Source organism: Siphateles boraxobius, unplaced genomic scaffold (assembly GCF_051911475.1).
Source record: "Siphateles boraxobius isolate OS27281-9 unplaced genomic scaffold, OSU_SipBor_1 86, whole genome shotgun sequence".
In the NCBI taxonomy this organism is placed as follows: domain Eukaryota; kingdom Metazoa; phylum Chordata; class Actinopteri; order Cypriniformes; family Leuciscidae; genus Siphateles; species Siphateles boraxobius.
In genome coordinates, this window is record NW_027509215.1 from 1,147,594 (window position 1) to 1,435,951 (window position 288,358).

The 288,358-nt window shown below is 37.7% G+C and overlaps 11 protein-coding genes and 1 pseudogene across 23 annotated transcripts in view; 4 read left to right on the top strand and 8 right to left on the bottom strand.

Annotated features, from left to right (window-relative positions):
- Nucleotides 1–19,933: 19,933 nt before the first annotated feature.
- otomp (otolith matrix protein) lies at nt 19,934–30,879 on the bottom strand. Its single transcript, XM_077221799.1, has 10 exons — nt 30,861–30,879; nt 28,781–28,922; nt 27,979–28,115; nt 27,642–27,744; nt 26,909–27,094; nt 26,500–26,674; nt 25,806–25,873; nt 25,176–25,360; nt 23,441–23,612; nt 19,934–21,334 (listed from the first exon to the last, which is right to left on the bottom strand). The coding sequence occupies exons 2-10, from the start codon at nt 28,857–28,859 to the stop codon at nt 21,324–21,326; spliced, it is 1,116 nt and encodes a 371-aa protein (XP_077077914.1). The 5' UTR covers nt 28,860–28,922; nt 30,861–30,879; the 3' UTR covers nt 19,934–21,323.
- A 16-nt stretch (nt 30,880–30,895) lies between these two features.
- acvr1l (activin A receptor, type 1 like) lies at nt 30,896–41,531 on the top strand. 2 transcript variants are annotated; one of them, XM_077221793.1, is made up of 11 exons: nt 30,896–31,046; nt 32,161–32,236; nt 32,757–32,836; nt 34,577–34,828; nt 35,187–35,401; nt 36,640–36,739; nt 36,866–37,012; nt 37,113–37,388; nt 38,430–38,627; nt 38,763–38,893; nt 39,592–41,531. In XM_077221793.1, exons 3-11 carry the CDS (start codon nt 32,770–32,772, stop codon nt 39,724–39,726), a joined length of 1,521 nt encoding a protein of 506 aa, XP_077077908.1. In that variant the 5' UTR covers nt 30,896–31,046; nt 32,161–32,236; nt 32,757–32,769; the 3' UTR covers nt 39,727–41,531. The 2 variants fall into 2 exon arrangements, with proteins under 2 accessions (XP_077077908.1, XP_077077909.1); XM_077221794.1 differs by lacking the exons at nt 30,896–31,046; nt 32,161–32,236 and adding exons at nt 32,313–32,410; nt 32,539–32,608.
- Nucleotides 41,532–42,029: 498 nt separating this feature from the next.
- d2hgdh (D-2-hydroxyglutarate dehydrogenase) lies at nt 42,030–48,296 on the bottom strand. Its single transcript, XM_077221792.1, has 10 exons — nt 48,156–48,296; nt 47,059–47,388; nt 46,447–46,504; nt 46,220–46,359; nt 45,874–46,067; nt 45,090–45,258; nt 44,618–44,761; nt 43,474–43,616; nt 43,225–43,390; nt 42,030–42,821 (listed from the first exon to the last, which is right to left on the bottom strand). The coding sequence occupies exons 2-10, from the start codon at nt 47,384–47,386 to the stop codon at nt 42,559–42,561; spliced, it is 1,605 nt and encodes a 534-aa protein (XP_077077907.1). The 5' UTR covers nt 47,387–47,388; nt 48,156–48,296; the 3' UTR covers nt 42,030–42,558.
- A 198-nt stretch (nt 48,297–48,494) lies between these two features.
- On the bottom strand, nt 48,495–54,126 carry znf622 (zinc finger protein 622). Its single transcript, XM_077221795.1, has 7 exons — nt 54,020–54,126; nt 52,606–53,160; nt 51,892–52,140; nt 51,613–51,775; nt 49,784–49,899; nt 49,261–49,404; nt 48,495–49,075 (listed from the first exon to the last, which is right to left on the bottom strand). Exons 2-7 carry the CDS (start codon nt 53,156–53,158, stop codon nt 48,942–48,944), a joined length of 1,359 nt encoding a protein of 452 aa, XP_077077910.1. The 5' UTR covers nt 53,159–53,160; nt 54,020–54,126; the 3' UTR covers nt 48,495–48,941.
- An 8,696-nt stretch (nt 54,127–62,822) lies between these two features.
- Nucleotides 62,823–140,211, bottom strand: LOC143731137 (single-stranded DNA-binding protein 2). Of its 3 annotated transcripts, none has more exons than XM_077221796.1 (18): nt 139,982–140,211; nt 122,436–122,508; nt 118,602–118,663; nt 114,317–114,401; nt 82,684–82,773; nt 77,844–77,927; nt 75,537–75,596; nt 73,394–73,460; nt 73,201–73,268; nt 71,661–71,725; nt 71,512–71,557; nt 71,273–71,308; nt 70,632–70,686; nt 70,021–70,091; nt 67,361–67,439; nt 67,219–67,247; nt 67,021–67,122; nt 62,823–66,125 (listed from the first exon to the last, which is right to left on the bottom strand). In XM_077221796.1, the coding sequence occupies exons 1-18, from the start codon at nt 140,035–140,037 to the stop codon at nt 66,096–66,098; spliced, it is 1,158 nt and encodes a 385-aa protein (XP_077077911.1). In that variant the 5' UTR covers nt 140,038–140,211; the 3' UTR covers nt 62,823–66,095. The 3 variants fall into 3 exon arrangements, with proteins under 3 accessions (XP_077077911.1, XP_077077912.1, XP_077077913.1); XM_077221798.1 differs by having other exon boundaries at nt 65,659–65,940; nt 139,982–140,176; XM_077221797.1 differs by lacking the exon at nt 77,844–77,927 and having other exon boundaries at nt 139,982–140,203.
- A 27,030-nt stretch (nt 140,212–167,241) lies between these two features.
- On the bottom strand, nt 167,242–189,347 carry keap1a (kelch-like ECH-associated protein 1a). Its single transcript, XM_077221857.1, has 7 exons — nt 189,096–189,347; nt 174,669–175,303; nt 173,051–173,407; nt 171,411–172,087; nt 169,078–169,283; nt 167,902–168,078; nt 167,242–167,777 (listed from the first exon to the last, which is right to left on the bottom strand). Exons 2-7 carry the CDS (start codon nt 174,876–174,878, stop codon nt 167,599–167,601), a joined length of 1,806 nt encoding a protein of 601 aa, XP_077077972.1. The 5' UTR covers nt 174,879–175,303; nt 189,096–189,347; the 3' UTR covers nt 167,242–167,598.
- On the top strand, nt 188,022–211,272 carry crlf1a (cytokine receptor-like factor 1a). Of its 5 annotated transcripts, none has more exons than XM_077221870.1 (9): nt 188,022–188,090; nt 194,257–194,742; nt 197,352–197,630; nt 199,179–199,308; nt 199,868–200,037; nt 204,353–204,510; nt 205,840–206,008; nt 208,538–208,719; nt 209,528–211,272. In XM_077221870.1, exons 2-9 carry the CDS (start codon nt 194,685–194,687, stop codon nt 209,549–209,551), a joined length of 1,170 nt encoding a protein of 389 aa, XP_077077985.1. In that variant the 5' UTR covers nt 188,022–188,090; nt 194,257–194,684; the 3' UTR covers nt 209,552–211,272. The 5 variants fall into 5 exon arrangements, with proteins under 5 accessions (XP_077077985.1, XP_077077984.1, XP_077077987.1 ...); XM_077221869.1 differs by lacking the exon at nt 188,022–188,090 and adding an exon at nt 188,547–188,682; XM_077221872.1 differs by lacking the exon at nt 188,022–188,090 and adding an exon at nt 188,557–188,682 and having other exon boundaries at nt 208,538–208,723.
- A 1,983-nt stretch (nt 211,273–213,255) lies between these two features.
- Nucleotides 213,256–217,135, top strand: odf3l2a (outer dense fiber of sperm tails 3-like 2a). The gene is made up of 4 exons (XM_077221769.1): nt 213,256–213,304; nt 214,341–214,451; nt 215,055–215,168; nt 216,580–217,135. Exons 1-4 carry the CDS (start codon nt 213,256–213,258, stop codon nt 217,065–217,067), a joined length of 762 nt encoding a protein of 253 aa, XP_077077884.1. The 3' UTR covers nt 217,068–217,135.
- Nucleotides 217,136–219,241: 2,106 nt separating this feature from the next.
- ebi3 (Epstein-Barr virus induced 3) lies at nt 219,242–222,148 on the bottom strand. The gene is made up of 6 exons (XM_077222333.1): nt 221,861–222,148; nt 221,550–221,753; nt 221,311–221,428; nt 220,014–220,192; nt 219,587–219,744; nt 219,242–219,436 (listed from the first exon to the last, which is right to left on the bottom strand). Exons 1-6 carry the CDS (start codon nt 221,991–221,993, stop codon nt 219,287–219,289), a joined length of 942 nt encoding a protein of 313 aa, XP_077078448.1. The 5' UTR covers nt 221,994–222,148; the 3' UTR covers nt 219,242–219,286.
- A 16,224-nt stretch (nt 222,149–238,372) lies between these two features.
- Nucleotides 238,373–261,662, bottom strand: helz2b (helicase with zinc finger 2b). 4 transcript variants are annotated; one of them, XR_013200724.1, is made up of 20 exons: nt 261,511–261,624; nt 258,934–259,522; nt 258,125–258,232; nt 257,498–258,021; nt 252,832–253,482; nt 251,754–252,546; nt 251,283–251,358; nt 247,033–251,101; nt 246,705–246,790; nt 246,345–246,482; nt 245,815–245,970; nt 245,588–245,732; nt 245,340–245,462; nt 244,946–245,138; nt 244,187–244,272; nt 241,779–241,913; nt 241,478–241,699; nt 240,964–241,123; nt 239,958–240,125; nt 238,373–239,805 (listed from the first exon to the last, which is right to left on the bottom strand). XR_013200724.1 is itself a non-coding variant. In XM_077221985.1 (20 exons), the coding sequence occupies exons 3-20, from the start codon at nt 259,453–259,455 to the stop codon at nt 239,693–239,695; spliced, it is 8,382 nt and encodes a 2,793-aa protein (XP_077078100.1). In that variant the 5' UTR covers nt 259,456–259,522; nt 260,072–260,184; nt 261,511–261,662; the 3' UTR covers nt 238,373–239,692. The 4 variants fall into 4 exon arrangements, 2 of the variants coding, with proteins under 2 accessions (XP_077078100.1, XP_077078101.1); XM_077221985.1 differs by lacking the exon at nt 244,187–244,272 and adding an exon at nt 260,072–260,184 and having other exon boundaries at nt 261,511–261,662; XM_077221986.1 differs by lacking the exon at nt 244,187–244,272 and having other exon boundaries at nt 261,511–261,662.
- Nucleotides 261,663–274,012: 12,350 nt separating this feature from the next.
- LOC143731229 (guanylate-binding protein 1-like) lies at nt 274,013–279,359 on the bottom strand (annotated as a pseudogene). The gene is made up of 10 exons (XR_013200718.1): nt 278,877–279,359; nt 278,570–278,721; nt 278,407–278,481; nt 278,133–278,328; nt 277,475–277,720; nt 277,238–277,386; nt 276,887–277,018; nt 275,478–275,688; nt 274,710–274,812; nt 274,013–274,572 (listed from the first exon to the last, which is right to left on the bottom strand). The product of XR_013200718.1 is annotated as a guanylate-binding protein 1-like (transcript).
- Nucleotides 279,360–285,758: 6,399 nt separating this feature from the next.
- gbp2 (guanylate binding protein 2) overlaps nt 285,759–288,358 on the top strand; it is a 10,105-nt gene continuing 7,505 nt past the window's right edge. The window contains exons 1-2 of one of the 2 annotated variants that reach the window (XM_077221921.1): nt 285,759–286,006; nt 286,115–286,309. In XM_077221921.1, the coding sequence (XP_077078036.1) occupies nt 286,117–286,309 (193 nt within the window). In that variant the 5' untranslated portion in view covers nt 285,759–286,006; nt 286,115–286,116. The other variant, XM_077221920.1, reaches the window with a different exon arrangement.

The window sequence follows — 288,358 nt, forward strand, 5'->3', positions numbered from 1 at the left end:
TCGGAGACATCTAATAATGTCACCCTGCAACATTTATCACATCATGACAAGTCTGTTCATTAAATCTGCCATGTGATGTCTCCTCGGTCTCCATCTCTCCCTCCCGTTTCCTCTCTCGTTGTTACCCTAGGTGGGATTCAGGATTACTAGAATAGCTAAAAACAGCCCAGGCCCATCACAGTGTGGCCTGGATCTTTGCTCGCTCTTTGAAGGCAGAGCTGAGGGAAGCGGCCGTATCAAACATAATGAGGCCTGAGTTATGTAGGCCACTCACCGTTTTTATGTCATTTTTAATTGCTGTTATAGCATGGCCTCTACCCAGATTCCCTGGGCGGACGACCTCATATGGCAAAGGACAATTAGGGGCCATTTTGTCAGAATTTACGTCTTCATCGGCTATTAGACAAGCCAAAGATATGTCATGATTGTATTTTTCAAGTGGAGAATCTAATTGGTCCATTATGCTCTGACAGGAGACATTTATACGAGCAGATGTGCTTTTACCACTCCTGGAAAAAAGCTACCTTGTTAAAAGGATTTCTTTATTTTCAAATTGATGTTTTTGTCACTAATGTTATGTGTCGGAAACAATGCCATTTATTATGTTGATACTTGGACAAATTAACTGATATTTAATCTGGACAAATAGAAAAATTACTGTAAGTGCTCTGACACAAAGACATAAAGATAATTTACCCAAAATAATGTCAGCAAATAAGAAATTAATTGAAAAATGAAAAATGGAACAGTTTTGTGAACTTTTTGACAAAATATAAAAAAAAATAATTGTGCGAGCTGTAATGTAAATCAATGAAATCTTTATAACAGTATAGCAGACTACTTACATGAAATGAATATAAATATCAGTTGTCACTCTAATCTCTTCTAGTCAGATGATATTTAAACACTTAGTTTTATTATCAAAGATCATAGTTTTTATTGTGGGGGGTAATACATAACGCAATACAATGATGATTGAGAGATGTACAAATAAATGTTCCTCAAAAGCCTGGTGTATATAATATTCTCACAATTTAACATAATTTTTCTAAAAATGATGTATGGATAATCAAGCTCACCTAAGTTGCTTTCGTCCAGCTTGCGTTAGCCTATAAAAATCATTACAAATTTCACAGCAAAAAAAGACACATACCATGACATGAAGGTGGTCATTTTTATCAGTTTTGATCATGTTGATAATTTAGAGGCCTTAGAAATTTGCATATCATATATAATACAGCAAGCTTAGGGATAAAAAATCTTTTGTTCTTAGAATCCAATTCTCATTCTCGGTTGCTGCAAATCCAATACGAAATGGAAAATGTTATGTTTTAATACGGTATATATTTGGCTATGATATATGTGGTATTTAAATCATGTCCAAAAACATGGTATTATCAAGGTACTTTTCTGTACGTTCATGTTTTCCTCCTCCCCCTGTCACACTTTTTAAGCCTCTGTATCTTTCTGCTCCCCTGTCCTTGTTTTTGTCAATCTAATCACTAATGAGCAGTGATATCCAATGCAACTGTTTGCCGGTCGATGTCTCTCATCACAATGGTAATACGTTTTTACAGCACTCATCGGCCGAGTGATTTCGGCGACTACCTGGAGTCTAATCAGATGTAATCAGCAATGGCGCACTGATAATGACCACGGTACGATCAATGTCCTCTAGTTGCGAGAGCAAATCATTAGGGGAACATAATCGTTAACTTTGACAACATTAAAAATTGATAATTTCATTTGCACCTTATGAAAAATTGGGAGAGCAATATCCATGTCTACAGGCCCACTTGTCATCGTAATCACATTTGACTAAACAGCAGCACGTGAGGTGAGGTGAAGGCGTCAGAGCGCAGATGATCACTGCCAGCCCTCTCCAAAGTGTGTTAGGAGACTATATTGTTGCGTAAAATGTGATTACGCGTTAATCTCTGGTGTATTTTTACACTATACCACTAAGGTTGAACAGTACCTTTTTGCGAGCTTTGGGTTCCTAGCTGATTCGGACTAAATGTCCTCAGTCAGCGTGTGAGATGGGCAGGAAGGATGGAGGTCCACTGCTGTTTGATGAATGGATGTGAAATCAATGTGGAGGGCTCTGACTGAAGGGATTGGTACTTTCACCAATGCCCTTTTCCATAGCCGCAGATACATCAACTAGCTTTGGGCATTGATAGAGAGGGAGACAGCATCTTTGTTTGTGTTTGTATTTGTGACTGCCAAGCTGTGTTAGACTGTATCTAGGCCTATATTTGACATTTCAGATGTAAGAATCTCTTATCTTACAGTTTCTGTCTGTTTGTGTACAAAACATTTCTTTATGAGTCTTGAATATTATGTTATTAAAGTCTCCCTGTGGTGAAAAACAAGCTTTTAATGTATTTTATATGTCAATGTGGTGTTTTTTAATATGCTTTAAGACAAGCCATGTGCAAATTCGCAAGTCAACACCATTGCTGAGTATTTTCTCTTTACCAAAGACAGTCTCAAAAAAAATATTTGAAATCACAAACTACCTTGTAACCAATCACTTCAAAGTGTGATCATCAACGAGTGGATCTTTGAGCTGGTGTGAGTGAGTGGAGGCGGGGCTAATTTGCATATTCATAGAACAGTGTATTCTAAATGTGGTAAGGGTGTAGAGTTAGCCTACATTCAAGCTATTTTAAGGCATGAAGAAATTATTTTCTAGGAGTAAACGTTTAAATATGTCATTTTGATGATAAAAGATGAGTTTTAAGGGATACAATTATTGACTGCAGGGGGACTTTAAGATACTGAGTGCACACAGTGTTCTTCTCACTTTAGGCATAAACACTTCTCATGCAGAATTATGGTCCGTTTACACGACACCGTTTTCTACTAAAAACTGAAAGCCTTTTATGCATTTTGGCCATCCATTTACGACAACGGCTTTTGAAAACTGTAATGTTATTGTCTCTGTGTAAACTACAAAAACGCAAATTTGTGACAACGGTGATGTCATGCGCATGCGTTCAGTGTACAGATGCATAGGTTTTCTTCACAAAGTGACCTCACCAACTACTGGCCTGGCATTCATAATACAGCGCTTTTAGTCGTTTTCGCACATCCGTGTAAATGGGCATCTTTTTGACAGCGTTGACTAATGTTGTCGTGCAAACGCACCTTTAGACAGAATGACACTGAACATGATGCTAGATATATCTTATGTGGAACAAAAAGCAATCTAGTGATGTCTGAGATATAGCCTAATGATTAGACTTTACGGCGATGCCTTGGTGTTCGTGCAGTTTTAAATCTGGCCCGTGGCATTTTGTGATCTTGTTTACCTCACTTGTCCTTGATCTATCTATCTATCGTTCCTGTCTGTCTGTCAGTCAGTCAGTCAGTCAGGCCCGCTTGACCTCGTAATCTTATATGAATACACAGCACCAGGTGAGGTGGAGCCATCAGAGTACAGATGATCACTGCCAGCACTCTCTGAAGTGTGTTTGGAGACAACATTGTTGCATAAAATGTGATTACGCGTTAATCTCCGCCATATGGTGTATTTTTACACTGTATCGCTGAGGTGGTACAATCTATCTATCTATCTGGCATACTACACCAAAAATGTTTAATGTTTTAGATTAAATAAATTTTGATTAATATTGAAATGTTTGTTTTGTATGTATTTATTTATAAATTAATGTCAACCTATTGATTCAAATTAAATATAAAGATTTTTATCAGTGGTATTTCATGCATTCAATATTAATATTATATGAATTTTGTAAATTTTTCGTCATTTCAATGCAGTGTATTTCTGCTTCCTTAAATTCGAATTTGAATTACAAATCTGAATTTTTAGTTCAGTTGAATTCTGAATCGTGGTCTACCAATATTGTCAAAATGCATGAATTAAATGTCTTAAATATAATATATACATATTCATATTTATGTACTTAATGTCGGTTAAAGATTTTAATTAGTTATTTTAACGTGTTATTGTGAGGAATCCGAGCAGATGTGAAGAAATCTTTTTTTCTGCTGGTCTTACAACAATGCATGCAGCTCTGCGCTTTCTTTCCCTTCTGTGCGAGTCTCCGTCCATCTCGGCTCATCTCCTCAGGAATAATGTGATTCTGCCGCACTTTGTTAGAATCAAACTCATCTGTCTGATAAGCATCCAGCAAAATGCCTCTTAAGCCCAAATTCATTATGAAGCTCCATCTCAATAAGTGTCTGTCTATATGATTATGAATTTGCTATTATGAATAAAAGGCCTATGTTTTAAGTGGCTGTATATTTATCAAGTTGTAAATGTCATTGCAGGCATGCACAGCAACCTAGAATTTGATTATAACTGAGACATTAATGGAAGGCTGAGACGTAACAAAATGCAAATGTGGTTTTCAAAAACTAATTTATTTTTTTAAGTCAAAATGAAATCAAAATTGACCCTATTTACTTTCTTAATGCATGTTCCTTGTTTTATTGTGAACGATTCATCAGCAAATGTTATTCCTAAGTAAAAATACTTATTTGTATGGCCATCTGTTTTCGTACAAACATAAGGCATTCATTGGGGGTCAAAGGGGACAGGGTATTACATCTACCACTTGACCTTCATGATGAAGTGTTCTTAAACCCTAAAATCCATTAGCCCAAAAATCCTCATTAATTATTTACCATCCAAAGCCATCTTGAAACACAGAACTTACGATACATAAACAAGAAGCAGATTTTCAGAGGGGTGCGTTTTGAAAGGAGAAAATCTGGCAGGTTTGGGTGTGTGATATATGTGCCCATTTCTGTCAGATATTATGGAGCATTAAATACATTAAGGTCTGGTAACCTTGAGCAGAACGCTGAGTTAAGGAACTGTGCCTGAAGCCATCCCTCTTCACCAGCCCAAGTGACGGAGCAGAGGCTGCTTCATTAGCCCCCATCTCAGTCCCCTGACAGCTTTACACACACACACTTAGTGTGTATATCTTAGTGTATGTGCATCCACATCCTCTAAAATATATATTCCACTAAGGTGTCACGGTGAACGGAAGAGATTATCTCCAGAAAAATTCATAGCTGCCCTATTAACATTTTAGAGTACGTAAAAATGTGTCATCTATGCTGCGAGTGACACAATGCTCCCATTATAATAAACAAATCAATCATTCAATTGTATTGAAGAGCTAGTATAAAACTTCCATTGTTCATACACAATCAGACTTTCATGATAGAATTCACACAAAAAAAAAAAAGGGATTCCTGATATCAATAATTCACGGTAATCCTGAGGTCTGGATTAGACAAATCCTGGTCCGTTTTGGGGAGGGTATATCCATTATTGTCTTTGCCTGCTCTAGAGAGATAACAACTACAGCTGCCATTCTGTTTGATATACAAAGAGAAATATATGTATGCAGTGACATATGAATGGAAATATGAAAATCCCATTGCCAAGTACGGGGTAAGCAGTTCTGTGAAATTAATGATGCGCCACAGATCTGTTGTGCGAGGGGGTTCATATTTCAGCCAGTCTGTGCTCATATTCTCTCGAGCACTTGAGCTACATTTTTCAGGACACAAAAGGTTGCTAACACCACAAAGAGCATGACGGGGAAAAAACAGCAACTGTAATTTTATGAAATATGATTTCATATGCCAGCAGTTGGAATGCCACTACATCTACCGGATGCTGGATTTTCAGCCTGTAGGTGGAAAGACAACAAACAGCAGCAGCAGAAACGGCAGCTTTGCCCTTCAGACTAAAGCCGCCCACTATTTATTAGAGAGCGAACATACTCCAACAAATGGCTGTGGGGATGTTTACAATTCCTCTAACAAAACCAGAAGAAAGACTGATCCGCAGTCTGCCCCACTCTCTCCTCTCTCCATTAATGATTACTCAGGTAGAGGGAGGGAAAGAGTGATGGATGCCGGCCGATGGCGTCTCTCCCCTTCTCCTCTGTGATGGAATGGGAAAAGTCAGCGTTTGCCTGCGGATTGAGCTGCGGGTGATTAAATAGTCCAGTTAGTCCACAAAGTCGTTAAAAACATTAAGTGCTGGGTAATTAATCAGAGGCGCTGGGCAAATGAGTAATTGATTTGCCATTAAAAAAAGCCTTTCTTGCTCTTGGTCCACCCAGAACGCTGTTGTTTTTTTTGGTGAGCCCAGCCTCTTTTGATACCGCAATCTCATTCTGCATCAATTAAGGCATCTCTCATCAGGGAAAATATTAACTCCTTATACACTCTGTATCTGCTGAGTGATGCTCGTCGCTTGATCATGTTTTAGTTTTGTCTCTGAGGTAAGATTGTGAAATAAATAAGATAAAAAAATAATAAAAAGTCATATAAATATTTATGGTCAAGAAAGCGTTTTTAGTTCCATAATTTAAGGAGGTACAAATGAGCTTCAATATATCACCTATAGGCCTAAATGTTTTCACACAACATACTGTATATTTACACAATTTGATCATATTAATAATCAAGATTTGAAATGCAATCAATACAAATGTAATTTATTTTTATATTTATATATATTAAATTCAATTTTATTTTAAATCATTTTAATCCTTTAAATATTTTATTACAATTATCAATATTAACCTGTTTAATCCCACATTTTTTCCTTGCAATTAGAGTACATGCATTTTACTCCTTAGACCTCCCTAACACTCAAACGTTATGCCCTCTTTGATTTTATGTTGAAATATTAGGTTTTATACTCGGTCACAAAAGTGACCAGTGGGAAACACCATAGTCAGAATTCATACAAATTCTTCAATTAGACCTATTTACACGACACATTCCAAGACATCCAATACCTCGTTTTGTCATTTCGTGAAGGAGGCTTAGTGAGGTGAAAAGGTCATGTACAACTTTACACCCTGGAGGAACTTCTGCTTGTTCGGCTAGACCCCTATGGGCCAGACCATAACTACACTTGGGCCCTGTCCTAGGCCAGTTTCAGGGAGATGTGTGTGCACTCATTCAATGCACTGAAGATGGGGCGTACGTTGTAGAAGGGGTTGTTTGTGGTCATGTGTGGGGCACACCAATTGGTTCTCTTGAACATCTGCCTAATCCTCCAGATAGTTCACCTCTGCATCGTCATTCAATAGTCTATCTGGCAAATGGGCCGTTTCACCCTGGTATTCCCTATCTGAGCCATCACTATCACAGTTACTTTCAATTGCCTCTGTTTGCTACACACAACACTTGGGGGGGTCACGTACATCTAGAAGGTCCAACACATTGATAGTTTCTGGGATACTGATAACTACACTGAACAAAATTATAAACGCAACACTTTTGTTTTTGCCCCCATTTTTCATGAGCTGAACTCAAAGATCTAAGACTTTTTCTATGTACACAAAAAGCCTATTTCTCTCAAATATTGTTCACAAATCTGTCTAAATCTGTGTTAGTGAGCACTTCTCCTTTGCCGAAATAATCCATCCACCTCACAGGTGTGGCATACGTTCAGTGTAGGATTAACAGCCAAAACCTGTATTTTCAATTGAAGCACTTTGTTAAACTACTGGTCAAATGTGTGACCGTTAACAAATTTACACGTCTTACAAGCAAAATATATATGCAGGAGTATAATTCTCAAAATATATCAGTAGTAGACCCTTTAAAGAATATGTGTACAAAATATGATAGTTCTACCTGTTAATTCATATGTTTTACATACTATTTTTTGTAGTAGTTTGAGGAAGACATCTTCTTCTAGATGTGTAAGCAGGAAGTAAACTCGAAAGATCTCGTCATGTGACCTTTCACACTAGTCACATGACATTAATAGATTTTAATCAAGAAAATCTATTTTTTTTTTCATTTAAAAGTTGAATTTCTTCCCCAAAGCCAATAACAACATTTTTAGAGCTTCCAGAAATAAGAAAAAAGATGTGGTCACAAATGTGACCGGTGGGATTAAACAAGACTCTTGCCTCTATAAACTAATTACCGCGTATTGCTTAGTAAGGTCGTTGTTAATTGTAGGTATTGGGTGGGGATTGGGTAGGATTAAGAGATGTAGAATATTGTCATGCATTAATATGTGCTTCGAGAACTAATAAACAGCCAATACACATGCTAATAATAAGCAACTACAGTTGTAAACATTTGTCAGTTGTCAAGTGGATCAAAGTTGTCCTAAAATAAGAATGGGTATTGTTCAAAATTCATATATAATTTTGATGAAAGGTTTTGAACCACTTCAAAAGTTGACTGCTGTAGTTAATAGGGAGAATTGGACTATAAACTTAAGTGTTACCATTGTTTGGCTTTTATAAAACTACCTGAAAACAATGTGGACATTTTGTGGTTCAATATGGCATAATTGAAGTATGTTTTGATGTTTGTAATAATTGTTTTGACAGCACTTAGCTTCTGAAATGAAAACGAAATGAAATGTTTAATCAGTTGTGAAAATTTGGTAAATCTCAGGGAACAAATGGATACAATTAGTCAAGAATAATAGCTTTGCAAAAAAAAAAAACACACACATTACATTCATATGTTGTGTAACTGTTGTGAATTGGCAGTTCAGCCAATTCATTTTCCTATTCAAATACACACTCATGAATTGATGAAAATTGTAATGTTTAGATAATAAAGTCTGTAATCAAAAGTTAGATTTCTGTATGAATTCATATTTCTCATTAAATTTGTCGTAGAGCAAAATATCTGAGCTATAATAATCCACTTTCATTTTGTAGCTCTGTACTCTTACTGTTTGCCTACACTTGTCTCATTTGTTTTATTTCTCCCAAGGAATTTTAGTAGAAACATGTGAGACAAAGTTGATATTAAATATAAGTCAAGAAAACTCTGAGCAATAAAATTGTCCTCTGGGATCGGCTCATTCTCAGAGTTTGAGCTCTTAGAATGAAGCCGCCCGTGAATAGCAAAGTAAATCAGCAGACCGAAATACTGCAGAGCCACTCTGCACGATTCTAATTGAATTAGACAGTCGTCGTGGAAAAGACAGAGAGAGCACGGATCTGAACTGGAAGAGTTAGAACCCCACACAAAAGAAAGAAATCCATTATGAAAATGGTCTTTATGTGGTTCAGCTTGTGAAACAACCACAAGTTTTCCATGTTATACTTTTATATGATCATGCTTTGTTTGACCCATAATGTGTAATAATCATGTTTAAACAGCATGCTTTGGCTCCCAAAGTGATATTGATTCTCTCATTTGAGTGAATGTGGTTGAGTATTGATTATGCAAATCATCCCACAAAATTGTACATTAATCATTCCATCTAACTGACCACATTTGCACACTCTCTTATACTTCATTTCACAATAATGCACACGAAATACAGGGTGTAACCAAGCAAAAAGCTACATGATTCACCAATACTGAAGTGTGCTACACTTAATGGAATCCAGTGGATTGTGGGAGTTGTGTCTGCCTGCCAACATATGCCCGTCAGTCTACACTACGAGTCAAAAGTTTGGAATAATTAAGATTTTTGTATGTTTTTAAAGAAGTGTCAGATGCAAGGATGCAATTATTTGAGTAGAAATACAGTAATATTGTGAAATGCTATTACAATTTAAAAGAAGTGGGTTTTTATTATCTTACAATATTTTAAAATGTACACATTTATTCCTGTGACGGCAAAGCTGAATTTTCAGCATCAATACTCCAGTCTTCAGTGTCACATGATCCTTCAGAAATCATTCTAATATGCTGATTTGCAGCTCAAGAAATATTTCTCATTATTATTAATGTTGACCATCTTTTTTGCTGCTTAATTTTTGAGGGCAGGGCTTGATATTAACCATTCTCGCAGATTTTTTGATCACATAAATTCTTTTTCGCTGCTTATATTCGCTTAAACAGTCAATAGAGGGAATGCATTAACGTCACTTTCCCGCCGGAACACGCCCCCTCAGCCGGACTGAGTGGCAGAAGAGCAGCTGCGTGACTGGATTTAATAGGGGAAACTGCGAAAACGCAAGTAAAACAAACGATTGTCAGTTTAAACTAAAGATTGGACTCAATATAGTGTTCCTTACAACTTACTAAAGATCCAGTGATCCATGGATATTAACATGCAGCCAGGAATCGTGTTTCCTAACATTTATATGTGCCTGATTTCGACACCAGGGAAATACATACAGCAAATTTGCCTGTGAACGCTTTATATAAATACAATATAGGCAGGTCTAAATCAAGGTGATCACTTATATCAATGTTATATATATCATCATATCGTCTAGACTTAAAACTTGTATAGTTTTTTGTCAGTGTTTATTTAAAAATGTCAAATTATACAGAATATACAGTAGTAAATATTTGATTGATGAGTTGTCACTGCGATATATAACACAATATATAGAGAATGATTTTACCACTAAATTCAGCAATTGACACAAAAATGATAACTGCAAATCCACCTTTCGCTGCCTGGAGTCCAGTTGTTTCTATGAATTGCAGCGATCTATTTGCTTCTCTGTTCTAGCTTTAGGTAGTCTGTAAAAATATTCCTCATATTTCTTGTCAAATCTAGTTGTACAGTCAGTCTCAAAGCTCTTTCCCGTTTTAGATGCGTTTGTTGTGTTTTTCCGCAGCTTTCACGCTGAAAACCAATGCTGTCGCTCAGTCTTTTTGCCACTTGTGGGCGTAACCGCAGTCACTCCGGCCAACGGTGACGTCACGTGCATTCCCTCTATTCACATAAAATAATGTCAAAATGTCAGTCTTGGCGAGTATTCATGTAAACACAGTCAGTTATTTTTTAAGTTGATGTAAACAGTGAAAGGCAGTGAGAAAGAAAAGGCATGTGTAACAGTATATGGATCAGTGCATCAGGTCTTAAAGTGACAGCAGCCTAATATACCTGCTGTCAAATTATGATATGGAAAATATCTATATGGCAGTTTTTCTAATAGTATCGATGTCAAAATTGTGGCTAGTGAAAGTGCTGAGTGGAAAAGGCTAAATTTGAGGTAAAAAAATTAATATAATACTTTTATTCAGTAAGGAAGCAACAAATTGATCAAAAGAGACAGTAAAGACATATAATGTTACACATGATCAATATTTCTAATAAATGCTGCTCTTTTGACCTTTCTATTCTTCAAAAAATCCTTATAAAAATGTATCACAGTTTCCACAAACGTTTTTTTAACATTGATCATAATAAGACTCATTATTAATAATTGAGCAGTAATAATAATTGATGATAAATGAGCACCAAACTAGGATAATTTCTGAAGGATCATGTGACACTGAAAACTGAAGTAATGGCTCCCGAAAATTGAAATCACAGAAATAAGTACATTTTAATAGAATTTTTTTAAATAATAATATTTCACAATAATATTACTGATTTAACTGAATTTTTCCATCAGATAAACGCAGCCTTGGTAAGCGAATGAGACTTCTTTCAAATAACAATCTTTTGACTATAGCAAGACCTGAAAAGAGCTGAGGCTTTTAGTTTATGGCCTTACATGCAAAAACACACAAACACACACACACCCTGACAGAGACAGAGATGGTAATGAGGAGGCGAGACTCAGCAAGTCATCTGTCGGGCAGTGGGAGATTGTGTTCCCCTCCACTGAGTCCTCTCTCCCCTGCCGCCCTCAATTTCCTGCTGTTAGTGCACTCATCAACGTTACTGCTCTAAATCCTTAAACACTCCTACAGACCAACATTACCGGCCAGATTTTCTTTGGCTTGACTCTGTAGTCTGTGGGCAGGCCGTGATTTCAGCGATATATCAGTTTGTGCTTCCACACACACGTCTGCTTGACATTTGTCTTATTTCCCTTAAGGATGTGGTTGGTGGCTGTTTGGTTGAGCTTCTGTGACAGTACTCAGGCGGAGGCAGATAGAATGACAGTGTGTGTGTTGATAAATTGTACACAGTGATACGTCTACAAATGCCTGTGACATGTAACATCATTATGGTGCTGCTGAGCAGAGCCAGGCATGTCCATCACCTGCAGAGATGCAGAGCGATGAAATAGCGCCACCTAGTGATTAGAGTTATTTAAAGCCTCATATTTCTTATATTCATTTTCTAAAGCCCTAATGAGGATCTGTAGTTCACTGGAAAACCTGTATTTAACCGCCTAATATTTCTGGTATGCAAAGCTCACAGGCCTGATTGAGTTGTAGTCTTATGCAAATGTCAGTCTAATTTGTGACATATATAATTATGTAGATGAGATGAGCATGCAGTCACAGGGGGAGGTGTGTGAACATCTGGAGCACTTGGCATAATAGGACGTTTTGATAAGTGTTTGCTGTACTGCACCTGCAAATATAGCTTATAAATAAGCAGAAGTGAGCTAAAGAGGCTTCATCTCAGCAGTATTTAACTGTAAAAATAGTAATATTGGGAAATATTACATAATTATGATATAAAATAACTATTTTGATTTATTTTATTTAAATTCATTCTGTGATGGCATAGCTGAATTCAGCAGCCATTACTTCAATCTTCAGTGTTACGTGATCCTTCAGAAAACAATCTAATATGCTGATTTGGTGCTCATAAAAATAAATCTTATGCAGTATTTTTGCGAAAACTGCGGAATTTTTTGAAAGAACAGCATTTATAAAAATCCTTATTTTAAAAATATATTTTATATAATTTTTAAGTTTTAACCAGTGTTTTTTTTTAAAGACTGTGTCGTATTGTTACACAGAAGGTAACGTGCAAATACAGAAGGTAAATTATGTATGTCTTTGATCATGAGTCTCTAATTTAGTTTAGATTAATTCAATAAATGTGTGATATGACATCTGTACCAACTGTACCTGTGGATTCATAAGAGAGTTACATTTTTATAAGAGGACGATATCTCTAATTGGATTCAGGATTGTTTGAGTCCTGTAATGAGTGAGCTATCTAAGATCCAAGCAATTACCATAGTGCTAATGATGAGTTCAGGCAGGTGGAAAATATTGCACATTCCAAAAGAGAGAGAGTGTGTGTGTGTGTGTGTGTGTGTGTGTGTGTGTGTGTGTGTGTGTGTGTGTGTGTGTGTGTGTGTGTGTGTGTGTGTGTGTGTGTGTGTGTGTACCTTGGACATGCATTTCCTGACTACAGCCATGACATTTGATGTATAACTACTCTACATCATGTTGTCATGTGTCAATTTTCATCCTGCAGTAGCTGGATGAGTTGTGTACCTGGCTTATATTAACCATGATCCTGCATCATTCATAACATACTTCAAGGCTCACTTCAATTATACTCATATTGTGTTTAATCTCATTTAATGTCTCTGTTTATAGCCGAAGTGTTGCAGGAGGACAAACAGCTGACTGATGTACCTTTTTCAAACCCAGACATGAAATTACCATGTTCACCAGCTGTTATATAAATATGCAAACAGTGTGCTTTTGAAAAGAATAAGCTTTAAAATGACGATCGCTAGCAGGATTTTTCTTTTATTATGTCTCTCTTTTTTTGTACAAAAAAGAAAGAATGCTATTCCTTATTAGCGTAGCAGTAACGACAGAAGTAAATGATTACTGATATGGACTTTTTTGTATGGACCAAAAATAAAAAACACTTCTCAAAATATGTTCTTTTGTTTTCCGGAGAGGAAAAAAGTCTTATAGATGTTATCTCTACGAATAAATAAACAGACAATTGTGAGACCTCAACTTCAACAAACAAATAGCTATTATACACAACTATCTGCTAACACAGTTCATTTTTTTTCCATTTTTAAGTTTATGATAAACAGGGCCATCGTCAAAAGGGGAACACTAAGAATGTTATCCTGAGCCTTTTCAAGAGACAATCTAGTAAAGGGCCCATCTATAAAAACAAATTAGCTCTGACCTGTGAATTTTAGCTCTGATGATGCATATCCACTGTCACATTTAAAAAATAATGAATTCACTTGTTTAAAAAAAACCCGGAAATATCAATATATCAAGATCGATCCGCCCTTGATTCCTGTGGGCAGCTGAATGAAAACAAGACTTGTGCTGAGTGTAAAGAATGGCAAAGCAGCTCTGATATGGCATTTCATTTACACCACACCAAAGACCGAAACCTAATCTTACCTAGAACTTTAACACTATTCTCTTACTGCCTTGAAAGCACTGCTGTTTCCCTCACGGAAATTCGATTCTGGCCCTAATTGAAAATCAATCAATCAATCCCAACCAGCTAACAAATAGTTAATCCATTAATCAATCAAATAGCCACTCACCCCTCATCCCCTGCTGTGTCATCTTAGCTAAAAGCCTCAGTATAAAGGGTGTGTGTGTGCGTGCGTGCGTGCGTGCATGCGCGTGTGTGCGCGCGTGTGTGTGTGTGTGTGTGTGTGTAAGCTGAGGGTCAGGTGTAGCTGGCCTGTTTGCTGTAACTGATACATTACACATCCAACAAGAGCTCTTTGATAAGCGCAGGAGCTCAACTTACCGGATGGAGAAAATCCTGTGTCAGTCACATTCAATCGTACATGCATCCCTTATCATACCCCGCACTTCAGCTGAAATGATGTGTGACGGGGACGGAGCAGGCATGGGGTGTGGGCAGAATAACTTTCACACGCATCGCCATGTAGTGTATACGTATACTGTATCTGCCTGACCTGAAGCTGTAATATAGAGGAGTTAAACCTTCTTCTGGCTCCTTTTTTGAAGCCAGAGCCTGACTGAGGTAATGGTGAGCCTGGGTACACTAGCAGGCCAGAGTTCTCTCCCACACAAGAGAGGATCACTGCACAAGGGTACCTGAAAGGTCTGTGAAGCAAAGTGCTTTGGCAAGACGGCTGCCAAATACAGGGCCTCTTTGCAATCTACTCTACACAGATCTGGCTTTGTGCGAAAGGAACCAGCTTGCGCCCTCAGGGGACTCGAACCGATGGCCCCATGGGTGGTCTGAGGAGAACTACTGTAAGAGTGGGAATTATGTGAGAATTTCAAGTTTTCTGAGCAGAATGCTTGCTTTGAGTTTTGTTGTGTTAGCATTGCTCCTTTCACTTTGTCCTACCATTGAAAGTGTAAGCATCAGTATATAATTTTTTCTGAAAGTCATTAACATCACATTGTCATTTCCACTACATTGACTGTGTTATGGAAATGATGGTGATGCAATTTATATATTTTTTAAAGTTAATTTCATAGCTAGAATTGTATGACTTATTTACCTTATGCACCAAAGAAACAAGCGCACAGTTATATTTATAATTTTGTGTTTGAACTTCCGTTTTTGCGGTAGCTCTGTATATTTCTATGGCATCACTGTCGAAGAGTAATTAGCTTGTGAACTGGATTTACTTATTGTAGAGGTAACGACGGTTATCATGAGCATAGTTTGAAGCGGATGTCATAATAAATGTCAGTAGACCGGGAAGATTTTAAAACAAGATCGTACCTTCATGCTGTGAAATTACAATCCGCAAGACTGAAAAGGGGTGGGGCTACATTAAGACTATACATCCACACAATTAAATATTTTAATACTTTAATAATAATTTCAATGTGTTATATTTACCTTGATTCTTTATTTTCTTCACACACTTCTGCATCATCTTCACGGACTGGAAATTATGCCTGAGGGACAGTCATAATAGTTAATTCATAATAAATATTGCAACATAAAAAGTTTGTGTCTGTGACAAGACTAAATCAATCAAATCTAAACGTAAAAAAGACAAAGTAGCAAAAATATATTAAACAGTAAAAGGTTTCCAAAACAGTTTTAATGTGACCATTAATATGTTAACAAAAAGTTTAAATATGTTAATTTAAATAGAAATCACGCCTTGGTAGCCTACATTAAAGTGCCTGTGGAAATCTTCAGTATAATTTAGGGCATCAGAAAAACAGGGGGAAAAGTGTTTTCCTTGAAGAGTACAAAAATACCTTGATCACTATATGTCTATACATCTAATTTTCTGCTCGTTTTTAATATAGCCACCAGACTTAATAGTAGCTGTCCTGTGGATCCATCATGTGGGGGTGTTCATTTTCTTTCTCTATAATTCACTGCTTCATTCCCCTCTCCTGTCAGTCACCAGGCTGAATCCTGTGTCCCTCTTTGAGACTGTAATCAAAGCTACCATCATCATGACTTCACAGCCGTCTCTCTTTCCCTCCCTTCAATCCAGATATAATTATGACTCACTGTCTGTTTACTTTGTCAGTTTGTGTTTTCAATGGCTACATTCACACAGCAGAAGAAAACGGTTGTCAGTCCGGTTTTACCATTTGGGCCTAAGTCGTTCACACACAAAACGCAGACATAATTGTTGCTTTTCCACTGCATGGTACGGCTCGGTACGGCTCAGTACGGTTCGGCTCGGCGCGGCACGGTTCGGCTCACTTCGCTTTTCCACTGCGTGGTACGACTCGGCTCGGTTCGCTTTAGCTCGTTTGCTTTTCCACTGCAGTTAGTACCGCTTCAAAGTGGGTGGGATTATGACTGATCGTTATAGTTTATCCGCTCCTCTGCAACCAACAAGAGGGACGTCTGCGCTTCTCGTCCACTGACCACGATTCAGCCATTTCTTTTTTGGAAGTTTTTTTTCTTCAAGCAAGTCAAGCAAGTAGTTTTAAAACAGGTGCTACAGCGGTGGCTGTAACTGGCTATTTAAATCTAGCGGGTTTGATGTCTCGTAAATACAATGACGCTGGTAGTGACGATTCTGTCTGTCTGACCAATCAGTGATCTACAGTGCAACTACGTCACATTTTATTATCGGTACGGTACGCTTGGAACCTCGACAGAGGTGGTACCATTTAAAGCGAGCCGTACCGTACTGTACCATGCAGCGGAAAAGCGCCACAAGTGAGCCGTACCGAGCCGAGCCGTACCGTACCATGCAGTGGAAAAGCGCCAAAGCGTGCCGTACCGAACCGAACCGTACCGTACCATGCAGTGGAAAAGCGCCAAATGTTATGGTCAAGCTTCCACTACGAAAAAATAATCAATCACGTATACAAAACATTCGCCCTGTCGACAAAACAAGCACTGCAACAATGTTACAGTAATAGCTTAATATTTCTGGTGAAATCCTCTGATGTCATTTTCGCAACAATGGACAGCTGAGAGGCAAGATTGCGCCAATTCCGTTTGTTTGAAACAAGAGCGAGTCTGCGGGTTGATTCGAGAGAGTTTTCCTGAGAGATCTATAATATAACTATCCGTATAATATTAAATAACACTGTATCAGTTGTAAAATAAATTTCTGGATATTTACGGTTATTTATTGTGGACAGTAGAGTGGAACTAGCTGGTCTATGAGCAGTTAGGTGAGTGAATCAATCGATACGAACTAATACGATTTCAAGATTCAGACGAGTTCAACCGATTCACTAAATAGAACCGATTCAATTGAGTAATTTATTCCCGAATCGGACTTGTTGATTGTAGGCTACAGACGACTACTGTTCAGTAGCCTACAAGCGTCTTTGTTTCTAACGCTATAGGCTTCCTTCAAACTAAAATAGCTATGTTGAAAAATCTATGATTTAATAATAATAATGATAATAATGACGCTAGTTTTTTGAAATACTCAAATGCTTTCTCTTGGGACACACATTTTTGCAGTTTAGGAACATTTGACAGAAAGAAAAAATCAATTATTAGGAGGTTCAGCTATTTTTGTTCTTGACCATGGCCTCTCAGTTTGAGTGTGAGAGTGAACGCTGCCATTGAGTGTGACTGTGCATGACTGATCACATCTCTGTATCCAGATTGTGTCCATTTGACCCCTTCAGACCCCCTCTCTCTCAGGAGTGCCCCCAGCCACCAGGATAAGCCTGAAACGTGATCGAAGGGATTGTGAGGAGCAGAGATGTGAGGTACCTGAGACCCCGTCATGCCCATGCAGGGAAAGATTATCCTGAAGGAAAGAGTGAAGCTGCCCGCAGCCTAATCCTTTACTTTAGCAGGTGCCAGATTATTCTCTGGACTGGACAAGAGTCTGATATGCAATCACTGAAGTCTATGTGTATTGTGTTTATGTATTAGAAGGGAACAAACTGTTTTAACGAAAGACATAATTATGAAACAATAATACTGATGTCTCTGTGCTGATCAATGATTTAAAAGGGATATGTTAAATTTAAAAAGGCTTTGTGCCCTTAAGGATATTAAATATTTTTCTTTTTGTTTCAGTTTTTCTGAACACAAACTTTTGTGTCATGACGTCACCCAAAAATGAAAATTCTGTCATTATTACCATCATGTCGTTCCAACCCCATAAGGTTTTCGTTCATCTTCGGAACACAAATGAAAATCTTTTTTTGATGAAATCTGAGCGATTTCTGTCCCTCCATTGACAGTTACGCAGCAACCACTTTGACGCTTTAAATAGTTAATATTCTATAAACCACTTTAGTAATGTAGTAATACTATCAGGCGTAGCGTCAGTTCTGGCAGGTCATCTTAGTCAAGCTCGCATCAGCTGACTCTTAGCTGATCCACATCTAGGAATACGACACCTATCCCTGTATACATATATAAACTCCTTCAGTATTATCAGCAGCCATCGCGTTTCTCAGGAGCCAATTACCCTCCTCCATCCCCAGCTCCTCCTCTCACCCAGTCAGGATTTGGATTTCCCCTTGAATCAGAATTAATTCTCAAATTATGTTGTACTTTAAAATCTTGAATTAATCTGCATTCATTCATGTTGGTTCTGTTCTGTTTATCCTATGGAGGGTTATTGCTGCTCTCCCTGCTCTTATCCATGCTAGACTGCATGGAGGGAGATCTTGCCCAGAACAGAACCATACCTCCAATCCAAACTGTATGCTAATTGTCAATCGTATTTGACGATAGTGGTCCTGACTGAACTTATATTTCAAAAGACCAAAGAAGATCCTTTTACCTTTGCTCTGCAAGTTTAAGCCTTGTTTACACTGACAGCAATTAAAGCGATTAAATTATACTGTTGCCTGACTAGTATACGCATTGACTTCACAGTCTGTGCTCTCGTTTGGTAGTTGCAGTGTTGCATCGCTGCTCATTTGTATAAAGTAAATTTTTTTTTAAATCAGCAACTCTCTTTGAAAACAAAAGACTGTCTGGTATGGCAGGTTTGCAGCCCCATTAGCAACAGAATTTTTGTCAGTGTAAACTCCCTTTAAGGCTTTACTGAGTCATTGACAATAAAGCAAACAAAGTTTTGACACAAGTATTAAATGTCTGTAGTGATTAATAGAGGATGTATACTTGCAGAAAGCAGCATACAAATGGATTAAAAGGCTTCAGACTTCATTAACTTGTGTCTGTGTTAATGACATAAGCTGCAGTCACAGCAGTAGTGATGACTGGCTCATCTTGCACTACTGCTGGTGAGCGTCATCTACATCTCAGATTAATGAAGCCCGTGTTCCTAAACAGACCCACTCAATGCATGAGCTGTATGACCATCTGGTACCATCAAAACTTCCTTCTTAAACCAAAAATGTTTTCCCTCTATCTACATTTTCATTGGTAATTGTTATTCTTTGTGTGGCACGCAGTGTGGCAACTGAGACAGTTCAAGTCCACTTTTCACTTGGACATTTTTATTTATGCACTAATGACTTAATAATCATAGGCTCCGTAAAGCAGCAGGGCGTGCTGCAAAGCCTAAGAGAGAGACAAGATAATTAAACTTGTATTCAAGATAAATAAATGATGAAACATCTACTGATAACGCAGAGAGAGACAATAATTATGTGAGCGTGTGTGCGTACAAACTTCTGATGAACATTTTCAAGGACATTGGCACAAAATCCTCAATTAACCTGCAATCAAATTTTCAAATGTTCATTAGCAGTGTTAGAATGCCATAGACAGCTCATTATGAATTCATACGAGACGCTATTGTCATTAATAATACATCAGCATTCACACACTAGTGTGTACGCATCAGCATCAATGCAGCCTATTGGATGAGTTCATTAGAGTCATGGAGTTGATGTTGGCTAGAATGCAAAAAAAAAAGAAAGGCAAATGTTTGACAACATGGATTTTTATTAATAAGAGAAGGCTCTATAAATCTAAGAGTGACATGACTATTTACACAGTAGTTCAAGTTGGTATTTTTTAACCTTGAAGGGTCAGGAAACAGCACCGTTAAAGCACCTGATATGTAACAACCAACCATAAATCTGTCCACCTTTAAAAGTTTTAATGTCCTATTATGTGCTACTTTGAGTATTTATTTATGTAATAAACTTAGTTATATCCTCTAATTTTTAATTCCTTGATATCTGCACACTGCGAGTTTTAGATAAACAAAGAATGTGAATATTCAAGTTAAAAGGCATTATCAAACAGTCAGATACATATTATGCGCAAGTACGCAAACTCAAATATGACTGAATATGGACACGGCAAAAAATATATCTTACTTAGTATTTTTGTTTTGTTTTCCATTCCAAATATCTAAATATTTGCTAAATCAAGATACATCAGATTACATAAGATATTAAGACTTATTTTCTGGAAATAATACATTTTTAAAAATTCGAAATAAGTGAGTTAATGCTTAAAACAATAACAAATATCTGCCAATGGGGTATGAAAAAAAAACCCTCTTTTCTCTTGGAAATTAGTTTATTTTACTTACACCATTGCCAGATTTTTGTCTTGTTTTAAGCTTAAACTCCCTTAATTTTCATACATTTTTCAGAAAGAAAGAGTTAATATCTTGTAAATTTCCTTCTCATGTATCTTGATTGAAGAATTTCATTTTTCAGAAAATCACTTTTTTGCAGTGTACGTACTGAATGTTCTCTTGCATTCAGTATTTAAATTCTATAGTCTGTGCCATTAAAATAGACATGACGTTTTTCAGGGGTATAGTTGATCTGTAAAAGCTACAGCAACACTGAATACAACACATACTTTTAGTCTGATGCATAAAGAAAAACATTAACATGTGAAATCAAACTTGTTTAACTAAAATCAATTGTGTTCATGTACTTGCGTAGAGTATGCTTTGGCCCTGAATGCAGACCTCATGTGTTTTGTGCTCAGAAAACTTTGCATCCCTCGGTTGAACTGTAAAGAATGGCATGGATTAACTAACAACGGTCAATGCAAAATACCCTTCATGGTTTGCGGTGTGTTTCCCTCCAGGTCTTTTTTTTTTTGCATAGAAGTTTAGGTCTTTTTGCGCTTATTTTTGTATTTTTCACATGGCAGGAACTTAGCTTTAGCGGCAAATAGGTGAAGAAAATGTGATCAGATGAAGCCATACAAAGATTGCGAGAACAGAACAGTAATAACAGTACTACAAAACACAGGCAAGAGCTGGCTGATGTTCAGCATACGAAAGGAGCACACTTTACACAGAGTGCTTTAGGGGGAGTGTGAGAGCGTTTCCTCTTTCCTCGTCAGATCAACACAAACCTGTAGAGAGTGTGAGAGAGAGAGAGAGAGAGAGAGAGAGAGAGAGAGAGAGAGAGAGAGAGAGAGAGAGAGAGAGAGAGACCAAGAGAGACAGACCAAGAGAGACAGACCAAGAGAGAGACCAAGAGAGAGCGACCAGAGTTAATTCATGTGTACAATGAAGGTCATCTTTACACATCTGCTACATGGACAGCTTATATCCCATTATGAAAAATAGGGAAAATGCTAATAAATAAATAAATAAAAAAATATATATATAATGCAAACATTAGGGGTAGGACAGTGGCATGTTCACCATTTCGAAGAATCGCATGACATGTGACATTACCGCTAAAAGATTTGGAGTCTGTAAGATTTTTAAATGTTTTTGATTGAAAAATACAATACAAACAGTAATACTGTGAAATACAGTTACAATTTAAAATAACTGTTTTAATATATTTAAAAATGTAATTTATTCCTGTGATGACAAAGCTTTTAATATGCTAATTTGGTGTTCAAGACATTTTTTCAGGATATTTTGATGAATAGAAAGCTCAAAAACAGGATTTTATTTCAATATAAATCTTTTGTAACATTATGAATGTCTTCACTGTCACTTTTGATCAATATGATGCATCCTTATTAAATAAAAATATTAATTTATACTGATCCCCCCAAAAAAGTCTGTATCTGTAATGTTTTATTTTTTCAATAAAGGCATAAGGCTTTATAAATAGGAGAATTAATTTGAGAGAGATTCATGATGCAGTGGTGAATAACATTCCTTGCAAACATGCTTTCAGAACTCAAAACCTCAGTCCAAAATGATACTTAATATTCAGAAGGCCTTTACATTAGTCTTAAAGTTATAGCACTAAAGAATAAAAATGGTACTGCGCCTTTAATGCGTATGTAAATTATGATTTTGATGCACCTTCACTAACATCTTAAGTATTCCCTTAAAATCGGTATGACACGGAAGGGCGGGAATTGATTGGATTGTTGTGGTTGGCAATGGACCCTTTTCACAGACTGATAGTAAAGTGACTAGTAAAGTTTTTCATATATATTGTTTTTTAAATCAGAATATATTTATTATGCTACACTTTGTGTTATATTACCTTGGCAGTTTATTAAAAAAAAAATACTGAATTAACTGCTGCAAGGGTGTTTATAATACAAGGGAGTGACGGCAAATTTCACATCATTCTCTCTTCTGACTGCTGTAATCAATCTCTCGGTATTTTTCCCCTCTTTCGGAGATTCGTGGGTAAGTTACAATGGATTTTTTTTTCTTTTGCTTTTGGAGCAAATGGGAATTCAAAAAATATTTTTGCTGTCATCTCCCGTTCACTATTATGGACATTTACTCAACTATGACGACTTTCGCTTCTGAGAACCCCGAAAAAGTGAAAATTGTCCATTGCTGTGATCTAATGTATGTTAGCTTGTTTCCACCACAGAATAAAACATTTTAAAAGATAATTGCGACTTTTTATCTAACAATTGCGAGTTTACATTTCGCAAATCTGACTTTATTTCTCAGAATTAAAGTTGTAATTGTGTGTTAAGAGTCAGAATTGAGAGATATAAACTCGCAATTGTAAGAAATAAACTTGCAATTCTCACTTTTTTCTCGCAATTGCGAGTTTATATGTTGGAATTCTGACTTTATAACACGCAATTGCGAGTTTATATCATGCAATTCTGAAGTTTATAACTCGCAATTGTGATACAAAAAAGTCTGAATTGTGTCGCGAAAATGTCGGGATTACCTCTTTTATTTTTTTTATTCTGTGATGGAAACAAGCTCACACATACTCAATGTGAGTGACAGGTTGTCCCGCCTTCCCGCCAGTAAAAATATCATCAGTGAAGAGAAGAGATGATGTTGTGGGAGGGAAGGGGAGATATTTTGATTAAAGATTATGAGGGCACTTGGGAAAAAAAAGATGTGCTCAAATAAATAATTTTATTATGAACACTGCAATGTTCCATAAAAAATAAGAAATGTATTGGTTTCATAAAATTACACTATGACTATAAGCCCCTAATGAAACATTTACAATATTGATGTTTGCATAACACAATAACTGTATAACAGCAGTGCTCCAATCACTGTACCTTCACACTCGAACGCCTTCAGAATAGTGGTGTAACTGGGCCCCAGCCAGGAAGTGTAGGTCCCCATAACACGCAGCAGCTTTTTGGTGGAATCGCTGAACAGCACATCAGGCTGCCCATAATTCACCGAGCTGAACAAAGAGAATCCTTCAGTGGCATTAGCAAATGCGTTCTAGAAGACAGAAACACGTCAAATAAAATAAGAAAGAGAAAATGCAATCAAATGGAATTTCTGGAATACTAGTCGCAAAGCAAATAAAAGACAGGAGTGGGAGTTAGTTTGAAATATGTACATGCATATTTTGTTTCATTTTCAAATATTGGATGTTCTCGACAATCTTTGCTCACATCTTGCACTGTGGTTTGCTCAGTATGTGTGTGCGTGCGTGCTAGTCCTGCTATGGGATTGTAGAATGGAGCTCAATGTAGTCTCATCCACCCCTAATGACACACTGTAATGTAAGACGGTGTCTTGTGAAAATCAATGACCACCACAGGGCTCAGGCTGGATGTATTGAATGTATAAGTCAGCCTGATGTAATCTGTGTAATACTCCAGACGTTCAGAGATACCATTGTTAATATAGGTTTTGGCAGGATTCGTTTAATCATACCGTTGACCGCTAATGTGCTGGAACAATATTTCCAATGAGATTTTTATGCTCTGTATTGTACAAATGGGATTTCTTGTTCTTTTTTTCCTTGTTTTTTTATTTATTTATTTTACTGTTTTTATATTATTTCATGGATAATGTAATGAAAAGTGAATCAAACCTGCTATCTACAGACTGTGAAACTGTCTGGCAGTACAAATGTCATTATATAATCCGTGGCATTTCTATTGTGTGTGTGTGTGTGTGTGTGTGTGTGTGAGTGTGTGTGTGTGTGTGTGTGTGTGTGTGTGTGTGTGTGTGTGTGTGTGTGTGTGTGTGTGTGTGTGTGTGTGTGTGTGTGTGTGTGTGTGTGTGTGTGTGTGTGTGTGTTTGTGTGTGTGTGTGTGTGTGTGTGTGTGTGTGTGTGTGTGTGTGTGTGTGTGTGTGTGTGTGTGTGTGTGTGTGTGTGTGTGTGTGTGTGGCAGTGTTATTTTTGTATCATTGAGACACTATTATAGTTTTTATTGAATCAGTTTTTCTGTTTTTGTTTTCATTTTAAATTGTAGTTAAATTGTTACTAATTTTGTGTTTTGTCATTTTTAACCGTTTTTAATAGTTTTTCTTTAAAATATGTCTAATTAGTTTTTATCAATTTTTATTTCAGTTTTATATTTAGTTATTTTAGCACATCAAGTTAAACTAAATTCAAATGGGAAGTGTTGCCTTGCAAGTAGTTATTTTTTTCAAGTAACAAAAATGTTTTTTTTTTATGGTTTCATTTTTAGTTTACTATAATAACCGCATTTGTGTGCAGTACAATGCGGTCCAAACGTCTTAAGACCACTAGTTCTTATTTAATAAAATTTCTCTACATTAAAAATGATAAGCATTAGATTTTTTGTCAAATGTTACACATTTTATTTCCCTAGACCTAGAAAAAGTAGGTGAAGATGTTAAAAACTACCTTTTGACTTAACTACTACTACTAAAAGTAGTGTAGAATTGTAAATACTTCTTCATTTCACACAATAATACATTTCTTTGACTTTTTTCCCTAGGCTTAAGTGCAAAAAATCCTGGATTTTCTAAGTGTTCTCAGACTTTTGGACTCCAAAGTGTGACTGTGTGGCCTTCTCTCCTGACCTGCACACGTTCCAAGAACTTGTAAACGCGGCATTTGTCCTCCAAACGTACTACCACAGCATTGGTTGGCACTTCAGCCAGGTGGCAGTGCTCATGTTGGAACAGGTTAGCTTCACTCCCGTCAGGACACAAGAGCTTCAAGTCTTCCAGCTCCAGGTCCAGCGCCCAGGACTCCTGGTTCTTACCTTACATAAGTAATAAGCCAAAGGTTATTTACAGATGGTGAAATTTCTAAAACAGGAGGCATGATGGTATCCAACATTTGGATTAAACTTTTAAATATAAAGTAAGAAAGCTTGCGAGTCACGCCAATTTTTTTTAAAACAATATAGATGCTATTAAACTAGCATCTACAATCCTTGAACTTGGCTAACAGGGTTTATTGAGACTAAACAAGGGTTTCACAGATCCCAGCAGGCACACAAAGTGATGCATTGTTATGAAATACTGCCCCCCTGTGTATGTCAGCCAGTGAAACATGATACAGATCATGAAGTAAAGGCTACAATTGTCCTCTTTCACTTCCTTTAAAAAATCCATTTAATAAGAAACCAACTTGAAATCCTTACTGCATCTGGACATTTTTGACCTCCTGTTTAACCAGCTCTTCTTACGCACTGCATTACTTACCCTGCATGTTGTCGAAGACTGTAGTGTGCTTAACAAAAGCAACATCCCCGAGATTCTCTGCCACGCACCTGCATGTTTTACATAATAATAATATATAATAACATATAAAAACATATACACAAAATGACTCACATTTTTGGAAATTGATACTTTTACATAGCAAGGATGCAATACACTGAGAAAAAATTACTTTCTGTTCATCCTTCTTTAAGCAACCCAACCATTTTCAACTAATAATAAGAAGAAGAAAAAAAGGTTTCATGAGCCCTAAATCAGCAAATTAGTATGATTTCTTAAGGATCTTGTCACACAGAAGACTGGAATAATATCTTCTGAAAATGGAGCTTTGCTATTACAGAAAAAATAAAATAAGATGATATATAAATTAAATAGAAAACAGTTATTTTAAATTATTTTTAATTTAAAAAAAATCAAAGAAAAATCATATTTCACAATATTAATGTTTTTGATTAAATATTTGGAGCCTTGGTGAATTTTCTTTTCAAAAACATAAAAAATCTTACTGACCCAAAACTTTTGATTGGTAGTGTATAGACATATACATACTGTAGCAGTTTGTTCTCAAGAAACCATTAAGCAATCCAATATTCTGGCTTTACAAATAATATTCATATTTTGAATAATGGTTCCACTGAGACATTTGCATTCTCTCACATCTCTGATTATACAGCACCTAAGAGCTCCAGCCTCCCCGAAGTGCCGTTCCCGAGGGTTGTTGGCGCAGATGTGACGGTCGTTCTCGTCACCAATGCAGGCCTCACACAGGTTCCTTGGGTTGTTTCCCTTGGGATCATGTTCTGGGTCCTTTACTCCTGGGACACAGCTATAGCCAAAAAAATCCCCTACCGCTGTATACCACAGGGAGAAAGATATGCCTTTTCAGATTGCTGCCAAAAGTTGTAATTAAAAGCTCAGTTTGCATGTGAACCAGTTTTATTCCAATTTTCAAACATAAAACATTACTTTGTGTATGTATGTGCAGCTCACGAATAGTAAAACCAGATGTTAAGTACTTTGTAAAACACCAGATTTTTTGTTATCAACAGAATTACTATTAGTATGATGAAATAAAGCACAGTAACCATGGGGAAAGTTGCACTGCTCATCCACACTGATCTGTGATGTGTTGACCAGGAAGCCGATTGGGACAGTCCAGCCCACTGTAGTCCGCATCCCTGGGTGACAGGAGCTGCGCTCGTGCATCTCCAGCAATGACAGATCACTTGATGATGTCCGAGCCAAAGCAACCACGTAATAATTAATGCCATCTGTGTCAGACACAAAACATCAGTGACATCAAATGAAAACATTTTATCCAGTGTTGGAAGTAATGCATTACAAGTAAAGTGAGGTATGTAATTAGATTACTTTTTTCAAGTAGCTAGTAAAGTAATGCATTACATGAAATGTACAACAAAATATCTGAGTTATTTTTTCCCAATTATTGACTGACAGCCATCCTGTCCTGCACGTTGAGAGAAATCGAGAGGTGCAGAGGCATTGTGTGCGCTGTGTAAACATGATGGTTATTGTACTTCTATTGTACCTTCAACCTGAGGCTTATTCATTTCACTTTTGCTGTGAAAGAGCCTTTACATTTAGAACGTTTTTTGGTTATCAAAAAACAAAAAAGCAAGCTCAGCCCAGATGTGAGAAAAAGTAACGCAAAAGTAACATAGCAAATTAATTTCCATAAAAAGTAACAGAGTTAGTTACTTTTTAGGGAGTAACGCGATATTGTAACGCATTACTTTTCAAATTAACTTTCCCTAACACTGATTTTATCAAATCTTTGACTGGTGTTTAAATACTCACCCACACCATTATAGGACTCTCCCACAGCTACATCTAAGCCATAGCAAAATCCAGCCGTGTAGATCTCATCAGCATACATAGTTGAGGCATCTGCAGTGCCATTCTGTTTGAATCACAGACAATTTATCCTAAATCATTTATGGAGCCATTTCCATCAAAACATGTAAACAATCTGTAAGATTGAATTTTAAAAATTCAATTAGCTTAAATTCAATTAAATTAAAAAAATTAGCACAATTTTAAGGTTCAATCTTAAATCTATAAAACTTGTAATAGTAGTCATTTTTTTGCAGTATTTCTGATTTGATTTGCTTCTTGGGAAACAATTTCCTACTACCTTAATTTGCTTCATGCAGTCAGTTGGACTTTGGCCCCTCACACACAGTAGTTGTCCACGGATGTTCCTGGCTGTAGAATTCCCAGCTAGATCCAAACACTTCTGCTCTTCGACATCAGACACTGTGCACCATCTGACTGCAAAGAAAAAGTATTAATTCAAAATATATACTTTTCCAAATGAATGAAAACTTCAAATATATTTGTTAACTGTTCACACTACCAATCTAAAGTTTGCTTACATTGTTTTTTATTCATATTTTACACATTGAAGATTAATGATACAGTCAGACAAAAGGTGTAGAAAAGTGGTAACCAAAAAATTGTACACAAATCAAAACAATTTTATATTTTAGATTCATCAAACCAAATCAATCTTAATCAACTTAATTAGGAGACACTTGGGATACAAACAGTACCGAATGAGTAACCATGTATGCTGGACAATCGTCTTACATTTATCCTTCTTTTCCATGAATAAATAATATTTCTTTATATTAATTGATTAAAATAACTATTAATAAAATTATAAATTAAAATTCATAGGTAGGCATGATTTATATTTCCTACAAAAATACAGTTAAGCATTTAAGCATACATTTTTAGATCAAAAGGCGCGAAACATAAGTTTAGTAAAGTTTGTCCAAAACCTTTTCCTAATCATTGCTATATGAAGTTCTCCAAGCAAGGTGTATCCTGTGTTCATTCTTATCCAGTGCAGAAAGCCAATCCAAACAAGATGTTACATCCAGCCATGTCATAACAAGATCAGAAAGCTGAGAACATATAAATAGAGTACTTACTAATGTTGTTTTCAGTGGACATAGAAACCAGAACAAGCAAGAACAGAACCACTGCAAGGTGTCCTCCTGGATGATCCATGCTGACTATGAACAGTAACCTTCCAAATGGGCTCAGACTCACAGGGTGCTGTGGGAAGTAAAACTAAAAAAAGGAAAAAGACAGGAAAAAAGGCTTGGGGCTCATATTGCTCCCGTTTTAGGGTACCCAGAAGTCTCAGAAACCAAGAGGGGAGGGAAAACTTTCCATTAGGTCTTTACTGAAGTTTCTCTGCTTTTTTTTTTTTTCAGATCTAACATAGTTAGGCTATTTTCCACTTATCCGATCATGATGGGCATCTAGTGTTTCTTTCCTTAACCAATGGGACCTCATGGCATGCAAGCTCTTGCACACTTCACTGCACCTGGCACCGGGCAGGTCAGATCATTTCTGAGGTTATAATTAAGTAAGATACAATAGCTTTTTGTGGACAGCTTCTAAAGCCCCTCACGATTAAACCAAAGGTCCTAAACTAGCCAAGTTTGATTTGAGATATGGATGGAGGGGCAACAGGAGGTTCTTTTGTGCCACTATGCAGTTGAGGAAGCATATAGGCCACTTGATACCTTCTCTGCATCCTAATTCTCATGTCACCTTCCCCATAATCAATGCTTTATTGAAGGAGACACGAGTCAGCTAAGAGATAGGAGACAATATTTCAGAGCCAAAAACAAACCTATAAAGGTGATGTCCACATGTGGCCAAAACATAAAAAATCTGTGTTAATAAATGCAAGAAAACAAAAGATTTTTTTTTTTTTTATTCACAGCAGCAAAATGGCTCAACAATGGCTAACGGTACAATATTTTATCAGTAAAGTCAGACTTTAAAGTGTTTACTAACTTCAGAATGCTATATTCAGTAAGTAGATATATCCCTCTATTTTTCATGTTGTTGCATGCCAAGGGGGGTGCGGGGGGAGCAAAAGTGCATTTCCCCCAGAGTGCAACTGCGTTCCACACAACATCGACCCCCATGCCATAAATGCCCCAAAAATTGCACTGCATGATTATACATGAAAAATCTTTGATATTGAGAGGAACGGAATTTCCACTTGAGGGCCGTCTTATCTCCCTGCCCTTTGGTGTCCCTGACTCCATATCCTTTTTTCCCCATATAGAAAATGACATGACCATTAATCAAGCTATTTTAGAGGCAAAAAACTGTTAGGCCACTGGCTCCTTGACTATCATGGCAAGGACATTTGCTTTCTTGAAGCAGATATGTGTGTCTCTTTAACAGATTGTAATACAAATGATCATGCACTTTTAGGTAAACTGATAGGCCTACATGGAATTGATGGGCAGTATAAACTTATAGGTGATGTAAGACCAGGCTATTATATATATATATATATATATATATATATATATATATATATATATATATATATATATATATATATATATATATAAGATATATAGATATATATATATACATAGATATAGATAGATAGATAGATAGATATATATATATATATATATATATATATATATATATATATATATATATATACACCCCACACACACACACACACACACACATATATATATATACATATCTATTTATCTATATATATATATATATATGTGTGTGTGTGTGTGTGTGTGTGTGTGTGTGTGTGTGTGTGTGTGTGTGTGTGTGTGTGTGTGTGTGTGTGTGTGTGTGTGTGTGTGTGTGTGTAGCCTATATATATATATATGATATTATATGGCAATATTTTATATTAATGATATCCTAATGTTCGTCTTGGAATGAAGCATCAAGATGTAAAATAGATTGAATTCATCACTATAGCTCACAGACAATCAACGACACATGGGTGTGTTTAATAAACAGGTATTTTTATTAATTGAAGAGAAAATTGGGCACTCTATCAGTGAAAACTGAAAGAATGTTTGTAGACTAACTAAATTTCTACCTTCGTGTGGCTAAGCCAAACGGTTTTGTTAAAAAAAAAAGTTGTGTGGGACAGAAATGTGTCGTGATTATTACAAAATAATCAAATGCTGTTTTTGCATGCTTCCTGTTACTGATATTCACATTCGGCGGACTGTGGTATCCCACAATGCTCTCGCGAGTCAGTTGTTTAGGGTGACGTCACGGCGCAGTCTTTTCAGTCTCTCTGGGTGGCGGCAGACAGTCTGTCTGCGCTTAAAACACGACTTCGAATAAAACAGTAAAAACACGGAACGTTAACACAAACATGAATCTGAATTGCAGCTGAAGGTAAAAGCGATCTTAAATGTCACTTTGAATTGTTGGAAATAAATGCAGCGAGTAAATAATGGTCGTTGTTAGCACAGTTAGCACAACTGCTGCAAACAGGCCGTTTTATAGTAATACTACAGCCGTTGTCATGATATTGGACAGCCTCTGTTTTTGCGAGTTATTTTATATTTTTGTTGTTGTTTGTCGTTTAGATCGTTGCTGTAGGAGATCTTTGATAATAATAAATGTATCGACTTGTATCTGTTAAAGCAGATCTGTAGTGTTATTGTCGCCCACCTTCGTGAATACAAGAGCCTTATGTAAATAATCTGCTGGTATAAAAGGTTTCCAATAACAATTATGGGTGTAATACCATTATATGTCGGTTGTCTTGATTGTTTTGTTGCATGTACGACTCTTTTAGATCGTGACAATAAATGCTCGCTCTGGTCTACCGAAAAGGCTCCCACGATCACTGATATCTGGAAAACCAGTGCATGTTAAAACTGTGTTTACAAGGTCTATGCTATTCTTAACTATTACACTTGCAAGAAAAGTGTAACGTGTACACATTCTATGAAATCATATAACACTATATGTAATATGATCCAGTTTGAAAGAGCTTCCGAGTATGAATGAAACCTTGAAACAATATTGTGAAAGCTTTTGGAGAAAAAATTTACGACGTGAAGTGAATTGTTCAGATTTCTTCACTATTTCAACGTCTCTAATATAAGAAAAGTTACAATTATCATGTGAACTACTTTGTACAGACAGTCGGATGTTGTTTCTTACATTGAAGCACAAGATGCTGCAGTCAAAGATAAATATTTTATTTGAATTTTCACTCAAATTGTTATGCTGATAATAAAAAAAATCTATTCTATTACATCAGTAAAATTCAAAACAGAAGCATTTATGGATCCTATGTCTTTGTAAAACCATAACTTTGTTAACATGGGTAGCAGCAGAAGGGCATCCGCTCTCTTGTTATCAGTGTGCAGAGACTCCCAGGCTCCCCCTTATCCTGTCACTCACTCCTTCCTGAAGAAATGACCAGGGACAATTCAATGCTGTGGGAAGAAAAGAAAAAAAGTTTAACATGCTGCTTTTGTTTTGATCTTCTTTTTAGGATCCAATGGGAAGACAGAGTCTTGCTGTGTGCTTACTGAAAGGCAGGTCTGAGAGTCACCTAAGGAGTTGTACAAGTAAGCCTGTCCTTGTCACTCTTGTGTAAAATTGCATTTTGGTCATTTTGAATTACTTTTTTTTGTTTTTTGTAAGGATTAAAGAGGCATTAGATAAAATGATGCAACAAGGACTCGTAGTCTATAATTAATCACGACTCCCTGAATTGTGTCCTTGAATATTACACCGTAACGGTGAGTCCTACACCCCCAAAATGCTTTTTCCTTTCTGCCTCTCCTAACGGGCTCCTCCACTGTCTTTGATGTCGTGCCATAATGGGCATCTCTCTCTCTCTCTCTCTGCTCGGTTGGCATGGAGACAGACCCCGGTCTGAACACACACACATACACAGGAGTGAGAGAGGCAGAGCACAGCTGCACTCTTTAAAAAATGTAATTAAGTCATCTTTGTGTGTGTGTTTTTTTTTTAAATTGGTGATTGATTCTGGCCCACTGTTTTGTAGAACCTTTATTTAAACTGGATGGGTGATATGTGGTGTATCTTGGTTTAAATGTGCATTTGTACATGCTTTCCTTTCAGTGCAGTGAACCAAATGGGGCATTGCAGTACCCGATTCATCGTCCTTTTCCTGCTTCAATTCTTACGGACATCAGCTAAAGGTAAAGGACCTGGCAAACATAAATCCTTTTTTTTCTCATTACTGTTTATAATGTTTTTTAAATTATTATTATTATGAATAAGAATTACTATTATTATGAATAATATAATTATAATAATACTAATTATCTTTAAGAAATAATAATAATTATTGTTAGTTATTTATTTTATGTGATGTTTAGTGGTGGGTAAATCTTAAAGTCCCCCTGTGGTGAAAATCAAGCTTTTAATTTTGTTTATATGTCTATGTGGTGTTTTTAATATATTACATTTTAGCTGACGCTTGTATCCAAAGCCTCAAATATGCTTAAAGACAACCCATGTGCAAATTTATAAGTCAACACCATTGCGGAGTAGCTTCTTCTTAAAACTGCAGTGAACCAAAGACAGTCTCAATAACGCGGTTTGAAATCGCTGGTGTTTCTGACGTCACAAACTACCTTGCAATCACGTCAACGAGTTCATCTTTGAGCTGGAGTGAGTGAGTGGAGGTGGGGCTAATTTGCATATTAATAGAACCAGGTATACTATGAGGCAAGGGTGTAGAGTTTCATTCAAGCTATTTTCAAGGCATGAAGAACTTTTTTTTTCTTTAGGAAAAAACATTTAAATGTGTCATTTTGGTGATCAAAGTTGAGTTTTAAGGAATACAGTGATTGGCAACTCACAAACCCAAACATACAGATATGTCTATGTACACTTCCATTCAAAATGTTGGGACAAGTTTGTTTGTGTTGTTTTTTTTTCCTCTGCAAGGATACTTGACTGAAAATTGAATCCAAAGTGTCAGTAAAGACATTTGTAATGTTACATAAGATCTCTATTTCAAATTAATGCTGGTCTTTTGAACTTTCCACAAATATAAGAAGCAGCACAACCGTTTTCAACTGAAAATTAGCTGCTGAAAATTCAGCTTTGTCACCGCAGGAATAAGTGTTAAAATCTACGGACCTCTAACTTGTATATATTATCTTGTCATTATGTTATGTGCTACTAAATGTCTGAAGCTAAACTCTTATCTTTATTTTTCAAAAATGTAGTACTTAGTACTATTTATTTACTGTTAACTATTTAAACCTGTAAATTAAAAAAAAATTAAAAATCTGTCATCATTCACTCACCCTAATTTCATTCAAAAACGTATGACTTTCCTTCTTCTGTGGAACATAAAAAATGTTCGTTACCACAAAAAAATGTTCTGCAGGAGAATAAAAGTCATACAGGTTTTGAGCCAGATGAGGGAGAGTAAATGATGACGGAATTTTTATTTTGAGTAAACATTCCCTTTAATGAATGGAGCCATTTATGTGCACAAATGTGCATTAACCACCAGCCACAGCACTGTATGAATGGTGTACCTGGTAGTAGTTGTACTTTCATTAGGTGTCAGTGTCCTCTCTTCTCGGGATCTGTTAGCATGTCTAACGAAGGGCATAAAACATGAATGCTGGGTTAATTGATCTGTGTCACTGATGCTCTCTGGCCTTTATCCTGTGTAGTCAATTTGTAAAGTCGACAGTTCAGTGTCACAGGAAATGAAGGCAGGGAAAAGGGAAGAAAACAGTCTCAGTTATCAGGCAGAGAGTGTCTCGTCTGTGAGGACTGGCGTCATTGCTGCTCTTCCTTAATTAATTTCATTGTTCCCAGAGTTTTTGCAGCTGGGGATAACTGGCTACAGACAGGGTCCCTTTTTCCTTTATTTGATTTAACTACATCACTTTCTGTTTTCTGTCTCTCTCCAGATGTCTCCATTGACTGCATGTGTGTCGGCAGTGACTGTAATGAGCAGCAGTGTACCGGAGACCAGTGTTACACCTCTGTTATCATTATCAACGATGTGACGACTTTCAAGCGTGGCTGCCTGATTGGGCCGGAGAGCAAGCGCATGACCTGCTCTGCAAATCCCTCTGCTAGTCACATCGTAGAATGCTGTTCCCAACACATGTGCAACGCCAACGTCTCGAAAGAGACCCTTCTACGACTACTGCTGACAAGTGAGTCAATTCATTCAAATTCTAGAGACACAAAATTTGTAATCTGCAACCTGTAGGAGATTTGAATACCAGTTTTGCTGTGGTACTGTTTTGTAAACAGGGATCAAGAGTAGAGTAAGGACTTTACTGGCTAAAGTTCAGATATGTACCTACCCTACAAACAATTTCACTGACCGTCAAATTAAATAAGAAATACAATTATTTGTTAGTTTTAATAAAAATAAATTGTTTAGTTATAGCTGTTTAATAATAGTTTAGCAACTAAAAAATAATTTACCTCAAAGATTTAATTTTTTTATTTAATACATGGTTTATTGTAAATGTATGGTAAATCTTTTTTCTTGTGTTTTCTGAAAAGGTCCAGAATCAGAAAAGGCTGTGCATTACCGTGTGGAGATGTTGGTTCTCTTTGTGCTCGGGCCGTTTGTGGTTCTGGCTTTGCTGTCTGTGCTGGCTTTGCTGGTGTGCCGCAGACTCCACCATGGGCGCCTGGAGAGACTGCATGAGTTTGACACTGAGCAGGGGGCCATCGACGGCCTTATTGCATCTAACGTTGGAGACAGCACACTTGCGGTACTATAACATTATACACAACAACTGTTTCTGAAATATATATTGTATATTACAAATATCAGGTCCTGTATGGGATATGTTACATTTATTTTATTTGGTGAGGGAATAATTGTAATGGGAAACTTCACTCATGAATCAATTGATGTTCACTCTTTCAAAAGTTTGGGATTTTTTAAAAATGTTTTTGAGTCTCTTGTGCTCTCCAAGAATGTATTTATTTATAAACAGTCAAAACGGTAATAATGTGAAATACTACAATTTAAACTTTTTTTCTATTTTAATATAATTTATTCATGCGATGACAAGGCTGAATTTTCAGCATCATTACTCCAGTCTTCATTAGCTATGTTTCCATGCAAAGTTGCAAATTTAACTTATGCACAAAAAAATTGCAATTTTCAAAAAAGTTTCCATCCAGTGAGTCGAAGAGAACAAAATCATCACTTCCTGATAAACTGGCACTAAATATCACTAAGAAATGTAGGAGAAGCCACTGTATATAATAATTTTCATATATAATAAATGACTTGCATCTCAGAGCTCGCAGATGAAAAGCAGTAAATGTGTTATCTTACTTTCGGAGGCAGATGCTGTTGTTTTGGGAATGCAGTAAAGTAAGAGAGTAGAACTAGCGGAAATTATACCGAACCACATTAAAGATCCTTTGATAACCACTGATACCATCCTATCATGCAAAGTCACATGAATTTTTTGATGCTCAAGGAATTTATTTCGATAAATGTGTTTCGATTGCAGTTTATGTACATGTGACGACTCAAATGAGCGCATACGTTTTTTTAATGCGCATTTTTTAAATTTATGTGCATCTTGGCATTTCCATCCACCGGTTTTTGCAAAATGTGCATAAAAATAGGTGGATGGAACTATAGCCAATTTCAAATGATCCTTCAGAAATCCTAAAAACAATTTAGCTGTTTTGTATTATTATTATATATATTTTTTTATGATTATTTGTCTTTGAATAATAGAAAGTTCAGAAGAACAGTGTTTATTTGAAATATAAATGTTTTTGTAACAATGGAAAAGTCTACACTGTTACTTTTGATCAATTTAATGGAGCAGTGCTAAATAAAAGTATTCATTTCGTTCAAAAACAAAAACTCTTACTGACCCCAAACGTTTGAATAGTAGCCTATGTTGCAGTGGTTTAGCTAAAGTTGTTCTGTATTCATTCTTTAATGGTTAGATATTGACTCATCTGTCTTGTTGTTTTGTAGGATTTGATGGATCATTCTTGCACATCAGGCAGTGGTTCAGGACTGCCCTTCCTGGTGCAGAGGACAGTTGCACGGCAGATCAGCCTGGTAGAATGTGTTGGTAAGGGCCATTGGGTTTTGGGGGCCTTTGTATAGATTACAAAATTATGTAATCACTGTCTAGACAAATGTGCCCTAAATTGGGGACAGTGATGTATGCGATATGATTTCTTTTTTATGTTCTCAGGTAAGGGACGGTATGGTGAGGTGTGGAGAGGTCAGTGGCAAGGAGAGAATGTAGCCGTGAAGATCTTCTCCTCCAGAGATGAGAAGTCATGGTTTAGAGAGACCGAAATATACAACACTGTTCTACTACGACATGATAATATATTAGGTGAGTCAGACATATGACATGTTTTTCTGACTCCTAAAGAGAGAATAGCATCTTTTCAAAGCATTGTGGCTAATATTATTTTAAACTCGTTTCTTTGCAGGATTCATGGCTTCTGACATGACCTCCCGAAACTCTAGCACTCAGCTGTGGCTCATCACACACTATCACGAGAATGGCTCTCTCTATGACTACCTGCAGCGTGTTGCCGTGGAGATGGCAGATGGACTGCACATGGCAGCGTCGGTAGCCAGCGGGCTGGTGCACCTGCACACAGAGATTTTTGGCACTGAAGGCAAACCGGCCATCAGTCACAGAGACCTGAAGAGCAAGAACATCCTGGTGAAGAAAGATCTGCAGTGCTGCATTGCTGACCTGGGTAATATCTGCTGTGCTTTTTTCTTTTATTTTTTTGACCCTGTACACACAATTATTATTGTTTTATTATAAATTTTCTGCTAAATGTAATGACTTTCTTGTAGTAGCTGACCTAATCAAGGCTGTGCGGACAGGGAAAAAAACACTTATTAAATCAATAATAAATAATACTACTTATAGGTACACTAACTTCTTTTTTTTTCATCATCAATCAATCTTCAAAAACGTGTTTTGTCTTACCCTGATTCACTTTGGTAAACCTATAATAAGTGTTTTATATAGACCTGACAGGATGGTTTTCGTTGGAAATTGTGTACTTATATTACTCGTCCGTGTGCATCTCGTCATATCCGTCAATAGAGAAAAGTTGCTCCTGCTACTTTGACGCGTGTGTGGTATGGGAGTGTCATAGGTTAGTTGTCACAACGAGTGAGAAAAGTTAAAAATTGAGCTTGTTAAATCTCAGAGGAATCACCAGTTTAAAAAAACAAATGCAAAATGCAGAACAGAGGAGAGCTTGCTGGCACAAAGAGAATACGACAGGGCTCGTATTAAAATGAGAATCAACATTGGCTTGCCTCTTCAGAAATGGCAAGAACTGAGGGATTTGAAATGGTTTAAAAGTGCATGGAGATTTTTTTATTATTCAACAGGTGAACGTGTCTTTTATGGCTGCATTTGACCACATGAGCGTCTACTACACTATGAAATTATTCCAATCGAATGTTTTTTTGGACTACTTCTGGTAGTAGTAGTTCGACTACATTTAAGTTTAAAATTTGGGGTCGATAATACGTCTCTTATGGTCACCAAGGTTGTATGTATTTGATCAAAAATATAACAGAAATATTATAAATGAACTGTTCTAACAAAAGAACATTTATTTAAAATAGAAAACTTTCGTAACAAAGTTCCTTGCGGAATTCAGATCTTTTTTTTTTTTTACTGAACAAACTTTTGAACTGTAGTGTATAGTAGTTTTACATATAGACACACTAGTGATTTACAAATGTACTTCTCTCCTTGGTCTTCTGTTCTATAGGTCTGGCAGTAACACACACACAGTCTGATAATCAGCTGGATGTGGGAAATAATCCTAAAGTAGGAACCAAGCGCTACATGGCACCTGAGGTTCTAGATGAGACCATTCAGACAGACTGTTTTGATGCCTATAAGAGGGTGGACATCTGGGCCTTTGGTTTGGTGCTGTGGGAGATCGCTCGCAGAACCATCAGTAATGGTCAGCTCACTGGACAACTAGAAATATCTCATTATATTTTGTCCATATTTAAGGGCAATACAGTTATTGCCTATATCTTCAGACAGTAGTCCAAATGAATGCTCAGTGACTGTTTCATCAACTGTATTCCTGTAGGAATCGTAGAGGAATACAAGCCACCTTTCTATGACCTGGTGCCTAACGACCCCAGCTTTGACGAGATGAGGAAAGTGGTTTGTGTGGAGCAGCAAAGGCCGTTCATTCCCAACCGCTGGTTTTCAGATCCTGTAAGTACTGAGGAGACATCTCTGTGTCCCTGTAAGCCTGTCAAGTGGATGTGTTAATACTTAATAGTCGACTCATATAGAGTGCTGCAGAAATGAGTCCTTAAACCCAGAGATGAGTTAACATTTTTTCATTTCCAGTTGAAATGTGTCTTGAAAAAGACTTGTGGCTAAATTGCCTTACAGGAGTTGTGAGGGACATGACATACCATCACGCCTACGATGAAAACTAGCCTACTCACTAGTCTGCTTTTACAGCCTCATTGCAAACTATTCTAACTACAACTTTCCAGCTTACATATTTTAAATATAGGCTGAAAGAGTTGTCAAAGTTAGCGGTGGTGATGTTGAAGCCATGCAACTGTGTTGTAGTTCGTTTATAGCCTTATAACTTTTGCTTGTAATCATCATAAACTTTTGTTGGTCACAGAGCTTATTTTCTGTAATAATCTAATAGCCAATTTAAAGAGTCCTATTGGCTTTTTGTCGAGGGAATCAGGGTGACTAACCTCTGGGTTGACCTACAAAAGTACGTTTTCTCTGCAGCACTCTATAGCAGACTATCTTTAGACTAAAAATAATCAGTAGTTGTGATCCCTGTAAGAAAAACATATTCATAAAGGAACTAAATGTCTGATTATGCTTCTAAAACATTGTATCCTCACCATGATCTGAAAACAAGTGTTTGTGTGTGATCACAGACCCTGTCTGCTCTGGTGAAGCTGATGAAAGAGTGCTGGTACCAGAACCCATCGGCTCGACTCACTGCCCTGCGCATTAAAAAGACTCTGGATAAAATCCACAGCTCACTGGAGAAGGGCAAAGTCGACTGCTGAGAAGAACTACTGACCGTTCATTATACAGACACTGCGTGTATCCAGACCATTGAATTCGAGCGCTGGCATCTGTCCCAATCCTAACATTCTGTTTATTCGCTTTGTTCTTCCTGCTCATTGGCCTAAAAACGTTTTATAGAGAATTCTGCTCTTTTATGGATCGTTTTTCCCCACTGAACCCGGTGGGATTCCTATTTCCCCTCAAGAAGCAACATAAAGAAGAGATGCACAGTCAAAATATAGACACGGTCTAACTGGCCTTGAATTGAACCCTCTATCATGGATTTTTTTTTTTTTTTTTACACAATCACATTGTCTATTTAACCATTGGAAAACTTTTAAGATTTGTACTTTTCGAAAAAAACGAAGAGGACCGATTCATCCGCTGAAATGCAATCAGTACCCATAGTGTGTTTGTGTGTGTGTGTGTATGTGTGTGCATGATTCTTATTACAACCAGAAGAACTTTATAGCTGTAATATCACTTGCTTTTAGAAATCTGATGGTTTTTGAGCTTTTAAAATGTCCCAATAATTCTTGTAGATAAGTTAGGCAAAACTCAGTCACAGTTTTTGAATTTGCTACAGTGTACTTGTGTTATAAAGCTCACTGGTTACAAAATGCCACTATGTACAGCAGATAACTACAGAATGTCTTTAATTAGGCTTGTTTAGTGATCAGACTTGTTTAAAGGTATAGTTTATGAAAAATCTGTCATCATTCATGTCATTTCAAACCCGAATTACTTGACCAGGAACTGTCAAAATCCCTGAAAGTGTCAAAAACAGTTGTATAGGTTTGTAAAGACAAAGGGATGGGTAAATGATGACAGAATTAAGAACTATCCCTTTATTACCAGTCTGGTTATGCTTATAGCACCCCATGAGGGCTTCATTTGACAAGGCCTTTCTGACCTGTTGCCTCTATGCCTGCCTGACAAAAGCCATTGTAGCACATCATAGTGCTTTTTTTTTGTAGCTGTTTGTCTTTCTCTTTGCCCTCACTGGCATGCATATTTGATGTTTCTTCACTGACAATCAGCCGCTGTCCAGTAGGCCTGAATTATTTGCTAATGTTGTGTACAAAACCCTACTTACGAGTGTTCAAGCTGACGTGTCAACACTAACAGAGCTATTCAGTCATAAACGGACTCTGGTTTTGTGAATTTGTTTATCTTCACGCTTTTTGACACTTTTGTATCAGTTTTCAACATACACCATAAACCGAGAGAATTCTAAAACTATTAAGAAGTGCGGCGTCGCTCTAATATATGATTTATGAGGTTTACAAAGGAAAACACTATCATTACATCCCAAGTCGAAAAGGTTTGTGTACGTTGCTTATGGATTGGATTGAGTTGAGTGAAGTTGACGTTTTTTAGGAATTTGAAAATGCCGTCATGACACGGCTGTGTAGCGCTCAACACTGGTCACTTTTGCTCTCCCATAAATGGCTGAACGTTTACATATTTGTGTTCTACAGGGGAATGATGTTTGGAATTAGACTACAAGAATTGTTGCATTTTGAACTGTGAAAATGTTATAATGAAGAACTCATATGTATGATGTTACTGGAATATAAAATGCAAGACAGTTATTAATTAAAAAAAACTGCTCTTTTCATTGGTTACAACAGTGGAATGGTTTTTCTTTGACATGTCCTTGTGCTGAACAAAAGGTTGTCCATGCTGTAATAACGCTTTCTTTTTAAGCGTACATTTTGGGAATCGTGTTGCACATTATCATTCATCTGTCTTGAGATTTCCTGTAGAGGGAGATGAGCTAAATAAAGCATTAGTAAAGGTTTCCCATTGTCTGACTCTGCTGGGAAATGACCTGCTTATCTGTGGCCATGTTTACAGGAGACCTGGAGCCTCTCTTGGATAACCAGTGCTTTTATAGCTGGTAGTAAACGATTAAAGCTAAGGAGAACGAACATGCCAAACTCTGCCACAGATGCAAGATATTTAGTAGCTGTCTTTAAAAAAATTGCCTCTGAAATAAGCTAAGATGTACTGTAGTTCTATTGCGTTCTTCCATAAATGCAGTTTTCCTGTTGAACTGGAAAGGAATTAAATTTGGGTTGCATTTATTTTAAGATGACATAGTTACATTGTACTTACTCAAATAAATACAGAGTAATATTAATAAATTACATGTTCTTACTATAGAGTTACGTTTGGGGTTAGTTGTAATTATGCATAATTTACTGTGGTTATTATAGTAAGAACATGTAGTAACATGTAACTGCCACCTTAAAATAAAATGTTATCTACATTTGTTTTCCATTTAGCACAACGGACAGATGATTTATGAATTTATTTGTATTTGATGGTGAAAATTGCTCCGTTTTTATGCCAGTAAAGAGGCATCAGCCATTGTTAACCAAAATATTATTTTGTCTAATTTTCTATTATTGTGGCTCAGTAGCTTTTAATGTCTAAAAACTGATAAGGGCATAATTTTTGCACCATCATCAAAATGCAAAAAAAAAAACAACTCCTTATCATATGCCAGTCAACAAACAGGCTATTTACTAAACACCATTGGTTAAGCCAGTGTTTTCCGAATTAACATAGTTTGAATTACTTTGGTCTATTTTCTTAAAAATAGCCTTGCCAGATTATATTTTCCACCGTTATTTGATATGAATAAAAATTATGTCTATTTTCAGCATTGCTACACGTTATTTTAAAGCATCACTTCTAAAACACAACACTGAACAAAATCAATACTTTGATTTTAATCTATTATGGTCCATTCAACATAAAATTTAATTTAGATTTACAATAAACAGTAATTTTTCATAGAAATCATGAATACCATCAAACTATTAGTGTATTTTGTCTGGCAGCATTTTGTAAGGGTTAAGAATGCCTTTAGGATCCAGCATGGCTTTAATGCTGCCCATGAGGCCGACTGTCTCTGAGGATTTACTGTAGTAAATGTAGTTTCTCTTCTTCAGACCCAAGCCATGCTCGGCACTGATGCTGCCTTTCCATTTGGATGTCCACTCGTACACATACGGCTCAATGGCAGCCAGCAGAGCGGGGTCTTTAGAGGGGGACGTGATGTTCAGATGAAGATTTCCATCACCTGAAACAAAAACAAAAAAGAAGAAATACTGAAAACCAAGATATGAATTATGGTCAGGGTTTGAGGGGGTCTGAACCCACTGTTTTAGGCTTTGTGCATATAAGTACACTATTGTAGAATTTTTTATGTTTTTGAAAGAAGTCCCTTATGCTCACCTAGGCTTGATCAAAATCAAAGAAATATGATAAATGTAAAAAATATGTTCTAAAATCAGCTTAAAATATCAAACATGTTTGATGATTAGATGGAAATCAGAGTCTGCGCACGATTTTCATAACAGAATTTTCTGTGACTGCAGACCTGGTCTGACTTTTGCAAATCATAGCAAAAAGTCAAGTAGTCTACTCCAGCTTTAGACACAATCCAGCAATTATTGTAAAAAAAAAGAAAAAAGTGACCATACCAACATGTCCATAACCGACAACATTCTTGGCCATGTCTCCAAGGTGCCCCCTCATATCTTGAACTAAATCATAGATCTTTTCCACAGGGAGGGAGATGTCATATTTGTAGGTGTAGCCCTCATGCGTCAGAGCTTCTGTGACTCTCTCCCTCAAAGACCACAATGCCTGTATATAACACAAGACCTTTAACGCTAGACAGAACAATCGTCACAGAAAAACGTTGAATTCTGCCAATCGATTGAGAGTGCCTTGATTTTTGTCGCCTCTGTCGCAACTGTCCCATCAGTCACCAGAGATGATGTCATGACCTCCTCAAGGAAGTTGTGTAGTTTTTCTTCATCATGGGTTGCGTTGGATCCAGCGGTCTCGATGACAATGTAAAAGGGACTTTCTGCAACACAATCATTCTACTTTAAAACATTTAAGAGTCCAATAAAAATCTTCGTTCATAATTTTAAAGTCCACCTGAAACTCAATTCTATTTGCATGTTTAAATGTAGCTAAGAGATAGTTCAACCAAAAATGGAAATTCTGTCATCGTTTACTCATCCTCATGTCGTTTTAAAACCGTAAGACTTTCGTTCTTTCCTCAGAACACAAAGATTTTTTTGATGAAATCTGAGAACTTTCTGTCCCTCCTTTGATAGCTATACAACGACCACTTTAAATGCTTCAAAAAGTTCAAAAAGAGATCTTAAAACTAATCAATATGAATTGAGCGGTTTAGTCCAAATTTTCTGAAGAGACTTGATCGCTTTATATGATGAACAGACTGAATTTAGACATCTAAACATTCATCAACTCACACATTGGTTGTGGTAAATGTAAACTCAAGCATGTTCGCTTGAAGTGGGAGAACCAATGAAGTTCATTCTTGTGTTACACAGCACGTTTCAGCTTCTGCAAGAACCAATGAGGTTCATTTTCGTGTTACACATCACGTTTCAGCTTCAGCAAGAACCAATCAGGTTCATTCTCGTGTTAAGCAACACGTTTCAGCTTCTGCATGAGGTTTGTTCTCATGCGTCAAGCAGGTTCAGTTGAGCTTCTGTTTATGTTCACTGATCAATGTTTAAATGTGAATAAAAGTCTAAATTCAATCTGTTCCGCATATGAAGTGATCGAGTCTCTTCAGAAACAGTTTGACCAAACAGCTCAATTCATCCAACCGCTCTTTATGAACTTTTTGAAACGTCAAAGTGGTAGTTGCGTAACTGTCGATGGAGAGTACAGAAAGCTCTCAGATTTCCTCAAAAAAATCTTGATTTGTGTTCCGAAGATGAACGAAAGTCTTATGGGTTTGTGTATGAGAGTAATCAATGACAGAATTTTCACTTGTGGGTGAACTATCCCTTTAAATTGCCTTGTAACAGTAATGACACTACTGTTTACCAGTGATGGGGTTGGTGAGTTTCAGATGCTTCTCCAGAAGTTTCATACAGGAAGCATCTAAAAACTCAAAAGCAGACAGGATCTCTCCCAGCATCCCTCTACAACACTGAAATGTTTCCAGCAGTTGCTGAAAGCTGGAGCACCCTGCAAAACACATGAGGAACTGCAATAAGTTAATGTAGCCACACAGTAAAGGCCAGTTTACACCAGGCATGATAACTACAAAGATACCTGAAACAATAACTACATTAGCGTCCACACCAATGTACAATTGCGTGTTATGTCATTTACCGCTCTAAATGCTCAAGCTCCTCTGTGTTGTTATATTGTAATAGTTGTGGTGTGGACTTATTCTCATGGAATTAGAATGATTATTAAAACTTTATAGTTATATTTATCATCCTTGTTGTGAATGGCCCATAATATCTTAAGCAAGTTTAAAATGTACTTAACATTTGACGTGTCATTTTACCTAAAAATGCTACATTGACAGCTTTAGGCTTGCGGGGGCACAAGATGGAAACAGCAGTAATGACCCCTAATGTCCCTTCTGAGCCAATAAAAAGCTGCTTGAGGTCATAACCAGTGTTGTCCTTGCGAAGTGCGGCCAGGCAGTTCAAAACCCGCCCATCTGCCAAAACCTACACATGGAAGATAGGCAAGAATACAACTTTAATGTGGATAACTTTTGGATATCATATAAAAATAGCCTGAATTCTAATGCCACAAATGTATTCTTCTCAAACAGTATCAAGAATAATCATATGAGCAAGACACTTTCAATGTCTTTGTTGTGTCAGTTTTATTTAGTCAGTTTTATTTCATCTATTAGAGTGACTTTCAAGGGTGCATCAAAGATGACTTTAGATTATTTAAAGGCAAAATAAGAAACAAAATAAGCTAACATCAAGAAAATCAAGATACTTCTTATTGTAATTCACCCCTTCAACATCTAATTTTTTTTTTCTTTGAAGAACCTGGATATACTGTATGAGATGTCCAGGAAAAGTCATGCAAATTTATATAATTTCACAATTCCATGGCCATTTTACTATACTTTATGAATGTACATTGTGAATGAAAATTATGTTTGAATATCGTTATCAAGTATCAACGGGGCATGTTATGGAGCCTTGGAATATTGGTGTGGACAAGGGCCTTGGAGTCAAAAAGTTTGAGACCTACTCCTACTGTACATTCAGAGTTGGAAAACATCTCATGTTAGTGTTCATTTTTGTTAAGATGGAGGTGCTCACCACTTCCAGGCCCAGAACTGTCCCTCTAAGCGACCCGTAGCGCAGCAGTCTGAGCCCCCCTGCATTAGTGGACACATTCCCTCCTATATGGCAGCTTCCCTTTGCCCCTAGATCCAGTGGCATGATGAAGTCTTTTTCCTCGAGATAGTGAGACAGGTTCTCTAACACACAGCCTGCCTGACAAGTGAGGATACCTGAAAGCCAAATGAATCTCTTTTTAAGAAATGTATTAAGGTAGAATGATTTTGATTTGTTTATTTATATTTAACTGTCCCTAATAACAGATGATACATGTAAAGTTATAATAGATAACGAGGTGACCTAGCAAGCAAACATATATGCACACCTGAGATGCCGTCAAACATCATGACTTGATTCATTAGAGAAGTGGAGAGGATGATCTCATCAAACACAGGAACACTTCCTCCAACCAGACCTGTGTTCCCTCCCTGTGGACACACTGCCAGATTTCGATCATTACAGTACCTGTGGAAAAACAGAGGATGAATCAAGAAAACAAGTCTTGTAACCAAATACACAATACAAAATTCAATGTAAACATGGAAATCTGACCTAAGAATCTGAGAGACCTCCTCTGTTGTTTTGGGTCTCAGGAGTACTTCGCTATTACCTGCCAGAAAAAAACACATTCATTAAAATATTACCAGTCTTTATTATTATGGTAACACTTAACAATATGATTCATTAGTTAACATCAGTTAATAAAAATTCAGCTGTTCATTGTTTGGTTGTGTTAGTTCAAAGTGCATTAACTAATGTTAACAAGATATATAAGTATTAGTGAATGTTGAAATTAACATTAACAAAAATAATAAATGCTGTATAAGTGCAGTTCATTATTAGTTCATGCTAACTAATGTAGTTAACTAATGTTAACTAATTAACCTTATTGTAAAGTGTTACCAATATTACAATCCTCAAACATTATGATTGGGTTTTTTTTCTTCTAAATACTAATTATTTGTACGTTTGTACAATATCAAATTGAGTTTGTACGATATATCAATATATTTTTTACATAACGATACATTATCGATTATATATCAATATATTTTTTCAATTAAAATCTAATGAAGTCGTTTATATGTACATTGATAGAACATTCCCAAAACCTTTAAACTTTTCTTTAGGAAATGCAAATAGTAAGCAAAATTTGCAAACCACCTTGCACTGTCTTAAGCCAGTCTATATTGCTGGACTTCAGCAGGTCTGGATCAGTGATGGTTCTTCCAGCCAGGAGTGTTCTAAAGAAGGCAAGGTCTTTCTGTGTGACCCTGGAGAAGGGTAACCGTGGAGGAGCATCACCCGGGTTGGCTGGGCTGGCTCCAAACCCTCTGCTGTGCACACAGCGATGCTGAATCAGCTGGCTCGAGGACACTATCAGAGCTCTGTCAGAGGTCTCTCGGCCCACTGCAGCGAGAGCAGAGCTGTACTGTGACCAGATGAATGCGGACTTCAGAGGAAGTCTCGTGAACCTCGGAAAGATACCCATATCTGCAGTGGAGAGAGCATGACACAGAGTAATTACATTTCAAACTGCAAATATTGTACGTTTTTAACCTAGCTCGCCATTATTATATGGACAGATATTATTATGAGATTCATATTAACTTTAGTCTTATTGCACAGGGATAAATGATGGTTGATGCAGTGATCACAGTACAGACACAATCGTGTTCTAATCTAAAACATAAAATGTTAATTTAATCTGGCAATCCATTTACATGTTGCAGAAAATTCTATAATAATGATACGGTCTCATAATATAAACATTATATTATTATTCTGATACATCATTACTATATATATATATATATATATATATATATATAGAGAGAGAGAGAGAGAGAGAGAGAGAGAGAGAGAGAGATAGAGAGATAGAGAGAGATAGAGAGAGAGAGAGAGAGAGAGAGAGAGAGAGAGAGAGAGAGAGAGAGAGAGAGAGAGAGAGAGAGAGAGATGGATGGATGGATGGATGGATGGATTTGAGAAAGTTTTGTTACCATTTTGGTTTTTTTTTTTTTCATTATGTCAATGCAGAATGATAGAATACTTATACAACATTTTGGAACAAGCTCATAGTCATAATGACAAGATATTATTGCAAAGAAATACATGTCCCAAAAGTCCCATGGTTTATATCTGCACGAGTTAAATTAAATGGTTCAGTTTTAACACACCGGATTGATATATGCTGGAGCCTTGATCATTTAGTTCATTAACATTCGCGTGTTAAAGGTCATATCGGGTAGGAAACCTACTGTGTCCGAGGTGAAGGGAGTTTCAGCTGATTTCACATTATATCACAAAGGTACTGAATCTCCTAACATTTTGCCTAGTAAAACTATAGGTCTGTACAAGTGTTGTGATTAACTTCCTCGTGAACTTCGAGCTTTTGCAGCAGGATTACACGGTGAAACAGCGCGGTCTATCGGCCAGGAGTACAATGGCCCTCAATTACTAGAACAAGCGTTTGGTTCCTGTATTATTTGCACCTTTTATTATTTATACCATATTATAAAACAATGATTTCATATAAGTTTTAACAGGCACTACTTATTTATATTTATTACCTGAAAGAACTACTTAACACCAAGACATACATTGCTAATTTTATTGATAATTCACACAGAATTATAATACAGAAGTTGTCTGTATAATATTTGTATCTTTTTATATTTTATTACATTTTTTATAAGCAGGAAGATTATAAACATTATGAATGTATTCATAACAAGTATTCATTATGAATACTCTACAAAACAAAAAGTAGCAATCCCACGTAGAAGCTTGAGCAACACATGATTTGGATCTCCAGATATCTAAAGCACAATGTTTCCTCATTTACTCAATCACGTTTGTATGATGTTCCACCTTTATTCGTGACATTGGTTTTATTTCCAAGTCATTCTGATTTAATATTAGCAGCATTTAACATCTCAGCTGAATCAATATACACAGACGATTCTCATGTTAGACTCATGTACTACTGTTATTAACTCTGAAATGTTGATGTCTACTAATGCATACGTCTAATGTCTACCGATTTAGAACATGACTTGAAGTCTGAAATGTGTCTGTTTGGTGGTGTTATTGCTCATGCCAATCTTCAGCATCCACTTGGACTTCATCCTCCGTACATACTGCATGTCCTTCTGCTGCTGGCTCATGAAGCCCTTACCTGCAAGAGAAGGCACGTTTTAAACACTCAGTGGTGCAGAAAAAAGTTAACTACCAGTGAAAGATAAGGACTGGTAGAACCACATGATCTACCACATTTACGAAACCAAATGTTGGATTACTCAACGTCTGGACCATCACTAAAATATTTAGCTTTCACACTATCTACAGTAACATGTAACTTACCGAAGTCTCCTGCCCAGCCAAGAGCTCTGTACTGTTTAAGGACTCGACCAACAGCCTTCTGGTTATGTGCAGGAACCAGTGCCCTCTGAACACCAAACCTCTGCTTATAGTACCTCATTAGGGAGCGGTGGCCAATCTTAGCACCTGTAACACAAAGCAAAAACGGTATGGTCCAATAAACCTGATGTGCAATCAATTAGGTGTACATCTTCAAAACGGGCGATTTTTTGCTCTGTAGCATTCTTTTTTTTTGCCAGCAGACTGTCCTCTGTGTTGCGTTTTTTCAGAGATTAGAGGTTCGAGATTTAGCGAGCTCCATGTCAACCTTTCTCACTCGTTATGACAAGTAACCTATGCCACACCACACGCGAGTCAAAGTAGCCGGAGCAACTTTCCTCTTTTTACGGATATGACAAGAGTGATGCAAGTACCCAATTTCCCACGAAAACCATCCCATCAGGTCTAAAATATAAACACTTATGATATTCTTACAATAGCTGTAAATACAGCTGTCAATCAGTACCTGACGGCAAAGTGAGCTCCAACGTCTCGTCATCAATCTCTACATTCTTTTCATCAGGCAGTTCACCATCCTTCATCTCCACATCATCTCCATCTTTAGCATCCGGATAACTGCTCCTGTAATTTTAGAAGGACAAGAATTATTGCTCACATTAAAAAATACAATATTCTTTTTTTAACTCCTAATGGGTCCGAGTTACTTAGGTTGTACTTAAACCTAGAAACTCAGGTTTAATGGTGGGGAACACCATTTGTATCTATACTTATGTAAAACTTTTATTAATTCACAAGAAAACTCTTTTTTACATATAAAAGCCACAACATTTTTTATTCATTTTATACTTGATACAATAACACTTTGAGTTAATTTTTTCAGCTAAATATATTTTATTTTAGAATGTATTCAAAAAAAAAGAGAAAAAAATATGGGGCAGGGACTTGGCTCTATCTATTGGTTGTTTATTAAAAACTAAAATAACACTGTACCTAAAGTAAAGGGCTGTGAAAAGATTAATCGTGATTAATCGCATCCAAAATAAAAGTTTGTGTTTACATGATATATGTGTGTGCACTATGTATAATTATTTTGTGTATATATATATATAAATACACACACATACATGTATACATTTAAGATTAATTTGTTATTTATATATAATATAAATTATATATAAATATATACAGTATATACATGCAAATATTTCTTAAATATATACATGCATGTGTGTGTATTTATATATACAAAATAATTATACACAGTGCACATACATATATTATGTAAACACAAACTTTTATTTTGGATGCGATTAATCACGATTAATCTTTTCACAGCCCTCAGACGTCCCGGGGCTATCGTGTTTTCCAGTCAGGCTACCAAAATGCATAACCGGCCTGCCCGACAGGCTATCTGAAATAGTGTAATCAAATTCCTCCCTTTATTCACATTATTGACTAGTTATTTTAAGGAAAGATATGATGATTTATCCGCAGCGCAATTTCTCATGAATCTCCGTGCCTGTTTTAAGAGAAACACATGATCAATAAAAATTAAAACTCCACATTCACATGAATGGTTTACTTTGCATGGATTCAAACAGAATGTTTGAATCCATGTGCTAACAAACTATCGCTGTAAAGCTGCTTTGAAACTAAAATATCTGTAAAGTAAAAAGCGCTACATAAATAAAGGTGACTTGACCATCATATATGCTGCTATATAAACAGCATAAAACAATTAGAGCACCATTTACTTGCCTCAAAAAAGTCTGGTATTACTATTATTTATTGCTACACTTCAATATGTGAATTATTCCATCAGAAAATTAACACTTTTAGCATTGTCAGGCTTTAAAACAATGGAGCTGCGCACTCTGGTTTATGGCTGCTGTAAATTTGACCTGCCACAAGGTGACACTGTTTTCAAAACTCCTGATGGTTAGAATCTTGTACCGGAACAATCCGAGAAAAGTGTCAAAGCTTCATAGAGTCATTATTTCTTTTCATATTTCATACAATCTTTTTGCCCTGACAAGGCAGTAAGTTCCTGGATGTTTTCTGACACAATCAACAAAGACCACGGTTTCAGCTAGAAGCCCGGTATAAACTAAAAATCTTCCTTCTACTGAAAAAAAAAAAAAAAAAGACACCTACATCTTGGATGGCCTGAGGGTGAGTATATTAACAGCAAATATATATATATATATATATATATATATATTTTTTTTTTTTTTTTTTTTTTTTTTCATTTAACTGATTATTTGAAATCATGTAATATGAAATGACAATCCAACAAAACATCTGGTCAGAGGATATTAGCAGATGCCCATGTACCTGAAGTCGTAGAAGTCTGCAAACTCAAGCGCTGCGTCTCCGTCTGTGAGGAGTTTGCAGTGACTCTTATCGGTCATGTGTGCCTGAACTGCTTCTGTAGAGTAGAATGACTTGCCTTTTTCATTACACCATAGGCACACCTTACCAACACCAACCTTCTCTCCTACAGAAAAAAACATGGAAAAACACAAAGATTAATGGCAGAAACATTTTCAAAAGACCAACTTCTAAAAAACAATTCCATGCAGGTTCAAAACTTCAGTTCTCTCTCTGGCTTACCCAGGTATAAAATAAGCCCTCTCATGTCCACCAGATACTCAATATCTGGGAGGAAGAAGCTGTGTGTTTTGGTCATGTGAGCCATGTTTCGGGAGAGCGTGCGTGAATGATGTCCACAGAACAGACAGTCTGTCGCTGGGACTGCACCAGGGGCCAAAGCTGCCCCAGATGTGGAGGCCTCCTCCATCTCCTCTTCATCCTCATCATCATCATCATCACCATCCATATTCTCATCAACATCCTCCCATTCTTCAAAGAAAAACAAACGCTCTTAACTAGCTAGCAGTTTCAAAGCAAAGCCAAGTCACATTTATTTATATAGGGTTTTATACCATACATATTGTTTCAAAGCAGCTTCACATTATTAAATGGGACAATTAGTGTTAATGTTGTAAAATTAATCTGGATTCAATTCGGTTCAATAACAGTGGCAATTTTGCAAATTTCCTCAATTATGAAACATTCGATTTCAGCCATAAAGCAGTTCTTCATAAAACAAGTCACTTAGTTTTGTTCAATGTTGTTTTAATCAAGTCAGTTTAATGCTGCAAAGTTAGTGTCATTATCCAGCTCAATTCAGTTGGATAATGTGTCAGTGCCGTTAAATCGGTAATATTAGTGAATATGAACTGTCTTTAAAATATCAACAGTGCAAGAAAACAAACATAAGAATGACAGCAATTTCTGTATCTGTGTTTTTTTAATCATTATTACCTTCCTCCTCCTCTTCTTCACCTTCCTCTTCTGTGATCTTCTTGGCCTGCTGTTCGAACCACTGCAGCCGAGGCGGTTTATCGGGCCGCTGCCTGACCCGTTTCTCTGTGGGTGTGGCTTTAGAGGGCGTGTGTCTCTGTTGCTCCATGAGTGCTTTCTGAAGCGCTTCATTCTGTGCATCTTTGTCTAGCTCCGCCCCTTTCTCCAGATTCTTCTCGTTCATTCGCTGGACAGTCTCCTGGGCGGCGGCCAGGGCTTTCCTCTCAGCCTGCTGGTGCTTGTTGGACTGAATATGATTAGTGTAGGCGTTGTCAGTGGAGAACTTTTTGTTGCAGGTGGCGCAGTACGCCGATCCATGTCCATCACCCTGACTCTGCTGCTCAGCGGCGGCCCGCTGTGCCAACACTCGCTCCTCGAAGTTTTCTGCGGTGACCGGAGGCATGTCTGCAACCTTTCTTTTCAGATTGTAGCGGTGCCAGTCTGTTTTATAATGTGCCCGCTGGACCTCGCCATCAGAGAACTGCACACGGCAGCTGATGCAAGTGTACGACATGACTGCAGAAAAATAGACAATTCTTTAAACCTCTGGTATTTGAGGTCTCACTTGTGATCCCAGAGTTCAAAACTGACTGAAGAAAATAAGCATAACATTTTGTTTTTTTTAGTGAAATAAATGTACTATATTTTAGTCAAATTATATATTTTTATATTAAATATTTTTGATTTTGAGGGGAATTTCAGTTAAGTGTCTGTTTGTGTGTCTATTTTGCACTCTTGATGTTTTTGTACATGGAAACGTCAATAATATTATCAAAATATCGTTTTGTCCAGCAAAAATTATGCAATTAATAAACTGTGTGGAATAAATACAAAAGAGCTGTATTATTGGTGTAACTAAGCTGTTATTTACCTATCATCTAACAGTTACAGCAAAAATACGATGATAATGGAATTTGAGGGTATAGCGGTGCAGGATAACATAAATATTTTAAACAATTATTGTAATTCAGCACAGTAACTTCGCGTTTTCCATATACAAACCAAACCACTAACGTTACTACAAACAAAAATTGTGGAATTGTATTTTTTGACTCATGATCTTATTCTTGACATACTGTATATGTCTGTTCGCCAGACTCTTTTAAAGAAACATGCGTACACGACATCAAACACTCCCACGACGTTTTAGCATATAAAGTAATATAAAATTACAATTCAATCCAGTAACGTTACTGTTATATCAGATTGGATCATCCGACACGTTCATTGTGCTCTAGTCTACATCAACATAAGAGTGTATCAAACCATTAAATCTCGTAAAATGAGAGTATACTCATAACAAGATTATGTGGTAAATCTCCATGAAATAAATATATTATAATTCATTTTCACAAGTCAGAAAGTGTGATCTTACTTGGTGTATTCGATCCTCACTAGTAGAAGTTCACAACGTCACAGCACTGACAACACGAGGATGCTGAAACGACCTTTGAACCCGATCACAAGTGATCTCACAAACACAGCGCCACTTGCGGTGTGGAGGATGTTTATTTATTTATTAAGATGGCTTGGAAAAGCCTACTTACTGATATAGTATTTCTTCTTCTTCTTCTTCTTCTTCTTCTTCTTCTTCTTCTTCTTCTTCTTCTTCTTCTTCTTCTTCTTCTTCTTCTTCTTCTTCTTCTTCTTCTTCTTCTTCTTCTTCTTCTTCTTCTTCTTCTTCTTCTTCTTCTTCTTCTTCTTCTTCTTCTTCTTCTTCTTCTTCTTCTTCTTCTTCTTCTTCTTCTTCTTCTTCTTCTTCTTCTTCTTCTTCTTCTTCTTCTTCTTCTTCTTCTTCTTCTTCTTCTTCTTCTTCTTCTTCTTCTTCTTCTTCTTCTTCTTCTTCTTCTTCTTCTTCTTCTTCTTCTTCGCCAATTTTAGACTGTATCTCCTCCTCGACCGTTAAAGCTACGACCACCAAACTCGGGTCAGACCTTCAGACTGTTCTGACTTGAGTTGCTATATCTTTTCAGACTGATTTGAGTTTCAGTTTTCTTATAAATTAATATTAAAAATCATAAAAATCCCATAGACTTTCATTGACCAAATGTCCAAGACTGTTTGAACTGTTTAACTGCCAGAAGCCCTTGGTACTCATTTAAGCTTGTATCTTCTTTTTAACTAATACTTCTTTCTTTCTCTCTCTCTCTCTCTCTCTCTCTCTCTCTCTCTCTCTCTCTCTCTCTCTCTCTCTCTCTCTCTCTCTCTCTCTCTCTCTCTCTCTCTCTAACTAATCTATATCTGTCTAACCAATCCATTAAGTTGTTTCATTAAACTTTTTCTATCTATCTACAAACATCTATCTATCTATCTATCTATCTATCTATCTATCTATCTATCTATCTATCTATCTATCTCTCTATCTTCAAACTTATATCTATCTATCTTACAACTATTTTTATCTATCTATCTTCAAACTGTTTCCTTCTATCAATCTCTTTCTATCTATATACCAAATTTATCTTTCTTTCTTTCTAACTAATCTTTCTTTCTTTTTAACTAATCTTTCTTTTTCTTCCTTACTAATCAATCTTTCTTTCTAATAAGCTTTCTTTCTTTCTTTTCCTTTCTTTCTTTCTTTCTCTTTCTTTCTTTCTGCCTTTCTTTCTTTCTAACCAATCTATCCTTTAAGCTATGTATCTTCTTTTTAACTAATAACTAATCTCTCTCTCTCTCTCTCTCTCTCTCTCTCTCTCTCTCTCTCTCTCTCTTTCAAACTAATCTTTCTTTATTTCTAACTTTTTTTTCAAACTAATCTTTCTTTCTTACTAATCTTTCTTTCAAGCTGATGTTTTTTTCTTTTTTCAAACTAATCTTTCTTTATTTCTAACCAATCTTTCTTTTTTCTAACTAATAATCTATCTTTCTTTCTTTATAACTAATCCATCTTTCTTTCTTTCTTTCTTAGTATTCTTTCTTTTTTACTTTTCTTCCTTTCCCACTATTCTTTCTTTTTACTTTTCTTTCTTTCTTTTCATTCTTTTTTCATTTTCTTCTCTTAACTTTTGTCTAACTAATCTATCTCTTTCTTTCTAACTAATCTATCTTTCTTTATTTCTGTATTTGTCTTTCTTTCTAACTTTTTTCTTTCTTTCTTTCTTTCTTTCTTTCTTTCTTTCTTTCTTTCTTTCTTTCTTTCTTTCTTTCTTTCTTTCTTTCTTTCTTTCTTTCTTTCTTACAATTCTTTATTTTTTCCTAACATTTCTAACCATTCTTTCTATTTTACTTTTCTTTATTTTTTCAAACTAATCTTTCTTTATTTCTAACTAATCTTTATTTTTTCTAACTATTCTATCTTTCTTCCTTTCTAACTAATCTATCTTTATTTCTAATTATTCTTTCTTTTTTCCTAACATTTCTTTCTTTCTTTCTTTCTTTCTTTGTAACTATACTACCTTTCTTTCTAACTATTCTTTCTTTTTTCCTAACATTTCTTTCTTCTTTCTTTCTTTCTTTCTTTCTCTTTCTTTGTTTCTTTCTACTATTCTTTCTAACTATTCTTTCTTTTTAACTTTTTTCTTTCTTTCTTTTTTACTTTCTTTGTTTTTTACTTTTCTTTTCTTTCTTTTTTTGAACTAATCTTTCTTTCTTTATTTCTAACCAATCTTTCTTTTTTCTAACTAATTTATCTTTGTTTCTTTCTAACTAATCTTTCTTTTTTCTTACGAATATATCTTTCTTTCTAACTAATCCATTTTTCTTTCTAACTAATCTTTATTTCTAACTAATCCATTTTTCTTTCTTTCTTTCATTCTTTCTTTCATTCTTTCATTCTTTCTACCTATTCTTTATTTTTTACTTTTATTCCTTTCTAACTATTCTTTCTTTTTCACTTTTCTTTCTTTCTTTCTTTTCCTTCTTTTTTCATTTTCTTTTCTTTATTTTTTCTAACTAATCTATCTTTCTTTCTTTCTTTCTAACTAATCCATTTTCTTTCTTTCTATCTATCTATCTGTCTTTCTTTCTTTCTTTCTTTCTACCTATTCTTTATTTTGTCCTAACATTTCTAACCATTCTTTCTATTTTACTTTTCTTTCTTTTTTCAAACTAATCTTTCTTTATTTCTAACTAATCTTTCTTTTTTCTAACTATTCTATCTTTCTTTCTTTCTTTCTAACTAATCTATCTCTTTCTTTCTAACTAATTTATCTTTCTTTCTAACTATTCTCTTTCTTTCTTACTATTATTTCTTTTAATCTAAGATTTCTTTCTTTCTCACTATTCTTTCTTTTTTAATTTTCTTCCTTTCTAATTATTCTTTCTTTTTTACTTTTCTTTCTTTCTTTTCATTCTTTTTTCAAACTAATCTTTATTTATTTCTAACTATTTCTTTCTTTTTTTTCAAACTAATTTTTCTTTCTTTCTGCAAACTTTTTCAAACTTTCTGGCAAGGCTTTTCCAAGCTAACTTAAAGTTTGTCTACAAACTTTACCATCTAGTTATGATTTACTCTGCTACAGTTTGATGCAACCCAAATCTACTCACTTATCAATTTGTAGGCGATTCGAATTTATAACTTTCTGTGACAGATTCATTGCAGCACAGGGAGGTAGTAGTTTAAAAACTGACCCACATATTTGTTGACCACTAATGTAAATATATCAGAGGGAACATGCCTTCTGTTGCTTTATCATACTGTAATTACATGTTTACAGCATGTAATTACAAATTTTAGCCACCAATGTGCAACGTTTAGTTTTGTTTCAGTTTTATTTTCATGTAATTTTACCATGTGTCCGAAATCAAATACTTCCCTACTACACTGAACAAAATTATAAAAGCAACACTTTTGTTTTTGCTACATTTTTCACGAGCTGAACTCAAAGATCTAAGACTTTTTCTATGTACACAAAAGGCCTATTTCTTTCAAATACTGTTTACAAATCTGTCTAAATCTGTGTTAGTGAGCACTTCTCCTTTGCCCGAGACAATCCATCCACCTCACAAGTGTGGCATCTCAAGATGCTGATTAGACAGCATGATTATTGCACAGGTGTGCCTTAGGCTGGCAACAATAAAAGGTCACTCTAAAATGTGCAGTTTTACTGTATTTGGGGTGCGGGGGGGTCCGAAAACCAGTCAGTATCTGGTGTGACCACCATTTGCCTCACGCAATACAACACATCTCCTCCGCATAGAGTTGATCGGGTTGTTGATTGTGGCCTGTGGAAGGTTGGTCCACTCCTTTTCAATGGCTGTGTGAAGGTGCTGGATATTGGCAGGACCTGGAACACGCTGTCGTATACGCCGATCCAGAGCATCCCAAACATGCTCAATGGGTGACATGTCCGGTCAGTATGCTGGCCATGCAAGAACTGGGATGTTTTCAGCTTCCAGGAATTGTGTACAGATCCTTGCAACATGGGGCCGTGTATTATTACATTTACTTATTTAGCTGACACTTTTATCCAAAGCGACTTACAATTGCTATATATGTCAGAGGTTGCATGCCTCTGGATCAACTAGGGGTTAAGTGACTTGCTCAGGGACACATTGGTGTCTCACAGTGGATTGGAACCCGGGTCTCTCACACCAAAGGCACGTGTCTTATCCACTGCGCCATCGCAACCCCATATTATCATGCTGCAACATGAGGGGATGGTCGTGGATGAATGACACAACAATGGGCCTCAGGATCTCGTCACGGTATCTCTGTGCATTCAAAATGCCATCAATAAAATGCACCCGTGTTCGTTGTCCATAACACACGCCTGCCCATACCATAACCCGCTGTGGGCCACTCGATCCACAATGTTGCCATCAGCAAACCGCTCAACCACACGACGCCATACACGCTGTCTGCCATCTGCCCTGTACAGTGAAAACCGGGATTCACCATGAAGAGAACACCTCTCCAAAGTGCCAGACGCCATCGAATGTGAGCATTTGCCCTATAGTCGGTTACGACTACGAACTGCAGTCAGGTCGAGACCCTGATGAGGATGAAGAGCATGCAGATGAGCTTCTCTGAGACGGTTTCTGACAGTTTTTGCAGAAATTCTTAGGTATGCAAACCGATTGTTGCAGCAGCTGTTCGGGTGGCTGGTCTCAGACGATCCTGGAGGTGAAGATGCTGGATGTGAAGGTCCTGGGCTGGTTTGGTTACACGTGATCTGCAGTTGTGAGGCTGGTTAAATGTACTGCCAAATTCTCTGAAACGCCTTTGAGAGTGCCAACAGAGTGGCCTTTTATTGTGGCCAGCCTAAGGCACACCTGTGCAATAATCATGCTGATCAGCATCTTGATATGCCACACCTGTGAGGTGGATGTATTATCTCGGCAAGGGAGAAGTGCTCACTAACACAGATTTAGACAGATTTGTGAACAATATTTAGAGAAATAGGCCTTTTGTGTACAAAGAAAAAGTCTTAGATCTTTGAGTTCAGCTCATGAAAAATGGGGGCAAAGACAAAAGTGTTGCGTTTATAACTTTGTTCAGTGTATATAGTATGTGAAAACAGTACGCCAAACAAGTAGTATGTCCGAATACATAGTATTAAAAAAATAATAGGCTAAAAGTCAATGATGATCTAATTCTTCCGTCGAGATTCTGAAGTGTGCATTTGATGGAAACTTTATATCCCATGAGGAGAGTATTTATGAATGCCAGTGAAGCGATACAACCAAAGATATAGAAAACAAGCCTGCAACCTTTAGCCAAATAAGCGTAATGGCTAATGTTAATTCTGTGGGTACACAGGAAAGGAGACCATGGGCCATTTTTTTAACGGATGTCAATGGAGAAGAGGCTTCACTACACTGAATAAACCGCTTTTGTTTATATTATATATTTCAAATTTGCAGATAGATTAATGTTCAGGACACTTTGCTTAATAATACAATTTATTTTAGAGTTCATTTTCATGCATATTTATACATCCAATGTCCTGGGGACAGAAATTATACCTATCCAGTGGAATATAGGTACTAGTTTTGAATAAGTATTTACTTTGCGCCCATTTATAGTATTAATGGTTGTAATATGAATGTAATCCGGACATTCACTATGTTGTCATTATCACATGAACTGCCAGCGTCAGTTGCATCGATTCACGGCCATTTATAAAACCTTTGCCGTGGCCTCATGGGATAATAAAATGTGTCCATTGTATGCACACTTCAGAATCTCGCCAAAAGTAGTAGGTCATCCGGGTACTTTCTGCCTACTCTTTTGAGTACTGTGAATTCGGACATACTTCTTCTGTCACACACTGTTCTTCGCCTAATATATAGCAGGGAAGTGTTATTTGGATGCAGCCATAGTCCTCAGTTTCAGTTGTTCATTGTCTGGTGTTGGCTGTGAATTAGCACACTGTTACATTGATTTCTCGTGTTGGATATATGGCTCTTTTGTTTTGTTAATAAAGTTATAGCTGCTATTAAATACGCTTCGCCTCACCTCATGCTACTCAATGGCACCTTTTTCTGTGAATAAGCCAATACCACCAAGGATGTGTAATAAAAAGATCAGGCATGGTCCACACCATAATATCAATGCTACTTCTATTTAATGATTGTATGTGGACCATAATAAGCTTTAGAATTGGCCTATAAGTATCATTTAAAAAGAAAATCCAAACACACTGATAATCTGTATAGGTAACTCTTTAAAATAATGTTCTTTTTGAGTAACTGCGCACTGTCATGCAGGTCTCTTTCATGTTCCCTGAAGGCTGAAGCTTTTAGTACAATGGTAGTTTAGGAGATAATGATAATTGGTTTAAAAAATTGTTGTGAATATTGTGACCTTGTGTAGCTCACTTTAAACATGATTCAGAGCTCATGGACATCTAAGGAATGAATTCAAAGCCCTTTTTAAATAATGAAATGGCATTGCAGTGTTTCCTACAGTATATGTCTGACACTGGTAAATCTGCATCGAGTTGACGTTTCAATCAGCACTTTCTTTTTCATGACGAGAATCATGTATAAGATGGGAGTTTAAATATTTCTATACCTCAGGTACATAACAACCTTGGAGACTTAATAGCATTAATGCTGTTTGTATGACTTCTCGCTGGCACCGCTCAATTGAAATTAATTGCGGCCCAAGGGTCGCCGTTTCACCGTATTAATTAATATTCACACGCTTTCCTAAGAGAAAAGCAGTGGTGATCTATAACGGCTATCCTCCTCTTCAGTCACATAGAGAGGGCACTTCCTGCAGGGAGATTGATGTTGGTGCCGTACACGCAGTTCTCAGGGGAAGAGAGAGAGGATGAAACTAGAAACCTGTGACAGAACCGACCTCACCAGCACAGCCTGTCCACATAACACACACCATGACAATGTTTCTGCCCATAGAAGTGGTGTGTTTGTGTGTGTGTGTTGGGGGTAACAGTAACATTTTTTTAGATTTTTGAAACAAGTCTCTTATGCTTGCCAAGGCTGCATTTATTTGATCAAAAAGTTTAATTTATTCCTTAGAATTTTACATTGTAACAATGTTAGTCTTTAGTGACACTTTTGATCAATATAATGCATCATTGCTGAAAAATCTAAATATGTCTCATTAAGTGTTTAATGTACAATACTATTTACATTTTTTTTCACTTATTCGGCAAGGACGCCTTAAATTGATCAAAATTTAAGGTAAAGATTAGTTTATGAAGATATTTATTTTGCAGTAAATATTTCTTAATCAAATAAATGCTGTTCTTTTGAACTTTCTAAATATCAGAAACAAAAATCACAATTTCCACAAGAGAGCTGTTTTTAACATTGATATAAATGTTATTTGAGCAGCAAATCAGCCTATTACAATGATTTCTGAAGGACCACGTGACACTGAAGACTGAAGTTATGATGCTGAAAATTTAGCTTCGTCATCACAGGAATACATTTTAAAATATATTCAAATAGAAAAGCTATTTTTTAAATTGTAATATTTCTCAATGTTACCGTTTTACTGTATATTTGTTTAAAGGGTAACTAAACCCTGGTCAGAGCCTGACTCCACCCACGGGCAATATTTGAAAAATGCCGGAGAAGTGGGCAGAGCCCAGATGAGGGGGGGCATGCACCTGAGACGCATCTCTCTGTTACCCCTTTTCAACCAAAACATTTTGAGAGCCGGTTCGGAACCGGTGCCTACTCGCGAACCAGTGCTTTGTGTTTCGACAGCCAAAGAACCGATTCTCAGCCAGGAAAACTGGTTCCAAAGCGGCACCAACTCTTTGCTGGACTACAACCAGAGAACCGTTCTTTTACCACGTCATGCTTACGTCAGGGGCGGGTTTAGATGTGTTCTAAACATCTTTTCTGACCGCAAAGCCGGGAGAAACATTTGCAGAAACACGATGTAGTCCGCCATTGTAATTGTTATGCTTGAAGTTAACGCAAGCGTTTCTAGCTTTCTTTTTATTTAATTTTTTTATTAAAAACATCATGTAAGCAAATAAAAAAACAGTCACAATATAGAACAAATAAACGGAAAGAAAAAAGACACAAGACAGGGGTACATAACTAATCAGAAAAGATTACATATCAAAGGAAAAGATTAAAAGACTTACATATTTCAATTGTTTTTAAAGCCTTCTTGGTACATGAGTTAGAAATAATCCCTAAGTAATGTTGTACTTGCAAATGTTTCTAGCTAAGACGTATGGCGACGTACACAGTGACGTAACAACGTCGTTCGCTGAGCACTCTAGTCAGTGGAAAAACAAACAGGTTCTGAGAAGGTTCGCAAGTTGAACCAACTCCGAACTAACTTTGAACCAGCACCAGTTCCGAACCAGTTCTTTTTTGGTGGAAAAGGGGTATGTATGGAACCTGCCTACGTCACCACCCACCCCTTACATCACGAACCACCGCAACCACCAATAGGAAAATTCAACTGCAGTAGCCACCGTTCAACCTGAAGAGGGCAGCTCTCAAACGTTTTTACACCATATATTGTAGAATTAAAACACTTTAAACCCAAATGTCAAAAAATTTACTGGAATCAATGAACAGCATTTATGAAGCTCCATGCTTACAGATCATTAACTAAAAAATGTTGTTTTAGTGTTTAGGTACCCTTTAACAAAATGCAGATTTTGTGAGCATAAGAGACTTAAAAAAAACTTTTGAACGGTAGTGTATGTAAGCATGTGCAGTAAACAGAACACATAAAAAGAACACATATTTCAAAATAAATGGTTTTAATAAATTAAAAGCTGGGAGAGCAGGAAGTCTTGGTAAAAGGGGTTATGTTATTTTATTAGTCTTAAATTTGTATCTACAACGAAGGGACAAGCAAAAAATAAGCAACAACTCCATGAAAAAAAGAAATCAGAGAGAGCAAAAAAATACATTATTGAAGCACTTTTTCCATCCTTTTTTTTATAAGCAACTTTTAAATCTAAAAGTAACTTTACAATATAAAGAAACATACAAAGAACATCTTAATTTACTACACAAGACAGAAAGAGTCCCTAAGACAAGGATCCAAACTACCCTAAACATGAAATACAAAGCAAACCCAGGAGACAGACTGCTTTATACTCAATACTGCTTTTCGTTTGCCAGAAAGAACAACGGTGGAGGATTTTTTTTTCCTTTCCCACATCTGAAGCTGCTCCGCACCTCGTCTCCTCGCTAATGTTACAGTATCGTACAGCGTCACAATAGAATTACAGAGATGGCCAACGACGTGAGTGGTTTACATACAGAGGACTGGCCGAGGAGTAGAGAGACTGCAACCTAGAAAACACTATCTCAAGAGAACGGGAAGGACACTTCCCTCCATTTTATTAATATTTTTTTTAAATCCTCACCCTTTTTTTGTTCGTTTTTTAAAATTTAAATAGATAAAAATCCTTCATAGTAAAGTTTCCAATGCATGGTCCCTTTTGCACATAAAGAGACGACTTCCTGTGTTCATGTATGTCCATATAGGTAATGTGTTAAAAGGTGGGCTGCTGTCTGGAAAGTGCAAAGTGAGAACACGTCCGAGAGCGAACGGATGCATCGTGAGGCTTTCGCCCTCCGCAAGCGTCCTCCCGTGTGTCTGGTCTACGAGGAGCCAACGGTACTGGTTACTTTCCTAAAACATGAGCGCTCAGACGTCGTTTACTAAGTAGAGGCTGACAAAATCTTTACATTTGCATGATTTAGTACATCTGTACAGTGGGACAGAGTCAAGCACAGAGAATGGCGACTCTTTACATTTTTTTTTATACCCCCAAGATCTCGTAGTATTCATTGGTAGCGACTGAAATATCAAAACATGTCAATGATATCAAAATGCATTTTACAGTATTTACAAAGAAAGAAAGTAATAAAATAAGATAAACACTGTATAAATGTGTTTCTCGGTGTACATCGTGTCGTTGAGCCGTGGAGAACTGAAAAACAGGTGCTGTGTGTGTATGTAATCAGCAGGAGGATTTTAGCATTTAGCTCTGATATTTACCGGTTCCTTCTGACCCCTAATAACCATTTCACTGAGAATTCCCAAAACACATTTTGTTTAAAGGACACAACAGATATAGGCTACCCAATGCAAAAGATAAAATGAGAGAGAGGGGGAAAAAAAGGCTGTCGGGCACATTTAGCTCATATATCCCTCATTCAGTAGTGACCCTTCATTTCATAAGTTTAGAAAAGGTCTGGATGTTGCTGACATCACATGTTTTTGCACATTATATAAGGTGTAATCATAGACTGTAAAAAAAGATGGACGACGTGTCTCCACTTTCTTCCACTGTAGAAAAATGAAGCCAAAATAGCCCAGAAATGGCCGTTGACATCATGCCCCAAATAGGTAATTTGGAGCCTGAGTCTGCACAGTGGTGATCCTGAGATAGGGCCGCGGTATCAAGGTCCCGCCCACATTCCCGTAGACTCAATCGCAAACTAAAACCAAACTTAAAGGAAAAACAAACACTTGAAAATACGTCAAGCGTGATGAGAACTACCTAAAATGACAGAAACCATCTTTGGGGAAAAAATTACTTGAAATGTAATTGGATATTTTTTTGTTTGTTCGGTTAAATGGAGAGGGCGGGGTTTATCACCTATACTGCAGCCAACCACCAGGGGGGCGATCAAAATGTTTTGGCTTCACTTTTCAGGACGTGTGCGCGTCACTCTTGGGTGTAAAATAGAGCTTATAATCAACAAAATGTGTTTGAGGAGGAGGATTTTGTTCCACACCTGAAAAAGTATCCAGTATATTGAGCACTGAGCCAACGGGAACCTCATTTGTAGTGAAATGTCATGTGACCTGTTCAGATTCATGCAAAAGGAAAGCATGTGGGTCTCTGGCGAGGGACAAAACGATACAAATCTTCAGGAGGTATCTTAGACTGGCGTATTTACATGTGTACAATATGTCCTGACAGGTCGCATGCGAGACGTGTGCGCGATAAAACAATTCATGAACAAAAACAACAAATAAATAAGGTGTGAATCACGGTGTCATGTGTTTGATTCAAGTTTAGCACTGGTTACTAGTATAACTGCATGTTTTCGGCTCTGGTATGACATCACTTCCTCTCTACAGATAGTTTGAGAATTCAAAACGTGTTGTCAGACACAGGCTGGTCAGAGAGGTTAAAGTCGCTGCTGGTTTGGGCGTCGCACCTCTTGGCGTCGGTCGTTCACTCAACAGGGACAATGAAACCTGTATACTAGAGATGTAGATAAAAGGTGCGCTACCTTTTTAATCTGCAGGAGGTAAGATTTCACAGCAAACACAAAACGTGGTGTAGACTTACTGCAAAAGTCATGACACGTTATTGTGCATTATGGATGTGTGCTTTTTCTGTCAAATTCATGGTTTACATACAATGTGCCCCTTTAAAAAGAAAAAAGATTAAAACCTAATCAATAACCATCATTACAATATTAATAAAAATAAAATCAACAATTGATAATAATACAATACATACACAGAATAATGAAAACGCTCATTGCCGAACCCATCGTAATGAGTTTCCTCTTGCATTTACAAAATAAAATGGAGGAAAAAGGTGCAGATATTTTCCACTGTAAAAACGACTGCATCCATTCAAGATTTAAAAAAAAAATAATCAAAAAAAGTGGAGTGAGTTCATAAAGATCATAAAGTGTGCAGCCCGATGAAGCCGCTCACACACACACACGTGCACACACACACACCTGCCTTCATATGTGTGTTGAGCCCCGTTAGTGTCCTGAACCAGAGAGGAAGTCCGGAAGGCAGGGAGATTCAGTCAACAAGCTCTTCCTGTGGCTCTGGGGCTGTTTCCTGTTGCCGCTGGCCATTTTGCACAAGCTGGGATGGGCCACTTTCATGTGTGTCCTCTGCTCGTGGGGCATCCCAGAAGGCTGTGCAGAAAAAGCCAGAGTTCCATGGGCAGAGGGTGCCGGGGGTTGATCGACGTGAAGAGGGGACGGGGTTAAAAAGGAAAGGGGCAGTCGGAGGGGGGTTGAAAATGAAACAAAAAAGAAAACCCCAAACAAAATGATAAAACAAGAAGAAATCACACACTCATCGTCATGTTGGGTGAATACTGGAAAGAGAGAAGGGGTGGGGGGGGATATTGGAGGTGAGATTATGATAACTCCACACAGAGCAAATACAAGATGGTTATGACATCAGAGTCCCAAAATACAGCAAAAAAAATGCATGATTTTGTTGACAAAGCAGTAACCAAAGGACAGAAAACTTGGAAATAAAGTGTCCGGGAAACTGCTGGTCTTTTGACCACTCTTGGACTGAATCAGTAACACTTACAAATCAGATAATTTTGTATCACTCTTTTAAATTTGCCACCGATTGGATATTCTGTTCTGTTCTGAGTAACATGGTCAGTATGTGAGGCCTTCTGAGTGCCTGCTGGGCGGAGCTACACTGACCTTCCAAAGTTTGGGGTCGGTATGATTTTTTAATGATTTTGAAAGAAGTTTCTTATGCTCACCAACACTACACTTATTTGATCAAAAATACATAAAAAACAGTAATATTGTGAAATTTTATTACAATTTAACAACCGTTTTCTATTTAAATATATTTTCAAATGCATTTTACTCCTGTGATGTAAAGCTGAATTTTCAGCTTTTTCGAGTTCTTCATTCTTATGTGCTTATTTGGTGCTCAAGAAAAATGTCATCATTATCAATGTTAAAAACAGTTGTGCTGCTTAATATTAATGTGGAAATCATGATGCTTATTTTTCAGGATTCTTTGATTAAAAACAAAAAGTACAGCATTTATTTGAAAGAATTTTTTGTAACAATGTGAAAGTCTTTACTGTCACTTTTGATCAGTTTAATGTGTCTTTGCGAAATAAAACTATACATTTCTTTCAAAAAATCTTGCTGACCCCAAATGTTTGAACAGTAGTGTACATGACTGGCAGGTGAGGGGAGTGGCAGGTCTTTGGGTTTGGGTCACAATCTACTCACACTTTCACTTTGGAATGGGTTGAGGAAGTTGCCTCCCATTTCTCCGTCATCCCGCGGTGTGCCCGGTGGGTTGTTCATGCCTGCCATGTTGTTGGGGGAGTTCTGCAGCGAAAGAGATGTTTGACAAAGACAGTTGAGAATGAGGTGTGAAAACCGAGGGAAAAAAAATACTGACTGGCAAAATAAAACCTTCCTTACCTTTGGCAACCCATCCATGTCACCAGAGCCTGAAATAAAAAAAACATAGTACATTTTTATATTATTAAAAGGCCTTTTGTGGCTCATTAATCATATTTAGACATTATTTTGAAGCAGTGTAATAAACTAGTGCAGTGCTTACCTAACGATCCGTTCATATGATGGGGTTCCATGCCACCCATGCCGCCCATTGGTCCATCTGGACCGGGACCCATGGGGAACTGAGAAACGCAGAGAAAAAATCACAATCACATTCAACCAACCATCCACATCCATTGCCCTGTGTACAATAAGACTGCGTCAATTATTGAATACAAGATATAAACATTTAGAAAAGGAAGAACATGTCCCCTTTGATTTCTCTGAAAGCGTGCATGCATTTTTATGAAAACAATGATCATAATGTGACATTTAGGATTAATATAAGTAAGGCATAATGTACAATCAGGAGCTCATTATTACAAATAAATCCAGACAGGTCTTAAATCACACTGAAGGGATTTATTTTGAGATAACGATCGACTGGCATTATCAAGCTTATTACATGACTACTTAAGCAAATAAATAAATAATTGTACATGAAATATTAATTTGAGTTCAAATCATATTATGTAAGAAGAAAGAGACAACGGAGTGTTATGAGCACTAGCTATTCAACAATATTATTGATCTGACTGTACTGACGCTGTTGTATGAGAACTGAACTGAGCTGGACGATGACATCATTTCTTTTAATAATGATGATCTTTACAACAGAACTGAATCAACACTGAACTGACTTCAGCTGAACAGCAGCAGAAATGCATCATTTTCCTGTTACTGTAGAGCTGAAGAAGGCTCCATGCCGCTACGCGTGGGCGCTTTAAAGTTGCCCTTTTAGGACATGTCATCTGTGTAATAAAGACATTTTAATTAAGGAGTGCCTCAGTCATCAGAGAATTTTTTCTCTACACTGTAGAGCTGCTTTTAAACAATCCGTATTGAAAAAAGTGCTACATAAATAAAGGTGTGGCACTGGAAAATCACTACAAATGTCAAAAATGCTTTACATGGAGAGATATTACACTGTTTAAAAGTTTGGGGGTCAGTAAGATTATTTTGTTTGTTTGAAAGAGATGAATGCTTTCATTAGCAAGGATGCATTAAATTAATCAAAAGTGACTGTAAACACACTTGTGATGTTACAAAAGATTTCTAGATCAACCAGCACAACTTTTTTTCAACACTAATAATAATAATAATAATAATAATAATAAGTAACGTTTCTTGAACACAGATTCAGTATATTAGAATGATTTCTGAAGGATCATGTGGCGATGAAGACGGGAGTATTAATGCTGATAAATCAGATTCACTTTAAATCACTTTTTAAAATATATTAACAGTCATTGTAAAAAGCTATATATCACAATATTACTGTTTTACTGTATTTTTGATCAATTCAATTTAGCCTTGGTGAACATAAGAGACTTTTAACTTTCTTCACGTTTCTTTCAAAAGCATTGAAACAATCTTATAATTGCTCTGGAAAACAGGGCCGTGCACAGACATTTTGAGGGGCTGGGGCCTAAACCAAAAAAAAGGGGCACTAAGGGGGTTGTTGCTTGTTAACACAAATTATTCAGTTATTACAAAATATACAATGAAAAGAGAAGACAGCACACGCTCAAATACATTTTAGACTTTATCAGGAGAATACTCTAACCAGGGGTGTTATTCATACCACTTTGTCTACAGAGTGTGCCAACAACAGAAAATTTAGTTATTGGTATTAGATCTGATCGAGAGTACAATAATTTGATTAGACCAGCAGCTAATTCTAAGAACGTAGATATGTTGTACAAGTTGTTAGCACTAGTAGAAGACAAAGGGCAAAACATTACTGACATAAATACAAAAAAAAAAAGAATAATTTCGCAGATTCAACCACTGTCTTGCATAGCCTACCTGTTAATGCGACAGCTTTCGTGATGCTTTTACACTGGGCTCGTTTGCTGCGGTCCGAGGCCGAGCGCGATGGTTGGTTTCACACTCAACTTGATTCTTTCGAACTCTGGTGCGTTTGCGTGCATCTTACGTCATTGCAAACGTGCACGGCGCATGACAGAAAACACGACGCGGGTCAATATATTGTGTTTTTATTAATTTGGTGCTATTATGCATAGCTGAGTAAACAGCAGAGGTTTACTGTCTTCCCGCTGTTTGCAAATGGACTCTTTTGAGGAGACAGTGGATTTCCATTAATTTGTTGCCCTGATTGCACGCACTATGCGCGAATACACTGCAGACTCACTCTTGCTCGTATCCAAGGTAAATCTTCATCCCTTACGTGTGTTTTATTTTAACTAACTTCCTGAACAAGTGCGCACCCGAGTCCGTGTTGCTTTCACACGCACGCGAACCGCAGCACAGTTCGGGAGCAACCGAACTAAGACCACCTCCTCCAGGCAGTCTCGGGTTCGGTACCCCAGTGCGCACCCGAGTCCACATGACAGCGTTCACATTAGCGATTTTTCATGCGAACCGTGCCCCGTTCCGAACTAAACTGCCTGTGTGAAAGGGTCATCAGTTTCAAGAGAGTGCCGCGCAGACAAATATACTGTGAGTGATGCTGCGGAGCGAGCGGGGAAAACCTGGAGCGGATTAGCGGAATCAGCGGAATGCTTTGAGCGTAGCGGTGGGGGTGGGGAAGAGGGGCACCTCAGTCGATGAGGGCAGAGGGGCAGTGGCTCTAGCCACCGGGCCACCCCCCTGTGCACGGCCCTGCTGGAAAATACATATCTAAACAGGAATAATACATACATTGGGTCTGTTTCCTCCTGGTCCAATAGGGTTCATCATTGTGTAGATATTTTCACTGGAGTTTGTGGAGTCTAGAAAAGAAGAGAGCAGAAGGCCATTTAAGTTTGTTTATAAGACCAGCACAACTTCTTCTAAATATAAGAGACCAGATAGCCAATGCTTTAGCAGCACACTAGATCAATACAGAACATGGTTGGACAGGATTAATCACCATAATAAATGTGTTCCTTTAATGATTTATGGCTTTTGTGTGAGAAAGAGTATGAGAGAAAGAGGGAGGGAGACACAGCTCACACCCTTAATCTGTGGCTCAACATCACAAACAGAAGCGTTTGGAGTGGAATTACATTAACGTAGTGGGAGGGGTGGAGCTGATGTCACATGTTTTGTTTTCCTGCCAGAGGAAGTGCAGGTAACCTTGCAGTGATATTGGCTGCTGGGTAGGGAGGGAGAGGGTGTTAAATAGGGTGTTTGTGAAGTGCTGAGCATCTTTCTTCCTGGAGAGACATTACCGTTTCCGGCTGTGCTGATTATAGAGACGAGGTGAGAGCAAGTGTGTAGTGTGTGAATGACATGCATAAAGGGGGAGCGAAAGAATAGCTCTACTCTACCTCCTGGGCTTGGCATTATGGGAGTTCCTGGTGGACCACCTCCTCCTGGAGGACCCTGAGGGAGGAAACACACGCACAAATATGAGCCTAGCTTTTTAATGTGTAACAGTATCAGAACTACCAGAGGAGCAGTTTTTAAACAAAGAAACGCTAGGCACGGGGGAGCCATTAAGCCGCTTTGACTAATGTGCAGATATTTTACTTTTAAGAGAGGCAATGCTAGGAGCAAAACTAGGATAGTAATTGCTCAAGTAAAATCAATACATTTTGAAACTTAATATGTGCTTAGTTATGCTTTTAGTTTCCAAAGGGAAGCACTACATTTTGCAGTTTTTTTTTTTTTGCTAAAGACGACGAGGGGAAAAACAAAAGATCTCTGCAACATGCTCTCTGAATGGTCAATATGGAAGTATAGTGTGTGTTTGTTTGTGTGTATGTGCACATTTTTACAAACTTTTATTGTAGATGCGATTAATTGGTTTTACAATTAATCGATTTGCATTAACAAAACTACATTATTTTTTGATTAAATATTACAAAGACAGCTTTTAAGTTGTTTCTTTTTTACGCAATAACAATAAGACAATTATACTACAAAAAGTACATTTTGATTTCATGTAGAATAAAAGTTTGATACTCACTACGTAGTTGCCTGGAGACGAGGAGGAGTATGCTATCTGTCAACCGAAGCAAAAGAATATGAATACAGTTTATTTTGGTTAAAATAAAACATTAAACTACACCACTTAATGGTAATACTATGATATATGAATATGATAATCTTTGGTATATAATAAAGAACCAGGCCAGTGCAGCAATAATGCATGTCACATACCACAAAGTTGCATGCAGAAAACAGCGTACAGTATGTATAACTTACCGAGTTAGCATTGGGGTTTGGCCAGGGGCCACGTCCTCCAGGTCCCCTGTAAAAAGGATAGAAAAAAAGAACAGAAAAAGGTTAACAAACATGATTTAAATGGATTAAATAAATGGCGACAGGGAGTGATCTCATGTTGAAGAACTCACATGTTCATTCCGGGCATGCCTGGACCACCGAGAGAGTTTGGAGGGGGCCTCATACCACCATAATTCTGCAACAAAAACAATCATTTTTATGGAACCATTAAAATCTGTCTGGATTGGAATACAGTATTAAACTTCACCAGTGTCACAACATTTAAAAATAAATAAAACAGTTTTATATAATTCCCATTGTATATAAAGAATAATTACACACAAATAAATGCATTGAAAAAAAAATAGAAAAAAATAAATATATATATATATATATATATATATAAACACAATTATAATTCTTAAATTATTCCTAAAATTAAATAAACCTAATACCTATATTACATTTTTTTAATAAATACATTTATTTGTATGTAATTATTCTTATATATACACAAATTACTTCAATGAGCTAATTGTTTCTGCATTAAAACTGCAATTATTACATTGTTTAAATTAATACATTTTTAGCTAACTGTGATTTTGTATGTGTACTATTCTGAAATACATAATTTACGACAGTTACCTCTGATAACAGATCTTTCTAAATTGTAATATGGACACATGCACTTTCTGTAAAGCTGCTTTGAAATTATGTGTATTGTGAAAAGCGCTATACAAATAAACGTAAATTGAAAAAACTAGAACAAATTATTATTTAAAACATATATTTTTAAAATTGTATTTAATTTTATTAAATTAAAATGTAAAAAAACATTTATTTTAATAAATGTATTTGTATATCATTCTTATATATATATATATATATATATATATATATAAATAAACACACACACTTACATTTTTTTATTCTAAGAAATATACACAAATACATTTATTATAAATTAATAATAGATATGTTTTTATTTTTAAATTAAATAAAAATACAATTTTAAAATAATTATAATTGCATATAAGAATAATTACATACAAATAAATGTATTGAAATAAATAAATAAACAAATAAATGCATACTGAGTTGAAAATCTGTTGTCTTTGCACTATTTTGGTACACTATCTTTTTCAATTCAGAGTACAAGGTCACAATTTGGGGGAATTTTTTTTTTTATTTTGCGGTGGTGCTGATGATTCAGCAATGGCGCAGTGTAGGAATTACTGCCCTTCATCTACTGTCGTCCGTAGCGGTGGGGATCCAACCAAACAGGTTGGGAAGCGATTGACAATGCTAACGAAGTTCTGCTCAGGCAGACGGCGGCCCACCTGTCTGGCTGCCCGTGGGTGGAGGGCAAAATGTGACAGAGCCTTTCGGGCCTGAGGCTGCTTCTTTCTAACCCGAGCCTTTGTTCTGCGCTCTACCCAATTTGTCGAACAGATGCTGCACCAGCTGCCGATTTGTGCAGCACCTCGCTTGCCAAGAACAAGGAGGACAGAGAGAGATAGAGAAGCAAGGAGAACTCTGCTTCCAGCCCAGGTGAGTAAAGAGGAGTAACAGGGTTCTTCAGACTGTCTTAGTCCTGTGGCGTTTGACTTGGACTACTTGACGACTACCAGAGGATAAATGAGTAAAAAGAGAGCAAAACTATGTGCGTACCTGAGGGCCCATGCCACCCATCCCTCTGGGAGGATTCATTCTCATTGGACCGCCCATGTTAGGATGTCCTGGAAAATATTAGATTTATTTATATTTAGAGTTATTACATGGGTGATATCATTCTTCAATCTGTATGTAAATGGCTCTGTGGTTATGAAGTGTTGGAGTGGGGGCGAGCGGACCAAGATGCTACCTTGTGGTCTGGTTGGGTCCAAACTGTTTGGCAAGAGTGGTTGTGATCCTGGAACCCCTACAGGAGGCTGAGGAGGAAAATGAATGAAGGTCAAGGAAAGACATGGAAAGTTTTACAGAAAACATACATCATGTTTACACTGGATGCGACCAATCTACATTGGAACAGTGTGAATAGGAGAATTTCCTTCCACCTTTTACTTTCAATGGAAAAAAATTTAACTTCAATTAGCCTCTGAAAATTTTACACATGCCAGTATTGCTACAGTACATCGGTTAGAAACGTTATTTTACATTAGAACACCAGAGACCAGAAACATCACAAACTGGCTTTGATGTATCAGTGAAAGCCATTCAAATGTATAATGAATAAAAGGAATGTAAATAGAATCCAAAAAAATTACAAAAAAAAAGAGACAGAGTTCCCACACCTTGGTGAACTTCAAACTCAAGGACCTTTCAAGGACTTTCCAAGTCCAAAATCCTCAAATTCAAGGATTTAATGTGGGGACACATTTCAAGTGTGAGCAAGGTTACATCGGGTTACCTTGTAAGATACATTGTTACAGTTTTCATGTGTCAAACACAACTATGCAAAAAAGCGTATTTTTTTCGCATTTATTTTTGGTCTTAAGACAGAGATCTGATATTCTTGTCGTATTTCTGTTTTGCATAAAACTGAAGAATATTCAGTACATCCTACACTGTATTCTAAAATGATCTGATATTAAATTTTGCATGGATTTTATTGAAAAGAGCTTAGGCTCATGTAACCAGAAGATATGAATATGCTTTTCTTGCCTCATGGGTTTACATTATCTTAACAAGCATTCTTTGTAATCTTCTTTGATGAGCCAAATATCTTGAAACTTGCATATTCCAGGCATCACATTTCAGCGGTTTCAACCTATTTTTGTAATGTTTCACGGTTTGTCTGAAACCTTGAGGTACCATCGTAGTAGTTTTGTGCGCGCGTGAACGTCATGGCAACGTATAACACAAAGTACCTCACACGGAAAACACTTAAAAGAGTAGTTCACTTTAAAATGAAAATTAGATCATCATTTACCCACCCTCAAGCCACCCTAGCTGTATATGACTTTCTTCTTTCAGACGAATACAATCAGTTATATTAATAAACACCCTGACGCTTCTGAGCTTTAAAATGGCAGTTGATTGCAACTAATAGATTGAAGCTCAAAATAGAGCATCCATCCATCATAATAGTGCTCCACGCGGCTCCAGGGGGTTAATTAAGTCATTCTCAAGCAAATTGATTAGTTTGTGTAAGAAAAATATACATATTTTAAACTTTATTAAGTAAAATAACTAGTTTCCAGCTGTAACAAGGTTCAATGTGAGGAAGGAAGGAGGCGGGAACCGGCGAACATTCAACACTTTTAATAAAATAAATAAACAAATACAAAAACAAAAGTATAAGCCAGCAGTCGTCCGTGAGGGGCTGCTGGCTTATACTTTTGTTTTTGTATTTGTTTATTTAAAACACACAAAAACACACATAACACATTAACAAAACACAAGTTCAGGCCTGTCCTCTCTCGATCTCCACTGTCGTCGCTCCTCCTTTTATCCTTCCGCTCCTCCGTGAGAGATACGAGACCGGTGCGACACGCAGGTGTAGCTCATCAGTAATTACGCCACCGGCCTCGTGCCGCTCTCTCATGGCCCTCGGCCTCGTTCTGCTCGTCACACAGGCCAAATTTACATATGGATTCAACTTAAGTGTCAAGCGCAACTTATGCGAGTAATGCAACGTACTGCTGATATTTACGCTACGCCATTACGCACTACGCTACTTCTGACATCATAAGTTGCGCTTTATATGTTTTGTTATACAATTTTACATTGTAGTGTGTTAAATATGAATATTTTTCTTACATAAACTCATCGCTTTGCTTCAGAAGGACATTATTAACCCCCCGGAGCCATGTGGAGTTCTTTTAAAATGGACGGGTGCACTTTTTTGAGCTTCAATCTGACGGTTGCATTATAAAGCTCGGAAGCGTCAGGGTTTTTCATTAATATAACTCCGATTGTATTCGTCCAAAAGAAGAAATGGTAAATGGACAATGGACTGCATAAAAATGGAATAACAACTGCCCGTGTGATGACGTTTTCCATACCTGATTTGGCATGCGAAGAGACGGCCGTGGTCCACCAGGGTACCGTGGAGACATAAAAGGCTAGAAGAAGAGAAAAAAGGAGTCATTAGCAACATGTAGCCCTATTTAAAGAGAATGCGAGAGCATTGTATAGACCAGAATGAATGAGTGCAGCAGGCCAGGCTATAGCAGATGGAATGGACAGACAGATGCACGGAGAGCAGAAGCCAACGCAAGATGCCATCAAATATGTATATTTGACATCTCTCCTTCTGTCCGTCAACACAGACTGCTCCAATTCTGCCTTTTAAACTTGCACACACATACACTCTTGTGGTGTTCCGACAAACGCATAGGAAAGCATCAGGAAAGTCAGACCTCGAGCGGCTGCACTTAGACGCTTCTCAAGTGAAAGTCTGGTCAGGAAGGAAAGTGACCACAACAACCCAAACGAGGGCAGTATCGTGCCTGTGTCCTGACATACAAACCATTAGAGTCGTGAGGCTGCGCGTCTAGAGATGAAACCCGATGCCACTACTGTGGTCAAGGCCTGTGGGAAGCTTCCCGAGAGACTCTCGCCAACTTTTAGGGCTCTGTTGAAACATGTCGGCGCTGAACGGATGAGGGATAGGCTGCAGGTGTGTGTGTGTGTGTGTGTGTGTGCGTGTGTTTTTACAGCTAATTGGAGTGATTTTTACCATCTTCCTAAGATGTTGTACAACATTAGTGCTCTAATATGCAGCGTGTGTGTTTTTTTTTCCAGGAGCAAGGAAGTGGAAGTGTCTGATAAGTATAGGTTTCGCTGTGTTATGTGGGTGTGCGCATGTGAGTGCACATCCACGTGCGGTCCTTCTGGTTTCTGCGCAGTCAGTGTGCTTGTGTGTGTGTGTTTGTGAGGGCGCTGTGTGGCGGGAGGCTCTACAATATTAATGTGCTATTGATGGGGGATGGGGTGCGGCCCAGGAGTGGAGGCCCATCTCCAAGAACAAGGAGGAGACTGAATTATTTATACTGTTCGCAGGGAGTCGACTCTATGGAGGGGGTGGGAGGTATACAGGATACTTCACACTCCCAATATAGAGAAACAGAGGGAGGAAGAAACAAAAAAGAAAGAGAAGACAGAGGAGGAATGGACTTTAGGGTGTACGCCCAATGTGTTATTTCTACAGTCTTTCACAACTGAATGTTTACCAGATTTTTATTGTCCACTTGTATTGTACACAACAGTACAACCTATTGAACTGTACTTCTATTCTTCACAGCCTTTCTTTCAGTTGTAAAAATAAATAAAAAGACTAGATTTTTGAACTAGATCAACTGATTCTTTGAAGAGATCAGATTCAATAGAACCATTTGTTAACAAATCAGACATCGGTACTTCTCTCATAAACAACACTAGGTGGATATCAAGACTTTCAGGGAATAACTTAATTGCAGTCTTTTTCTTAAACAAATCTACTGTACAACTTCAAAGGACTTCAAATATAGCACAAGAGTCACTTTTGTCATACTTTTATGGTACTTGTTTGTTCTTTCTTTCTTAAAGGGATAGTTTACCCGAAATTTTTAATTCTGTCATTATTACTCACTCTCAGTCATTCCAAACCCGTAAGACTTTTGTTCATCTTCGGAACACAAATGAAGATATTTTTCACAAAATCTGTGCCAGTTCTGTTCTCTCCATAGACAGCTAGACAACTACCACTTTGATGCTTCAAAAAGTTCATATTTTGAAGCGTCAAAGTGATAGTTGCGTAGCTGTCAACGGAGGTACAGAAAGCTCTCTGATTACATCAAAAAGATCTTCATTTGTGTTCCGAAGATGAATGAAAGTCTTACGGGTTTGAAAGGACATGAGGGTGAGTAATTAATGACAGAATTTTCATTTTTGGGTGAACTAACCCTTTAAAAGCTTCAGTCTATGTTCATTGTAAATGTATTGTAGACTTTGCCAGCAGAGTCTTCAAAATGTCTAACTTTGTGATCCACAGACAGAAAGAAAGTAATACTGGTTTAGAAATACATCAAGGTGTGTAAATGAACTATCCCTTTAAAAAAAACTGACTAAAGTCCACACAGAGGTCAATTAAGGACAAATTCTGCAACGTTGGTTCAAAGAATGTGTTTCTGTGAATGTTTCCAAGAAGAGGACTTGATAAAAAACTGAGAATTAAAAATAACCATGTAATTTACACCGTTCATCTTGCCCAAGTGAGTTGATGCCAGCATCGCCAACAGTTCTCATGTGTGCAAGTGTGACCGTGTGTATATCGAGGGTGCAAGCAAGGACACGGTGTGAGTGTGTGTGAGGATTGCTGTGTGTCTTACCTGGCCGTGTGGTCCCATCATGGGGTTGCTGGTATTATGTGGGGGAGGCTGTGCGTGTGGTGACGGCTGCGAGCCGGGAGGCCCCTTTAAGAGAGAAGAGGGAGATGAGAGATGCACAGACGGCCTTCCAGTGAGGCCTGCTGCTGCCGAAGCCCACACACACACACACACACACACACACACACACACATGCGCGCACACACGCACACGGGAAACCCAAAGCTAGTGTGGATTTCAATGAAAAACAGCAGTTTATGAGAATCAAACAAGCAGTTATTCCATCAGAAAGTTCTCAAAACATGGCAGGATTTTTTAGACCCACTTCATCATTTTGAAGAAAAAATTTGTTTCAGATGTGTAAGTGATGAGTGAGTCTTCAAATTCATATTTCAACATCAATCATACAACCTCAACAACAAATCAAGGCATCGTGGGACGTTCAACACTCAGCTCATGTTGACAATGTAACAAAAGATCCAAAGCGTTGATAAGTGGATAATTATTTTCATATGATGGATATGATGCAGAGTTTTGTACGAGCAAACATATATTCTTCAGATAAAATTAGTTTATAGGCCAGCAGCGTTCATGTACTGTATGTACAGAAGAAATATTTCCGCGAAATGTCACATAAAACCCATTAAACCCCTCAGTCACTCTATATAATTATTTCACAGAACATCCATGTGTGTTCATTAATGATCAACAGGCCATTGAGCTCAAGTCCAAAATGGTTCTGTAAGGAACATGAGACTTTGTGACTAATAACTAACACACAACAAAGGAGCTTAAGCTTCTATTCCTCTCTCCCCCTGAACAACAAGGCCGAATGAGAAGCATATGGCATTATGGGTCCTGTGCACCTACATTAGGAGCGTTCAGCCAATCGCAGTCGCTCTGCAGTTCTGCCTCATTGGGGAAGGATCTCAAAACAGCGATATATAAAAATCACTTCCGACACCTTTGAGAAGATAATAACCTGCCACTTACTGGCATGGCTATCAACAGAGAGCCCTTCAATCTCCATTCTCAGGCCCTAAAGGGGCAGTTAGTTTGACAGTATTCATACACTGTGAATGACGACCACAGGACAGCTGCAATAGCTCTTCTCAACCACTCGGGGGCAGTGTTAACAAAGCAAACCTCTCAGTGGTGTTCACGTAACTCACAGAACAACAATATTTATTTGAACTCTTCACTATTCGACTTAAAGATACACAGTAATCAGAAGCATACATTTCTATGCTAATCATTTCAAGTAATACTGATGTCAACAGATCGGCTCTTAAGTTTACTGACTAAATGAGGGAGACTTTTAGAGGGAGACAGTGGTTTCATTGCTTTTTTTCACTGTACAGTCTGTGTATGCGGTTGTGACCCATACTTATTACCGCCTCTTGACCTTTGGCCAGTGGTTCCACGAAGAACCTTTAGCATCCATGGAATCTTTCCATTTCTCAAAAGGTTCTTTATAGTGGAAAAAGGTTCTTTAGATGTTTAGATGATTAAAATGTATAAAAAATAATAAATGAAACAAAAGGTTATTTTAAGAACTGCTCACTGTAAGGTTCTTTGGGGAACCCAAATTGGTTACTATATGGCATCGCTGAAGAAAAAAAAACACTTTTGGAACCTTTATTTTTAAGTTTACACAAATTCAGCAGGCCACATTTTTCAATACAGTTCCACACTCATTTCTTCATAATTTCTATCCTTTCTCTATTGTTTGTATGAATAAAAGGCCCGAAACATACAAGATGTGCGACAACATTTATCTGCAACCAATTAATTTAGTGATACAAGCAGGTTTTATAAAAGTATGCATGAGGTAAGAGTTTTTGAGCAGTTTTTTTTTTGTTTGTTTTTTTGAGATTTGGATTCTGATTTAGCTGTGACCCGTCTCTGACCTCCCTGTGAGAGTGGATCGCTGCAGGGTCTGGCATGAGAGCTGCTCTACTGCGCAGATACAACAGGAATACATGAGCATATGTGTGTTTTCCCTGGCCACCTGCCTTTTTCAGAGTGGGTCTGAGGGAAGGATTAGAGGGGTCCAGGGATGCTCAAGGCCTCTTTAACTCGTAGTAGCGCTGAGGTCACGACTGTTCATTACACCTCATCACACACAGCAGTGCTAGCGCTCACTCTGCCGCTCAATGCCTCTGCCTTTGTCTGCTACACAATCTTGGTCTTTGAGTAGCACCCGTTCACTTCTCTTCCTCTCCACCTAACTTCCTATATAATAAAAACAGGGGTGTGCAGTATATCTGTGATCACACTGGCAAATATCTGCATTTTTTCAATTAGTACTTTACAATAAGGTTTCATTAGTTAACCAACTAATAATGAACTGCACTTCTACAGCATGTATCCATCTTTGTTAATGTTAATTTCAACATTTACTAATACATTATTAAAATCAAAAGTTGTATTTGTTAACACTTAATGCACTGTGAACTAACAAAAACAAACGATGAACAGTTGTATTTTTATTAACTAACATTAATAAAGATTAACAAACAATACAGCAACAAAAGAATTGCTCATGGTTAGTTCAAGTTAGTTAATACATTAACTAATGTTAACAAATGAAACCTTATTGTAAAGTGTCAGGTCAGTTTACAAGGTATTCCAATACACTCTATGGTATAGAACTAAAAAACATGGTATTACTGTGGTAAATCCCCCCCCCCCCATATATTTCTATATTATGCATCACTAATAAACAGATGAATGAACCCAAACCCACACAGTCCTGTTCTCTCAATGATGCTTTAGAACTAGATCTCAGGAGCAGCACACACACACACACACACGAGAACACCTCACACCTCTTCTCTCACTCCCTCAGCGCTGATCTGATATAAATAGCACTCCTCTGCTTCTCCGAAAATCTCCACCACACCTCTCCGTTCCCTCCTTCTCCTCAAACCTTTCCCCTATATAGCTCCAACCCTTCCCTCCCAATACAGCGGAGATTCCAGACAGCGGTGGAAAGCGTCTCCTCCCTCGACTCTGCCTTATCACTAACACTGCCAAATGCCAGGCCTGTCCATCACTGAACAAACGCTCCACCATCCCCGATGCATTATGGGAAGGTCTGTGGATGTGTACAAGCATGTTTGATTATGAAGATATGTGTGTCCGTGCTTGTATGTGTGTTGTTATGTGAACTCAATGTTTCATGTAAACAGACGGGAATAAACAGGAAAAAAAGCTGTTTGGCAAAATATATCCACACCTCCACTTTTTAATGCAAGTTAATAGGATTTTCAGTATTTCATAACTAGCACCACCATTACTAGTGCTCCCACCGAGAATTGGGGATTTGAACAAACCACTAACTATTCTGGATGCACCGATATTTAAATACTGGTTATTACAAATAAGTCACAACTATTTTCATCTTATGCCCTATAACTGACAAATGGGCAATATTAAAATTCTATACAAATATAAAAAATATTTTGACAAAGAATTTTTCCAAATAAAACCAAACAAAAAAAAAATCAGGTTTTAAATAGATATCTATTTTGAGATTTGCTAAAGATTACATGTAAGTGTTATTAAAGTATTCGTGTTTTTAAAAATTAACATTAGATGAGAATTTAGGTGACGCCAAATGTAATCTAAATGTAAAAATAAAGGAAATGAGCAAGCATAATTAAATATCCATAATCTTGTGGAATCTGTAATTGTTTCAATATAATCTGATGTTTAAATAAAAATGTAGGCTATCTGACCAACAAAAGAAAAAAAATTATATACAAAATCAGCCAATCAATTAAATATTCATAATGATATAAATATTATTAATGATATTGGCTGATAACTTGGTACCAATATATCATGCATCCCTAGCAAAAATTAAAAATGTCTGTACTGTTTGTACTGCAAACAGTACAATCGTTCTGGTGGACAATAAAACGGGCAGAAAAATAATCAGAGAATGAAGGAGGGAATATATCTAGAGAACATAATATCATAAAGACTTGGGTTTTGTTGACCTGTGCCAGCAAGTAACCACCTAGCAACGGTTTAAAACACTCAGAACCCTTAGCAACTGCAAAGAAACACCACAGCATCATGGCACTAATGTTTCAAAGACGAAAGAGCCGTTTTTCATAGATGAACACCACTCACACTTTCTTCAGAACAAGAAAAATCTAGATCGCGTCCAACACCTTCATGAACACAACACGGCCTGCAGAATGGAATGAATAAAGCTGCGAGCAGATGGATGGAGGGATGATGAAGAAAGAGAAGGAAAGATCTTAGCAGGGAAGGAAGAAACAACAAAATCTGTCAGAGGAAAAACTCATTTAGAAGCACATGAAAAGTGGGCATCCCATTCAGTCTCTCTCTCACACTCACAGTTAAATTTGTTTTGTAACACAGTTAATTGATCATCGGTCAGCAACTGTTCCCATCGATTCATTATCGGAGCCGTATTACAGATACATCCTAAATCCAGATCTCAGCCGTTCAGTAACCATGGCGATTTCCATTTGGGATCTGAAAGACTTGAGATAGGAAGAGTAATACAGCTCCAGAAATGAAACTACAGCTAATTTCAACTCACATTTAGTGCTCTAAACCTCCATCTTACCATTGGATGGTAGAGGACTTTTTTTTCCCAGTGTGGAAAAAGGCAAAGTTGGGAATGATCTCATACTGATAGCAGAGCTCCAGGCTGCTGTCAAGCCGCCCACAGCCACAGACAGACCCACCAGCAGCCCACGCGCGCAGACAGAGAGAGAATGAAGGAATGAATGGAGCGCAGACGTGACAGGGTGATGAATGGAAAAGTGGCAAGGAAGAGAATGAAACCAGCTGTGCTTACCTGAAAGAAACCAGGGGGCATGGGTCCACCTGGCATGCCGTCGTTGGGGGGCATGTTGCCCATTACGGGGCTGGGGGCTGCTGCTGCACTCTGGGAAACAGAAAGAGGGAACACGTTAGTAGAGATATAGAATTAGTCAACCCTGATGCAATACTGATATTACACTAATACTACTTTTACTTTGATTGATGCTGATATCTGGGTAATTTGTGTTATGGAAAGTGCTGCACGATTCTGGATAAATTAAGAATCACGATTTTTTTGTTCCAAATAGAGATCGCAATTTCTTCCACGATCCTGAAAAGACAAGCGACAACTTAACAAAATAACTAGAGCTAGAGCAATTAATGTTAATTGCTGCAGTCTATTTAAAAAGTTTAATTATTATATATTTTTTTTAATATAATTTGAATGTATGATTCATTGACTCACTCATAAATACTTCACTTATTTCATTAATGGATGAATCAGCGTTTTTGAATTAATGAATGATTCAATGACACATATTTAAGTCACTTGTCGCCACCGTTGTAACACTGTAATTGATACAATCATCTTCAATGTGATCTGTGATCAATCAATTATCTTCTGTGATAATATGAATATTTCTAACACAGAAACAACAACACTGCGTGGTTAAAAAGACTGTTTGTGAAGTTGTTTCGTACCTATACATGACAACTGCTCTCTCGGGCTAAGCGGCAATGCGAGCGCAGATTTGAATGTTCATTCACGTGTTGTCAAAGTTTTAATAGACAAATCGTTGTAATTTAGGAATGACATTGCCTGGGTGTTTGAATCGAGATAGCGGTCTTTAAATGATCCATCATGCAGCTCTAACATGTCCCCATAAAGACTTCATATATTGGTTAAAAATTTTAAATGCAAAATTTATAAAGATGAAAATCATTCAAGTTACTTAATCTTCTTTTAGATTCTACCATTCTTTTATGGTAGGAGAAGAAATTAAATGTTTATTTGGCCATCTCAATCTATAACTGTGGTACCAAACAAATGCTTTAACACCATTTTAAGCAGACAAAATACAAAATGTGCTATGTTGGAGTTTGTTTAATTACCGCAAACAAGCTTTTAGCTGTACAACCTCACTACACGGCTCTTAAACGGAGCATAATGTAAGTATCAGTGTGTAGTTAATACACAAGTAAGATCACTCTCGGTAAAGCCGCATATTCAACACGGAGTGTGTTGTTAACACGAGACGTTTATTTGCATCAGAAAAACGCCTGCACTAGAGCACAGCTCGTGCATCTGTGTACATACTTCCCCTCGTAAAGGGGGCATAAAACAAGCAAACAGAGCGAGAGGAGCCTCAAGTGGAATCTCCTGAGCTAGTGGAACACTTAGAGACTGGGGCCCCTTTCCTCCGCTGGCCCCGTTCCCTCTCTCTCTCAAACCTCTTTAACAGTCTGCTGCTGCTGGGGTTTGTGTGTTTGCCAGTCTGCCCTGTTCTACCAAAGAGAGAGAGAGAGAGAGAGAGAGAGAGAGAGAGAGAAGATAGGAGACGAGGCACATTGTGTGTGCCTTATTCTGTGTGAGTGAAAACGAGAGAAAAAGAGACTAAACAAGGAGTGAAAGGGGGAAGATAAAGGAGAAAGTAGGAACAGAGAAAGAGAGGGAGGATTAAAGAGCAAGAGCTGGCAGTCGGCTCGCACACTCCCTCCCCCTGCTGTAACTCAAACCTCTCTACAGTCGTCGTACAAACAGCCACGCCACCCCTGACCTCACACACATACACAAACTCACACAGCCTCTCTGTCATACACGCAGAAACCTTGGGGTCAGTGGGCGGAGCTTATTGAGCATGACTCCTCCCATATACTCCAGAAACACACACACACACACCAGGGCTGGATGATATATTAAATACTTGTGATATAACATTAGGCAACATTGTGATGACTTTATTGTGCCTTTTATTTGTCAATTGAGTTTTCCTAGACTTCTATTTACCAATTGAGTTTTCCTAGACTTCTTTCACCATTCCTCCTGGTCGTGCATCTCGCAAATATGTCTGATGTCATATACCATAAACTTACACAGCAAAAAAACGTTTTTTAAAGTTGGTGAGTTCGATTCATTTTAATGAAGCATTTCAAATAATTTTAATCGTTGATTTAAATGAATTTATTCCAAATTATGATTCAATCATTAAATATTTGAGTGCAGTGCACATGTCCCTGAAATATATTCAATATTTAAAATAATGATGCTGCTGGTGATATAAAATATAGTTAAATTAAAATCAGGATGATTTTAATATGCTTTTTATTAGGCCATTAAGTTTTATAAATAAAGTGTCATTAGTTTCACAATTCTTTCTTGTCTTGTTTCTCACAAGCATGAAAGCATTCATTTAAACTGCAGTAGAAAAAGTGCTATTAGATTTGGCAAGATGGATTCATTTCTGTGAATTAGCTCAAACTGTCCTTTTCAATGAATTAATTAAAAACCGAGTGAAATAATTCCCTCATTTGTTTGCATCAACACTCAAATATGTTAAAGTCGGCATGAAAGGAAAATTCACTTATTTTCTAAATGAATGTTATTGATCTTATTGTGAACAATTCATCCATGCATAAGTTTAATTTCTTACAATATTTGTTAACCTTGAAATTTTTTTATCAAAATATCATAACTTGATCTTCCGGTTGAATTCTAAATTCTTGATCTTCCGGTTGAATTCTCTCAGGTGACGTATACCAAGCTTTTCCAACCATTTAGTCTGCTTAAACCCATTTAGTCCTCACAGAAGTAAATGGTTAAAAGAAAGTGTCACTTTTCATGCAAAATTATTATTATTAATAAATATAAAATATAAAACGTATTATAATTAATAACTTTCAATTATATTCAAAAACAGAAATGATTAAATATTCTTCCTTGTGCTTGATTTGTATAAAAAACAAAACAAAAAACAGTATGGGTAACATACTTTAAGTAACAGGAAGTCTTGATTATTTTTTGAACTGCATTTTACTTCTAAATTTCAAACCAACTTGGTAACAATAAATAATTAGGGGAATTCTTTTTTTTTTTTTTTTTTTTGACGGGAAAAAATATTGAAAAATATGAAGATATAATCTTCCTAGCCATTTCATCCAGCCCTAACCAACGCAAACCAGGGTTCTGAACCAGTTCAAGGAACGGAAACTGGAAACGAACAGGAACAGGAAAATAAAAAACGAAAACGATATCAAGTTTAATCGTTCTGAACAAAAATGCTTATTTGAAATTACCATTAACAGGTTAATAACGTTACTTTATCGTTCGGTTTAATATTTTAATTTAGCAGTTAACCAATTATGAATTCTATGCAAATGTCACATAGAGGTATCCAACGTGAGTGACAAGTCATCATAGGTAAGTCGCAATAGCAATGTTGGATCTCAGGAGTTTTTTAGAGGAGATGTCAGCAACCATTAAAGTCCCCGTGAACCGGTAGTTGCAAACGACTTTTCTCCAGTGTTGTGATGTGTTTCCAAGTGAAACGGAATATTGAATAGAGGGCAGGGTTTTACTTTAGCGCTCCTCCTCTCCTTGGAGGGGAGTGGTTAAGCATTTTCAACCCAAGCCGTCAAACTGACGTCATCAGAGAAGGAACGCCATTCCATGTGTACTTGCATGTGTCATTATATTATTAAAAATTTACCAAAATCAAGCTCAAATGGAGCTAAGAGGTTTTTCACCAGCGAATGTTGAAAATTTGTATTTTGTCAGTTGTTAGAACAGCCGCATCTGAGGCAGCAAGTGCATCACATTACAATAAACTTACTGGTAACAAAGTTTATTGTAGATATGTGGGCGCTTTGTTTTTCCTGTCGTTTAAAACATTTGGCCAAAATCGTATATATTGTTATCTTATTCAAAATCTAATTATAAAAAGACGAAGCGGTGTATCGACGACTAGACGGCAAATACACCTCTTCTCCGCTCTTCTAATTCTTAAAACATAAGCCTTTACAAACATCTTGTTTTTTAAATAAAGAAAATGCAGTTCTTTATTTACCCTTGCACTACAAACAAGCAGAGACGGTCTCCTAAATGTGTTCAACACTTCATTCAGGATTAAGGCAGTTGGAGCTACTGTACAAGGTTTTGTTTTGCCAACAGTTTGAGGATTCACTGGCCTTACGAGGTTTATCTAAGCTCTTGTATAAAGTATAAGGCAAAAAAAGCTAAAAAGAAATTGTGTTACTAACCGGTATTTTTTCAAATCAAACCGTTTTCGGAAAGGTAATGTTTCGGAAGGAATTTTGAACAGAACAGAAACGTTAAAATACTGATTCTGCTCGGGAGTGAACAGATTGATCCCCCCCCCCAACGGTTTTTAAGCCCTGACGCAAACACACTCATGAGTTAGGAAGAAGGACTGAGATTGAGTTTGCTCAACCCTGTAAACACACACACATTGTGATACTGGCGGCTGGTACCGATCCAATACTCAAGGGAGGTGAGTGTCTGTGAACAGAGTCTGGTTCCCTGTTTCGCCTGAGATCTGTGGCTCTTATAGAGCTGTTATACAGCATCACCCCCTGTGCCATAAACACACACACACACACACACACACACACACACACCAACCCAACCAATCCCAGCTAACACAGCAGTGCAAGGGGGCGTGTGGTGAACCGTAACCCGGGGCGACCAGAGAGTATTATCGCTCGGGCTCCAGCTCTTTTACGAGGAGAGAGAGAGACTGCGGTGGCTAGATTTGGCTTCACACACACATGCACACGCTTAAATACACACAAAGCACTGTGTATACTGCGGACAGAGGGGAGGGACACCAGAACTGCAGTGTGTGTGTGTGTGTGTGTGTGTGTGTGTGTGTGTGTGTGTGTGTGTGTGTGTGTGTGTGTGTGTGTGTGTGTGTGTGTGTGTGTGAGAGAAAACCCAGTCCTGCGAGTAAGATTCAGCTCTGTTCAGGTGCATAAAGAGAGAGTGAGGAAGAGGGGGAGAAAGAGGCCTCCTTCGTCTTGTTGCCATGACAACTCCGACCTCAGCTCTCCCTCTACAGTGCCATTAAAACCCTCAGGCCGTCAATCATCCGCCAGTAGGGAGAGCGTGTGCATGTGTATGTGTGTGTGTATGCATGTGAGAAGGGAGGGACCAAGCTTTTCAGCGCTCGTCTCGTTACTCACTGATTACTGCCATCATCTCATCAACCCATTAAACAGCAGCTCATTTCGGTATACACACCTCTACACCAGCCACTAAATAACAGTACTCGTGTAAACATAAACATACACAACACACGCACTCTCGGGTATTACGCTTCAGCACGGTACTCAATACCCGCTGCACAAGTAAACAAACACTCGAGCATGCTCGCATAAACACTTGGGGTTTACATCTCAACACCAGTTGCAAAACTAATATCCGACACCCAGTTCACAGAGCTTGAGAAAATAGACACACGTGGCTCTTACTAAAAAGTACTGTGAGTGTACAACAGAATGCCAAGAGTATCAGAATGAAATTGTGTGACTACCATATTCATATAACTTACCTTAATATATATTTTATTGATACATACACACACACACACACACTTAACCTTGTTTAAAAATATGCGAATAGTTTAGAGTTTTACTTTTTTCACAAACTTGACCGGAATGGTGGCTCCATTTTCCCCAAAATGAGAACAGAATATTAATTTTGGACATACAGTATTGTGAGGTAAAATACTGAGAATATATATATATATATATATATATATATATATATATATATATATATATATATATATATATATATATATATATATATATATATATATATATATATTAAATAATTATCATGATGGTACTGTCCAGAAATTATGTTCTGTCATGACAACTCTCTGAGTAATTGCCATGGTATTGGGTATGACAATGCTGTATGTTTGGTCTTGGCGCAATAGATCTGCTATGCTGCTGCTGCTTTTATTTTGTATTTTTTTTAATTTGCTGTACAATATAGTGTACATGAATTACCCGTAGCAGATCTATGCAGGTGGAGCTGGGGAAGATGGAGGGTTTCTAAAAACGTGCTGCACTGCTAAGGCAAATGCTACCCAAGTATTTGAAGGTTGTACTGATACGGCAGGAACCAATCAGCAGCGCCCTATAGATAACGATGTGATTATGAAAAGGTGAATAAAAGGACCTATTAGCCTGCACGGTCTAGAGTTTCATGCCAGAACTTTGTATTTGTTATTTTCAACAACAACACAAAAAAAAGTCATATCAGGTTTTTTTTTAATAAATATTTGGTCTCGTTTTTTGGGGTATTGTTTCTTTGCAGAACAGTTCCTACACACCGCACCGCCACTCACAAACATACAGCTCAAGAAAATAGGTTTAATAAAAACATCAAGGCTGTTTCTCTCATTTATTCTCATTTCAAGCTGAACTTCAGTCAATTAAAACTTTAAATATATAAATGTTATCGGGCCGGGTAGCGGGACCTGTGGCATCCCTGAATGCCTGGCTGCTGTAAATAATCTCTTCTTTGAGGACAGACCTCCAAGCAGCTTTGCAAGTTATTAAAAATGATTCAGCAGGCAAAGTGGGAGGCGAGAATCAGACCCTTCAGCTCAGTCCAGCATCCTTAACCTTTGCATATCTCCTCCTCTCCAACTCTCTCCTGATGGCATTCTCTCTGGTGGCTTCCATATCCTTGCTTTCCTCTCATTCACGTTTCTCTCCACCCTTTCGCTCTGTTCCCTTCTCTCTTGTACTCTTCTGTGCAGCTGGAGTTGAGTCTATAAAGATTAGCTGGAAAGACCTGCATGCATAATCAAGCTGAGGATAGGACAGATGTGTCGTTAACCGAATGGGAGATGTGCATGTGTAAGAAGCTGTGAAGGAAAGTGAAGTGAAAGTTGGTCGTGAGGTGAGTCTAGTCCACTGACTAAAGCGACTCCAAGCACAGAGGTACCAGAACCTCAACATCCGTCCTATGTATCTGAACTTTATGGGCCTAAACCCAGTTTCTATCTGTGCTAAAGAACAGCTTTCATCCTAAAATGTAGTCCGTTTAATAAAAAAAAAAGTTAGAAGTCATACGTGTAGCGCTGTAGCAAGAAGAACAATTATTAAGAATATTAAAAAATAAAAAAAATATGAAATTAATGAGAGGCACTAAACAGAATTAATCTTTTGAATAACTTTTGAAATGACAGTAGAGAATGAACCTTATCAAATTTTGTAATTTTAGCTTTTTTACCAACAACTAGCCACCAAATTCCCATAGCTTTTGGACGTCCTTTGAAATATCTTAAAGATAAGAGACATCATTCTCATCCACTTTTACTTGTTTTGTTAATAAAAATACAATCCTCATCCTTTATTGGATGGAAGCACATGCATCCCATACAGACAATCTTCTGCAAAACAGTTGCTAAAATGTTACTTTAAAATGTGATAATTGCACTAGTGTCGGCAGGTTAACCGAAGCTGAAGCCAAAGCACGTTCATCAGGGCATTATGTTCAGGCCTGGAAACGGTTTTAACGCAACACACCAATGTCCCTGAGCATGCCAGTGAGCACTGACCCACTCGCTATCACCTTCCACAGATAAGACATGGAGATAAACACCTGTATGGGAAAACACACAGCAGAAGATTCCATCTCGGCAAACTTAACTCCGGCACTGTGAACTACTACTAATGAGGCTAACATGCTGAAGTACTCTAACAGAACAAGAGAAAGAGAGAAAGAGAGAGAGAGGTGAAAGCCAGGCCTTGTAGCCTTTCATTAGGCCGGTGACAGCCCCACAGGGAGAATACTATGTCACAGACCTCTGTGAAACAAAAGAAATGAGGGGACAGAAACGGCTGCCAAGACCACACTGCTAATTGGAGATAATTAATGCCATTAATTAGGCACTGAGAGGGAGGGAGGCAGTTATGCAGAAGAGAAACAGGAGAGGGACGGTGAACAGTACCGGGAGAGCACCAAGGAGTTTCTGGTTTGCGCTCACAGTGTCCAATTCCTCTGTGACCCGGGTAAGAGGGGGGAGATGGCACATCAGTGCGCACCTTTTGGCCCACGGAAAATCCGCAATGCAAATAAGGCAGTGCACTTTTAAACTCGTAGCCGCGGGGAAAGTTACAGGCAATGGCCCAGCTAAAAGATACATGGCCGGACTGAAAAAAGGTATATTATGTACAGTACACTGGTTGCTCCCTCAGTCAACATACATTCCAGTGAACACGAGTTTATGTAAGTGATAATCCTCCGCTTTAAGTCAAGTGGTTCTATGCCTCCATGTTGTGCATTAAAACTGTTTAATGCACACTGCACAACGTGGATTATCCCGCTTATACCATTGTCATCTGCCAGCATTGACAACTTTAAGCCGTTATATATATATTGACCGGAAGGGTAAAAATGACCGTTATTTTTGGTTCGTTAGATCTAACTAGATATAGATCTGCCTGCTTTAAATCAGCCACATAGATAAAGTAGTGTGTAAGATTACATTTACTTGAATTAACTAACTATAGCATTTAATTGAATTAATTATGGAGAGAGAGAGACAGACAGAGAGAGAGAGAGAAATAGAGAGAGAGAGTGAGTGAGTGTGTGTGAGAAATAGAAAGTGTGTGTGTGTGTGTGTGTGTGTGTGTGTGTGTGTGTGTGTGTGTGTGTGTGTGTGTGTGTGTGTGTGTGTGTGTGTGTGAGAGAGAGAGTGTGTGTGTGAGTGAGTGTGAGAGAGAGAGAATTACCTACATCTGTGCAGTGTGTCTCTCTATTAACAACAAAGCTGTGAGTTTAATCACTTCAAAACCAGCAACATTACCCCCTCTTTGCTGAGAAATATAATGTAGCGATTCTGTAGCGAAGCGATTTTATTGATAAAAGTCAATAAAGAGAGTCACAGGGCAGTGTTAAGTTTCTATTCTCCTGAATGTTTCTGTGTGTGCACAGCACGATCTTCGAGGCCTGTGTGATGTAAAGTATGTGTATGTGTGCTTCAATGAAAACAGCACATTAATATAGAACGGTGATTAAACTGACTTTCAAATTACTGTGCATTTAATGGTTTTAGAGCACACCTTTCTAGCCAATCAGAGTTCTGCAGTGGCAGGGCCTCGTCTGTGGAACACCCTGCCCCTAGAGATCCGAACGGCCCCCAACCTTTCTATCTTTAAGTCTTTGGTATAAACCTACCTGTTCTCTTTAGCATATTGATCTCTATTTTTAATTATTTTACTATTTTACAATTGAGTCTCTGACAAGGCTACTCGTAACTTTGCTGCTTTTTATGTGTTCTATGGGTTGTTTTGCTGTTTTTACTTTTCTTATTTGTGTGTTCTGTAAAGCTCTTTGGTCTGTCTAAGCAGCTGTTTAAATGTGCTATATAAATAAATGAACTTGAACTTGACAAGATGTTTCAATGTTTTTGAAAGAAGTCTTATGATTTGCTACTGTATAAATAGAAAAATAATGAACCATTATTTAAAATAACTATTAATAAATTTTATAAATAAGAGCCAAGCAGTGTATAAATTTACCATTGCGATTTTAAAAGTTCTGAAGCTTTGTTACAGATGATAAAATTAGTAGTAGTTAGTAGATAATAAAATGTAATTGAAAAAAATACATTAAAAAAAAGTGTTATCTTATTTATTGGATTTGTGTATTTTGTTGTGTAATAGATCTGCTCCTGCAATTTAGGGTAATATACAACAGTGCTAAAAAAAACTCCTCAACTGCTCATTTCTTTAATTGACTAACTGAAAAACCTGAAAAAATATCTAATTAACTGAGAAATACTTGAAGGCTACAGGTCACAGTTTTGACTGAATCTTTTAATATTTATATTAATATTTAACTTTCATAATGAAATAAATTAGTTTTCAGCCAAATCATTTAATTTTTACAGGTATTTGAATTGACTACTGAAATTCTGGTATGGTGACACCCTATGCCATTCTAAACCAAGGTCTGACTGTATTACTGAGGCAGAGGGACAGAAAGAAAAAAAAATGCTCATAAAACCATCACGTTAGGATGAGCCTGCTAAACTGCGTTTTGTCACCTAATTTCTAGTATCTCTCTCCAAACCCTGCACATCGAGGAAAGCCTTTTGCAAGCACACTCCTTACATGCTGACCTGAGCCCAAACGTGCAACAAATCCTCCTCATGCTTTTAAAGTGAGCCACTATTGTAAATGAATATGGGTGAACACTGTGGGCCTTTGGGATACGACGTCACTGCATGCTGAAATGCTTGGGCTAAAATGCAGGAGGACTTTAACACTGATAACAAATGACATTTCAGCGGAAAGATGGATCATATATAGGAGCAGGATTAAATCTCAGTCTTCTCACTCATTTGCTTCTTAATAAAAGGATTTTGGTTGTGGTAAAATTACTAACTATACCATTTAATTATACAAAACTGTTTATATCACTACACAAAACTTCTCAAAAAAAGCAGACAGGAGAGATCAAGAAGACTTCTGATAGGTCAGCGGGACCCTTTTTTGGCTCTCCGTGAGATCTCAATCACCACTGATATAGTTGGGCGATATTAGCGGTCAACTGGTAGAGATTTTGCTACACTTACGTCTCGTCTCGCAAGTCTTCCTTGAACTTTAATGACCTCTCTATGACCAAAATAATTTGGACAAGCACATTCTGAGTGACCGGTTTTGGTGTGGAACCTCCTGTGTTCTCCGAGCGAGCTCTCTAGTAATGTCCTCAGCATGGCGCAAGCACACAGGTCAGATAAACAACCGGTCACAACATCTCTTAATCCAGTGTAAAGCCGGAGCTCACCCCGTAAAGAGTGCAAGAGCTCAGAGGATGGGCCGACAGGGCAGCGGACACAAACATCTCAAGCCTTACTGATCATTCTGGTGGTCTATGAAACTGCCTGCATGTAATACAGTGCTAATAGCAACAGGGGGCGCTCTGTGCAGCAAATACACGTCCCTGCCTTATTGAGATTTTAATTTCATGTTGTATGGTTTATATGTAAATAAATTAAATTACTATGTTACTTGACATCCAATCCAATTATGTTGCTAAATAAAAAAAATCATCCCCATGTCTTTCAAACCTGTATGGCTTTCTTATGTGGATCCCAAAAGAATATATTTTTAAAAGTTTGTTATTGTTTGTTCATACAGTTGTTTTGGACCCCATTGACTTTCACTGTATAGACGATTTATATATTGTGTTTCACAGAAGAAAAAAAAGCCATACATGTTTGGAACAAAAATGTCCAGTCTTCATTTTTGGGTGCGAAATCCCATCATTTCTTCAACAAAATTCTAGCACTAATACTTAAAGAGCAACCGCCTGGCATTTAAATCTTCTTTGGCCCTGATCAGATACTGCAGATAAAGAGCGTGGAGTCGAATAAAGTTGTCAGGGCTTCCTCTCGGCAGCTGGCAGACTGCGAACAGGCACTTGCATGTCATTGGGGCAACCAGCACCAGCATCTCCATGAATAAATAACAACACACCTCAAAATATCCCTGCAGGCCATGCCAAACACCACAGCACATACAGTTTTATCACTCCCTCAATGTCATGGAATTTCATCCCTCGCTCACTTGCTCGCTCACTCTCCTCCGTTGTGTTGGTGCGTGCGAGACAGTGTTACGCAACGAGAGGCAAAAGTGTGTGTGTTGTAGGGTGTGTTAGGCATTAACTATACATTTAGAGTGATCTTTGTTTTCCTTTAGATGTTCAACCCCTCCCCTCCCATCAATGCTCCTTTTCCATCCAACTTCTGGATCTGATTTGGTAAAGCCCATGCATGCACACATGGTGAATGTTTAAAAGAACTTCCATGTCATTTGTAATCACGCTGACATGCTGCTGTTAGAGAGTATGATTGCTAGATGCCCAAAGCTACAAATCATTTTAACAGCATGTTTTCTACACAACATACAAAAAACCTTTCCCATTTTGTGAAACATCTAAATGGCATTTTAAAAGCATGCCCTTGAGAATCATCATGGAAAACAGTCTCGATGTATACCGGGGAACTTTGCCTTTCTACATTTTATCATTTAGTTAATGCTACAATACCACCGTTACAGTTTTTACCGTTACAGTACTCTATTTTTCTTTTGTTGATTTAGATATTTTGTTCGTCGTAAATTTCACTGCCGACTAATGGAGATTGGCCAAAATCGTTTCTTAATGATTATATAAGTGATCTCATCAGAAATTATTATTAATGGTTTTATACTTTTGACATATATGCACATTATGAATATTTTACATAATAATAATAATAATAATAACAACAATAACAACAACAACAACAAAACAGACCCCAAAAATAGAAAAGTGTTAATATAATAAAAAAAAAAAAAGATGTTATATGTTTTATATTATATATTATATGTTGTTATGTTATATGTTCGGCAATATTTTCGACAAAAATCAGCACTGTTTTCAACATTGATAATAAGAAATGTTTCTTGAGCAGCAAATCAGCATAATTTCTGAAGGATCATGTTTAAATTGTAATAATATATTTTATCAAATAAACGCATCATTGGTAAGCACAGGAGACTTTTAAACAGTATTAAATTATAATATATATATATATATATATATATATATATATATATATATATATATATATATTATAAAAATAAATAACCGATTTATATTATATTTCTCCCAAGTTTAAGTCATAATAGTAACAAATACCTTTGGCAGAAACAATGGTTACTTGGTATATTTTTCAAAGCGTTGTGGAGACTTAAAAATAATAAAACACAATGCAATACGAACAATGACAGTGCACACCTCCAGGCAACAGACTGACCTAGAACCAGAGACTTTAAGACCCTGGGGAGAGTCGTGCTCACTCACACTCACACACTCTCACACACACACTCTCTCACACACTCTCTCGCACACACACACACACTCTCTCTCTATCTCACTCTCTCTCTCACACACACACACACACGCTCTCCCTCCCCCTTCCTCCTCTATGCTAATTTTGTGAGTGAACGCACAGGCCACTGAGTCCCAAGAGAAGGAATAGTGTTGCTTGCTTCTACCCTTCCCTCTCGTACTCCCTCTATGGTTTCTCCCTCCCCCTTTTGAACCCCCCCCCCCCCCCCCCCCTTGCCAAGAGGGGATGGGTGTCAGCAGCTTGCAGAAGCTGTTGCCATGGAGACGGGTCCTGTCTGCTCTCCGTCCCCCAGGCATCCCAGATCAAGAAGGCAGAGGGGGGAAATAGAAGGATAAAAGAGTGAGAAAAATAGAAAGAGTGTGAGTGAGAGGGAAAGAAGAAACTATATTGGTATAGCCGAAATTTGGCTAATTTGAGCTTATAGACTTTGTCTGAAACCAGTGTCCGCTTGGCCAATTAAGAGCTACTCCTGACTGTGTGTGTGTGTGTGTGTGTGTGTGTGTGTGTGTGTGTGTGTGTGTGTGTGTGTGTGTGTGTGTGTGTGTGTGTGTGTGTGTGTGTGTAAATAAAATAAGTTTGTGATCAAATTGTGATTATTCAATGATAACGCTGACAATTATCACAAAAAAAAAACTCAGTAGGATGATCATCACCACCCTTACAGGGTTTATTATCAGATAATGATCTGCTGAATGAACATTATCCTGCTTATATCACACCTACTTATCAAATAAATAAATAAAAGGGCATTAAATATTAATATTGAGCTTTTATAGTCTAAGAATAAAAAGACTGTAGAGTGATACAAGAGACTAGCATAGCAATTTAGTAAATCGGCTGGTCAATTAGCGTCAACCATTAGTGATAAAATCCTACTTTGCTATGGATGACGGATGAGAAATGAGACAGCAAAACATGTCAGTGAAGGAAGAGTGTCATCATAAAAGTATCATCAGTTCTCCAATCCATCCAGATCACATATCAAATGCTGTCATGCTGTCATGGCACTGTTTAATTGGCTTGCACCCCCATTATGCCTGTAAACTGGTGCACTCTTGCTCCAGAAGTTCAATGCGTCTGCTTCCAGTAGCTAACAGAAGTCAGTCGCGAGAACAAAAGGGGGTTTCCTGCTCTGGCTTAAGGGGGCGATATGTCATAACAGGACATGAGAAATGTCACTTTAAACTCTGAAACACACGGAACGAGAACAGAGGAGGAGGAGGAGGAGGCGGTCTGGCCTGAGGTAAAATAACAGATGTCTTTGTCCGCTGACTCCAGACTATCATTTAGACTTCCATTACATAAACTGTGATACCTCAAACAGTCATTTGCGCCCCTCAGGTGTTCAGTGCTGAGGTAAAGCAGCTCTGCGAAGTCACTCCATTTGCCTTCGCAAGTCTGAAGCAATAAATCCAGTGTGAATATGAAGTGAGCGCATTAATGGCTGATAATGCAGGGGCTGGGAGGTCTTGTGCGAGATAACAAATGCCTTTTGCCTGTGTATGGCCAGCTCATCTGTTCCGTAATTTAACCAATCAGAGCCACTGCTCCTCAGTCACCTTCTCTGTCACCATCAGAGGAGAAAGAGGGAGAGAGAGAGGGAGAGAAAGAGGGAGAGAGAAAGAGAGAGAGAGAGATGGAAGGGGGTACAGCAAAAGGCAGAGAAAATTCCCTCTGTGCCTTAGCCAGATTAAACTGGCTTTGTAATCCGCTTGGTTTTCACCCCCTCGTCCTCAGATCCGTGTGTGCGCGCGCACGGAAAAGATAGGGAAAAAACACTGCATAATTCGAAGTGGGAGAGGGGGAGTGAGATTTCCGTTATAAACAAACCGCACGTGTACCAGACACTCCAACATAAATATAAATGAGGAAAAATATAAAAAAGGAGGCTAGAGAGATGGTGTGTGTGTGTGTGTGTGTGTGTGTGTGTGTGTGTGTGTGTGTGTGTGTGTGTGTGTGTGTGTGTGTGTGTGTGTGTGTGTGTGTGTGTGTGTGTGTGTGTGTGTGTGTGTGTGTGTGTGTGTGTGTGAGCACGGGATGTAGTGGAAAAAAGTAGTGTGAGTGTGTGGGCTCCTATCGTAACAGGAACGAGGCGGGATAACGCTGTTTGCACACACTCTCTTGCTGTCAGTCTGATGGTGTTGATGACAGCAGGACTGAACGGAAGATGCCAGGAGGTGACTGCTTCACGCTGCTGCCAGATAAAGAGAGAAGAACACGTCACATCACACAGCTAGTGGGTGGAACTGTGAGTGTGTGTGTACTATCAGACCACACTCGCTGGTGGGGAAGACCAAACATGCAAAAGTATGAAAGCGACGTATGTCACGATTGGCCACGTATGTCACGATTGGCCGTTGTGCAATGACGAATTTTTTTAATCTGCTCTTTGTTACTGCATCACTGCTTTAAAAAAGACACAAATTAAACATGAAATAATCAGATACTACCTCCAATACATCTGTGCTTCATGTGGGTCTCTTTTCAGTCAAAGATTAGTCTTAGTTATAGTTTGTTAAAGTCCCCTTAAAACTCATCTTTGATCACCAAAATGACATATTTAAAAAAAAAAAAAATCCTGAGGAAAAAATTCTTCATGCCTGAAATAGCTTGAATACAGCTGTCCACCCTTGCTTCATTTATTATACGCAGATCCATGAATATGCTAATTACCCCCGCCTCCACTCACTCACACCAGCTCAGAGACACACTCAATCGACTTTACTGTAGTAAATGTTGCGCAATGGTATCACTCTTTACAACGTCGGACACATAACTAACTAAACGTTAGGTGACTTGAAGAGGTTTGGTCAACCAACATTTTATTAGTCAGTTAGTCGCAGAAAGAAAGAAAAAACTCCACAGAAAGTTGCGAAATCACACAGCCTTGTAACAGACAAATCGTTAACGGCAGGAAATCCAAACATTCACCTATCATTCATCGACCTCAAATATGGCTAATCACTTAAAACAAGTCTGCTCGCTCTAATGTTCACCTAGATAAATGTTTGTTATTATTAGACGTATAAGTGTTTGTGTGGAGAGCACGCTTATTGCATGACATACTGGCACCGGCGCCATCACTTGCATTTAATTTAAAATACTTCGTCATTTTTGACAACTCTAAAGGGTCTAATTTTATTTCTGTAAACTCACAATAACAACAAAACGTTGTGCTTTTGTAAAACAATAAAAAACAGTCAGGATGTGTTTTCTTAGTCACGTCACAAAGCCTCACATACATGAGAAATAGATCTATAGAAAGCTTGAAATATCTACTTTTAAATAAACAAACTCAAATGGAAAATAAATATTCTCAGATTATGAAATCCCTATGAAACGGGCATATAGGTAGCTAGGCGCGTCCAGTAGCTACTGCGGAGATGACGAGTAAGTATCATGACTAAATCTCAGCAACCAAAAACAGAAAACATTATCAATAAATGATTCAAATCTTTCGACAGTCTCCTCATGTTTTTTCACGACACACTCATAATCATTACATTTGCAGGTGTGCTGTGGCAAACTTTATGCGTGCGTTTGAACGCTGATTAGGCTATGTAATATATAGGCAATTAAAGGCTTGTTATTATGATTTATGGCTTATTAATATAAACGCCCGATTAGTCGGCTAATCGCTTAAATAAACGACTTCTAGTCGACTAGAAAAATCATTAGTCGAGGGCAGCCCTACGTAGCAAAACGCGCAGAAACTGAGACCTCAAAATATTTAAATAAGAAAATTGGCCTCCTGAAACAGTTTACATTTTTTATCAATGAAACTAACTGAGAGCACAGTGCAAGCGTGTTTGTGTCAGGTTAAGTGCCTGTTCATCATGTTAGTGGTGGCACTGTGGTGTTCCTGTGACCTCTCTGACACACACCTAAAGCCTTGAGTAATTAACGATACGACGAAGACAAATGGTTTTATTGGTCTTCTTTAAGTGACTATTCAACTCCACTGATAAGGGTTACAACCACAGTGGCCATGCAAGGCAGAGAATATTATAATAGTAAAACAGATGCTGAACTGGACATCACTAATCAACCAGGTTTTGTTTTTTCTTATTAGTAAGTTAGTTGACCAACATGACCCATCTCTTGTGTCACTATCATAACAAGTATAGAAAAATGGAATAAAAATGTTACCACTGTAACCATGTCATAATGTGACCTGTGTGTGCGAGGAAAAGAATTCCAGACAACAATGCCCTCGGATGACAGAGGACAGCTAAGAGCCAAGGACGGTGTAGAGCATTAAAACAGCAGTATTTTTCACATTAATGTTGCCATGGACACCATGTAAAACGTGTGCATGCTGTACGTGCGGACATGGTTAGTTTGAGCCTGTCTTGATGTGCTAGATCTGTTTAAACCAACATAAGAAAAGGCCACATTAAAAACAACTCCAGAGGTCACGCAATGACTAAGAACACACCTTCCTTTCCGTCTTCACAGCGAAGACCACCCTCATTAATTCAGGGAGGTGAAGCTCACAGATATCAGGGAGCAGAACAGAAACGCATTCCTCCATAAATGTAATGACTTAATAAATATATTTTCTGAATAAAATGTTAATCTTGCAGCTTTTACAAAAGAAAATCCTTGGTCTAGCCATTACTGCATTTTTCTCAGCCAAGTCTCAATGATGATGAAGTCATGAGGAACTAGACCAACTGTCTTAAATATCCTGGACCGATTTAAATGAGTCAAGATGATATGAAAAATCAAATCTGCCTTGATCTTTTGACATATAAGAGATATTTGTATCATAAAAAAAATTCTCCTGATAAACAAAGCATTTAAACAAGTTCCAAAAACATCATCATATCACATCATCGCACCATATGTCCCACCCACTGGCACTCTGTCACTTAACGGCTGACATATGCCTACACTGGATCCAAGCATCGCGTCAAAACCAAATAGAGCCCATTATAATCACTGACGCTATCTACACTTCAGGTTCTGACATACTCCACGCACTTGAGTCTGTCGTCAACAGGACAATTGGAAGAGTGAAGAACGTTTGCTTTGTCCAGTTTAAACAGCTCATTCGTGCCTCTATACAGACTACAGAAGGATCCTAGCATCAGGAAGAAGTGTACCGGTATTTTAATTTTTTTGATGCCGTCCCGGATTGCATTGAAGGATTATATGTTTGTTCGGGGCAATTTGTTTTAATGAGACACAATGGAGAGTTCACAAAAAAAAAATCTGTTGTTGAAAGATGATGCAGCTAACTGAATTGGATCTGAAAGCAGCTGCATCACAAAACATAAACATAAGTTAATTCATAATGCTTTGTCTTTAAATGACTGTTACAAACGGTTTTTATTGCACTTACTCATGTGGCATTGATACTGTTTCCTACGCAATGGCAATAACCAATCATAACAGTGGCTGTTTACTGACAAACCTTAAAAACGGGTAATTTCAGACAGAGGGTCAGTATGAGGGTTGAAAATAATAGTTTTCTGCATAAAATTAGTTTAATTAAATTTTGTGCAATTTTATTTATTGTAAGTGAACCTCAAGAGACATATTAAAATAAATTTAAAAAAATCCATGTCATGTCCCATCAAAGGCTCTTTATGGTCTTTTTGTGAAAGAATATGAAAATGGAAGAAAAAAGAAAAAAGGAAAGAAAAAAACAAAAGAATAAAAATGCAGGGGAAAGAAAAAGAAATAAAGGATAAAGAAAAGACAGGAAAATGGGTGAAAGAAAATAAAAAAAAACAAAAGAAAAAAACAAAAGAATAAAAATGCAGGGGAGAAAAGAAAAAAAAATGAAAAGCTAGTTCTACTGAACTCTGAAAAGCTCAAAGCCATTAACGCACTACTGATCATCTCTAAAATAATAAGCGGACATAAACAGGCAGTGGCATGTGCCATAACTGGTTGTTTCATACAAAAGTGATAGATTTGTGACACATTCAGTCAGAGAGTGTGTGTCAGGTCATTGATCTGATTACTGTAACTTTCTACGGCCTTTATTAACACGACTCGAGCTGAAATTGCAACCAAACACTTAATTTGTGCTAATGCAAAATCCATAAGAATTTAGACATGTGCTTTAACTAATTAGTGGGTCAACACCATGAATGTGGGCAACAGTCACACAACTAAGCTTCCTGGAACGAGTGGAAGCAGAGCAGCTCGGAGCATCAGATGCATCTAATTGTCCATGGGCGTACTGTTCTACATTACAGAGGATTCACTTTATTGATTAAAAATTGTCAGAGAGCTCCAGTGGACAAGACTCGGAGGAAGCGCAATCAACATAAAAGTGGAAGCGGATTGGCTGTGATAAAGCAAGCTGTTAAAATATTCTCCAAGTAAATATTTATAATAATAGATTTTGTAAATGAACAAGTAAATATTCTAAAATTAAAATTAGAATACAGAAAAACCCCATAATAATAATAGTGAATGTCAACACCATATCCCAACAAGTCCCAAAAAACACCAAACCTAAAATCCCTGCATGTCACAGTCACACAGTCTTTAAGGACATCATTGATGTTTGGTACTATATAGTTTATATATAGTTTAATTTAAAATGTTACAAATAATTTCCATTTCAAATAAATGCTGCTCTTTTGAACTCTCTAATCATCAAATAATACTGAGGGAAAAAATGTATTACAGTTTCGCCAAAAATATTAAAACAGCACAATTGTTTTCAATATTTATAACAAGAAATGTTTCTTGAGCAGCAAATCATCACATTAGAAAGATTTATGAAGGATTGTGTGACTGAACACTGGACTGGAGTAATGATGCTGAGCCGTCACAGGAATAAATGACATTTTAAAATATAATAAAATAGGTGCAGTTATTGTAAAATGTAACAATATTACACAATATTACTGTTTTACTTTATTTTTTATTTAAAAATGGAACATTGTTGAGCACAAGATTTTTTTCAAAAACAATACAATTCTTACAGACCCTTTTATCATTTGAAAGATGGTCTATCTATACTGTTATGTGGGGTGGGATTTTGGACCAATCAGATTGCGCAGGGGGTGGAGCTACACACTGCAATACCACAAAGATAGAAACCAAGCGATTGGCAAAAATGTCCAGTTGCTTATTGTGGCTTTGGTTAGGATAGAAACTCAGAAGAGATTTTTATCGCAGTGTGCCTGGTTTTACAATGTTGGCTTTGGTGTTCTTATGGCAAGAAACCCAATAAAAGAAATGAAAAAAACATTTTTTTCCCTTTGTGCTTTCCTTCACCTTCTTGGTTCTCCTTTATTTCTTTTTTCTGTTTCACACTCACTTCACTTTTCTCACGCTGCAAGAAGGACAGTAGGTCAAGAAAAGAGCGAGCGATGTGCTGGGGTTTCAGTGTGGTATGGAATGTAAATGAGGTGTGTAGCGAGACTTACTGCGTGGTCTCCGCCTGAGGTCTAACCGTACCACAGCTGTGACAAACCACCGCCACGCTTCAGCCCTATTTCAACCCAGTATCGACGAATGCTGCAGGAGTATTATTCTAAATGAATCCTAGTGTGTTTTGAAATATTTCAAATGTAATGGCCCTTTTAGCGTCTACATTTTTGATTGATAAATGAGAAATTTAAGTCACGAAGAGGGGAGGCAGCTCCACAGGCTTATTAAAAACATTAAATCATTGTCTGTCTGCTAAATTGGTCTGGGCAGGTACTGATAAAGCTCTTTTTTCTTCTGCAGTACTTTACACAAAAATCAACACTGCAAAGTTCAAATGTTGGTTCAGAACGAGACTGAAGGCTTTGACCGGAGGGACTGCGTGCTTTTGCTCTCTTTCACACACACAGGTAAAGGTGCAAGTGTATTCATCAGGGAGCCATGAGATGCTGCTGGAATGACAACGGTAATCGGAGAGCATTACCGTCACCGGCTGCAAATATATGCAAGACCCTATATATGATATACCCTACACAACTGCAGATACAAAAAAATCCACCCTCTACAGCAGATGTCTCAGAATCATTATCATCATTTTGCAGCAAATCTGCCACCTCACATCATGTTGCAGATTTCAGCATCCTCACTGTGAAGACGGAAATTCAAGACATTTGGACTCGATTCGCACTTAAATGTGACATATTATGCCCCTTTTCACAAGATGTAATATAAATCTTTGGTGTCCCCAGAACATATCTGTGAAATTTCAGCTCAAAATTCGGCTTATTTTTTGACATGCTTGCAGAGAAAGGCTCACCAAAAACAAAGTTACTGGGTTGTCACTTTTCACATTTTCTGGGTTGGTAGATGCACTGGGGACCCGATTATAGGACATAAAAACAGAAAAAGTAAGATTTTCATGATATGACTGTCCCCTTTAAGTCGTAAAAAGATTATTTAATGATATTTTAGACATTTTATAAATATATTTGTTGTCATCATGGAGTTCAATGATTAAAATATCAGCATTATACTGGCCATTGGTCATATCAGCAATTGACAAATATAGGGCTGCAACAACTAATCGATAAAATCGATTATAATCGATTATGAAAATCGTTGTCAACGAATGTCATTATCGATTAGTTGGTCTGCTTACGTCACGGGGAGCGTTTACTGGTACGCACACACACGCAAGGTCTCTCTCCCTCAGGCGCTCTGCCGAGCGCGCGCGCTACACGGTTTGGAGCAGTCTCTTATGTCTCGCATGCGCGCTCTTGCTTGCGCGCTCAAGATTTCGGGAGTTTGTACTAATTCGTGGGCATCAGGGAGCCGCAATCAATATGCGGGAGACTCCCGGGACTTCCGGGATGTCTGTATTTTGTCTCGAGCATCAGGTTGTGCAATCAGTTCGCTCGCAACGTAAGTGATGGATTAAAATAGCGCTACCGCAGAAATAGGTTAAATTAAAACGGTGTTTACAAAGCGAAGCACTAAATATAAAGGCAGTTAATAACAGCAGCAGTAAAATATTGTTTTTTAGTCACTGTACTCAGTGGTTTTCAGCGAATGCTTGTGCACTAATGCATAATTTCTCCTGTCCTTTACTCAAGCCTGTTAGCTTGCTGGGTAACGTTACCTCCATTCCGTTCTCTTTTTATAGCATTTGTCTACTAAGTTTTAATTGTTTTTCAAACGCGATCTACTGCGGCTCTACATTCACACAATTGTTTTCAGTCTTTCTATATTTATTTAATCAATTTATCCTTATATTATTCTTTTATATATTATATATAATATATATTATATTCTTTATCCTTATATTCCTTATATATAATTAATTTTAAATAAAAATTAAATGAATTATATATTTTAGATGTTTTTAGTTTGTTTTTAGTTCAGATATTCACATCTGAACAACATGTCTGTGTAAATTTGTTTTAACAAAAATTGTGTTAAAACATAATATGTTGGATATCATTTTTTTAACAATAATCATGTTTGTCAACTTGCCATCAGCAATTATCATTAAAAACAATGCAAATATTGATATTAGTAAAACTCAATGTGTGGCTTTTGCACTTTTTAAAGTACACTTTTACACATAAATACCCTGATTTACGGTTTTATTTAGTTATAATAAAAAAAAATGTAATTTAATTTCTATCCGATTAATCGATTAATCGAAAAAATAATCGTCCGATTAATCGATTATCAAAATAATCGTTAGTTGCAGCCCTAGACAAATATCAGGTGATCACTAAACTGAACCCTGGTTTTTTGATTACAATCATGTGGCTGGATTCAAGAAAACAACAGAAACAACAGCCATAGCAGCTGAGTTTCTCATTCTCAATCATGAACATTTCCTCTCACCGTGTGTCCCATTAATTAGTGCCTCGTTGAGCGCTAACGAACGCAACTTGTGTCAACAGCTATAATCTAACAGCGTAACTGGAAAGCGAGTAATCTGTTGTTGATGCTCCCGTTTGTTACCATTAGCTGAGGCGGTGCAGTGGTTCTCCGATAAAAGAGGGTACGTAAAACATGCATGTGCCGTCTGAATAAGCATTGAGTGCGTTGTACACAGATGTAGAGCGTTTGCACCCCTGGAGAAAAACAGGCCGTGTGTCCAAACACACAAACACACGGCATATGCAAACATGCCTGAGTGTGTACATGTAAACGCGCTCATACCCACACAAACACACAAAGGAAAGAAAAGCGATCCAAGGAAGACTCTTTTGGTTCAGGGATGGGTTTGGATGCCCAGCTGGTACTTGAGTCTGGTGTACTTGCGCCACCCCTCACAAGCTGCTACCAGCCAACGCGCTACAACAGCACCAGACGCATGCCGCGCCAAGAGCGTCCTGCCAGCACTGCCTGCCAACCCTACCGAAAAGAGAGAACATTTGTGTGAAGAACGAGAGAGGCTAGCAGGGAAGAGTGTAAACGAGTAATGGGTTTCAGGTTGACTAAGGAAGAGTAGAAGAAGAAGATGGGAAAAAGAAGTGTAGTGTGGCAGATCTGGGCTGGTAAACGAAAAGTTGCAGGTTTGAACGCTCATCAGCGATGACAACTGTGCCCTATAGTTAGGACCCATGTACTTTTAAAAGTTGAACAAAGATTGTTTATACAGATTTAGGCTTTTAAAGTAGGGATGCACCGAAATAAAACCGAAAATTCTGCACTTGGCTGAAAGCAAAAAACAATTATGTCTCATTTTAGATTAGCTTTTTTGGTATAATTGTAGGATAATCATATTTGAATATTTAATGAAATTCAATCATTTTAATGAAACTGAATGTAAAAAAAAAAATACAAGTCAATATATACGGAGCAATTCCAAAGGGTCCTCTCACCATCAATGCTCTGGCCCTAAAAATAATACCCACACTTTTATTTAAAGTAACGCACTAAAATTGGACAGAAAGTCTAATAATACTAAATGTCAATATATTATTCAGTTAACCAGTTCTATGCAACAGAATCCAGCCATTTTTGGCCGATAAATGTCTCTGCATATCAAGCTGAATTAGGATCCAAACGTCAAAAAAATAGGACACTTCACCTTTAAAGGGTAACTAAACCCCTGGTCAAAGCCTGACTCCACCCACTGGCAATATTTGAAAAATGCTGGAAAAGTGGGCAGAGCCCAGCGGAGATAGAGGCGACGAACCGAGGGCGGAGCTGAGCGGGGGGGCGTGCACCTGGGACCTGCAGTGACAGCTGCTGTCAAACTAGCTAAAATGGAGTGACGCAAGTAGCTTTGCAACAGAGCGGTCATTTGAAGTCGAGAACTTTTCTCCCCCACCTTCACCTGAAGTGGAGGAGGGTGAATTGTCTGTGGACACCAGCTCAAACTGCGGTCTTGACTCCCGCATCGCGATCGGCATCCGATTATTCTTATATTCAGTCATTTTGAGGTAATTTTTTCCAGGATTATTATTACTATTACGTTCATTATATTTTGCTGCTATGTGAAAAAAATAATCAGCAAATCGCGCCGGTGCGTTTGTCGCCAGACACCAGAGGATTAATTAACTTTAGCCTAATAAGAAGGAACATAAATTGTGATTAAAAATATATGCTCACTCACATCATGACGCCGTTGCGGTGGTGGAGTCCATGCAAGAAGAGCAGCGTTTGGCAGCGCGAGCTGTGGGGAGAAGCCCATTTCCACCTCCATTGCATTGGAGAAGCAATCCCACGTAAAATGCAGGTTGCACACTGGAGCGATATGCGAGATTAACTACCTAGGCTACACAAAATAATCTAAATAACTATATAAATGCTATGCTAACTATATGCTAATATATATCTATCCGTTTTCAATACTCGTAATTCCAACTCCTGACTCGCTACAGTAGTTTTGACGGAACCAGATGCTTTTATTAGGGATGCACGATATATCGACCACATATCGATATCGGCCGATAAATGGTCTTTTTTGATGTTATCGTTATCGATCCGATAAGAAAATTGGGCCGATATATCAAAGCCGATAGATAATAGATTATTTACTTCAGTTGAGAGATGCCGCTGTTCGCCATGATGGTTCTGAATGATTGGATTCACTTCGAAAAGGAAGATACAGTTCCGTGCAACATGTGCAGCACAAATCTGTCACATAGGCTTCATAACATTATAATAAAAACACGCCTGTAAAAGAATGTTGTGAATTCTTGTTCGCCAGTGTTTCAGCGCGACGAGCGCGCTGTGGTGGAAAGAGCGCATCTATGGAGTTAAGCCTTCATGACAAGCATAGTCAAGTTCTCTTGAGCATTCGCAGCATTCTGTGCCATTGTAAGTTGTAATATGTTTATTTTGTGTATATATATATATATGATTAATCTAATATAGGATGCGTTTGGTTGAGTTAATGAACGAAGCAGTAGCGCTTCATTGTAGGCTACCGGTGATCATCTTTATAGCCTATTTAGCGTGCGCGCAGCTCAAACAGCAATGCACATTTATAACTATAATTGGGACTGTCATATACATGCCATTATAATGAGAACACTATTGTAATAAAACGTTGTGAATTCTCTGGGTTTAGTTGCCGTTTCAGCGCGTTGTTGTGGGAATAGCGCGTCCAGAACAGGGATTAGCCTACTACAACATTATGACCAGCACAAGTTCGATTAGGCATTCACGTCATTTTTTGCAGATAAGTCGTAATATAAAGTTGATGTAAAATAAATATCTGATTAATCTCACATATGATGCGTTTCGTGGATTTAAACAGCCTGCTAGAAAAGTTCTTCAGTTTCCCGGTGCTCGTTCTCTTCAGCATCAGATTAAACAACAATGCAAAACATTAAAAGCTATGATTGGGACTGTCATATAATTATAATTGTATTCACTATTGTAATAAATTTGTAAATTCTTTGGGTTTGCATTCTTCAGCAACCGTTGAGTTGATTAACCTTCTAGCAAAGCGATTTGGTTTAACGTTCGTTCTCTTCAGCTTCAGCGCGCGCAGCTCACACAGCAATGTCATTTGAAACAGTAATTAAGCTATTAAAGATGTTTAATATCACTGTAATATTAAAAATGTCTATTTTTTTCAAAAACATTGTGTTATAATTAATAACTACCATTATTTTGTTCTCGTATTATTTTCATCAATGATATGGTTTGATAAAAATTATTTCCTTATTGTCCGTGCAGAGGCGATTCCTTTTTATTGATCCATTTTGTTTCTTTATATGCAGCCCAATGTTATCCAATGACTTGTTTGCATTATTTAGGTATTTTATTTTTTGTTAGGCAATAGATTTTTTGATAACACTTTACAATAAGGTCTCATTTGTTAATGCATTAACTAACAGAGAGCAATAGCCTTTGTTATAGTAGTTAATAAAATATGTGTGTTCATGCTAGTTCACAGTGCATTAACTAATGTTAACAGATACAACTTTCTTAAAAATGTCTTATAAAATTGTTGGTTCATGCTAACTAATGCTAACAAAATTAAACCTTATTATAAAGTGTTACCATTTTTTTAATAAAGAAAGTTGCCCATAGGAGTGTAAAATTAATTTTAAAAGTTAAGGAATCTTACACTGGTTCAAACTAGGCTATACTGTATTGTATATGTTTGATTTATGTTAAAAGTGTTTGAGACAAGGCTTTTAATGGTGAGCCTTTTGTTTATGTATACAGGCTATCAAAGTATATACAAATTTTAATTTAGATTTATCGGCCAATATATCGGTTATCGGCTTTCAAATGTAAAGAATTATCGGTTATCGGTATCGGCCAAAATGTTCATATCGGTGCATCCCTAGCTTTTATACCAGGGGCTGCCAAGGGCGTGGTGAGCTCGCACCAAGGGCGTGACAGAGTGACGTCAGAGAGTATTCTACGTCAGAGAGTACCCCTACTGCAGGAGCTTTCCGTTTAACCTGAAGAGGGCAGCACTCAGACGTTTTTACACCATATATTTGAAAATTAAAACACTTCATACACAAATGTCAAAAAATTTACTCGAATCAATGAACAGCATTTATGAAGCTCCATTCTTACAGATAAGTAACTAAAAAAAGTTGTTTTAGTGTTTAGTTACTCTAAGTCTCTACCATCAGATTGCGATCAACACAGTGAGGCAGAACTTGTAAACTGTGTGAGGGTCATTCTCAGCATTGTTTGGACATGACACACACCGCATTAATAAGCTGATGCAGCACCGGTCATAAATCGTGAAGAAATCTGTGCAGTCTCGTCCAATCAGAACTGGCCTGTAGACCATGTGCACAAAGAATCAGAGTTTCCTGACACGTCCTGAAGCGTCAAGCGATATCATCTCTTCCATGTTAATTTGAGGTTTTATCCCTGCTGGAACGGTGGCAAAAAACAGGTAATTTGTGAGCCACTTAGCTCCTCCCATAGTCAACGCTGATTGGTCCAAAATCCAGCTCCATAAAGCTCTGTAATAAACCTTAAATGTGTTTGGAAATTAGCAAGTTGGCAAGAAAAGCAAGAGCTGAACACATTTTGAATCGTTACTAATTAAGACAAGGAAGGATACCTTCTTTTTTGTCCCATACCATTCCAAATACCCTCCGTTAATACTCCTAACACTAGTCCTCCTCCAGTGAGTCTGGATCAAATATTAACTATAACTGGGCATGCTCAGTGCAGCCCTGTGTGCCTCACTGGATAGCAATCATAAACAGCCAGTGGCTTTTAGTTTTTTAACTCACGGCAGAGCACCAACATGTTCGAGCAAACAATAAAAAAAAATTCTCCTATTATAAAGATAGCTATTTTGAACGCAATATCCGTATAGTTTTAAAAGACAGGTGAGAGTGTGTGAGAGAAAATAATATAGAGTACATGTATAATGTGTACTTCTCAATATAGATTATTTAACTAGGGTTTCTCTTAACAAATAGTCTCACTTCTCCTTTGTTTCCCACTGTGTATATGTGCATGTGTGTGCGTGTTCCTTCATTATCATTATTCCTGTGTGTCGTCATACTGCCCGCACTGCCTCTCCTTCCCCCAAGCCAGCTAGCGAACAGCATCATGGGGGAAACAGCAAGATTACCCAATCAATCTTCCCCAGAGACAGAGGGAATGAGGGGGATGGTAAGGAGAGAAAGGCAGACACGCATCGCATATACGCACACAACGTCTATATACAGTACGCAATTTCCATATTTTACTATACTAATCCTCCTGATGACATCATACCAGCCGGCAACCATCAGAATGATTAATTGGAGACCTAATACTCCAGAAACAGGGGATACTTCGAAAAATCTCTTGAGGAGAAAGACTGCGATTGCACTCTGGATATGTTGCAGGCAGGACTCAAACCTCAACATGTCTAGTGCACTAAATAGGGCTTTTTTAGACTACAAAGGTAAGAATGAAACCGTCTCTTCTTCAGTCCAATTGATGCATTTTCCGTCATAATTTGACATTTTTCCCATTACACAGTGAAACTACCGTTTATACAACAGGCAGTGTTTCCTTGACTGTCCAAACCACGTAAATATGAGTCACGTTATTGGCTGTCTGTTGATAAGCATCTAGCCGTAACATTCTAAAATTGCACAATTTTGGCACCAGAACATGGAGTAACCCCGCAAAAGTGGTGCTAACCCTTTTCTGGAGCAGGGTTTTATAATCGTGGGTAAAAAGCAGTGCTCACCCTGCTTCTAAATTACAAGTGTAAAATGTTCCTTTACCCAAGGTTAAAAGCGGGGTTTAGAACGACGATAACCCATGGTTAAGCAAAGTGTGAAAAGCCCTTATATCTGGTTCCAGATGTTGTCCACAAGCTCAGTTAACTAGAAGCGTTAACCTGAGGAATAAATAGTCGATGTTTCTGCAAATATTAAAGGGAAATTGAAAAATATGGGCAACAGGTTGTAAACCAAGAACTATAAAATGGAAAAGAGATAGTATTAGAAATACAGAGAGAAACTTTGTAGATGAAGCAGAGACAGACTTTAAAAATATTTTAGCATTAAATGACGAAACAGACAAACTAAAAGTCTTATTTCTCTGGAAAACAGAGGTAAATTTGTCCAAAGTCCGTTAATTAACCCAACTGAAATTCAAGACACGGATGGTATTGTGATTTCAGGACAACCCACTTTATGTAGAATAGAAATTTTAATCAAGCAAATTAAAAATTTGTTTACATCTTTTTACTATTTTATTCTATTCCTTGAAAAACTTTTATAAATTGTGGATTCTGATAAAAAAAAAAAAACATCTTAAACAGGACTAGCATAAGGTATATTTGGATCGTCAAGCAGATCTAAGATGTAAGCATGTTCTGAGTTGTCTGCGGCTGCGTTAATTAATGCTCATTATGAAGCTTTACAACTCAAGCCCGGCAGAAAGTGAAGAGCACACAGACAACTCTGGCATTCAGAGGTGTTGCGTCCCAAAATTCCATCCCCATTGCCAAGACACCAATCCCACAAGATCCCTGGATTAGCCCTCAACCATTCCCAGGATTAGAGGATTAGACCGTTATATTCCATTATCTTATACCTAGAGGATTCCTGACAGTTTGGATTTTAGCACAGCAGAAGCAGCCAGGAAGGTGTGGGAAATGCATACCTGAAGATCCAAACAGGTACACAAACACACACACACACAGAGTTGTGACCCAACAAGGGAGCAAAGGGATAAGAATAAGAACATGATAAATCACTGAACTCAAGGACACCCTAGCGGCAAAGACCTTGCCAAGACAGGCACACATGATACTGCAGCTCTACAACACACATGCATGGGCTCATTTACACACACACCCTCACAAAAGATATATATATATATATATATATATGTATGTGTGTGTGTAATCATTCTTTTGTTTTGACAGCTGATGGTTACTTGTGTTACATTAAAAAGATAAGCTGTATGTAAAAATTATGTCAAAATAATTTTCATTAATTGAAATAAAGCTGAAATAAAATAAAATTCAAATATTAGATGAAAAACTTGAAATGCTACAATGGGAACAAACTGAAAAAAATGTTGAAGTACTAAAATGGCTAAAATTAGAAATATTAAAAAAATCTAAATTACAAAAGCACATAACAAAATACTAAAACTAAAATGAAAACTGAAAATATACTATAAAAGTATATAAATAATGCTAAAATAACACTATTCCACTGAACACATAACAGCATACAGGGTTGAAATGAAAAATAATATTTTTGGGGTGACCTAAGCCTATCCCCACTTTCTAATCAGAAAAAAAATATTTCGGTTTAGAAAAAAATTGATATTTGCACAACTAATGAAAAGGATGTGCATATTTAATCATGTTTAACAAAGTCATTTAAACAAGTAATACATTTAAGATCAATGAGCGACGACATGCATGAGGCGTTTGCGATTAATAGCTATTAGTAAAATACTGCAAATCACATCCCAGAGGGCGGATACATTTTAGTCAAATATTTGCTTTGGTTTTTTATGCAAGCCAGTGCAATGTTGGTCGGTGGAATGAAATTGGATCGGTTTCCTTCTAGATGTTGACAGAACTCTTGACACTGTGCAGGCTCCTTCTGAGCTGTCGTCTCCATAAACGCCACCAGTCAAGTTCAGCAGATAGACTAGAGGTCAGGTTCTCTGAACAAACCCTGATACCATTATCCACTAAATCACATTCCCTTTTTATCTCTCTCGTTCTGTCTTAGCTTATGAAAATGGTGTTTCTGAAGCTACTTCAGCAGATGTTAGAACATAAGTCTTGTAGAACTGACTTCTGTAAGCAAAAACAACACTAGAAAATTTGGTATATTTAAAAGTAATTGTATCACATTAGTGACAAGATTATGAATCAGCCAATATTTTTTAATTTCTAGACTATTAGCTTTAGCCAATAACCTGATTAACAGAAATGACAGTTCAAACCTCCGACAGCTTTCTCAATGGACAATATACAATTTCAAAAAATATATATTCAGTGAATTTAAAAAAAACATTGTGTAACAAATATTCGTTTGTATCATTAAACTGAATTCATGTACTATCCATTTAATACAGGCCATAAGCTGCATTTAACCCAATAAATTCCTCTAATTTAGTTTGTTTGAGACTCTTTATGTAAGACTTAGACAATTGTCACTTACATTAAAAATGCATTGCAACACAGACTCAGCAAACCTTATATGACCTTAATTTTAACAAACATATGCATTCACCAAACATTTACAGTCAACTTGTTCTGAGCCGTCCATCTATCTTTCTCGCTGACTCGCACCCGCGGGCGTCCCGACAACAACAACTGACATTTCATTATGCCTTTCACTGTTACTGAAATATTACATCTGTGAATGCAGAGCATTCAGTATGTTAATCAGATTACATGTCTGTCTGTGCAAATTAAAGAAGCCGCACAATTCTGTGTTCCCAGGGATGCTGTACGGCTGCTTTATGAAGGCCAATGCCGGAAAAATAAACGGAAATAAACATCCCATACTTGTCTTCCTCTAACACACAATTACATACCGTGAGCATTTTTAAAAAGGACAACCAGGGAGAAACATGATATGGAGCAAAACACTCATGTACACACAACGCATCTAATACACACTTATTCACGCTAAACCCTCTATTCAGCTCACTTAACCTTTGTGCTTATGGAGCGCTTGCATCATGTGACGCTTTGGTAAGCAAATCTGCCATGTGTCATTCACTAAACACCATCACATCAATAAACATGAACAACAGATTGAGGCTAAGACCCAACCCCAGCGCACCTTGCCATTGGACGAGAGGTTGAGGCTCGGCTCTGCCCACGGCACCTAGAAGACTAAAAGACTGTCAAGTTTGCCTGTCACTCACATAGTCGTGGAAGGCCTTGGCCTCGCTGGAGTGCTCACAGGTCTCACGGCGGTCTGGAGCGGCACAGTACAAATCCCAGAATACACTGCAACAAGAAACAGGAGAGATCAAGACCGTTAAAATACAACATATATGAAGTCAAACCGGTTGAAATACATAAGCATCATACCACATATAAGCAGCCAATACATTTCTTTGACTTCATTTGAGCTTTATTAATGATTAGGAAAGCCAGCATGGTAAAAAAGTCCAGTCAAACTTGCGTTGCATTCATGAGATTTGAACACTTTTATCGCTCCCACCTGTTTGGCAAAAACAGCAGGTTACAAATCAATTAAGCCAGGGATTTCCTCAATTAAGAGCCTTTGGGTCCTGCAGGGCTGTTTGGAGGGTGAACAAGGTTTGCGTCCAAATGGTATTTTAATTACTGCACTGAAACTAAGTACCTGTTTAACTGGCCCAAATTAGATCACGCCAGGTCTTCAGATATCGATTTAATGGATAACCTATAAAATCTCCTGTAAGGAAAGGCCAGCGGCACTAAGGCTAACCATTGCCACACGACACGAGCCTGCTGTTGCTCTCACCAAGAAAGACTAAATAAACTGTTTATAAAGTATATAGCATCTCAAGTATATCCAGTATTTATCATATATATATATATATATATATATATATATATATATATATATATATATATATATATATATATATATAAATAATTTTGTCTGATATGTGTGTATATATATACACACACACATATCAGACAAAACTATTTTTCATTTTTATACTATTTGACCTGTATTGGGAAACCTGTTGATATAATTTGCCTTTGTGCTGATGCAGAAAACTATCTGCTTTTTTCCTGCAAATATTTACCAGGATAAAGAACATTCCTGAACACTTGTAGAGCAAGTGAAAGAGTTACACAGGAAAAGGAGAGAGAGAGGAAGAGAGAGAGAGAGAGAGAGAGAGAGAGAGAGAGAGAGAGAGAGAGAGAGAGAGAGAGAGAGAGAGAGAGAGAGAGAGAGAGAGAGAGAGAGAGAGAGAGAGAGAGAGAGAGAGAGAGAGAGAGAGAGAGAGAGAGAGAGAGAGAGAGAGAGAATAAAAATGAGGGACCCTTTGTATGTGGGGGTGGGGAACATTAATGGGAAGAGGAAACTAGAAACAGACATGGAAAGAGAGAGGGGAAAAATGGAGGGAGAAAAAGAGAGGGATAGGAAGTGAGAAAGAAATAGGTGGGGGGAAAACCTCTCATGTTCCAGATAAATGGCTGGATATAACATTTCAACAAACATATTTTTACATATATTATTATACAAAATCTCTAAATTACAAAAAAAGTCAATGTTCTCTCCAAAAACAACATGCAAACTAATGGGCTATACAAAACAAATATAAAGGTTAATGTATGCTATACATTATGCTAAAGCTATAAATATAAATGGTTAAATCATTTTTAAAAAACTGAATAATTAAACACGCATGTGTCAGGTTTATTTGAAATTTAAAGTGACTAGCTTGCTGTTAAAAGATGGTTCTGTGAAATGTAACCATTTACTGGACTCTGAAATTATAACAATCACAGATAATATGCGTTTAGGAAAATCTTCTTCACCATTTAAAACAGCTGAAGCATTCTATTTCTGCAATGGCCACATGAAACGATATGCATTTGACAGTTGAATTTTCAGCATCATAACTCCAATCTTCAGTGTAACATGATCCTTCAGAAATCATTCTAATATGCTGATTAGGTGCTCAAGAAACATTTATAATCATTATTGAATGTCGAAAATGGTTGTGCTGCTTAATATTTTTTGTGAAAACAACAAAATAAATGTCACATTTGATCAATTTAATGCATCTTGGCTGAATAAAAGTAATAATTTCTTCTTTTTTTTTTTTTTAACTCACTGACTCAAAACTTTTGAACGGTACTGTAATTTTCTTTTGGGAAAATGGTAGGCCCTTAAAATCAAAGAACCTGTGTAGTAAAGTTTAATGGCTGACTTGTATACATGGTCTAACCCCACAAGCAGGTTTGCCTGACTGACGTCATGGCACTTCCCTGCGAGCCAAACAATGCAATTACAATGAGTCGGGCTTTACGCGTGCCTCTGATGCTAATTGGAGGGAACTACATTCTCATTTTAATAGATTCTCTTAAACACTAAGCTCTTCTCTGGGGGCAATTAAGCAAATCCTAAGGGTGAAGACAGTACGAGACAAAAGCTGGAGTAATACGACCACATCCATACGTATATAGACTTTACAGTAAGGAGCTCTTTTGCATGTGTATGACTAGGAGTACAGTGGTGTTTCATTTGCATTTGAGAAACAAGATAATCCCGACCCTCGGACAGTCGCTGACCTCAGGTACCGGAACATCCGCAAGACTTACGGTTAATAACAGAATCATGGCAAATGGGAAATCCTCGCCGACTGAACACGAGCAATATGAGAGATGCAATTATGGGGAAGTTGGCGAGCCATCACAAAGAGTTGCAATGCGCTAACGCACAGGAGGTGAGGTTTAACAACTCGAGTTCCTTCCTCAAATCTGCACTTATCTGCCTTTATCCTATACGACTACTACCGACCGGTGAGCTGTTTTGACCCCGTGGCCCCCCACTGGCCCTCAGTTTGTCACTGACCACCCCCAATGGAGGAGAATATAGCCAAATTGGGGCCAGCGGGGGATTCAGACACTTCCCCACAAAGGAGAATGGTATGCAAAGAGTTAATCTGTGTTTGGGGTCTTTAACAGGAACAAAGGACAGCAGCAGAGACAAAGGTTGATGGAAGGGGTTTAGAGGAGGGATGGGACACGTCTTTGCCCCACCATCTGGGCCTTTTGTCTGAAGGAGCGGTGTGGGAGAGCCAGACCCGGGCAGACGTGCCCTCCATAAAGGCTGCCTGACCTAATAATACATCCACTGCCATGGGTCAAACCGCAGCAGGTTAAACATACAGTTCGACGGCGGGTGTCACAGCCAACCTTAAGCCTAGATTAGTATAAATCAATACAGAGAAAGTGAATACAAACAATATTGAAGTTGCTCTTGTAACAGATATACTTTCTCTTTTTAGTGGGGTTGCTTTTGAGTTAACAGTGAGGACATTTTTTCACATTTGTCGGTTAACCAGGTCAGGGTTCAAGGATAAGGATTTTTTTTCTGCTTGCTCGGATGGGCCAATAGTTCAGATTTTAACTTGCCCTGTCCACATTACTGTTTTAGTAATAAGCACTACTAAATATGGTTGAATGAGCTGTGATTTCGTAGCTTAACGCAAAATGTGTGTGTTCAGCAAGTACTGAAGAAAAAAAAAACTTACAAAACAACTTGACAGTGCATTGATAATAAAAGAAAATTATCTGTCACAAACAGCAAAAAAAAAGTCTATGAATTTAGATGTATCATTTAAAATTGATTTAAAAATATTTTTTTACAATATTATTTATTCTTTAATATTTATTTTTAAATTATTTGAAAAATAAAAAAATATAATAATAATTTGTATTTATATATATATTAATATATATATTTTTTAAAATTCACATGTTTTTCTTGCATAAAATTTTTATAAAAACAAAATGTGCAAAAGTAGTTGTGAATACAGATCTTATAACCACACAGGAATCTCCAAGACAGCAATAAGTTCATAAACACTTTTGCTGAATAACAATAACATACATTGCAAAACATTACTGTTTGCTTTGTAATTTACAACACATTCTTACTGACGCTACAAAGCTTAACACGAGTCATTCTTGCAATTTCGACAAAATCTCATGTGTCAACCAGCTAGATAATTGTACCTAGCTGACGAGTTTAAAAAGTTGATAGGCAGAATCCTCCATCCTTGCTGTTAAGCAGGTGTAATGTAATACAGTTACAAGCTATAAATCCTAGCTCTGAGTTTTTGCTTAAACCAGCCATAACGAGAGGCGCATGACAAGACATTTGAGGTTTGGTCAAACTAACTCTAAGTAACAGTAATAGTGATGCTTGTCTAAGTAAGCACTACTAAATATGGTTGAATGAGCTGTGATTTCGTAGCTTAACGCAAAATGTGTGCGTTTAGCAAGTACTGAGAAAGAAAAAAAAGAAAAAGAAAAAAAAGTACAAGAAAAAAAAAGTACAAAACAACTTTACAGTGCATTGATAATAAAAGAAAATCATCTGTCCATTTCGAAATACTCATTTATTCGCACTAGATTGCACACAGACATATAGACAGCTCTTCAAGCTAAAAAAAAAAAAAAACATATGGGACTTACCACCACCATGAATGGAGGAATCCAGGAGGCTCCCCTAGCGTAATGTTCTTCTCCCATCGGATCTACAACAGGCAGTGAGAGGAAAGAAAGGAGAAAGAGAGTGGTTTTGAGATTGTAGATAATATGCGAAACATTTTCCTGTCAGACGTTCTGCAGACTGGTCCCTGACCCAATCCACATCCCATATATCATCCTGCTTTTTTACACCGCAGCATTACACTGTTCCTCACTCCATCCTTCTATGGCAGTGGAGCTCCAAATATTATAGGCAGAGAGGAGCAATATATCAGATGTTTCTGATAGGACATGAGTTGAAGTGAATTTGGTCTGGGCAATTTCATATTTTTTTGGACTAATACAACAGAATTATGGTCAATGCATATCACCCTCACATTGTTTCAAACCATGACTTTCTCTCTTCTGTGGAACACAAAAGAAGGTATTTTGAACAATGTTTTTTTGTCCATACAAATGAAAGTCAATGGGGTACAATGTTGTTTTGGACCCGAATGACTTTCGTTATACGGACAAAAATAGTTCTTCAAAATAATCTTTCGTGGTCTGCAGAAGTAAGAAAGTCACACAGTTCATAACAAGTAAATGATGAAAAAATACATATTTTGGTAGAACTACAGTATGCCTATAACAACATACAAAATGTATAATAACTAAAGTCAGCATTCACAATGCAAACATAATTGTGATCAATACTAACTGGCTTCCACCATGACTGATTAATTAAGACACTCTCAACTCAGAAAGTCAGAGCTCATAGAAAATCCAGAGATTCACAACTGGTAGTTACAATGTTGATGCCCTTCACATGCCCAAATACGACTACTGCTACATGACTTGAAGGCAACGTCATTACTCAGCTTTATCCTGGTCAATCAACCATTGTGGAGACCTACAGCAGACTTTAGCCTTCTAGAGCCATGACCCTAAAAATTAATCATGGCTTCTGTTTTTCCAACGCTTCATTTAGTCCTTGGGGCTCACTTTCACTCTCCATCCTTTCTGCTTGTGTGGAAATGACCAGGGCGCCTCTCATTAAGGCCATAATCTCAGTGTATTTTAGAAACGTTCCTCTTTGTAAAAGGTGAGTAGAGGGGCCTGAACTGACCATGGAAAGTGTGAGGAAAGAATTAGCCTATTATAACAATTATATATGGATGATTAAACAGGAAACTGTTGCGAGAAGAAATATATTCTAAGAGGATAGAGAGGATAGGTTTGTTCACTGCAGCTGAAAGTGGATTACCGAAGCAGGTCTGAAGGTTAAGAACACATTATCAGTCAATTTCACCTCGTCGAGCTGCCAAACGGCACGATAAACATCTGACCAACTTGTGGTGCTTTTGAGAAGTGCTGGAGAAACAGGGAAACAATGCCTCAACGCAGCAGAGATGCCGCCAAGTCAACAGGGTGGAAAAAAAACAGCCTGGGGTAACAGAGCAATGGGTGGAAATGGCTGTTCACAAATACACTGCAACTAAAATTCCTGCCGGTCGGCGTAACATAAACAGCTATCACCAGATAATTAATAATGGTAATTAATAATTTTGCACATGGTTGGTGCACACATACTGGTTCATAGATTCTGGGAGAGTTGAAATATGGGGAAAAGCAAACAACTATGTGAATATGTTGTGTGTTAGATATTTACTTACACAAAAAAAATCTAAAGTTGTCATTTAAATGTGGATGAACAAATTTCCTGAAAAATGTTACTGTGGCAGTACAGCGCAGACTCAAAACATCCTGAACAGTTCAAATGAAACAAGTGGATTCAATTTAGATTTTATAGCATTACAGAAAAGAACAAGCTTGATAGAAAACATGCTTTTGTAAGTGATGCCAAATAACCACATTAGAAAAGAAATGTACATTGCAATGCTTGACACATTGCAAAATATAAATATATATTGCTTATTGTATGCATTTACACACAGCATTTATATTATAATAACACAAGTATACATAATAATATACACTCCAACAAATATTTATATTCTAAGCTTTTATTTGTTTTTACCACAAGTGATCGGTCAGGAAATTAGCCAAATTTAAGCAAATGCACTACTTAAAAAGATATTGAATTGAATTGCTGTCTCAAAAAAAACAAAGGCAAAATGAAGGTTTTGGCAGAATATTTTGTGGGGAGCCTTTTTATCTGCAGGTATTGGTTTGGTTATCTGTGAAAAGTCATTTAATGCTTTGGATTACAGGAGAATATTGCAGAATGGCTTGCTTCCCACAAATGAAAAGTTGTTATCTAAAAGGGAATGATCAGATGTTATTTTTCAACAAGACAATGCTCCTAACCAAATTGCATAGAACGCAAAGAAGTGGCTTCAGAACAAGTCCATCAGGCTCATGTTTAGTCCGGGTTCTAACCCTAAAGTGAATATTTGGTCTCACGTTAAACTCAAACGAACTGTGAGCCTTTTTTCAATTACTTTATAAATTAAAAATACAATTTAAAATATAAAAATGTTTACGTCCGTGGGTTTTGCAAATATTTAACCAATGACAAGTATTAAAAAGTGCTTGTGACCGAATCTCTTAACTCCATTGCCGCCTCAAACTGTCAGTCAAACCTCATAGCTCCGCCCCATCTCTATCCTAAATGAAGTGCCACAAGCAGTTTGGAGTGTCCCTGCTTATTTACGGTGCAAGGGTAAATAAAGAATTGGTTCTTTGAATAAGTACAGTGATTTCTTTACTCAAGAAACACTAATAAATATATACATAAAAGGGTGATCTTTTATGCATTTGAGGTACGGAGAAGAGCATCTTGGATTTGACCTTGAGTAACAGCCAAAATAGCCTGTGTATAGCTCTTCACTATAATGGGATATTTTGGCCAAATGACAAAAAAAAAAAAACGACAACAGAAAAACAGGGAAAAAAACGAGCCGCCACATAGCTACAGCTACAATAATCTTCATAACTGATGAAAACGTAATGTGATGGACTGACTGCCTCAGATGCAGCCGTTCTAATGACGAAAAATCACGACATTCACAACTTCATTTGAGCATGATTTTGGTAAAGTGTTAATAATTTAATGACACATGCAAGTACATGATCACATATAAAGCCACAATATCAAATTTGACATCACTGTGTTAAATTGTTTTTTTGTTTTTTTTAAATGCTGTAAAAAGCTGTCTGCAAGTTGGGGAAGGTGATTCAGTCCATAGTTACTTTATCTACAGTATTTGTGCAGTATTCGTGCAATTTGTATTTGTGCAATTCTTGCTAATTTTCCTATTTTTGTGATTAAAATGGTTACAGGGTAACTAAACCCCTGGTCAGAGCTTGACTCCACCCACTGGCAAAATCCAAAAGTGCTGGAAAAGTGGGCAGAGCCCGGTGTAGGGGGGGCGTGCACCTGAGACGCATCTCTCTGTAGGGCGAAGGCGTGGTATTAGCTGGTACCCTCTGACGTCAGAGGGTACCACAACTTCCAATAGGAAAATTCAACTGCAGTAGCCACCGTTCAACCTGAAGGGCAGACCTCAGACGTTTTTAGACCATATATTGTAGAATTAAAGCACTTTAAACCCAAATGTCAAAAAATGTACTCGAAACAATGAACAGCATTTATGAAGCTCCATTCTTACTGATCATTAACTAAAAAAGTTGTTTTAGTGCTTAGTTACTCTTTAAGACAAAAGTACCCTTTAGTTACCCTTTGTCTCTGTGTGTGTGTGTGTGTGTGTGTGTGTGTGTGTGTGTGTGTGTGTGTGTGTGTGTGTGTGTGTGTGTGTGTGTGTGTGTGTGTGTGTGTGTGTGTGTGTGTGTGTGTGTGTGTAAATAGATTCTTACCTCGGAAAGGAAGGTCTGTGCTGATTTCTGGGCCCCAACATGCAACAAGTACTCGTACACGTATAAAGCTAATCTAGAAGAGAACAAGAAAAAAAACAGTCGTTATATTCATGGTATAACAGACTTCACTGAGAAGAAATGTTAAATCTAAATAAACTTATTTCATGAACAATATCAAAACAAATATAGTACATAAAGACTATTTTACATCAAGTTTTATGTTAGCAAGTTGCTAATGTACATATTTTATGAAAATCAACTACAAGTAAAGTTCCCAGTGCATATCACTCACTATTTGTGTTGCTGTCAATGTAGAGTGTCCAATAAAGGTTCCATAAAGTTTAGCATGCTGCCTTAGGGGCCATTCACGCAGACAGAACGCGTTTTGCGGTTAAAAATGTGAGACGCAGTGCAGTGGAACAAAACAAAACAAAACAGCAAGTTCTTCTAATTTGAGAGCAGCATTTTCAGAACACTTTTTCATGCATGAGACACTACAAAAAACACAAGACACAAGTGAACACATTGGTCAAACACATCCGCCTAGTGCATGTTTACATAGAAAAACAATGGAAAGGCAGCGCAGTGGATTGGAAAAACACGCTCTGTGTATACATCCCCTTAGAATGTAGCTGCTTATGTAGGCCACTCGCTAGGTTTTAGAACATAGCTCGACTTTTAGAACACAGCTAACCTAACTTGCTGTCACTCTAGTTTGGATGCTGTTTAAAATCAGTGGATACAGACATGTCTGTCCACATGTACACACAAAACACCCATCAACCACAGCGGCCACGCGGCCGCTCTCCACAGCCCGTTTACTCTGTGAAAAGAAGGAGAGATCAGCCAAAGCAAGCATGGCTGGAGTTGTCACAGTAATCAGACAGCACCATCGCGGTTCTTGTGTTTTTGTCATTTTCTGTATCCATTATGTCTGTTGTTTAGCCGCTTGGGCTAGCAATTACCCAGCTCCCAATGTACCGCAGGGCTGAAACATACCATCCCTCTTGCTCCTATCCTTTCCTTTTCTCTTCCATCAGCCATGAGAGAAAAGAGAAAATAGCTCTGCAAAGCTCTCCTGGCAAAATTACATCGAGAGACGGGCACAATTTGGTAGAAACACGGTTTTCATCTGGATGCGGCACATTTGGGTCAAAAACACTTATTTCTACCATGGGTAAGGTGATGATGGCATACACAACAGAGTGGCTATTCCATGTGGACGTGTTCATGTCCAAATCTGACTTTTCAAAACAGAGATAACATATTTGCTTATTTTAAGTAAAATTAAGCACTGCTTAAACAGAAAAGATAACTTAAAGGTATAGTTCACCCAAAAAATAAAGATTCTGCCATCATTTACTCACACTCATGTTCCATTTTTAATACAATGAAAATCAATGGGGTCCACTGTGTTTTGGACCCCATTGGCTTTCATTGTATGAATAAGAGCTGAAACATTCCTAAAAATATCTTCTTTCATGTTCAACAGAAGAAAAAGCCATACTGGTTTGTGAATGATTAACATGATGACAGAATTAAAAAATTTACTAAACCATTTTTCAACCTTTTCCACTTATAGATACAGTGAGACTAAGAAAAGGGAAATGGGAAACAGAAAACGTTGAATTTGAATTTGTCTCAAACACATGAACACCACGGCTCAATGTTTTGGAGCATGTATGCTAACCGTTAAACCAATATTTAAGAAAGTAGCAGTCTTGTTATAAACTTTTAAAAAACTATTTAAAAAATGTAATTAAAATATCACATGGAAAACCTAAACTAAATGAAAATTAGAAACATTACCTTGGCAACTAAAGTAAGTTTAAGTTGAAACAAAAAAAAAGACTAACTGGGAATTAATTAAAACTAAAACTTATAATTTTACATTATAAAATTACTAAAATGAAACGGCTGAAAATGAATAATACAAAAATAAAAACAAACAATAAATGTTAATAAAAACTATAATAGTATATACATAATACAAAAATAACACTGATCTGATGGAGCATTATCTCTAACTAACACACATACTCCAACACAGTCGGCAGAAGCGTGTATTTGTGTGGGAGCAGGAAGCTTTCCCAGGCATCAGCGAGGAGGTGAATGAGTCAGTGGAAGGAGGCATCCAGGGTGGCAGGCTCATAAATAGCTGAGGAGAGCTCCCTCTGATCAGCCAGTCAATGACTGTGATAAAGTTGGATATGAAAGACAGGGAGGAGATCCAGCGCTCCATTACAGCACAAACACTGGCGCACTGGCGCAGGAGCGTGACCAGAATGACAATGCCTCCTACCCAGAGATAGTGGTAGGGGGGAAGTCAACGACGACCATAAAACTGTGGATGAGAGCGGGAGGTTCAAACAAAGTCCATCTAAAGGTTCTATTGCCACAAAGGATCTACTACGTAATAAGAAAGTCAGCTATATATATCTACATGTAAGGTTTTAAAAGTAAGCAACACTTTTCAGTTCATGTGACAGGCAAAACAAACTGAAGTAGGTGTGGGAGATATGGCAAAAAAATCATATCACAGTTTTTCATATCACATCTTATCAAGATTCTTTTTCATGTTGCTTTTGAAGACTATTTTGCAAGATACTGAGCATTAGAGACTAACTAAATTCCCTTAAAAAAATACAGCTCTTTGAAGAAAGACTGTAGTCTCGTGATACACTACAGTACACATTCTATCAGTAGAAGTTCTGGTGCCCCGTCCCAACATACTGTACAACGCCATGTACTGCATACAAATCATATTTGGCAATGCTAGGTTTACGCTCACGTGACATTGCAGTACTTTGCCATCAAGAAAGTTTATTATTTGCATGCGTTTTAAAGCCTTGCCAGGTAAAGTTTTTAATTTTCACGCTGTTCTGACATAAGCTTTCTGAGCACGTTCACCCGAAGTACACGCACTAGTGTACTTTAGTAAAGGCTGTCACACAGCGCGTGAGTACTGAACAATGTTTTCTTTCACATTTTATTGTGTTTAAACCGTCAAATAGACACAAGGTTTACATAAACACGTAGTTTATGTTGACAGTTCAGATGCGTCAGTAGTATGTTGGATCCGTGCATTCGGTCTTAAAGTGACATCATCCTAATATTCCTGTCAAAATACAAAGACGCACTCACTGCTCTTGACTAAATAACTTCAGTAGCTTGAGTGTAGGGCTGGACAATAATTCAATATCAATATATATCGCGATATTTTTTTTCGATAACGGTGATATGATTTTTAAACACATTTTCGATATACAGCATTTGTCACTGACTGACGTTAGGCGCGCAGCCGTCAGAAAGAGCAGAACACAATTGGCTACTTTCTTGATGACGTTCACCACAGACTCAGCAGCCAGTGCTCAGCACTAGTAGGCTGATCTCCAAAGCGACAAGTTTCAGCTACAGAATGAGCGCCCCTGACCGCAATACAAATGTGACTTAACGGGCTTCCACAAGTGAGGAGAAAGCAGACGAAATAGTTGATAAGAGAGGAAAGACTAATTCAGTGGTATAAATTCAGTGGTGTTCCAGTAGTATGTTCCTGCACAACCGCAGTTTCAGGACCCTAGTTTTCTGTTACAGTGCCACCTATCGAACTGGATCAGCAAAAACACTCATCATTTAACCCCTTTCGTGGCAAAGATCACAGACGGCCCCAGATTATTGTTCAACATTTATTATTTGTTTAAACATCACACTCTTATTTGATCTGGACAAACTGAGCATCATTAGAAATATTTAAAACTCCAGCTTCGATAGTTGACCACTGTTTATGATAAAACTGGTTTGCAGTGACATTAATTTCTTAATTTATGACACTAGTGCAAAATTATTATTCTGTAACGTTCGTTATTTTGAATAGAAATCATCACTTATATATGCGATTATGCGATCTGAAGCTCAAACAGGGAACACAGTGAGATATGCCTATGGATCTATCTCTCGTCTTCCTGATTTGCGTCAGTTCTCTGCGCTCTCTTATTTGTTATAGAGCTGTCAATCATCTCACGTGGTTGAACGTGACAATAACCCTGCACTTCTGCATGACGCGCTGTTGTGTACACTTCCTCATTCTGACCTCCGTGATAACAAAGCTAAGACACATCTCTTCACCTGAAACAAGAAGCTAATAAATGCACGATTTCGAGTATATGTGGTTTGTGTGTGATTTTCGATATTTTCATATGAATAAAGAATGTTTACAGTATTGCTAAGCAAGCTGTAGCCATTAGCTGCATATAAAATGCTATATAACATATTTCAACATCTTTTTTTTTTTACTTAAAACCATTTTAAACCGCGACCGGAACATGATACAAATACTCGGTAGTGGTTTAAAGTGAGCTTTAAGTAAAAGTGTAATATTAATATTTTAAATTGTGTCATGTAGCGTGATGCTACTTGCTCTAATCCACCTGCTGTAGGAGCTTTTCTATTCCATAATCTTCTTTGTGAATAAATATATATATATATATATATATATATATATATATATATATATATATATTATTTTTTTCTATCAAGACTTATAGTTAAGTAATACCCACCGGAATACCCTTCTCGGTGTTTCGGCTGAGATCTCAAAACTTCAGGTTCAGGCGCGCTGCAAAATGAGACGGAGAGTGGTGCCTACTAGCAGCGGGAACACATCAAACCTGTTCCACCCGATAGAAGCACCACAAACAACACTTTAACCGGCACCAACAAACGAGACTTTTTTTGCGTTAATTTGGAGAATGTGGGGATCAGTGGCGCCACCAGGGGGTGGCCAGGGGTGGCCGTGGCCACCCCTGGCCGACTCCTGGCCACCCCACTGGCCACCCCAATGGCCAGTATAAATTTTAGTAGCATCAGTTATGCATTTCATAAATAATTCAAAAATATTCTTTAGTAAAAGAAGACGGGAAATTATGTGTCGTGCCGTGCTTTTTAAGTGCCAAATGGTTACAGTATACTGTTACAGCAGCTTTTTGATGTGTCTTTGCCAAGTTTTGACAAGCAGGGATGCAAACAGCGCGCTTTTCGGCGCCTCCCGCTTTTTTCACAAGTCATCTGAAGTCATTCAATAGCTTAATGTGAGGGACAGAAGTCTATTTACATCATTAAAGTATACGGAAACTCGTTTTCCCTCCTCTGCGGCTGTCAATCATTCTCCATTCATATTCAAACAGCGCGCGCGCCTCTTGGATGCACGGTAAAACTCTCTCCAATATGATATATTCACATTATAATGCATGATCTGTAGATAAAAGGCTGTAGATTTGCATAAAATGACTTTATTTTGTTGGAGTTTGTTGCTGTTTTGAAACGACTCACTACCGTGTGCTTGCTAGATCACACACATCACAAGCACTATGAATCGGCATCAAACGCACAATAACTGGAATTTAAAACTGTGAAACAAAGGAACAAATCGCACTAGGATTTGTGCGCTCGACATTTCTTCGCTTTGTGACGTGAACTTTTAAATGCGCACTTATGTAGCGCAGCGCTGCACACTGTGACTCTTTGAGCACATCATTCTGCACCCGCGAATCCCGCGATGCGCATACACGCTGTGTGCGCTCTGTTTTTCATGTTATCATGGGTTTGCGCAGTGAAATATTAATGAAGCCAATATATTTTGTTATACCTAGCCTGCTCAATACATGTAAAATAAGCATAATTTAATTGTATATTATTTCTTTGTAGTGTAGGCTATATATGCACTTCTGAATTCTTGACATTAATATATAAATATACAATTGTGAAATGTATGATTGCCTGATTGAATTTTATAAGAGAACTAATAGTAATTTGTTTTTATTAACATATTTAGATTTTATAAAATTACTGTGCAGATTTTTTCAAGAATTACTTTTTGCTGCTGATTTATACACTCATTAAGTTTATTAAAAATTCATAATACATTTATGTAATATTTAAAGGTGTTAACTGTAATCTTACATTGCAAAATAATAACTTAAAAAGGATTAAATTCATCACAATTATGTAATCTGGAAATTTGCCGCGGGCGAGGGCCCTTATATAAATCATATCTATATAATCTATATCATTATATATAATATAATATATATTAGTAGGGCCCTACTAATATCATTAGTAACATTAAATATAACACAATAAACCAAAGTATATCAGTAGGAGTTTCCTTAAGTCTTTCTGATAGTTTTCTACAGGCCGGTTTACTACAACAGTAGAATAAAATTCTGAAATTATGGTTTATAGTTTTGGTGTGCCACCCCAAGATTTTAAGTGGCCCCATCTGGCCACCCCTATGAAAAATTTCTGGAGCCGCCACTGGTGGGGATGCTGAGTGACCTCAGAATGACCAATACATATGATTTTAATATCCAAGAAACCGAAACTTCACGCAGTGATTGACAGGGCAGGAGGGGTGGACGTGATCGGCTCGGAATGTATTTTCAATTTGCACATTGAATTTTGCTACATTCATTGCGGGACATTTAATAAAAATGCAATCGCAAGAGTCTAACTGTGAGTGTAAATGCAATTAAGATAACATTTAACAAAAATAACATTTAAATGATCATTTTGCTATAGTTTTTGCTTGAAAATAAATGTTAAGCTACTATGCCAGCCGCAGCTGGAACCAGCTTCCAGAAGAGATCAGATGTGCTCCTACAGTAGTCACATTCAAATCCAGACTCAAAACACATCTGTTTAACTGTGCATTTACTGAATGAGCACTGTGCAACTGTTCGTCCGACTGTTTGTACTGTATTTTATTTTATGTTTTAATTATTCTGATTTCATTTGATTATTTCTGTATTTTATCTTTTATTCTAAACTGTTTTAATTATTCTGATTTCTTTTGATTATTTTAATTTCTTCTATGTAAAGCACTTTGAATTACCATTGTGTATGAAATGTGCTATATAAATAAACTTGCCTTGCCTTGCCTTGCCTAAACATATCTAATCATATCTGTAATACATTTTAATTTTGCAACTTATAAAGCGTTAAAATATGTATTCAATTTACATATTAAAATTAGTTTATGAAATGGCAAATGTAAATTAGATTATTGAATTTTAATTTTGCACCAAACGTTGCATAAATGTAATGACAAATGTAAATTTAAAAACAGAAATGCATTGCCATTTTACATATTGCATTGTCATTTTGCATATTACATTTCAAATTGAATATTGCTACCCAAATGCTTTCATAGTCTTGTAGCAGGTATTGAGAAGAGAATATTATTGTTATGATGGGTTATTTCATTGGTTCATGTAGCTTGTTATGGTGCAGTACCAAAAGACTCCAGCAAGTTTCATAGACTTGGCCAATTCATTTTTCAAAAGATTGTCGGTACAGACATCTGTTGTGGGCGTTCTTGGCAGTTTGTCTGAGGCTTTTATATTGTTCATATCGATATCGGAATTATATCGTATCGACCGAAATTAAGAAATATATCGTGATATAAAATTTGGCCATATCATCCAGCCCTACTTCAGTGTTAATCAGTTTAATTCACAGAGTGAAGTTTTATTTTTGCATTTGTTGACTCAATTTCTTACTTGAATGCTACAGTAAATACACCAACTGTATGGCTTAAAAAATGTATGCACTGTGTCTGTGTATTTCATTTGTATCTTATATTGTATTTTTCCTAATATTTGTCATTTGCATCTTTGTTCTTATGTTTAATAACAAAGATAAAATAATAATATTTTGGCATTACCAGTTGGGCTAAATTTTCTTTTTTGTTTTGTTACCTAGTAAGGTTAAAAATAGGTAAATTAGTTTGACTGTACTGTTTAGTGACTAGTAAAATAGTCAAACCAACATGAAAAAGAATCGTGATAAGATCATGGATCGTGACCCTCGTGATATGATGGGGGGGGGGGGGGTATTCGAAAAAAATTGTGGCATAATTATTTATTTAGCTATATTCATTGAAATCCATTTCATTGTATATTCATTGAAATGAATATACATTTCAATGCCTTGTCTTAAATTGAACAGCACCCATGAGACTCATTGAAGCTCCGCTAAAGATCTTAGTCAGGAAAAATGCCATATTTAATTTTACCTGAATGAAAACAAGGCTGTTAAGGGCAGGCCGTTTTAGATGTACAGTCTAGCTATACAATAGCGTCACATAACTACGGATATATTTGCAATGTAAACAAAGTACGCAACAGTGTGTTCAATTAAACATACAGCACATCGGTCCCTCATAGACATTTGTATATAATTAAACATGGCATCTACTCTAAAGACCTTTGCTTTATGTACTAGTGATGCACCAATCATTTTTCATGTCCGATTTCGTTTTTTGTTTTTCTTTTACAAGCAAATTGGCCAGTTCTGATAAGGGTTGCCAATTTTTTTTTCTTTAAGCAAATGTATTTGTTGTTTATTTGCTCTATAACAGGCAAACTGGATAAAATGATTCTGCATAAGACACCTGCACAAAACAAAAACAGCAGACGGACTGAATGAAAATGCAAATTCACTCTCTGACAGTAGGTGGTGCTTATGGAAAAGCAGCAGTTTCTTTGTTTGGGTACCGCTGCTGTACACAAAGCAGCGCGTATAAACACTGCTTTATACAGAAGTAAGAGGAAAAGAAAATCCCATCAAAACTTTTCTGAAGATAGTCAGTTACCTTCATTATATTCGTATAAACCTTCACCCCCAACTCATTGTTTTTATTTTTTCTTCCAATAAATTCGAGAGTCGCAAACAGTGAGCTAGCTGTGCCTGCACAATATTTGCTCTGCTGGCACATCTGTGTTCCCTTCTTTGTGTCCATCTTCGATGTGTCCCGTCTCTGGCCTGTGTTAACATACAGACTTTGTAAAATGTTCATACAAATGACATTTTGGGAAATTATTGAAAGTCCAAAATAGAGATCAGTCAAAATAAGACTATAATCCATTTGTGTGTGTTAGGAGCAAAAAGCATTCGGTTCCGATTTATGGACGTTCGACCAGTTCATCTCTACAACGTAACCTCTGTAAGAATAAACAAAAACATGTCAGATATAATTCTACCATGGCATTTCCTCTGTAGAAGTGCATTAAATCAAAATTAACACATAATGTGACTCAAATGAACCTAAAGTGCAAGAAAACACATAGACCTCTGAAAATAGATATGCGTCAAATCCAGATATTTATTGGCTATGAAATAAACGGCAAGAGTCTCAAAATTTAGGGCAAAACACTGGAATTATTTTGTTTTCTGGAGTAAGTAAAAACCACCATTACATGTCTCTGACTGACTTACTGCAATGAGCAATTTAGTCAAGACAACTGTTCCACTTTGAAATGTGTTACTCACTTTGCTCACTACCTCTCTAACCATAAGCAAGAGTTTAGGAAAGCCAAAGGGGTTCGACCTCTGGGCTTGAAGAAAACATTTAGCAGCTGCCATCTGCTGAAGTATAAGGGAGCGCGAGATGATCTGGATTAAACTGTGGAATCCCAGGAGTGGGCTGATAAAAATTTCATGGAAGAGAGGCCCATGTGATCTGGTTGAAGGAGGGTACTGTGAGCTTTGGTACAGGGTACCAGCACCTGGCCCTGATGCATTATTGAACACCATTCATTCAATTGCTCCTTCAAGGAGAGTTGTCAGGAACATTGAGTGCAAGAGCCAAGAACAGGACCTCTGGATTCCGAAGGACCGAGCAATTTAAGACATCACAGAGGGATGGGAACAGGGAATTACAGCTGATGGGACGCATTCCTGAGGAGCGGGCAAGAAGAAGCGTCTGGCCTTGCTGAGAGAGCAGACACTGCAAGCAATGCTGGGATGCAGCCAAAATAAATTAGATCAAGTTCATTAGATAAGTTAATCACAGCAATTTCCGCCCGCCAACAAGTACATTCTTACCAACAACCTTAATACAGATCTATGTTTTATATTGATACAAAAGTCGTATTTCAAAATTAGAATACATTTTTTGTAGATTATGCTTAAGTTAATTATCAAAATCAAGAAAACCTTTATAATACAACAAGAAAAGGCAGATTTTTACATTTTCAAGAAATGCAAATGATGCATGCACCAGCAAAACACGTTCCCACAATGCAAGTTGTTGTGAATGGTTTTCAGGACGTTGCAATGCAGTTGTTAGGGTGTTATGAGTGTTTTTAACACGTTGCAATCAAGCGGCAACATTCTAATCTGAAAAATGAAGCCTACCCGGAAGTGCGAAAAATTGCGATACATCGAAAATCCGCTAGGGGCAGGTCCCAAAAGGGAGCAAATGTCCATAGACCCCCATGATAAAATGTCCGTTTTCACAGCATAAATTCATGTTTTTATAGGTTGATCCCATGGACTTTTATTGTATTTTTCAATAGGTTCCGAGTGCCTGACAACTGTGAGGGGGGAGAATTTTTTTCTAACTCGTTAGTTTAGATCGTATTTAGATATAAAATGTATGACAAATAAGGGCGTGGTTAACTTTGATTGACAGCGTGATTGACAGCTGATAACGGGCTGTGCCGATAGGAATTCCTGAAATTTGACGTCTCTGCCATGATCTGACACAACACATCATACCACCTCTGTATCCTTTCTGAAAAGATTTTCCAAGATGGCGCCCATACCCCCCATAAACGGCCTCAAAACCGTTCTTCAGAAGTCTATGGGTTACTTCACAGACGCTTTGTCCATATTTTTTACAGTCTATGGTTGCAATGCGGTTTCTAAGACGTTCTGAAGGATTTTGGCATGTTGCAATGTGGATGCAAAGATGATGTTTTTTCAACAAAAAAAGTATGCATCTATGCTGTTGCCCGGATGTTATGGGTTGTTGTCTGGGCCTTTTTTTGTAGTTAAGTTAAAAGGATGCTTCATCCAAAAATGACAATTCTTTCATCATTGTGTTTATATCTTTCTTTTTTTCTTTTGCAGAATGCAGAATGAATTTCACATTATTCATTTTCATTGTATGGAGATCAAAAATGATCTATGAATTATTTATAAAATAAAACACTTTATAAAATGTTTTAAAAAATTAATAAAACATCTTTTTTGTTTTAGGGAACAAAGTAATGCAGGTTTGTGGTAGGGTTGTGCCGATGGACGATATCGTCGTCCATTGTGATGGCTGACCGACATCACGATGGTGAGCCACTATCGTGATGCCACGCCCCCCACCCTGTCAGACCGGCCCAGTCTCACGACAGTTCGTGTTCGTCTGTACACAAGTGGTTGGGGACCTGGCTCGCGAGCCACACCTGGTCTCTCACCCTTTACCAACAAACGATAAAAAAAATTAAGACGTGCTTGTTCAGTGCTGTTCGCGAGAGTCACGAGTCACCACAGCAATCAACTAACCGCCTACGTTTCTGTGGTAACCTAACAGTTACAGCTCCTGCACTCTGCACTGGGATTCAAGCAGCTGCTGCTTATTTAAGGTGATGGCGAAAATAATTTTAGAACAGCAGCGAAAATGTAAAAGTAGGCTATATAAACTTTAAAGGATAATTCCGGTATTTAACAGTTTGAGTCTATTTTGTAGTTTGTTTTGAATGAACTAGAGTGGTGGACTTAGAAATTTTGACAATGGGTCCTGTCTCGACTTTTTGACTATTTTAGGATCGCCTCTGACCGCTTCAGAGTGGATGTCTATGGGCATGCTCAAACATGTCCTTAAAACAACCCTTAACGTTCATTTACAAAACTGTGCAACTCACCGAGTGGTTAGTGGTGTTCGTTGATGTTCCAAAACAAGTAGCGTAGCGAAATACAGTTTCTGTCGTGTTTTATTTGCCATTTTTTAAAATCACATTGATGTCTGCTGAAGGACTCAGTGCTCGTTGATATTACTGCGCTACCGGAAACGGAAAGGGGTCTGTTTACATTTGATTGTAGTCTTTTCGCTCGGTTCTCCGTCTCTCAGAAGGCTAGCGTGAGCAGAGCAACTGTGCTCCCGGAGTAGCGAAATAAACAAACAAAAAATCCTTACATCTAAAATGGATTATTCGACTGTGACTTTTTTTACGGTGCCTAGACACCGTCCAGCGTCCTTGTTGTCGCCATCAAGTGGTCGGGAGTGTGCTTACGCTTCAGATTCAAATATCGAGCGGAAGTTTATACGCGGTTGTGAGGTATCTGAAAAATAGTTCCACTATAGCAAATAACACGGATTGAAAGCATACATTGCGCCGATATATTTGTTTTTAATTATCAACGAACACCACTAACCACTCGGTGAGTTGCACAGTTTTGAAAACGAACGTTAAGGGTTGTTTTAAGGACATGTTTGAGCCTGCCCATAGACATCCACTCTGAAGCGGTCAGAGGGGATCCTAAAATAGTCAAAAAGTCGAGACAGGACCCATCGTCAACATTTCTAAGTCCACCACTCTAGTTCATCCAAAACAAACTACAAAATAGACTCAAAGTGTTAAATACCGGAATTATCCTTTAATATATCCTTTTATTGAAACGGGTGCTTTGCTGTTCAAAGAGACATTTCGAAACATTTCACCCGCTGGCCGCAGGTACTTTGACTTTTGCCGCAGAGACCTTTAATTTATGTATAAATGTGTTGTATTGTTGATAATCCGCGCAGATTTCAGTTGATTCCGTTTAAAGTTATTAATAATAAAACATGAATGAATGAGAAAGAAAAGAGCAGGATGTGCTTTATATTGAAAAGAAATATTAAAAGCGCGATAAGTCGCAAAAGAGAACTGAATTTTACTGATAGGATGCTGTGCGCACGCTCCGAGCGCAACACGCGAGCATAGTAGGCTATGATGGACGATATCATCGTCCATCGCAATGTTTTGCTGGAAACATCGCCAACTGCCAATTTAGGAGACATCGCCCAACCCTAGTTTGTGGATGAATAAATGATAACAGTTTTATTGTTGGTTGACCTATGCCTTGATGTGCATGGGATTTTTTTCATTGTTACATGAGATCAACCAGGTGAAAATATAAATATTATTTATAAATACTAGGACGTTTTCACACCTGACTCATTTGGAGTATTTATTTCGGAACCTGGTCCGTTTTCTCCCTTAGTTTAGTCATCACACCAATAGCAATCCAGACCAAAACAATCGCCTGAATGAGGTGGTCTCGGCCCAATTGAAAACAAACTCTGGAGCGGTTCGGTTGAGGTGAGAAAGAAATCCGACCCAATGGACCAACGAACCAAGTGGTATCATAATTCATAATGGGAAATGGGTTATATAAAAAGCAGCGCGTCTGATTCTGTGAGTGAGCACATTAGTTACCGCAGTTGAAAACCAAATAGCGTGTCCTAATCTTAAAATGTTGTGTATTGCTCTTCTTCGTGCATTGCAAGAATGCTGTCCCGAAGAAGCCTTGATTCCGAAGAAGCTCGAACTGCATTATAAATTAGGCCTAATATATGATTTTTTTTTTGTATTATAGCCTAATTTTTGTCATTTTTATTTTTACCAGTTTAGAACTTTTCATGTTTCTTGCCTTTTTAAAATGATTCATGGAGCGAACTTGTCAGTCCATCTTAAGGAAACTCTGACCAATAAGAGGAAAGTTTTACTCACATGTGACTTGCATAAACACATTTTGGGACGTTTTGAAATGTTCCCTTGTGAAAGCGAACTGAACAAAGAAGAAAATACTACATTGTAACAAAAAAGTCCCTGTTTCAGAACAAAGCAAATGATCTACAGATCTGAAAACTCCCTACATCACTTTGAAATGAAAAAGTCCACCTTTGCTCAACGAGGCACATCATTTGACGTTTGAACTGGTTTAAGAAAAGTTAGGCCTATGTGCTGAAGTTTATGAGTAATCTTCATTTGAAATGTATAAGCAATAGTAGTAATAGTAATACTTGCCTTAGCTGGTAGGTACTGCTAAAAAAGAAATATATTCTATTTTATACTTACACACCGTTCAAACATATGGCTTCACATGCCAGGCTCTCACATATTCAAATGGCTGAGAGCAGGTGTTAATGTATGCAAACCTGATCAGCAAAATCTAAATGGTACACTCTCTCCAGAGGAGCACAGGACATATAAAGAAGCATATTATGGCGATGGGGTGGTAGAGACCTTGTCACTGGCTGGGGCCTCAGGAGCCTGCGACATGCCGTCTTAAAGCTCAGCCTCCCTGTTCAAAAGCCCGAAAAGAGGTCTGCTAGAGGGAATGCCCAGGGGGACAACCCGTGAGTCTCTCAGCCCCTTCCCCTTTTGTTCTCCCTCTGGGAGAAAGTCTTGCCAAACGGAGGTGTTCAGAAGAGCTAACTCCAGTGATGTTGGAGTAGTTCAGTATAGGTGGGTTTGTTTTGAGCCGAGTGAGGTAAAAAGAGCTGATGTTACGGTACTGCTGGAACATAAGGTCTTTCTGTAAAATAGCCTCACGCATGACTCCCTGTAGCGCTGTGTGGAGTCTCGAGCGCACTGGGAAGTGGGAACATTAAACACAGGTCAGACTGCTTGGCCTAAAATATAATGCAGGTGCGAAATAGTAATATCATAGTCCTTTTCCCCCTTCCTTAAGACAAGGAAAAAGGGCAATTAAAGAATAGTTCACCCAAAAATGAAAATTACCCCATGATTTACTCACCCTCAAGCCATCCTAGGCGTATTCTTCTTTCAGACGAATCGATTAAATAAAAATAAAAAATTGCCTCTTTCAAGCTTTATAGTGGTAGTGAATGGACGATATGATTTCGTCCAAGGCCAAAAAAAGTGCCCCCATCCTTCATAAAAGTACTTCACATGGCTCTGTACTATGAAATACTCGGAAGGCTTGAGGGTGAGTAAATCATGGGGTACATTTTAGGGTGAACTATCCCTTTAAGTTGTCTCAAATCAAATAGGAGCATGTTGGATGTCAGTAACATCAAGCGCCATGTGTTTTGACTCTTGTGATCAGACATCATGAAAACTGAGTTTGACTGTGTTATTATTCTTTTGAATTTTCTATTCATCAAAATTATCCTGAAATAAATTAATCATGTTTCCACAAAAACATTAAGCACCAAGCAGCACAACTGATTCCAACATTGATAATAATAAGAAATGTTTCCCATGAGCACAAAATCAACATATTAGAATAATTTCTGAAGGATGGTATCATGATCATGACTGAAGACTGGAGTAATGATGCTGAAAATTCAACTTTGTCATCACATGACACAGTTTGTATCAACTAGCTAAATGTTGAGAACAAGAGACTTTTAAAAAACATTCAAACATTCTTACTGACCCAAAATGATTTTCTAATGAAAACTGAAATATTTACCACCCGCCTGCAACAAAAAAAACAACATAAAAATGCTACTCGGTAGCAGTAACACTGGACAGCATTTAACACAGTTCAGCATTTTTAAATGATACTAATACTAGTGCATTCACTTTGGCAGCCCTAAAAAAATAAATAAAACTAATATAAAAACGGAATAACCTGAAAACAGAAAAGTCTAACATTAGAATTAAAAAAAAAGAAATCTAAACCACCATGGACTAGTTTCGTGGTACAATTATTTTGGAGCTTGACAGACTATTCATTATGCAACTGTATGGAAAACAGGTCTTGGAAATGATTTAAAATGTCTCATTGTGCATTCCACATACAAAATTACCAGCATAACAGTTTTGAATGACATGAGGAAAAATAAATAACTTTTAAGGTAAAAGTAACGTACATTTAAATGGGTTCGATCAGGGAAGTGACATTTTTCATTAGACATGAACCAAGGTGAGGACAAATCAGCTTAAGACAGCTCCAAAAGAAAATCTCTAAATGTATTGCCAGAGATGAACGGGTCCCCACGTTCTGCTCTCATCACAACAGAGCCCACACGGAGTCCTCACATCAAAGAAATCTGCCAAATGTATGCCTTGAGCACACCTGACATCTCGCCTGAGGCTCTCTGATAAAACCGTCTTTAAACATGAATGAATCACACATAACCGTCCTACAAAGGCACTGTTAGAAAATCATGTTTTCAACCCTCCTATCAATTATTCACTCAGCACAGACGTGCGAGACAAGAGAAAGGGGTGAAAATGACAAGTTCCTAAAAAGTTTTCTGACGAAAAACCAAAGCACAGCATTCTTGCATCAAAACTGCCAAACTGAGAACCCATCTGCTCCTTTGGCCAGAGAAGGTGCACTTTCGATGGATCCATTCTATAGTGTTTTAATGCTCTGCCAAAAGTTGTAATTTAAACTTTTTTACTAAGTAAAGAAACTCTCGACCACTGAGAATACAAACTGCACAATAAATATGAGTTTAGCAGGAATTACGTTTGCTAAGGTGAATCATTCATTCAAGCCATTTCTAGACGTGCAAAAGGCATTAACATCCAAGATACCACTTAACTAAAACAAAGCATCTCATAATTTTGAGCGTTCACCATTATTGCAACCTGAATAAGAGGTTTAAACAGAACAACTGAAGCTGATCACAGGTGCAGACCCAAGCAGCTAGTCAAAAATTACAAACTAGAGAACAACATATACTAGCCATATGGACACTTATCAGCCATCACTGAATTATGATGCTGAACTAAAAGCAACTTTTGGACAACCTTACAAACCAGTAAAGGATTGACTGCCACATGATTGTTCTGCATTAGATATAGCCGAGATATAAGACTGTAATCTTTAAATGAGGTTCCCGCAGTTTTTAAATTTACACTGACTTTTCCACGACCTCTTAAGCCATAATTACCAGATTAGGGTTTTTAAAAGTCATTTCATAGAGAGAGTGGTTTTAAATGCATAATCTATTTACTCCACAAAGACCAATATCTAGCGGATTAAACATTGCAGAACTTTGAAAAACAATAAACATCCATAAAGAAATATCTGACTTTGTGTGGAAGTCATACTTTTAAAGTCTCCTAAGATTTTCAAGTTTTAAATGATTGTGGCGAACCATGTTTAAACTACATTGTACATATAATAAGATATACAAAAAATCATTACTTGGATGTCTTTGTACACAATGAAGGCCCTAGCTTATATATTTAAGACAACAAACAAAGTCGCCAGCACACAATCAATTTAAGAAAACAGACAATGTATGACAACTTAAAGTGGAGGTATGATCATCAATGAATAACACAGTAATGAGTACCTCTGTGTGTTTTGAACTAATTAAAAACTATGTCACAAACATGCTCATCAAATCAAACTATTTCATTACACTAGTTTGTACAGCTGCTCGTTCACTGTCTTGGTCTGTGGGATTTCTGTATGTCTCGTGCACAAGAAGCATCAGAGCATCTACATCATGCATTCATTTAATCGAAACCTCCACAAACTCTGCATCTGCATGGTACACATCTTCCAATAAAATCTACTACCTGAATGCATTACAAAGTAACGTTAAAGCGAGTGCGAGCAGCACGCATAAACAAAAACATATCAAAACAGCTAAACGAACACTGAATATCCTGCAAATAAACTACTTTGTAAAGTGTCGCTGGTAACGTTAGCCGTCCTCGTGCAATACAGCGCAGACATCAGAGAACGTGCAGGTTTTTACTCTATAACGTTATGTGACAACGCACAAATTCACTTACTTCTCTCTGGCTTGACTATCGGATGGAACGACAGCTCCTTTCCCTTTGGCGTACATGGTGGACTCTGTTTGAAGACTTTTAACCTACTCAACACCTGTCAAAGGAAGCGGCCAGGAAAACGGTCTATCTCCATAGCTACCCGCTTAGTGTTTTCCTCCCTTTTCGTACATCTCCAGCATTGGCCACAAATCAGGCACAGTTTCTACTGGGGGAACTTGAAACAGTCTACTGGTGGATTTTTTTTTTCAATCGCTGTTCCAGGATTATGCTCACCCTCCCCTGCTGTGGAGAAAAGGAGGGGCTTCTTAAAGGGGAAGGCACGCTGTATTCGTCGGATTGTTGTACTCTCCAGACCTGTGTAAATCAAGTTACAAACTTAACTGAAAACTAAAATATGTAACAAGCAGAGCACTATTACTAGATAATACAATTTGCATTCTCAATAAAATTAGAAACAATTGTAAAAATGTTTCAGCAAAAAATATGTTTATTTGACAAAAGAAGAGGCCAGACCAAGGGTACTGAGTCCCATCTCATGTTTGGCTTTAAATCAATGTGACTTTGGCTGCATCCGAAATCGTATACCTCCCTAGGCTACTATATATTAGGCGAAAAACAGTATGTGACACAAGTGTGTCTGAATTCACAGTATTCATAAAAGAGTGGGTAAAAAGTACCCGGATGACCTACTACTTCCGGCAAGATTCTGAAGTGTGCATAGACACTTTACTATCCCATGAGGCCATGGGAGAGTATTTATGAATGGAAGTGAAGCGATGCAACTGACCCTGCCTGGTAGGTCACATGATTATGACAACATGGCGAATGTAGTACGTTCGGATTATATTCATACTACATTCATACTATATAGAACATACTTTTTTAGAAGTCATTAAGTAATTACATATTCAAAATATATACCTACTCAAGAGAGTATGCGATTTTAGATGCAGCCTGTGATTTGTTTTTCCAGGGTCTTTATTTTTTAATGTTCAATCATGGTAAGCAAGGTCATAATATATTTCTTTTATTTTTTTTGTTTCTCTAAAATTAATTTTCTTAATTTTAAAGACCCGAAAATATCAAATTTCCCAGACAGCAACATGGTGTCGGACCAGATCCGGCCCACATCTGGGCCGTGTGGAATCCACGTGCACTAGATGTACTAGTGCGCCGGATCCAGGCCGACACTATGTTGCTGCCTGGGTTAGAGTATAGCTGTGTAATTTAGAGAGTAGCTTTTAGTCCCGAAATACACATTTAAAATAAAATATGAAATAAAATATGTTTGGCAGAAATACACATTTAAAATTGTATTATTTATTTATTTATTCCAGGAAAAATCAACCAAAATATGTATTATTCATCTTGCACTATAACGATTTCTGGAATTAAAAAATAAAAAATGTCTAGAAAGTAGCAAATCATGGTTCATGATGCAACTAAAGCCTATTGGTCCTTAAAAAGGGGGGGCACACACCCTTTAAAGTCTGCATGGAATGAATATCTAGTTGTGAATGCATTTTATATATCTTATTTTTAATGATTCATCCATGTATCATCCATGTTTCTTCTTTTTTCTTTTCTTTTTTTTTTGACCTCGTAATGTTTAATCAAGACATCATAACTTGATCTTCCGGTGAAAATGACAGACTTCTATTTGGTGTCGTAAGCTGGACTTCTGTATTCATTTCAATAGTTCACCTGACGTAGGACTCCTCTTCTCCTATATTGAAATCCTGTTTCAATAGGAAATACAGTAAAAATGCTCTCATCAAGCGAATGGCGAATATTAACCAATGATATGATATGTTGATATACATAGCTACAATATGTATATCAATCTAATTATGACAATTATAACACTGAGAGTGAGTACAAGACAAAATATGCTGCAGATTTTGTCAGCATGAACACTAAACGAAAAAAATTATTAAATGAATCAATAAAGTAAAAATGAATCAATTAAATTAAGCATTTCCTCCTATCTACACACAAACACACAAAAAACATTTAGCTCATCCTGTTATTTTAAACTCTGTTTCATACATGCATATACAGATATTATGTAATCTTATTTGAACTTCCAAAAAGTGACTTGTATTTTGAAAAGGTTCTGATTTTGTCATTTGTCAGGTTCTGATTTACAGCATGTATAGGGCACATAATGATAGGTCAACAAGGACACCATAGGCTTGTGTAGGACAACTAACCACATCATCTCCATTACACAAGTGATGTTTATCCTGAATGTTCTTCCTCGCTCTCCGGCCTCCTACTGTGGTTCATGAGGCATGGCTGAGTCATGTTTATGGCAATAGCTCTGGCAACATTTTCTTTCAAATACCAATACATCTGCTCGGCGACATGTTGGATAATATATATCTACCTGTTATAAATGAATCACTTTCTGAATTTGAATACAAGTAATGTTGTGAGTGATTGTTAAATGTTCCTTTAAGACCTTGAAGAGGGGAATGCCAAAGCTGAGGTGATGTTTTCATGCTGTTTTTTATTGTGGGAAAGACAGAGCCACTGCACAGCTGACTACGTGTTTGTTAGGGTTTGCCTCTTCCAGAGAGTGGAAAAAAATTCATGTTGATGACTATATTCCACAGGCGTCTCCCGATGAGAGAGAGAGAGAGAGAGAGGGGGGGGGGGGGGGGGGCAAGGGAGAGAGACGGAGGGTGAAAGAAAGAGAAAGGAAAAGATATAAAGAGAGAGAGAGATGGAGGGTAAGGTGGAGATAGAGAGAACGCAAAAGATGGAGGGTGAGGGAGAAGGAGAGAGCGACTTGGCGAGACACTCTGAGAATAGCAAATACCTGCATCCTCCACCTCTGCAGCAGTACCACAACAATCTGTACTAACAGACCCAAAACAGCCAACATTTCAAAATGGCAATCTTCATCTATCCTTGGATGTTTTCATTTAAAAAATGTCTTCAAATTTAAATAAGCGTCTACATGAGGATGGGTAGTGCTGCTTGAAATGGCATGCAAAGTTGACTTCTGTTCCTAATCATGCAATGTAATGAAAAGTATAAACAGACACACCCGGTTAAATGGCAACCAGGGGTGCAATTGCATTTTTGATGCAACATTCATTGTTGACCACCGAGAAACTGTAATGAATTGCCTGGGGAGTAAAGTCAGATCGTGAAGAAGAGTCTGTGGAAAAACGCTGTGCTGTGAACAAGTGTGGTGAATGGCATCATTGCATGGAAACGCACCAAACCTCAAAACTCAGTATTTCAGTATGTTAGACCGTGGCAAAGGCAATGGGAATGAGAGTTATAAAAACAGCCTTATAGTAATCCCTACTCCGCATTCTATCACATTCTTTCTCTCTAGCATTCCTTGTAGGTTCCAAAGGGTTAAAGTTTGGCTAGTTAGCATGGGAAAGTTAGCCCCTGCTGGTAGATACAGAATATACTTTTATACACCCAGTCAAACAAAATAATAATAACCCACCATTTGGATTTAAACAGGCAAATGCTTAAGAGTCTATTTGGATAATTATTGCAGTGATTAATATGTTTCTAGCATGTTATATGTTTGGCAACAGTTCTTCTAGCCCTAATTGATGGAGTGTGTAGCTTTTCCTTTCTTAAACAACCATGTAGACGTATCATGGCCATATTCCAGGATGACAATGTCAAGATTCATCAGGCTCAAACTGTGAAAGAATGGTTTCACGCATGAATTGGCACCTCTGAGTCCAGACCTTAAATTCATGGAAAGCCGTTGGGATTTGCTGGAGTGGAGTTTACAGAGGGCTTGACTCTTGCATTGTCAATACAAGATCTTGACCAAAAATTGATGTACCTCTTGATGGAAATAAATGTTGTGATGTTATTTCCATCAAGAGGTACATACATTTTGCTCAAGATCTATATAATGTAATTCATTCCTGTGATGGAAAAGCTTAATTACTCCAGTCTTCAGTGTCACATAATCCTGATTTGAAGAAACACTGAACACAGTTGTAGCACTTAATATTTTGTTGAAATTTCATTTTTATGACTTTTAATGACAAAGAAAGAAAGAAAGAAAGAAAGAAAGAAAGAAAGAAAGAAAGAAAGAAATCTGTTTTGTCATCACAGTTCATGATAGTTGCTAATGAAAGGCTTGGTACTGTGTGCGTTCTTATGGCACCATCCGCCAATCAATTTCTCCAGAGTAATTAGTCACATGGCATTTATGGCTCAGGTGATTGGCTCAGAACTAAATGCCTATGAGCAAAATGGTCATCCATTAGTGAGCAACTGCCAATGACTGGGAATGCTAACAGATAGCTTTCTCTAGGAGTTAATAGACATTCACAATATTTTCATACCCATAAGGAAAGTAGGCTATAATACTTCATACCCAAGCAGACCTCATATCTGTCATCAGTCTTCACCCAATCCACACCATTCTTCCTCCAGCACAGACATACTGTTTCTCCATCAAAGTGAAAAAAATGATTCGATAAGAATATAATGATTAAAGTTTTAAAAAATTAACACAGTTTTTGAGCATCATTTGATGATAGTCCCTTCCTCAGATGATGTTACAGTATGAGTCTGTTAACATCCCTGCTGCAAAGATCTTAAAATACATGCAGTGAGGTGGGCAGGCACACACACTTCAATGTAAACAGCAGCTGAACCCTGCAAGTGTTCATTGAGCTAAACACTAAAACGGCTTACGTAAATATTTTTTTGGTCAAGTCTAACTGTCTTCCACCCTGATGTGTAAAGTAACTAATGACTCTGACGTAAATGCCAGTTTCCACTCCAGTTATTATTATAAACATTCCCGCCTAAATCTCCAGTGATTAGTATTTTTCTAAAGGAAATAGCTTTTTTTTATAGTTTTTAAGTCTGACCATGAAAAGAGACAATAGTATGTGTGGAAAAATGTCTCTGAGGTAATGAGCTGTATGTGTGACAATTAATAATATGTGTATTATTGGACCCAGGTAGCTTAGCAGTGACAAGTTTGCCTCATTATCTGGTACAGCGAATGGTGATATGCAGCAATAAAAGTCACGGGCAGTGTGAATTGAACTTACGGACATCTACAAATAGTTAAATATATGCATTATTGCAAGACTAATCAAAAGTTAGTATGCTAATACTAGTACAGCTCTAATCTGTAAAATGCAACTAAGATATAAAGATCTCATAATCATTAACATAATGAATTTCTAAGCTGCATTGAAACAACATGAATTGTGAAAAGTGCTATACAAATAAAAAAGTCATTTGAGGAAAAAAGCCCAATAACAATCAAGTATGTATGTATTATAAAGACATCATTTTTACATCATGATTCTGTCATGATACTGCCTTAGTATCCTTGATTTTCCTAGTCGTGAGGCAGGATCATGACAGAATCATGTTTTGTGTACAAGCGCATGGCCAATTGTTTGGGCCATGTGCTTGTGTTGTCTCGTTACGTTACCCCGCCCCCTTGTTATCCCGTCTCGTCATTATTGTCTAGTCAGTTTCACCTGTCCTTGTCATTAGTGTTCCCTTTATAATCCCCTTGTGTTTGCTGTCCTGTGTCGGTTCATTGTTTGACTCTGTTTGAATTTGTCATACGTTGTGAGAGTCATTGCTAACTTACCTGTGAGTACCTTTGGAGAGTTTTGTCTAGTGTATTACTTATCCTGTTTCTGTTATTAGTTTATAGTCTAGTTTGTGAAGTGTTGGTCTAGTTTAGTCTTCCCTCGTCAGAGTTGTCCTTGTTTTACCCCCTCGTGGGTTTTGTTTTCCCCTGTTTTCCGTCTACAATAAACGTTCTGTGATTGCATACTGTCTGCGCCTGGGTTCATCAGCCATCCACATAACAGATTCAGTAATGCAGTAAAATCAGTGTAAGCAAATGGGAGTTTTTTCACAATTTTAAAATGTATAATCGCACAAGTTCACTTAGGGCTAACGATTTAGAATAACCCCCACCAGAAAGTTTGAGAATTATCAATCCACTGCCTTTGAAGCACTGATGAAGAAAACCAAGCATTAAAACAAAATGTATCCTGAAGTAGTAATGCTAAGCTGCACAAAGTAGTTTCAGTGCTCTGTGAAACGTGCCTCATTTTTGACATCCGCAGTGTGGGCACTGCAGCCAGATTCTTGTCACGACAGTTGTGCATAATGTGTTTGTGGTTTCCATATTGAATTGGATTGGTATAGGGGTGGCTTTCGAGAAAAGGATCTCATTATTAGTGGCAGCGAGAAACCTTCCTTGCTCTCGGATATGTGTTGGGTGTTTGTGTGTGAGTGGTTGAGAAAGAAAAAGCGGGAGGAAGAGAGTTTAAGTGAGTTGGACAAGTAAGTTAATGTATAACCTAACTTGGGCTGCAGCATTGTAGCATACAGTATGTATGTTGATTGTATTGCGATAGATGACGCCAGAGATAGTGGCTCGGTTTCAAATCTATAGTCAGCCGCCTAACTGAGTACTGCCTACTTAGGAAGCTGGATTCTAAATCAGCATATATACTAACCATCTTAGAGACCCATACGTGAATGATTTGGAACTCTATAAATAGGAAGCAACTCAAAACAACACATGGTGTTAGCAATTTAACGGTGTACAACACAATAATAAAAGAAAAATGATTAGACGGAAATATTTTTAACATTACCTTTCAATACTGAATGAAATACATTTCTAAACAATAATTGAATTTGGAAAGCATACCTTTTCTGACCCATCTTAAAAAAGCATAAATAATGCTGTGTCGGAAATCGCGTAATGCATAGTACATTTGGTTTGAAACTTACTTCGCAACCATTAAAAGGGTATGTTTTATATAGTATGAAAGAAATTCTGAAGTATTACATTCGCCATGTTGACCTACCAGTGACAGTTGAGTCGCTTCACTGTCAGTCACAAATCCTCTCCTGTGGCTCCATAGGTGAAGTGTCCTTTGAATGCACACTTCAGAATCTCATCAGAAGTAGTAGATCATCCGGGTACTTTTCGCCTACTGTTTTAGGAATACTATGAATTCGGGCATACTACTCATCTCACATACTGTTTTTCGCTTATGGAAGTTGGCATATTCTGACTCAGCGTAAGAGTGGTAACCTATACTAGTATGCTATTCCGATTTAGCAAATATTTATCTCACTTCATTGAAATGCATTATGGGACTGAATTCAACATGTGGCCAAAATTTGATTTTCATATAGTACAGGCAGAAAAACTAAAGGGATAGTTACAATGCAGACTCTATTATCATTTCATCACCCTCATGTCATTCCAAACCCATGAATGTCTTTCTTCTGTGGAACAGATATTTTTCAGTTATTTTGTTTGTTGTTGTTTTGAACCCCATTGACTTTAACTGTATATGAACAAAAATGGTTGATTCACAAAAGAAAGAAAGTCAAACTAGTTTGAAACAACATGAGGGTGAGTAAATTATCACAGAATATACATTTTGGGGTAAACTATCCCAAATTTTTTTTTAAAATTCTGCTTCAGTAGGCAAATTACAGGGAGTATAAGAGAGTGTCATTTTGGTATCATTGAGACACTAAAATAGTTTTTATTTTGAATATAAATTTAAAAATAAAAACTATTATATATTTTGAATTTATTTTTTATTTTTATATTTTCCATTCTTCCATTCTTTTTTGATATATATCGTTGTCCAATTTTAAAAAATTCAGATTTTGTTTAGTACGTCAAGTTAAATAAACTAAATAAAAAATGAGAAATGTTGCCTGGGCAAGCTGACGTAAAATTAGTACATATATATATATATATATATATATATATATATATATATATATATATATTTTTTTTTTTTTTTTTAATTTAAAGTTTGTTTTATTTCAAGTAACAAAAATGTTTTTAGTTAGTTTCTTAATTTTAGTGAACGCTAATAACACTGAAGTGAGCTAGACAAGAATGCTACGGTGCCGTAATGCAGCATATGTGTATATATATAAATATATAAGGATTTTGATAAATGATGCCATAGTTTAAGTGTGTCCATGAATGCATGCAAATGTGAGCTTATTTGCATGTGTATGTACCTGCATTCTAACAAACAGCCAACAGCCAACGTCCAATAAGTATCATTTGTGTATTTCTGGTGAGGGCAATCCAGATCATAACAACCCCAACCGAGATTGTAGAGAGGTGGGGGGTATAACAGGGAAATGTGACCTACATCCCCCATACACAAACACACAGACACACACTCCCAGGATCTCATTAACATAACTCACATATGGTTGTACAACAAATAAGCGACAGTGACTTGAGACGGGGTGAGGATGGAGAGCTATTTACGTCACTCTCTTTGTTTATTTTAATCTGCTGCGCTCATCCCGTACTGCCTATTCAGCGAGTCTGTTTTCATTTGCCTATCAGCAGATGCCCTTTTCTTGATTTATAATGCTCACGGCATCACCTCGCCGACTCAGGAGGGAAATATTTAATTAAACTGGAGATGGGTGGGCCTCTTGTGCCGCTCTCAGGGGCCAAGAGCATGGCTTTTCTCACTGATGGTGCTATGAGCAGGTAACAGAGAACCTGAGAAACTAGCTTAATGTGACGGAGACCAATTGATAAGGATCTCTAAGGATATATATAATGATGCCTAAACTACATCTCTCTGCATTTTATTCCGTGGGAGGGTTTTCGCTGTCTGGAAAACCTGATTAAAATATGCAGAATTTCATGGTTTGAATGAAGTATTATTGTTCTCAAAGTCTACAAAAAAGTGAGTTCCCAGAATGTGGTCTCAAAGAGAACGGTGTGAGTGAATGTGTGTGTTATGCAGCTGGTGGTTTTTCTCTCTGTCATTTCCCTCTCAGTGCATTTGCGTTAGTAGCAGCCAGGCTCAGGACAGCCATTAATCACAGGATAAAATGATAGATGTTCTTCACAGAATAAGTGGATGCACCGTGCATGCAGAAATAACCTGCTGTGCTGGCTCAAGGAGGACACACAAACACTTCATATCTCTCCAGCTTTCTTGGTGTAGCACACACATACATACTACAATAATTCCCTGTTTTTGCTCAAAACATCTCAAGCACACACACATGTTGGGTTTCCATGTTTTATGGGGACTTTCTATAGACATGATTTTTATGCTGTACAAACTATATCCTCTAACCTTACACCTACCCATCACAGAAAACTTTCTCATTTTTACCTTTTCAAAAAACACAATTTAATATGATTTCTAAGCTGTTTTGCTCACGGGGACCAAAACTTTTTGTCTCCACAATATAGGGACCATGCACACATAGACAGTCGCGCTCTAACCCACCCTTTGTCTAGTCTATTTACCATTGTTTTTAAATAAAAACTTTTTTTAGTTTCAGTTTTAAACATATTCCACAAATAAATAGAAAATAAGCAACCGGATCACTAACTCAAGTGAGTTGAGCCCAAAATTGATCGGTTTAGAAACTCGAGAAATTGATCATGAACGAATCATTCAAACCAGGTTTCACAGGTGTGGTGCGTGCTGAAGCAGAAGCCGAGTCAAAAGTTCCAATTTAAACTTTTACGAATTACAAAAATAACAAAATGGTACAGTCACGTAAATGGGCACTGTGTACACACTTTGCAACACAAAAGGGGACCAACAAAGACTAACATAACAGAAGGAAACTAAATACAGACACAAATCAACAATAACGAGGTGAGCACAGGTGACACGGTGATGATGACGATGAACATGTGGGTAAATGAGGGAGTGAGTTCAGGTGTGAAGACACGAGGGATTCTGGGAAGTGTAGTGCAGACGAAGACTGTGACACCAGGATTTACTAAAAAGGATTGACTCAAAAAATAGAATAAAAATGATTCATTTATGAATCAACTGTTTAGAATGTATCCAAATATGTCTGCATTAGGAAAGTACTAAATGAAAAAAAGTCAACAAAAACTTTAAAATCATCATAAAATCTGTATTCTTTTTAATTTTAGTAGTATAAGGGTCAGATTCTGCAGGGTATGTAAACTTGTATTATATATGCAGAACTGATCAAGTTGTGTGTCTATATTTATAATAAATAAATAAAAATTAGTGCTGTCAAATCAATTAATCGCATCCAACATAAAAGTATATGTGTATATAATATATGTGTGTATATATATATTATTGTATTTATATGTGTGTGTGTGTGTGTGTGTGTGTGTGTGTGTGTGTGTGTGTGTGTGTGTGTGTGTGTGTGTGTGTGTGTGTGTGTGTGTGTGTGTGTGTGTGTGTGTGTGTGTGTGTGCGTTTGTGTGTGTGTGTGTGTGTGTGTGTGTACAGTATATACACACACAAATACAGAGAAATATACATAGCCTATATTATATACATATATTAAGTAAACACAAACTTTTTTTTAGATGCGATTAATCACAATTAATCAATTTGACAGCACTATATGAACAACAAACAATATACCATTTCTGATGCATTTTATGTTCTCATTTCTGAGACCAAAGTGTTCTGTATACTCATAGGGTCAGTGATGTACTTTACCAGTTTTTCATTAAAAAATATTGGTGAATTACTATTGAAAATCAGCATCATATTATAAAAGTGTGTGAATGTCAGAACTCAGTAATCAGAACGTCATCCAGCCATGATTACACATGAATAAACTCTGATACTTTACTAGGATGTATAACTAGATGGAATCGATTGCTACACACAATCAGCAATGTTTGGGTTTTTTTTTTTTTCATTTCAAAGGACGGATCAAGGAGTCTTCGGATATTCAGATCCCATAACACTCATCACCAGTGCACTAACACTCTGTAACTTCTGTTAATCTGAACTCAATGCAGCAGACGCAAGCTACAATCACCCCCATCTCCCAAGTTCATTTTAATTGAATGTGGTCGCCGGCACCTAGTAGAATAATGACACCCTTTCCGAGCGAAAGCACTGTTGCATGCAATTGCTGATGGGGGCAGGGCTGCGAGAGGCTGGGTGTAACAGCAGTCATGGCAGAGACCAGGGAGGGTTTATGACCCTTACACTTCCTGGTCTACTTATGGCCTGTGAGATAAACAGACAATCATAATGGACATGTATCATCAGGGATGGGAAAATTGAAATCAATGCTCTATAAAAAAAGCAAAAGCAAATGGAAAGCAACTTTTCAATGCTTAAGTGACAGGTTAATAGGATGCAAAAGTAATGAGGATAGAGTGACTTGTCATCTTTTTGTCACAGCACACAATACAGATGATCTTTATAAAGAATGTTATTAAAATCTATAATAAAAATAAATGAACAAATTATAATAAAGCATATAATTTAGCAATTAAATAAAAGTAACTATTATTCCTTGTACAGTATCTATCTATCTATCTGTATAATTCTGAATGATGAGATACTCTCAGATTTTTCAGTGCTTGGTGGGAGTATCATAGGATCCGGTCCATTTGCATAGCTAACTGGGGCCTGTATTCTGAAGGAGGAGCCTAAGTAATTAAGCATTAAACGGAGGTTGATCTGTTGATCTCTTTAGAGTGATTTATTTAAATGGCAAAGCTCTAATTGCTCCTGCTCAGATGCCAGAAGAAGAAAAAAGCCTTAAAGCAGCATTAGGGCAAGACCCTCTTCAGCACTTCCTCGTAGGTCATGATTAATTACAGACCTGCATCTCTCATCAGCCCCAATACTGCACTTTGAAAGTGGTTTTATTCAGATTTCATGCTAATTGAATAGACTTGTTTGCATGTCAATCAGCTTATTTGTGAGTTGTGTGTATTTGCATTAATGAATATCCAGAGGATGCATTCACAGTTGCACAGAGAATCAGTGCATCGCTGCTGACCTTCAGAGCAGTTTGAAGAAGAACAGTGCTGTGTCTGAGTGAGAAGGGAATAGAAAATCACTTAATAAAATAAATGAATTAAAAAGAAAATAAATCACACTCCCTATTATTGCTACTTAAATCTGTATTATAGACCTGATAGATAATAAAAAATAAACAAGATGTCATATGGAGAGTTGAATCCATGTTGTGAAGTTTTTGGGTCAAAATACCAAAAATGTGTGTTTCCTCTATAGTTCTAACCTACTCTACAATAACATTATTATGATATTTTTTAATAATATCATGAAAATGTAATTGTGATCTCAGGATAATATTTTTTTATATAAATGTCATGTTGAGACAAGTTGTCACGGGTCTTGTAATTTCTTTAAATAATTTATTTATAACAAGATCTGTTGCAAAACCAATTATTTTTTGCTGTTTTAGGGATTGCTTTTTACGGCTTAAACTTAGCTGGAAAACAAAAAAATGTCAATTTAATGACATGGTTTACATTGTGACAACTTACCTAATATAGTATGAAAATATGCATGCTAGGAACAAAGAACAAAATTCCTGTCAGAAAATGGAGTCCCAAACCTATCACTAATCTTAACCCATAAGTTATCCCTAAAATTAGAGGGAAATGATAGGTGAATAACACTGATGTAGAATCACCAAACCCTGGTTATAAGCGTAAACTTGACATTAACTGTAAACTTGTCCCTCAAATCTAATTGGTTGACTGGAATGTTGTTCCAGGATCAACAAAGATGTTGATCCAGGAACATGATGTACTTGGTGAAATCACGTTCACCAGGCAGGCTACTGGCATACTATATAAAAATTTTAAAAAATCAAATCAAATCAAAATTTAATTTTTGTCCAGGGCAATATCATTTTTTTGTAGTCAAGAATGTAAAGTAGGTGCCTGTAAATGACTACAATACTATAGATATTATATGTATAATATAATATCTATATTATAATGATAAATTATAAGTAGCCTATATTTATATAAATTATATAAATAAAATCACAAATTATATAAATTAAAAAATGAAAATAATTCACTACAGTAAAAAGTAAAAGAACAGTAAAACTATGAAAAGTATAGAAGTCAATTGAAAATCCCCACAAATATACAAAAACAAACTTTTTGTGTGTGTGTGTGTGTGTGTGTGTGCACATACGCACTATGTTGTATGTTTACAGATATTTTTCTCCTCTCCTCTACACTACATGAACAAAATTCACAAAATTATCAGAATGCATAGGCCCTAGTTGATATTAAAAATTGGATGACTAGTCATTTCCTACTACTAAATTCTGAAAAAACAGAGATTCTAATTATTGGACAAAAAACTTCCAGACGTAATAACCTAGAATACCGTCTAACACTTGATGGCTGCTCTGTTAAGTCTTCGTCGTCAGTTAGGAACCTGGGTGTGCTCTTTGATACCAATCTTTCATTTGAAAGTCACGTGTCACGTGTCTAGTGTCTGTAAAACCGCATTTTTCCATCTTAAAAATATATGTAAATTACGTCATATGCTCTCATTGACAAATGCGGAACAACTAGTTCATGCGTTCATGACATCAAGGCTAGATTATTGTAATGCTCTACTGGGTGGTTGCCCTGCACGCTTAATAAACAAACTACAGCTAGTTCAAAATGCAGCCGCTAGAGTTCTTACCAGAACCAGGAAGTACGACCATATTAGCCCGGTTCTGTCAACACTGCATTGGCTCCCTATTAAACATTGTATAAATTTTAAAATATTGCTGATTACTTACAAAGCACTTAATGGTTTAGCTCCCCAGTACTTGAGCGAGCTCTTAACGCATTATAGTCCTTCACGTCTATTGCGATCTCAAAACTCCGGCCAGTTGATAATACCTAGAATATATAAATCGACTGCTGGCGGTAGATCCTTTTCCTATTTAGCACCAAAACTTTGGAACAATCTTCCTAACATTGTCCGGGAAGCAGACACAGTCTGTCAGTTCAAATCTAGACTAAAAACACATCTCTTTGACCTAGCATTCACATAACACTCTATAGACTTCTATAATTCAATATTAGGCTGCTTAGATTAGGTCAGCCGGAACTGGGAACACTTCCCTCAAATCCTGATGTACTCGTTACATCATAAGAAGAATGGCATCTACGCTAATTTTAGTGTCTTTGTTTATCCCGAGGTTTTCCCGCAGCCTGCTGGATCCAGGTCGTTTCCAGATCTGACGAAGGACTTTCGCCTGGACCTGATGACAATGCAGTGCTGAAGTGCCAACTAGCCTCTCCCTATGGAGGATCCCTATACCACTCTACAGATAAAGCGTTGTGGAATTTTACGGTTCGCGTACCTACCCAAAGTGATAAGATAAAATAAAAATTCTGCATCAAAATTTATAGACAAGTAGTTTGTTTAGGCATGGTTTGTAAGGAATTACAAACCTGCGCACATATATTCAAACGCACATAACTATAGAATCAATTCTTAATGCGCATGTGAACGCCATCAGCGTCTATCACAGGTTCACGTTTAAAGTCTGTTTAGAGAGAACGGTGTCGTCTTAGCGGCCCCTAATTTAATAACAAATGATCATTTAGACGGAAGTGAATCAATCAAAACTAACTTTAGCTGGAAAAAACATTTTTCAAGAGCCACTATAAAACCAAACCAATCTCTGTTACCTTAAATTATATCTTTATCTCTGTAAAGCTGCTTTGAAACAATCTACATTGTTAAAAGCGCTATATAAATCAGGATGACTTGACTTGACTTGAACATGTTTGCACTACTTGTCTTTCCTGTTGGCTCATCTTGACTTTCACACTTGCCAATTCTGAGGACCTCATAAAAATTGTAGGCCTGAGACAGACAGAATTTGAATGCTGACATCAATAAAATGGTTCTTGTCGGACTAGACCCATAAAAAAGCGAATATAAATTTTTCCAGAGGTTACAGGCTGTGCATCAGTGGACAATCCAACTCACAATTTCATGCATCTATATACTAACTCTCCATGAGATCAGTGAATCTGTAAGGTAACTAGCTGGCCAGAAAATGCATTGCATCTTAGTTATCAGTACCAGGAGTCTTTGGAGGAGAGACCTGATGTGGCTGAGGGAAACACAGGCCTGGTTTTGTGCATTTCATATATAAAACACAATTTTGCACTAAAATTGATCTAAAACAGCCTTTTAGAGGTGGTGGAGAGAGCCGAGAGGGGGAGATGGTGGAAGAGGAAAAGAGAATTAGAGGGAAAGAGAGAGTTGGGGGTTGGAAGGAGAGATTGAAAGAGAGAGAGAGAGTATTGAGTAAAGAGGTCAGTGTGAGATTATAAAACAAAGCCTGACCTAACCTGGCCTATTTCTGACTGCAGCTTTCTCTCCACTCAGAAATGACAGATTTAAAAGAGTCACTGCTTTTCAAAGGAGATGACAGTAGTCATTATGTTTACCTATGTTTCAGGTCTGCATATGCACAAAATATCATTTGATTAGCTTTTAATTTGACTATTTCATTTGGTTTTTATACTGTATTTTGTACACTGTTGTAATATTATTTTAAAAAAAAACCTGCATGAAATTGCAATGACTTACAAATTAAAACCAATTCAATCCATTTTTTGTATTTTTTCCTGAATATTTCTCACATTAACATAAAATATTTGATGCAATATAAAAAATATCCTATTATCAAAAACGCAATACTAGGCCTATAAGAAATTCAAACCAACTTTGATCATATATTGATTACAATCAATCATACAATCATATCTTGATCATAAGGAAACATTACTTTACTTCCCAACAATTCTGAGGAAGTCCTCGACCATGACATTTTCACACACTGACAAACATTACGAGCAGATGTCTCTGAAGTGATCTCAATGAAGTTCCCTGCTGTAGGAATGTGTGTTTCGTCTCAATGGGGTGAAATACACATTTGCCCTGAGTCAGTGCTGTAGAGTTTCTTATCCACCCTTTTCAGGGCCTCTGTGGTCCCCCCGCCCCCATTCCCTTACACACACACAGCATGTGTACAAACTACAGACAGCGAGAGGTACAAAGGCCCAGGTCTCTTCTCTTCAGCCATTAGCATTGGAGTATTCCTGACAGCAATTCACAAAAACCCTACAATATTGCTCTTTCCTCGCACACAGGAGTCTTTAGCGTTCACACATAAAGCCGTATGTGAAAGCAAACAGTGGTGTAAGAGAAATAATAAGAGAAATAATGTCTGTGTGTCTGAGTGGTTTAAACTTAAAAACACCGCCTTTTTCATACAGACAAGAAGCCCATAGGAATGAAAAATACAAATGAGATCTCTTTATTTTCTCAATTGCTTCCCAGATAGCAATGAGATTAAAGAGAGATTAAATCTTGAATCTCATATTTTTCGCCTGAGAAAAAAACCCAAGAAATGTATGAGATGTAAAGCCACAGTTGTGAGATAAAAAGTTGCAAATGTGAGACATAAAATCACAATTGCAAGAAGCCAAGAAACCAAAGTCTATAATTTATAGTCACAAATTTAAATATGAACTTAAAGGGATTATTCACCCAAAAATGAAAATTGTGTCATCATTTACTCACCCTCAAGTTATTCCAAACCTGTATGAATTTATTTCTTCTGCTGAACACAAAAGAATTAACAAAACATGGGCCCCATTGACTTCCGTATCAAAAAAAATAAAAAATAAAAATACTATGGAAGTCAATAGGGCCCATCGACTGTTTGGTTACCAACATTCTTCAAAATATCTTTTGTGTTCAGCAGAAGAAAGAAATTCATACAGGCTTGGAACAACGTAAGGGTGAGTAAATGATGACAGAATGTATATTTTTGGGTAAACAATCTCTGTAAAACTTTTAGGCTATCTCAATTCATTCATTCAAAACCAAATTATATGGACTTTGCAATTCATTAATTTTAAAGCTGTATACCAAATGTGTAAAAAAATGTCTAATTGTTTCATTTTTTTCTCTCTAAAGAATTCTCAAAAAGTTATATTAAAATGATAAGATACTTAAATAAGAACTATATAATGAACTTTGAAAGAGGAAATTTTTTTAAAATGACAGCTGTAAAAGCAAATGGGTTTTCCTTCATTATGGTCCACAAATCTGCACTGTAAAAAATGATATCATCAATAAGCTGTAACAACATAGGGTTTTTACATTGCTTTAACTCATAAAAATAAGTTAAGTAATTTTGAGTACAAGATTCGACTCCTTTTTTTTAAGACAGTTTAGGTTGAAATGACTTAAACATCCAAGTTGTACTAAAAAAATGTAAGTAAGCAACCTTTTTTACAGTGTGAAAATCTCTAACAGAACATAAAACTTGCTGACTGTAATCTCCCTGCACTTCTGCTGTACTACACCAGTAAGTTTTGGAACTTATTTTGTGCTGCAGCTGTGGATCTTGTCCACTCTAGCAGAGTGCCAAAACTTAACACAGAACTATACAAACAAATTCAACATGTGTGTATCCCAAAGGCTCATTTTACCGTGCAAGGGTGGCATTTCATTCACAGATTTCTCTGGAAAACATTCACATATTTAGAGTGTTTCTAGTGTGTGTTTAAGACACACTCCAGGACACATTCTCAATGGAATGTTGAGGGGAGAGGAGTCTGGGAGAAGTAAAGGAAGCACTCTCAGCGGAGTAACCAATCCCTCTCTTCTTTCAACCGACAGACAGAGTGCTAACCACAGTGGCAAGTAAGGGTGATCTGTTTTGAGACATACGGGTGCATGCGGTGTCAGCCCCAAAGCCGGGCATGAATAATGAGATTTAACGCAATTAGAAATGTCATGAGGTGCCGAGAGAGCAGAGGCGAGATACAGAGAGGGAAAGAGAGACAGTAATCCACACGTCCTACTCTTTCGACACTAGATTATAGCCTCAGTCACTGTTTATCCTTTCTGTAAACATTCTGCCCTGGTAGAGACACCCATCATCTCAATGGCATCCATTGGGGAAGATTTGATTTACAACCTGTCTTATTAAAGTGACGTGAAACGGAAGTTAAGATAGAAATATGTCACAATAGGGAAGAAAAGACTGAGTAAAATGGCTTCTCAAACAAGAAAAAATGTAGAGCCGGTGTTTATTTTGTCCACGGGAATTGATTGGATCGTTGGATGGTTGTGGTTTGCTATGGAGTGGTGCAGTGGAGTATGACGACAGAACCCGGAAGACTGATTTACCGTTTTTCGATTTATGTGTAAAATAAAGCCTGTGGTAAACATAACTTGACTATACTTTGACGTTTTGTTCTACAATGTAAATTACACACACCCATAGCGAAAACGCAAATTTTGAAGCAGTTATGTTCATTTTTAAAAAGTAACTAGATAAGACCGCTTGGGGTGTAAGGCCCTGTTTGCACCTAGTAGTAAGATGCGTTTTGGTCGTTTGGATCACAAGTAGACGGGGAGACATACACATTTACACCAGGTGTTTTAATCCGTCACTTTTGTCCACTTTCAACCACTTCTGTCCTAATTTCTTCGAGAGGAGTGTCTATGGGTGGGTAAATGTTTTTTCAGATCTTTCAATCTAATGGACAAAATAAGCTCGTGAAATTTACATATGAACACCGCCGGAGATGACGTAATTACACGGAGAGCATCAGCTTCTTTTTCTGCTCTGATAGACGCAAGACTACACCGAACACAGTGAGTACATGGTGAGATGGTGAGAGAACATTGTGCTTGGTACATTTTTCGTCTTCAAACCAAACTTGGGTCTTTAGCCGATAAAGTTTAAATCCTGTCTGGCTAGCGCGCTTCCCATTAGTAGGCGGTCTTTTGTGGCTGTTTGAACGTATTTGACCACATGAGCGTCTACACATACACACTGATTGGCTTCATCACTCTGTCTCCTCTCCACCAATAAGCTTGTGTGTGGTGGGCGCTCTGGCGCAATATGGCTGTCGTCGCATCATCCAGATGGATGCTGTACATTGGTAGTGGTTGAGGAGACCCCCCCCCCCCCCCCCCCCCCTTCTATGTAAAGCGCTTTGGGTACCCATAAAAGCACTATATAAATGTAACAAATTATTATTATTATTAAACTATGAAAGCAATCCGGTCGAATGCGTTTTTGACTACCTCTGGAAGTGGTCGAAGGTATAAGCTCAATACTTTTTAGACCCCGTTTACACCTGTTTTTAGCGTTGTCCACTTGTGATCCGATCGACCAAAATGCATCTTAATACCAGGTGTAAACAGGGCCTGAGTGTGTGCAGTGTAGAACAAATAGTCAAAGTATCATCAAGTTATGTTTACCACAGGCTTTATTTTACTCATAATTTGAAAAAATTATAAAACCCCATAGGAAAATCTCAAAGGAACCAGCATCAAATTAGATTCCGGGTTCTGACGTAAAACCACGGACTTGGCAATCCTGCACGTAAAAGACATTTTGGATTCAAATGGTGTGTTTCGCCAAAGGCGACGCGTTTGCAGCATTGATTATTTTAACTACAATATACATGGAACTTAATTATCAAAAGTAAATATTTTGGAAGTTGCATTAAAAATTCACTAAATTCAGGGTGCTTACATGAGTTACTGCTTCATGCAAAGTAACAGACCTCATGTTGTTCCAAACCCGTAAGACCTTGTTCATCTTCGGAACACAAATTAAAATATTTTTGATGAAATCCAAGAGCTTTCTGACCCACACATAGACTGCATGTTATTACCACTTTCAATGCCCAGAAAGGTAGCAAAGACATCATTAAAATAGTCCATGTGAGTACGGGTCAACCTTCATTTTATGAAGTGATGAGAATACTTTTTGTGCACACTTTTTGGGTGAACCAACCCTTTAAATAAGCCACATTAAAAATAATTTTATTAGGTTAGTGTTCCTTTCAATGTGATAATTGTAAATGATTTTAAACATTTTTAAAATAAAAATGAATGTCATTTCTTCATATACAAAACTTTTTAATAATAATAATAATAAATACTCTTTGTGCATCTGTCATGTTTAATAGTGTTACCAGACAGAAAAGCAACATTATCTGTGAGAAATGGGCTTTTCAGAGCATTGCAAAACACTACAACAAAGATGTTGGTGAACACAACATGTCTGTATGTATTGATTTATGCATTATGAATCTCAACAACAGCCTTTAAAATGTCTATTAAGACACACAATGGTAATGTGCTTTAACAAGAGCAGCCAATCATAAACAAGAAAAGTAAGTTATTAGAGCAGTTTTAAAACAATATATGAAGCTGAACCTTGTGTCGCAGGCATCTTGAGTGTTTTGTCTCTATGCAAGGGGCCTGACACATAATGTGGACATTCAAAACCAATTCCGTCTCTTCTTAGTAGCCTCCTCGTTCGAGCACTCACCATTACCGTATCTCACTGGCCGTTACAGAGAAACCAAAGACTGCGGATCATTCCACTGGGATGATTTGGTGAGAAGCAATAATTATATTAGATTAGGACCCTGCAGCAGACAGCTCATCTTCGACCACCTCGGCACCACAGGTTAGACAACAGAGGAGAAAAAAAGATTAAGTGCAAAGAGGAGGTAGAGGTGCAAAGTCATCAAATCAAATCTCAGCCTTTTAGCCGTTTGGCTGGCCGGGATCCGCTGCTGACAGGGTTCTTCTGTGCGGCCAGAGGTCTTGGATTCTGTCTACATGCTGACTTCACATATGATCCCTATTAGGGCCTCCCGGGACCCCGCGCCCCTGTCTAACAGAGCAGGTTTGCACAGAGTGCGAAGTAAGTGTTAACAGGTACCGTTCTGGAGACGGTGTTCAGGCGCACACATATCTATCTGTGAAATGACCTGGGTGGGTATCTTTAGTCAAGGCCATTTCTGATGTACTTTGATTCATGTCAAATTTGATCAGTACTGTTGATCAGCATCCAGCAGCATCTGCAAAATAGTGTGTAGCAGGGATGACGTATTTTTGTAGGCCAACCCAGAAGTTAGCATCACCAACAAAAAACCCAATAGGATTTTTCCTTTGGCTTTTGGATTATTGCAGAAAATAAGGTCTTTGACAAACAAAAGCTTATGATTCTTTCACGTTTTGTTCATCGCGATAATCTTAAGATAACAACTTTTATGAATATATGATGAGTAAATACTGTACAAAAAGCCGAAGTTAAAAGCTAAATTTAGGCTATAAACGAACTACACCACGATCGCTTCACTTCAATTTCACCATCACTAAGCTTCCGACAACTCTTTCAAGTTATAATGGTTTGCAAGAGCGTGATTTTGCAGTTGCTTACTGCTTTTCATCGGGACTTGTTTCTGGTGAAGTGGCTGGTCAAAAACAAAAGACTAAAAGATAAAGAGAGATGAGGATTAATTAAAAGATCTCTAAAAAGAATTATCAGCATCTTTTTCTATTTGTATGTTAGATCAGAGGTGTCCAATCCTGCTCCTGGAGGATTACTATCCTGGGGTGCGTTTTCCAAAGCCAACTTTGGTCGCAAGTTCCGTCGTTACCAATAGAGTTCAATGGAAATGGCGATCATAGTTGGCCAACGATGCTTTTGGGAAATGCACCCCTGGGCTGCGTTTCCCAAAAGCATTGATTCGTGAGCTAAGTTGATCATAGAGAACATTGACGGCAATGGTCTCCACAATAAACTTGGTATTATAATTTTGGGAAACGCAGCCTGCAGAGTTTTGCTCCTACCCCAATTAAAAACACTTGAAGCCAATCAAGGTCTTAGGCATAAACTTCCAGGCAGGTGTGTTGAAGCAAGTTGGAGCTAAACTCTGCAGGACAGTGGCCCTCCAGGACAAAGTTTGAACACCCCAGTGTCAGATGATGTGGTTAAATGATAATGCATCTGCTTTATCTGTTCTGATATTTCTAACTGAATTGATAACTTGTAAACTGCAAACTGAGAGTGCAGGAGAGAGACGTCAACAGGGAAAGCAGCAGTTATTATCCAGGTTAAATCTTTATCTAAACTAACTCCAATTGACCAATGTCCTTTTGTCTCTAGAGATTGCAATAGTTTTTATCCACTTACGCAGAGTGCGCATCTGCAGCTGTTCTCATGCAGAGACAGTGGCAGGGAGTGAGAGCGAGCGAGAGGGAATTAGGCAGGACTCCTAATTTATTTAGCATTTGTTTCAATGTTACTCATATTGTCGCTGTATTTTTAATGTATATAATATAATACAATAAATTATATTGTTTTTCATATTCATTTGTAAGGTTTTTCTCACATTCATATACATCTTTGTCCCTCATCCTTTTCTATTAATATGCACTATTCATTAATTCTCGTAGATGCCAAACTCTCAGTATCAGCATGCAACAGTGCCTTTCAATTCTCACCGCCAAGTACTAACTGCACAGATATGCTAATATGCATAAAAATATGCCATCATCTTGACTGAAATATGCATATCTTGTGGTTGGTACTCGCTGTAAGTCCCAGCGGCAAAAGAACTGTAATCTTGCAAGCGGAAGTCATTCCCATCTGAATAATTGATGTAAAATGATTGGCAAAAGAGGTGGCATGTGCCCATGGTCATTTCAGCTGAGACATTCAACAGTGGTCACTGAATCATAAATGACAAAATAGTTTTGGCCATGAAATATAAACAGTCGCCATGCAATAGCCTATAATCAGTCCCCCTTAAGTTGTAGCTGTTTTTCAAATGAATTACAAATTATGGCTTTATAAAATATTTTTGTATTAATGTTAATTTACCAATATTGACCAAGCAATGAATTGAGGTTAAAATGGTCAATATTGTTCATTTGCAATAGTGACAATTAATAAAATATAATTAAACATCGATTTACACATATATCCAAAATAACCCTTATTATAATAATAATAATTTTTTAGTAGTATCTTCTTCGAATGTTGCATTCCGAAATTTGTATTTACTTTCGCTCCGTAAATTTAAATCTTGGTTATCTAATTTCAAATGTACTAATTTCTTATTCCCGCGGAGGGAGGATGAGACGCTGACTTGAACAGCTGCTTCATGACCCAAAAAACTGTCAGTCTTTCCCTGGAATAAATTGTGGAATGTTCCATTTTTTCAGGCAGGGACGCTTAAGGTTCTGTATTCCATTAATAAGAATGTAAAGTTCCGAAATTTTTAACATTGAAGACTAAACTTTACCAAAGTATCTATTTAGTGGTCAAACCAAGTATTTACCAATAGATTTAGAATATTTTAAACTGTCAATAAGAATGATGTCTACATTTTTCCCCGGCTCCGGAAGCCCTCTTTCAGGCAGACCCATAGTAGAATCAATTCACACAGTGGGGAGCTTGAAACCGTCCACTCGTGCTTCTCAGCTTAGTTTGGAAAAATAAGTCTTGAACACAGTTTGGATTTTAAAGTTGTACGATGTGTTTTGTGAGAAAAGGTTGCGACGTTCTTGCAGCACTCCAGTCATTCGTTATTTTACACGACATTCACATTAAAACCGTTAAGGGATGATATCGTGTATGATGAAACGAGACTTACCTACTAGACCGAGTTGACTTGACGCTGTTCTTGAATCACGTATCGCACGTTGGCAGCAAGATATCAATCTTTCTTAATGGGCTTATGCTTCAGGTTTAAATAAATGACATTATGTCACATCGGCTATTCTCAGTTTTGAACAGGCGTCTGTATTACTTGTATTCAAATCCATACTTAGAGTTAATGATTATGCTAGTCAAATATACAATATTTTCTGGTCTGATATATCATCGATATGCAAAAGAAAAAAGGTTGACTTCCTGCATAAAACCTCCAAGAGGTCAAAAAAAAATCCAAGAACATCCTTTAAAAAGCCCCAATAGGTTTGATCCCGGGGTCAGGGGTCTTCAACCTATTTCAGGCCAAAGACACACAGAAGTAGCTCTTGTTACATATCGTTTAAATTGAGTGTTGCTTAGGTAAGTGTACGAGTTAGTCAGTGACTTTCATTGAGCAACTGATGACTTGTCAGTAATTTTCTGAGAGAACCCAACTATCTGAAAAATACGCTAAACGATTTTGTGATATATACAAAAAATAAAATGGGGTAAAATTGCCCTCCGACTCCGATTTGGACTGCGATCGAGCAGTAGTTGCTATGGTTACCTTTGCAGAGCGATTTCTGTTCGATACATTTAGCAGGCCTAAACGTTTGTGATTGCTGAAACTTGTAAATAACCAATCCCCCCAACCAACCTTAAAGGCGTAGTTCAGCCAGCAATTATGTGATCTTGATTAAATGAAAGTTCTGTCATAATTTACCCAACTCACTTGTTTCAACCTGTATGAATTTCTCTCTTCTGCTGAACAGAATATATTTTGGTTCTTAAACAGTTGACGGTAGCCATTGACTTCCATAGTATTTGTTTTTTTATACTATGCAAGTCAATGTTACCAACATTCTTCAAAATATCTTATTTTGTGTTAAAGAAATACATACGTTTGGAACAACTTGAGGGTTTTCTCTTTAAACCCCCACTATTCTTTGTACTCTTACATTGCAAAACTGTTGCAATAGGACAATATGAATATCAAGAAAACAGTGAAAAATTACTGAATTATATCACACCAAGTAACAGATGTCACCTCTGCAATGTGCAGAAATATTATTTTACTCTTATGATTGCCATCTGTCAAGGTCATTTGGATTTGTAGTCCACATCTAAAGAGGACCTAAATGTCAAGCCATCAACGAAGTATACATTGATTAGGCTTAAAAAATAAGTCCAGAACTTAAATGTAATATGCCGTTTTATGACAATCTAAAAAAAGATATATTGGGCTCCGACCATTTGAGATTTTGAAACAGGTCTGATGCATGTTTTCTCTTTAGGAAACTAAGAGGTGACATTAATAGCTGGATTTTCTTCACCAGGACACAAATCACAATCATTTTGCTTTTGGTGTCAGCTTAGGAAAGCAAAGGATCCTAGCTCCTCCTATGTGTGGATGTGAATATTAACACATTAATGGCAATATCGTTTGCAATACCTTTATCACAGGTAAACTGATGCATTTTATACGAAACGTGTTGTATATTTTGAATTCGATTACTAATATAAAAGTGTAATTTGTTTGGTTTAACCATTTTTACCTGACTCTTTCAGATGTGTCATCTGACAATAACTTGGTCAACCAGAGGCATTAAAGTTGGCATGAAATGGTAATTGTAATAGTTGTTTCTTCCCTATTGTGAGGCATATCCAAGTGGCTTGACTGCAGGCAAGCTTCCTTTGCTTTGACCAGTCAGTATATTCACGTGTTAAGCACAGTGATTCTGTCTCAAGTTAGTACCTTACACACTATGGAAGGCAGCTTTGTGTCAACCCAGATCATTCAGGCACTGAGGTTTGCTGAACGCATATGCTCCTGACTGTGTGTGTGTGTGTGTGTCTGTGTGTACTGGAGAGTGCGTCATACTTTGCCATGTGAGTCATCAGATATATTGTTAGGCTTGGGGAAGAGACCGCTCCAGCTCACCATCCAATCAGAGTTCAGGATTAGCCAAAACAAGGCCTTGGGTCCTTACTCACACTCTTATGTGTCTCTCAGCATGTGTTTGTGTGTGACAGATCCACTGCCCGCTGATCACACATCTCACATCCTGCCACACGGTGAGGATTTGCCAGCGAGCCGCCCAAGGACTGGAATCTATTTACCCAGTATGCCAGTGTTGACATGGCACCTCATGATTTGATATGGATAAAGCCAGGAACCTGCAGAAAAGAAGTGGAGCCCCTGTGTTTGTGGATTAAGCAGTTATCACTGGGTAAACAAACCATCGAGTCTCACCGTGGAAATGTAACGAGTCACTCTGTGTAAACTATAACATGGAGACAGTGAGTATTAAACAAAAAGCTTGCTCTAACACAGCAACAAACCTATATCTTGACCTATCCATAACAATTTAACACATGAATATAAAAGTTTTTTGTGACTAAAGGGCCTGTTAAACATGCAGCCTCTCTAATTCCATTGGCTTTCCTGAGACCAATCCAGCAAAAACGCACTGAAACATGTGGATGAGGCAAAGAAAAAAAGAGGCTCTGCCAGTTTCTATTAACACGCCTATGACACATGATGTACGATTAATACTGTGACATCACAAAAGTAATTGTGTCTTTATAAGTACACAAACTGCATTGCAATGCAGAATTAATTTTTTTGTTCTAAATTCATCTGTGAAAGATTTAATGGTCACACTTTAGATTAGGGTCCAATTCTCATTATTAACTAAATATTAACTATGACTTTTGCCTCAATAAAATCCTGATTACTGCTTATGGATGAAAATATGGTCATGCAGAATAAGGCATTAAAATGTGCTTTATAAGTACTAATAAAAAGCCAATATCCTACTTATATTCATGCTAATAAGCAACTAGTTAATAGTGAGAATTGGACCCTAAACTAAAGCCGAACCAATTTAATCAACATAAATAGGTTTTTGAATGATTAAATTGCTCATATGAATTAACAGTTTATAATTTTAAAAATGAACTTTGAAAAAGTTGATATAGGATGCTTGCAGAAAATTAATATCAATTACTTTTGAATTACCATCCTGTCCCAATACTCACACTTGCGGTCTTGACTCGCATGCAAGAAACAGGAAGGGCTCAAGACTGTCCCAAATCTGAATAATGCCAAAGCTCAGTGCCCCTTTTGCACACCAAATCCACACTATTTCTAACACTGCTTCAGAGCTATATTTGAGGTTAACCGTATCCCAGCATCATGCATCATGTTCAAATCACCAGATTCCTAGGAAATCATTCCAGTGCAAGTTAAATTAAATAGATATTACATATAATTTGGTAGTAAAATGTAAAGTTGCACATTTTATTGAGTATGTGCATTATGTAAAATGTTTGCAACTGCTTTTTACAACTTAATTAGAAGCACCACAATTACATTTGATTGACACTATGTACAGTAAATGTCCCATTGGGTGATCAAAAGTTCTTACACACACTTCACACTCACTTGAACACCTGTGCCAAATACAGGAAATACATCATGGAAGCAGACAAGTGGTCAAGTCCAAAGACTGCAAGTGCCAGTATTGGGGCAGGCTCTAAGTTCTCTCTGGAAGTAGAAGTCCTCCACCTAGTGGTAAAAAGCAAACACGGTAGCACTTTTTATTAAGCCTGTTCACTATATATAAGATATTTCTAATGCGTAATTGTCATCTATGATATCTTTAAATACCATATTTATCTGTTCGTGGTTAAACCCTATGAAGATTATAAAGAATATTATAACATATAAACCATAATTATTTAGGAGAACATTCAACTGATTTAAAGGTGTATCAGAAGACACTACAAATTATTTTAAGAACTGTATGAATAGCCTTTAAATGCATTATATATCCTGACTTACAGCAAACACTCCCGAAAAGAAGGAAAGCTATCAGAAACATGTTCAAAGCAAAATCAAATCCCAAGCCAAACGTTCATCAGATTTAAGTGTTTTATAAGGTGTGCACATTTTAAACAGTGCATTTACAGACATGAAAAGCATTATAGAACAAGCTCACAAAATTACGTGTTCAGCAGTTTGACAAAAAAATTGTGCGTGTCTCAGTCATATTCTTTTAGTCCTGATACAGTGATCATTAGTCCAGTGATTAGCCATGTTTCTTTCCCTAAATCGCACACATTTTTTAGTGGATGGAGATTGATCAAATGAAACTTAATTAACCTAAAATGACATAGAAATGTTCTTATTGGCATCACATGCAAAAAGAAATTTGAAGGAAATCCAGCATGTGCTGTCTTCAACATGGCACATGTTCACAGGTCAAATTTCCACATTACATCTCCTCCTCATCCTCCTCCTCATCCTCTGGCAGGATTCCAGGACACGGTTCCATGGTTACAGCAACGCCCATTCCACTGCGCCCAACGGGCATATCTGTTACAAACGTCCATACATTACTGCCTGGACAGTAGCACTCCACACTGGACAAGAAACCCCCTTGATTGAATCCACCTGGAATAATATTAAAAAGATTAAAGATTATTGACATTTATGCATTAAGCAGATGCGTTCAGCCACTGCACTCAAGGTATACATTTGATCAGTTCATGTATCCCTTTCCACCAATCCAGCTCACCTAAGACATATATCTTGCATTGGTAGACTGTGACTCCATGTGCACTGCGGCACTGGTTCATAGAGGCCATGGGTTCCCACACATCTCGAGCGATGTTATATCTCTCCATCGTTTTCAGTTGGGTTTGACCATCGTAGCCACCAACTGCATAGAGGTAGTTATCCATACACACCACCCCTACAGACAGAACACAAATCAAACAGCTTAGTACATGCCAACAAGTGTTTACTTCATTATTTGAAGTAAATTTTTAGTCTTTTTTTATTTATGATTACTGTATTTTCTGGTTTGGAGCTTCCAGCCATACAATGAAAGTGAATAGTGACCAAGTCTGTCAAGAATTTCAAAGCATTATTTTCTTTGTATAACTTAAATGTATGCACTACTTTTATGTGTTTTTTTTGAAGCGTGAGTTCCTGGTCCCCATCTACATTCATTGCGTGGAAGAAAGCAGTGTGAACATTCTTTAAAATGTCTCCTTTTTTATTACACAGAAGAAAGAAACATACAAGTTACGAACAACAAAAGTGTGCATAAATGATGAAAGAATTTTCATTCCTAAATGAATTATCCCTTTAAATCGTACATGTTTTTATGTCGACTGCACAGGTAATTCTTCAACTCTTCTGAAATTAATTATTGATGACTATGCCACAGATTTAGCAATTGCAGAACATACTGATTTGTTATGCAAGACTCCAGGGACAAGCAACTCTGGGAACTAGAAATTCCTAGAAGTCCAGTCACCTTCAAAGATATTTTTAAAATAGTTTGATCTTTTGTTATCTATTAACTTATGAACGAAAACATAGTGTATTAATTGTTTACTTAGGAAGTTGTATGTTATTTATCTTATGTTTGATTCAGGTTTATTACTACATTTATTCATTTAGCGGATAGTTTTATCAAAAGCCACTTACAAAAAGCGATTCATCTTGAGGCAATAACATGACAAGTGCTAACAATACAAAGTTTCACACACTGAATATTATGTTTTATTATGTTATTGATTAGATTTGATGTAGTCATTTGTTCTCTTATTTTCCTATTGTTGCCTTTAGTCACTTTTATATAATGGCACGATTCATGCAGAACATCACATGACTTTGGTTAACATGTCAAATAAAAGAAAACCGTTCCAATCCATTAATTTGATAAATGGTGCAGAATATTTACCAAGGCCGCTCCGAACTGTGTTCATAGGTGCCACTTGCTGCCAGGTGTTTGTGTCTGGTTGATAGCGCTCCACCGTGTTCCATCGGTTGTCCCCGTCAAATCCCCCCACCACATACAGACTCCCCCCACACATGACGACACCGGCCCCCAGTCGTGCTACTGACATAGGGGCCACAAATGTCCAGCGGTTTGTCTCTGGATCATACCTGTGAAAACAATAAGCAAGACATCCTTACAAACCAATTTAGATAATGTATGAATATGATTTCCTAGACAGGGCAATATAAAAGATCCTCTGTAAATATCTCAGGCTCATCACTTCTATTCAAGTATTCTATTGTTTCTAACAATGATATCCAGAGCCAAATACCAATCATAGTTGCAAGCAATTCCCATGAGCTGTTATATCACCAACAGAATGTCACAAATTAAAAATCAGCCTTCAGCAAGAAGAGGTTGTATTTAACCTGCCAACAATGCAACATCTCCATTTAAAATCTTGTGAAGACAGCTACTGTTACTGACCCAAGAGTTTCTGTCTCCCAGGACAACAGGGGCACATATTACGGTGTCTTGAATTTCACACATCTTTGAAATTGTAGTAGATGATCTATTGACATTTATTGTTTGAATTTGTGTCTAGCTCTAATTCTTGAATAGAATACACACACTTTCTCTCCCTACATTCCTGGACAGATTAACTTTCCGCTTTGAGCTGCTCGCTCAGATATAAATTATCCTCAATAGGACTCACATGCCTCTGTTATGAATCTATACTTGAGCTGTTGTCTACAAGAAAAGCTTTTTGAAAATTATTTAACAAATCCATAGCAAAAATAAGAAATAAAGGTTTATGCCACTTACATTCTCTGCTTGTGGCATAATGTATCTTGTTTAAGGATGTTTATTTACTGTATACACATTACAGTTTGGGGCGAGTATGATTTGTTTTAAAGAAATTTTATTCAGCAAAGATGCATGGAATTGATCAGAAAGTGTATAGTGTATAATATTACAACAAAAAAAGTAATTATTTTTCAAATGTGTGCTCAGGATTAATCAAAGAAGCCTGAAAAAGAAAATGTATAAGTTTCCACAGGAATATTAAGCAGCACAACCGTTTTCAACATTGATAATAAGAAATGTTTCTTGAGCATCAAATCAGCATTTTAGAATGATTTCTGATTATGAATGAACAATTATTTTAAATTGTACAAATTATATTTTCACAATTTCACAATATTACTGTTTTTACTGTACTTTTGATTAAATAAATGTCGCCTTGGTGAGCATAAGAGACTTCTGTCCAATTCCTTATCTCTCTCTCTCTCTCACTCTCTCTCTCTCTCTCTATATATATATATATATATATATATATATATTATGCAGTGTTGTGAGCGCAATGTCTTCATTTTGTCTTCTATAATTTAGTTATTAATGTAATTTTGAATTCTGTACAAAACTTCTGAAGAGATTATAATATCCACATTGTTTTGTAACTTGTATCAAAGTTGTCCTTATTTAGACCGTTCACTCCTTTTCAAACAAGTCTAATTAAAGATAATTAAGTCTAATTCATGCATTCATCATTATAATGTAGTTAGTTCAAAGTAGACAATTCCTTATGCAGATGTTTTTACAGTCCCAATAACGCCTTTCAATACTGTATAGCAACCAGTTCTTAGTTCTCACAGTACATTGGAGTCCTGTCTTTCAGATTCACTTGTGACATTGAGGTACAGTGCTCAACAAACAACATGGCACTTTCGTTTCAGGTTGCTGATGAATCTCTCTAACCTGATCTGTCACCATTAGCTAATAAATATAAAATATTCATATCATTACACTTATTTAGAAGATGAGTTTCTTCTGAAAGGCCTAACCTGACTCTGTGCCGTGGAATGTACGTTATGAAACAGATTTGCCTGAAGCTTGTTAGTCAAGAGTGACGGCTCTGAAAAGAACAGAGCAAACTGATCTCTACACCCTGGTGGAAGGCGATTGTTCCTCAAGTCAAAACACTTTCTGTAGCTGATGAGCGACGGGTCAAAAGTGTAGTGTGTATTGTAACCTTTCTGCTAAGATTTCATTTTTATCACGTTCTGTGTGAATGTTCTTCTGTCGGACAGGTGCGCGACTCAGTCTTTGGTGTAATAAAAACTTTTTCAACCAAGTTTAAATCTGTCACTCTGCACTGTGCTAATGTTTTGATTCCGCTAGCGTACGTATAAAAGAAAGGAAATATAATATAAAGGGGGAAAACCCCACAGCGTAAAACAAACCTTGACAACACAAAACCTTTTTGAATTGTTTTCTTCCTGTCCCAGCCTTACCTCTCAACGCTGTTATGATGTGTAGAGGCATGTGAACCCCCTACGGCATAAATGCTTCCGTCAATGACCCCGACACCCACTCGGTTTCTGGGTGTGTTGAGGGGAGCCAGCTGGGTCCATTGGTTAGTCATGGGGTTGTAGCAGGACAAAAATCCAGACTCCGTGTTGTTCTGCAGAGAGAGATTCCGTCCCCCGACCGTATAAATGAGCCCGAACAACACGCAAGCCCCTAGCCCGCTACAAGGAGATCCCATGTCAGATAGCTTTAGCCAGACATTCTTCCGTGGGTCGAAGGCTTCCAGAGAGTCCAGAGAGTGTTGCCTGTAACCTCCCGCTATGTAGATGAGTTGAGTCCCACGATGAGGAGGGGGCGGCAGGGATTTTCGAAGAGCCATGTCCTGGAAGATCTTGGACAGGAAGTCCTTGCAGGAGTTGGCCTTGCTGAGGATGGGGCAGGACTGCAGTTGCCTTTTGAGGAATGTGGGCGGCAGGGCATAGATGTGGACCGCGTTGAGGAGGGCATGAAAGTACTGCGCCCGGCCCTCCGCATCCCAGCGGACCCAGTCAATGCAGGCCTTGTAGACCTCGGATTCGCAGAGCACCTTTAGACTGTCCTGACTGATCAACTCTACCAGCTGGCAATGGGACAAACTGAAGAACTCCTCCTCTTTGGTTACCTGTGACATGAGCATGGAGGACAGTTAGATCTGAAAAGTATACTGAACAAGTCCTGACTTATTGAATTTGTATTTATGGACTTTGTAACTATTTTTAAATATCAATAACAAACTTGTAAACATGTGAGGAACAATACATTAAAAAAGAACAAATTAAAGGATTGTTCACCTTTTTGATAAATAAAGGAGCAAAAAGGAACAGTCACATTTATCATTGTTCTGTGAATTTTTGAGGGCAAAATGCAGTCATTTAAATAGGAATCCAAATGATTGAGAATTTAGGATGAGTGTGAAACAACCTTTTTTATGCCACCAAAGGCCATTTTCATGAAAAGAGCAGGATGGTTTAAAAAACAATATCAATATAAACTCTTATCATCTAGTTCTTTGAATAGATGTGAATTGGATAATCAGTGAACAATGACTTTAATTTCATGCTTTTTCTATTTTTAGCTATTGCTTGGCTTCAGAAGATGAGCAGCAAGGGTCATGTGGACAACTTTTATGGTACTTTTGTTATGGTAAATACATTTATGCATTACGTTTAGTATTTGAGCTTGACAGTATAAATCATCATCCACTTTAATTGTATGGAAAAGTGCAGCTTGCACATTTCTTTTTGAGTTGAAGAACAAACTAATAAAGAAAGAAAAAGAATACAGGTTGGAGTGACATGAGCATTTTTGGGTTAATTATAGGTTTTGGGTTAACTATTGGTTTTTTGCATGATTCACTTGACAGCTGTATAATTAATACGAATCAATATCCATCTGCAAGGCAGACCTGAGTTCCATTGACAAATCAATTAGCTACACAGCGCTGTTCTCTACAGCCTTCATTCATTCACAGACTAACTGTTACAGGTCAATTGCTCAGTACAGTTACTTAAGAGAGCAGAGCAGGTGGCAACTATCGATTGCTGCGAACTGACACTTCGGTGAACGGATTCTACAGGGCACGCACCTCATTGAAGTGAGTGTTGATATACTCTCTTGTGCGAAGGTGCAGCTCGGAGCAGCCGATCTCCTCTGCAAATCTCGAGATGCCTATGACGTTAGACGGCTCCAGGTTCTTTGTGAGGAAATCGCAGCACGCTTTGGCCACTTCTTCCATCTGATAGCGCATCGCTGTCAAGAGGACGTGAAGAACGCACTTCTCTCCCACTGTGATGCGAGAGGTGTAGGCATAGTCAATGAGGCGGCTGATGACCTGAGGACACGCGTCTCGCAGGGTGACCTCCGAGGCGTGGCATTCCTTGAAGTTACTGGTGAACATGGCTTTGAAGTAAGGACTGCAGGCAGCCAGCACCAGTTTGTGGACCTGGGAAATGTAGACACTTGTTCATGGCTGGCGTAAAAAAAGCAAGCAGGACACCCCTGAAACTAATCATGAGAGCTGTACAGAGTGTGCCATGTACTTGTAATTACAATTAAATGCCTTAACGTGTACCAACATAATTCTTCACTTGTAATGAGAACAATTTATCTGTGTGCTCTGTAATTTGCAGTCACAGAGACATACCATTTTCATGTAATATTTCATATTATTCCATGGTAAATATTTGTTGCAAAATATTTCAAAGCTGTCAGTCAGTATGAATAATTATAAGACACTGCCTTCTCACAGATTAAGGCCACTCAGTCTTATGAATAATTGAGATACTGCTGATGTATACGAGCACTGTATATGGTATGGAAAAAGTCCTGTGATGTTGATTCAAACCCGGGAAACCAAAATAGCCCCAAATAAAATCCTGAAATACCTAAAACTACTGTGTAAATATTGTTTTCTATCATGGACTTGTTAATTGTGTGAACCTCATCTCCTTTAAGACAAAAAACAAACAAAAAACCTATGGTTAGAACGGACTGTGCTGCAATGGGAGATCTCATGACACTAATAGAATAAGGGTGCGTCTCAATCAGCTCCCTTGCTTCCTACGTCGTGAATCAGTATATCGTGTACACAAATTCGGGCACTGGAAAGGACAGAAAGGACCCTGGCTCACTTCACATTGGGACACATGACTCTATTTCTGTTGACATAACAATGTCCTCATTGTATAACATCACTACTGGTATTAATGAATAACAGCAGAACTGATATCTTTCTGATAGCATTATTTTTTTATGTTATTGTAAGTAAATTATGATAAATACTTTGCTTGTTACATATACGTGCAACATTTAAGACGTAAATAAATCATAAATGTTAGCTAGATTATGTTCATGACTTGTCTAACAATGTGATACCAAAATATAATTAAATAAAAGTTTAAAAAAACATCTATCGCATGTCATTATGTGTAGTGAGTTGGCTCACGTGATTTGTTTCACACAAATCTTCTGTTAAGGGAACATAGTGAGCATTGATGCTCCCTGGTTTTCATGTTCCATTGTGAGACTTTTAAGGAAGCGAACGTTTGAGTGCACTGGTAGGATTTTGGGATTGAGACAGCCCTTAAAATGGCCAACTCCTTGATCAGTGCCCTGACTACTGAACTAGGGAGCTGATTGAGACGCACCCTAAAACAGCTTTTTCACCTAGTGCACCATTAAGAACTGACCACTGTAAATCTCACCTTAAAATCCACTATCTTGTCCTTGTACATCACATGTAGAACCAGATCACAGAGCAATTCATGATGCCGGAACTCATCCATGACCTGCATGGCTCTAGAGGGATGACTTTCAACTGTGTAATCCAAGTAACCATGACCCCTCATGGAGGGCACCGCGATGGCAGAGAAATCCTCATCTTTAATGGGCCTCTTCTTTCTTGGACAGTTCATTCTCTGAGACCTAGACTGTCACTGATATTTGTAGGAAACGAATGGTGCCTGCAGTGACAAAATATCTATATCCATCCACGAGTCATGAAGAAAAATAGGCACAACTGATGATCACTTAGGGATAGAGAGCCATGTTTCTTCTGCCTGGTTAGTAGTCCACCATAAAAAGATTCTGTATCAAGCCAAGTTGGCATTGTTGAAATATTCAAAGTATATAATAAAAAGATATTATACCATCACTTCCTTTAAATCAGACAAATGCTGCTTTTTTTCTTTATAGACGATGTAAAAAGTCATTTTTATCCTCTAGACTAGAGGATGTACACGCAAAGTTATCTTAAATTATTTTAAGCATTCGCATTAAAAATGCAATATTCTTTTCTTCCAAAAGGTTGTCCTCTGAGATGGATTGTGCTCTTTTCGCCCTGTAAAAAACAACACAAAAAAACAGATACAATGAGAAATGTTTTGTTAATTCCCCCCCCCCCCCCCCCCCCTGCTTTTATAGCTTATCAAATGCATAATTAAATATAGCCAAAGATGATTGAGGAAGATATCTTGGATATAAAACTAAACAAACATAACATGCAAAAGGCAATATAAAAGGAATACAATGGCAGCTTTACGCAAATCCTGCAGAGCCCATTTCAATCATAAGAATATTTACAAGAAGCTGTCTTTAATTACAGTCTATGTTGAAAGTTGCACAGACTTATCTGAATCATGTTTCACTTCCCTATTCCTTGACGGACGTCAAGTAGACTTAAAAAAAAAAAAAGTAAACAGCAAAGCCACTCCCTTGTTCACAGATGAAACATGTGATTTCCTGCATAATAGAGACAGGACTTCCAAAAACATACTTCTGGCACAACTGAAATAGTTGGGTATCAAAAGACCTTTGTGCACACCAACATGGTTTTCGAGTGAAGGCCAAAGTCTCTGTTGTTTATCAGTCTTAGTGTTGTTCATCAGAAACTTTTTTTTTTCATGGGTTATGTAACGTCCCACACTCGCAGGTCATTTCTGTAGCTGTTATTGTACAACTCAGTGTTAAAGACACTTATTTGTCTTAAAGCACAGTTTATCACAAGACAACACTGCCAGCCATGGCTTCTTTTGAAACTACGAGAGCTCCTTCAGTCGTGGTCTCCATCCCTCATAAAAGCTCAATGTGTCATGCTCCCACATGCCATACTGCAAAGCCGGACTTTAAAGAGAACTTTAACATGCTGAGCCATGCACATTAGCTCCATGGCTCTGGTGGGATTACCATTAACTCGCTGAGTGTCAGGTTATTTGAAAAATAATAGAACAGAAAGTGAAAAGCTCTGGAACTTTTCTGGTAGATGCTGCCAAGTCAAGTGAACTCTTGTCCTGGTTAACTACCATGATGTGCTGTATGCAATTAAAGGAATAGTCATTATTTGCCTACGCTCAATGTCATTCGAGAACTACGGAGCCCGGGAAGTCACCTGTGGGAGAAAAAAGAACAATCCATGGCGACGTTTTTGCAATCTGTCCGCTCAGTTTATAAACCGTACTCACGAATTCTCAAACTGTTCCCTCGGTTTAATAAATCATGCCCACGGATTAATAAACCGTACCCACGAGTTTCTAATCCGCGCTCTCAGATTTCTAAACCGTGCCTTCAGTTTTTGCAAGATGTACCCACAAATTCATAAACCGTGCCCACGCTTTCGCAATCCGTTCCCACGGGTTTGTAAACTGTACTTGTGGCTCCTCCCGCAGTCTGTGCCGGCAGATTCAACCAGGCAATCTGTTACGGTGCGGGATATGTAGGCCCTATAGCCTACGCATTGCATTGTGTTTATAAACTTTATTTTTAAAAATGAATAATTTAGTCATAATACAGGTTAGACAATAATTTGTATTGTGTATTAAGTGGAATACATCAAATTGTCTTAAATGTGTCTGCATGCTTCAAGTGTTTCTCGATTGTAGCGGGTATGGGGTGGAACATATATGATTTAATATGAAGGACGTGCATCAAAATCTTTTGTTTATTTGTGATAATCTTAGCACTTTATTATTACCGTCTAACCTGTATTATGACTGATAATTGCTTTGTTACTTTTTTTATAAGTTTTGGACAAAAGCGTCTTCTAGCCTAAAATGTAATATTATTATTATTATATTTGAGTTTATAACTATAAATAGTTCACTTAGTAATACAGTAATATGTTTGTCATAAAATAATTTATCTATGTTTTATTTGTATAGGCTATAACCTAACCTTTTGCAGTTTTGGATCAAATAGGCCAAAATATTTTGCATAATTTTTGCTTAAAAATAAAGCATTCATAAATTATTTTATGAACAATATATTACTGTATTACAAAGTGAACTAATTTATAGTTATAAACTCAAATAATAATAATAATAATTATTATTACATTTTAGGCTACATATTTAGAAGACGCTTTTGTCCAAAACTTACAAAAAAGGAACAAAGCAATTATCAGTCAGTCAAAATACAGGTTAGACAATAATAATAAAGTGCTAAGATTATCACAAATAAACAAAAGATTTTGATGCCCGTCATTCATGTTAAATCGTATATTCCACCCCATACCCGCTACAACTGAGAATCACTTTAAGCATGCAGACAAGACAATTTGATGTATTCCACTTAATACACATTAAAACAATATACAATAAGATTCATTAACAACTTATCTCCTGGTGTTCTTCTAAAATGAGGGCGAGCCACAAATCCGTGAGTAGATTACAAACCCGTGGGCACGGTTTATGAATTTGTGGGTACATCTTGCAAAAACTGAAGGCACGGTTCACAAATCTGAGAGCGCGGATTAGAAACTGCTGGGTACGATTTATTCATCCGTGGGCACGATTTGTTAAACCGAGGGAACAGTTTGAGAACTTGTGAGTACGGTTTATAAACTGAACGGACGGATTGTTTTTATTTTCTCCCACAGGTGACTTCCCGGGCTCCGTAGTACCCTGTATGCTGTGTCTGTGGAATATTTATGCAGAACCTTTACACAGCACTTTCCATTCAATGGCTATGTTTACATGTACACCAATAGCCAGAGTGAGGAATTACTCAGATCAATACAAGTTTACATGACATGGGCAAGATTTTTCAGTCCTACTTTTCAATGCTACTTTGATTATTCACAAGTATATACCATTGTTTATTTCCATTAACCAATGTTACGATAAGTCATCCCAAAAATCATGGCGACGGATATTGGTAGGTTTATGTATATGGCAGCCATCACACTAGCCATTATTTTTAATCGAAGGAGACTTAGGCGTGTTACCCAAGCATTAATGGCAAGGAAAGCCCCTTATACTTGGGAGTGGCAACGTATGAGGTGTTTCTGGGAGGTTATAGAATTAGTCACGTATGTGATTTCACAGAGGAACTCCAGAATTCTTTTTTCTTTTACAAGTTTAATAAAGAACTCTGTCTCATCTTCTGTCCAAACATACCACGCCATCTTTAAAGAATGACCATGTGACTTTTATGTATGCCAGGTGACCTGTAAATGTGAAAAAAAACTGTTCCCATTGCAGTTTTGCAAAATATTATTTTTTCAAATTGCCTGAAAATACACCTCATGCGAGCACTGACATGTTTCCATTGGGTGTATTTTCAATTCGCAATTTCAATTTGCGCAATATGAAGGGTAATGGAAAAGCAGTTAATGTTTCCATTTTATTTGATCTGTTTGTTTATTTATATATTATATTTTTTAAATTCATATTTATAATGTTATTTAATTCATAATTTTTTTATTAATTAATTTTTTTATTTTGCGTATGTTTGCCCTTATCTGTGTGGGTTTTCATATGTTCACACGTACTACAGTGCACACTTTGGCTAGATTGCAAGAAATGCAATTAAAACATATACACACTTACAAATTGCAATTAAAACATACATTTTACTGCAGTTATGGCTCAGATTATATGCATAATCACATTATCATAATAAACTATCCCTTTAAAGGTCATAAAAGTTATAAAACCCTAAAACACATTTTTTGAGATGTCAACAGATATGTACCGGTTACACATCCATAAAACAAGAACACTCATTATCTTTATTATTACGGGGAAGTGTTTCATTTTTTGAGCTATTTAATTCTTCCGGTTAAAACCAACATCACAAAAAGTGAGGTATAGGCCTATGCGATACTTTGGAGTGGGGATTGATTGGCTTTTCTCCACATAATTCATGAGAATAAACTCTACCAACACATGGAAACACGTGGAGCGTGCATAAGAGTGGTTTCTGCAGTGAGTTTAACAACACAAAGTGCTCATCACTTTCAGAGAGAGAGAGAGAGAGAGAGAGAGAGAGAGAGAGAGAGGGAGGGAGGGAGGGAGAGAGGAAAGAAGGGAGGGAGGGAGAGCGAAGTTCCACTGTGTCACAGTTATATATCTGAGGTTATTGAGTGTACAAAACACTTTATTAACCCTTAAACAGGCAAGAGTGGAAAATGCTAAGCAAAAAATAATTTCATGTCCTTTTTTATATCATCTGGACTTAAATAAAACATATCCAAAAGAATTGTTTAAAAATTTGATATATTTTTGGATTTTATGAGTTGTGACTCCTGAGTCACGTTGCCTGATTAGGGTATAAAAAAGGACCAAGTCATTAATCTGTTAACTATTACTGCCACTGCATGTTTAAAACAATTATATCCCATACTTCACCTGATCTAATGTTGACAAATAATATATCATTCGAAAGCTTACGAAATCAAGATTCAGCCTGTGAAACCCGTTTTGAAATTGGATGTTGCGTTACCATAGAAACGGTACTCTAAATTCTTTTATCGGGCTCCTCCTCTTTTGAGCATCGTCATGTTTCATAATTTATGATCAAAACCTTTTCTAATCTTGACAAAACATGTATTGTCAGAAAGGTCTGAGTCTCAACGTTCCATATTTTGTGACAGAAGTGATATTTGGACATCAACTTCAAATTTGGAACACAACTTAGTTAGATATATGGCTTTGATTTTATAGTAATTTTATAGTAAAAAATATTTTGTAAAACACATATTTTATAAAAAAAAGAAAAATATTAAGTACAGTATATTTGATTTACTGTAAGTTTAAACTTCCATAACTTTTTCATATTTTCATTTTTTTGAAGTCATTTTCACTTTCACAGTAAAAATCTGCTGACTGTTTTCTTTAAAACAAGACCAAACTTAGGTCTATATTCCAAAGCATTCTTGAATTACAATCATTTTAGTTTGAATAGTGCATTTTAAATAGAGCTAGTTTAATCCCTTTTTTATACCCTAAACAGGCAACGTGACTCAGGAGTCACATACATTTCAAAACGTGCTAAATAACAACATGAACAACATATTACTTAATTTTCTCATTCAGCACCTTAAGACAATGTTCACAATTAATGTTAGCTGTATTCTTTTTTTTTTTTTCAGAAGAAAAGTAAGTTTAATATATATTTACTTATTTCAAAATCTGAATGTTCTGCACCACTGGCAGCCATGTTGGAGTTAGGTCAGGCTGACTAATTGATCACAAAAAATTTGAAGCAAATTATGTGACCAGCATACTCAAGACAGACCAGGAAAATGTTCTTATGCCCCAAAAAAGACAATAAAAATGATGTGACTTGTGAGTCACGTTGCCTGTTTTAGGGTTAATAACTGCACCATGACACATCTCCTTTGCTCTGATAAAGAGCCAGTCAGTCTATGAGCGTGAGTCTGGAACGTGTTCATGACTATGAGGAAAACTGTGAATCATAAAAACATGGTGCATGGTAGGGTGGTGATAACTGACCTATAATCAGGCTGATGGGAAAGCCTTTGTTCAGATGAAGTTTCTAAGTACATACACAGCACTTTTTGCATAATGATTGAGATCTATTAGTTAAAGCTGCTGTAGGTAACTTTTGTAAAAAAATATTTTTTACATATTTGTTAAAACTGTCATTATGTCCTGACAGTAGAATATGAGACAGATAATCTGTGAAAAAATCAAGCTCCTCTGGCTACTCCCAGTAGTCCTATTGCCATTTGCAGAAATACACCGCTGCCGGTCAGAAACAACCAATCAGAGCCAGGAGGAATGGCTTAGCAGTGTCAATCGCGCTCATGTACGCGCTGATCACACCCCTCTCTTGCACAGCGCGTACTGTCGTTCAAACTCAAGATTGCCGGTGTGCTGCAGCTGTGCTAATAATAATAATAATAATAATAATACATTAGTCTAATATAGCGCTTTCCAAGGAACTCAAAGATGCTTTAGAAATGACCCAAACAAACAATGATGAGAGTGCTATTATTTTTTTTAACGTATTGCAGTTCAAAAAAATAAAAAATATGATTATTTTTAAACGTATTGCAGTTTTTTTATATCAGAGGATGGGAGGCCATATAGGAGACTATTGCAGTAGTCGAGTCTTGATGTAATGAATGCGTGGATGATAGTTTTTCTGCAGCAGATATGGAGAGGGTAGGGCATAGACGAGCAATATTTCGTAAGTGGAAAAAGGCAGTTTTGGTGATATGACGGATATGGGGCTTAAATGTGAGTGTGGGGTCAAAAATGAAACCAAGATTTCGGATCTGGGGAGAGGTGGTAACTGTATGGCCATCGATGGAGAGAGTAAAGTCTTCGGAGGAGGGGAGGAGTGATTTGGGACCAATGAGGATGATTTCCGATTTATTGCAATTGAGTTTAAGGAAGTTGGCATTCATCCAGGATTTTATTGCAGAGAGGCAGGTTGTGAGCAGGAGTGATGGATCTGGTGCTGAGGTATAGTTGTGTGTTGTCCGCGTAACTATGGAATTTTAATCCATGGTTTGGATGATAAGTCCAAGGGGAAGCATGTACAGGATAAACAGAAGGGGACCTAGCACCGAGCCTTGAGGGACTCAGTGATTGACAGGTATGGTGTGATACGTACAGTTGTTGATGGATATGAATTGAGATCTGTTGGTAAGGTAGGAGATGAACCAGGAGAGAGCTGAGCCCGAGATGCCAAGATGTTGTAGGCATTGTAAAAGGATAGAGTGGTCAATGGTGTCGAAGGCGGCAGAGAGGTCAAGTAGGAGGAGAATGGAGAGGGAACCAGAGTCAGAGGCGAGCAGAAGGTCATTTGTTACTTTGCGTAGTGTAGTTTCAGTAGAGTGATGAGTGCGGAATCCATACAGAAAGGTTTCATAGAGCTGATTGGAGAGGAGGTGATGTTTTAGTTGAGAGGCGACCGAGCGTTCCAAGATTTTAGACAGGAAAGGTAGGTTAGAGATGGGGCTAAAGTTGTTGGGGGTTGTCAGGATCCAGGCCAGGTTTTTTAAGTATTGGTGTGATGGCTGCAACTTTGAAGGAAGAAGGAACTGTTCCAGAGGTGAGAGAGGAGTTGATGATAGCCATGATGAGTGGGCTGAGGCTGGGGAGACAGTGCTTGACCAGTGCAGATGGAATGGGGTCCAGTGGGCAGGTTGTGAGGTCGATTTTGTTGAAGTGGGTAGTAAGATCGGTTTCTGTAATGACTGATAAAGAGGGGAGAATGATGTGAAATGGAATGGATGAGTCAGATTGAGGGTCTGTGCTGGGAGAAATGTTCACAGAGAGTTAGGGCTGAAACGATTCCTCGAGTTACTCGATTACAAAAATTCCTCGAGGCAAAAACTCTGCCTCGAAGCCTCGTTAAATTCCTATGACGCGCACTATACGCGCGGCGCAGGGATTTGATTGTTTCACACGGACCGTTTATTCACACGTACCTGTTCAGGAAGCATATATTTTGAATTTAGTTGGTGCGATGGCGGAGAATAAATATGTGAATAAACGGCAGAAATTGTCTAAAGTGTGGGATCATTACACACTTAATTCACTTAATACACTTAACTCGCTGAAACAAGGTAACGTAGTCTAAGCCTATTGATGTTCGCTGATTTTAATCCCATACTGTATTTGTAGCGATGTCGTCGTGATGCGGTTTGACTAGATATGATTTTTAGCTTTGATGACATTTTTAAGTAGTAAACGTAACTATCACGTTGAATTGCAAGAGAGTATAGCCTTAAAAAGGAACCCCTTCACACACACACACACACACACACACACACACACACACACACACACACACACACACACACACACGCCAGTCAGACCGATTGCAGCAATGCAGCACATATGCTTAAACATTTATGCAGCCACGCGTGATGGAGGTGATGGAGGAACAAATATTGTATTGCAGTCTTTGCGAGACCTTGTTTGTATTTCACGTCTGCCAAATACAGACAACAACAAAAAAATTAAAGTCCCCAGCCTGTTGGTTTTTAATAAAGATTCGGAGTACTCATTTTTTAGTTAAAACGCACGGAACAAAAAGTGCGTCAGCTTTTACAGCGTGTTCAACAACAAGTCACGTTACAGCTCTTCTTCAGCGTTAAACTACCAGAATACACAAATATGCTTAGAGTGGTTATATTATAACATCTTAAAGGAAAATTCACATATGAGATAGCTTTATAACTTGCATACTATATAACTTATAGTATATAACTTAACAGCTTTAACTGAAATAGACACAAGTTTAATATAACTATTCTGTTAATAAAACACACACACACAAAAAGAAATCTGATTACTCGATTAATCGATCGATAAAGTGCTAGATTAATCGATTACAAAAAGAATCGATAGCTGCAGCCCTACAGAGAGATCTTGGTGAATGCTGTCAATTTTGTATTTAAATAAGTCGATTAAATTATTGCATTTGTCCATGGTGAATAAATGAGTGATATTGTCAATGGGTTTGAGTAATTTATTAACTGTGGCAAACAACTCCGGGGCTTTGAGGATCCAGAGTGAATGATCTCAGAATAAAAAGCTGTGCGGGCTGATGTGAGCGCTGATCTATAATGATGGCTGTGATCCTTGTAGGCTTGAAGGTGTACAGTGAGTCCAGTTTTCTTATCCAGGCGTTCCAGTTATCTGCGTTCTTTTTTGAGTTTACGTGCAGTTCAGGAGTGAACCAGGGAGCAGAGCGGGAAAATGTAACTGTTGCAATGTTCACTGGTGCGAGAGTATTTAGGCTGGATGTAAGTGTTCAATTGTAGTGAGCTACAAGGTCGGCGGTGGTTGAGTTTTCAGGGATGCTGGGTATGGAAATTGTGTTTGCGATATGGGAGGAAAAAGAGGTGAGACAGAGGGACTTTAGATTTCGGTAAGATATGGTGCGTGTCTGCTTGAAGTGAGGGCTGGGGAGGTTGATGTGAAATGTCCAGTAGAGCAGACCAAGTCCAAAGTTTGTCCATGGGTGTGGGTGGGGAAATTGACATGTTGTATGAAGTTAAAACTGTTCATGATGTCCAAGAAATCCGTGGTGTGTTTGGAGGTGGAAGAGTCGATATGGAAATTGAAGTCACCTACGAGTAATACGGTTGATGAAATTGTACAGAGTTGAGTTATAAATTCTGAGAAATCTGACAGGAAAGAAGAATTGGGTTTGGGAGGGCGATAAATTGTTGAAATAGTCAGAGGAGTGGGGCCTAAGAGTTTAAGTGAGAGGTGTTCAAAAGAGGGGACAGATGGGATGGGGAGAGGGGGAAGCTTGAGAGTTTGTCTGTGGATGACAGCAATACCACCGCCCCTGCCTTCAGGACGAGGTTGGTCCATGTATGAGAATCCAGTGGGGGTGGCTTGGTTGAGGGAGAAATAGTCATGGGGTTTTTGCCAGGTTTAAGTTAAACAGATTAAGTCTAATTGTGAGTCCAGGATGAATTCGTTGAGAATGATGTTTTTATTGTTAAGGGATCTTATGTTCAATAGTCCAAGCTTGAGAGACTTTTGTTTTATAGGGGATGATGCGGAAATGGGAACTGACCGGAGGTTGAAATGGTTCACTTGACGTTGGCTCTGATGACGTTGTGCGTTGCTATTTAGATGCTGGGACGCGGAAGAGAAGCAATGAGGGAGTGTTGCGCCGAAGCTTTCATTCCCGGTGGATATGTGTATTAAGGGTTTCTATGGGAGCCTCTGTGGATGTAACGGTGGATTTGAAGTAGTTCAAAGGTTTTTATTTCAGCGGTGAGCTCTGGAGTAGCCGATGGATAACAGTTTAGCTGGAGTAGCTGTTTAGCTGAGTACCGGAAAACCATGAAGTTGTTAGTGGAGTTTTGCAACCAAGGAGGCAGGATGGAGAGCAGAAAAAGAACTAGGACCAGGTACTGCATCGCTGGGAGGAAAGATTGAGTCGTCTTGGGCAGGAGAAGTTTAGTGTAGCCGCCTGAAAGCGCGGGTGTTAACCCGATCGATCCAGTGGCGTTGCCAAATATACAATCCGTAATCCCAAAACGCTGCCGATCCAAACTGGGTCGGGTCCTTCGGTAGCAGAGGCGTGCAGGTGAAAAGGTCCAGGTAAATAGGGCAGTTTTGATTCAATAAGAAGTTTTGATTTGATTTCCCCGGAGGGAGAAGAGGCAGCAAAAAAAACGAGAGGACCAGCGTCCTCTCCCAGCAGAATCCATAAGTATACTACTAACATGAAGTTCTAATGGTGGAGAAACAACCTAAATTGCCAATTTCTTGAGTGGCACCTGCTCATAAAACAAAGAGGTAAAAGGAAAAAGACCGATGACGATAGACAAGCGAAAAAGAAAGAATTAGGCAGAGCCCCTTGACCCTGTGTCAAAACTCTAGCCGCATAAAATGTAGATAAAATTTCACGCACTGTGCTAAGCAACAATTAAAACCTGCTAATTCACTGGCTTGTCATGTTGCTGAAATAAGCAAACCTTGCCTAGCAAACCTTATCTAGCAGCATTACATATCGCTAGAATAATTACTTACATACTGTAACGTTAGTTACCGTTATATTAACATTATCTTACTAGCTATTTATAACTTATAGAAAGAGTGCAACGTTATAAAGTTACATGTATTGCAAAATATATAATGATTTGAGGACCAAGTTTGTAGTCAAAATATGGGCAGGCCATAGTCAATGTAAAGCATATTATTGATGTTTCGCCCCTATTAGTGAATGTGCCATAACTGTTTATCCGCCGTCATCGGTGGTCCTGCTTACTAGCCTGCACGTTCACGGCAGGCTCCACTGTGGGGGAGGAGCTGTGGAGGGAGGGCTGTAGCGCAGCAGAGAGCAAGTGGATGGGACCTGTAAGTTGTGCTTGTTCACAACTATACACAACTTGCGAATAGAGCGTCTAGCACGAGTGATTTCAATGTTAAGTCAATGCAAAGACGCGTTACGCGCGTAAAAAATTCCTGCTGCGCGAATGAGGCATAGAGCGGTAGACGCGAATTCGCCTCATTCGCGCGTCAAGTTCACGCAAATTGAGCGTCTGGCGCGTTCCGCGCGAATTATTTCTTTCTTTCTTTTTTGTGCATTCACGCGTTTGACGCGAATTCGCGTCTGCCGCCCGAGTTGAAAAATCTGAACTTCTGCGTCAAATTCGCGCCGCGTTAACCAATCAGGAGCCAGCTTGCTGCTGTCACGTGGTGAAGTAAATATTTTACCACATAAAAACTTGATTTTAATATATGAGACATTCATTTTGTATGCTATTTATTCCATATCTAATCTAGATTATATGAAACATTATTACTATTCTAATGTAAAGAGAACCAACATAGTTGGTGCAAGAACATAGTTCTTCATGTCTGTGTTGTGTGAGGGCGGAAGTACCGCTGAAAGCGGCCGTCGTCCAGGCGCAGCTCCTGGAGCAAATGGTGAAACTCGCCGAACTGGGTTCACCTCCGAAGGGTCTGGTGGACCCAAATACACCGATGATCCCTACGCCGCTGTTCTGCTCCCCAGAGCAAATACAGAGCGGTGACTCTCTCGATAAATGACCCATCAACAACAGACATCTTGTAAAAAGATGGCCGCCAAGGGGGTTTGAAACTTTCGCCTCTGACGCGCGTAATTTTCGCTTCAAACTTTGGTTTTTACGGTTTCACGGTTTCACAGTTTCACTCTTGTCACGCGAATTAACAAAAAGTGGTCAAGCGTCAAACTAGACGCGGTAGACGCGAATTTGACGCGCTATTCACGTCCGGTGTGAACGCACAGTAAGTCAACGTTTTCTCCAAACTCCCTACTGCAGCTTTAACTCGGAAAGAGTCGGACATACTCACACACAAGATAGGAATATATTGCAGTGTGATTGCATTGATGACTAATGATAGTTTAATTAGCTCAGGGCTCAACAATAAGGATCACCTGATGGCCCTGGGTCAGTGTGAGAGAGTTTCGGGATAGTCTTATGAAGTCCTGATCACCCTGTCAGAGTTTTTTTTTTTTTTGCAATAATGACCAGCTAACTGTACTTTATCCCTAACAGATCTTTTAGCTATTATTTGTAAATAAATAATATATAAGAAGAAAATTACTAGATTCATAAAAATATGATGCTAAAATTGAAATGTATGAGTGCTGATGTTGTTTAATTTGTTTTGAACGAATTTGATTAATTAACAATTTAATGATTAGGTCATAAATACAGGTAGGGTTTCATGTCAACACCTACTAGCATAATGGTGTGTTGATGTTTTGATGGTACGTAAAGCACTGAGGCTTTTCTCTCAACTGTGTCGTAAAAAGGTTTATTAACAGTCAAAATCGAGTTCCTTGCCACGGTCACCTTTTGGCCACTTATTTTTGGCAGTATTGACTTAAATGCACTGATCCTATTGGTTAAGAACTGAACAAAGCTGATGATGACATCACTGTTTTCTCCAGAGTGTCTTTATATATTAATTTATCTCATTCCATAATTGATTAACTTTACAACACAGTTATTGAACCAAACTGAATAAACACTGAACTGATTTCAACTGAGTGACTGTTTACTATTGTCTTTTTAGAACTGCCTTACTGCATAATTGAATTCTGTTTGCATCATTGAATCTTCATTTTTCTGTTTAACAAATATGTATTTTAAAAATCACTAGGCCATATAAAGTTACAGTGTGAGGGTTAACAGACCACCCAAAGCGTGGGGTGAGTTTGATGGGGGTAACTGAGAATGAATAGGAGAAAGCCACGTTAGAAGAGGCAATTCCATCGCGCTATGATTGGATAAGATCGGTTATGATTGGATGTGATTGGTTCGTGAGTAAATCCGTCCTCTTGTTTTCGTGCGTTCTCGAATCGCCCTGAATGAAGACAATGATGGCGTTAATGGGAAGACTAATTAAAAAGTAAGTAAACAGCTCAGTCACTTAGATATCACTGCTTTGTGTCATGTCAAAATCAAACTGGAAATGGCCTGAAAACATGATATGTCTGTGGGGTTTTTTAGTAAGCAATCTGCTTGGTGAAGTTAAAGGTAGGCCTACATCTTCGTCTGTGACCAGTGTGTAACGTTAGGCTACAAACTTGATGATTGCTGAAAATAAGTTGACTATTAAAAAGAAAAGCTAAACAATTAGTTCACAAATAATATATTGTTAATTAGTATTGCCTTTAGTTATTATTTTGGAATTGTAAATATGCGTAAAAAACATTAACTGAAATGAAATTTATACTCCACAACCGCCTGGAATGGGATTCTCGTGCAAGTAGCATGACATTAAATAGAAAACCCGGAATAGAATTCAAGCCCAGTTATTACAAAACGCTTCGAGCGTGGGAGGGATCGCTCGCTCCTATTCACTCATATACGTTATTACAGTCCGGGTTTTAGCATGTTCGTGGTGAGACCTAAAGCTTGACACTTTAGCTTATTTCGGAACTATTTTGGGGGGGCTGAAAAGAAATGTACGAACTAACTTGCCAACCTTTGTGTGAAACGTAAGTTACTCGATGTTTTTAATTACTGTTTAATATTACATTAGCAATCATGCTGTATGCTAGTAGTAAATGTCTGTACCGCGGATATTTGCCAACAGTATAGCCTAACTACAATGCTAACGTTACTACAGTAACATGCTCTTGTGTGATATTGCATTATTAAGAGCAAAACTACTTTGTCAGCACTTTCCTTTGAGGAAAAACATGAACCAGTAATCCGAGATTTTAACGAATGTAACATCATTCCACCATGGGCTATCGCACCCCTGGTAAAATTGTGTGGATACAGCGAGAAGAAAATAAAAAATAAAAAAGACTTTTAGTTAACTTAGTCAAGCCCCAGTGTCAAGTGCGTGCAGGTCTTCATCGGCACCAAGCGCAATTCTCTATCTACACCCACTAAAAACACTCACCTTGTATCAGGAACCGGCGACAGTTCTCCACTTATGTAACTGTCAGCATATATGCTTTATTTAAAGAATGATGCTGATAAAATAAAACAAAATAAATTAACAAATTAAGAGGTGAATGCCCTCCGCGCGCATTCCCGAACAGAATGTTCCTGTAGCTGGCGCGTAAAACGTCAAAGCAAAGCACACACGAAAAAAACGAAAGTTTGCTGTGCCGCGAAGCTCTACCGCCTTCCAGCTGTCAACTGCCTGTGTGAGGTGAAACGCGCGCTCACGCTGTAACCCACGCTCGCGCGCCTGCCTTCGAAACACACAGCGAAGAATGACTGGTGAAGGAGGCTCGTGCACACACTCTATCGCGCTCCCGTTGGCAGCTCTCCAAACACACAGAGTGCCTGCCATTGACATCAGCATGACTGTGCAACTCCTCTATACAGCTGAACGAGACCTAATACAGGTTGAATGACAAACCGAAAGCAAAGATATCGAGGACGAAGACTGTCAGTTGATCTCATTTGTCATTTGAATACTCGTCTCAGGTAATCCATTTCTGAGTATGACTGCTTAACGGTCTGAAAAAAATGACAAGTTCATTGCCAAGAATTCTTAAGGCTGTTATGTAAAAAGCAAACAGACACCCACTGGGAAACCCTCTTCCTAATCCTAGATGAAATTGTTATTTGCAGTGTATTTGTTTGGTCTTGTTGAGATTGTAACTGTCCCTGAGGCTTTAGTGAGTCAGATGAGTGGCATTCCACAATAATGAACAAGCTAATCCACATTTTAACCAGGGTACTTCAGACCCCTCAAAATTAGCGATTAACTATGTTGACAGAAAGCTGTGCAGTAAAATGCCAATATTAAAACTGAAAACAAAAAAATGATTAACAGAAATTACACATTTTACTCAACTTTACATTAGCTATGGATAATGGTCCTGCGTGTGAGATTCTATGTAGAATTATTTTTTTTACATCCCTCATATTAAGAGTGTTGTTTTTATATTTAATTACATAGGCCTATATCAGATTTTATGGATCTCTGGCAGATAGCAGATTGTTTTACAGTATTCCTGCGAGGCTTACCGAAGATCATACTCCTTGTTGGGTTACACCCAGGCCTTTGACCTTAGCAGAATTTGTGAGGTTTTTTGAGCTGATTCTTACCTTGTCATGGTCTTAAGGAAGTAATTGAAACAGGAACATGCAAATTCCACCAAAAGCAGGAGGTGCAAGAGCAAATAATGTTCCAACAAAGGACAGCTAAGTTTACTGTTAGAAAGATCATTATGCAAAGCATTATATTATGGCAGCGATAGCATCGAATTCTTCTTTATCAGCTTCATGAAAGTATTTTTAACATTTAATCAATTAATTATGATAATTATATGATTGCTATGATAATTATAATAAGTAATTCACTCATCGGCCACCTTTTAATGCAAGCTTTGGTGACTCTTTTGAATCACAATGAAATATCAACATTTGGTATTGAGGACATTATTTTGTGTTCTTTCATATTGCACAAGATAGTAGACTTTGTCCTGTACAATATGCAAACCACTTTCTTGTCATGCGTGCAAGACCTCAGGTGTGCTCTTTTACTGCCAAGAGAATAAAGAAAATGCCAAACAGCACAATGACACAGCAGTTCAGAAGAACATGAGATTGACTGATGGCCCTGCATCCACAGCACTTTTCCAGACAGCCCCCATCCCATTATGCAACCCTCCCTACTTGTTTCTCTATTTAATGACATCTATCATATATTAATATATTATAATTATATTTATCATATAAATCCCACCGTGTCTGGTTGCTTCAAAGATTCATTGGTAATGCGTATTAAAGCAATTTGATTGCAATTAGATTGATTATTCAACAAAAAAATACAGTAACAATGAACTGAAATGCAAATGCTCATTTCTAAAAAATAAATAAATTGCAAGTGAAAATTGGCTAAATAACAATTTTTACATGTTTTAAGATGATTTACATGCATGGCCTGGCAACTTTAGAGATTTCATTATAAATGCTGTATAATTCTCAATCCTGGATACAAATGTCAAACTGAGTTAAATACACTGTGTTTGTGCTCCCTCTAATGGTTGCCTGTGAATGACACGCAGCTCAATTGCCTAGAGATTTGTTTTATTTATGCAGTGGGACTTGTGTTCTTTGTATGTTGTTATACTTCCAAATAGCTCACTATAATCTTTAAGACAGTACAAAACAAAAGCATTGAGCATCATCATGTATAAATAAAAATTTGAACAGCATCTTATGGCAGAATAATTAGAGCATGTAAATGATCACAGATTAGTTTTAATCTATCATTTGCCAATATGTTTATATTATGCATTGACTTTAAAATCTAGTTTTCATCTAGCTCTCTTTTCTTAATCAAATCAAAAGCCCTGGGTGCGTTGAGATATTTTAGGGCTTTGAGTCATGTATTTGAATTGAACAACAAAACATTCCCCAAATATTTTTACTTAAGGTACAGCACAAATATACGGCTATAAATATGCAGAATTTGCGTAACCTGTTTGAGTAAGACGATATAGGGAGTAAGTGTGGTTTATGGGGAATGAATAAAAAAATGAAAGGTGAAAAATTCTTCTTTTTTGATTGTCGATGCATTTCACCCAGCACATTGAATCCAGATGGAATGAGGAGAAAGAGCAAGTTAACAACTCTGTGTCCCATGGGATTTTCGGCTACACATTTGCTAGATCTTGCGATCACCGAGTGTATGGTTGATATACATCTGTCATGCATTATTGGGAGGGGGGGCTTCTCTGGGTTTAGAAACTATTCCAGGGGTATCTGTCAGAAATGATGGTCTGATTTGTATTTCTTTGACTGTTCATTCCATGTTAATTCACATTTATCTGTTCTTAAGAAAAATAATAATGCATTATAACACATTACAATGTAAACAAAGCTTAGCCGAGTCTGGAAAGGCTTTGACCCTACTTCAAACAAACATTTTCTCCCAATCAGTGAGGATTGCACCGCTGGGGTCAGTGACTGTCTCTGTGTATTAAGAGGAAATTGCTTGATTTACAGTGATTTCAGCACATGTTTCACAGAGCTGGAGCCTCTCCCAGCTTTCCAGACATTTCTGTGTCGGCCAAGTTGATCGGACATAAAATGCTGAGGTGTGTTGGACTACGGTTTACCCCCCGTTGGGTAATCATCATTATGTTACTGCATGTCCAATTTGGGTTCCTCGGAGGGCTTCAAAACAAAGCAGCCAATACTTTCACACTCGGCTTGAATGCCGCGAGTCAAAGCCTGTGTCCCGAAGAGAATTCCCCCTGAAATCTTTATGGTGGGATAATTTGTTCCACATGCCAGAGCTCACCCACTAAATCACAGGGTCCCGGTAATCAATGCTTCCCTGTCTCATTATGGTGTGTCGTGCTGTCTCGGAGCGGGCTTCTGGAGGATAAATGTCCTCCTAGATACAGACAATTCCTTGAAGTGTAAGTCATGTTCTGGTCTGGATATGCATCACCTAGCTGGGTGTGTGTCCAATCAGATGCAGTCAGTGAATTGGCCGAGAGATTTATGTTGGAACTCATTTGCTTGGAGGAAGTTCTTGTTTGCTTTTCTGTTTCTAACTATCTTTGTTGTTCTGTCTCCAAAGCAGAACTCTTTTAACACATCACTCAATTACTCCTTTTCTTCCTCTCCTGTAGTTGATCTGCATAGCTAATGTTTTGGATTATTTTCCCATCTTTTAGGATTTAGTGAAAAGTATAATCACTCTCGCCCTTCAAGTTGATCCAAAGTCGTTTAATGGACTGGATTATATTCCTAAAGACTCAAAGATCTGAGGCAGACGATAGTAAGACCATTTCCTTTGAAATCTGGAGCTTATTTCGGTGCAAAATGACCACATGCAATAGTCATGTATTTCCCAGCAACAGCTACTACATTCACGGATAATTATTATTATCCGGCTTTTCATTTATCTCAAGCCTGCTGAGGTTGTTGTGATTACATCATCATGCTTTGTAAATGTACATTTCCTGAGGTGCGCTATTTATATGACATAACATTCTTAAGCACGCATTGACTCTTATGCATTACTGATAGGCATGATGCATGAGTAAACTGTTTGGAAGTGTAGATTATATTTAGGAACATGGTGTTGAGAAGTGCATATCTTTTAAATAACTGTTTAGAAGACATAAGCACGAAGTTATAGGATAAGGGCAGAATTAATGAATGTGGTGGGAGCTCTCCCTTGAGGCTCTGTTAGATGAATGGTCTTTGTCCCCATTCATTCATAGACTTTGGATGACATCCCTCTTGTTATAGCATTGTATGGTGATAACTGGAAAGGAAGTCCACTCACTCATTTACGAGACAGAATCAGCATGGAACTATCGGTAAACCCGGCTTTAACAAGCGTTTTTCGACAATAGAATAAAGCACTGCATTGTGGCTTGCTGACCCATGGGAGAACTTACTGTCATGGTTATTGTTTCAAAATATACATTGTCACCGAATGAGTGACTCAATGACTAGGACCACATCTCCAACTGCTCATAACCACCATTACTCAAACATTAGTCATGACAACGTTGAGGCGTTGGTAATGAATTGACATGATTTAAACTTTGTACAGACAAAAAAAGGAGTGAAATGCACTTTTATCACATTATTTTATGTTTTTGGAAACTTATTGTCTTAAATAATTCTATTTAATTCATGTTATTTCACATCTTAGCAGAACGAGATGTTAATGAAATATTGTTTTTATTTCCCTATATAATTATATTTAATTTCGATGTTTAATTATATTTAGTGCAATTGAACAATTGGCAAAACTGTATACAATTTATTCAAAAACAGTTTTTCTTTTTATGTTCTGTAGAACATTTGAGCATGTGGATGGAATATAGAAACGAATATTATTTTTCTGTCGTTTTAGGTTCATATTATCTACCTTCTTTCGGGCTTATTGAAATATAATATTCATATTACAGATAGTATGTCAAACAATCATGCATGGTCTGAGACAAGGTGTAGAGGTGTACTTTTACTCCTTCCAGTCAATTAACACAGAATAATGACTCTGCTTTAAGTGACTATCCTTAAAAGGGCTGAAGTGGAAAGACTTCCCATTAAGAGATTGTTCTAACCCACAGGTAGGCTGGAATTTCGGGATTCACGAGGAAAGGGAAACAAGAGGAGGGCATAGACAGAAGGAAGGGAGGAATAAAAACGAAAGAGGCAAAAATGACTTGGAACTGTGTGGGAAGACATGGGAGGAGCTTGCAAAGTATAAACTTGGATGTTTCCTAGCAGTGCAGAGCCTCAGCACGGTAAACGATGCCAAAAGTAAATGAAGAGGACGAATGCACCGTCGCATTAACAGAACATTTAGCGGATATTCTTTAAAGTTCAGTCTTCTGGAATATCCGCGAGACGCCCGCAGCTCAGGAACTGACGCTGGGATCAACTGTTCGGGTGCACTGGAGCTGGACTCGGTGTGGCATGCGTGGATCAAATATTCCTGCATAGACCAATAAGACTCTCTTGTCCTAAAAGAAAGAAAGCGAACATTTGTCAGAAGATGATCTGGCTGTTGTTTTTGCTGCTCTGTGCTGCCGGCGTGTTGTCGTCTTCCACCCGTGAGTACATTTATAGCTCTCTGTGTGTGTTACATGTGTTCTTACGTACCTTCTTCATCGAATGGGATTTTGGGGACTTTGCGCGTTTCGTATTGAAATGATATTGGTAAATATAATAGTTTGAATAGAATAGTAACTTACTTTTAAGTTTTTTAATGTTGAGGTATTTTTAATGTTACGTAGGCTACGATGGTAATAAAAAAAAATTAAAAGTAGGTATCCAGCATCTGCGAATTAAGAACAATATTTTTTTGTGAATAGATAAAAAACAAATGAGGATGTACCAGGTTCTTGTTAAGAACTTTTTAGAACTGTTTATTATATCGATGCATTTAAAAACTTTGTAAAAAAATTTTTTAAACAAAACATTGTTTTATTGTCACATTATCACAACACAATTGGGTATTTAAATATTGGTTACATTTCTTTTTACAATATTTTAACTATTTTCTCTTTTTTTTACAGTCTTTAATGTAGAAAGTTACACTACCTTAAGACGTTAAGCCATACAAAAATGTCAAAATTATCTTAATTTTAACTTTGTAACACTTTAACTGAAAACATGTTTATTGTAGAAGATGTGAATTCAGGTCATTTTTGTATGAATTGCATTTTTAACATATTTTAAATTAATGTCAGTTTTTAGTTTTTAGAACAGCATTAAATGTTTTATGTACATTGGAAAGCTGTTGTTTTAAACTGCTTGGTTTACAAATTGCCCAACTGAAAATTGCACTATATTGAAAAAGTCTGCTAGGGGTTAAAATTTCAAAAGGTCGGAGCTTACATATTTAATTTAACACATAGAGGGTTCAGCTTTATGAAGCACAATAAAAACCCTAACATCATGTTTCTGAAGCTTGTTTTTGTAAAACCTATATGACTGCAAGAAAAGGTTCACCTCAAATCAACACAGAGGTGACTATTTCTGTTCATAGCTATGTTGGTGAAATATAGGTGCTTGTGAAAGTTTAATTTGCTTTAATGAATCGCAGAGAACAATGTATCAGGATCAAAGGGCATACTTGCGTTTTAAATAACAAAGGGCTAAATTATTAATAGCTATCGAGAAATACATTTACAATGCAAGTGTTTAGCACATTCCCCTTACGTGACATTCGCAGGTGTTGGTGGAGGGGAAGCTTGAGAGTAATTACATCTAAATAAGTATTGCCTCATTCACACCCTCACTGCCAGGCAGGGAATTAAGAAAGTGAAGTGCATTACAGCCACTAATGATGGTAGACTACACTTCCTTCTCCTCTTTATACAGTTTAACATTAAACGCAAAAACGTCAGGCTGACTTTTTCTGGGCCTCAGTGAAATATAAACAGAGTTAAAAGGAAAAAAAATGTGTAGACAAGTAACCTTTTAAAGATCATTGCGGTTTAACAACACGGGCAGGAATGTCCAAAGGGTGGTCCCGCTGTTCACCGTCTCAGCGGTAAGATGTGCATCCAAGCTTTACTGCATTTCCCTTGCCATTGCATTAGTGATGACAGGACTACAGGATTACCTAATGAGATCTTCTGATGTGAAACCAAATATCTTACTGCTCATTTCCTATTCAGACACCTGTGATAAATACTTGTAATTGCTACTGTCATTAAACAGTTTGAAGTGAAATGTTTTCGAGTCTGAATTTTGTAATCAATTTAAATGAAACACCACCTTTTGAAGACTATTCAGCAGTGATACAAGACCTATAAAGATCCTGTTTCATTAGTGTTATAAGATAAAATAAATGATTTGTATCTTTCCCCTTTGATACGGAGAGAAGATTTCACTTCGAATGTGTGCTGAATATGTAATCTCTCTTTTAAGGTTAGTCTATCTATCCATCTTGATGTAATTACATTTAATCACACGGCAGTTCACTCATCACATCCATTACCCAATTGTGTTGAATTAACACTTTTTTTTTCTTTTTTTTTTGAGGGATTCCACTGTCACTTTACAAGGGTGATAATGAACTCCAGTAGGTTTTACAAAATTATAATTGTGTGTGAGTTTTTATTATGCTGATTGTTTGGGATAATTCAGCGCAGTAATAAATGTCTTCTGAACTTCTGAAACACTCAAATAAATGCACAAAATGTACAGTTACGCAGCTAACTGGAATACTTGATTGTTATTGGTCAATCGCAGCTTTCTATGGCCAAATAATTGTTAATTTATTTAAACATTGTATCGTGCAAGCACTATTTTTAACGCCGTGCTAGTTTCATATATTTTTTATTTCATATATTATCTCAAACCAATATTTCATGTGCAAATTATATAATGTTCATTCATTTATTTTAAGTGTATTTCAGTTAGTTAGTCAATCCAATAGGTTAGATAAATGTACAGTCAGATGAAGACGGACCTTCTGACTTCACGTATTCCCTTTCATAGTAAATGGATATCATCTCCTTTTGTGATAATCTTGCGTATCCCACATTGCTCTGATTTAGGCTGTCACTATCAACCTTTTTGATGTGTTAGTCATGAGGTCGGTCGGTCTCCTTCAACATCATATAATTTGAACTCACCCATAACCAGACAGCCTATAATAACCATGCTGCCTTTTTCCAGCTCTAACCTGCTATATCTTGCCCTCCCTCAGAGGTGGCTACAATCTACCCTCAAGACCCTGCCCTTCCCATCGGCTCCAGCCTGACGGCCACATGCTCAGTGAATCCAGACCACGGCATTCATGCAGGCTCACTCTACTGGACACTAAACGGGAAGCGTCTTCCCAGCAGCACCTACAGTGTTTTGAGCCCCACCATACTCAGTGTCACCCTCCCGCGGCTCTCCGGGTCCCGCCAACGTTCCGGAGACAACCTTGTGTGCCATAACAGCGGGGGTCATGTGCTGGCCGGCTCCTGCATCTATGTTGGCAGTGAGTCTTGTCTAGCATATTGTTTGCATTTACTGCGGAGTGTGTTTAATTGGCTATTGTGAACGCCGTCCAACTGAAATACAATTAAATGGATTTTGTGGGTAATCTTGGAGTCTTGGGGAATATAGGTCAGACCTAGAAGTATTAAACAGTCTTTGACCCCCTGCCACTGGGCCACAGTTGTTGCAGTATTTAATGTTTTCTGCCTGTCCACCAATGAACTCGAGAGTTGTTTAAGCCCCTTAAGATAGCTATCTGTTCCACTGTTATGCTTTTAGCACCTGTGTGGTCCATTATAGGCGCTTTCCTCGACTGACGTGTATGACAGAACAAATGTACCGCATTTGTCAAGTTACATGGAATGGTGGCAGTATGGAAAATTGCAAACACAGACACACACACACAAATTCGGAAATTGAGAGAGCGAGACATAGTCATGGAAGCGAGTGTCTGGTCATTTGGAAAAAAGATTGAAAGCAAGAAATAGAGAGACGTGTGTGTGTGTGTGTGTTGTGTGTTTGTGTGTGTGTGGGTGTGTGGTACTGTGTTGACTCAAGCTCTCTGAGGTCTCCACTGTAAGGTTTGGTTCATCACAGTCTTACACTTAGACGTCTTTTGTTCTCAGCTGAATGGAATCTTGGCCCTATTCCTGAACTTAAATGAGGATGACAGCTGAAGATACTCATCCATTATTGAAAATATTTAAAGTCAACACAGTCAAAATTGACCCTATTTACTTTCTTAATACACGGTTCTGATCTTATTGTGAATGATTCATCTGTGGACAAAAAGGCAGTATTTATAAACATTCATTAAACTTATTTTCTTTTGAAATTACTTATTTTTTAAGAGATGTTTTAAATCTCTTATGCTCACCAAGAAGGCTGAGTTTATTTGATTTAAAAAAAACTAAAATTATTTTGATGGATTTTCAAATGTAATTTATTCCTGTGATGCGAATGTGAATTTTCAGCATCATTACTCGTCTTTAGTGTCACACAATCCTTCAGAAATCATTCTAATATGCTAATGATGTGGTCAAGACACATTTCTTGTTTTTAAAGTTGAAACTGACTGCTTAATACATTTGTAAAAATCGTGATACATTTTTTTCACGATTCTTTGATGAATATTGTACATATTTAAAATATTATCTATGTATAAAATAATATATAGAATAGATTAAATATATAATATACACTGTTTTATATAGAGAAAAAATACAAAATATAATGTAAGATATTTATATTAAATATGAATATATATCTTTACCAACTGATTAAAATCAAGTTTCGTCCTTCAAAAGTAAAATGAGTTGCAAACACTGTTCGTGTTGACTTTAAACCAACTGATTATTTTCTGAAAATCTGAACATCAAGTGATTTTCCATACTATATCTACAGTACAGAATTTGGTGTTGTATGTAGTGGAAATCATCAAGTATAATTAGTGCATCTTTAATTAGGTGTTATGAGAGGCATGAGTCACTTTCCACTTACTCACTTTGACAGCTCAGTGAAAACTCTTTTTTTCTTTGTCTGTTTTTAGTGCCTCCTGAGAAGCCTGTGAATCTTACCTGCTGGTCCAGGAACACTAAAGACCTCACCTGTAGATGGGCCCCTGGGGGCCAGGGAGAAACCTTCATCAAGACAAAATACACACTCAAATATAAGCTCAGGTCAGTGCCACAGGTCATTCACACTCATGTTAATGCCTCTTCTCAAATTCACGCCTTATCTTGTTTGTATATTTCATGTTCCCACATGCCTATTCACTGGAGGACAGTGGATAATTCCTAATTCCTTCTTATGGGCACATGCCATATATTGTTCTTTTCTTTTTTCTTTTTTTGTCAGGGCGAAAGACTGATGAAAACAATTACTTCTAATTACTTAACATTAGTCTAATTTTTGTTAGTATTTTTTTTTGCATTTTGTTATTTTTATATTTATTTTTTGTTTTTTTAATTAACATTGGCTTTCATGCCCAGTGAGCAGATGGAATGCAGATTCCAGACACAGCAATTTTCCCCATTCCCATACCTGAAGTAATAATTCACAATTAAGGAACCATTCCCACATTTGACACTATATGATTGGTTCTTCCTTTGGCTTTAAAAAAAAAAAGCCTTCACATAGGGAACCCACAATAAATCACAGCGGTATCACTACGAATGTACAGTGTCCAAAAAGTTATCGGAACCTTTTAGAAAATAAACCGTGTTTGCTCACCTGTAGGTGGTATGGACGAGAAAAGGAGTGTGAGGACTACAACGCGGGAGATCCGTACACATGCTACATCCCCCGCGACCTCGCCCTCTTCACGCCCTACGAGATATGGGTGGAGGCATCTAACCAACTCGGGACTGCAACATCTGATGTCATCTACTTGGATATCTTAGACGTGGGTGAGTGTGCCTGACCTTTGGCCCCCTTTTTAGACACAAGCCCCAGGTGTTCTCCTCATGGGCAGCATGCAATACGAGAGGACCACGTGCAATGTGAGAGCGCCACTCCTTGTAAAACTGGGTGGAGGCATGACGAATTGCAGCGGTCCATCGCAGCGTCATCCGTATCCCTTTGCCTCACAGTATCTACCCACCTACTCACACATACCTGAAAAACCTTGCAGCCCCCTCCTTTACAGACAAGTGGAATTTTTACAAAGTTTTGCACTAATCCTAGTACCGTGACCTGCCTGGAGCTACTGGTTAGCAATGTGACTGGAATAGGGTGAAGTCTGTTTTGTTGAATCCTTAAGATCTTATGTGATTTGAGTACAGGCCAAGCTTGCACATAATCTCTTCAAACAGACATTTTAAACTACAAACATGTTAATAAAAATGGAATTAGTATTGTTAGGACTTAAGTATAGGGGCATTGTGTCTTGGCAAGACATTAGAAAGTATTTGATATTAAACTTAAATAGCCTTAACATTGAACTAAAGCCCCACGTCCTTAAAAAGGAGATGAGAAAGGTTATAAACTTTTACATCCTGCTTGTATAAATCAGTGTAACTGCACCTGAAGGGGGAGGCAGGGCAATTTTGAATGGAAAGTGCAGTAAGAGGAAGGTGGGTGCTCCTCGAAACATGCCATAGTTATGACACAGCCACCACACCTAGTGCCTCCACCTCCTTAGCAACAGAGACAATGCTCATTTATGTTACCAGTTAATTAAACAACAGCTTTGAGATCCAAGCAAACTACAATTGCTTGGAATGTGAAGCATTATCTATGCAATGTCATTTTATAGCAGTTACACCAAGATGCAAAGCAGAAAAATACTGAGCGAATAGTTAAATAGAATAGAATAGGATAGAATAGTGGTATATTTCAGGGGCGGCGCTATGGTGGGGCATTCAAGGGCCGTGGCCCCCCCCCCCGTAGCGGTCATTGATGCCCCTCCTACCACAGGCCATGGTGTGGCCTAATAAAATATCCCTTTTAGTTATTTTTTTAATATTAAATAGTGGCATAACTTTGCTTTAAAAAGTGGCTGGCACAGCAATCGATTTAAATAGTACATTGTGTTTAATTTGTCGTTTAACGAGATCTAATATGTGTTGGTGGTGAGAATGTTTACATGAAGAAATAAATAGATCCGATCCGACTACGTTTTGTTTGTATTTCAATGGTCCAGTGGTAGCACTTTTGCCAAGCCTGTCAGAGGTTCTGGGTGCTAATCCCCACTCGTATAGTTTTTTTTCCTCATTAAAACCGATTGTTTATCAGTGGTTGTATATCAAACAGGGTTTGTGTGCATTTTACTTTGCGATATCACCGGAACGAATAGAGAGTCTCCGCACAAGCCACAAGAGAACACTGTCTGTATCCACACCAATCGCAGCGCAACGAGCACTTTGATCACTTGATTTCAAAAACAACACATTTCAGCATGCTAGATCGCCTCTTATTTAACAAACGAACGAAATGAATGCTCTGCTAGTTAACTGGAGATGTTTTATTTATTTGTATTATTTGTTTATTAGTATTTGTTACATCCGTGGCGCGAGATGTTTCAAAAGTAGGCTAGCTCAGATTTCTGATTTCTTAAAAAAGAAAATAATAATAACTTAGGGGGCAAAATATTTTTTAGTGATTATGTGAATTACACTGCGCAAACCAAAGTAAGAAGGGTTGGCTCTCAGTCTCCACAGTACATAAAATATTAATTTAATTTTATTTTATTTTTCGTGTTCGCATTTATGAGAAAAAAACAATGTTACAGACGTGTTCTCCGTTACGGACGTGAGCGCTCACTAAGCGGCACTAAAATATGCTTTAAAACTTTCACAGAGACATCAAACAGAAAGCACAAAATCTTTCTTTAACCTGAATTTCGTTTTGTATTAATTGTACCTTAATTTTAATCAATGTTTCATCAACCAATTGCCTGGATTTAATAAATAAGAAGTAAATATAGCAGACGATAGATAAGAAACGGAGGCGTCGGCGCGTGAACTGGAGCTCGTCTCATAGCCTAAATGAACCGAAACTCAGCGAATAAGGTAGCCTAGCCTTCTTGCCTTACAGACATGTCTACTTTTAAACAGAATAATTCAAAACGAAAGAAAACACTACAGACTGCTCTCTGCTTTTGTAATCCGTATGAAATGTGCATTTCTCTCTGGCGCATTCACTAGCCTACTGAAGATCGCGAGTCAGCATCGTCAACTTCATCTTAGCCGACACTGGCAAAGAAAACACTTGTTTATTAATAAACAATTAAAATATATCCTTGCTATATTTTACATATTCATAATCATTACTTTTGCAGGTTCTTTGTGACAGCTTTTAGGTGCTTTATTGGCAGCGCCACCCTTACAAACACGAGTCTCCACCGCATCACCGCACACACCAGAATAGGCCTGTATATATAAAATTCTGACTATATATATATTTATATATATAAATTCTTGCTAAGCCCCTGGCTGGGACAATATCGACCCATGGCAAAAAGTGGTGGGGACATGACCCACCCGCAAATTACGCCTATGATTAAATGTTTTTATAGCATTTCTGCTGTGTTGGACTATGATGTCGCCACTGCGTCAAAATATTTCTCAAGCGGCTGTGCCCCCCCGCCGATGACCCAATGCCCCTCCAGTAGATCTGCTGTGGCGCCGACTCTGGTATATTTAATCTCATTTGAATCACATGAAAAAAAGTCTCAGCCTGCAGACTGAAGTTCATTCATTGATCAGTTTGCCCGTGCAAATTGCACACACAAAATTGATGTAGCTTCCTGACATCACCAGTTCCAAAATGATCGGCTTGGTTTGCAAACTGGAAGTAAGGCAGGCACACAGTTATTTTTTTGTTTTTTTTTAAAGATCCGATGCAATTTATCGTATACAGTAAGGCAACATTTTTAAGGTTTGTGGCATCTTTTTTTTTTTTTTTGACCCACTTAAGTAGCAAGTAAACTAGATATCCATGACACCAGAACTATATATTACAATAATCGGTAGTTATGGATAGAAATTGTGATCACAAAATCTATACACATTCTGTGTTTCTGTGTTTTCTGTACAATTTAAAGCAACACCAAGTAACTTTTCCTCTGCGGTCGCCCTACAGGTTGGAATAGTCCATTACCGTTGTCGTAAATAATTTAGCCTACCGTAGCCTACTGTCACACGCGCACGCACATGCTCTGTGTTTATCCAGAACTGGCTTTGGAATTACTATCACTAATGCTAGCATGTAATCAATCAAAAACGCTGACGTAAACATAAACTAAGAATCAACAATTTTGGAAGCGATCAAACATTTGAGGTGATTTTGGAAGTTATTGTAATCTTCACGGCATTCAATTCAGAACAGCAGTGCTAGAAAAACTGTTTATAAATACAAAATTACGTGCTTATCACGAATTATATGTTTGCACGATAGCTAACGCCTTATCTAACATTAGCCAATCGAAATATAAAACAATCTAACATGTACACACATGCACAGTGTTTTGAAAACTAAAAAAAATAGTATTACTTACAAGTCCAGTAACAAAAAAGCGAAGTGACTATCAGTCTTGCATCTTGCAGCCTCCTTCTCCTCTCCCCAACGAGTGTAAGCCGGTCCAATGTTCACTCTAGTTCGAGCTCTAACTCGATCATGCTCCTGTTTTCTTTTCCTCGCCTCCTCCGACATCATACCCTTCCTTTTATTTCCAGACTCCGTCATGATGACAATCCAAAAGCTACCCGGCTGCTAGGTCTCTTACATGTAGTTGTAGTCTACTGTTGAGTACGCTCCACCTATCGGCAATTGTAACGCTTGCCATAAGGCAAGTCAAATTAGTAGTTTTCTTATGTCTCATTAGAACTACAGAAACGCGACCCGATCTGGCAATCTTACATAGCGTGGATATATCAAATAAAGGACCGCAAAGCTGTGGCATAAGTGCATTTCACCATGTCACGACTTGATGAACCACTGAAACGATTTTGGAAACATTATTTTAAGGTAAAGAATCTTACTTAGTGTTGCTTTAAACTGCTGTGACACTATATGAATCAATTTTGTCTGTGCCAGTCTATTAGTGTGTTATTTATTTCATACAGTTCATAAACAGGATGTAGAATTGTAATTTGAATGTAAAGAAGTAGACTTAATTCAACTTAATTACAATACGATGGTTGGATGGATAAAATAAGGGGCTTTTTGTCGCAGTGTTTGTCGCAACCTTATCCTATGTTTTTCTCTCTTTTCCTCTCCCAGTGACAACAGACCCACCGACTGACGTGACAGTGAGCCGAGTGGGCGACCTGGAAGACCAGCTGACCGTGCGTTGGGGGACACCGCCTGCACTAAAAGACTTCCTCTTTCAGGCCAAATACCAGATCAGATACAGACTGGAGGAAAGCAGCGACTGGAAGGTACGATCAGTGTGCACAGTTCGTCAGCGTCCACCATACGCACTACAATGCCCATTATCCTCATTACTATTACCATCTTCCCACTACCACACCCACTTGTTTTTGTAGTGCAAATTGTGCATGCATGGGAGCTAAGTCAGCTAGGTTTCTCAGTGTTAAAGCATTTGCAGAGTGGCGCAATGATTAATTATAGCGGTTCAAAAGACAACAGCCATGTTTCAGTAGAATTTGGGGTGTTTGTATTACTTGTATGAAACGTCATTTCCAGCTGTAGCAGAACAGCACATGGTTTCCAGTCCTCTGGCCACGGAAGAGTCCGGTTAAACTTTAGGGCTTCAAATAAACTTAAGCTTTCGCTGTCCCCATTTCGCTCATATGGATCCAATCAGTTGGCAGGTTTCCTTCTGAAGCTGGGCAGAGTTGGGTTACATAATTTTTTTTTCCCCCTTACCCATCACTGTTCTGTCAGTTGCACAGTCCTACATAGTTAACAAAGTCAAAATATGACAGTGACCATCAAAAGCACATCATAGCAGATGATCTGTTTTTTTCTAAACGCGATAGAAAGCTGCATTATCACCCGGGCCGTTCTCAACCCCACAGATTGCTTACATAGTCTGTACGAAGGGAAATAATTACCCAGCATGCCTGTTACACGGCAACCTGATGATGTTAACATTCTGCCACTCATCACGTTCCAATAGTAATGATGGTCCTCGGATTACGGAGCTGTGCATATTAACCGTGTTTGTAGCTTTTGAAATGTGAGTCTGGAAATGGACCGCGGAGAGGGACTGATTCAGGGGTACCGGGATTGTAAATAATTACAGGGGGCCCAGGCTGTTTCGACATTCCTGCATTTGAATCCCAAGTATACCTCTGCTTTAGCACACAGGAAGGAGGAAGCATTGAGCCTGGCATGGCCCTGTCTACATCTCGTTGATGCCGTCTGCACCCGTGCAATCTTAAAATCTGTAATAAGTAATAGATAACAGATTTTCTCTCAGGGTAGTGTTGTTGCTCGCTGTGTATATGTAGAGCCAGGATGCAGTCCAATTATTTGTGTGTGTGTCCCTGTCATTTACCTCCTGTCTTTTTCTCTGATATACGTTGGTATATTCCCCAGGAGCACAAAAGGGGGAAATTTCTTTGTTCTTCTTCTTTGTAAATGGGCTTGTGTGAACTTGCTTAAGGATTTGAAAGTGAATGGCTTTTTTTTCTTCTTATAGAGAACATTAAATATGCCCGTTAGGGTAACGGTGTGTGTGTGGTATACGGCCGCTGTATGTGTTTGATGTAACAGACTGTTTTGGGTGTCTTTCTCTGCAGGTGGTGGATGATGTTGGGAACCAGACTTCCTGCAGACTGGCAGGGTTGCGGCCAGGCACAGTGTATTTTGTGCAGGTGCGCTGTAATCCGGTAGGGATTCTGGGATCTAGGAAAGCAGGCATTTGGAGTGACTGGAGTCACCCAACTGCAGCCTCAACACCACACAGTGGTAAGAGAAATATCATTTACGCTATACTTGCAAAAGCGGTGACTTAGCGGAACCTATTTTATTGGGTAGTTTACAGTGCTAATACCATGGTATTTCTTAAAGTACCAGGTAAATACCATGGTACCAAGTACAGAGGCATCACTATGCTCTTCTGCAAAAAAACAAACAAACCGAAAACCATTTTAAATTGTGTGTTCACTTTATCTTACAGTACGTACACTTTCAATGTACTTACCAAGAAAGTGCTGAGTAATATAAGGTAACTACATAGGTTAAGATTAGGTTCAGGACAAGTACCTAGCTATTACCCAGTTATTGTAATTACTACAATAAGTATAGTATATGCACATGTGAAACAGTACTGTAACATAAAGTGCAACCAAATTTGTTTTATTGATTGAAGTTATAAAACAGGTCTTGATTGAATGAGCCACTTTAAAAAAAAAAGCTATTGTAAATACACACATATGATCACAAATTCCATGTTAATGTGTCATTTTTGTGTTGCTTGGCAATGTTTAATTAACCATATTACTTGGCAAAAGTATTCTTTATTTATATGTAAGAATTTTCATGTATTAATAACATTTTTATTGCCAATGTGTGAACAGCTTTTGACAAAACTCAAAAAACGAGACCTTCCTTGACCTCCTAGGTTGTCTATGAAAGCCTGTAGACTGATTTTTTATGTGAAGGACGATTTTTCCGGGAAAATCTAAAGGATGTGACTTTTATGCACGCTCCCGAGAGCCTCTTATCCATTCTATGACACAAAACAAATGTTTTTGTTCAGGATAGTGCTGAATGAGCTATTCTGTACTGTAATGTCAATGTGGCATGCAAAGAAAAGAGATTAATTCAAACTATAGTCTCACATAGCCAGATCTATATAGACTATATTATCAAATATAGGCCTACTTTATAATCAAACTACTATAACAGTGTAATTTTAATTACCTCATCTGTCGACATGATGCCGGTGAATTGGAGAGCAATTATCTCTCCAACTGGAGAGAATATTTGCTCATAATAATATTTGCTCATAATAACAAGGGTTTCCGAATTCTACATACATATAGCCCCTTTAATAAAAACTTGGTTAACTACATTAGTTACCAATGAAAAATAATAAACAAAGATAAATAAATCCTGTAGCAAATGTATTGCTCGTTGGTAGTTGATGTTAGTTACTAACCGTTAACTAATGGGAACTTATTGTAAAGTTATTTAATTTAACTTATTTAAAAAGCACAAATAAACACAATTATAGTTGACTGTACAGTACAGAGAATAAGTGTATATATAAAAAACACATAATTAAATTAAACATATAGTTTATGATGATTTAAATTCCTGGGTAATAAGATATGACTTTAACTTCAATTTAAACTCATACCCGGAGGGTACAGATCTCACAGATAAAGGAAGACTGGTCCATAGCCTACGTCCAGAAACTGCAAACACACGGTAACCTCTCAACTTCAATCTTGTTCTCGGATGAGACCGAGTATTATTGTTTGTGGATCAAGCATCTGACCAGCTTATTCAGGTTTAGTTCTGACAAATAAGAAGGCGCCAGACCATTTAGGGATTTAAAAACAAACAGTAGTACTTTAAATTCAACTCTATAATCCACTGGCAAACAATTGAGAGTCATTAGAAATGGAATAATATGTTCCCATTTACGGACCCCAGTTGAAAATCTGGCTGCAGCATTTTGAACCAATTTAATTTTAACCAATTATGTGACCATTTGAAGGGGTTTAGGCACTTATCAATTTCAAGATCCCTGTTAACATAATATACACAACATAAAAAACACATCATGCATTCTTCTTGTAGCTATTTAATTCTATTTGAATTTCCATTCATGTAGATTATGATATTATATAAATAAAAAAATTGAATGATTCTAAAGTCATGTAGTGCAAAGGGCCTCGTGTGGGAAGCACAAGTTTGATTCCAGCTCAACCAATATATAAATTCAATTAGTTCCCGTCCAATTTGACTGTTTTTGTTATTAATGATGACAGAAATCCCAAAAGCAACATAGAAAATAAATAAATATAGCCAGCGTCTCTAGTTAAATGGTAATCAGATTGAGATGTTGTCTTCGCTGGCCTTCGTCATATTTTCACATTTTGGATGTGTCGTGCAGTCCATGCTATGATCAGATACATATTTCCGAGACGATGCTCGGTCCAGCAGACACCAACTAGCACATGCAACGCATTACTTTAGTCATACATCTCCCCATTTTGTGGCTTGCCAGAGAGCCACGGGGGAGTGTTGGATATATGTTTTCAGAGGATTGTTTCTGAAGATTAACAGATTAACTCCTCTGCACATTAACTCTTCTGGAGCGGCCCACATCTGGAGCTCAGAAATCTGCTGTTTATTTAAAATGGAAAAGGATTTATTTTTATCCCAACTTGTGTTTGGTTGGCTGTATAAACTGCGGCCTGTATCTGTGATAAGCGCATGACTCCCTGGATGGACATGTGTTGATTTTTGTCTTTCGCCCGGCAGAGCGGCTGCTGACAGGGTCATGTGACTCAAAGGCAGGGCAGCAGAACTCCACGTTGCGGCGGGACTTAAAGCAGTTCTTTGGCTGGGTGCGCAAACACGCCTACGGTTGCAGCGGGATGAGCATCAAACTTTACGATCAGTGGCGGGTCTGGCTGCAGAAATCTCACAAAACACGCAACCAGGTTGGTAAGGAGATTTTCATTCGCATTCTACTTGTTTTTTAACCACAAACTCCATTAATCACGGTTTGAGTGTCTGGTTTTCTTCAGCTTTAGTTTCTTTAACTGTGTTATGCCAGGAATATTTGCTCTCATAACACTGTGAGTCTGGATCCATTGCCTTGAGTTATTGGAGTTACCCGAGTTAATTGAATTAAAGTGCTTCTTGTGTTATTGTACCGAGTTTCCTGTGTTTTGCTCGGTAACCACATAAGTAAATAACATGAGGCGACTCATATGATTTCAGGTAACTTATCATAAACCATTGAAGTAAACCGGACTATTTAAATAAACTTGAGTAATGAAGTTCTGAACGTCGAGTATCATTCAACATATTAATTTAGTTCTGAGTTCACATCTGTCAGATTCCACAGTAATCTTGTTTTGGAAATGACAGGGATTGTCCTTCACTCGAGAATATACCCAGCAGAGACTATTTGCTCCTTTCATGTGTCCCTAATGTGCTGTGGTCTGTGTTATACGAGAAAACATGACCCAAATGCTTGTCAGCATCACAGAAGAGTGTATGGAAAGATCTAACTGCATCATATTGGATGATCCAACGTTGCCAACAAGAGATAAACCCCTTAGCAATTATACTAAGAATATCTAAATCTCTAAACCGCAAATATGCAAAGACTTTTCTTAACTACTTTTTTTGCCATCTCAATCCGTGCAGAAACCATGATCTCGGGTTGTTTTTGAATGGCTATTTGAAGCCTTTCATGTTATGGGGCGTTTATCTGATTGCTGTAATATTGTCTGCTTTCAGGTTCTTCAAGGAGATAAATCATAGCACGTCGCTCCTGGCAGGCAGAACATTTAACAACAACAGCACACTGTGGAAGAATTCACATTTTCCAGGCCGCTGCTTGGCTCAGTGCAAGAAAGTTTAAGTACAGCTGGTTAAAGTACAAAGGTGACGGGCATTTGGTCCCTTGGACACAGATTGAATTGTGCAGTTCTTTACAATGCCTTATTATACAGGAAAACAAACTGTTAAACGTCTTTCTTTGATAATAGCCAGGAAGATCATGTGGATTATATCCTCGCATCTCGCTATCCGTGGAGACAAGTTCTTGATCGTGTCGGGAAGCAATTAATTACAGGTCACAATTTGCACATTTACTTAAAAGATGGCTATGCTCGAGCAACGCTTAGCTGACGTGTCACATGGTCTATATGTGGACCCATAACGTTTTCAGATCTTGCTAACTTTAGCTAACCTGTATTTTAAAAAGGTTCCTCATGGACAAATGAAAAAATGTCTGGATGTTTTTCATCCAATGGTTTGTGTAACTTCAAGACAACTGGAAGAATTGTAAGACCATCCAGTTTTACCAAAGGTACCTTTCATGAATGTTTGAGTGTGATCGTTGTGACTATACAACAGCAGTTTACCTAAAGAAATTTGACAGGTATACCTCACAGAACATCTTGCCACTTTTAGTCTCCTGTTTCTTTTATTAACCGGCACATGGCCTATCAAAAGTTGCAATGATATGCAATACTGAACATATCAGTACATAGAAATAGACCCGTTGCGTTTGAATCTCAGTTATAAAGTTGGACCCACTGACATTCACTATATTCAGGATCTACACTACGACAAAATTAACATGTTGGAAACTCAGAGTGGACTCCATTTAATGAATGGAGAGGAAAGTTATGGCCAGCCAATGTTCTCTCTCGTGTTTATATATGTGTTGCAGTTACAAAACTGTAACTGTGTTTGTAGCATTGAACTGTTTGAAAATAATTTTATGTATTGAGACATTTTACTGCTTTTATTTTTGTACTGAATTGTATCCACATATTTAAATTTAAAGTTATGTTTTGACTCTTTAAGTTATGTGTAGGTAGATTATATTATTATTGACTGAATTGTTAAACCCTAATATTGTTCATAAAAATCATTCTTAAAGATAAAACGTATGAACTTTTTGACGGAAAAAATCAGTATTTTTGTCTTATAAACTTGTCTAGGAATAATATAAAGCAAGATAATTCTACTTCAGAAATAAATGTTTTTAGAGAATGTAAGTAAGGTTCTTCTTACCACATTGAAATCTTTGTTTTTCTTTTTTTCAGCTTTAACATCAATACATTTTGTTAGATGTATGCTAAAACAATTAGGGAAAGAATTTTTTTTGTAACTTTACTTTTTATACATTACAACTTTTTGGTATATACTCTGAAAGCAAGACACTTTTTTTTCGCTCAAGGTTATTTATCTTTATGGATGTTTAGATATTTTTTACTTCGAAATCAAGACAACAGTACTGATTTTGAAATAATGTTTTATTTAACTTTTTAAGAAGTACAATACAAGAGAAAAAATGCACAAAGCAGAAGTGTTTTGCCAGAGCATGATTCTCTACAGGGAAAAAGATTAATGTGTGTACGAGCAGTTGTCTGGTTAAATTAGTGCTCTTACACTGGCCTCTTCCACGGTCAGTATTTCACTTTTCCCTAAGTGACACCCACAAAGAACAAAAAATAAAACACTTTAGGCCATTGGGTTTAGAGTCCTCCTTTAACAGCCATGTGACTTCAAATAAATACGGTTCATAAAATAAAAGATGCTCTATGCTCTTCTAACAATGACCCCGACTGTAACCATAATCTCTGTACTTGTTATCGGAGTATTATTTCACAAATAAGTGTTTGTAAAGTGAGTCCTCATGCACTTCCATGGTACAGAGATCAAGTTGCAGAATGACATTCCCTGCTTTTTATTTAAAGCTCTTAAGGTATCAAACTCTTGGAATGTATGTTGATGATGAGTTAATGGACCAGCTATATGGAAACCGGGTGACCGATCTGTGTAGATGCAAATTCATTGAGCCTACGCCTCTCGGCTGCATGCCAGAGGTCAGCTGTAGTGTTCCCTGCTTCTACATGTATCACCGAGTCTGAAGATAGAGCAGGTTAATGTTTAATGTCCGCTCACTGGTCAGGGATGACATCTCTGCTTTCACGAGACACACTTTCTTCGTTTGATATTACATTTTACACAGCATCAGTTCATCATCTGTTTAGAGCTGCCAAAGAGAAACCGACTGTTTTAAAGCGATGAAGTTGCTTCACACTGTTAAATCAGAGTAACGTGATATGGGACTAAAACTATGCCACAGAAACAAGAGTAGGTTTCCAGAAGTTTCATTAGTTTTGAGTACTAGTTGAAGGTCTCCATGAGAACAGCGAGTATGATCAATTTTTGATGTAAAATCAATTTTATGTTTTCTATATCTGGATTCACCCACTTTACTTTCACCCACTAACCTACTGAACTGTCATTAATTTTTAATTTAAAAAAAAAAAAAAATTTGATAGCACCCTTTAAAATATGAATGTGGTGAAAGTTTTTCACCAACACTTTACAATGAGGTTTCATTTATTATCAGTGTTTAACTACATTTCAAGTGGTCAACATTTTAGTTTAGGGTCCAATTCTCACTATTAACTAGTTGCTTATTACCATGCATATAACTAGGATTTTGAGTGTTTATTAGTACTTATAAAGCGCATATTAATGCCTAATTCTGCATGACCATATTCTACATCCCTAATACTCAATACCTAAACTACATTACTAACTATAAATAAGTAGTTATTAGGAGTTTATTAAGGCAAAAGGCGTAGATAATAGTTAGTTAATAGTGAGAATTGGGCCCTTATCTAAAGTGTGACACATTTGCATCTGTTAATATTAATTAATGCGCTGTGAACTAACATGAACAAGAATATTTGGAAACACTTTATTTTACAGTGTCCTTGTTACACGTGTTACATGTAGTTACTGTAACTATAATTGCACGCAACTAACCCTAAACCAAACCCAAATCCTAACCCTATCCCTACAGTGTGTACATATAGTTAATTATTATTACTCAGTACTTAAATGTATAATTACACTGACACCTTAAAATAAAGTGTAACTGAATTTTTTTGAAATCTATAATAAATGCTGTAAAAAAATATTGCTAATTGTTAGTTAATGTTTAACTAATGTTAACAGATCAGACCTTATTGAAAAGCGCTACCAATATTTTTAGATCACAAGTTGATGGAATGAAGTACAGAATATATCTTAGTGTTTACATTTCAGGCGGCTATTGATATATAATCTTGTTACCTCGAAAGAATAAAGCGGATCTATTAGTAAATTCACACAGTTGTTGACCATCTCACATTGTGTAATTAGTTCATTAGCTGTCGTTTACACATAAATTGCCAAGGTGTAACTGTAGGTGTCCTTTGTAGTCAGTGATGGATGTTTGGAAATCTGTTATGCGTAAAGATATTGAGATGGAAGTTCTTGAAGCCTGGACAAGGGTAAGGTTTCTTGTGCTTGTAAGATTCATTCATAATTCAGGCCACAGTTGTATTTCTCCAGTGTGTCTAAACTGAAACTTCAACCTTTACTGGACCTCCTTGAGCACTCTTGCAGCCGATTTTGCTGTCAGCTCTTTAAGCTAGGCAGAAAATATACACGGCATGGGGGAAGTGGTGAGACGGCGGCCCATCATTGCTGGCAGGGAACGAGGTAAGTGTGTGACCGCTCTTTTCAGTAGATTCATTTGTACAAATGATTGTGTCGAAAGAATTATTCAGCAAAGCGAGGAGATCTGACGATTTATTTTAGCGCAGGACTCTGTAAGTAGTTCAAACATGCTCCTATTTGGCTCTTGAGAGTGGATTGGCAGTTTGATGAAAGAAACTGTCAGTTAGGTCTTTTATTGCAACACCTGCTTGTATCATTCTGAGAATAGAACCTCTTTTGTCCGTTCTTCTTTTTTGGCCAAAGCTTTAAAAAGCTTGTGTGACATTTAAATGTGTAAAAAAAAGGAAAATTCATATGATTTCAAATGAAAGTTTACAGCCAAGGTTCTCCTGGACTTTAGAAATGTGCACAGCATGTGTGACCTTTTATGTCTCACGTGAATCACATTCCATAGTTTTATTTTAGATTTAATAAAAAAAGGAAGTGACTATGAGGAACATAGCTAGCAGATGTATAACCTAAATTGACTAACACAATTAATTAGCCTGTAGGAGACATATTTTTATCTGTAATAAGTTATTACAATGTTATTTTAGTATTATTTATAAACTTTTATAGTTTTTTTATTAATACTTTAAATTAGCTTTTATTTTTATATTTTGGGTTTTCATTTGAATTTTTAGTAGCCTACTTTTATTATGCACCTTTGTCATTTTTTAATTATTTTGAATATTGCTATTATTTATTTCAGTTTTAGTTTGTATTTATTTCCAGTTAGTAATTTTTGTTATAACATTTCTAATTTTCATTTAGTTTGTTTATAATCTTTATTTTATTTAATAAAAATGTTTTTAATCGGTCTAGAGTACTGATAATAACCCTGCTTATAAATACAACCATCATTTATTTATTATTTACCTTTATTTTACCAGGAAGTCCCAGTAGTAACACGACAAGTTTTCGCTTTTTACCCCATATAATGTTCACTAATGCACATTATTTCCCATTCATTACAAACACAATTCCAGTAATAAATACTAAAAGGCTCCGCACACATTGTTTTTGTTTATGCCTGCAGGGCCCGGGCCTGGGCGTTATGCTCTTCCGCCCACTATCGGTTACATAAACCATGACTACACAAAACCCAGCAGCCCGGCCTATTCCTTCCACAGCCGCATGAGCAGCAACAGTGAGTGACATAACATGAAATCAAACACTTCTCACACTGACAGATGACATGATCCACTCAACTAATGCTGGGTTTAATCACTTGAGAACGCTTTTAACATGATTGTTCATGCAGAAAGTACATATATATCAACATGGCACTTATACGGACTGATAATTTTATAGATTAATTAGTGTCTACATTGTAGTACTGAAATAGTAGGTGGATTTAAACACACAGGCACACACTTACACGCCTAATTAGTGACATGTAACACTTGTTTGGAAGGAATTGGAGGCGATTGAGAACACCCAGTTTGATCAAAGTATTATTACAAAAAAACGTCTCACACATCTGGACTTTATATCACAAACAACGACATGCAATAAAATGATAAATGTGATTTCTCTGGCATATTAAGCTAATAAAATCCACATGCTTGATTTTGATCCATATGTTGGATTTGAATTAATGTTAAATAGCATTTCTGTTGCTCAAACAGTAGAGCAGAGCAATAGTCACTGCAGGGAATGCCTCAGCCTTATAAATTCGTGTTGCTTCGCATGTCTACCAAATGTAATTCATGAAATTCTGGTGTTTTCCTGTAATGTTGCTTTTGAATAGTGGTGTCTGTGGATTCCAGTCCAGGGCCGCAGTATCATGTAGATGGAAAAATGACACGCTTTGGCAGAGACGGTACCCCGTCGTATTCCATGCTGGGTAGAAAGAAGAAGACAGGTGGGATTTCTTCTGATCTCGTCTGATCATGTTTTCGCCTTTTTTATTAAACATATCTGTTTATTATTTTATCCAGGACCTTTTCATAACTGAAAGTTAAAAACAAGTCCAGGTCTGGTTATATTAATCTAAAAAGAAAATTAGGCTGTATGAAGTCAACATGTCAACCAGTTTTACTTCTGTAATGTTACATATTTCTGAATGAAACCGGATATTCAATAGTGTTCAATTGCGGAAGTATTAGTTTTCCCCATAAGGGAATCAAAGATAACGTTTACTTTGAGCTATGAGGTTGTTAATGTATGGAATATATGTTTTTGTTGAAGCCAACATTAATTCAACTTGTTAAATAATCATTTTAAACAGCAGATTCTCTCAAATGAAGGACGGTGAATGATGTAATAGTCAGTGTCACTATATGCTCTCAAACTAATTAGATATTTGTATGTATTTGTCTCTGCATGTGTTTGTCTTTTAGTCCGATTTTCAAATGATTTTTTCTTCAAATCAAAGTTTGTAATGTTGATTCACCCTGTTTGTGTGGTTCATGGCTTATAACTCTTTAATAAAGACTTTTAAAAAATCCCTATGGGGAAAATGAATTGAAAAAAATGGAAAAATTGATGGATGGGTTGTATCTTGAAAATGGGCATTGCCAGAATGTAGGGGTTGAAAAAGAGGAATTGTTAATGTTTTTCCCTTTTGCAATAATTTGCACTGATTAATCTTGCACAATACGAATGGTAATGTGTATTTAGAAAGTAAACAGCATTATTCTTATGTCATGTTCACTTTACACTGTGTTCCAAATTATTATGCAAGTGACATATCAGTATAATTTCAGTACAATAAACATTCAGATTTTAGTTTTTTAGAGCACAGAAGAACTCTAGGAAAGAACTAAGGAAAATTTCTGTGCTCTAAATCACTCGCAAATCTTTTAATCTCTATGCAGTTTTTGCTCAATATTAGTTGTGTTCATGCCTTTTGCAAGACATTGTACCATTTGATGGTTTTCATCTTCAGAAAGATCTTTCTTCTTCCCCATATTGCATGAGAACTGACTAGCGAATGTGGAACAACCTCTTTCAGTAGGTTTTCCATTTACCTAAAAAGACCTGACAAACTACTTAACAAACCGCTATCTAAAAATATAAGATAGAAATAAAACAAAGACATTTTCTTTGAAAAACTAAAACTAATATAGACAGTTTAACGTTCAATAGATTTGTAACAGATTTGCAGAGGTGTAAAGAGTACCTAAAAACCATACTTGAGTAAAAGTACAGATACTTTCTTTGAAATCCTATAGCTATGTCACTTGCATAATAATTTGTAGCATAGTCTAACAGCAGCGAGAAGGCATACACACTCAAATAAAGCAGTTGTTGATTCTCTTGTTTCTGATCAGCTGATACATTCCAGACTCCTGGACCAGGAGCCTACAGTCCCGAGAAAGCTCCACCTTTGAGCTTTCACCACAGACCTCCGTCTTACACCATGGCTTTCCGCACACGCTACCGCAGTGTGGATCCTGTACCCGCCCCCAACAGCTACACTTTACCCAACCTCTTCGGCTCCCACGTCCCCAACAAATCCTCCAGCGCCAGCTTCACCATGTCAGCACGCAGGAAAGCAGGCGGTCCATCGGAGGATCTGTCCATGACTCCAGGACCCTGCCGGTACAACAGCACAGAACCGAGTGTTTACCTGAACAGACAGCCTTCTTTCTCCATGCAAAGCCGTCATAATAATCCAATCGATATCACGAGGAAGCCTGGCCCAGGCACGCACAGCCCAGAAAAGGTGACGGCACACCTGCCTCGTGCACCCTCTTTCTCCCTGGGTGTTCGTCATTCCGAGTTTGTAACACCACTGATTGTTGACGTATTAGACTGAATTCATGCGATGCTTTGTTGGCACCTATAAAAACAGGATTTGGCTGTTTACATGTCCAGAAATAATGTTAAAAGGGGAACGCTAAAGTATCTGGAACAGTCACAATCTTCACTACCTGGCATCTGATTTTGTGCAATGAGATGTATGAATATATCTTTCAATTTCATTCACATCAGTTGTTTTCTTTTAAAGGAATATTTCAGCCACAAAAAAAAGTCTGTCATCCTTTACTCACTATCATTCAAAACTTGACCTTCATTCTTTCTAACATGAGAAGTTTTGAACTGGTCAAGTCAGTAATTTTTCCCCTCGCAATTTCAATTAATGTGCATGGGATATTTATTGTTTTGGGTGAACTATTACTTTAATTATATTCTGAATGGGTTTATAATAATTGTTTTTAACAAAAAAAAAACAATTAAAATAATTTTTGTTCTTTGAAATAAAACTGAAATTAATAAAAAAAAATATATAATAAAATATAAATATTAAATGAAAAACCATAACCTTAAATGAAAATTAGAAATGTTGTGTTGGCAACTAACTGAAATAATCATTTAAGTAATATATATAATATTTCAATAAAATAAATTCAATAATTAGTTGAAGTTGTTGCTGAAATTTGTGAAGTGCTAAAATGATTAAAACTTCAAATTAAAGGACAAGTTCGGTATTTTACACTTAAAGCCCTGTTTTAAGATTGTTTCTGATTAAATTGAACGGTTAAGATTTGAAGAAATTAAGAAATTTGGACAAATGCTGCTGTCCCGAGAATTTCAGGTTTCTGTGTTAGCAAACAACCCCGTTTCCGTTTCCGGCGGCGGAGCAATACCGTACCTCACAGAACATCCAATACAAGTCAATGGAGTTGGACAAAAACTACAATAAAACCTGTTGGAAAGCATCTTTTGCAATTTTTGTGTGAGCATAAACAACATCTGCAAAGTTACAACGCTCAAAGTTCAAAGCAAAGGGAGATATTTGCGTTTAAAGAAAAGGACTACAAAAAACAGCTGGTAGGGACTACACGACATTCCTCCCGGGTTTAGTGACATCAGCAACCCTAAAATGTACATAAACCCCGCCTCCGGGAACACGCAGTCGATGTTGAGAAAAGGAAAAATTGTTGTATAAGAGTGTATTTGTGAGTCAGCTCAAACTTTAACATCCTTCTTTTCACATGCAATAGAAAGTCACTCTATGTGCATCTCACAACAGTTCCTATACGAGCGATTTATAGATTAACATGACAGAATATCCTAATTGAAGTTAGTTAACTCCACATCAGCAACATAAATTCTTCAACTAACCATTCAGAGACGTCCTGTTGCATTCTACATGTTGTCACTTCTTGTTGAGTCTCTCCATCTTTGTCTGACTCCGTTTTAACATTAAATAAAGAACACGAACAGTTTCTGTCATTTTAGTGTCTGCGTGAGGTAATCGCTCTGCTAACCATGCTGCTAACGCAAAAGAGCTCTTGAAACCCCGCCCTCTGCAGCAGCTCATTTGCATTTAAAGGGACAGGCACAAAACGGTGCGTTTTTGCAAACCCTCAAAATGTGACAACTTTAAATAAAAATATCTGTGGGGTATTTTGTGCTAAAACTTCACAAACACACTCTGGGGACATCAGAGATTTATTTTACATCTTGTGAAAAGGCCATTTTACCACCCCTTTAAAACTAAAATAAAAATGACATAAGTACATAGCAAACTTCTAAACTTAAAATGTATCCTTAAATGAAAATGTAAACATTAAACCAAATTTAAAAAAATACTAAATACTATAATGGTGTATAAATAAAGGGTTAGATTGGTAAAACACCAGTATTCTTTTAAACCCCTTATTTTATTTAATAAAAAGAAAATCAACTGATTTTCAAAGGAAACAGATTTGTTTCCTTACAGATTTGTTATTGAACACTGGCATTCATTTTTGTTCTTTATTTGCCGCTTGAAAAGGTGTGATTTTCTTTTTTCACAAACCACTTAAAATCAGTTAGATAAAGTTTAGATAAGAACACTTTCGAAATGCTAACATGCTTTGTGATTATTTAGTGGAGCTATACTGGGTGTTTATCTTTTTTTAAATTAAGAAAATTCTGCACATTGAGCTTGCATATTGGTTATCGTTGCTTTTATAAACAAAGTTACACTTTGGTGACATAATAAACATTGAAACGTAACACTTTTGGTTAATGTAGAGATTTATCATATCAGTTGATGGGTATAGTGGCACTTATTGGTGCACTCCAGTCGCTGTTCCGCCCATCATCAAGGAAGTCCTTTGCAGATATTTGAATGTAATAAGTCCTTCCTGCCACCAGTCCACTCAGAACCATTTTGCTAGACTCATAAGGGCCAAGCTAGAAAACAAAAAAATGTTAAAGAAATAAATATTTCCCTCCTGTATGAGGTAACTTTGCAAATACTGCTTTAATTGTTACGTTTGGTATTTTTGTTTTAGTACTTTACAGCGTTAACACTATAGAACACGGTCTACACAAGAAACTCACACTTCTAGCTGTCTCAGGTTTGCCCCAGTGGTATTTCACTGTGTATTTAAGGAGAAAGTTGACAGGATCCGGCCAAGTGGGTGGTGGACCCCACTGAACAGACAACTTCTTGCCTGGCATTACCATCACACTCACATTCACCGGAGGATCAGGTTTCACTACAACACAACCAAAGACAGGGATTAAAACACTCAATAGAAAACCATGGCATAATGCATGAAGATGTGAACATTGATAAGACCTTGAAAATATTCCTTTTCATTTTCTGTAGTGACATAGACTAAAGTAAATATTTATGTGAATATTTGTTTATTTTTTCAGATATTTTTCCTGTATTGATTATATAAATGTTTAAAAATAAAAATACAGACTGTTTGCAAACCAGTGGAATAAATGGAATGGTAGAAGAGAGCAATGAAAAGCTCACCTATCTGCTCAAAAATAAATGGCCATATGCGTGTTGTGCTTCCCAGAGCATTAATAGCTGTGATGTTGATAAGAGTTGGTTCTCTTGCAAAGATCTCCAGTTCCTCTAGCGCACATTGCCTGTCTTGTTCTTCCCATTTCTGGCATTGACGGGCACTTGAGAGTGGTTCTGAAAAGCTCCTAAATTTAAATTCAGAAGCAAATATTCTGAACTATTATTCTACATTTTAATATGTATAGTAAATCATATAGATACATGCTTGTATCTCATATAGATACAAGCAATAGTACACATTCATTATTTATTCACTAATGCTCATGTTAATCCAAACCCATGAAAAATTATTTCTGATTCGTGAACAAATAATTCTTTTGAATTGGATCTTTTCAGTTAATCAGTTTATTTGGTTCACAAAACCAAACTGAATGATTCGCTCATGAATCAGAAGCCATTACAGATTCTTCAGAAGACTTGGAATAGGACACAAATCTTAAGTATTTTACTAATACTAAATGTAGGCTCAAAGATGCACTAGCAACACATAAGAGACATGCCAGTGAAAAACAATCAACTGGTGAATTGAGAGGAGAGCAATCACAAGTTTATTTTCTAAAATAAAAATAAAACTGAACACATAAATATTGCAATAAAATCAAGGTCGACACAACAGCCTCTTAAAAAGTCTACAAAACACTCAAGTCCCAGTTAAGCTCCAGTTTTCAAAAAGGGCACAAGAAAACCAATATCCTTCAAAAAGGTATCTTCAATATAACGGTTAGATAAAATAATATTAAGTAAAATGAATTAGTCAAAGCCTACTTGCACTAGACATGCTGGTTATGGCTATAGCCATGTCCTCATCTCATATGAAACACCTGCGATTCAAAAACTTCTAACTAATCCATGTAAAGTAGTCTTTTTTGACAAGTTTGGATTAGGGAAAAACACACAATATATATAGTACCTTCAATGCCCTGTAGATGGCGATATCACTTATTTTGTGGCAGAAATAAACTGCTGCTGAAAAAATTAGGTGCCATGCAAAATGTATGGACTACTTTCATTACTCATCACAAATGTTTTGGAGTAAAGAGTGGAATACTTTTTCAAAAATGTAGTCAAATATATAGTAAAAGTTGCTGATATCTTTGATACTTAGTCAAACTACAAAGTAGCCAAAAAGATTAAGTGCAGTAACTAATTACATTTACTCAAATACTTTACACCACTGCAGATTTGCCAATTTTACAATACATCTAGTATTATACCAATGCATTTTAAATGTACAGGAACATACCTGTATGTAGCAATATAGTGTGTTGGAAGTATTGGGTCTGGAGTCAGTGTCCAAGAGCATATGGCCATTTTAGGGTAAGTTGGAGACCAACAGTGCACATCCGGAGGAGAAGGGGGATCTAAATAGGACAAACAGAACGGAATTTCAATTTAATTCTTAATTTAAGCTCTCTGGGATAGTGAGATTTTTTTTCACTAGACTACACAGCTTTAAATAAAGGAAAATATGCATAAACCTACATCCCATGTGTAAAGATACTGTTAGTATCAGGTTTCCGTTTGGTTGGTGACAGGTGTAGATGCCTTGGTTCTTCAAACTAGTGTTCTGTATGAAGAGAACGGGGCTTGAGACGAGCACTGAGCTGTTCAATCTCCACTCCACCCCTTTTCCCTCTCCTTCAGTGCACGGTATCTTCACAGATGAACCCACTGCTACAAACTCTTCTATTGAGGGAGGTGAGGAGGAAAAGAGACAGGCTTGGACAGATCCAACACGCTGTGTTTGTATGTTGGAGTTAAAAGAGTGTGTTTTCTTAACAAATAAAGCTTACCTCGAACCTCTGGCAGTACGGTTGTTGTGTCTTGGCTAAAAACTCCGCTTGTTATGACCAGCACTCCAAAAACATATATCAAGCACATTTTTTGCCGTTTTATACTCACAAAACATAAAGGCCGTGCTTTCATAAAAGCACAGACTAAGTGTGTAGTCACACGCTCGGATTTAGGGGAATTTTGTTAATCATTAGTTGATAAATAGCCTATGTTTGCGAAAGAAGGCAGGCTACTGTTGGGCTGCGGTGTGAATATAAATAGGCTACATCAAAACTGATGTATAGGCTACTGTATGTTCATTTGGATTATTGATACATTAGTGTTTAACAATTTGGTTTTAAACGCATGTGCAAAATATAAATCTAATTTATTCATGTTGGTTTCATATATTTTTAATGAATATTTATACCATTTCCAACAAATATTTTGATTTAATGTCTTGAATGATGTGGAGAACTCTAGGCTACCCTTGTGGAGCTCTAAAAGTTGTGTTACCATCAAGAGTAAAAAGTATATATATATGCATGTATATGAATACATGCTAGTGTACACATCCTAATCTCGTAAATATTTCCGTAAGTATGAATAAAAAAAACGTCTATTCAAGTCTGTGTGATTTGTATGTATATATAGAGCTCAACATAAAAAATGAGTTGGTTCAAAAACTAATTGCTTACTAAATGAGCATGAGTTCGATAATCCTCTGCATTTAACGTGATCAATTGATATTAAAATTGTTTAATACTAATCCTAGGCCGGTGCAAATAACCAATGATCATTAAAGGGTTAGGAAATATTAAAATCAGTCACAATTTCCTCAAACAGACACTACGAACAACTAATGTGTCAACAGGTCATTAATTATATGCTTGCACAACAGAAAAAGGGCAGGCTTGTGGTTAATAAAATAGATACAATCATTGTGACATCAATGCAGAATCCTAAGCACATGGTTGATGACATCAACACCCATTCGTCCAATCACAATCACTGAATTACCTTAAGTTGCAACTTTGGAAAGTGTGTTAGTGTCTTATAATTCATAAAATATTTGATCTAGCCCATCAATTATAATTTAAATGGAGAAAAAAAGTCACAGTTTACATACTGAAGGATTCAGTGAGCTGTTTTCAGCTACCATGTGGACTGTGATATAATGAGGTCAGAATCCTTCTGTAAACAGCACAACGTCCTTGTTTATCGAGTGTGTGGGACTGTTCTCATTCTTCCATGTATTTTCACAATCCTGAGTGAAGACTTAATTCACATGAGCCTTGAAAATGCAACAACTTTAAATGAAAACATGTTTTGCATTTGAGCTCTTTGGCTGAGACTGAGAGTTAATGGAGGCTGAGATCGGAATCAATGAGAACCAAAGACTCAAGTACATTGAAAGATGTTATTAGGGCCATCCTTTAATGTTTTAAGGATTCATTAGGTACACAGAAGGGAGTTTCACAGCTTTAACAGTTTCTGATGCCTTTAACCATTCTGTTCAAGAGTGAGGCCTGCTGTATGCCCTTATGCATTTTGGTGACTAAATGGTGAAAACTTGTGTTTGACAAATTACAAAATCTAATCCCTGCTGCCCCAACTGACACCAAACCAATTTTACTGATTAGACGTTGAGCTTTCATAATTCAGGAGTTGAGTTCTCAGATCTGTTTCATTAAATAATCCTCTTTTATGTGGCTATTTCTACCTAAAAGGTGCTTTATGGTAGTTTATGGTAGTGCTTTCTACCATAAACAGAAACAACTGAAGACTAAAAAAACAGTAAGGGTACAGAGCTTTAAAATAATGATAGCATGGAGCAGATCATTTGTTCTGGTAAGAATTGAATGAGTGTTCTGAGATCAAACTCCACTGTCTCAGGTTGAGCTTTAAATCAGTGGAAACTTTTAAAGCCTTTTATGTATGTTAGGCTTCTTGATGTGTCTTTCTTGTGTCAGAAGCCGAAATGAGGTAAGAAGCATCGACTGCCAACGAACAAACAAATTCCTTTTGATTATTATTGTTGTCATAAGGCTATAGATAACATCTTATCTTTTACATCACAATAGTACTTTTAAATTATTAAAAACAGATTCTGGCTCTCCTAAAGAGGGGCGTGTGCTTTACTGACAGCAGCTCCTAGCTGCATGAACTCCAGGAGTCTGTGTAAAACCTGATGATCATGTCCTCCACCATGAAATGAGTATGGTTTAAATTACATTTTGAATCCCAGATTTCAAAGTCGGATGAGAAAGAATGAACAAAAAAACTGGTGTCATTAGGCACCATCTAGTGGTTATTGGGCGTTAACGCAAATTTATTGCTAACTTATAGTCAATTAAATATAGTCAGTATAAATATAGTCAATATAAACAGATGGTCAATTAAAATCATAAAGGTAATCCACACGATGTGAGCAATTATTCTGAAGGTATATAAAAGGTTTGCATGAGGAACACTCGGAAATTTAAGGCATTATTTACTCATGATAAACCTGGGTCGATCTCAAGTAGCCTACTATCATTCGCAGTCTCGTCTTTTAGCCTACGTGACAGTCTCTTGTCGTTGGTGACACGCGACAACTAATGGGCTGTAACCCGAAATCGCATAGCTGAGTAGGTACTTATTTCTAGTGAGTAATTAGGCTACTTCATGACATCTAAAAAAGTACGTTGTTTTATGAATGTAATCTGGACATACGACATTCGCCAGGGAGGCATACAAGATGGCGCCCTGAACACATGTAGGCTATATTTGTGAGCTCGGCAATCCCAAACTGTTTTATAGTAGTTATAACGAACTTTAGAGGGTATTTTTTTTTTAATTTTCTTTAATTAATGTTTTGAATTCTTGGAACAACAAAATAAGGGAGGATCTGAAAAGAGGAAAGGTGTGAAGTCAGGGAAAACAGTGCCGGACACTCCTGCTAGATCTGCTAGCACAGCTGACGATAAACAAGCAGTTTATCCTGCATTCGGGGTATTGAAGGACAGTTTGCATGATTATTGTGAACAAAATGATGAGTCTGAAATTATGCTGGCGGAGGAGGTGATTCTGCCGCTTCACGACACTCCGTGCGGTTCTCCGGCCGTTAAACTTCGAAGAGCTGATTACGTAAATACGGCAATTATTTCCACACAGCTCTCTGAGCTTTCTCAGTTGGTGAAAAATAGATCAGGCGGTTTGGAAAAGTTGATTGGCAAAAACTCGCGGGTGATTAAAGACATGAAGCTGTCTTTAGGATAGGCTACGGAACGAATCTCTGGAATGATGGAAACCATTGAGTTTGTTTGCAGCGAGGATAAAAGTTTGAAAAAAATAGTTGATTTTATTGACTCGTGCGCAAAGAAAGAAGAAATTAACTCCACTGAGCGAGAAAGTCGCCTGGCTCATCTAGAAGCCTACACGCAGATGAAACCTGAGAATCCACGGAATTCCAGAGAAAGAAAGAGAAAATGTCCGTCATGAGGTTATCAATGTGTGCCAATGTCCTCTACCACAATTTAAAGATAAATTCCCTGAAGTTGTTGATGAGGTACACCGACTTGGTCATGTTAATTCAAATAATAAAGCTCGTGGAATTATCTTCCAATTCACCTCGCGTTTTTACCGAGATGCTGTCTGGCGTGCCGCCAAGGACGCAGAGTTTCTGATTGAGAACCGACTGAAAATCACAGAAGATCTGTCCAGCTGATAGAGCGAGGAGGATTACGCTTTGGTCCATATTTGAAAAGGCCCGTAAAGAGAACAAAAGAGCTTTTTTCATCGGCGGACGAGCATTTGTGGATGGTCCGGAAATATTTCCTCCTGCTTAAAAGGTAACGGATTTGAATTCCACATTGACTGATGCTATGCTCGACTTGACCTTGGAACTGATATTTGTGTGAATTCTGGAACATCCACTTTGAGCCAAAAATGCCGTTCTGTTTCATTCCTACTGACCGCCAGAGGCAGTGCAAAGCACTAGTGGATAATCGCTGCGCCAACTAGATAGATCGAGAAGAATATACAACAAAGTCACATCATGACGCAGACCGAGACGCGAGGATATAACCCACAGCGACTCGGTGCCCAGCCTCTTTCGCTTTCTCGCTTTTGATAGGTCGTTTGTTTTTCACGCTGTCCCGTGCAGCTTACCTGAGTTGCGAGGATTCGCCCTCCCAAGCTGTGACAGCGCACTCTACACTATCATCAGGACGGATATCTTGGATTATTTTTCTTCACTACTTGAGTACATACGATTGTGTTGTTGTGTCGGCGATACTCTTTGCTTCACGGTACTATCCGATGGCTGTTTTTGACCGTGCTTAGGTTGCGTTCACCGCAAACCTATTACGTAATATCAGTATATATATATATCTTAGATTGATTACATAACGTTACTCGCCATTGTGCTAGTCATTGAATGCCTTGCGGGTATATCCGAAGGCACACTTGACTTAAGTTACTTGTGAGCGTTTCATGTTTTAGAATTTTCGGTTCTATCCGAAGATTTTTTTCGAACTGCTCAGTGGGTGTTATTACAGTTTTAAGTGCCTAGGTGCTAACCGAGGACGTGTTATTGACGCAGTCATGGATCATAGCTCTCTCATCTCCGTTTCAAGTTGTGTCCGAATTTGTTTCTTCCCGACGACGGGCACGATCGATGCCCTTCATGTTTAGGCGCTCAACATCTGAAGGAGGCCCTGACTGATCCGTGTTTGCATTGTAGTATACTACCGATGTCTCAGAGACAGCTTCGCCTCGCTGAGTTAGACATTAAAGGGCACCTATTATGCAAAATTCACTTTTACATGGTGTTTGAACATAAATGTGTGTTGGCAGTATGTGAGCAGATTCAGATTCAGATTCATTCTTTATTATCCTCAGAGGAGGAAATTTGTTTTCACAGTCTGTACACAAAGTGCCATCAACATGAATTCTACACACAAACTACACATAGTGCACATATATATAGACAATATACACACATAACATAGGAGTGACAGAGCAAAACCACCCTAGAATGATAAAAATCCACCCAGTGTTTTTTTTACAATCTCAATAAATCATAAGCACTGTCTTAGAACGAGCTGTTCTAAGATTCGGCTCAGTGTGACGTAGAATTGAGCAAGCCCCACCGACGTGGTTTGATTGACACTGTGGTTTTGGCATTGACCCCGCCCTTGGTGATGTGTTCACCATCCTCCATTGTTTCAATGACAGCCGGTGTTCTGACGATTTGTGCTGCCTTGTCGAAAATTTCTCCTAAGAAACATAACTGTTCTGTTGTGGGATGTAATAATGTTTATAGTAGTTTTCACTTACTTCCGACATCAGAGCCACTGAAAATGCAGTGGATGGATTTTATTTAGGAAGGAAAGGCGCCACTTAAACTTCCAAAATACATTTATGTTTGCGCAAATCATTTTCTGACAGACTGTTTTGTGAACGAGGGTCAATTCAAAGCAGGTCTTGCTTCAAAGTTAATCCTCAAGTGTGGATTGTTGCCTACGTCACCTCAAGTAGAAGTAAGTGTATTTTATGATTTTTGAGCAAATAGTAATTTCAGTCGATGTCAGCCAATTCAACAACAAATGCGTCTAAAGTTGTTGTCGTCGTCGTAGGATGTCTGTGTAATAATTTAAACCTTGTTTGTATAGTGTGTAACCACACGTTTATAAATATATTTTTTAAAGATATTGTATTAAAAACTGTGCATGTTTTCTGTAAAGACAGACATCAAAATTGCTGTTTCATCCGTCTTGTAACCTTCTATACAACAAATAGCGTCAGACAGTTTTATGTCACGTATTATTTTTTGCAACAATTACAAATGTAAATAAATTAATACCTGTTCTATCTCCCTGCAGCATATATTTTCTTGTTCTGTAGCCATCTTCTCACATTTGCCACATAAGCACCTGTACTACAAGTAATGTAAACATGACACAACAGGTCCCTCGCATAAATGTAATTTCGTTTGTACTCAGCAAACGTTATCACAGTATTTGTGCTTGTAGTTTCAAAAAATTGCGCCAACGTTATCACAGTTTGGTGTGTCTGTGTGTGTGCTGCACATCCATAATTGCATAGGGGACGCGATTACAACTCTATAAGTACATGTATCAAATAACCATTCCGAGACGTCCTGGTCCATTCTCATTTGTGTTTCTTCTGCCGGAGTCTCTTCATCATCTGGGTCTGATTCCAGTTCAAACATGTACGCCTGAATGCCATACAAAACAGCAGGTCTCTCACTCACTCTCAGCCATTCTGCTTCTACCGACTGTTTATTGCCATAGGTTTGCAAGTTACGCCCTCATCCAAAGGCTGGGCAGGGATATGTTGCAAGATCTTTCCTTCTTTCACTGGAAGTGTTGGGGAATTTTCAGCAGCGCCCACAAACTGCAGCGAAACTGGAATGACTGGCAGCCCAGATTGGCAAGTGCGAGATAAGATGACCTGTATATGCAGTTACCCGCTGAACTGCCCAACAGATGAGATCCATGTTAACACAACCGCTTACAACAGGAGCACCATCGACAAATTACAGGTATTCTCACCTTGTTCATTTTACACAGCATCACAACAATCTCATCTCCGTTCTTGTGTCCCTCCTGTGAGCGATGCGGTGTCACCGGAATCCTGGACAGACGAGGCGGTCAACAGGACGGAGCCATTTGAGCCCGGGAGCGGCGCGTCTATCTGGGACAGACCGCACATGCCAGCCTCGCTGAAGCGACATCCCGGGCCATCACATCACATCCGCGTAGTGGAAAGCAGGCCCCACCGCCTTCGACCCCAACGTGCATGCAGATCGTCCATTTTCGACAAACTCGGAGACTCCATCAGCTCGTCTCCACCTGGACCTCACCCTCACCTGCTGCATCTCCGCAGTGCTGACCAAACGCGTCACTAAGATATATATCACACAAGAAGAAATCTGAACTACAGAAAGACACTTCAGAACACTTGTTATCGAAGACTGTAGCTTCTCTCTCTTCAGAAAAGATGGAGATGAAACGTCTTCTTCAGTCTTTTCAACCTCCAGTGTCGGCCCCACATACTGAGAACACACCAGTGGATGAGAGTGATTTCCAACCCCCACATGCTATAGATTTTGACGCTCTCTCCATGAGCGCGTCTAATTCACATTTTCTTGATGGAGAATCGGTGGAACCTGCAGTACAACCCACCCTCCCAAACTATGTTTTTTCTAACCTATATGCTACAGGTGGTTCAAGCGGTGGGTCTGTACATTCATCGGGCGCAGGCCCATCTGCTCCAGACGATGTATTATCTGTTCTGCAGATGGCGGTGGCTCGTTTGGGTCTTGACAAATCACCTGTCAAACCCATTCAAACCAATGTGTTCTTCAGACAAGCTGCTGATAGTAATGTGTTCACGATGCCGCCATGTAAGGATTTTGTGACAGAATTCTCTAGTGCACTTACCAGTCCCAATGTGCCTAGGAGGAGGTCAAAGACAGCCCGCACTCTTGCCGCAATGGCTGAGGCTGACTCCATTGGGGTAGGACGGGCACCTGAAATTGAACAGCCGGTTGCAGCTTTGGTGGTATCACCAGATGAGGCTCTAAGAGGCAATGTACGCTGCCCGAGTGCACAATGTGGACGTACTGACACTTTATTGAAGAAGGCATACGAGTCGGTAGCCTATATAACTTGAGCTGAGAATACTATCTGCCAGCTGCTTCTTGCCTGCAATAACACATTAGAGTCAGCGAGCGTTGACGCTTCTACATTTCAGTTCTTACAGAAGGCTCTGTTGACTATGGGTCATGTGACTCGGGAACTTGGGACACTTTCAGCGACCCTTCTAACAGCCCGGCGTCAAGTATGGCTTGCTCAGGCAAGGTTATCTGAAGATTGTAAGAAGACACTGAGAGAACTGCCAATTTTACCAGGACATCTTTTTGGCCCCAATGTTTCTGAGGTATTGGAGAAGAGAATGAAGTTGTCAGAAGCCACACGACAACTGACTCAGGTTTCACGAGCACCACCTTTTAGAATGCCTCTGACTCCGGCTCACGCACGCTATCCGGGCTCACAGCATCGAGTGCGACAGCAGAACATTTCTCAGCTTCAAGCTCCACAGCGACATAGAGGGACCGAGGAGGCCCAGGCCCAGCGCCCTTTTCACCATCACCAGCAGGGGAGACCACGTCAGCGCCCCCCCACGGGTCCTAAAGGCAGAGGCCAAAAACCCTGAAGCTATGGGGCCGGCGGTCGGTCGTTTCACTGTGCAGCATCTCCATTACTGGGAAAATTCAGTGTCCGACCCCTGGGTTCTGGCGACTTTGAGCAGGGGATACACTCTGCAATTCCGACGCCGGCCTCCCAAGTTTTCAGGAATCTTTCCGACAGTCGTCAAAGATGTAACCAGTTCAATGGCCCTTTCCTTAGAAATTCATTCACTGTTACTGAAAGGAGCCATAGAAAAAGTTCTTCCCCTCAGTCAGAGGGACGGGTTTTACTCCACGTACTTCCTTGTTCCAAAGAAAGATGGCAGTTTTCGTCCAGTTCTGGACCTGAGACGCCTAAACATGTTCTTGAAGTCTCTTCCTTTCCGAATGTTACGCACAGTCGACGTTCTTCGATCTGTGACGAAAGGAGACTGGTTCGTGAGTGTGGACTTGAAGGACGCTTACTTCCATGTTCCCGTTGCTCCTCACCACAGGAAGTTCCTAAGATTCAGCTTTCAGAATCAAGCCTATCAGTTCAGAGTTCTACCATTCGGTCTATCTCTGGCTCCTCGTGTTTTCACAAGATGCATGAGTGCGGCCCTGTCTCCTCTTTGGTCCAAGGGCATGAGGATTCTGCCCTATCTGGACGATTGGCTGCTCTGTGCCCCAACAAGACGACATGCGTTACACAACATCAGGATTGTGTTGGAACATATCCAGAGGTTGGGCCTTACTGTGAACGACACAAAGAGTCATCTGGTCCCAGAACAGACCATAACCTTCATAGGAATAACACTCAATTCAATCACAATGTCTGCCACATTGTCTCACACACGGACAGACAATATTTGTCAGTTACTGACTCGTTTCGGTCAAGGAAAAAAAATTCCTTATGGTGTCCTTCTGCAACTAATGGGGATGTTAGCCGCCGCCACATCCGTGATCCCCTTGGGCTTGCTTCACCTCAGGCCTCTTCAGAGGTGGAGCAACAGCTTAGGGCTAGATTCAGCGAGACATCGCCATTGCATGATTGTCGTTTCGCCTGCCTGTGTCCGTGCATTGAAACCCCGGAAAAAGGTAAAATTTCTGAAAGCCGGTGTGCCTTTAGGGGTGGTGCCCTCCCGTCGGGAAGTGATCACGACCGATGCTTCACTAACAGGATGGGGGGCAACGTGGAACCAGAGAGGAATTGGTGGTCACTGGTCAACCAGGGAGGCCTTAGAACATATCAACGTCCTGGAGTTAAAGGCAGTGTACTTAGCTCTACAACACTTCTTACCAAACCTGATGGGTCGTCATGTGCTTGTCCGGTCCGAACAACACGTCGACGGTCTTTCATTTGAATCATCAGGGCGGCACCAGGTCTCTTGCGTCTTTACTGCTAACTCGCAAGATCCTCACATGGTCTCAGGGCCGGCTGGCCTCATTAAGGGCAGTTCATCTTCCGGGATTGGACAATCAAGTGGCGGATGCTCTGTCCAGGGATCTGCTGCTCCCGGGGGAATGGAGACTTCACCCGGATTTACAGTTGATTTGGCGACGGTTTGGCAAGGCAGAGGTCGACCTGTTTGCATCGGAAATGACCACTCATTGCCGCTGGTGGTTCGCCACATTGGGACAGGATGCATTAGCCCACAAGTGGCCGAGTTGCCTGTTGTATGCGTTCCCTCCATTTCCACTTCTGTGGGAAACGTTACATTGTATATTCCTATACAAGCACAGGGTGCTTTTAGTGGCACCTCGATGGCCATCCAGGCTATGGTTTCCTCTCCTTCTGAGTCTGTTACAAGGCGAACCATGGCAGCTTCCCACCAGACGGGACCTTCTTTCTCAGATGCACGGCCGTGTTTGGCACCCAGATCCAACTCGTCTTCAGCTCTGGGTTTGGCCCTTGGGTCCAGATCACAGTTAATGGATTGTGAACCAGCAGTAGTGAACACTATCGGCAACGCTAGGGCTCCTTCGACACAACAACTTTATGCTGCTCGTTGGAGGATATTTTCTTCTTGGTGTGGGGATCAAGGAATTGACCCAGTTCACTGTACTGTGCCGACAGTTTTGAGTTTATTGCAGCATCTATTAGATAACAACAGGGCGGCCTCCACTTTAAAAGTTTATGTTGCTGCCATATCTGCTTATCATGACCTGGTTGCAGGTGCTTCCCTTGGGTCTCATAACCTTGTTTGTAGTTTTCTGAAGGGAGCGAGGCGTTTAAAGCCTGTTCGTTCTACTCCCTTTCCTGTGTGGGACTTACCGCTTGTTCTAGAGTCCCTTTGTGCACCACCATTTGAGCCGTTAGCTGTTGCAGATATTAAGTGGTTGTCCTTAAAAGTGTCTTTTTTGTTGGCCGTTGCTTCCACTAAACGCGTTGGTGAACTTCATGCCTTGTCAGTGAGTGAATTGTGTTTACGCTGGTTACCAGAGGAGTCTGGGGTCATTCTTCAGCCTAATCCAGCCTTTCTCCCTAAAGTTTTGTTACCACAATTTGTGAATCAGTCTATTCATCTGGCTGCTTTTCAGCCGCCTTTTCAGATACAGATGGGGGGAGGTCTCATCTTCTGTGTCCTGTACGAGGTTTAAAGTGCTATGTTAAGTCTACCGCTTCTTTTAGACAGACGGATCAGTTATTTGTCTGTTACGGTGAGGTACGCAAGGGTGCACCTTTGTCCAAACAGATTATCACGCTGGATTGTTGAGACGATAAAGTTGGCGTATAATAAATCTCATCAGCCCTTACCAGGGGGTGTTACTTGTCACTCCACTAGGGGCGTGTCTTCGTCTTGGGCCACTTTACGGGGAGTTTCCTTGGCGGATATCTGCGAAGCTGCTACCTGGTCCCTGGTCTTCTCCATGTACCTTCGAGCGGTTCTACAAGGTTAACGTGGCTGCTTCCCATGATGTGAGCTCTGCAATCCTTTTGGAGCAACCCTGATGTTTGCAGGTGGGTTGCATTCCTCATGACCGTGTTGATATGTCCACTAGTGCTTTGCACTGCCTCTGGCGGTCAGTAGGAATGAAACAGAACGCTAGTTACGTATGTAACTGTGGTTCTGTGAATTCCGGATGACCGCCAGAGTCCCTCGATCGTCACTCGGAATGCGCGAGAAAGCATTCTGAGGCTGGGCACCGAATCGCTGTGGGTTATATCCTCACGTCTCAGTCTGCGTCATGACGTGACTTTGTTGTTATATTCTTCTCGATCTATCTAGCTGGCGCAGCGATTATCCACTTGTGCTTTGCACTGCCTCTGGCGGTCATCCGGAATTCACAGAACCACAGTTACATACGTAACTAGCGTTACCCACTTTGACGGTAATGCGCTTTTTTTTTTTTTTTTTTTTTAAACATCCACTTAAAAGAAATAGGATTATTTCAGACTTTCTTCGATTTAAGTAATAATGTGAATTATTTCAACCCTTAAAATGGGAATTATAGTTGTTGTTCCTCAATTGCACATATTTTCTAGATAGATTAATGAAGGGATTGTTGACCTCATTACTTGCTTGTTCTGACCGGTTAGGTTCTGTCTCGGTGACTTAGTCCTTATAACGCTGCTTGTTCTTAGAACTAATTCTTTTTTCTATTATTGTTCTTTTCTTCTTCTCCTGTTATTTCTTTAAACTGTAGAGGGCTACAAACATTCTTAAGCGTAAAGCAGTCTTTCTGTATCTTAAAAGTTTCAACACAGATTTTTGTTTTTTGCAAGAATCTCTTTCAACTTCACAAGATGTCAATTTATGGAGATCACAATGGGTGTTGGAAATGTGGATGTCTCATGGAAATGAATATTCTGCTGGAGTTTTTATTTTAAAAAATAATTTTGGTGGAAAGATTCTGGCTACTGATTGTGACATCAATGGTCACTACGTTATACTTGCTTTTCAGTTTGCAAATATGACTTGTATTACTGCTAATATTTATGGATATACAGGGCTCGACATTAAGGCTTGTCCGCTTGTCCAGGACAAGTGGATTTTTTTGTAGGATAAGTGGAAAAGAAAATTAGTTGTCCCACTGGACAAGTTACATTTCAAACAAAATAAAATGGCATGTTACTTAACGTTATGTGCCACTACGTCGATTTTACAGATTTAATTTTACCAATTTGAAACGAACAAATTTTTTCCCCACAATCCGTCGAACTAGCGTCCAGCTCAGAATGCTTTGATTGGACAATCAGGAGTTTAAACATTTTTACCTGACTCAAGAATAGTGGTGGAGACTGGAGTGGAGAGTGATGTTTCTTCAGGCTCCGCACTCAGCCCAGCCAAGCGCCAGGAAAAGCTCCAAAAACAAGTCACCTTACACCAACAGCACCATACGGATTAAAACGGGAACGAAAATTTGTAACCAAATGAAAGATGAATTCGACTGGGTTATTTATGAAGACGGAGTTATGTTCTGTCACTGTGGCGTCTGTCGGAGGCAACCCAACTTGGCTGACAAGTGAAGTTATAGCTAGCTAAGTTAGCCGAGTACTGTAAACAAGCATTAACAGCATTTGTAGGCTGCACGACATTGGTAAAAAAAATGACATTGCGATATTTTTTTTCTGCGATGTAAGGGATAATGTAGAGCGAGCTTCGCTTCGCGTCGGGGTCCTAATCACCCTGAAGGGGTTGTATTCGCTATAACAACCGCCTCGCTCTACATTATCCTGGTTATTACATGAAAAAATGGTTATTACTTAAAAAAATTCTGTTTCTCAATAAAAATCTATTGTAATCCTTCCTTCACCCACCCCAGAACGGGGTGGGTAGTGGCTTTATATGGACATCATAAGTCTGCTCAGGTCATAGGTCGAGAATTAATTAATTTGTCTGCTACTTCTTTGCACAGTAGCTAGGTGTCACTAGTGAGCAATGCTGAATGAAGCTTCAAGTAATGAACCTTTGAGTGAAGCAATGGGCTGCGAGGTCTCAGTGGTTCAGGAAGCCTCATTTTGCCATCACTAGTTGTCACGCTTCCTTTCTCGTGGCCTCATGGGATAGTAAAGTGTCTATTCATCGAGATGAGTTCCACCTTAAGACCCAATTAAGCAATCCGATTTGTTCATCACGTTTTATGGGTAATCGCTTTAGTGCCTGGTTACAAATCAGACAAAATCACTTTATAAGTCGTTTGAACTAGGTTATAACGACCATAAATGTCTTTTAACTTATATGTTTCATAGGCCTACTAGTATGTAACCGAAGCTATAGATTGTGAAATTAAACATTTCTCGTTCTTAAGTGTTTTTTTTTGTTTTTTTACATACAATTAAATTATTGTAAAGCTGTGTGTACTGTGAAAAGCGCTATTACTTGATGGCAGAAAACTGTCCTACGGTGAAATAACTAAATTAATTAAATTTCAATTTGTTCCTCAGAATCTTAACACAAAACTACTGAGAAGACTATTTTTTGATATTTTAGTCTTTTTTAGCTTGACATTTAAAGTTATGTTCTTTAATTCTATTGAAATCTGCCAGAGGACATTCTGACCTTCCTTTGTGTTCCACTGAAGAAAGACAATACTGGAATGGAACGTCATGGTCATTTTAATTTAGCTGTGAACAACCCTTTTATGTTGTTGCTGTAATAATGACAGCTTTAAAATGTTCTGTGGCTATAGGCTACAACTGCTCTTTAAAAAAGAGTGGGATTCCCTTTTCTATATGGTGTCGCTGATTAGATATCAGATCAAATGCTTTTTAAAGTGCCTCTATTATGGATTTTTGAAAATGACCTTTTATGTAGTGTGTAACATAGCTCTAAGTGAATGAAAACATCCTGCAAAGTTTTAAATCTGAAAGTGCACCGTATATAAAGTTATTTTCTTTCAAAAGTAAGAGTCGACTCTGAGTCAATGAAATTAATCTTTTTTTTTCAAACGAGTCATAAACCGTTTCGTTGTGACGTCAAGACGAAACATTAGCATATTGCCCGCCCACTTGCGTGCGCAGAGAAACCAGGGAAAACTTGAACCTCAAACACTTCAGCTGATTCCTGTGGATACTGGATAGCATCATGTCGAGAAGACGCTGTTCGATCTACAATGTGAAGGTAAAGCCAGTTTTTTTCACTGCCCAAGGGCGAGCATGGGAAGAATCAGTGGTTAAAATTAATCTTTACCACAATACCACAGCAGTATAATCCTAAACTTTTGCTGTGTCCTCTTTATTTTACTGACGACGTACTGCTTCTTAAATATCGGAGTTTAATGCAGGATTAGCAAACCGCTTGCTCTTAAAAGACGGAGTTCAAAATACTTAAGTTAGTTTTGAGTTTTATATTGTGTTGGTCTCCTGCTAATGGTTAACTCACATTATTACTGTCTTACTGAAATACTTCTGCTGATCAGTTGTGTGCAACTATTACCTAAAACTGTGTCTATTAAAGGGGCATTTGGCAACTATTTCAACTTAATAAAACCGTTTAGAAATCATTTGGATGGTTTAATAACCTGTTCTGGTGAGAATGGTGACTTTCCCCACTCCCCCCAGTGTTCCTAGGCGGAAAACCAACCTTGCAACATGGGGACTAACGTCCCGGTAAGTTGGAAATAGGAAGTCTCGTGAGAAGCGAGAACAAGCGAGAAACACAAACTGCTTTACGGCAATTCGACATAAACACACACGCCACCTTCAATGTGTATGATGTATTACCCTTCTCGGTAGACATAGCTCCACATGATAACGTTGGCCGGCTCCGATGATAAAAACTGCACATGAGCAGCGGTAGAAAGGGGGAGAAGGGTGCCGCAAGTGAGTTTTCTTACGACATTATTGTGAAATATACGCCTCACATTTGTAGGGGGAGCTCGTTGACAAAACATGCAACAACTAAAGTGAAAATCAGCGAAGAAATAGCTAGAGTTGCCGAATGCCCCTTTAATGCAGATTGGCTGTCGTTCTCACTACTTCGAGGAAAGATAAAGCATGGAGCAAGATTTGTTTTACCAACGTTTATGTTAACTTTACATCAGTCATTCACGCTAGAGCTTGGCAAATGTATGCACTGTTATTGATACAGTTTCCACATGTTTACCATAATGAATTAGAAAAATACTCAATAAATAAATAAGTAATAATAATAATAATAATACATAAGTCTTATATAGCGCTTTCCAAGGAACTCAAAGACGCTTTACAAATCAAACAAACAAACAATGATGAGAGTGCTATTATAGATTGTAGGCAAGCTGAAACAAGTGGGTTTTGAGCAGTTTTTTGTAGGTGGTCAGTGAATCCAAGTTTCTGATGTGGATAGGGAGTGAGTCCAAAGGGTGGGGGCAGCGATGGCGAATGCTCGGTCCCCCAAAGTCCGGTGCGTTGATTTGGTGATGGGTTTGAGAACTTTATAATGGATGCGCTGTTGTACAGGGAGCCAATGAAGCTATTGAAGAACGGGGGTGATGTGGTCTCTGGAGCGGGTGTGGGTGAGGAGGCGGGCAGCGGAGTTTTCAACGTATTGCAGTTTTTTTATATCAGAGGAGTGGAGGCCATATAGGAGACTATTGCAGTAGTCGAGTCTTGATGTAATGAATGCGTGGATGAGAGTTTCTGCAGCAGATATGGAGAGGGTAGGGCGTAGACGAGCAATATTTCGTAAGTGGAAAAAGGCAGTTTTGGTGATATGACGGATGTGGGGCTTAAATGTGAGTGTGGGGTCAAAAATGAAACCAAGATTACGGATCTGGGGAGAGGTGGTAACTGTATGGCCATCGATGGAGAGAGTAAAGTCTTCGGAGGAGGGGAGGAGTGATTTGGGACCAATGACGATGATTTCCGATTTATTGCAATTGAGTTTAAGGAAGTTGGCATTCATCCAGGATTTTATTGGTGGTGAGGAATTACAGTGGAAACATCTCATAATGTTTCTTTCTTTTGCATTGTATTGAGACTCATGACTTCGATGGTGGTACAGAGCGATATGTGTATGTACCCACACCCCAGGGTGTGAAACTATGAAAGCTAGATATGTTTGTGTCTTGTGGATCTGGTTCGATGCGAAATACTATGAAAAGAGGGACTTAACTTCCGATAAGCAACTGCATAAGAGGGAGATCAATTTCTGTAGAGGTCAGTCTATTCTTGGACTCCAACCTGGCTCTTTTGCAATTGTCTTTTCAAAGAGAGCTCTCTCAACAACTTGACTATTCTTTAGGCAAGAATATTATACTCAGAGTGTGACTTATATTTTACTTAGAAATATTAGAAATGATTTTAACCGTTCATGTTATGTTTCTTTATTAAACTTTAAATCCTGAATATGGATGAAATTAGCTATTATTTGTCATTTATTATTGGATTGTCTGCTGCTATGAAATAAAATTTGATTTAATCTTCTGATTGGATCTCCTCGCATCATGTGTGAATTTATTTCTTCTGCTGAACACAAAAAAGGCAAATAATTGTCTCATAAATGTACAAAATACAAGCTGTTCATTTATGTATAAGCTTAAATCTGTGTACAAGTCAAAGGGAATGTGATACGCTAGTGCTACGCTTATTGTTACAACAATTGTTAATATAATATGATTGTGGTAAATTGACTTTAGCCACCACTGTCATAATTTTTTTTTATAAAATTATAGAAAGATTCAAAGTAAACTGTTTGATAATTGTTTAACTTGGTTTTCTTCCAAGTTAAAGACAACACAGACAAGGGCAATTATGGCTCCGTACATCAAGAATTACACAGGTCTTTGAGGCAATGTATTCAAAGTAAATGCCCCCCCCCCCCTTTTTTTTTTTTTTTTTTTTTTTTTACAATCGATTAACAAGAGTTTTTATAGGTATATGTAGTAAATATATATCTAAAAGAAATCATCCTAAGCTGCCATAGTTTTAAATTAATAGAATATTTCAGGAATATATAATAAAATATTTCAAATTTGTTAGTTCATTAATATAATCATAACCATTTTAAAATGGTTTGGAATGATACAAGAAATTTGGAATGTATAATTAAAAATATAATCTTAAAGGCCCACTGAAACGCCTTGGAACACACAGCTTTGTATGATGTGTTGACATAATTTCCACTGAAACAGGAAGCTAAGACATATTGAATGGCTCCTCCCCCTTTTCAAATAGCCAATAGCGTTTAGTTTACCTCACAGACTGCAAGTCGTACTTGACAACACAATGGAAGCGAATCCGAGCACTGATAATATGTTGGATTTCATAGTAGAGGTGTGAATAAATTCTAGCTATTTCATTCCTAACCAAAGTTCAGTTAGAAAACGGAATAAAACTCGAGCGTTTGAGCAACCGAACACACATCTCTAACCCATATTGCTCCGTGACATGCCAACGGCCGCTTTGGCCAGGTGGTATTTATAGCATAGGGGGTGGGACGCTTTAGATTCTAGAGAGTATTTGATTAGACAAAAGATGCGATGAGAAGCTGAAGTCTGTGGTGATGTTATAAAAATCTGTGATCCATTTTGGCGGAAGTGAGAGACTCTCAGTGAGTGCCTATAGCTCCTAAAAGTGGATTTTGCCATTGTTTTGGAACACACCAGCACCATTCACCATTCATAACCTTAAAGCTAACATATTTAAACTAAAAGCTAAAAATATTATTTCAGGGGGCCTTTAAAAAATAAGTATTTACACTGTTTGTAAAATGATTCAAGATCAGTCCAACTTCATTTAAAATCTGATTTAGCAGACACTGTGTACTGTTATCTGGTCTGCAGAGACCACACAGCCGCGACCTGAATAATGTTTCAGTAGTTTCTTCCATGCTGGACTGCAGTTCAGTACCTCCTGATTGCCTAAAGCACAACATTTAAAAGTATATATTAGTATCTTATAATAGTAAATATAGAAAATTAAATGCTTTAATGTAAAACATTGTGATTTAGTACGCTGGGATATGTATTTAGTAATTTGTTAAGAATATATACATTTGAAATGTAGGGATTACCCAAAATGCATAGCCCATTCTGTGCTCTTGTGATGCCAACATTGATTTGGTTTTCATCACCCACAAAGCCAATGTGTTTGGAGAGCCATTCCCTTGAAGGCAGCGATTCAATCTCGTCGCTGGGGCAGGAGCGAACCATCGAAAGAATCACATAACGCCACTCACTACCTGCAGTCACATCATTATAATACTCTTAGTCATCAGATTTTTGTATGAGAAGTGAGAACATAAGAATCTTTTAGGAAAAAAACAGAAACACTTTACAATAAAGTTTCATTAGTTAACTACTTTAGTTAACAATAACTCTACAGCCTTTATTAATCTTAGTTAATGTTAATTTCAACATTTACTAATACATTATAAAATTAAGTTGTATTTTGTTAATATTAGATAATGCACTGTGAACTAACATGAACAAACAATTAACGACTGTATTTTTTATTATCTAACATTAACAAAGATTAATAAATACTATTGTATACAACAAATGTATTGCTTATTGTTAGTTCATGTTAGTTAACTAATGTTTACAAATGAGACCTTATTGTAAAGTGACACGGTCCCAAACATTTGATAAATCAAAACTATTCAACAGCATTAAAGGGATAGTTCACCCAAAAATCATTAACTCACCCTCAAGTTGTTCCAAACCTGTATAAATGTCTTTGTTCTGCTGTACACAAAGGAAGATATTTGGAAGAATGTTTGTAACCAAGCAGATCTCGCCCCCCATTGACTACCATAGTAGGAAAAAAAATACTATGGTAATCAATGGGGGGCGAGATCTGCTTGGTTACAAACATTTTTTTAAATATCTTACTTTGTTTACAGCAGAACAAAGAAATGTATACAGGTTTGGAACAACTTGAGGGTGAGTAAATGATGACACAATTTTCATTATTGGGTAAACTATCCCTTTAACCTAACAACTGTCATTAGCATTATCAAGTAAAGGAAACAAAAAAATACAGAGATCTAAAGAGAGGAAATGATTTTAGAGTATTACCTTGGCTCTTTGTAATGGTGGTGACAGTGACTCTCTTCAGTTGGGAGTCATTGGACAGTCTTTCTCTGATCTGGGCCACCTGTGCGTTATATGGTGACAGAATGGCAATGTCTTCCTGCATCACACGGCCCACTGATACCAGCTGACCGCAAATCTTAACCTGCGTAAAAACACATCTAGGCTTGATTTGTGAAGGAGAAAGCTCCTTAGCACCAGAACCTGACAATAATGTGTTATTTGGATGACAATTTATAGACTTAAGTCCTCAGAATGTGATCAGTGGACAGATTACTGGTGGACTATAGGAGAAGAAATATATGAATATGTGAATATGTGGTATGTAGGACAGGAAGGGGTACTTTTTCAATAATAGTGCCATATTTTGTTAATTTAAAAATTGTATGTATAAGGGGAGTTCAGTAACTACAAACATGAAGTTTGAACATAGTTTAAAAATAACTGGTTGTAAATCGAGTCTTTTCTTTTTTTTTTTTTTGCATCATCTTTTACTTACAGCTTTCTTAACCTCTTCAAGGTTGGCTTTTGAGTTCTCATTTCCCCGTGCAGTTGAAACAACCAAACTGATCTCTTTTCCACGTATATCTCCAAACAGAGTGTGTTTGCTTTGTCTTGCTGTCTCGGTCTCAGCATGAAGCATGCTTATTAGTTCAGGTACAATGGTTTTCAGCTTACCATGGTAGTATGTTTCTGATGGAAATTTGCAGATTTCTTCATGCTAAAGAAAGAGTAATAAATGTAATAAACAGTAATAAATGTGTTTAAGCCTATACCGTGTGTGAAGCACATATATGTACCATTCTGTACTGGGTGTCAAGCAGTAGTGCTCTATCCATGTAACGTTCAAACAGAGAGAGAGTCATGCCCAGTCTCCGCACATGCTCATTCTTCACGATCGGACGCAACTGCTTGTGATCCCCCAACAGCACAACCTGCAAGATGAGTATATGATATCAGAAAACCCTCACAGAAGGTGGTTGATGAAAATGTTTGTACGGTCAGAGTAATGTAGCAAGAAGTTGGTCCCTTATTTAGATTTGCTTATGCTAGTTAACCGTTCATGACTGAAAACGTTATAGTTTGTTGCATGGAGAAAACAGGCTTGCTTGAGTCACTATTTGCTCTCACATTTCATCCATTTTGATTATTATATTATACTATACTATATATTATATAATATTTATTTTGTATTTAAAGGCTTTAGGGTCAAAGACGAGACATAAACATTTTGGTCTCCGCATCCAATTAAATTTACTAAAGTGATTTTATATACATAAATATGTGGGTGAAATAATGTTCCAAAGTGTAAAATTGTCATTTAGCATAGTGGTCGGACTTTGCTATTTTACCATTACATCTTTAAATACACACAAAATACCAAGTTAAGAAATATATTTGTTTTCTTAGCATTTTTAAATACGTGTAGGCTGCGTTATATTAAAAGGACTAATAGCTGTGTCCGAAACCGCTCTCTACCTGTTGTATTCTGAGTGAGCGGCTTCATTCCCTAGATTCATTCACTACTTTACACATTCCATGTACACACTCGCTGAAACACTATTTTCCAAAATCCAATGCGGAGAGGACTGATTGAATTATTGAGTTTAAACCAGAGATTACTTTACATCTTTTTTATTTCTGCTGTAACATTTATTTCATGTTAGTTCTAGTTTTTTACCTTTTTTTATTAATCATTACTTAAATAAAACATTTTAAAATATAAAGAGACAATATTATATAGATGAATTTTAAAATGAAATGAAATTATATTAATAAGGTAAAGAAATATATATTATTTTTATTATTAAGAAATATATCATTTAGGCATTAACTCAATTTAATGTGTTTTACTAACAGCTAAGTGTTTTAATAATGTGTGACATTGTTGTTAACTTATTAAACTGTAAGGAAGAGATGATAATTTGGTGGATGATTTAAAAATATTCGTTAATTATCTGCGTATTCATTCTAATTTAATCATACCGGTCTCCTGAGGGCGCTCAACAACCACGTCATCTGTGAGCATGAGAGTTTAAAAAAAAAAAAAAACTTTTGCAGATATAGTGCACTCAAATGCCATACACTATAAAGGGATTAGTGAATGAGTGAACGGAATTCAGACACAGCTTCTGATCTTTAAAGTATTGAAATAACCAGGGGACTTTTTTCCCGAATATGAGGTTTGTTAGAGGTCATTCAGTGTTAAAGGCACAAGTAACCATTCTGAAATCATATTTTAAAAAAATGATACTCTTTCAGCAGTCTGTGACATCATCAAAAGGCACCCTGAAGATTGTGTGGTGCAGCAGCAAAGTGAGTTTATTGCTCTTAAATATTTGATAATTTCACCTTTTCATGGTGTAGTAACTTAAATTACAAAAACGCATGTCATTCATTGAAATGCCAAATTTGAACAATATTTTGTGAATAATTGTGATTAACTTTACTGGTCAAGTTCACTATTTGACATAGGTGGCCAGTTGATAGCCTTCAATATAAGCTGAAGTAGAGGTTTCATCATTTGAAGTAATGCTTTTTTTCATTCAGTGTGATGTAAATTTTCTGTGTATGACAGTTTCACTATATAGATAACAATTTTAGCATCTTATTTATATTACAGATAAATAAGGAATGTTTAGCACTGTTATATGTCTTCAACTTAATAAATATTACAATTTTATTGCATTTTTGTTTTGGTTGATTTGTGTTATTAATTTATTTTATTTTATATTTATATCTTAGTTGCTAGGCACTATAAAAAGCCAAAAAGCTGAAAAGTAAATGCAGACACAATGTAGCACTCTTAAGGCCCATTCACAGCAAGAACGACAACTATAAAGATTATCATATCGATAACTATATTAGCATCCAACGAACAATAACGCTGTTTATTCCAAGCATGTGCTGCAGGTTTGTCATCTGCTGCTTTAAATGAGGATGGATTCTGATTGGCTGTCAATGTTTTTAGCGTTCATCAGCTGAAAAAAATCGCTCTGAAAGTGATTCCACCTATATTGTTTCTCTGTGCCAGTGTGCCGTTATCGTTATAGTTGTGATGTGGACTTTGCTATTCTTTTATATTTAGAACAGTTTTTAGAACTATATCCTTCTCATTATAGTTATAGTTTACTTGGTGTGTGAACGGGCCTTTAGCAAGGAAACAAGAAAGGTACTGAGGATTGCAATTTTTAATATAAATGCTTACCAATATTTCTGAACAGAGAGTCCCCCTCACTATGTCACAAGTTCAAAAGAGGCCATTGAGGGGATTCTCCACCCCAAATACTCATCCTGATAATGTCATTTATGTTGGCAAACAGAAAGTATTCATAATGTAAATATAGCTGCAAGCAGTAATTTTTGAGGCAGAGCAAGTCAGAAACAAAGTGACAAGCTAAGCAAGCATGGCAGGGAGCATGAGAAAAGTAGAATGTAAATGCTTATTCTTTTTTCAAAATCTGCTTCTGACATAATTTACTCAGGAATAAGTTAATGATAGACTACTACTAAAAACATTGCAATTATGGGAACAATTACAATATTCTCTCAATTTTTGGCAAAATGTCATTCAGAGTAAATGACAAAATTTAAAGCTGTATTACACTTTTATTATGTGTATTCTGCTTCAACATTTCTTTCTGCTGTATTGATTTCAAAGATGAGTTAGTAAGGAGTTCAATATAGAATATTCTTTGTGTACAGCTTCCTTTTTGTTTAGTCTGCTATTAAGAGTGTGTCTTAAGTTTAGCTTTCTTCCAAAACCTAGTTTCAGTGCTTTAATCATTTACACCCTAAATGTAAATGCAAGGCTCATGGTTATTTGGAAGTCTTGTCTAGGTTATGTGTTAGTGTTTTACAGCAAGTTTTGGTTACCATTTATGTACAATTTATGTCCATTTTATGTGTATGTTTATATCTTATTGACAGACTTGTATGTTATAGATGTGTCAAGAGTCACTCTGACCTTCTCTGGTTTGAAGCTGACCAATGGGACAAGCGTCTGGGGTTCTGTAGCCATGGCGCACTCATCGATGAGGATCTGTCGTGCACTGAGTGTCTTGGTGAGGTTGGGTGAGGCTGCAGCCGTGCAGGTGCAAAGAATAATATCATGCTTTTCCAGTTCATACAAACGTGCAGAATTTAGCAGCTTCTTATACCTGTGGACACACAATTAAGTGTCACGCAGACATGCATTCACCCACTTTTAGACACACTATTAGATGCAGAGATGTGTTTTAGGCAGATTTAGATGATGATGTTGATGGAAATTAAGCCAAAGGTATTTAAAGTATCTTATGCCAATTTAGCATTTTCAAATGGAAGCAAATAGCATAAATACAACAGAAACATTTACGTACTCCTCTACGTCCTCATCTGTCAGTGAATGGGGTTTACATTTAATTCTTTTATCAAAGTCCTTTATTGCTTGGGAATGAGGGTTGTGAGAGTTGTCTCGGATTCTATGATGAAGTGTTATGTTCCTAGACACAGGAATGTGATGAGTTTGAGTATTGTAATGATAAAATAATCTGTGATTATTAATATTATAATTAATATTATTTTTATTATATATATTTTTTGCAATAGCATTATTAATTGGCAGTACCTGAGCTCAGATTTAGACCGCTCTTGGCGCAGTGATTTGTATGATAACTGGATGTTGCTGCCAGGGTAGGGATACTCCTGCATCTCCATCTGTCTGCTGTAAACACGTAATGGCTTCAGCTGCTCTCCAAACTTGAGCAAGTATTCTGTACACCCAACACAAGCACATAAATACATTAATTTCTTCTTCACACATACTAGTTCCCTAGAACACAAACCTTGATGTACCTGCAACTACATCCACAGACTTGTTTGAGGGTCCACAGTAAAGAATAACCTCTCTTTTCTCTTTGTCTTTCAGCTCCTTCAGCTTCCAAGGATTCTTGGAGTTCAGCTGAGAAAACCAGTACACTATATACGCTCCTACAACTGTTTTTCCTGTTCCTATAAAGGACAAACATGCAAAAGAATCTTTTCAGTTCCATTAAGAAACACTGAGGGAAAAAAGGTCAAAACCCTGTGACTGGTATAAACTAAAGTTTTTCTGTGATTTAAGTCCAATTAACACTGCACCGTCAGATGCTGATCAACGCAGACAATCACCAAATTACAGTATGTCACTTCTCAGACATTCAATGACCTGGCAAATTGAATGTTCAATCTGCAACAAAAAAGTGCTGACCAACACCAGCTTAAAGGGGAAACACACATTCAACAAAACCAAAACAAACATCTTGTCGTTGGTCAGCATCCATCTGTGCAGTGTAAATCAGCCTTTAAGGCTAAACTAAAAACTGTTTATGCACAGAATGTTTAACCTGGAGGCCCTTGAATGAGGGTGAATTTGCCATTCAGAGCTTGTTCCAAAGCTTTAAACTGGCTTTCATTCAGTCGAGGCAGACCTGCTGGTGGGTCCTCTCTCATAAGCACATAAAGTTGTATAGCTGGTTTGGAGCCTGTGGGTTGATGCAACCAAAAGTACTTTAAAAACCAATGAACTTAAGTTCATGTCATTAAATTCTACTATAAATACATAATTTTGAGATCATATAATGACTTGTTAAATGGTGTTAAAAGATAAAATAAATCACTGCATAGTTTCTCAGAACCAAATTTTCTGTATTTAAAAAAAAAATTCTCTCACTCAACATATGACATACTATGAATTTAATGCATACTTTCTTTTCCAATCCGGTGTCTGAGTGCAATGTTCTTAACGAGTTCATTAGCTGCTGTTAAATTATTCACTGCACTTTCCTTCCGTCTGGATAAATCAAGCAGAAAAAAAAAAATCACACATCATTGCAAATAGTTTTCATGACTTTGCCTCTATACATTGAACAAAATATATTTATGAACTTTTATCAATTAATGAATATACAAAATGTAAGTAATGTAATGAGACTGGTGTAATGCAGTATCTTGCAGCATAATGGTATTAGTTGTAGTGTACTGAATTATAATATGGTTGTTATGCAATGTGTATTGAGTCTGTTGTATTCTTACATGTCTGGAATGAGTTTTGGGATCACCTCCACTGTGAATGTGTCATTCCGCTTGAATTTTGGGGTGTTCATGGGTGCACATTTTATGCTAAAGTGAATAATTTTAGACTTATTCACACTGTTCTCTGGAGGATCTAAATACAGAGTTGTCACACCATGAGCCAACCAAGTAAAGTATTTAGGATCCAGCTCTGACTGATCCGCTTGGATCTGTTTCAAAACTCTCTTTCGGATACAGAGCAAACACTTGGCCAGGTCAAATTCAATTGCCCATTTTTTGACACATTCTACAGGCAAAGAGAAAGTTCCAGAGAGTCTGGAAGGATCAAAAGTTATGCGCACATTCTCTATCACTACACAATCACTGTCATCCACAGCAGTTGCAGCAGACTCCATTTCACAGAGGGGCTTCCATATCTGCACATACTCCTCTACATCCTTGTAGTGACCTTTGGATGGGCGGTTTGCAAGTTTGGAAAAGCACTTAATAGGATTGCCAGTGTGTTCCACACAGATCTCAATGCTTGAAGTCACGCTCAATAACTGTACAGTTGGCGCCCAGTAGCCCCTGTCCCTTTCTGAGGTCAGCTGGACCTGGACAGTGTCTCCAGCTTTCAGATAGAGTGTGAAGTCAGTGTAATGATCATCTTCTGACATAAAAGTGTTATCAGGATCCAATCGAGATGTATCCTGCACTTCATTGATCTCACTGTGATCTCTCACGTCTGCTGCCAATATGAGGGACTTTGCCTCTTCCCACTGTTCGTCTCTCACTGCTTCAACAATGGCGTGCCAGGTGTTTTGATGTATCTCTGAACAGAATCTTAAATTCTGCAGTGGGCTCAGGGTCATGCTCAATGAATATATCCGTTTTTTCCAAGTCAGTGTCACTTGCTTTTTGTTAAATAACGGTTGATCCTCAAGCTGTAAATTTCTGTACTTAACAGGAAGCTTGTCTGGGAAAGTTCCTTTATCAAAAGGAAATGATAATTTGAAACTTTCGCTGTCACGTTGGACAACAGTGACAAAAGCCACTTTGTATGTGCTTTGTTTTTGTAGATTGACTGCCAGATTAAGTGACTCTGCTTTACTCTCATACGTCTGTGCCTTAATTTCTCCTATTTTACACTTGTCACACAACAGATCAATGTCTGTCTGTGAATACTCAACAGGACGATCGCTGAGAACTGCATGCATGAGCCTCTGAAGAACCACATCTATGTAACGGCGAATGGGTGAGGATGCATGTGTGTATGATTCCAGATTCAACGAATAGTGCCCAAGTAAAGCATCTTTGCATGAGAAAGAACGAATGAACAAAGCTTTTTTGAAACTGGCCTTAAACTGAACAACTGCTGGAGCCAACTGTGGATGAATGTCATCTGTAGAAATAAGGTCAGCCATTTTGTAAAAGTTACAAGACAAAGCTGCAAATTTAATCATTTCCCACACAGATGTCAGAATGATAAAACTGCCATTATTCTGCCCACTGATTGAATCCAGATGTTCCTCCAGTGCTTGTAGAGACTCCTTGTCATTCTTCAGTCTACTCACCAGTTCAGGCAACGCTGTCACTGGACAGCTAAAGGTGTTCGGAAACAGGGTTTCTTGATCAGTCATTTGATCAATAGCTGTTTTAAACATCAACTTCAGCTCCTCCATCATTAACCTGCACTCGCTGTCTTGTGATGATCCAAGATCAGCAGAATTGGAACTGTCCACTTGTCCAGAGAGTCTTTGTTTCCTGTGGTTAAGTGCAAAATGACAAGCCTTAAGGATGCAGCCTTCTAGAGAATCCAACTTTATCTCATTATCACCTGGCTGGTTGATAATGCTGTCAGTCTCACTGTAGGACAATGCCCGGTTTGACTTTATGCAGGAAAGCACCAACGTTTGCTCTACTAGTTTGCTTTTTGTCTTTTCGACTTTCAAAATTAAAGAGATAGCACGACGCTTTTTGCCTGGCATCAGACTCCACATGTCCGATTGTGCACCCAAGTTCTGAATATTGTCCCCAGACACGCAGCTAAAAAAGTCTGCTCTGTGAACTCCAATTTCAAAATGATATTCAGAGTCACTGACAGAGATGGCATCTTGTAGGTGGCTTGATAAAGGGCTGTGGTTATCATCAGGGTTAGGATTATTGTTAGGGTGGGCATCTCTAGACCCTGGAGAATAAATAGTGAAGGTGATTGTGTTATTCAGGTCCACTCGATGTCTGTCGATATGAAATGTCAGGTGTGAGGAAAAAGGAATGAGTTCCATATGTTGATCACTGATCATCTGTAATTGTTCTGCATTAGGAGGAGCCTGACACCTCAGAGGAGTGCAGAGTTTAGTGTTTGTTTTCTCTGTCAGAAATTTTGACACTTCATGGCTAAACATTATGTTTAACTCTTCAATCATTAGATTTGCTTCTCTCTCCCCTGGCTTCCGGTGTTTATCAGGTTGGGAATAGTTCCAGTCTTCTTTAAGCCGTACTTTGCGTTGGCTTCTGGCAAAACGGTAAGCCACCCTGACACAGTCCTCCAAAGTATCAAATCTCTGCTGACCATCACACAGACTTATTATATCCTCAGCCTCCTTGTAGGTCAGCTTCTTTTTAGACTTGATCATAGAGAGGTAAAAGTTCCTATCTGTGATGATGCCTGATTGCTTTTCCACTTTGACAATTAATGAAATGGCTTTACGATCTTTGCCTGGGAGAAGACTCCAAAAGGTGGTAGAAAGATTTTTTGGGAACATGAATGTAGGTTCTTTTCCTGGGTCATAAAAAGTTGCTCCCATCTCTTTTGCAAAGCTATCAAGTGAACTGTCCTTAGACACGAAACTAGCCACATCTGCAACATGAACCCCAATTTCATAGCAGCTTCCCAGATCTGTAACACTAATGGCATCATCCAAATCTCCAGCCGTGGCTGGATCAACAGTGAAGGTTTGTAAAGCTCTGAAATCTCTTCCATTCTTGTCATCAATTCCATCAGTTTTCATCTCTGAAAAGGCATCCTCTTGCATCAGAGGAGGAGACATTAGTTTGAACTCTGATTTTAAAATCTCAAGTCCATCCTTTAAAGATGTCCCAATTGGTAGAATATCTGTAACTCTGCCTAGCGGAAAGGAACAGTGTTCTTTCCAGCCCAAAATCTGAACAACAAAAACATAGTTATGTTTTGTTTGTTCATCCAGAGGAAAATTTGTTGTCATTGTCCAATTGCCATTGACAAACTTGTATACTGGAATATAATTGCGAGTCTCTCTTTTTACCAAGACACGTATTTTGGTGGTGTTGTGGTTGAGGGGTATCATCATTTTTGGCACCAAATATTTGTCAGTGTTTTGTGTTCGTCTGTGGTAATTTTCAGCCTCTAATAAACACACAAATTCAGAGGATGTTGGTAGTCTGTTTGTACAACCTAAAACTCTCCCAGCATTATGTTGTCTGGTCTCAACCACAACTTCATCACCAGGGAAAGACATGCCAATGTTTTTCCTCCCTTCAATATTAATTTGTTCAGATGGGTTATCGTAAGGTATTACGTAACCTGACTGGTATCCTTTCATTACCAATTCGCCATGCCTGTAGATCCCAGGCTGTTTCCTGACCAACTCCAAGAGGTTTTCCTTTTCAGAGGAAAAGAATAAAGGCCTCTTTTGTTCATTCTCTTCATCTGACTCCTGTACATCACTTTCATAGTCTTCCATCTCTTTCAATATAGTATCAGTTTCAGCCTGGAGAGATACATCATTCTCAGAAATTTCTAACTTTTCTGTCTTCTGAAATTTAGAAATTTCCAATACTTCCTGTTGTAGGACATCTCTGGTAAAATTATCTGGTTTAGCGCTGCACTTGGTGATGCAACGTTCTATGTAGGACCTCCAGATTTTTGAACACTTTCCAAAACAACAAAGAGCACCAGCATCTCCAACTACAACCACCAGTGATTGGGCTCTGGTCAAGGCAGTGTTTAGTGCTCGAATGTCATCAAAAAACTCTGGGCAGCTTGACTCTGATTGAAGAAGTCTGTCTCTTGTCTGAACTGTTGTTATGATGATAACCCTGAACTGCCTCCCTAAGGACACAGAATTTGAATGGGGAGGTTGTAATTTAAAAATAATAATAAATAATTAAAAAATGTATATACATATTGACACATTGTGGCTAAAATACAAATGTAACAGATTTTTTTTCTTGATAAATCAAACATGTGCCCTGAGCTCCAGTAGACAATGATGTTCTGAACCCCACAGTACCTTGAATGTTTGCTAAATTCTGAACAGACACTCCATAAACTCCTTTCTGACGTAGATGAACTCTGATGACCTCAACCTAAAGAATCGAAGGGGAAAAAAGGAAAAATTTGAGGTACAGGATGTGGATTGTATTTTTGTGACTTTACCATTTGTGATGGTAATTGAAGTCAAGCCCTTAAAAACTATGTATTATATTATCAATAATTTTTTTTTAAATAGTTCTTCCTCAAAATTAAAAAATCTTTGATCAAACAGTTAAAGAACCAGAATCATTAGGGAAATCTCAATTGTTAAATTCTTTACAATTCTCATCCCTAATGCTTGAATTTTATAAAAAACTGATATTTAATTATTATCATTCATTCATCAAGTCACCATGCATACTTATATGGTATAGTATAATTAAGTTTTAGTCATAACATATTTGTCATATGTCAAGAGTGATAAATTTGTTTATCACAAAAAAAGTACCTGTCGGCCTTCACTAAGAACACAGATCTGCTTTGGCTCTCTATCACCCCATTCAGTTGGCCAATCAGTCAGAAGCCCTTGCACCATGTTTACCACACTGTTGACCTCAGCCAGATTGAACCAGGACATGGAGGGGGAATTCAGACGACATTCTCCTCTGACATGCTGAAAGATCAGAGGGTGTAGCCTCGGGTGGGGTGGGACATCCCCTTTGGCCATGATGCCATCCCTCACATAGAAGTAAGTGGATACAAAGTCCACTATTTCTTTGGTGGAACGGTAGTTCTCATTAAAGATGACTCTGCTTTTCTTGGCAATGTTGCTGCTCTCATCCTGGTAGTAGTGGAAGAGACGATTGAGCAGGGTGTGTTCTGATCGTTTGTCATCAGTTACAGAGAAAAGTTTTGGAGCCATCTGCATGTGGTCTCCTGCTAAAACCAATCGAGTGTGTTTGTCTGCTAAACCCAGAGCCATGAGCGCTTCAGCCTCCAGCATCTGAGATGCTTCATCAATCAGGATATGACTGAAGAAACCTTTAGGAAGCTTCAGCTCACGGAGATGCCGTGCCATCGATGTGGTGGTTATAATGATGCGGTGTGACTCTAGATCAGAGCGTGCTGGGTAGATGAAGGACTGTCTGTCTGGAGAGCAGAGACAGTATTTCAGTGTGATGTCATCGGTTGCCAGGATGGAGGCCCCGCCCCGGTTTGCCTTTATCCTGAGTAGTTTGAGGTTTGGGTGTCCATTTGTAATGTATGAATGGAAGTGCTCTCTGACATATAAATCTGCAGAGCTATAAGGAACAATACTCAAAGTTAGATTTCTTAAATGGACGGGAGCTTTTATTTTCACAGAAGTATTGCAAGGCATCTTAATACAAATTAAATTCCCAGAAGAAATTAATTTTTCAATTTATTTTAAAACAAATATATAAAATTAATAACTCAAACTTAAATGTCTCAAATACTTCATCGCAAATCAAAAAAACATTGGTTGATGCATGATCCTGATCCCTCTGTAGGGTTTATTTTGTGGTAATGATTGGCTAAAACTACATTATCATTTATTTATAACTTACCTGTTAGTATATGTGCAGATGAGCACTTTGTTTTGAGAACGTAAGGCCAGCTTTTTGGCTGCTGAGGCGAGACAGAGTGTCTTCCCGGTGCCAAATGGTCCGTATATTAGCAAGGGAGGAGCCACTTTGTTGCTCTCGCACTTGCCAAGGATGAAGTTCAAGGCAATTTGCTGTTTGTTGTTCAATTCAGACTGTTTGGTTATGTCCACAGGGACACAACAGTTACTGAGGTTGGGTAGAACGATGTGCAAGTCTGGTAGGTGATCAATAGCCTGGTGCATCTGACAAAATGACAGTCTGTTCAGCTGAAACTGAACCTCCATTTCACACCTGGTTGTTTTCCTCAGCTGTAGCTCAGACACACACCGTGCAGACAGCTGAAGACCGATGTGACCCTCGCCAGCAGCCTGTTTGAGCACCAATGCCTCATACGTGTGGTTTCTGTGCTCTACTGACACACTGGCTTTAGCTGGTATGCAATTCACCAAAGCCATCTGCACCCCTCGTTTAAGCATCTGCCCTTCAGGCGAGTCTGGTGTGAGCGAGCAGGACACCTTCAGAATGGCAAAGAGCTTCCCTGGAGCAGTGAAAAAACGTGATATGCCATCACTCAACTGGTCAGAGAGAGACACACTCCCACTTACATTTAATCTGCAAGTTTGGAGAAAAAAAGAAAACATTTACAACTGTAAATACATGGCAAAGGTCATCTAACTGTAAAATGAGAGAAAATAGCATTCTCAATACAGATAAATTTAAAAAATCTCTAATATCAACCAAAACTTAATATGCTACAGATGTATGGTGTATTTGTTTAATTTTATTTGGTTTGTGATCTGATGATTATATAGCACCAACTTGAGTGAAGATTGGACCATTTGTAGGACTATGTGAAGGAAATTTTTAATTAAACGTAACTAACATTTCTTTTTCTTGCAGAGTTAACATTTATACGCTTTTCAATACTAAATGTCCATAACACTTGGGCCAAAGTTAGTGCATCTGAATCTAACAAAAGAGATACAAAACTAGACAGCTGTCTAGTTTTGTTATACATTTAACCTCATGACCCTCGCAAAAACCTGAAGTATCAAGGAATCCATATTTGCTTCCATATTTGGAAAAAATTATAATGAATCATGTCACCTTTGCCACACTACTATTCTATAAAAACTGTTGTACTCTTTTTGTCAGGGGGAATTCTCTGAAATTGATCCGAGATCCTCCCGGCCATGATTAAAGCATATTCAAAGGCTGGTTATTGCTGTGCAGCAGTTTAGTGGAACACTGGAGACCTTTATTCCCAAGTTATTGTGTTCATAAGGTGCGAGACGTCATCTCAATTCTGGGTTTTTCTAATGCGTTCAGAGAAGCTATACTTAGGTGTGAGGGGTAACCGACGTGGTCAGAGTGGGGGTCATCTGAGGATAATTTCGGAGGTGTGGGGGACACCTGGTTTAATTTAAGACATGTGCGTAGGGGAATTTCTACCACAACTATTTGTCTTTTCAGACTGACTAGTATGCCAAATACAATAATATAGCCAGCCACAGACATCTATGCAAAAAAAAATTTCATAAAACAATTATAATAACAGTGTAATGTAATAGTGGCTACACACCCAATATGTGTGCCACCTAATTATTTAACAGACAGTTGCAAGTGTCCTGTCTGGATCAATCACACAGTGTTTAGACTGTTCTTTGAGTTCAAAACAGTGACAACAGTATTGTTGTAACGATCACCAGCTGGGGTGCCCCTGAGAGTCACCAGAGGGCACTCCACACCAGACTGATCACTTCACAAAACTACAATTCCCATTAGGCTTCATTCCTGGGACTGATTGCACACACACCTGCACCTCATTCAGACTCTCCATATAAGCCACACACAAACAGAAGTTCATGGCGAGGTATTGCATTGCCACGGCCTGTAATCACTGAGCGTTTTTCCCTATCTTGCTGATCTATTTGCTGACCTTGGATTGTTATCTCACTACTGCCTGTTTGCTGCCTGTCTTGACTTGGATTGCCCTGGATTATTGTTTACTGCTGCCTGCCCTGATCTTCTGCCTGTTACCTGACTACTCTCTGTGCTTGCTCTCTGAATTCCCTGTTTTGCTGTTTCTTGACCCCTGCCTGTTTGACGTTTTTTCATTAAAAGCTGCAAATGGATCCTACTCAGTCTCCAGATTCGTAACAATTGTATTCATAATACATTCCCCCTATTCATTTTGAACCTTAACACCAACCCATTCATCCACCTTTCCTTTCAGCCATATTTTCATCTTTTACTACAACACCATCTTAACTACAGTATGCATAACAACAGCGCTGATTTTTGAAACTGCCCTGCCCATGTTTCATCCATTCATTGAAAACGCAATTAACTTGTTAGAAAATAATGCCTTTAATCTTTGCATTGTTTGCTTTCAGTTACGCTTATATTCAATTCAGTGATTATACTGCCTAGTACTATCAGACTCAGAGGCCATTAAATGCTATGATAACATGGAATGCCTCTGATCCCAGTAAAGGTTCAAATTCCAGAGTTAGAGTGCATGAGATGAGAAATAAGTAATGTTAAAATACACTATTTTAGTAGAAATTATATTCAAAAAGTAAAATCTCTAACTAATTTATTTAGGTGGTAAAACGCTGTTGCCAATGGACCCACGCTAAGCCAAAGTCTGTGACTCATCAGTATGCAGACCATATAATAACCTAGGGAGAGAGAAACTTATCTGCTAGGGAAAATATGTCTATGGGTGTAGCTGTTACTATGACATAAGATAAATTATATCTCTTAATGATGGTGTGGCCAGTAGACATAAAGAAATTGGGACTTAGATCAGCACTTAACACTGTTTACAATTACATACTGGATCTCTACCATATGAGGCTATAACCTCTATAACCCACTAATTCTCCACTAATTTTATCTGTATATTACATAAAGATTCATTGACTTTAACAACTTTGCCCATGTTTAATACATGAGAACAGCTATTGGCATGAATTTACATTTAAAAACAAGTGAATATGGTAATGGGTAGCTAAAACAATGTGTCCATGGTCGATAATTATAAAAGAATTAGCCTACACTTTTGCTGAACCTGCACTGGTGCGAGCTCTGTAGGAGACTTTTTCCCGACAGTCAAAGAGGCGTTACGTCACAAAAGTGCGGACTTGTAGGAAGACCGGCGCGAGTGTTAAAGGCCATGTTGCAGGTTAACCACCACTGTCGATTAATGGGTACATAAATCACTCAAGATATGTATATCATTTTTAAAATGTCTCAAAAATGATCTTAAAGACCAGCTTTTTACGTTTTTGGTATTAACGTTTTTTTTACGCAATTCGGTGATGACGTCACGTTGGGGAGAAGCGGAGGAAAGGTAGCCTCAGCCTAGTATTACAACTATGGCGACTGACTGGGATGAGGAAGCGGTGGCAAGAGCCAACATGTATGATGGCCCGCAGCCGTATAATTTCGAACCTGCTAGACGTGAGAGGGCAAATGAGGAATTGCCAAGAACTGATGACCGTCAAAGCCAATTAAAATGCATGGTCCGAGGAGAATGAGTGGAGAGTTGGTGAAGTGTCCTGGTGAGTCGCTATCATTTAGCAACGTAGCAATGAGCACTGGAGCTAGTCTACGAGCAGCAGTGCACAATAACGACACTTTTTTTTTTTTTTTACTGTCATTGAATAGCACCGAGTGAAAAATCTTTTTATCTAGTGTGGCAGTGATCATGACGTTAGTTCAGATAAGTACCGGTAACCTTTGTCATATTGTCGTAGAGTACTGGTAAACTTTGTCTTTGTCATCTAGAAATAGAAAGCATCATGCTAGCTATATGGGTGTTTCTAAGCGTTTATCTCTTCCTCCGGTGAAAATGTTGTTGCAAACGTAGCCGCCACGTGTCTGTCGGCTGTGTTTGACAGGTGTTTGTGTGGGCGGTATAGAGAGAGATAGGCAGACAGCCAGATAGCATAACGTTAGCATAGATAGAAATATATAGTAGGTAGATTGACAACGTAGAGTTGGTCGCACATCAGAGGCGCCCGCGCCATTGGATGTGCAGTTGCCACATATACTAGCCTATATATCTATATATATCTGTCTGTCTATCTATATCTAGTCTATCTATCTATATCTATGTATTTATCTATTTATCTATAATCTGCGCTATCTGAATACTCTCGTCTACTACTCGTCTCTCTAGTCACTCTCAATGCTCTCAAGGCTGGCTTTGGTAAATTCTCTCCCCAAGGTGACGTAATGCAATGCATTGTGGGGGAAAGGAGAATCGTTGCAAACCGCTGTAAGATAGTACCTACTTTTTCGTATTATATTCCGTTTTGTGATAACCAACAACATAAAATACAATGGATAACAGTTTAAATGTTTATTACCAACAAGCAAATTGCACAAATTCGTTGAAAAATTAACCCTGCAACACGGCCTTTAAGGGTGCCATTTGGGACAGGGCCTGTGATTGTTGACCAATGAAATCAGCTGTGGGGTGGGATAGTGTTTGCACTGGTTTGGGGGGGGCACTATATTTATATGAATCACGCATTCATATAAATATAGTACATTTGAAAATGTACACCTTAGCATACATTTCAAGTGGTGTACTATTTCTATAAGCTATTTGTACCTGCTAATGAGCTTCTCCTCTGCAATTTCCTCTCTGAACAGAAAGTGGTGAGCTCTCTCTCTGTAGTTGTCTCGGTGAAGTGAGGAACTGTGATCTGCATGGGGATTGAACTGTAAGTTCAGCTGGGGTGATTTGTATTTACTAAGCAACTGCTCATCCTCCTCCTTTCTGGTAAAGAAGGGCACGATAACCCTGTTTCCTCTGTTCCAGCGCTCATCCGAAATAAGCTTGGCACATTCACTCTCTTCTGCCTCATCTGGCAGGACATGGAACTGCTGACCGACTCTCACCTTCAGTTTCCGGAGAAGAACCGGTCGCATGTCGAAGTCAAACACCAACCACTGCTCGTACACTCCAGGGTGGAATGACAGAAAAGACACACTCAGCTGGTAGGTGGAGTGAGAGGAGCGCAGGTGGTGGCCTGCAGTGTGTGTGACTGGGGGAAATGTGTTCTGTAAACTGTCACTCAAAGAGAAAACAGCACCATTTTCCACTTTCAGTAGAGCCACATGAGTCAAGGACCTCTACACAAACACACATGCACACACACAAAACAGGAAGGTTATCAATAACTAGTGTGCAATAAGGCTGAATGTAAAATAATACAGTTTAGTGTGTATTTCTGACCTCAGTGGTGATTGTGAATTTCCATCTGATTCCACTGTCTTCTTGTAAACAGTCTACACAAAGATTCTCATCGTGTGTAACACACACATCATCCACGTGCTCAGAGATCTGTAAAATACACACACATGTCCATATTTGTGGATTTTGTTACTTTTTATGTCAGTATTTAATAAAATAATTAACAACTAACTTAAAAGTTTCCATAAACACACAAACAACTTTTTAATTTCTCTATTATATGGCTCTCATATGCTTGATTCTGACTGGTATATTGTGATGAAGAAAAACATCATACACTAAATGATTGTGGATCACACACTAGACTTTCAAGTCTGACCACAAACGTATGCAAAAACATGCACCTCATTGCTAGAGGAAGCATGACAAATGAAAACAATGTGTGTTCTAAAATCCGCTCAAAATAACAAACATGTTTGAGATCCTCTGACTGGATGGAATCAAAAATTGGAGTCTTTGACCATGATACACTTCATAATTTTCTGTGTAATCTGTCAACTCCAACTGCCCAAAATCTGGACACTTGCTATGATTTTCGGCAACTAACATTGACTCATCCAGTCAAGACTGTAAATTAAATAAAAAATCTGTGCAAAAGTTGTGCAGTGTATTACATCCTTAAAATGAAAAATATTTAAAAATGTTTTGTGTGTGTGCATGTGTGTGTCCCTTTAATTTACATGGTTTCAAATACTCATAAAGATCGATATCATATGTCTTAAAAAATATTAAAGTTACATGGACGGAGTTAGGCAGAGTTGTGATCTTGTTCAGGATTACATTGTACTCACGATAAGAATCTCATTGCTGCTGCTTCTGTACTCTTCCAGAAGTTTCTCCTGGTATGAGGATAGCTCATGAGAGCTTGACTGAACATCTCCTTGACTGCTCTGTTCACCCAGTCGTTCTCTTTGCGTGATCAGATGAATTAAACTCTTGTGGTCTAGGTTTGTGTTTTTTTGCAAGTTCCACACCGCAGCTTCTTCTGGACTACTGGCAAAGGTGCAACGGTCATGATGCACATAGCACCCGACATCCTCCTTGAAATACCAACACACTTCATATCGACTAGGTCGTGGGAAAGAGGGCCGAGGGAACACAGGGCTCCATTTGTGACCTCTGACCTTTGCTCTGACAAGCAGCAGATTGTGAGAGCAACGGTGAGCCGTTGCAATGATGGAGTAGGAAATGCGAGAGTATTCATGAGTGCAGACATTACAAGCAGCTCTCAGCTCGTACATCTGCATGAACTCCTGCAGCTGAGCATCTCTAGTCTGTACTGTAGACATTTCTACAGATTCAAGCCATAACATGCATAAAGTCTGACATGAACACCTTCAGATGGGCACCCACAGCTTCAAATACTGCAGTAAATTCAACCTAATGTGAGGAAAGAGAAGAACACAGCTGACTTGTTTACATAATGGAGAATGCAAATACCATTCAAAAGAGCATAAACCCCCACTGAAAACAGAATCACATTACTACTATACTTAGACCTTTGAACAGCTATTGGGAAGTATAAAGAATGAATTATGACTATGAAGGGATATAACACTTAACTCACATGACATACTGCTCATAATCTGCATATTTCATGTTTTATCAAAGATAGAGATCCATTTATTCAGATGTTGCATCTTAAAATGATATTGCTGGTAACTGTCAAATAGGCTTTTGAACAATTTTAGAGATAATTTTTATTTTATTTTATAAATGTATAATTTACATTCTTTTTTGAAAATTTTGATAAATAACCTTTGATAAAACAGTCTGATAATAACTGCTGAGCTGCTGGATCACATTTTAAAAAATCACATTTGTTATACTGTATGCAAATGTGCTGGGGTCTAGTAACATATCAACTTATCAAGTGTGAATACTGCACATTTTAAAGAATAGAATAAACATTTCTGCTAATTTGCCTACCTTAATTTCTGGTGGTAAACAAAGATTACATTGTAAGACAATGTAATAGTTGGCCAGACCTGTTGTTCTTGAGGTTATGTGAGAAAGAAAAGCTGGGGTGTACAATACAAGGTCTATCATGAACAGAAGACAAAACAAAAAGACTTATTTTCCTATTTGACAAGTGCAACCTAGCAACCAGAGTGTGTGAAAACCACGAAAACAAGGGACAATAACTCCATGTGAACTGCCATAGAACAGGTTTTGGGTCAAGTGGCTTTCAGACCGATTACTGTTGTTAGTCAAGCATAAACCTCTTTAACCTGAAGCCTGGCTTCAGATCATGTAAGGATTATTTAAGATCAATATTTAATGAAAAAGTCTATGTAATGAAAATATGTAAAGTGCCTTTGTAAATATTACACAAATGCATTACACAAAACATGCACATATACATAAGGATTAATTTCATTGCATATTTATCTTTTGGTACACAGCGATATCAGGTATCAAAGCACAGAGTCTGTTGCTGGGCAGCCCTGCCATAAATGAGGTGTTTGCTTCAGACTAGTTGCCTAGAGTAAATACTAAATTATTATTATTATTATTTAATAGTGCTCAACAGTACCATCATATGCCCTCATGGCATAAGAATTCAGAAGTTTTTGTGGTGGCAGCAGGAAATTTGACCAGTTTGACTGCTTTTGAGCTCTCATATGTCATTTAAATAAACAGTTTATCACTTTAAACACGAAGAATGGCCCCATATCTTTCCATGCATCACATTACACACATTCATACCATTTGAGTAAATGAGTAATGAATGACCATTTAGAGTCATTCATTATTTCCTGTGTGTTTACCCAGATTTGTACAAAGAAAAAAAAAAGTGCTGTTAAATTTTTAAATGTTCTGTCTGAAACATTCTTTGTTCTTTAATTCTGGTGTTTTAAATGTTAACCTTACAATTAGACAGCAGGTGCAGATTAATTTAAATTTTATATGCTAATGATTCTCCCTCTGCTGTCAAACGTCAGGTGGGGAATGCATGACCGTTACGACAAAATGGCAAATAGAGTAAATTTTGTATAATTATGAAAATGGCAAAGGGCATTGTTGTAAATGTCGGTTTTAAATTATAGGTTACACGCACAGTTGCAGGCAGCGTCGCACCCTAACGGCCAATGCAAGAACACGACAGTAGCCTATTGCATAGGCTACAATAATATTGAAAATTGGCTTTGAAATAAACCACGGTAAATGAAAAGAATCTTAAACCTATATCGTTTCAAAGAAGTAATTAAAGACGGTGATATCTTTGAGAACACTAAAATATTAATTTATAATTCTCTAATGAAAAAACAAGAACAGCGCGTGACTGACGTAGCCAACTGCAGAAGCGTGAAGCGGAACAACACCCATATTTTCCACACAAATAAAACATTTAGTTTTGAACCCACCTTTACATCTCTGAGGAGGGAAACGCGGGGTCACCTGCACTCGAAATCATCTCAATCAAGTCCACACAACGCAAACCAAACTTCATGTTGTTCCTCTATGGTTACCCTCAGCCACTTAGCCTACTTTAGTCAGTTTCGATTTCCCAGTCAGTGAGGGGTGACGATGTTGTTGGTCACGTCCCTTTTTTTTCCCTTTTTTTTTTGTGCACGTAAAACTAGTTGTCTAGCAATATTTCTGACTGGGTCTTATTCACTAATAAGTAGATAATTTAAACATAAATTTGTTCTTACCCTGAATCAAAATGTTTATGGTGCGAGCGAGGTGATCCACTCAGTGTAGAAAGCCTTCTCTCTTTTAAAATAAATCTAAATTTCTCAAATCAGGGAGTTCCAAATGTCAAAACTCTTTTCACAATTAGGCTATTTCATTATCATCTTGCTTTCTTTTAAATGGTGGTGCATGTACAATTAGTTTTTTTTTCTTTATTTATAACATTATACTTCAAAGGTTTCTAATATTGATAGAAAATACCAGTTGAATGCAGACGTGATTTCCCCGTAGAATGGATGGACTGGTACATGTTTACAATAAAAAAGATACTGTATTTCTAACGATTTCAAAGATGAATTTGAATGTTTAGGTAGTAACAAAATCTTATAAAATAACTTTATTTTAAGAACAATAATAAAAATCAAAAGATATGACTCAAATGAGTATCAGAACAGTAAAGTAGGCCTATATCTACATAGCCTATAACTAAATGTTGTAATTGACAAGATCTTCAGATTATAACACCTACAAATTGAAGCCTAAAGAAAGAGTAGGGCCATGAGAAAATGCCAGAAGCTGATCAATTAAAAAAAACGGTGAAAAGAGTATACTACATTTATGTAAAGAAAGACATTTCCCTTCAGTTGTCTGAATTTTACATAATTAGGCTACAACAAACCATTTTACAGTGAAAACAACCATCAGAGACGCTCTAATTGGAAAAACACTTACAGCAAAAGTTTGATATTGGAATATATGGACGTTTTGAGGACTACACTGTTAAAAATTGCTGTAAAAATACAGCCAATTTCCGACAGTAAAATACTGTTATTTCAATAAACAGTTTAATCCTGTAAATTTACAGTCTATGTTCCATAAATTAATTACCTGCGGTTAATTTACAGCATTTACGTGTAAACCCATTTTTTTCCTGGAAAAAACAGTCTTGGACTGTAAAAAATAGCACGTGGGGGCGGGGCATATTCAACGCCGTCTATTTTCGTCAAAGAGCAGAATTGTTTCGCAGCACTCCTCTAGGCTGTTTTAAAGAAGGACACTGTTTAAGGTAAGTTTATTTATTTGCTGTTATTCTATTATGTTGCTCCCAACCTGTAAAATCGCCTTTTTCACGAGGTATTTTTGACTGTGCTAAGTTACTGAGCGCGAATCGCGTTTTGCAGACAGAGCTCTCAACGGTCGAGGCCTTTCGCCTGCTCATGAATGTTCTCTGAGCTCCAATTATGACTGCGAATTCTTTGCTTGGTTAAAGTTAAGTTACCATTTATAAATTAGTTTGGCTTTCTTTTGTATTAACCCTTACCTCGATTTAAAATTAATTTCTGATTCAGTAGCCTAACGTTACACGATGCGAATCTTACTGCATTAATTTTATTCGCATAATATCATGCACATAAGATGGAGAATAATTTCAAAACTACTCGAAATATCCAGATCCATTATAGTAATTTAAATTTAGTGGTCAATTTGTTTAGTTCCCATGCAAATAATGTGAAGCTGTTAAAATTCCCACAAGGAAAATAACGTTAGATATATATATATATATATATATATATATATATATATATATATATATATATATATATATATATTCGATTTAGTGGTGCGAGTACCTGCGTTTTTGTGAGATTCATATGTACATAGTATTAAAAAGTCAAAGAGGTTGTTTTTTGAAAGACGTGGCTATTTTTGACTGCACTTTTGGGCGCGAAACGCGTCTTTGCAGACAGACAGTTCAATCTCAGCAGCTGAGACATCACTATTCAATGTTCTCCGTGCTCTGACGTCGAATTTCTTAGCAATTACCAGATGCATTAATTTTATTCGCATAATATCATGCACATAAGATGGAGAATAATTATAAAACTACTCGAAATATCCAGAACCATTATAGTAATTAAAATTTAGTGGTCAATTTGTTTAACGTTAGTTCCCATGCAAATAATGTAAAGCTGTTAAAATTCCCAAAAGCAAAATAACGTTAGATATTTATATATATTCGATTTAGTGGTGATAGTACCTGCGTTTTTGTGAGATTGACATGCACATAGTATTAAAAAGTCAAAGAGGTTGTTTTTTGAAAGACGAGGTGGATATTATTGACTGCACTTTTAGGCGCGAAACGCGTTTTTGCAGACAGACAGTTCAATCTCAGCAGCTGAGACATCACTATTCAATGTTCTCCGTGCTCTGACGTCGAATTTCTTTGCTTGGTTAAAGATTTCGAAATAATTATTTTCTTGTTTCATTTTATCTAATTCATTTATTTATCTATCATTCTAATTTTTGTGTTCTCTTCCAGGTTTCTGCGACTGCTGCTGATGTAGAGAAGATGGAAAATCTACCTGCGAGCCCTCGTCTTATTCTATGTGGTAAGTATGTCATAACTAATGAGATAAATAATTGGTTGCAAAGGCAGTACTTTTGAAAGAAAGTTTCGTTCGAAAATGAAAATGATGTGATATTTTACTCACCCTCAGGCCATCAAAGATGTACTTGACTTAATCTGACACAGCGCCACAAATTGTTTTGATTGAACAGGAAAGTTAATAATTAAATATTAATACTGGATTTGTTTCTTACCAACATGTATCATTTTACATTAGAAAACATGAACTGATGCATGGGAATTGTGTGGATTACTGTAATGCTGCCATAATATGCTGTTTGGATTGTCAAAAGGATGGGACCCGTTCACTTCAATTGCATGCATATACAGTGCTCTAATTTCCTTAAAAAAAGAATATTTGTGTTCTGATGTCCGAAGTCATACACATCTTGGATGGCCTTAGAGTGAGTAAATAATCATAAAATTGTATTTTTTGTGTATAAGTGTTGTGTATAATTTGAAAAAAAAAATCATTTCAGGGAGTGCAGACAACTGTATTGAACGCTGGATGATTACCCTAGAGGGTCTTGTTGTTTGTGAGGGCATACAACCACGATTTCTGACTGCAATAGCAACAATGTTTGCTATGTTCTATGTCTTTAATCTTCAGTATCCAGAGGAGGCATGTGGCACATTGGAATTCATTCAAAGGTATTTTATCACCTTTTATAGTACCCTTTAAATTGGTTTATATTTTTTTTTATTGCTCCCTAATTTAGCAAATTTATATTTAATCCACTATTTAAATTGATAAAAGATAGATTTTGTAAGTTTTCTCTTTTAAAGTGTGTGTGTGTGTGTTTTTATTACCCTTAGACGATTCGTTGGGATAAACCCTGAAAGAGGTTCAAAGGCTCGCAGAGGCAAGGTGATTTCAAAGAAGACGGGAAAACTTGTCAGCAAGAAGTCTGCCACTGTCAATCCCAAAGTTGCTTCTCTCCTGAAGAACCTCATCGACTTCGAATGGGATTTTGTCTAGGTAACTTAACTTAAATGCCCACTGACACTCACATTTGTGCAGCTTCCTAAAAGAATCAACACCTCTTAACTGCATTCATATTCAGTGGTAAGAAAGTATCTGAACCCTTTGGAATTGGATGATTTTCTGCATTAATTGGTCATAAAATTTCATGTGATCTTCATCAGTCACATGTATAGACAAAACACAAAGTGTTTAAGCTAGCTACACAAACAATTATAATCTTTCATGACTTTACTCAACACATCCCATTAGCCACTATCAGTGCTGTGTAATAAAAATGTAAATTGTGTAAGTGACTACCTTGTTGTTACCTCTATGAATAACAAATGTTTTTTTTTGTTTTGTGATGGTTGTTCATGAGTACTTTCTTTGATTGGAGCAGTTAAACTGCCCAATGTTCTTCAGAAAAAAATCCTATCCACCATGTCCTGCACAGTCTTTGGTTTTCCAGCATATTCTGCACATTGAAACCTTTACAATAGTGACTGCATGATTTTAAGACCCATCTTTTCACAATGAGAACTACTGATGGACTATTAAAAGGGGTGCCAGGGGGAGGATTTTATTCTGAAGAACAGTGGACAGTTTAACTGCTCAGAACAAACAAGGGAATCATGAACAACTATTACAAAAACAAAAAAACATTTGTGGGTCATTAAGTAACAACAAGAACTCTGAAGAACAGAGACTCTGAAGAAGACGCATGTGCGTCGAAACGTTGGTCATTTTACACTAATAAATTTATTAAAACGTTCTGTGCTCCGGTCCTGCTCCTTGGTCCTATAGACCTTGGGTCCTTTTTTCAGATTGTTGTGTCCTGTTCCGAGAGCACTGGCTAGGCTGAGGCGCAAGTGATTCCTTTCTACTGTTTAATGAGATGTGTTTAGTAAAGACATGAAAGATTGTAATTGTTTGCGTGTTGTTAGCTTAAAGGGCTAGTTCACCCTAAAAAAAAAAACACAGCGATCGAGACATTAAAGGAACACGCCGACATTTTGGGACTTTAGCTTATTCACCGTATCCCCCAGAGTTAGATAAGTCCATACCCTTTTCATCTCTGTGCGTGCTGTAACGCTGTCTGACGCACCCACCGCTAGCCTAGCTTAGCACAAAGACTGGAAGTAAATGGCTCCAGCTAGCATACTGCTCCCAATAAGTGACAAAATAACGCCAACATTTTCCTATTTATATGTTGTGATTTGTATATTCACAGTGTGTACAAATAACAAGGTCATATGAGACACAGACATCTTTTAACCGTATACATACTGGGAACTATATTCTCAGAAGGCGAAGCACTACTACTTGGGGCGGAGTGATTTGCTTGCAGCGCCTGAGAAGCCCGGTGGTGAGGAGCAGAGAGTTCGCTCAGAGTATTGCACTAATCACTCTGCCCAAGTAGTGCTACGCTTTCTGAGAATATAGTTCCCATTATGTATACTGTTAAAAGATGGCTGTGTATCATATGACCTTGTTATTTGTACACACTGTGACTATACAAATCACAACATATAAATAGGAAAATGTTGGCATTATTTTGTCACTTATTGGGAGCAGTATGCTAGCTGGAGCCATTTACTTCCAGTCTTTGTGCTAAGCTAGGCTAGCGGTGGGTGCGTCAGGCAGAGTTACAGGGTGTGTGTGGACTCATCTAACTCTGGGGGATACGGTGAATAAGTTAAAGTCACAAAATGTCGGCGTGTTCCTTTAATGTCCTGATCGCTGTGTTGTTTTTTAGGTGTCAAAAGAATGGCAGCCAATCAATGCCATTGTATGGACTCAAAGATTGTAATGTATTATAGCATGAGAGTGAGTAAATGAGAATTGTTGGGGTGAACTATCCCTCTAAGGACATTGTGTTTGTCTATACTTGTGACTGGTGAAGATCAGATGACATTTTATGACCAATTAATGCAGAAAACCAACCAATTCCAAAAGGTTGAGGGTTAACATAGCTTTTTTCCCACTGTACTCTCAAACGTGCTTTAAACATTTGTTTGCACATATAACTTATCAGATCTCTATACATATATACACTAATAATATACATACATACACACACTCAAATCAATTAATTATCTACTCCTTTCCGGCTAACTGGAAAACACACAATCACTTTCTTTTACACACATGCAGCTAAAATTTCTGGTCTTGTCTTAACCCCATAATCTTTGTTAAGATTGTTTTTCCTCCATGCTGTATCAAACATACACCCTCATTTGCTCTCTAAGATTAATTAAGTACATTAACATGATAATTTTATGTATCTTTTAAAAGTGTTTGCAGAGTATGTGATCACTAGTTTTTGCCATGTGCTTTATTTTACCACTAAGATTTTCTTGATTTTCTTTCTTCTCAGACTTGGATTTCCCCTCAGACCAGATGTCAAAAGATGATGTGGGACGCGTTGGCTGTTTTTCGCCTCTTCCTACGTTGGGTTCACTTGATTATGTCCCAGACTTCTTCTCTGGCATGGTGGCTGAGGTTGGCTGTTTTTTTTGTTGGTTTTTTTACCTCTTCGTAAGGTTTCTGTTTTTGGATCCTCTCATTGGAATTTAAAATGTATTTTCTGTGATTGTTTTATTTTTTTTATTTTCTTAAATAATGTTAATGTATTGTTAAAACATGTACCTGTTTTAAATAAATGTCAAAGAATGTACTCTATTTTGTCTTTATTTTTTCCATTGAGTAAAATGTCTGTTTGGAATGTCTGTATACATTATGCTACATATAGGGATGCTAATAGATATCAGACAATAGAGTAAATAGAAAACAGTATTTATATTCTAACTTTTTTATACTGTAAAATTATAGCTGGAAACATTGCTGCCAGTACTTTAAAAATTACAGCACAGCCGTAAAATTAAAAACTGTAGAATTACGGTAAAGTGCTGGAACCACAGCTGCCAGTATTTTACTGTGAAATTACAGCATTGTTGAAACCGTAAAATTACGGTAAAGGGCTGGAACCACAGCTGCCAGTACTTTACTGTAAAATTACAGCATTGTTGAAACTGTAAAATTACGGTAAAGGGCTGGAACCACAGCTGCCAGTACTTTACTGTAAAATTACAGCATTGTTGAAACTGTAAAATTACGGTAAAGGGCTGGAACCACAGCTGCCAGTACTTTACTGTGAAATTACAGTATTGTTGAAACTGTAAAATTACGGTAAAGGGCTGGAACCACAGCTGCCAGTTCTTTACTGTAAATATACGGGTGAATTTTTTACAGTGTAAATTACATTAATAAATGAATGTGATACAAGTAATACATGATTGTTCTTTTTAGGCTACTATTACCTTTTAATGGTCTTGTTAGTCCTGCAGAGTTTCGCTTCAACATCGATTAAACGTACCCGACTAATAAAGTTCTTAAAGGGTTAGTTCACCCAAAAATGAAAATTAAGTCATTAATTACTCACCACCATGCTGTACCAACCCCGTAAGACCTTCGTTCATCTTCGGAACACAAATGAAGATAATTTTGATTAAATCTGAGAGGTGGATCACTGCTACATAGGCTGCCTGAGGGAATGAAACTTGACGGCCCAGAAAGTCATTAAAGAACATGTTTAAATATTCCATTTGCCTACAGTGGCTCAACTATAAGTTTATCAAGCGACGAGAATACTTTTTTTCCGGAAAAAAAAACATAAATAACGACTTTATTCGACTATTGGTTTTCTTCCTTGTGGGCCTGAGACGAGAGTTCAAGAGATTTCCACGACGCATGCGCGAGAACTGAGAAGAGGACGTTCTTCTTCTAATACTTCTTGTTCAGTTCTCGCGCTTTCTTTTCAAGTTTCATTCCCTCAGGCAGCCTATGTAGCAGTAGTCCACCTCTCAGATTTAATCAAAAATATCTTCATTTGTGTTCCGAAGATGAACGAAGGTCTTACGGGGTTGGTACAGCATGGGGGTGAGTAATTAATGACTTAATTTTCATTTTTGGGTGAACTAACCCTTTAAGCATAGGCCTAGGGGAGACCGGGGACAGTTGCAACAGGGGATGGTTGCAACATGTCATTTTTCTCCAACCAGAAACAAGCTAGAGTAATGACACTCACACATGCTTAATTGGATGCCCCCCCTTGCAGAGAAAAATCAAGGAGATTCCTGAGCTTCTCCAGGATTTATTGAAGAAAAGCTGTTTTTAGAGTATGAAAGTATTTTTTTTCTTGAGCTTTGTTTTTGTTAAACTGTTGTCACTGTTTTTGTGATTCAGCTCAAACGTATATGGTTTAAATTAATGATATGTTAACTTTAAGCTAGAATGATTAGCATGTATCAAGGTCAATTGTTTAGCTAGCACATGTGGTTTTATCATGGCTGACAGGAACGGGGACAGTTGCAACAGTCCCCGTACAATGCATAAAAACAGACCACATAGCAGTATTTTTAACATTTTTTCATAAGTTGTATATATATATATATATATATATATATATATATATAATATAATATAAAATATAGTTTTAAAAAATGTTTTACATGACAATAGTCTAAATAAAAGTAAATTGCCTTACAAATTGTTCCATTCTTCCTGTCACTAAAAGCCTACTGTATTTTATATCAATTTGAATATTTGACATCTGCATATAAGGCCTACTCATCTAGACAAATCTATAATTGTCATCTAATCAAAGCTGATGAATAAATAACACTGTAATATTATTATAACTTACATTTTTGATAATAATCATTTTGCTAACACTGACATATATTGTAATATATTGTATTTGTAACATGTTGCAACCATCCCCAAACAATGTTGCAACTGTCCCCGGGCCCGGGGTCAGTTGCAACATCTGACTCCTTACATTCAAATGCAAATTGTGAAAAATGTAGATTCTGTAATTATCTTTAAATGGTTTAGACTATTAACATACAGATGTAAGTTTATTCTGTAAACAATTGGTTTGTCTAATCCAAACCGTCTCTGAGTAACAGAGCCAAATGCAAAAAGTGTTGCAACTGTCCCCGGTCTCCCCTACTAGTAAATTTAAGGCATGCGTGTTTAGGCAAGTTACTCTTCAGGACAGTGGCCCACCAGGACTGAGTTTAAACACCCCTGAACAAGAAAGCAGTTGGGCTTGGATTCTTTTGACCTTTTTTCGTCTGAAAAAGAAATTTCTCGATGCTCAATCCAAAATGTTCGATATAGGGAACTAAATCTGACTACTCCTCCAGTTAGCAATACAATTTTTTTTCTGCAACTTCCCGTTGCCAATACAATAAATACAGTGACCGTTAAGGATAGAGAATGAACCCAAGCGCAGACGGTAGACAATCACACAACGTTTATTATAACAGAAAACATGGGAAAACAAAACCCACGAGGGGGCAAAACAGAGGCAATACGAACGAGGGAAAACTAAAGTAGATATTACTTGACAAAACTAGACTATTAACAGACAGCAAATAGCCTACAAGATCAAGCACTATACTTTCTACTAAGAACAGATACTCACGGGTAGACTCTTACAGAATATGACATTGAACCGGCACGGACAGCAAACACAAGGGGATTATATATGGAGACACTAATGACAAGAAGAGGTGAAGTCTCAATAATGAAAGACGAGGATAACAAGGGGGCGGGGTTACGTAACGAGACAACACAAGCACATGGCCCAAACAAAAGGCCATGTGATTGTACACAAAATATGAGTCTGTCATGATTCTGCCCCAAGACTTAAAGAAAGACAAGGACTAGATGGCAGAATCATGACAGTGACAGACAGCGTCCGTCTAAGCTATATCAATACCCCAATTCATTGAAGAATACATACGAACTCAAAATATTACTGTCGCTCCCTGATCGCTATCACTGCCTTGATTGACCATATGAGCTTCGTTCGTACTTATTTTTTTCCAGTTTCAGCGTTTAAGATCCAACTCTCAAATTGCTATTTTCAGGAAAAAAGGTTTATTGCGAGCCGGCTGCGAGCACTCAACAACCAAGACTCACCGAACAAAAAAATACACACAGATTTATACTTTGTACTTAGGTTAAAAAAAGTGTTACTTTATTTACTGATATACTGATTTGGGATTGGTTATAATGATCTAAGCTAATCATTTGACTGTTAGTTCTGCTAAGCATTTTCCAAGACCATCAGATCACATGGTATGTAGGCTACATGATACTGCGTTCAATAGGCACATTGTCTGCACGTCTCATGCAGCTTGCTATTTTAAAATTCCCTTTTGACCCTTTCTTGGCCATAATTTCTTTATTGCAACATATGCACCTTTCCAAAGCAAAAATAGGACCTATAATGAATTTAAATAGAAATCACATGTTCCATCTTTCTAAAACACTTCCTTTTACACATTTCCTTTTGTTACTGAAAAATAAACATTCAAATTACATCAATAAAAAATTCCATCACATATCCAATTCATCCGTCTCAAATATCTCAAGGAAATGTCATCAGTTAGCTCAGTGACCCTACCTGTAGGAAACAATGACTTTAAGCCACATTGTATGACCTTTTCTAGTCTAAGGGATTCAGTGTTTTGACTCAAAACACTGAATCCCTTAGACTAGAAAAGATCTGTTTTGAAAACGCAAGCTGTCAAGTTCAAGGTCACTTCATTATGTCCCTCCCAACAACCATCTGCAAATCTTGTTTTGAGTCTGAACAGTTTCATCTCCTTTCCCAGTTTATGCACCTGTTAGATTCATTTTCAGGCAGACTATCTGCAGCCTCGAAGCTATCAGTTATTTGTTGCAAACAGACGCCTCAACTCTTGTGATGTGTGGCAGCACCAGTGCGAGTTTACGGGAGAATAATCAAGCTGACTCAGAGACAGTGTAGTACCATAACATTCTCAAGTTTATTAACACTCCACCGTTTTTTGAAATAGGGCTTATTCACTGTCTCCCCTACATTAAGATAGATAGCATGTCGTGAGTAAAAGTGATCCCCCCCCCCCCCCCCCCTAAAAAAAAAAAAATTGCTATTTGGTCGCAACACCTGAAATCCCCTATGGAAATCCCTATATACAAACTATATAAAATGACAGGAGGAGTTTGCGATCACTCAACAGACTGAGGACGTGAGGAATGAGGATGAGAGCCAACATGAACTGGTGGTGTGAGTGTATGTCCTTTGCTTGTTCTCACAACCTTTCGCTATGCAGGCAATTACCATGTTTGCTGTAACTGTAGTTGTAACTTCTCAAACTCAACACGATCCAAAAGCGAAGATACTCGCGTCAGTATGTTGACGGATTCCAGGTGTTGCGTGATATCTCTGCGCCCAAAGCAGTGCTTCGTCTGTGCTTCCCCCCAATACATTCACAAGTCAATATCTGCCTTGGAAATCGCCTAGTCTTAATCTGAATTGCTATTTGTACTTGTTGTGAATACGCAGGCCACAAGTAATTCGTTTTTTTTATCACTTTTACTCAAGACATGCTACCTGACAACACAGGATTCCATTCATTATGCTAAGCTAAGCTAGCGTCGGTGCTGCCAAACTAAGACAATGCATGCACTGAGACAAAAATGCTTTTGCCCACCTATCTTAATGTAGGGAGACGGTGAATAAGCCCTATTTCAAAAAACGGTGGAGTGTTCCTTTAAGGAAGAAGGATCATATTTATACACAAGATAAAGCAGAAACGTCCACGATGTTCAGGCCATCCAATCATACTACTCAAAGATCAACCCCTACCTTATATGGCATATTAAGAAATACAAAGTTCTGTCATGAAACTCTATGGCGCAGGCTGATAGGTCCTTAACTCAATTTGTTAGCAATCCCATCGTTATCTACATAGGACAGCTGATTGGTTGCTGTGGCATCAGCAGTCAATGAGCTTGCTGCTCAACATTCAAATTTGGCATTGTTTGCCGTTAGCTTTCTGCATTGCTCTTTCAGAAATCCTCCACCTTCCCCAGCGCCACTTGTATAGATCTGCTACTGGGTTATTCATGCATGTTATATGTGCTACTGCTGCTCTTACATACAGCTCCCAGCAATGTCTGTGAACGTATTGGCAGTAGCAAGTCTCTGTATTTGCATAGCAGATATATTCTGCCAAGACCAAATAAATTAATATTGCCATATCCAATTACCATGCCAACCTCTCTGAGAGTTGTCATAACAGAAATATAATAACAAGTAAGAGAGGTCAGATGTTCAAATGTATGAACATGTCTTGAGTTTCTGATTGCACGTGAGTGTATAAGTGTGTCCAAGGCCTAGATCTTGTTTTGTCTAGGTGTGTCCATGATGTGCACATAACATAATGAAAAGTTACACAAGGGTAGTCTTACAAGAATAGTCAAAAGTGGAGCCTAAAAATTAAGAAAATATTACCCTAATAATTTTCTCATGAACTGACAGCTGTTTCTTAAACCCGAGCAAACGGCATTTTCACATTACTAAATTTTTTGTCCGATCAATGGCAGATAGAGCAGATATTTTGGATTCAAACCACCAACTCCAGTTAATGCAATACATATTTTCTACACCACTAAATTGTGTAAGTTTGAGTCGGGAGGGACTACCTGTTTGTCCAAATGATGGAAGGTAAATTGGATAACATGTCCTTCACATTTTGTTAATTCAATAGTTGTCGCCAATAATAATAATACATTTATTTTCAATAGCGCCTTTAAAAGTTGCTTTCTCAAAGCGCTTTACAGGCAAACATAATAACAGAGAAAACTATACACTTTGGGAACAACCAAGAGACCATTCTGAGAGAAACGCAGATTACGACGTGGTGTGTAAGGCAGACGAATTTTGTAGATATTGCAGTTTGTTAATTTTAATTTAGCAGTTTGTTAATATTGTGGAAAATTACACACTGCACTTTCAAAGGTGCATATATTCAGAATTATCAGCTCATTTACTACCTGCCCTATAAAGCTCATACTTTTGTTAGTCTTTGAAGGTTAGAATGGATATTTGTCAGTGAATGGAAAATATGAGTCAGAGATTGTTTTTTTATCAGGTTTTTAACGTTTAACGTTTACCTTTGAGGCATTTAAGCATTGTTCTCTGCATAAGGAGGTTGGCAACCATTTCTACAAGAGGACCGAGACTTGGCATCACATAATCCTTAAAAATGCCGCCGCCACCATCACGTAAGCTTTCCTTTTCATTTTTTAACTTATTAATTTCTTCTCCAAGATTTTTAGCTCTCTCACTGAAGCCTTTGTTAAGCATCTCCCCCTGCTCCATCAGTTTGCTCTCAATGGCTCTGTCCATCTCCTGCTGCCGCTGCTCCCGCTCCTGGTTGAACTTCTCCTCCATCTGCCTCACTCTGTCCTCATGTCGCTTATTCTCTGCCACAAGCATTCGTTCACTCTCAATTCGTCTCTCCTCTTCCTCTTTACACGTCTGTTTCAACAGAAAATAAAAGGAAAGAAAAAATTCTCCTTCTCTTCTGAACATTCAGTCGAGAGAGAGAGAGAGAGAAATTATGTGATAAATTAACCTCACCTCGAAGCAAGTTTTGCTCTGTATATCATTTTCCTCAAAATGCCACTGATGTTGTGTTGTAAAATAAAATGACCTTTAATTTGTCTCTCATTTTCAGTGAGCTGTGTGTCTCTGTAGAGGATGGTGCTTGCTTCAGGTTCCCGCTCTTTCAGAAACTCACTCAGCACAGCCTCAGCCTGCATATAGACATACATATTTTAAAACCATGCAGTGTTTTTTAAATCCAGTCCTGGGAACCCACTGGATTGGATCATGAACACATTTAATGAAGATTCAAATGCAAATGTGTTTTATTAACTAAATTAACTAAAGCAATATTTAATTAGGTTACACTGCTAATAATCATATCCATCACGATTGAGTCTGTATGTTTTTTCTGATTTCACATCAGACACTGCACTTGTTTAGCAATATCAGAATCAGAAAAATCAGAATCAGAAAAAATGTTATTATCACGTTTAGATTAAACTTGGGTTCTCGTTTTCGTCACGTTTTCTTTACTTTTGCATCCTTTACTGAGGGGTTCATAAAGAAAAAAAAGGCTAAAAAAAGGAAAGCACTTTGAATTATCTGTTGATGTTTTTAAAATTTGGTAAACGTCATGAAATACATAATACTGATTTGCATTTTGCTTAGATAAGCATAATCAGATTTCTATCCATCCATACTGGAGATTAATTGGAAAGACAGTGTAAACAGAATACAGAGATAATGTGGATACAAAACATGTTAATGCCAGATGTAAAGAGAGCCCTATTATTCAAATGTATTCATGCAATGTCACTAAGGTGTAGATACACAAATGCCTACACTCACAAATACACACTGAAAGTGTCCTCACCCCTACACCTTTGTTGGGTTCTCTGTGGTACTGTTCAACGATGGCGTCTCTGTCTCTGCAGTAGAGTTCATATCCTCCAGACTGACTGTACTCTCCATTCTGCAGCCGCTTATTCATGTCAGAGAACAGATTCTTCAGTAGATCTCTGCAATTTCTCTCTGACGCCATCTCATTCTCTTTCAGCAAGTCTATAGCCTATGCTTACAGCTTCCTATATAGAAACAAAAATAAAATCTCAAACATGCATAAACACACTTGTACAAAGACTGAATGTATTGGACACAGTGTGTGTGCAGTGTTGTGTGAATTAGCTGTATTAATCTGATTGATGTAGGAATTTATGTGGTCACCAAATATTAACAAAACAATCTCCAACCTGACAGTCTATAGTACTTGGAAAAAGCTAGCATTAACATTCATTTCAATGCTACATTAATTTTTCAGATACACTGATGAGCCAAAACATTATGACCAATCAAAGCTGAAGCGAATATCGTTGATCATCTCATAACAAGGCCACATATTAAGGTCCGGGTAGAATATCATTAATGCTGTTTGGGGTCTTTTTGGACCCCAAATGAAGTTTGCTGAAATAAAAAAAAAAAAGATCTTTGTCCAAATAATGGCATGACACTTTGTACAGTTGTCAACACTTTCTAGATCTACAAATAAAAAAAAATTTTTGGAATGATATCTTTTTTTATGTTAGTATGGGAAGAAAGTCACACTTGTGCTGTTGGGGTCTCCAGAGACCCCAGCCAAAAAAATGTAATTGTGTAACAAAATAAATGTTGTTGTTTTTTAAACAAATGTAATTTTGCTCCGTTTATTAATGTTTTTACTTCACATGTGTGAAGTTTTTGGAGGATTTATTATATATTATTTTTATTTATATAAATAAATTAAAAAAAATAATAATTTACACAAAAACAGCTTTTCTGTAAAATTCACTTTATAAAGACCACATTTCTAACTTTTTATTCATGGGGATAACATGGATAATTTGACATAGTATAGTGTAAGATTTGTGCCCGTCTTTTGGAAAATGCAGTTTTTAAAGTTTTTAAAAGCAGTTTTAAAATGATCCCTTTAACCAGTAGATGGCTGCAGAGCTCCACTATTTGCTATTTGAAAGACATCTTTTCACAAGTTTTTCCAGTTGTATTCATATCTACATATTATGAAATCAAAATTATAACAATAAAAGATATTTTTTGTCAAGGTTTAGCATTTTTGTACTGAAAAAAAAATTTTTTTAAATAAAAATAAAAAATAAATTAGTACATTTTCAGTCAGACCCGCTTAGAAAATTGACAATTAATCTTCAAAATCAGAAACAACACAAAACATCTTCTATATTTTTCTTCTATATTTCTTCTATATCATATTCTTCTATATTTAAAGCTCACCTCAAGTTCTTTCAGGTATTCCTCCTTTTCATCTTTGAATGAGCATTTCATGAACTCAGAAGTGGCCAGACTACTGAATTTCTGGTGCTCACAGGTAATATTATCTATACTGATTGGGAATGTATTCTTTACCTGTAAAAACATACAGTTTGTTTACTTGAATGTACACTGCATTCAGTGAAAAATTCTGAGCCTAAATCGGTGGTTCAGTTTTCAAAAACATATTTAAAACAAAGTTTGGTGTTCTGACTTTGGATAGGATTATTAATCTGTATAAAAACACAGATATGTACAGTGAATGATAAAGCAAAAGTGATTTTGAACAACTCAAACACAATGTGCATGTCTTACCTCTTCCATCCCACTCTGATACACTTTCAAAGCTTCTTGAACAGCTGCCTGGTTCTCTAGATTTGTGAGAGCAACCACTGCATTGTCCAGACAGGGCACCTTCCCACTGCTGATTGTATCCACATAAATCTCAACCAGGTGCCCGAGCACTGACAACACACACAAACAATTATAGAGAACAGAATTTTAATAGTAAATGCTCCATAGTTTTTGATGAACATTTGGTAATACACTCACATTTGCCAGTAACTCTGTGTCCTCCTTTCAGTGTTTTCACAGCACTATTGAAAAAAATATGGTCACAGAAATGACCTGTGACCTCCAAAAATGCTTGAGCAAGGTCCTGGTCTTGTAAGCTCTCTAGGTGTGTCATGTCTTCCTGGGAGGTAACAGGAAGTGGGAAAACAAAACACTTCCGGCTAGGGAAATAATGCCGGATACATTCACGAGGCAGATTGTAGTCACATGTTTTCTTTCCCACACCTAAAACGGTAATTTGTGAGAAATAAACATGTTCCCAAATCAGTGGCATTTCATTTAATTTTTCAGGCATTGATAATTTAAACAAAAAATAAATAAATAATTATACGAATGTATTGCAGTATCGGTAACAATTATTCAACATTAGGCTGTGTGTGCTGTGCAAGTCAAGTCAGAAAATGAATTGTACCAGTTTAGTATGTCTAGATGGCATTCATCAAAGGTTATTTCAATGACCTCCCAGAATAAGTATCAAGGGTCATTGAGCCTGCTAGAGCATGGCTCTAGCGACACTAATCATGAGTTTGTTTCCAATGGCTGCAAAAACTGATCAAATGTACACCTTGAATGCAATGCAAATTTCTTTGGATAAAAGCATCTGCCAAATGCTTAAATGTAATTCTGTCTAAAATACCTTTCTTAAGCTGGAGGGCAAACTATACTCATCCTCAGTTGCTTTCTTTCCATCAATAACCAGTTCCAAGGTGAAATCTCTAACCACCCAGATGAATGATGGGAAAAACTGCACAAACTGAGAATCCTCCTCTTCCTCCTCTTCTGCTGCTTTTGCCGATCTGATCTAGATCTGTTCGGTGAGCTCACTAACGTAGCTGCAGCACATTGAGAAATAACAGCATCCTGCAAATGTTGTATGAAAGAGGGTCTTATATGTGGAAGTTAAAGGATACTGCAGATTTTCCACTGCATTGTTATCGATAGTGCCACGGCTGTTGTACACCAGAGTGCTGCTGAGCAGAACGGATCAGTGTTTTTAGATCAAAACAGTTTCATTCAGACCGCCATTCAATGCATTACTGTACCTTCACAAACAAATGGCAACTGATACTGGGAAATTAGAATAAGTAGTTAGTGACTGTGCTCACCTTCTCCACATCACCCAGTCCCTCTGTGTCCAGCAGCACCAGAGCGTGTTTTGGGGTGAGGGACACACCACATCCAGATGCCTTTGGTCTTTGACTCAACAGTGTTGCCGAGAGCAAAGCCTGAGTCAATCATATTATTATTATTATTATTTAAAATATTCAAACACTTGATGCAGTTACTGTTTTCAGATATTGACATACACACATTAAGATTCTGCACTCTTTGTCATATCAATATGTACTAAACCTGAGGGACTTTTAGCAGTTTCTCTCACCAGACTGTAGTCCTGCCAGGCGGTTCATAAGGTAGGACTTCCCCGTACGGTAGAGTCCCACAGACACCACCACCACCGGCTCCTTGATCCCATCCAGAATGTCTTTAGCCTGTTTCCTAACACACAGATTCCCATTTTCATCATTTTCGATGAGACACGCTGGAGCTGGCATATACTTACTACAAGACATGATCCTAAGTAAACACCATACACACAATTGAAAAAAAAAAACACACTTACCAAACAGTGCACCACTGTCTGAATTTAAGCATAGCAGTGATAAACTGTGGCCAGGTCCGTGCTGCATCATGGTATTGCAACTCTTACTCATGTTATATTGCTTTGTTATTGATTACCTTATTGACAGGCAGGTGAAGTCACAAATCCCTTTGAGTTTAAAGTCTGTGTTGGATTTCTATAAATTTGCTGCTATATTGAAGAGAAATTAGATATACTTAGGCCTGCATAGACTTTAAAAACAACTCCAACTATTCAACTCTGTAGAATATTTAAACAGATGTTTAATCATTTCTTTAGACCGATTTTTTTTTCTGTCAGTATGTGCAGTGCTGGGCAGCAGTTAAAGCAGCTCTGTGCTGCTCCCTGGCTACAGTAGCCTATTATTTACAGCACTTTTTGTTTTCAAAACAGAGAGCATAGGCTACAATATGAACATAGTTTTCATTAGAGTTTGGTCTGAAATAGCTATACCAAAGATATGTTATTTACGGAGCCCCCCAAAGGACGTGGTGGTGGAAAGAATATGCTAAGGCAGCTCTAAAACATCATGCAGTTTTGAAACACTACATTTCTTTGCAAAAAATTTGGTTAAAAACGGCCATTTTACCCGTCTGAAGAATTTAGGACTTTGACATTTCAACGCACATCCTACCTTTTTATATATATATATATATATATATATATATATATATATATATATATATATATATATATATATATATATATACACACAGTGGTTAAATTGGGCCGGGGCTCTCCGGGGCTCATAAACCTGCTTGTTTGCACTCAGTTGCCTACTGGAAATTAGGTCACATGAAATTTGATGAAAGTGATGCTTTTGAAAACATATTTATGACAATAAATGAAAGATTTTTTAAATGGCATGTCTATTTTGTCTCGGCGGAGCTGAGAACAATCGGAACACGGCCGTATTCTTGTTCAGCTGCATAATCTCGTTGTCAGTCGACCATGATCGCGCACCGCTCGCGCACGCGCATCTAGGTGACACGGATAAATGTACGCAGAAATATAATGAATATTCCTGGGAGATCCGTAGTTGCGCGGGATGTGGAAGCGCGCAAAAATTCCAGAAATGTACAAAAAGTGCCCTGGCCTTGAGTGACAAGGTAAGGAATATAAGACTAAATCAAAATTAAATAACCAATACTAAGTTGACCATGTGATTTTTCTCAGGAGATGTTTTGAGCATTTTACTTCAGACACCGGATTATCAGCAAACTGCCAAGAGAACTGCCAGCTGGCAACTCAAAATAAACTAGCAATATATTCAGTCAGCATATCTGATCTGTGTGAATTACAGAAATATAAGACTTGCTAGACCTACATTTAGCTACCAAGCAACCCAGATTGATTTTATTGTTGTGCATATCTTGATGAGAAATTCTGCAGAGTAGGATGAGTGTGTGTGTTTTGTAGTAGTAAAGAGAGAATGGGAGAAGGAAGTGAGTGTGAGGTGGACCTGGTCACGACAGACCCAAATCATCTCAGCTGTTGCTACTATCATATGCTGCACTGTCTCTTCATGTGGCACATTCTGTTTTGCACATTGTATGGGTCACTATATATCATAACAAGGTAATACAATGTGTAATCAAGTGATGACTGATTTACAGTAATGTAAATACTAAATGTCCTAATAACTGTTGATTCTACAACAATGCAAAGTATAACCTTGCAGTTTTTCACATATCATGTAATACTCAATTTCTCCATTTCTTTGCACAAAACTCTCCAGAAAGTGCTATGGTTTATTTTTTTTTTATTTTTTTTTTAAAGAATTAAAAAAAGTTAAAAAAAATTAAATTACAAAAATAATATATATATATATATATATATATATATATATATATATATATATATATATATATATATAATTTATATATATCTATATATATATATAAATTTATATATATATAAATTTATATATATATATATATATATATATATTTATATATATATATATATAAATTTATATATATATATATATATATATAGTTCCATTACAGACAAGAAATACAGTGCAAAAAGTACAAGACAAATACAAAGGCATTTATGGTAGTTCAGAGTAGGCTATGTAAAACAAACAACAACAACTAAAATTTAAAATAAGCCTTTAGCCTTTGTAAAAGGAAAAAAACGCACAGCCTACCTGGTGATCCGTTACAGTTAAATACGCCATCCTGAAATATTTTCTTAATTGTTGTTGTTAAGCGATCATATAGCCTATATAGCCTGGTAAATTAATTCTAGACTAGATGTAGGCTACCATTTGACAAAAGAATAATGAAAATGATAGTGTACAGAGGATCACAGAAACCAGGTGGATTTGATATGCAGTGATTTATTATAGTTATTGTGTTCATTTACATAGCTACATAATTGCATATTACTTTAGGATTAATGTTTTAAATATAGCTTCAATTTTTAAAACAGCAACGTGAAAATTGAAAAGATCAGGGATAGGTAACGTCTTTTCTGGAGTGCCGCTGTCCTGCAGAGTTTAGCGTCAACTCCGATAAAACCCTAGCAAGCAGTATTAATAATCCTAAAGATGATGATTAGCTGGTTCAGGTGTGTTTGATTAGGGTTGGAGGAGCTAAACTCTGCACCCAGGAGGACATTGCCCTTCCGTGTCATAGATTAAATATGAAAGTAAAACGGCCAGTAGGTGGTGGCAAGTTCTGTCTTTATGATTGAGTCATTCATTCAAACTTCTCGTTCAAATCAGGAATTCTTTAATGAAACACTGTTGTGTGGCTCGCAGAAGATCGACGCTCACAGTGCAAGGTCCAGAAGTAAGGCCAGGGCATTAAAGGTGAATATCATGGATCATCAGACAGGCACAACTGACGACACATCAGGTCGTCGTCGTTAGGGTGACGAATTGAACGATAACGGATCGCCATAGACGTAGCAGGTCGAGTTGCAGGCACACATACAGTTTAACGGTGTCCTGCCACGGAAAGATTTTTGCCAGCTGAGCTGATGGTTATCTTCACCTGTAGCTACGAGAAAACACTAGCGTGAGTCGCATTGGAGTGACGTCAACTCCCCTCTTCGTTTGATTGGCTAGAGGAGTATGGAGCTAGAAATGTGTCTTTATTACATGCGAGAAAATAAATGATCTGAGAGAAGAAAAAAAAAGTTTGAGAGAAAAAGTTATCACACTGATAGCAAAAAAGCATTTCATGAGAGAAAAAAGAATATTTGAGAAAAAAAGTTTTCATACCAATAGCAAAAAATAATATTTGAGACTAAAAAAGTTTTGAGAGAAAGTATTTTCTCATAGAACATAAAAAAATATAAATTTGAAATTTTTAAAATTATTTCTGAGAAAAAAATCTCTCTCAAAATACTTTGAAAAAAATCTCGAATATATATTTTTTGCTATCAGTGTGAAAACATTTTCTCTAAAAATAAAAAGTGTTTCTCTCAAAACGCTTTTCTTTGCTCTCGATGCAATTTTTTGCTCTCGTGTCAGGATTTTGCTTTAGCTGTGAAAATTGTGTCATAGGCGGGGCCACGTTCTTTTTTTTTTCCTATTGGAACGTTCCTATTGGCCAGTCGGGTGAGCATCGTCTTAGGCTTGTTCGACTTGAACTGGCGCTGCACAGACCGATCGGTTGATGACATCAAAGTACCGCGAGAGCGATTCAAAAGCATAAGGAGCCGTCTGCTCTCTAATCGCTCTCGCGGTACTTTGATGTCATCAACCGATCGGTCTGTGCAACGCTGGTTCAAGTCGAACAAGCCTATAAGGCTTGTTCGACTTGAACTGGCGCTGCACAGACCGATCGGTTGATGACATCAAAGTACCGCGAGAGCGATTCAAAATCATGAGGAGCCGTCTGCTCTCTAATCGCTCTCGCGGTACTTTGATGTCATCAACCGATCGGTCTGTGCAGCGCCAGTTCAAGTCGAACAAGCCTATAGTCTTAGGAGTCGAACTGAATCATTACACCATTGTTCGCGTTCGGTTCACCTAGATAGATGCCGTCTCTGCAGATGATGACACACACACAACTCGATGGGTAGCTGGCTGAGCAAGTTCAGCATCACTGAAGATTACACATTAAACAATAGCACTCATGCAAGTTTACCTAGCATGATGGCTAATTAATAATTAGCTTTACTAGCGATTAGCAAGCTAATAATATAATACACATTCATTCATGAATATGAGTGCTATTTTTAATGTTTAATCTTCAGTGATGCTGAACTTGCTCAGCCAGCTAACATCCAGTTGTGTGTGTCATCATCTTACCCAAACATTGGAGTGTCCGTGCTCGACTTAGAGCTTAGATCAGGCCCAAAAAATCAAGCCCGATCCTACCCGAGCCCGTGCACGTTGTGTCCGAGCCCAGCCCGACGCATTAACAATAATTATGAGCCCGAGCCCGATTTAAACCCGAGTCCCGACCATTTTAATACGTGGGTCGTTATAACTGACGTTCTCAACTACTTTCTATGTTACTTTCTCCTCCTCCTCTGTTCTGCACCTCCAAATACTTTCAAGTTAGCCTACGTGTCGCCATCATACACATCAGCATAAATGCTCCTGATAAATTATGTGTTATTAAAGCATTAACACACAAACCACTGTTATAACATAAAATCAAGCAGCTATGAGTGCATGGTTTGGCATGACTGAATGCGCGCAAAGTGCGCTCCCTGAAAAATCCCTAAAGCTGACATCAGTTCATCGCGATCTCACACATCTCTGTTATTATCAATGACGCTGACTGCACAATGAATCTTTCATAATATATACACTTTGTTTGTTATAATTAGAGGATTTGCCAGCATACAGAATTCAGCTCTGAACAAAAAGTCCGTTTTGAGCAGTGAGGGGAGACTATCTTAAATGCTTCTGATTGGCCATTGCGTTCAAGAAATCAACACATATGTCTGTGATTGGCTACATCGCTCAACGCTGCAAACATGTTATAAAACAAAACTCTGGCCTGTAAATCATTTGTATTTTGTTTTAGTTGTTCTTGTTGTTTTTCTGCAACAGATGAATAAAAATGTATTAGTTTTTATGTTTTATTCATTGATATTTCTAGTTTGCGGGAGTCCCACAAATCGTTTTATTCTCCCGGAACCCACACACACAGACAGAGTGAGTGCATTACAGCCCGCGCCCGCGCTCGCACTCGGCCATCAATCCTAGTCCCGCGCCACACTCTCTTGCGTTGGGAGTGCACGTCTCTAGATCAGAAGCCCGGCCTGGCCCGAGGATGGTGACGGGAAATATCGGCCCGAGGTCGGGCCTGGGCTCGGGCAGAGAATCTAAACTCTAAGGCAGAGACTGCATCTATCTAGGTGAACCGAACGCGAACAATGGTGTAATGATTCAGTTCGACTCCTAAGACAAGACGATGCTCACCCGACTGGCCAATAGGAACGTTCCAATAGGAAAAAAAGAACGTGGCCCCGCCCATGACACAATTTTCACAGCTAAAGCAAAATCCTGACACGAGAGCAAAAAATTGCATCGAGAGCAAAGAAAAGCGTTTTGAGAGAAACACTTTTTATTTTTAGAGAAAATTTTTTCACACTGATAGCAAAAAATATATATTTGAGATTTTTTTTCCAAGTATTTTAAGAGAGATTTTTTTTCTCAGAAATAATTTTAAAAAATTCAAATTTATATTTTTTTATGTTCTATGAGAAAATACTTTCTCTCAAAACTTTTTTTAGTCTCAAATATTATTTTTTGCTATTGGTATGAAACTTTTTCTCTCAAATATTCTTTTTTCTCTCATGAAATGCTTTTTTGCTATCAGTGTGATAACTTTTTCTCTCAAACTTTTTTTTCTTCTCTCAGATCATTTATTTTCTCACATGTAATAAAGACACATTTCTAGCTCCATAGAGGAGGAGCTGTCAATCTAGAACTAGTGGACCAATGGTGACGCTTAAGCCCGCCCTAATTTACATGAAACTCGAACTGCAACATTTGGAAGGGCAAGCCCAGAACATGGAAAGGAGAGCGAAGAGAAATACAGCACAAGCCTACAAAAAAATAAAGTATGAGCAGAAAATGAAAGAGAGCGCAAAGTAGGCTACAGAGTAATAAAAACCAAGGAAAACATCATTTTAAAGAAAGCATGAACACAAGTTTAAGTTTTGTAAAAAATATTTTTTAATGTGTTTAAAGTTTTTTATGCTTGTTATTTTTTGATTCAGGCTTATTATATTTTGATCCGTGGCCGCATACATTTGGCGGGAATTTGATCCCATACTATACGGCTAAAGTTTTAAGGCTGCATTTGTTGAACACAGCAGAGTTAATTTGTACTATGTATTAATTCTTTCATAAATTAATAGACTCATTTGTTCATACATTGTGTAAACATCAACACTAACACTGATGGTATTTATTGCTTTGTGGTTTTCATAGCACAAAGTACATAAAACAATTAAAAAAATGGGAAAGGGTAATAAGTAAATCAAATCATTAAGTATAGCCTACAATATTTTTTTGCAAAGTAGCATAACATAGGTCTAGACTTTTTCCTGCAGGCAGCAGGTTAAGCGAACGGTATCAGGTTCCTTATCAGTGCCCGACATGGTAATCCAGAGTTAAGTAAAATGGGTGATTTCTGGGAAATCCCTGCCTCGACTGAGCGAACTCAACCCACACATTTGGTGCATACTTTCACTTTCACTTGTAGCAGCATCATTATTCTCAGAGAGCATGTCGGATAATGATTCAGAATAACAAATTTAATGATGGGAGGAGCCTCAACCTAACGGGTTTGGGCAGTTTATTAAGATCGGTACAGTCGCTTTCTGCTGTTTAAACAAAAAATCTCTTCGCTAACGCCACACAGTCTCCTTTGCTCCATCTCACTTTTAATAAGGTATTAAACATTCAGATTTAATCTTTTATTTGTACGTATGAAGTCGCGGCAATTACTTTGTTTTACTTTTGTTTTTATCTTGCGTTTTGTTGTTGATGTTTTTTCAAGTCATGGCGTATGGCGGGCTCACGTCCGCTCCGGTGTGTCTCATTGAAAATGATGAAAATGGGAAGCTGTGTGTTAGGAAACAGGCCAAAGACATTCTGGATGGGATCAAGGAGCCGGTGGTGGTGGTGTCTGTGGTGGGACTCTACCGTACGGGGAAGTCCTACATCATGAATCGCCTTGCAGGACAACAGTCCGGTGAGAGAAACTGCTGTATTATGTTGTGCAGTAGGGTGGGTACATGGACGCACGGTACATGGACGTACGGTAAATTAATGTGTGTTAAACAGTAAGCCAACTGCATTAAGATGGGAACATTTATACATGTAAACAATTATAAATTACAAATATAAGTTAGAATATTAGTAGTGAGAATAAAGGGTCTATATGCTAATTGTGCTCTGGACAATTTATTCAGATTCATTCAAATGAATTTCATTTACCTTAAAGGGATAGTTCACCCAAAAATGAAAATTCTGTCAGTATTTACTCACCCTCATGTTGTTCCAACCCCGTAAGACCTTCGTTCATCTTCGGAACACGAATTAAGATATTTTAAATGAAATCTGAGAGCCGGATCATTCCTCCATACTCCTCCAGAGGCTTCTTGAGGGATTGAACTTGCCGGCCTCGTAAAGTTATTAAAGACATCGTTAAAATAGTCCAAGTGACTACAGTGGCTCAATCTTAAGTTTATCAAACAATGAGAACACTTTTTGTGCGCAAAAAATAAATAAAAAAAATAACGACTATTTGAACTATTCATTTCCTTCTCTCTGGGCCTAGAGTCAGGTTACTAGTTTAACAGCGTGTGATCTGTTGTTGTACGTCACACGCATCACACACATGACCAGCGTCGGCCAATAGTGAGCCTATGTGTGACGTAGCTCTACGCAATTACACTAGTTTTAACTGACTAGAGGCCCAAAGAGAAGGAAATGAATAGTTTAAATAAAGTCGTTATTTATGTTTGTTTTTGCGCACAAAAAGTATTCTCGTCGCTTGATAAACTTAATATTGAGCCACTGTAGTCACTTGGACTATTTTAACAATGTCTTTAAAAACTTTTCGAGGCCGGCAAGTTTCAATCCCTCAAGAAGCCTATGGACTAGTATGGAGGAGTGATCCAGCCCTCAGATTTCATAAAAAATATCTTAATTCGTGTTCCGAAGATGAACAAAGGTCTTACGGGGTTGGAACAACATGAGGGTGAGTAAATACTGACAGAATTTTCATTTTTGGGTGAACTATCCCTTTAAAGGGACATTGTTTAGGAATTTCTCCCATCTAGCGGTGAAATTGTATTTTGCATTCAAACGAATTGTGCTCTCCAGCGTCTCGCTTTTTCAAATGCGTGTTGCATCTACGGTAGCTGTTATGTACCAAAAAGCTATAACAAACAATGCAAGAACAATCATATGCTCTATTAAAAATATATTCTTATAGAATTTCTAGGTTACAAAAAGTAAACTTACAAACCTTGTTTTTAGCGGCTTCTCAATTTTATTCAATAGCTGCTATTCATCAAAGAGCCTTTTAACTATAAATGTTCTACTGTCTATATAATAAAGTACACAACCAAGCAATGAAAAAAAGAATGCCATTTAGACTGTAATATTGACTTAGCCTACCTGTCGAGGAGAAAGCAGGCAACTTCAGCTTCTCTTTTGAAATCTTTCTCCTGCATTATCTCTTTCCACCTGGAAAAAGCTATCCAGACACTGACTCTTGTTTTTTGTAATCTCCGGTCACGTTTCCTTTTACGTTCAGTTTTGGACTTTTTTGGCGACAAGGATTTCTTCTCCTGTGGCTCGGCATATGTATGCCATTAAAAATAATGCAGTGCAGCCTTTTAAACTTGCCGGGGTAGTGACAAGCGCCTCTTACTGCTCTGCTCCTCCGTTTCTGGTGCTTTCAGTTACGTGACGCTGGCTCTGAACAAAAACGCGTTGTGGAAACGCGTTGGCCTAGTACTTTTTGACCCTCTCTGCTATTATAGTTTTTCAAGATGGCGGAACGACATGGAAGCCACCGTGGACCTACCCGTCACATGTATATAAAGATAATAAATGCTTCATTTACGAGGATAAGTCAGATAATTGGCAGAGGTATTTGTACACCATTGAAGACAAACTTATGAATAAAAATATTGATTTTAGATAATAAAATACCTAAAAAACTACACATGGTCCCTTTAAATTAAAATGTATTAACACAATATTTTGTGGGGCATAAAGTAAACAATTT

Excerpts from the sequence above, each read along its gene's own strand:
- otomp (XM_077221799.1), bottom strand. The coding sequence starts at position 28,859 with ATGGATCATCCAGGAGGACACCTTGCAGTGGTTCTGTTCTTGCTTGTT. Across the intron at positions 25,361-25,805 it reads AGTCTTCGACAACATGCAGG|GTAAGAACCAGGAGTCCTGG; the intron begins GTAAGTAATGCA and ends TACTTATGTAAG. Across the intron at positions 23,613-25,175 it reads AGTTCTTGGAACGTGTGCAG|AACGCATTTGCTAATGCCAC; the intron begins GTCAGGAGAGAA and ends TCTGTCTTCTAG.
- acvr1l (XM_077221793.1), top strand. The coding sequence starts at position 32,770 with ATGGGGCATTGCAGTACCCGATTCATCGTCCTTTTCCTGCTTCAATTC. Across the intron at positions 34,829-35,186 it reads TCTACGACTACTGCTGACAA|GTCCAGAATCAGAAAAGGCT; the intron begins GTGAGTCAATTC and ends TTTTCTGAAAAG. Across the intron at positions 38,894-39,591 it reads ACCGCTGGTTTTCAGATCCT|ACCCTGTCTGCTCTGGTGAA; the intron begins GTAAGTACTGAG and ends GTGTGATCACAG.
- d2hgdh (XM_077221792.1), bottom strand. The coding sequence starts at position 47,386 with ATGGGTATCTTTCCGAGGTTCACGAGACTTCCTCTGAAGTCCGCATTC. Across the intron at positions 44,762-45,089 it reads TGTCAATGTAGCATTTTTAG|GGTGCTCCAGCTTTCAGCAA; the intron begins GTAAAATGACAC and ends TGTGTTTTGCAG. Across the intron at positions 43,617-44,617 it reads ACTCACCAACCCCATCACTG|AAAGTCCCTTTTACATTGTC; the intron begins GTAAACAGTAGT and ends ATTGTGTTGCAG.
- znf622 (XM_077221795.1), bottom strand. The coding sequence starts at position 53,158 with ATGTCGTACACTTGCATCAGCTGCCGTGTGCAGTTCTCTGATGGCGAG. Across the intron at positions 52,141-52,605 it reads TGAAGAAGAGGAGGAGGAAG|AATGGGAGGATGTTGATGAG; the intron begins GTAATAATGATT and ends TTTTCTTTGAAG. Across the intron at positions 49,900-51,612 it reads GCAGACTTCTACGACTTCAG|GAGCAGTTATCCGGATGCTA; the intron begins GTACATGGGCAT and ends CTAAAATTACAG.
- LOC143731137 (XM_077221798.1), bottom strand. The coding sequence starts at position 140,037 with ATGTACGCCAAAGGGAAAGGAGCTGTCGTTCCATCCGATAGTCAAGCC. Across the intron at positions 71,558-71,660 it reads GGCATGCCCGGAATGAACAT|GGGACCTGGAGGACGTGGCC; the intron begins GTGAGTTCTTCA and ends TCCTTTTTACAG. Across the intron at positions 67,440-70,020 it reads CAGGAGGAAACAGACCCAAT|TTCCCCATGGGTCCCGGTCC; the intron begins GTATGTATTATT and ends TGCGTTTCTCAG.
- keap1a (XM_077221857.1), bottom strand. The coding sequence starts at position 174,878 with ATGAACTGTCCAAGAAAGAAGAGGCCCATTAAAGATGAGGATTTCTCT. Across the intron at positions 173,408-174,668 it reads ACAAGATAGTGGATTTTAAG|GTCCACAAACTGGTGCTGGC; the intron begins GTGAGATTTACA and ends TACATTTCCCAG. Across the intron at positions 167,778-167,901 it reads ATGCAAGATATATGTCTTAG|GTGGATTCAATCAAGGGGGT; the intron begins GTGAGCTGGATT and ends ATATTATTCCAG.
- crlf1a (XM_077221870.1), top strand. The coding sequence starts at position 194,685 with ATGATCTGGCTGTTGTTTTTGCTGCTCTGTGCTGCCGGCGTGTTGTCG. Across the intron at positions 197,631-199,178 it reads CTCCTGCATCTATGTTGGCA|TGCCTCCTGAGAAGCCTGTG; the intron begins GTGAGTCTTGTC and ends GTCTGTTTTTAG. Across the intron at positions 208,720-209,527 it reads CTCACAAAACACGCAACCAG|GTTCTTCAAGGAGATAAATC; the intron begins GTTGGTAAGGAG and ends GTCTGCTTTCAG.
- odf3l2a (XM_077221769.1), top strand. The coding sequence starts at position 213,256 with ATGGGGGAAGTGGTGAGACGGCGGCCCATCATTGCTGGCAGGGAACGA. Across the intron at positions 213,305-214,340 it reads CATTGCTGGCAGGGAACGAG|GGCCCGGGCCTGGGCGTTAT; the intron begins GTAAGTGTGTGA and ends TTATGCCTGCAG. Across the intron at positions 215,169-216,579 it reads GGGTAGAAAGAAGAAGACAG|CTGATACATTCCAGACTCCT; the intron begins GTGGGATTTCTT and ends GTTTCTGATCAG.
- ebi3 (XM_077222333.1), bottom strand. The coding sequence starts at position 221,993 with ATGAAAGCACGGCCTTTATGTTTTGTGAGTATAAAACGGCAAAAAATG. Across the intron at positions 221,754-221,860 it reads CGTACTGCCAGAGGTTCGAG|AAGAGTTTGTAGCAGTGGGT; the intron begins GTAAGCTTTATT and ends CTCCCTCAATAG. Across the intron at positions 219,437-219,586 it reads AACCTGAGACAGCTAGAAGT|CTTGGCCCTTATGAGTCTAG; the intron begins GTGAGTTTCTTG and ends TTTGTTTTCTAG.
- helz2b (XM_077221986.1), bottom strand. The coding sequence starts at position 259,455 with ATGTTATGGCTTGAATCTGTAGAAATGTCTACAGTACAGACTAGAGAT. Across the intron at positions 258,022-258,124 it reads AATTCACAATCACCACTGAG|AGGTCCTTGACTCATGTGGC; the intron begins GTCAGAAATACA and ends GTGTTTGTGTAG. Across the intron at positions 252,547-252,831 it reads ATCTGCACATATACTAACAG|CTCTGCAGATTTATATGTCA; the intron begins GTAAGTTATAAA and ends TGTTCCTTATAG.